Here is a 265,464-nt window from a genome sequence, read left to right as displayed (position 1 = left end):
AGTTATTCAAGAATGTCTAATCCTCAAATGTCTAATCGTGGTAATCATCCCTATTCCTAACCCTAACCCTAACCCTAACCCTAACCCTAACCCCTAACCCTAACCCTAACCCTAACCCTAACCCTAACCCCTAACCCTTAAGTATACTTACCGGAACCTAAATTAAGAAAAGATTAATTAAAATACTTACCTGAACCTAAATTTACTTACCTGCACTTACCTGAAAAATATAAAATAAAAATTATCATCAAAATCAATTTGGAAGATTAAAAAATACAATTGGATTAAATAAAGGGCAAAATCTAAATTAAAAACCTATAAATTATATTAAATATACTTAAAAATTCATTAAAATACAATTTAAAACCATTGGAAACCATTAAAATCAATTGGAAGTAAAAAACACTAAAAAAACACAAGAACAATTCGAAACTAAAAAAGACGAACGCAAAAACAAAACTTACCAAGCCAAAAGTGGGCGGAGCCTGAGAGTATATAAGGCTGAAACTCCAGCAGCTCTCATTTCTGTTTTAGTTTTTTGGGGGGAAGGACATGTGCCAGAGCCTGAAGAAGAGCTAATAGGCTCGAAACGTTGCGCGGCACATGATCCAAAGGCCTGTTTAAGGGGATTTATTTTGATTATTATTATTTAATTTAATTTAATTTAATTTAAATAAAAAACTAAAAAAACAAACAATTTAAAAACTCAATCTATCTGGGGAGGGAGTCCGGGGGCCCCTGGGGAGTGCGAGTGCCTTCGGGGCCATCCCTTCACGGGGATGGCCCCTCTCTACCTCAAACCTAACCCTAACCCTAACCCCTAACCCTAACCCTAACCCTAACCCTAACCCGACTCGGGGGTGGTACCGTTGGAAAGGGCGTACCCGAATTAGTGGGGATAGAGCTTGGTTTCGTGTCTCTATCACCTTCCTATCAAAAGTTATTCAAGAATGTCTAATCCTCAAATGTCTAATCGTGGTAATCATCCCTATTCCTAACCCTAACCCTAACCCTAACCCCTAACCCCTAACCCTAACCCTAACCCCTAACCCTAACCCTAACCCTAACCCTAACCCCTAACCCTAACCCTAACCCTAACCCTAACCCGACTCGGGGGTGGTACCGTTGGAAAGGGCGTACCCGAATTAGTGGGGATAGAGCTTGGTTTCGTGTCTCTATCACCTTCCTATCAAAAGTTATTCAAGAATGTCTAATCCTCAAATGTCTAATCGTGGTAATCATCCCTATTCCTAACCCTAACCCTAACCCTAACCCTAACCCTAACCCTCCCTCACCCTAACCCTAACCCTAACCCTCCCTAACCCTAACCCTAACCCTAACCCTAACCCTTCCCGAGATATGACCTTGTCGTAACGGGAAGTGACGTATCTCCCGAACGGAAGCTCCTACGGACTCGGGGGTGGTACCGTTGGAAAGGGCGTACCCGAATTAGTGGGGATAGAGCTTGGTTTCGTGTCTCTATCACCTTCCTATCAAAAGTTATTCAAGAATGTCTAATCCTCAAATGTCTAATCATGGTAATCATCCCTATTCCTAACCCTAACCCTAACCCTAACCCTAACCCTAACCCCTAACCCTAACCCTAACCCTAACCCTAAGACTATGGATGATGGAGTGAAGCTGATGGCGAGGGGGGAAGTTAAGGAAGGAGAGTTAGGAAAGGAAGAAGGAAAGAAAAACAAAGAGGGAAAAGAACAGAAAATAAAGGAAAGAGAAATATGGGAGATTGTTAATATAAATTATGATTAAAAACACATGGACACAGGGGGAGGGTTAAAATCTTTATTAAAAAACCAATTTGGAACAAAGAAAACACAATAATGGAGCTAAAAACACAATTGGATTAATTAAAAAATACATTAAAATTAATTTAAACACAATACATCAAGTCACATGGGGATCAAATTTATAAAAAACAAAATTAAAAACAATTAAATATACTTACCTGGACCTAGAGATTAAATACTTACCTGAACCTAAAAATAAAATAAATACTTACCTGAACCTGGGGATCAAATTCAGTAAAAAACCTAAAAAGAAAAACAATTAAATATACTTACCGGAACCTAAATTAAGAAAAGATTAATTAAAATACTTACCTGAACCTAAATTTACTTACCTGCACTTACCTGAAAAATATAAAATAAAAATTATCATCAAAATCAATTTGGAAGATTAAAAAATACAATTGGATTAAATAAAGGGCAAAATCTAAATTAAAAACCTATAAATTATATTAAATATACTTAAAAATTCATTAAAATACAATTTAAAACCATTGGAAACCATTAAAATCAATTGGAAGTAAAAAACACTAAAAAAACACAAGAACAATTCGAAACTAAAAAAGACGAACGCAAAAACAAAACTTACCAAGCCAAAAGTGGGCGGAGCCTGAGAGTATATAAGGCTGAAACTCCAGCAGCTCTCATTTCTGTTTTAGTTTTTTGGGGGGAAGGACATGTGCCAGAGCCTGAAGAAGAGCTAATAGGCTCGAAACGTTGCGCGGCACATGATCCAAAGGCCTGTTTAAGGGGATTTATTTTGATTATTATTATTTAATTTAATTTAATTTAATTTAAATAAAAAACTAAAAAAACAAACAATTTAAAAACTCAATCTATCTGGGGAGGGAGTCCGGGGGCCCCTGGGGAGTGCGAGTGCCTTCGGGGCCATCCCTTCACGGGGATGGCCCCTCTCTACCTCAAACCTAACCCTAACCCTAACCCCTAACCCTAACCCTAACCCTAACCCTAACCCGACTCGGGGGTGGTACCGTTGGAAAGGGCGTACCCGAATTAGTGGGGATAGAGCTTGGTTTCGTGTCTCTATCACCTTCCTATCAAAAGTTATTCAAGAATGTCTAATCCTCAAATGTCTAATCGTGGTAATCATCCCTATTCCTAACCCTAACCCTAACCCTAACCCCTAACCCCTACCCCTAACCCTAACCCCTAACCCTAACCCTAACCCTAACCCTAACCCCTAACCCTAACCCTAACCCTAACCCTAACCCGACTCGGGGGTGGTACCGTTGGAAAGGGCGTACCCGAATTAGTGGGGATAGAGCTTGGTTTCGTGTCTCTATCACCTTCCTATCAAAAGTTATTCAAGAATGTCTAATCCTCAAATGTCTAATCGTGGTAATCATCCCTATTCCTAACCCTAACCCTAACCCTAACCCTAACCCTAACCCTCCCTAACCCTAACCCTAACCCTAACCCTCCCTAACCCTAACCCTAACCCTAACCCTAACCCTTCCCGAGATATGACCTTGTCGTAACGGGAAGTGACGTATCTCCCGAACGGAAGCTCCTACGGACTCGGGGGTGGTACCGTTGGAAAGGGCGTACCCGAATTAGTGGGGATAGAGCTTGGTTTCGTGTCTCTATCACCTTCCTATCAAAAGTTATTCAAGAATGTCTAATCCTCAAATGTCTAATCATGGTAATCATCCCTATTCCTAACCCTAACCCTAACCCTAACCCTAACCCTAACCCTAACCCCTAACCCTAACCCTAACCCTAACCCTAAGACTATGGATGATGGAGTGAAGCTGATGGCGAGGGGGGAAGTTAAGGAAGGAGAGTTAGGAAAGGAAGAAGGAAAGAAAAACAAAGAGGGAAAAGAACAGAAAATAAAGGAAAGAGAAATATGGGAGATTGTTAATATAAATTATGATTAAAAACACATGGACACAGGGGGAGGGTTAAAATCTTTATTAAAAAACCAATTTGGAACAAAGAAAACACAATAATGGAGCTAAAAACACAATTGGATTAATTAAAAAATACATTAAAATTAATTTAAACACAATACATCAAGTCACATGGGGATCAAATTTATAAAAAACAAAATTAAAAACAATTAAATATACTTACCTGGACCTAGAGATTAAATACTTACCTGAACCTAAAAATAAAATAAATACTTACCTGAACCTGGGGATCAAATTCAGTAAAAAACCTAAAAAGAAAAACAATTAAGTATACTTACCGGAACCTAAATTAAGAAAAGATTAATTAAAATACTTACCTGAACCTAAATTTACTTACCTGCACTTACCTGAAAAATATAAAATAAAAATTATCATCAAAATCAATTTGGAAGATTAAAAAATACAATTGGATTAAATAAAGGGCAAAATCTAAATTAAAAACCTATAAATTATATTAAATATACTTAAAAATTCATTAAAATACAATTTAAAACCATTGGAAACCATTAAAATCAATTGGAAGTAAAAAACACTAAAAAAACACAAGAACAATTCGAAACTAAAAAAGACGAACGCAAAAACAAAACTTACCAAGCCAAAAGTGGGCGGAGCCTGAGAGTATATAAGGCTGAAACTCCAGCAGCTCTCATTTCTGTTTTAGTTTTTTGGGGGGAAGGACATGTGCCAGAGCCTGAAGAAGAGCTAATAGGCTCGAAACGTTGCGCGGCACATGATCCAAAGGCCTGTTTAAGGGGATTTATTTTGATTATTATTATTTAATTTAATTTAATTTAATTTAAATAAAAAACTAAAAAAACAAACAATTTAAAAACTCAATCTATCTGGGGAGGGAGTCCGGGGGCCCCTGGGGAGTGCGAGTGCCTTCGGGGCCATCCCTTCACGGGGATGGCCCCTCTCTACCTCAAACCTAACCCTAACCCTAACCCCTAACCCTAACCCTAACCCTAACCCTAACCCGACTCGGGGGCGGTACCGTTGGAAAGGGCGTACCCGAATTAGTGGGGATAGAGCTTGGTTTCGTGTCTCTATCACCTTCCTATCAAAAGTTATTCAAGAATGTCTAATCCTCAAATGTCTAATCGTGGTAATCATCCCTATTCCTAACCCTAACCCTAACCCTAACCCTAACCCCTAACCCCTAACCCTAACCCTAACCCCTAACCCTAACCCCTAACCCTAACCCTAACCCTAACCCTAACCCGACTCGGGGGTGGTACCGTTGGAAAGGGCGTACCCGAATTAGTGGGGATAGAGCTTGGTTTCGTGTCTCTATCACCTTCCTATCAAAAGTTATTCAAGAATGTCTAATCCTCAAATGTCTAATCGTGGTAATCATCCCTATTCCTAACCCTAACCCTAACCCTAACCCTAACCCTAACCCTAACCCCTAACCCTAACCCTAACCCTAACCCTAACCCTAACCCTAACCCTAACCCCTAACCCTTAAGTATACTTACCGGAACCTAAATTAAGAAAAGATTAATTAAAATACTTACCTGAACCTAAATTTACTTACCTGCACTTACCTGAAAAATATAAAATAAAAATTATCATCAAAATCAATTTGGAAGATTAAAAAATACAATTGGATTAAATAAAGGGCAAAATCTAAATTAAAAACCTATAAATTATATTAAATATACTTAAAAATTCATTAAAATACAATTTAAAACCATTGGAAACCATTAAAATCAATTGGAAGTAAAAAACACTAAAAAAACACAAGAACAATTCGAAACTAAAAAAGACGAACGCAAAAACAAAACTTACCAAGCCAAAAGTGGGCGGAGCCTGAGAGTATATAAGGCTGAAACTCCAGCAGCTCTCATTTCTGTTTTAGTTTTTTGGGGGGAAGGACATGTGCCAGAGCCTGAAGAAGAGCTAATAGGCTCGAAACGTTGCGCGGCACATGATCCAAAGGCCTGTTTAAGGGGATTTATTTTGATTATTATTATTTAATTTAATTTAATTTAATTTAAATAAAAAACTAAAAAAACAAACAATTTAAAAACTCAATCTATCTGGGGAGGGAGTCCGGGGGCCCCTGGGGAGTGCGAGTGCCTTCGGGGCCATCCCTTCACGGGGATGGCCCCTCTCTACCTCAAACCTAACCCTAACCCTAACCCCTAACCCTAACCCTAACCCTAACCCTAACCCGACTCGGGGGTGGTACCGTTGGAAAGGGCGTACCCGAATTAGTGGGGATAGAGCTTGGTTTCGTGTCTCTATCACCTTCCTATCAAAAGTTATTCAAGAATGTCTAATCCTCAAATGTCTAATCGTGGTAATCATCCCTATTCCTAACCCTAACCCTAACCCTAACCCCTAACCCCTAACCCTAACCCTAACCCCTACCCCTAACCCTAACCCTAACCCTAACCCCTAACCCTAACCCTAACCCTAACCCTAACCCGACTCGGGGGTGGTACCGTTGGAAAGGGCGTACCCGAATTAGTGGGGATAGAGCTTGGTTTCGTGTCTCTATCACCTTCCTATCAAAAGTTATTCAAGAATGTCTAATCCTCAAATGTCTAATCGTGGTAATCATCCCTATTCCTAACCCTAACCCTAACCCTAACCCTAACCCTAACCCTCCCTAACCCTAACCCTAACCCTAACCCTCCCTAACCCTAACCCTAACCCTAACCCTAACCCTTCCCGAGATATGACCTTGTCGTAACGGGAAGTGACGTATCTCCCGAACGGAAGCTCCTACGGACTCGGGGGTGGTACCGTTGGAAAGGGCGTACCCGAATTAGTGGGGATAGAGCTTGGTTTCGTGTCTCTATCACCTTCCTATCAAAAGTTATTCAAGAATGTCTAATCCTCAAATGTCTAATCATGGTAATCATCCCTATTCCTAACCCTAACCCTAACCCTAACCCTAACCCCTAACCCTAACCCTAACCCTAACCCTAAGACTATGGATGATGGAGTGAAGCTGATGGCGAGGGGGGAAGTTAAGGAAGGAGAGTTAGGAAAGGAAGAAGGAAAGAAAAACAAAGAGGGAAAAGAACAGAAAATAAAGGAAAGAGAAATATGGGAGATTGTTAATATAAATTATGATTAAAAACACATGGACACAGGGGGAGGGTTAAAATCTTTATTAAAAAACCAATTTGGAACAAAGAAAACACAATAATGGAGCTAAAAACACAATTGGATTAATTAAAATATACATTACAATTAATTTAAACACAATATATTAAGTCACATGGGGATCAAATTTATTAAAAACAAAATTAAAAACAATTAAATATACTTACCTGGACCTAGAGATTAAATACTTACCTGAACCTAAAAATAAAATAAATACTTACCTGAACCTGGGGATCAAATTCAGTAAAAAACCTAAAAAGAAAAACAATTAAATATACTTACCTGAACCTAAATTAAGAAAAGATTAATTAAAATACTTACCTGAACCTAAATTTACTTACCTGCACTTACCTGAAAAAAATCAAAATTGAAAGATTAAAAAATAATTGGATTAAATAAAGGGCAAAATCAAATTTAAAAATCTATAAATAATATTAAATACATCTTGAAATTCATCAAAATACTATTAAAAACCATTAGACACCATTAAAATCAATTGGAAACCAAAAAAACAACCCAAAAAAACAAGAACAAATTCGAAACTAAAAAAGACGAACCTAAAAACAAAACTTACCAAAAAGCCAAAAGTGGGCGGAGCCTGAGAGTATATAAGGCTGAAACTCCAGCAGCTCTCATTTCTGTTTTAGTTTTTTGGGGGGAAGGACATGTGCCAGAGCCTGAAGAAGAGCTAATAGGCTCGAAACGTTGCGCGGCACATGATCCAAAGGCCTGTTTAAGGGGATTTATTTTGATTATTATTATTTAATTTAATTTAATTTAATTTAAATAAAAAACTAAAAAAACAAACAATTTAAAAACTCAATCTATCTGGGGAGGGAGTCCGGGGGCCCCTGGGAAGTGCGAGTGCCTTAGGGGCCATCCCTTCACGGGGATGGCCCTTCTCTACCTCAAACCTAACCCTAACCCTAACCCCCTAACCCTAACCCTAACCCTAACCCTAACCCGACTCGGGGGTGGTACCGTTGGAAAGGGCGTACCCGAATTAGTGGGGATAGAGCTTGGTTTCGTGTCTCTATCACCTTCCTATCAAAAGTTATTCAAGAATGTCTAATCCTCAAATGTCTAATCGTGGTAATCATCCCTATTCCTAACCCTAACCCTAACCCTAACCCTAACCCCTAACCCCTAACCCTAACCCTAACCCCTAACCCTAACCCTAACCCTAACCCTAACCCCAAACCCTAACCCTAACCCTAACCCTAACCCGACTCGGGGGTGGTACCGTTGGAAAGGGCGTACCCGAATTAGTGGGGATAGAGCTTGGTTTCGTGTCTCTATCACCTTCCTATCAAAAGTTATTCAAGAATGTCTAATCCTCAAATGTCTAATCGTGGTAATCATCCCTATTCCTAACCCTAACCCTAACCCTAACCCTAACCCTAACCCTCCCTAACCCTAACCCTAACCCTAACCCTCCCTAACCCTAACCCTAACCCTAACCCTAACCCTTCCCGAGATATGACCTTGTCGTAACGGGAAGTGACGTATCTCCCGAACGGAAGCTCCTACGGACTCGGGGGTGGTACCGTTGGAAAGGGCGTACCCGAATTAGTGGGGATAGAGCTTGGTTTCGTGTCTCTATCACCTTCCTATCAAAAGTTATTCAAGAATGTCTAATCCTCAAATGTCTAATCATGGTAATCATCCCTATTCCTAACCCTAACCCTAACCCTAACCCTAACCCTAACCCTAACCCCTAACCCCTAACCCTAACCCTAACCCTAACCCTAACCCTAACCCTAACCCAACCCTAACCCTAACCCTAACCCTAACCCTAACCCTAACCCTAACCCCTAACCCTTAAGTATACTTACCGGAACCTAAATTAAGAAAAGATTAATTAAAATACTTACCTGAACCTAAATTTACTTACCTGCACTTACCTGAAAAATATAAAATAAAAATTATCATCAAAATCAATTTGGAAGATTAAAAAATACAATTGGATTAAATAAAGGGCAAAATCTAAATTAAAAACCTATAAATTATATTAAATATACTTAAAAATTCATTAAAATACAATTTAAAACCATTGGAAACCATTAAAATCAATTGGAAGTAAAAAACACTAAAAAAACACAAGAACAATTCGAAACTAAAAAAGACGAACGCAAAAACAAAACTTACCAAGCCAAAAGTGGGCGGAGCCTGAGAGTATATAAGGCTGAAACTCCAGCAGCTCTCATTTCTGTTTTAGTTTTTTGGGGGGAAGGACATGTGCCAGAGCCTGAAGAAGAGCTAATAGGCTCGAAACGTTGCGCGGCACATGATCCAAAGGCCTGTTTAAGGGGATTTATTTTGATTATTATTATTTAATTTAATTTAATTTAATTTAAATAAAAAACTAAAAAAACAAACAATTTAAAAACTCAATCTATCTGGGGAGGGAGTCCGGGGGCCCCTGGGGAGTGCGAGTGCCTTCGGGGCCATCCCTTCACGGGGATGGCCCCTCTCTACCTCAAACCTAACCCTAACCCTAACCCCTAACCCTAACCCTAACCCTAACCCTAACCCGACTCGGGGGTGGTACCGTTGGAAAGGGCGTACCCGAATTAGTGGGGATAGAGCTTGGTTTCGTGTCTCTATCACCTTCCTATCAAAAGTTATTCAAGAATGTCTAATCCTCAAATGTCTAATCGTGGTAATCATCCCTATTCCTAACCCTAACCCTAACCCTAACCCTAACCCCTAACCCCTAACCCTAACCCTAACCCCTAACCCTAACCCTAACCCTAACCCTAACCCCTAACCCTAACCCTAACCCTAACCCTAACCCGACTCGGGGGTGGTACCGTTGGAAAGGGCGTACCCGAATTAGTGGGGATAGAGCTTGGTTTCGTGTCTCTATCACCTTCCTATCAAAAGTTATTCAAGAATGTCTAATCCTCAAATGTCTAATCGTGGTAATCATCCCTATTCCTAACCCTAACCCTAACCCTAACCCTAACCCTAACCCCTAACCCTAACCCTAACCCTAACCCTAACCCTAACCCCTAACCCTTAAGTATACTTACCGGAACCTAAATTAAGAAAAGATTAATTAAAATACTTACCTGAACCTAAATTTACTTACCTGCACTTACCTGAAAAATATAAAATAAAAATTATCATCAAAATCAATTTGGAAGATTAAAAAATACAATTGGATTAAATAAAGGGCAAAATCTAAATTAAAAACCTATAAATTATATTAAATATACTTAAAAATTCATTAAAATACAATTTAAAACCATTGGAAACCATTAAAATCAATTGGAAGTAAAAAACACTAAAAAAACACAAGAACAATTCGAAACTAAAAAAGACGAACGCAAAAACAAAACTTACCAAGCCAAAAGTGGGCGGAGCCTGAGAGTATATAAGGCTGAAACTCCAGCAGCTCTCATTTCTGTTTTAGTTTTTTGGGGGGAAGGACATGTGCCAGAGCCTGAAGAAGAGCTAATAGGCTCGAAACGTTGCGCGGCACATGATCCAAAGGCCTGTTTAAGGGGATTTATTTTGATTATTATTATTTAATTTAATTTAATTTAATTTAAATAAAAAACTAAAAAAACAAACAATTTAAAAACTCAATCTATCTGGGGAGGGAGTCCGGGGGCCCCTGGGGAGTGCGAGTGCCTTCGGGGCCATCCCTTCACGGGGATGGCCCCTCTCTACCTCAAACCTAACCCTAACCCTAACCCCTAACCCTAACCCTAACCCTAACCCTAACCCGACTCGGGGGTGGTACCGTTGGAAAGGGCGTACCCGAATTAGTGGGGATAGAGCTTGGTTTCGTGTCTCTATCACCTTCCTATCAAAAGTTATTCAAGAATGTCTAATCCTCAAATGTCTAATCGTGGTAATCATCCCTATTCCTAACCCTAACCCTAACCCTAACCCTAACCCCTAACCCCTAACCCTAACCCTAACCCCTAACCCTAACCCTAACCCTAACCCCTAACCCTAACCCTAACCCTAACCCTAACCCGACTCGGGGGTGGTACCGTTGGAAAGGGCGTACCCGAATTAGTGGGGATAGAGCTTGGTTTCGTGTCTCTATCACCTTCCTATCAAAAGTTATTCAAGAATGTCTAATCCTCAAATGTCTAATCGTGGTAATCATCCCTATTCCTAACCCTAACCCTAACCCTAACCCTAACCCTAACCCTAACCCCTAACCCTAACCCTAACCCTAACCCTAACCCTAACCCTAACCCCTAACCCTTAAGTATACTTACCGGAACCTAAATTAAGAAAAGATTAATTAAAATACTTACCTGAACCTAAATTTACTTACCTGCACTTACCTGAAAAATATAAAATAAAAATTATCATCAAAATCAATTTGGAAGATTAAAAAATACAATTGGATTAAATAAAGGGCAAAATCTAAATTAAAAACCTATAAATTATATTAAATATACTTAAAAATTCATTAAAATACAATTTAAAACCATTGGAAACCATTAAAATCAATTGGAAGTAAAAAACACTAAAAAAACACAAGAACAATTCGAAACTAAAAAAGACGAACGCAAAAACAAAACTTACCAAGCCAAAAGTGGGCGGAGCCTGAGAGTATATAAGGCTGAAACTCCAGCAGCTCTCATTTCTGTTTTAGTTTTTTGGGGGGAAGGACATGTGCCAGAGCCTGAAGAAGAGCTAATAGGCTCGAAACGTTGCGCGGCACATGATCCAAAGGCCTGTTTAAGGGGATTTATTTTGATTATTATTATTTAATTTAATTTAATTTAATTTAAATAAAAAACTAAAAAAACAAACAATTTAAAAACTCAATCTATCTGGGGAGGGAGTCCGGGGGCCCCTGGGGAGTGCGAGTGCCTTCGGGGCCATCCCTTCACGGGGATGGCCCCTCTCTACCTCAAACCTAACCCTAACCCTAACCCCTAACCCTAACCCTAACCCTAACCCTAACCCGACTCGGGGGTGGTACCGTTGGAAAGGGCGTACCCGAATTAGTGGGGATAGAGCTTGGTTTCGTGTCTCTATCACCTTCCTATCAAAAGTTATTCAAGAATGTCTAATCCTCAAATGTCTAATCGTGGTAATCATCCCTATTCCTAACCCTAACCCTAACCCTAACCCTAACCCCTAACCCCTAACCCTAACCCTAACCCCTAACCCTAACCCTAACCCTAACCCTAACCCTAACCCTAACCCTAACCCTAACCCTAACCCGACTCGGGGGTGGTACCGTTGGAAAGGGCGTACCCGAATTAGTGGGGATAGAGCTTGGTTTCGTGTCTCTATCACCTTCCTATCAAAAGTTATTCAAGAATGTCTAATCCTCAAATGTCTAATCGTGGTAATCATCCCTATTCCTAACCCTAACCCTAACCCTAACCCTAACCCTAACCCTCCCTAACCCTAACCCTAACCCTAACCCTCCCTAACCCTAACCCTAACCCTAACCCTAACCCTTCCCGAGATATGACCTTGTCGTAACGGGAAGTGACGTATCTCCCGAACGGAAGCTCCTACGGACTCGGGGGTGGTACCGTTGGAAAGGGCGTACCCGAATTAGTGGGGATAGAGCTTGGTTTCGTGTCTCTATCACCTTCCTATCAAAAGTTATTCAAGAATGTCTAATCCTCAAATGTCTAATCATGGTAATCATCCCTATTCCTAACCCTAACCCTAACCCTAACCCTAACCCTAACCCCTAACCCTAACCCTAACCCTAACCCTAAGACTATGGATGATGGAGTGAAGCTGATGGCGAGGGGGGAAGTTAAGGAAGGAGAGTTAGGAAAGGAAGAAGGAAAGAAAAACAAAGAGGGAAAAGAACAGAAAATAAAGGAAAGAGAAATATGGGAGATTGTTAATATAAATTATGATTAAAAACACATGGACACAGGGGGAGGGTTAAAATCTTTATTAAAAAACCAATTTGGAACAAAGAAAACACAATAATGGAGCTAAAAACACAATTGGATTAATTAAAAAATACATTAAAATTAATTTAAACACAATACATCAAGTCACATGGGGATCAAATTTATAAAAAACAAAATTAAAAACAATTAAATATACTTACCTGGACCTAGAGATTAAATACTTACCTGAACCTAAAAATAAAATAAATACTTACCTGAACCTGGGGATCAAATTCAGTAAAAAACCTAAAAAGAAAAACAATTAAATATACTTACCGGAACCTAAATTAAGAAAAGATTAATTAAAATACTTACCTGAACCTAAATTTACTTACCTGCACTTACCTGAAAAATATAAAATAAAAATTATCATCAAAATCAATTTGGAAGATTAAAAAATACAATTGGATTAAATAAAGGGCAAAATCTAAATTAAAAACCTATAAATTATATTAAATATACTTAAAAATTCATTAAAATACAATTTAAAACCATTGGAAACCATTAAAATCAATTGGAAGTAAAAAACACTAAAAAAACACAAGAACAATTCGAAACTAAAAAAGACGAACGCAAAAACAAAACTTACCAAGCCAAAAGTGGGCGGAGCCTGAGAGTATATAAGGCTGAAACTCCAGCAGCTCTCATTTCTGTTTTAGTTTTTTGGGGGGAAGGACATGTGCCAGAGCCTGAAGAAGAGCTAATAGGCTCGAAACGTTGCGCGGCACATGATCCAAAGGCCTGTTTAAGGGGATTTATTTTGATTATTATTATTTAATTTAATTTAATTTAATTTAAATAAAAAACTAAAAAAACAAACAATTTAAAAACTCAATCTATCTGGGGAGGGAGTCCGGGGGCCCCTGGGGAGTGCGAGTGCCTTCGGGGCCATCCCTTCACGGGGATGGCCCCTCTCTACCTCAAACCTAACCCTAACCCTAACCCCTAACCCTAACCCTAACCCTAACCCGACTCGGGGGTGGTACCGTTGGAAAGGGCGTACCCGAATTAGTGGGGATAGAGCTTGGTTTCGTGTCTCTATCACCTTCCTATCAAAAGTTATTCAAGAATGTCTAATCCTCAAATGTCTAATCGTGGTAATCATCCCTATTCCTAACCCTAACCCTAACCCTAACCCCTAACCCCTAACCCTAACCCTAACCCCTAACCCTAACCCTAACCCTAACCCTAACCCCTAACCCTAACCCTAACCCTAACCCTAACCCGACTCGGGGGTGGTACCGTTGGAAAGGGCGTACCCGAATTAGTGGGGATAGAGCTTGGTTTCGTGTCTCTATCACCTTCCTATCAAAAGTTATTCAAGAATGTCTAATCCTCAAATGTCTAATCGTGGTAATCATCCCTATTCCTAACCCTAACCCTAACCCTAACCCTAACCCTAACCCTCCCTAACCCTAACCCTAACCCTAACCCTCCCTAACCCTAACCCTAACCCTAACCCTAACCCTTCCCGAGATATGACCTTGTCGTAACGGGAAGTGACGTATCTCCCGAACGGAAGCTCCTACGGACTCGGGGGTGGTACCGTTGGAAAGGGCGTACCCGAATTAGTGGGGATAGAGCTTGGTTTCGTGTCTCTATCACCTTCCTATCAAAAGTTATTCAAGAATGTCTAATCCTCAAATGTCTAATCATGGTAATCATCCCTATTCCTAACCCTAACCCTAACCCTAACCCTAACCCTAACCCTAACCCCTAACCCTAACCCTAACCCTAACCCTAAGACTATGGATGATGGAGTGAAGCTGATGGCGAGGGGGGAAGTTAAGGAAGGAGAGTTAGGAAAGGAAGAAGGAAAGAAAAACAAAGAGGGAAAAGAACAGAAAATAAAGGAAAGAGAAATATGGGAGATTGTTAATATAAATTATGATTAAAAACACATGGACACAGGGGGAGGGTTAAAATCTTTATTAAAAAACCAATTTGGAACAAAGAAAACACAATAATGGAGCTAAAAACACAATTGGATTAATTAAAAAATACATTAAAATTAATTTAAACACAATACATCAAGTCACATGGGGATCAAATTTATAAAAAACAAAATTAAAAACAATTAAATATACTTACCTGGACCTAGAGATTAAATACTTACCTGAACCTAAAAATAAAATAAATACTTACCTGAACCTGGGGATCAAATTCAGTAAAAAACCTAAAAAGAAAAACAATTAAATATACTTACCGGAACCTAAATTAAGAAAAGATTAATTAAAATACTTACCTGAACCTAAATTTACTTACCTGCACTTACCTGAAAAATATAAAATAAAAATTATCATCAAAATTAATTTGGAAGATTAAAAAATACAATTGGATTAAATAAAGGGCAAAATCTAAATTAAAAACCTATAAATTATATTAAATATACTTAAAAATTCATTAAAATACAATTTAAAACCATTGGAAACCATTAAAATCAATTGGAAGTAAAAAACACTAAAAAAACACAAGAACAATTCGAAACTAAAAAAGACGAACGCAAAAACAAAACTTACCAAGCCAAAAGTGGGCGGAGCCTGAGAGTATATAAGGCTGAAACTCCAGCAGCTCTCATTTCTGTTTTAGTTTTTTGGGGGGAAGGACATGTGCCAGAGCCTGAAGAAGAGCTAATAGGCTCGAAACGTTGCGCGGCACATGATCCAAAGGCCTGTTTAAGGGGATTTATTTTGATTATTATTATTTAATTTAATTTAATTTAATTTAAATAAAAAACTAAAAAAACAAACAATTTAAAAACTCAATCTATCTGGGGAGGGAGTCCGGGGGCCCCTGGGGAGTGCGAGTGCCTTCGGGGCCATCCCTTCACGGGGATGGCCCCTCTCTACCTCAAACCTAACCCTAACCCTAACCCCTAACCCTAACCCTAACCCTAACCCTAACCCGACTCGGGGGTGGTACCGTTGGAAAGGGCGTACCCGAATTAGTGGGGATAGAGCTTGGTTTCGTGTCTCTATCACCTTCCTATCAAAAGTTATTCAAGAATGTCTAATCCTCAAATGTCTAATCGTGGTAATCATCCCTATTCCTAACCCTAACCCTAACCCTAACCCTAACCCCTAACCCCTAACCCTAACCCTAACCCCTAACCCTAACCCCTAACCCTAACCCTAACCCTAACCCTAACCCGACTCGGGGGTGGTACCGTTGGAAAGGGCGTACCCGAATTAGTGGGGATAGAGCTTGGTTTCGTGTCTCTATCACCTTCCTATCAAAAGTTATTCAAGAATGTCTAATCCTCAAATGTCTAATCGTGGTAATCATCCCTATTCCTAACCCTAACCCTAACCCTAACCCTAACCCTAACCCTAACCCCTAACCCTAACCCTAACCCTAACCCTAACCCTAACCCTAACCCCTAACCCTTAAGTATACTTACCGGAACCTAAATTAAGAAAAGATTAATTAAAATACTTACCTGAACCTAAATTTACTTACCTGCACTTACCTGAAAAATATAAAATAAAAATTATCATCAAAATCAATTTGGAAGATTAAAAAATACAATTGGATTAAATAAAGGGCAAAATCTAAATTAAAAACCTATAAATTATATTAAATATACTTAAAAATTCATTAAAATACAATTTAAAACCATTGGAAACCATTAAAATCAATTGGAAGTAAAAAACACTAAAAAAACACAAGAACAATTCGAAACTAAAAAAGACGAACGCAAAAACAAAACTTACCAAGCCAAAAGTGGGCGGAGCCTGAGAGTATATAAGGCTGAAACTCCAGCAGCTCTCATTTCTGTTTTAGTTTTTTGGGGGGAAGGACATGTGCCAGAGCCTGAAGAAGAGCTAATAGGCTCGAAACGTTGCGCGGCACATGATCCAAAGGCCTGTTTAAGGGGATTTATTTTGATTATTATTATTTAATTTAATTTAATTTAATTTAAATAAAAAACTAAAAAAACAAACAATTTAAAAACTCAATCTATCTGGGGAGGGAGTCCGGGGGCCCCTGGGGAGTGCGAGTGCCTTCGGGGCCATCCCTTCACGGGGATGGCCCCTCTCTACCTCAAACCTAACCCTAACCCTAACCCCTAACCCTAACCCTAACCCTAACCCTAACCCGACTCGGGGGTGGTACCGTTGGAAAGGGCGTACCCGAATTAGTGGGGATAGAGCTTGGTTTCGTGTCTCTATCACCTTCCTATCAAAAGTTATTCAAGAATGTCTAATCCTCAAATGTCTAATCGTGGTAATCATCCCTATTCCTAACCCTAACCCTAACCCTAACCCCTAACCCCTAACCCTAACCCTAACCCCTAACCCTAACCCTAACCCTAACCCTAACCCCTAACCCTAACCCTAACCCTAACCCTAACCCGACTCGGGGGTGGTACCGTTGGAAAGGGCGTACCCGAATTAGTGGGGATAGAGCTTGGTTTCGTGTCTCTATCACCTTCCTATCAAAAGTTATTCAAGAATGTCTAATCCTCAAATGTCTAATCGTGGTAATCATCCCTATTCCTAACCCTAACCCTAACCCTAACCCTAACCCTAACCCTCCCTAACCCTAACCCTAACCCTAACCCTCCCTAACCCTAACCCTAACCCTAACCCTAACCCTTCCCGAGATATGACCTTGTCGTAACGGGAAGTGACGTATCTCCCGAACGGAAGCTCCTACGGACTCGGGGGTGGTACCGTTGGAAAGGGCGTACCCGAATTAGTGGGGATAGAGCTTGGTTTCGTGTCTCTATCACCTTCCTATCAAAAGTTATTCAAGAATGTCTAATCCTCAAATGTCTAATCATGGTAATCATCCCTATTCCTAACCCTAACCCTAACCCTAACCCTAACCCCTAACCCTAACCCTAACCCTAACCCTAAGACTATGGATGATGGAGTGAAGCTGATGGCGAGGGGGGAAGTTAAGGAAGGAGAGTTAGGAAAGGAAGAAGGAAAGAAAAACAAAGAGGGAAAAGAACAGAAAATAAAGGAAAGAGAAATATGGGAGATTGTTAATATAAATTATGATTAAAAACACATGGACACAGGGGGAGGGTTAAAATCTTTATTAAAAAACCAATTTGGAACAAAGAAAACACAATAATGGAGCTAAAAACACAATTGGATTAATTAAAAAATACATTAAAATTAATTTAAACACAATACATCAAGTCACATGGGGATCAAATTTATAAAAAACAAAATTAAAAACAATTAAATATACTTACCTGGACCTAGAGATTAAATACTTACCTGAACCTAAAAATAAAATAAATACTTACCTGAACCTGGGGATCAAATTCAGTAAAAAACCTAAAAAGAAAAACAATTAAATATACTTACCGGAACCTAAATTAAGAAAAGATTAATTAAAATACTTACCTGAACCTAAATTTACTTACCTGCACTTACCTGAAAAATATAAAATAAAAATTATCATCAAAATCAATTTGGAAGATTAAAAAATACAATTGGATTAAATAAAGGGCAAAATCTAAATTAAAAACCTATAAATTATATTAAATATACTTAAAAATTCATTAAAATACAATTTAAAACCATTGGAAACCATTAAAATCAATTGGAAGTAAAAAACACTAAAAAAACACAAGAACAATTCGAAACTAAAAAAGACGAACGCAAAAACAAAACTTACCAAGCCAAAAGTGGGCGGAGCCTGAGAGTATATAAGGCTGAAACTCCAGCAGCTCTCATTTCTGTTTTAGTTTTTTGGGGGGAAGGACATGTGCCAGAGCCTGAAGAAGAGCTAATAGGCTCGAAACGTTGCGCGGCACATGATCCAAAGGCCTGTTTAAGGGGATTTATTTTGATTATTATTATTTAATTTAATTTAATTTAATTTAAATAAAAAACTAAAAAAACAAACAATTTAAAAACTCAATCTATCTGGGGAGGGAGTCCGGGGGCCCCTGGGGAGTGCGAGTGCCTTCGGGGCCATCCCTTCACGGGGATGGCCCCTCTCTACCTCAAACCTAACCCTAACCCTAACCCCTAACCCTAACCCTAACCCTAACCCTAACCCGACTCGGGGGTGGTACCGTTGGAAAGGGCGTACCCGAATTAGTGGGGATAGAGCTTGGTTTCGTGTCTCTATCACCTTCCTATCAAAAGTTATTCAAGAATGTCTAATCCTCAAATGTCTAATCGTGGTAATCATCCCTATTCCTAACCCTAACCCTAACCCTAACCCTAACCCCTAACCCCTAACCCTAACCCTAACCCCTAACCCTAACCCTAACCCTAACCCTAACCCCTAACCCTAACCCTAACCCTAACCCTAACCCGACTCGGGGGTGGTACCGTTGGAAAGGGCGTACCCGAATTAGTGGGGATAGAGCTTGGTTTCGTGTCTCTATCACCTTCCTATCAAAAGTTATTCAAGAATGTCTAATCCTCAAATGTCTAATCGTGGTAATCATCCCTATTCCTAACCCTAACCCTAACCCTAACCCTAACCCTAACCCTCCCTAACCCTAACCCTAACCCTAACCCTCCCTAACCCTAACCCTAACCCTAACCCTAACCCTTCCCGAGATATGACCTTGTCGTAACGGGAAGTGACGTATCTCCCGAACGGAAGCTCCTACGGACTCGGGGGTGGTACCGTTGGAAAGGGCGTACCCGAATTAGTGGGGATAGAGCTTGGTTTCGTGTCTCTATCACCTTCCTATCAAAAGTTATTCAAGAATGTCTAATCCTCAAATGTCTAATCATGGTAATCATCCCTATTCCTAACCCTAACCCTAACCCTAACCCTAACCCTAACCCCTAACCCTAACCCTAACCCTAACCCTAAGACTATGGATGATGGAGTGAAGCTGATGGCGAGGGGGGAAGTTAAGGAAGGAGAGTTAGGAAAGGAAGAAGGAAAGAAAAACAAAGAGGGAAAAGAACAGAAAATAAAGGAAAGAGAAATATGGGAGATTGTTAATATAAATTATGATTAAAAACACATGGACACAGGGGGAGGATTAAAATCTTTATTAAAAAACCAATTTGGAACAAAGAAAACACAATAATGGAGCTAAAAACACAATTGGATTAATTAAAAAATACATTAAAATTAATTTAAACACAATACATCAAGTCACATGGGGATCAAATTTATAAAAAACAAAATTAAAAACAATTAAATATACTTACCTGGACCTAGAGATTAAATACTTACCTGAACCTAAAAATAAAATAAATGCTTACCTGAACCTGGGGATCAAATTCAGCAAAAAACCTAAAAAGAAAAACAATTAAATATACTTACCGGAACCTAAATTAAGAAAAGATTAATTAAAATACTTACCTGAACCTAAATTTACTTACCTACACTTACCTGAAAAATATAAAATAAAAATTATCATCAAAATCAATTTGGAAGATTAAAAAATACAATTGGATTAAATAAAGGGCAAAATCTAAATTAAAAACCTATAAATTATATTAAATATACTTAAAAATTCATTAAAATACAATTTAAAACCATTGGAATTCATTAAAATCAATTGGAAGTAAAAAACACTAAAAAAACACAAGAACAATTCGAAACTAAAAAAGACGAACGCAAAAACAAAACTTACCAAGCCAAAAGTGGGCGGAGCCTGAGAGTATATAAGGCTGAAACTCCAGCAGCTCTCATTTTTGTTTTAGTTTTCTGGGGGGAAGGACATGTGCCAGAGCCTGAAGAAGAGCTAATCGGCTCGAAACGTTGCGCGGCACATGATCCAAAGGCCTGTTTAAGGGGATTTATTTTGATTATTATTATTTAATTTAATTTAATTTAATTTAAATAAAAAACTAAAAAAACAAACAATTTAAAAACTCAATCTATCTGGGGAGGGAGTCCGGGGGCCCCTGGGGAGTGCGAGTGCCTTCGGGGCCATCCCTTCACGGGGATGGCCCCTCTCTACCTCAAACCTAACCCTAACCCTAACCCCTAACCCTAACCCTAACCCTAACCCTAACCCGACTCGGGGGTGGTACCGTTGGAAAGGGCGTACCCGAATTAGTGGGGATAGAGCTTGGTTTCGTGTCTCTATCACCTTCCTATCAAAAGTTATTCAAGAATGTCTAATCCTCAAATGTCTAATCGTGGTAATCATCCCTATTCCTAACCCTAACCCTAACCCTAACCCTAACCCTAACCCCTAACCCTAACCCTAACCCCTAACCCTAACCCTAACCCTAACCCTAACCCGACTCGGGGGTGGTACCGTTGGAAAGGGCGTACCCGAATTAGTGGGGATAGAGCTTGGTTTCGTGTCTCTATCACCTTCCTATCAAAAGTTATTCAAGAATGTCTAATCCTCAAATGTCTAATCGTGGTAATCATCCCTATTCCTAACCCTAACCCTAACCCTAACCCTAACCCTAACCCTAACCCTAACCCTAACCCTAACCCTAACCCTAACCCTAACCCTAACCCTAACCCCTAACCCTAACCCTAACCCTAACCCTAACCCCTAACCCTAACCCTAACCCTAACCCTAACCCAACCCTAACCCTAACCCTAACCCCTAACCCTAACCCTAACCCTAACCCTAACCCTAACCAAACCCTAACCCTAACCCTAACCCTAACCCTAACCCTAACCCTAAACCCTAACCCTAACCCTAACCCTAACCCTAACCCTAACCCTAACCCTAATTGGACTTTAACCCTAACCCTAACCCTAGGTTATCTAACCCTAACCCTAATTTGGACTCTAACCCTAACCCTAACCCTAGGTGTTATCTAACCCTAACCCTAATTGGACTCTAACCCTAACCCTAACCCTAGGTGTTATCTAACCCTAACCCTAATTGGATGCTAACCCTAACCTTAACCCTAATTGGACTTCTAAAAATAAAAGAAATAATTCAAATTATAATAATAAATCTCTAAATTTTGAACCAACCCTAATTGACCTGCCTAGCTCCACCCAGATTCCAGACTCGAAACCTAACTAAATTTGAATCGGACACTAAACCCTAACCCTAATAGCTCGCAAACCTGTCATATCAACCCAATTTGGATGCCCGCTGCCTAGTCATATTGCTCCTGGGAAGAGGACTGCCCCAGTGAAGCCCAAATTGTATTGCCCACGGGAAGAAGCATACCCCGCATGAGGCCAAGAATCGGACTATGGTAGTGCCGAGGCTAAGGAAAGAGGAGATTGCAGGATAGTGAAGTGAAAAGCGAGGGGGGAGGAAGAAGAGAAGAATAAGGAAAGGAAGAAAGAAAAGAAGATGCAGTGGGATGGAAAGGAAAAAGCAGGAAGGAGAGAAAAGAGGGGAAATATGATTATAAGATGAATAATAAAAAATATGATTAAAAATTGGATATATATAAAAAATTAAATAGTAACTTGGTGATAAATACTCACCCGGGGACTAACCTAAAAGAAGAAAGAAAAAACAGAAAATTAATATAAATATACTTACCTGGAAACCTGTGAAAGAAAAATTAAAAAAGAAAAAATTATACTCACCTTAATTAATTACCTGGATACTTACCTGAAAATTTACCTGCAAAAGAATAAAAACAAGTTAAAAACAGTAATAATTGGAATAAAAATACAAGTAAAACTAAGTATAAATATAAAATGGACTAAAAATTGGGTTAAAAAACTATGTATAAAAAATTATTGATATAAATATGAAATTTGATATTAAAATAAGGCCTAAAAATAATTAAAACTACAAATAGTATCATCCACAATTGATTTACATTAAAATTCTATAAAAAAATCTAGTAAAACCATTGGAAAACTAAGAAAAAAAGAAAAAAACTAAAAAACCGCAAATTTGAAACCTAACATTCGGTAAAAACAAAACTTAAGAACAGCCAAAGTGGGAGGAGTCAGGGAGCATATATAAGGAGAAGCGGCTCCAGCTCCTTCATTTCTTTTTTGTTTTCGGGGGGAGCACACACCAGTAGCCTGAAGAAGACCTAAATCAGGTCGAAACGTCGCGGCGGTGTGTGTTGGGAATGGCCTTTTTTATGGGATTTATTTCTTTTAATTATTTTATTCGTTTTTTATTATAATTTAATTTAAGTTTAAATAAAATAATAAAAAAACAAAAACAAAAACACGACTCAGTAAGGGGGACCAGGGGGTCCCTGGGAAGTGCGCGTGCACTAAGGGACCATCCCCCAGGGGATGGCGCCCTTCTCTTTTCCCAAAACCTAACCCTAACCCTAACCCTAACCCTAACCCTAACCCTAACCCTTGACCCTAAACTTAACCAACCCTAAATTATGGTATAATTACCCCAATTAATCTAACCTAATTTGACCTGCCTAATCTACTCTAATTTCTATATTCTATCCTAACCCTAACCAAATCTAACCCTAACCCTAACCCTAACCCTAGACCTTACCTTGACCCTGGTATCCCTGTCTGGTCTAAATTATTTGCTCCGGGTTTGTGGGTTATCCCGTGAAGCTAAGTTTTTTTGTCGTGCCCCGGGAGGTTGTGGACCCCGTGAGGCCAATTAGGACTACATATATACCATTCAGTGCCGAGACAGACTAGAGGAAGGATAGGAAGTATGGGGAAAGGAGAGGGGGGAGAGAAAGAAATGAAAAGGAAGGAAGGATATTAAGGAAGAACAGTGGGATGGAAAGGAAAGAGCAGGAAGGAATGAAAGAGGGGAATTATGACTAACTAAATTAATAATTGGACAAACACATTGGATCAAAAAATATCTTTATTAAAAAAAACAGTAACTTGGTGAATAAATACTCACCTGGGGACTCACCTGAAAAAAAGTTAAAACAAAAAATTAATAAAACAATACTTACCTGGATACCTGTGGAAGAAAAAATATACTTACCTGAATTACTTACCTGGAACTTACCTGAAAAAACAAAATAACAAATACTTACCTTAAATAAATATGGATTAAAATCTTTACTAAAAAACAACATTAAAAACATGATTAAAACAATTACAATTGGAAAAAAATGGGTCTTACTTAAAAAATCTGTTCATGATTGAGGTTAATCTAAAAACAAAATCTAAAACAAACTAAAAACTTTAAAAACAGTTAAAACAGAGTGGGCGGAACTCAAGAGAGTATATAAGGCCAAGCCCGGCTCATACTCTCATTTCTTTTCTTTTCTTTTGGGGAACATCATGTGCACTTAGCCTGAAGAAGACCAAAAGGTGTCGAAACGTCGCGACAGTGCACACAGGCCTATTTTTGTTTATTTGGGGTTTTATTATGTTTTATTATTTGATTTATTTTAATTTAAAAAACAAATAATTAAAAAACAAATTTCGGATGGGAACTGGGAGGCGACCTGCTGATGGCCAGTGCATAGGCCATCCCCTCACGGGGATGGCCAAAACACCCTCACACCTAACTAGCCCGCGCCTCCTAACTGTCTCCCGGGACCCTTCCCTAACCCTAAATTCTAACCCTAATTTGGACCAACCTAAATTTACCCCCCCAATTTAATTGACATAAATCCAATCATGAAATAATTAAAAACTAAATTGACAAACCTAATTTGACCTATGACCCTAAACTTAACCAACCCTAAATTATGGTATAATTACCCCAATTAATCTAACCTAATTTGACCTGCCTAATCTACTCCAATTTCTATATTCTATCCTAACCCTAACCAAATCTAACCCTAACCCTAACCCTAACCCTAACCCTAGACCTTACCTTGACCCTGGTATCCCTGTCTGGTCTAAATTAATTGCTCCGGGTTTGTGGGTTATCCCGTGAAGCTAAGTTTCTTTGTCGTGCCCCGGGAGGTTGTGGACCCCGTGAGGCCAATTCGGACTACATATTACATACCATTCAGTGCCGAGACAGACTAGAGGAAGGATAGGAAGTATGGGGAAAGGAGAGGGGGGAGAGAAAGAAATGAAAAGGAAGGAAGGATATTAAGGAAGAACAGTGGGATGGAAAGGAAAGAGCAGGAAGGAATGAAAGAGGGGAATTATGACTAACTAAATTAATAATTGGACAAACACATTGGATCAAAAAATATCTTTATTAAAAAAACAGTAACTTGGTGAATAAATACTCACCTGGGGACTCACCTGAAAAAAAGCTAAAACAAAAAATTAATAAAACTATACTTACCTGGATACCTGTGGAGGAAAAAATATACTTACCTGAATTACTTACCTGGAACTTACCTGAAAAAACAAAATAACAAATACTTACCTTAAATAAATATGGATTAAAATCTTTACTAAAAAACAACATTAAAAACATGATTAAAACAATTACAATTGGAAAAAAAATGGGTCTTACTTAAAAAATCTGTTCATGATTGAGGTTAATCTAAAAACAAAATCTAAAACAAACTAAAAACTTTAAAAACAGTTAAAACAGAGTGGGCGGAACTCAAGAGAGTATATAAGGCCAAGCCCGGCTCATACTCTCATTTCTTTTCTTTTCTTTTGGGGAACATCATGTGCACTTAGCCTGAAGAAGACCAAAAGGTGTCGAAACGTCGCGACAGTGCACACAGGCCTATTTTGTTTATTTGGGGTTTTATTATGTTTTATTATTTGATTTATTTTAATTTAAAAAAACAAATAATTAAAAAACAAATTTCGGATGGGAACTGGGAGGCGACCTGTTGATGGCCAGTGCATAGGCCATCCCCTCACGGGGATGGCCAAAACACCCTCACACCTAACTAGCCCGCGCCTCCTAACTGTCTCCCGGGACCCTTCCCTAACCCTAAATTCTAACCCTAATTTGGACCAACCTAAATTTACCCCCCCAATTTAATTGACATAAATCCAATCATGAAATAATTAAAAACTAAATTGACAAACCTAATTTGACCTTTGACCCTAAACTTAACCAACCCTAAATTATGGTATAATTACCCCAATTAATCTAACCTAATTTGACCTGCCTAATCTACTCTAATTTCTATATTCTATCCTAACCCTAACCAAATCTAACCCTAACCCTAACCCTAACCCTAACCCTAGACCTTACCTTGACCCTGGTATCCCTGTCTGGTCTAAATTATTTGCTCCGGGTTTGTGGGTTATCCCGTGAAGCTAAGTTTCTTTGTCGTGCCCCGGGAGGTTGTGGACCCCGTGAGGCCAATTCGGACTACATATACATACCATTCAGTGCCGAGACAGACTAGAGGAAGGATAGGAAGTATGGGGAAAGGAGAGGGGGGAGAGAAAGAAATGAAAAGGAAGGAAGGATATTAAGGAAGAACAGTGGGATGGAAAGGAAAGAGCAGGAAGGAATGAAAGAGGGGAATTATGACTAACTAAATTAATAATTGGACAAACACATTGGATCAAAAAATATCTTTATTAAAAAAACAGTAACTTGGTGAATAAATACTCACCTGGGGACTTACCTGAAAAAAAGCTAAAACAAAAAATTAATAAAACTATACTTACCTGGATACCTGTGGAGGAAAAAATATACTTACCTGAATTACTTACCTGGAACTTACCTGAAAAAACAAAAATAACAAATACTTACCTTAAATAAATATGGATTAAAATCTTTACTAAAAAACAACATTAAAAACATGATTAAAACAATTACAATTGGAAAAAAATGGGTCTTACTTAAAAAATCTGTTCATGATTGAGGTTAATCTAAAAAACAAAATCTAAAACAAACTAAAAACTTTAAAAACAGTTAAAACAGAGTGGGCGGAACTCAAGAGAGTATATAAGGCCAAGCCCGGCTCATACTCTCATTTCTTTTCTTTTCTTTTGGGGAACATCATGTGCACTTAGCCTGAAGAAGACCAAAAGGTGTCGAAACGTCGCGACAGTGCACACAGGCCTATTTTGTTTATTTGGGGTTTTATTATGTTTTATTATTTGATTTATTTTAATTTAAAAAAACAAATAATTAAAAAACAAATTTCGGATGGGAACTGGGAGGCGACCTGTTGATGGCCAGTGCATAGGCCATCCCCTCACGGGGATGGCCAAAACACCCTCACACCTAACTAGCCCGCGCCTCCTAACTGTCTCCCGGGACCCTTCCCTAACCCTAAATTCTAACCCTAATTTGGACCAACCTAAATTTACCCCCCCAATTTAATTGACATAAATCCAATCATGAAATAATTAAAAACTAAATTGACAAACCTAATTTGACCTTTGACCCTAAACTTAACCAACCCTAAATTATGGTATAATTACCCCAATTAATCTAACCTAATTTGACCTGCCTAATCTACTCTAATTTCTATATTCTATCCTAACCCTAACCAAATCTAACCCTAACCCTAACCCTAACCCTAACCCTAGACCTTACCTTGACCCTGGTATCCCTGTCTGGTCTAAATTATTTGCTCCGGGTTTGTGGGTTATCCCGTGAAGCTAAGTTTCTTGTCGTGCCCCGGGAGGTTGTGGACCCCGTGAGGCCAATTCGGACTACATACACATACCATTCAGTGCCGAGACAGACTAGAGGAAGGATAGGAAGTATGGGGAAAGGAGAGGGGGGAGAGAAAGAAATGAAAAGGAAGGAAGGATATTAAGGAAGAACAGTGGGATGGAAAGGAAAGAGCAGGAAGGAATGAAAGAGGGGAATTATGACTAACTAAATTAATAATTGGACAAACACATTGGATCAAAAAATATCTTTATTAAAAAAACAGTAACTTGGTGAATAAATACTCACCTGGGGACTCACCTGAAAAAAAGCTAAAACAAAAAATTAATAAAACTATACTTACCTGGATACCTGTGGAGGAAAAAATATACTTACCTGAATTACTTACCTGGAACTTACCTGAAAAAACAAAATAACAAATACTTACCTTAAATAAATATGGATTAAAATCTTTACTAAAAAACAACATTAAAAACATGATTAAAACAATTACAATTGGAAAAAAATGGGTCTTACTTAAAAAATCTGTTCATGATTGAGGTTAATCTAAAACAAAATCTAAAACAAACTAAAAACTTTAAAAACAGTTAAAACAGAGTGGGCGGAACTCAAGAGAGTATATAAGGCCAAGCCCGGCTCATACTCTCATTTCTTTTCTTTTCTTTTGGGGAACATCATGTGCACTTAGCCTGAAGAAGACCAAAAGGTGTCGAAACGTCGCGACAGTGCACACAGGCCTATTTTGTTTATTTGGGGTTTATTATGTTTTATTATTTGATTTAATTTAATTTCTAAAAAAACAAATAATTAAAAACAAATTCTAGATGGGAACTGGGAGGCGACCTGTTGATGGCCAGTGCATAGGCCATCCCCTCACGGGGATGGCCAAAACACCTTCACACCTAACTAGCCCGCGCCTCCTAACTGCCTCCTGGGACCCACCCCAAACCCCTAAATTAACCCTAATTTGGACCAATCTAAAATTACCCCCCCAATTTAATTGACATAAATCCAATCATGAAATAATTAAAAACTAAATTGACAAACCTAATTTGACCTTTGACCCTAAACTTAACCAACCCTAAATTATGGTATAATTACCCCAATTAATCTAACCTAATTTGACCTGTCTAATCTACTCTAATTTCTATATTCTATCCTAACCCTAACCAAATCTAACCCTAACCCTAACCCTAACCCTAACCCTAGACCTTACCTTGACCCTGGTATCCCTGTCTGGTCTAAATTATTTGCTCCGGGTTTGTGGGTTATCCCGTGAAGCTAAGTTTCTTGTCGTGCCCCGGGAGGTTGTGGACCCCGTGAGGCCAATTCGGACTACATACACATACCATTCAGTGCCGAGACAGACTAGAGGAAGGATAGGAAGTATGGGGAAAGGAGAGGGGGGAGAGAAAGAAATGAAAAGGAAGGAAGGATATTAAGGAAGAACAGTGGGATGGAAAGGAAAGAGCAGGAAGGAATGAAAGAGGGGAATTATGACTAACTAAATTAATAATTGGACAAACACATTGGATCAAAAAATATCTTTATTAAAAAAACAGTAACTTGGTGAATAAATACTCACCTGGGGACTCACCTGAAAAAAAGCTAAAACAAAAAATTAATAAAACTATACTTACCTGGATACCTGTGGAGGAAAAAATATACTTACCTGAATTACTTACCTGGAACTTACCTGAAAAAACAAAATAACAAATACTTACCTTAAATAAATATGGATTAAAATCTTTACTAAAAAACAACATTAAAAACATGATTAAAACAATTACAATTGGAAAAAAATGGGTCTTACTTAAAAAATCTGTTCATGATTGAGGTTAATCTAAAACAAAATCTAAAACAAACTAAAAACTTTAAAAACAGTTAAAACAGAGTGGGCGGAACTCAAGAGAGTATATAAGGCCAAGCCTGGCTCATACTCTCATTTCTTTTCTTTTCTTTTGGGGAACATCATGTGCACTTAGCCTGAGGAAGACCAAGAGGTGTCGAAACGTCGCGACAGTGCACACAGGCCTAATTTTGTTTATTTTGGGGTTTATTATGTTTTATTATTTGATTTATTTTAATTTAAAAAAAACAAATAATTAAAAAACAAATTTCGGATGGGAACTGGGAGGCGACCTGCTGATGGCCAGTGCATAGGCCATCCCCTCACGGGGATGGCCAAAACACCCTCACACCTAACTAGCCCGCGCCTCCTAACTGTCTCCCGGGACCCTTCCCTAACCCTAAATTCTAACCCTAATTTGGACCAACCTAAATTTACCCCCCCAATTTAATTGACATAAATCCAATCATGAAATAATTAAAAACTAAATTGACAAACCTAATTTGACCTTTGACCCTAAACTTAACCAACCCTAAATTATGGTATAATTACCCCAATTAATCTAACCTAATTTGACCTGCCTAATCTACTCTAATTTCTATATTCTATCCTAACCCTAACCAAATCTAACCCTAACCCTAACCCTAACCCTAACCCTAGACCTTACCTTGACCCTGGTATCCCTGTCTGGTCTAAATTATTTGCTCCGGGTTTGTGGGTTATCCCGTGAAGCTAAGTTTCTTGTCGTGCCCCGGGAGGTTGTGGACCCCGTGAGGCCAATTCGGACTACATATACATACCATTCAGTGCCGAGACAGACTAGAGGAAGGATAGGAAGTATGGGGAAAGGAGAGGGGGGAGAGAAAGAAATGAAAAGGAAGGAAGGATATTAAGGAAGAACAGTGGGATGGAAAGGAAAGAGCAGGAAGGAATGAAAGAGGGGAATTATGACTAACTAAATTAATAATTGGACAAACACATTGGATCAAAAAATATCTTTATTAAAAAAAAACAGTAACTTGGTGAATAAATACTCACCTGGGGACTTACCTGAAAAAAAGCTAAAACAAAAAATTAATAAAACTATACTTACCTGGATACCTGTGGAGGAAAAAATATACTTACCTGAATTACTTACCTGGAACTTACCTGAAAAAACAAAAATAACAAATACTTACCTTAAATAAATATGGATTAAAATCTTTACTAAAAAACAACATTAAAAACATGATTAAAACAATTACAATTGGAAAAAAATGGGTCTTACTTAAAAATCTGTTCATGATTGAGGTTAATCTAAAAACAAAATCTAAAACAAACTAAAAACTTTAAAAACAGTTAAAACAGAGTGGGCGGAACTCAAGAGAGTATATAAGGCCAAGCCCGGCTCATACTCTCATTTCTTTTCTTTTCTTTTGGGGAACATCATGTGCACTTAGCCTGAAGGAAGACCAAAAGGTGTCGAAACGTCGCGACAGTGCACACAGGCCTATTTTTGTTTATTTGGGGTTTATTATGTTTTATTATTTGATTTATTTTAATTTAAAAAACAAATAATTAAAAAACAAATTTCGGATGGGAACTGGGAGGCGACCTGCTGATGGCCAGTGCATAGGCCATCCCCTCACGGGGATGGCCAAAACACCCTCACACCTAACTAGCCCGCGCCTCCTAACTGTCTCCCGGGACCCTTCCCTAACCCTAAATTCTAACCCTAATTTGGACCAACCTAAATTTATTCCCCCAATTTAATTGACATAAATCCAATCATGAAATAATTAAAAACTAAATTGACAAACCTAATTTGACCTATGACCCTAAACTTAACCAACCCTAAATTATGGTATAATTACCCCAATTAATCTAACCTAATTTGACCTGCCTAATCTACTCCAATTTCTATATTCTATCCTAACCCTAACCAAATCTAACCCTAACCCTAACCCTAACCCTAACCCTAGACCTTACCTTGACCCTGGTATCCCTGTCTGGTCTAAATTAATTGCTCCGGGTTTGTGGGTTATCCCGTGAAGCTAAGTTTCTTTGTCGTGCCCCGGGAGGTTGTGGACCCCGTGAGGCCAATTCGGACTACATACACATACCATTCAGTGCCGAGACAGACTAGAGGAAGGATAGGAAGTATGGGGAAAGGAGAGGGGGGAGAGAAAGAAATGAAAAGGAAGGAAGGATATTAAGGAAGAACAGTGGGATGGAAAGGAAAGAGCAGGAAGGAATGAAAGAGGGGAATTATGACTAACTAAATTAATAATTGGACAAACACATTGGATCAAAAAATATCTTTATTAAAAAAAACAGTAACTTGGTGAATAAATACTCACCTGGGGACTTACCTGAAAAAAAGCTAAAACAAAAAATTAATAAAACTATACTTACCTGGATACCTGTGGAGGAAAAAATATACTTACCTGAATTACTTACCTGGAACTTACCTGAAAAAACAAAAATAACAAATACTTACCTTAAATAAATATGGATTAAAATCTTTACTAAAAAACAACATTAAAAACATGATTAAAACAATTACAATTGGAAAAAAATGGGTCTTACTTAAAAAATCTGTTCATGATTGAGGTTAATTTAAAAACAAAATCTAAAACAAACTAAAAACTTTAAAAACAGTTAAAACAGAGTGGGCGGAACTCAAGAGAGTATATAAGGCCAAGCCCGGCTCATACTCTCATTTCTTTTCTTTTCTTTTGGGGAACATCATGTGCACTTAGCCTGAGGAAGACCAAAAGGTGTCGAAACGTCGCGACAGTGCACACAGGCCTATTTTTGTTTATTTTGGGGTTTATTATGTTTTATTATTTGATTTATTTTAATTTTAAAAACAAATAATTTAAAAACAAATTTCGGATGGGAACTGGGAGGCGACCTGCTGATGGCCAGTGCATAGGCCATCCCCTCACGGGGATGGCCAAAACACCCTCACACCTAACTAGCCCGCGCCTCCTAACTGTCTCCCGGGACCCTTCCCTAACCCTAAATTCTAACCCTAATTTGGACCAACCTAAATTTACCCCCCCAATTTAATTGACATAAATCCAATCATGAAATAATTAAAAACTAAATTGACAAACCTAATTTGACCTTTGACCCTAAACTTAACCAACCCTAAATTATGGTATAATTACCCCAATTAATCTAACCTAATTTGACCTGCCTAATCTACTCTAATTTCTATATTCTATCCTAACCCTAACCAAATCTAACCCTAACCCTAACCCTAACCCTAACCCTAGACCTTACCTTGACCCTGGTATCCCTGTCTGGTCTAAATTATTTGCTCCGGGTTTGTGGGTTATCCCGTGAAGCTAAGTTTCTTGTCGTGCCCCGGGAGGTTGTGGACCCCGTGAGGCCAATTCGGACTACATACACATACCATTCAGTGCCGAGACAGACTAGAGGAAGGATAGGAAGTATGGGGAAAGGAGAGGGGGGAGAGAAAGAAATGAAAAGGAAGGAAGGATATTAAGGAAGAACAGTGGGATGGAAAGGAAAGAGCAGGAAGGAATGAAAGAGGGGAATTATGACTAACTAAATTAATAATTGGACAAACACATTGGATCAAAAAATATCTTTATTAAAAAAAACAGTAACTTGGTGAATAAATACTCACCTGGGGACTTACCTGAAAAAAAGCTAAAACAAAAAATTAATAAAACTATACTTACCTGGATACCTGTGGAGGAAAAAATATACTTACCTGAATTACTTACCTGGAACTTACCTGAAAAAACAAAAATAACAAATACTTACCTTAAATAAATATGGATTAAAATCTTTACTAAAAAACAACATTAAAAACATGATTAAAACAATTACAATTGGAAAAAAATGGGTCTTACTTAAAAAATCTGTTCATGATTGAGGTTAATCTAAAAACAAAATCTAAAACAAACTAAAAACTTTAAAAACAGTTAAAACAGAGTGGGCGGAACTCAAGAGAGTATATAAGGCCAAGCCCGGCTCATACTCTCATTTCTTTTCTTTTCTTTTGGGGAACATCATGTGCACTTAGCCTGAAGAAGACCAAAAGGTGTCGAAACGTCGCGACAGTGCACACAGGCCTATTTTTGTTTATTTGGGGTTTTATTATGTTTTATTATTTGATTTATTTTAATTTAAAAAAACAAATAATTAAAAAACAAATTTCGGATGGGAACTGGGAGGCGACCTGTTGATGGCCAGTGCATAGGCCATCCCCTCACGGGGATGGCCAAAACACCCTCACACCTAACTAGCCCGCGCCTCCTAACTGTCTCCCGGGACCCTTCCCTAACCCTAAATTCTAACCCTAATTTGGACCAACCTAAATTTACCCCCCCAATTTAATTGACATAAATCCAATCATGAAATAATTAAAAACTAAATTGACAAACCTAATTTGACCTTTGACCCTAAACTTAACCAACCCTAAATTATGGTATAATTACCCCAATTAATCTAACCTAATTTGACCTGCCTAATCTACTCTAATTTCTATATTCTATCCTAACCCTAACCAAATCTAACCCTAACCCTAACCCTAACCCTAACCCTAGACCTTACCTTGACCCTGGTATCCCTGTCTGGTCTAAATTATTTGCTCCGGGTTTGTGGGTTATCCCGTGAAGCTAAGTTTCTTGTCGTGCCCCGGGAGGTTGTGGACCCCGTGAGGCCAATTTGGACATACAATATACCATTCAGTGCCGAGACAGACTAGAGGAAGGATAGGAAGTATGGGGAAAGGAGAGGGGGGAGAGAAAGAAATGAAAAGGAAGGAAGGATATTAAGGAAGAACAGTGGGATGGAAAGGAAAGAGCAGGAAGGAATGAAAGAGGGGAATTATGACTAACTAAATTAATAATTGGACAAACACATTGGATCAAAAAATATCTTTATTAAAAACAGTAACTTGGTGAATAAATACCCACCTGGGGACTCACCTGAAAAAAAGCTAAAACAAAAAATTAATAAAACTATACTTACCTGGATACCTGTGGAGAAAAAATATACTTACCTGAATTACTTACCTGGAACTTACCTGAAAAAACAAAATAACAAATACTTACCTTAAATAAATATGGATTAAAATCTTTATTAAAAAACAACATTAAAAACATGATTAAAACAATTACAATTGGAAAAAAATGGGTCTTACTTTAAAAATCTATTCATGATTGAGGTTAATTGAAAGCAAACTCTAAAACAAACTAAAAACTTTAAAAACAGTTAAAACAGAGTGGGCGGAACTCAAGAGAGTATATAAGGCCAAGCCTGGCTCATACTCTCATTTCTTTTCTTTTCTTTTGGGGAACATCATGTGCACTTAGCCTGAGGAAGACCAAAGAGGTGTCGAAACGTCGCGACAGTGCACACAGGCCTAATTTTGTTTATTTTGGGGTTTATTATGTTTTATTATTTGATTTATTTTAATTTAAAAAAAACAAATAATTTAAAAACAAATTTCGGATGGGAACTGGGAGGCGACCTGTTGATGGCCAGTGCATAGGCCATCCCCTCACGGGGATGGCCAAAACACCCTCACACCTAACTAGCCCGCGCCTCCTAACTGTCTCCCGGGACCCTTCCCTAACCCTAAATTCTAACCCTAATTTGGACCAACCTAAATTTACCCCCCCAATTTAATTGACATAAATCCAATCATGAAATAATTAAAAACTAAATTGACAAACCTAATTTGACCTATGACCCTAAACTTAACCAACCCTAAATTATGGTATAATTACCCCAATTAATCTAACCTAATTTGACCTGCCTAATCTACTCCAATTTCTATATTCTATCCTAACCCTAACCAAATCTAACCCTAACCCTAACCCTAACCCTAGACCTTACCTTGACCCTGGTATCCCTGTCTGGTCTAAATTATTTGCTCCGGGTTTGTGGGTTATCCCGTGAAGCTAAGTTTCTTTGTCGTGCCCCGGGAGGTTGTGGACCCCGTGAGGCCAATTCGGACTACATACACATACCATTCAGTGCCGAGACAGACTAGAGGAAGGATAGGAAGTATGGGGAAAGGAGAGGGGGGAGAGAAAGAAATGAAAAGGAAGGAAGGATATTAAGGAAGAACAGTGGGATGGAAAGGAAAGAGCAGGAAGGAATGAAAGAGGGGAATTATGACTAACTAAATTAATAATTGGACAAACACATTGGATCAAAAAATATCTTTATTAAAAAAACAGTAACTTGGTGAATAAATACCCACCTGGGGACTCACCTGAAAAAAAGCTAAAACAAAAAATTAATAAAACTATACTTACCTGGATACCTGTGGAGAAAAAATATACTTACCTGAATTACTTACCTGGAACTTACCTGAAAAAACAAAAATAACAAATACTTACCTTAAATAAATATGGATTAAAATCTTTACTAAAAAACAACATTAAAAACATGATTAAAACAATTACAATTGGAAAAAAATGGGTCTTACTTAAAAAATCTGTTCATGATTGAGGTTAATTTAAAAACAAAATCTAAAACAAACTAAAAACTTTAAAAACAGTTAAAACAGAGTGGGCGGAACTCAAGAGAGTATATAAGGCCAAGCCCGGCTCATACTCTCATTTCTTTTCTTTTCTTTTGGGGAACATCATGTGCACTTAGCCTGAGGAAGACCAAAAGGTGTCGAAACGTCGCGACAGTGCACACAGGCCTATTTTGTTTATTTGGGGTTTATTATGTTTTATTATTTGATTTATTTTAATTTAAAAAAACAAATAATTAAAAACAAATTCTAGATGGGAACTGGGAGGCGACCTGTTGATGGCCAGTGCATAGGCCATCCCCTCACGGGGATGGCCTAAACACCTTCACACCTAACTAGCCCGCGCCTCCTAACTGTCTCCCGGGACCCTTCCCTAACCCTAAATTCTAACCCTAATTTGGACCAACCTAAATTTACCCCCCCAATTTAATTGACATAAATCCAATCATGAAATAATTAAAAACTAAATTGACAAACCTAATTTGACCTTTGACCCTAAACTTAACCAACCCTAAATTATGGTATAATTACCCCAATTAATCTAACCTAATTTGACCTGCCTAATCTACTCTAATTTCTATATTCTATCCTAACCCTAACCAAATCTAACCCTAACCCTAACCCTAACCCTAACCCTAGACCTTACCTTGACCCTGGTATCCCTGTCTGGTCTAAATTATTTGCTCCGGGTTTGTGGGTTATCCCGTGAAGCTAAGTTTTTTTGTCGTGCCCCGGGAGGTTGTGGACCCCGTGAGGCCAATTCGGACTACATATACATACCATTCAGTGCCGAGACAGACTAGAGGAAGGATAGGAAGTATGGGGAAAGGAGAGGGGGGAGAGAAAGAAATGAAAAGGAAGGAAGGATATTAAGGAAGAACAGTGGGATGGAAAGGAAAGAGCAGGAAGGAATGAAAGAGGGGAATTATGACTAACTAAATTAATAATTGGACAAACACAATGGATCAAAAAATATCTTTATTAAAAACAGTAACTTGGTGGCTAAATACCCACCTGGGGACTCACCTGAAAAAAAGCTAAAACAAAAAATTAATAAAACTATACTTACCTGGATACCTGTGGAGAAAAAATATACTTACCTGAATTACTTACCTGGAACTTACCTGAAAAAACAAAAATAACAAATACTTACCTTAAATAAATATGGATTAAAATCTTTACTAAAAAACAACATTAAAAACATGATTAAAACAATTACAATTGGAAAAAAATGGGTCTTACTTAAAAATCTGTTCATGATTGAGGTTAATCTAAAACAAAATCTAAAACAAACTAAAAACTTTAAAAACAGTTAAAACAGAGTGGGCGGAACTCAAGAGAGTATATAAGGCCAAGCCTGGCTCATACTCTCATTTCTTTTCTTTTCTTTTGGGGAACATCATGTGCACTTAGCCTGAGGAAGACCAAGAGGTGTCGAAACGTCGCGACAGTGCACACAGGCCTATTTTGTTTATTTTGGGGTTTATTATGTTTTATTATTTGATTTATTTTAATTTAAAAAAACAAATAATTTAAAAACAAATTTCGGATGGGAACTGGGAGGCGACCTGTTGATGGCCAGTGCATAGGCCATCCCCTCACGGGGATGGCCAAAACACCCTCACACCTAACTAGCCCGCGCCTCCTAACTGTCTCCCGGGACCCTTCCCTAACCCTAAATTCTAACCCTAATTTGGACCAACCTAAATTTACCCCCCCAATTTAATTGATATAAATCCAATCATGAAATAATTAAAAACTAAATTGACAAACCTAATTTGACCTTTGACCCTAAACTTAACCAACCCTAAATTATGGTATAATTACCCCAATTAATCTAACCTAATTTGACCTGCCTAATCTACTCTAATTTCTATATTCTATCCTAACCCTAACCAAATCTAACCCTAACCCTAACCCTAACCCTAGACCTTACCTTGACCCTGGTATCCCTGTCTGGTCTAAATTATTTGCTCCGGGTTTGTGGGTTATCCCGTGAAGCTAAGTTTCTTGTCGTGCCCCGGGAGGTTGTGGACCCCGTGAGGCCAATTTGGACTACATATACATACCATTCAGTGCCGAGACAGACTAGAGGAAGGATAGGAAGTATGGGGAAAGGAGAGGGGGGAGAGAAAGAAATGAAAAGGAAGGAAGGATATTAAGGAAGAACAGTGGGATGGAAAGGAAAGAGCAGGAAGGAATGAAAGAGGGGAATTATGACTAACTAAATTAATAATTGGACAAACACATTGGATCAAAAAATATCTTTATTAAAAAAACAGTAACTTGGTGAATAAATACTCACCTGGGGACTCACCTGAAAAAAAGTTAAAACAAAAAATTAATAAAACAATACTTACCTGGATACCTGTGGAGGAAAAAATATACTTACCTGAATTACTTACCTGGAACTTACCTGAAAAAACAAAATAACAAATACTTACCTTAAATAAATATGGATTAAAATCTTTACTAAAAAACAACATTAAAAACATGATTAAAACAATTACAATTGGAAAAAAATGGGTCTTACTTAAAAAATCTGTTCATGATTGAGGTTAATCTAAAAACAAAATCTAAAACAAACTAAAAACTTTAAAAACAGTTAAAACAGAGTGGGCGGAACTCAAGAGAGTATATAAGGCCAAGCCCGGCTCATACTCTCATTTCTTTTCTTTTCTTTTGGGGAACATCATGTGCACTTAGCCTGAAGAAGACCAAAAGGTGTCGAAACGTCGCGACAGTGCACACAGGCCTATTTTTGTTTATTTGGGGTTTTATTATGTTTTATTATTTGATTTATTTTAATTTAAAAAAACAAATAATTAAAAAACAAATTTCGGATGGGAACTGGGAGGCGACCTGTTGATGGCCAGTGCATAGGCCATCCCCTCACGGGGATGGCCAAAACACCCTCACACCTAACCCTAACCCTAACCCTAACCCTAACCCTAACCCCTAACCCTAACCCTAACCCTAACCCTAACCCCTACCTGAAGCCTAACCCTAACCCTAACCCTAACCCTAACCCTAGAGTTTGCAACCCTAACCCTAACCCTAATTTGGAGACCCGCTAGTTAGTAAACTCAAAATGATAATTATGCTCCGGGAAGAGGAAATACCCCGTCGAAGCCGAAACAAAGATAAAGACAAATAGTAAGAAAAAGTAAGAAACGAGAACTAACTAGTGCCGAGGCTAAGAAGAAGGAAGGATAGGAGTTAAAAGCAAAAGGCAAGGAGGTTAGAGAAGGAAAAGGAAAAGGAGGATGGAAGTAGCCAAGAGGAATTGGAGGGAAGGAAGGATAGGAGAAGGACAAAAGGAAGTAACTTGATGAACATGTACTCATCCGGGGACTTACCTAAAAAAACAAACAAACAAAAAACAAATAAATAAATACTTACCTGTGGATAAAAAACTATATACTTACCTTAAAAAACAAATACTTACCTGAAAAAACAAATACTTACCTGAAAAATACCTGTGGGGATAAAAAACATAAATACTTACCTGAAAAAATTACCTTAAAATATAAATAAACACAAGAGTCATAAAAGGGGTTTAAAAATAATTTAATACAATTGAAATACATTAAAAATACATGAAAAACAATGACGATAAAGAAAAAACAAAAAGAACTAACTAAAAACTAAAGAACAGAAATTGACGAAAACTAAAACTTCTCGGTAAAAGCCAAGTAGGCGGTCCTAAAAGAAAAAGTATAAATACAAGAGAGGAGCAGTCTCTCCCTCATTTGATTTCTGTTTCTTGGGGGGTACACATGCACCTAGAGCCTGAAGAAGATCCAATCCGATCGAAACGTCGCGGCAGGTGCATGATTAAAGGCCTAATTATTATTATGGGGAATAAGTTTATTTTATATTATTTTATTTAAGTTTCTATTTTATTTAATTTAAAAACAAATAAATAAATAGTAAAACTAAAAAATAACTTCATGCTTGGTGAGGTGACCAGGGGGCCCCCCGGTAATGGCGAGTGCACCCTTGGCCGCCTCCTCACGGGGGCGACCGTTTCAGAATCCCAAACCTAACCCCTAACCCTAACCCTAACCCTAACCCTAACCCTACCCTAACCCTAACCCTAACCCTAACCCTAACCCCTAACCCCTAACCCTAACCCCTAACCCTAACCCTAACCCCTAACCCTAACCCTAACCCTAACCCTAACCCTAACCCCCTAACCCTAACCCTAACCCAACCCTAACCCTAACCCTAACCCTAACCCTAACCCCCTAACCCTAACCCTAACCCTAACCCTAACCCTATCCTATTTGTTTTTTGTTTTATTTTTGAATAAATACTTTTCCGAGGAGAAACCTTGTCCTCGCCGGTATTTACTTACCTTTTTTAGAGTGTTGTACATTCTCCCCCGCTATTCGGGAAGACTTTTCACACTCATTAAGACACGTACGGAATGTTACAACACGAGAGGGACGATCTCTGGACCGTAGTCCGTTACGGTCGCCGCAAACGACTGCCGCAGAGCGCCGCGGCCGCTCAACGCTCCGGCTCCGGCCAACAGCGGATCTCCAACGGCCAACTCCATCCGGACCGCCGCTTCATTCAAGTCTCCGCACACCGGACCGAGAGCCGACACCGGATTCCTGGGACACAACAACACACACGGGAAGCGGTTCGGCCCGCACACAGGATCCAATCAGATGACCCGGACTTCACAACTAAGGTCCGTATTCTTCATAAAGTCATCATTGCAACACATCATCTGGTTAATATTTCAACGGATCAGGCTCCACCCACCATCAGCCGTATGACACAGACCTTGGCCGCATTCATCAGGCCGGCGTTCCCCACGGAGTCTGCGAACCTCCTCATCCAGGGCAACGCCATGAACTGGGAACACACGGCACTCCTGATCCTGAAAGAACATTATAACTCAATCATTGAAAAAGAAATTAATAACCTGATGTTCTTCAAAAATCTTGACTGGCATGGCCCCTTCCAGATCGCCTCCATTTGGGCCAAAAGGAGGCTGGGCCGCCGCCTAAGGGCTGACACCATCCCACAGGCTGAGGCCATCATCCTGGCCCAGCTCTCAGACCAAGTCCCACCAACACAATCCATAACCACAACACACAACAATAAAGTCTCTCCCCCCACAACCAATAACAACCCACCTGCTCCAGCTTCCACTCCACCTCATAGACCTTCTAGACCTCCCAGACCTCCAAAAGCCCCAGCGCCTCCAGCACCTGCATCCTCCAACAGGAATTCTGTTGGCACCTCCACTCCTCCTCCGAGACCTCCCCCACCAGCATCAGCACCTCGTCCCAAGGGAAACAACCACCCCCCTCCCTCATGCCCCCCCCTCTTACCTGGAACCCGTCCTGCTGCTTCAACGGCTGCTGCTCCAACGGCTGCTGCTCCACCTGGTCCATCTCCACGTCCTCCTCTGGCTCCTTCACGGCTCCTTTCTTCCAACTCACCTGTTCAGGTTTCCAAACACCGACCCACCAGGCACATTCACACCACTAAAAAAATGAGGGACTGGGGCCTCACAATCAGACAGCCCGTCCTGATCATGGGGGATTACAACCTGGCCCGTTGTCCCTCATTCAAACACCGCGATTTGCAGATTGACAGTTATCCGGGGGCCAACTTCAGACACGCAGGGGCCATCATCTCTAAAGCTACCTGCTCCCAGGCCCCACACACAATCGTTTTGGCCTTTGGCCTGAATCACAGGGCCCAAAAAACCTCATCCTTTGCCACCAAACAGCTCCAAAGGGCCCTGAGAACTACGAAGAGGCACTTTCCTCAGACCCGGATCAAGGTGCCTCTGATTAACTTTTCCCAAGAGCTCCCACAAACACAGAGGAAGAACCTGGAACGTGTGAATAAATATATTGCACAATATTGTGATTTCATTCCTCAGCTCCCAACCTCCAGGTTCAGCACTGAAAAGGACAAAGTGCACTGGTCCAAAGAAACGGCAGAGGCCATGCTTCACCACTGGGTGGAGCACTTGGACCTAAAATAAATGTCTCTTGTGACCTATTGTACATAATTCCTTGTATTCTGTGTTTTAAGTGCTACTTTGTGATGACCTTGTGATAACCCAAATTTTTCTACTATTTGGCCCCAAATTGATACCTTTTCAGGAATACAGAACACCATTAGTTGTCTGTAATTATCTCTGCCTTAAAACACAATTCGGCCTTAATCAGACCCCAAGACAGAGAACAACGGGGACCCTAATTTGTAGATTTGGACATTTATATCCACAAGGCCTTATGGGGGATAGGAGGGATGCTTCGCGGGACTGTATGGAGTGTGCACACAACCTTCCCCTTCCCCTTTCCCATTTCCTTTTTCCCTACCCCAACCCAACCCTAACTCTAAACCCTAACCCTAACCCTAACCCTAACCCTAACCCTAACCCTAACCCTAAACCCTAACCCTAACCCTAACCCTAACCCTAACCCCCTAACCCTAACCCTAACCCTAACCCCTAACCCCTAACCCCTAACCCTAACCCTAACCCTAACCCTAACCCTAACCCGGGGACTCACCTAAAAGAAAAACAGAAAAAAACAGAAAATTAATACAAATATACTTACCTGGAAACCTGTGAAAGAAAAATTAAAAAAGAAAAAATTATACTCACCTGAATTAATTACCTGGATACTTACCTTAAAATTTACCTGAAAAAGAAGAAAAAACTAATTAAAAACAGTTATAATTGGAATAAAATTACAAGTAAAACTAAGTATAAATATAAAAAGGACTAAAAATTGGGTTAAAAAACTATGTATAAAAAATTATTAATATAAATATGAAAATTGATATTAAAATAAGGCCTAAAAATAATTAAAACTATAAAGAGTATCATCCTCAATTGATTTATATTAAAATTCTATAAAAAAATCTATTAAAACCATTGGAAAACTAAAGAAAAAAAGAAAAAAACTAAAACCGCAAATTGGAAACTAAAAAACACATTCGGTAAAAACAAAACTTAAGAAACAGCCAAAGTGGGAGGAGTCAGGAGCGTATATAAGGAGAAGCGGCTCCAGCTCCTTCATTTCTTTTTTGTTTTCGGGGGGAGCACACACCAGAAGCCTGAAGAAGACCTAATCAGGTCGAAACGTCGCGGCGGTGTGTGTTGGGAATGGCCTTTTTTTATGGGATTTATTTCTTTTAATTATTTTATTCGTTTTTTATTATGATTTAATTTAAGTTTAAATAAAATAATAAAAAAACAAAAAAAACAAAACACGACTCAGTAAGGGGGACCAGGGGGTCCCTGGGAAGTGCGCGTGCACTAAGGGACCATCCCCCAGGGGATGGCGCCCTTCTCTTTTCCCAAAACCTAACCCGCCAGAGCCTGCCAGTGGGCCCCCTGGTCCCCAAAATATTTCATAACTCAAATTGGACAAATATTAAAAATTAATAAAAACTAAACCTAAATATAATTGGACTTAAAACCTAATTGGACCCTAACCCTAATTCATGGATGAACTAAAACAATTTGACCTTTGACCCTAACAATTGGAAACCCTAACTAAAGCTAACCCTAAATTAATAACAATTTGACTCTAAAGATATATTTAATGTGGCCCTAACCCTAACCCTAATTTGACTTAAAATAAAAACCTAACAGTAATTGGACTCTAACCCTAACCCTAACCCTAGGTGGTATCTAACCCTAACCCTAACCCTAATTGGACTCTAACCCTAACCCTAACCCTAGGTTATCTAACCCTAATTTGGACTCTAACCCTAACCCTAACCCTAGGTGTTATCTAACCCTAACCCTAATTTGGACTCTAACCCTAACCCTAACCCTAGGTTTATATAACCCTAACCCTAATTGGATGCTAACCCTAACCTTAACCCTAATTGGACTTCTAAAAATAAATAATTAATTATAATGATAAATCCCCAAATTTGAACTAACCCTAATTGACCTGTCTAGCTCCACCCAGATTCCGGACTCGAAGCCTAACTAAATTTGGACCTGACACTAACCCTAACCCTAATAGCACGCGAACCTGACCTATCAACCCAATTTGGATGCCCGCTGCCTAGTCATTCATTGCTCCTGGGATGAGGACTGCCCCAGTGAAGCCCAAATAGAGAAAGTAAAAATTGCCCACGGGAAGAAGCATACCCCGAATGAGGCCAAGTCGGACTATGGTAGTGCCGAGGCTAAGGAAAGAGGAGATGGCAGGATAGTGAAGCGAAAAGCGAGGGGGGACGAGGAAGAGAAGAATAAGGAAAGGAAGAAAGAAAAGAAAATGTAGTGGGATGGAAAGGAAGAAGCAGGAAGGAGAAAAAAGAGGGGAAATATGATTATAAGATGAATAATAAATATGATTAAAAATTAATTAAAAATTGGATATATATTAAAAACAGTAACTTGGTGATCTATACTCACCCGGGGACTCACCTAAAAGAAAAACAGAAAAAAACAGAAAATTAATACAAATATACTTACCTGGAAACCTGTGAAAGAAAAATTAAAAAAGAAAAAATTATACTCACCTGAATTAATTACCTGGATACTTACCTTAAAATTTACCTGAAAAAGAAGAAAAAACTAATTAAAAACAGTTATAATTGGAATAAAATTACAAGTAAAACTAAGTATAAATATAAAAAGGACTAAAAATTGGGTTAAAAAACTATGTATAAAAAATTATTAATATAAATATGAAAATTGATATTAAAATAAGGCCTAAAAATAATTAAAACTATAAAGAGTATCATCCTCAATTGATTTATATTAAAATTCTATAAAAAAATCTATTAAAACCATTGGAAAACTAAAGAAAAAAAGAAAAAACTAAAACCGCAAATTGGAAACTAAAAAACACATTCGGTAAAAACAAAACTTAAGAAACAGCCAAAGTGGGAGGAGTCAGGAGCGTATATAAGGAGAAGCGGCTCCAGCTCCTTCATTTCTTTTTTGTTTTCGGGGGGAGCACACACCAGAAGCCTGAAGAAGACCTAATCAGGTCGAAACGTCGCGGCGGTGTGTGTTGGGAATGGCCTTTTTTTATGGGATTTATTTCTTTTAATTATTTTATTCGTTTTTTATTATGATTTAATTTAAGTTTAAATAAAATAATAAAAAAACAAAAAAAACAAAACACGACTCAGTAAGGGGGACCAGGGGGTCCCTGGGAAGTGCGCGTGCACTAAGGGACCATCCCCCAGGGGATGGCGCCCTTCTCTTTTCCCAAAACCTAACCCGCCAGAGCCTGCCAGTGGGCCCCCTGGTCCCCAAAATATTTCATAACTCAAATTGGACAAATATTAAAAATTAATAAAAACTAAACCTAAATATAATTGGACTTAAAACCTAATTGGACCCTAACCCTAATTCATGGATGAACTAAAACAATTTGACCTTTGACCCTAACAATTGGAAACCCTAACTAAAGCTAACCCTAAATTAATAACAATTTGACTCTAAAGATATATTTAATGTGGCCCTAACCCTAACCCTAATTGGATTTAAAATAAAAACCTAACCCTAATTGGACTCTAACCCTAACCCTAACCCTAGGTGGTATCTAACCCTAACCCTAACCCTAATTGGACTCTAACCCTAACCCTAACCCTAGGTTATCTAACCCTAATTTGGACTCTAACCCTAACCCTAACCCTAGGTGTTATCTAACCCTAACCCTAATTTGGACTCTAACCCTAACCCTAACCCTAGGTTTATATAACCCTAACCCTAATTGGATGCTAACCCTAACCTTAACCCTAATTGGACTTCTAAAAATAAATAATTAATTATAATGATAAATCCCCAAATTTGAACTAACCCTAATTGACCTGTCTAGCTCCACCCAGATTCCGGACTCGAAGCCTAACTAAATTTGGACCTGACACTAACCCTAACCCTAATAGCACGCGAACCTGACCTATCAACCCAATTTGGATGCCCGCTGCCTAGTCATTCATTGCTCCTGGGATGAGGACTGCCCCAGTGAAGCCCAAATAGAGAAAGTAAAAATTGCCCACGGGAAGAAGCATACCCCGAATGAGGCCAAGTCGGACTATGGTAGTGCCGAGGCTAAGGAAAGAGGAGATGGCAGGATAGTGAAGCGAAAAGCGAGGGGGGACGAGGAAGAGAAGAATAAGGAAAGGAAGAAAGAAAAGAAAATGTAGTGGGATGGAAAGGAAGAAGCAGGAAGGAGAAAAAAGAGGGGAAATATGATTATAAGATGAATAATAAATATGATTAAAAATTAATTAAAAATTGGATATATATTAAAAACAGTAACTTGGTGATCTATACTCACCCGGGGACTCACCTAAAAGAAAAACAGAAAAAAACAGAAAATTAATACAAATATACTTACCTGGAAACCTGTGAAAGAAAAATTAAAAAGAAAAAATTATACTCACCTGAATTAATTACCTGGATACTTACCTTAAAATTTACCTGAAAAAGAAGAAAAAACTAATTAAAAACAGTTATAATTGGAATAAAATTACAAGTAAAACTAAGTATAAATATAAAAAGGACTAAAAATTGGGTTAAAAAACTATGTATAAAAAATTATTAATATAAATATGAAAATTGATATTAAAATAAGGCCTAAAAATAATTAAAACTATAAAGAGTATCATCCTCAATTGATTTATATTAAAATTCTATAAAAAAATCTATTAAAACCATTGGAAAACTAAAGAAAAAAAGAAAAAACTAAAACCGCAAATTGGAAACTAAAAAACACATTCGGTAAAAACAAAACTTAAGAAACAGCCAAAGTGGGAGGAGTCAGGAGCGTATATAAGGAGAAGCGGCTCCAGCTCCTTCATTTCTTTTTTGTTTTCGGGGGGAGCACACACCAGAAGCCTGAAGAAGACCTAATCAGGTCGAAACGTCGCGGCGGTGTGTGTTGGGAATGGCCTTTTTTTATGGGATTTATTTCTTTTAATTATTTTATTCGTTTTTATTATGATTTAATTTAAGTTTAAATAAAATAATAAAAAAACAAAAAAAACAAAACACGACTCAGTAAGGGGGACCAGGGGGTCCCTGGGAAGTGCGCGTGCACTAAGGGACCATCCCCCAGGGGATGGCGCCCTTCTCTTTTCCCAAAACCTAACCCGCCAGAGCCTGCCAGTGGGCCCCCTGGTCCCCAAAATATTTCATAACTCAAATTGGATAAATATTAAAAATTAATAAAAACTAAACCTAAATATAATTGGACTTGAAACCTAATTGGACCCTAACCCTAATTCATGGATGAACTAAAACAATTTGACCTTTGACCCTAACAATTGGAAACCCTAACTAAAGCTAACCCTAAATTAATAACAATTTGACTCTAAAGATATATTTAATGTGGCCCTAACCCTAACCCTAATTTGACTTAAAATAAAAACCTAACAGTAATTGGACTCTAACCCTAACCCTAACCCTAGGTGGTATCTAACCCTAACCCTAACCCTAATTGGACTCTAACCCTAACCCTAACCCTAGGTTATCTAACCCTAATTTGGACTCTAACCCTAACCCTAACCCTAGGTGTTATCTAACCCTAACCCTAATTTGGACTCTAACCCTAACCCTAACCCTAGGTTTATATAACCCTAACCCTAATTGGATGCTAACCCTAACCTTAACCCTAATTGGACTTCTAAAAATAAATAATTAATTATAATGATAAATCCCCAAATTTGAACTAACCCTAATTGACCTGTCTAGCTCCACCCAGATTCCGGACTCGAAGCCTAACTAAATTTGGACCTGACACTAACCCTAACCCTAATAGCACGCGAACCTGACCTATCAACCCAATTTGGATGCCCGCTGCCTAGTCATTCATTGCTCCTGGGATGAGGACTGCCCCAGTGAAGCCCAAATAGAGAAAGTAAAAATTGCCCACGGGAAGAAGCATACCCCGAATGAGGCCAAGTCGGACTATGGTAGTGCCGAGGCTAAGGAAAGAGGAGATGGCAGGATAGTGAAGCGAAAAGCGAGGGGGGACGAGGAAGAGAAGAATAAGGAAAGGAAGAAAGAAAAGAAAATGTAGTGGGATGGAAAGGAAGAAGCAGGAAGGAGAAAAAAGAGGGGAAATATGATTATAAGATGAATAATAAATATGATTAAAAATTAATTAAAAATTGGATATATATTAAAAACAGTAACTTGGTGATCTATACTCACCCGGGGACTCACCTAAAAGAAAAACAGAAAAAAACAGAAAATTAATACAAATATACTTACCTGGAAACCTGTGAAAGAAAAATTAAAAAAGAAAAAATTATACTCACCTGAATTAATTACCTGGATACTTACCTTAAAATTTACCTGAAAAAGAAGAAAAAACTAATTAAAAACAGTTATAATTGGAATAAAATTACAAGTAAAACTAAGTATAAATATAAAAAGGACTAAAAATTGGGTTAAAAAACTATGTATAAAAAATTATTAATATAAATATGAAAATTGATATTAAAATAAGGCCTAAAAATAATTAAAACTATAAAGAGTATCATCCTCAATTGATTTATATTAAAATTCTATAAAAAAATCTATTAAAACCATTGGAAAACTAAAGAAAAAAAGAAAAAACTAAAACCGCAAATTGGAAACTAAAAAACACATTCGGTAAAAACAAAACTTAAGAAACAGCCAAAGTGGGAGGAGTCAGGAGCGTATATAAGGAGAAGCGGCTCCAGCTCCTTCATTTCTTTTTTGTTTTCGGGGGGAGCACACACCAGAAGCCTGAAGAAGACCTAATCAGGTCGAAACGTCGCGGCGGTGTGTGTTGGGAATGGCCTTTTTTTATGGGATTTATTTCTTTTAATTATTTTATTCGTTTTTTATTATGATTTAATTTAAGTTTAAATAAAATAATAAAAAAACAAAAAAAACAAAACACGACTCAGTAAGGGGGACCAGGGGGTCCCTGGGAAGTGCGCGTGCACTAAGGGACCATCCCCCAGGGGATGGCGCCCTTCTCTTTTCCCAAAACCTAACCCTAACCCTAACCCTAACCCTAACCATTCCGGGACCAGGGTGGCGGAAGAATGTGGGGGAAGGACCGTGCCCCTCCTGTCCTCAATCGAGGACAGGCTCAGCCCTTCCGCCCTAACCCTAACCCTAACCCTAACCCTAAACCCTAACCCTAACCCTAACCCTAACTTCTATTTGAACCCTAACCCTAACCTAACCCTAACCCCTAAACCTAATCTTAACCCTAACCCTAATCTTAACTCTATTCTAACCCTAACCCTAACCTTTATCTTAACCCTAACCCTAACCTTAACCTAACCCTAACCCTAACTTCTATCTGAACCCTAACCCTAACCTTAACCTAACCCTAACCTAACACTAAACCCCATCCCTCTGACTTATTAAAAATATTAAAAATATAAATATAATTAAAAATGTGTAGTAAAATTTATAATAGATAATTAGACAGCAAATAATACTAAAAATTTGATAAATAGAAATTAAAAAGACAATAAATAGACTAAAACTAATAAATAAATGAATAAATATATAATTTTATTAAATTAAATAACATTTATGGGTTAAAAAGGGTTAAAATTGATCAAAAACAGGAGTAAAGTTAAAAAGACGAACAAAAAACAAAAAAGACGAAAAGACGAACAAGAATTAAAAAAGACGAAAAGACGAACCAAAAAATAAAAAGCCAAACCAAGCTTATAAAAAGGACAAACACAATTGAAAGAGCTCATTCTTTCTTGAGCTCTGGAAGGGAGAACACCACCAAAATTGACTCCTACCTTGCAGCCTAATAAAAAATTTTTTGTGTGCCAATTATTATTTTCTTTTTTAGCCTGATGAAGACCGTATAAGGTCGAAACGTTGCTAATTATTTTTTATTTTTTTATTTTTTTAGGCACACCTTCCTTAGTTGTTTATTATAAAAAAAGTATCCTTTCTAATTTAGAAAGCGTTTTTTGTTCTTTTATAAATAAATAAATAATAGATAAAACAAATACACATACATACACAAACACATAAAAAATTAAAAAAAAGACACAACATGCAAGAGGACGGGTGGCGGACCGTGCAGTATGGGAGGCACGGGAAGCGCACCCTAACACCTACTTGGGGCGGGTATCGGGGATTCGGGGGAATGGAGCGAGCATTCGCCTCCTCCTTCGGGAGGGGGTATCAGACCCTTCATCCTAACCCTAACCCTAACCCTAACCCTAACCCTAGGTGGTATCTAACCCTAACCCTAACCCTAATTGGACTCTAACCCTAACCCTAACCCTAGGTTATCTAACCCTAATTTGGACTCTAACCCTAACCCTAACCCTAGGTGTTATCTAACCCTAACCCTAATTTGGACTCTAACCCTAACCCTAACCCTAGGTTTATATAACCCTAACCCTAATTGGATGCTAACCCTAACCTTAACCCTAATTGGACTTCTAAAAATAAATAATTAATTATAATGATAAATCCCCAAATTTGAACTAACCCTAATTGACCTGTCTAGCTCCACCCAGATTCCGGACTCGAAGCCTAACTAAATTTGGACCTGACACTAACCCTAACCCTAATAGCACGCGAACCTGACCTATCAACCCAATTTGGATGCCCGCTGCCTAGTCATTCATTGCTCCTGGGATGAGGACTGCCCCAGTGAAGCCCAAATAGAGAAAGTAAAAATTGCCCACGGGAAGAAGCATACCCCGAATGAGGCCAAGTCGGACTATGGTAGTGCCGAGGCTAAGGAAAGAGGAGATGGCAGGATAGTGAAGCGAAAAGCGAGGGGGGACGAGGAAGAGAAGAATAAGGAAAGGAAGAAAGAAAAGAAAATGTAGTGGGATGGAAAGGAAGAAGCAGGAAGGAGAAAAAAGAGGGGAAATATGATTATAAGATGAATAATAAATATGATTAAAAATTAATTAAAAATTGGATATATATTAAAAACAGTAACTTGGTGATCTATACTCACCCGGGGACTCACCTAAAAGAAAAACAGAAAAAACAGAAAATTAATACAAATATACTTACCTGGAAACCTGTGAAAGAAAAATTAAAATAGAAAAAATTATACTCACCTGAATTAATTACCTGGATACTTACCTTAAAATTTACCTGAAAAAGAAGAAAAAACAAGTTAAAAACAGTTATAATTGGAATAAAAATACAAGTAAAACTAAGTAAAAATATAAAAAGGACTAAAAATTGGGTTAAAAAACTATGTATAAAAAATTATTGATATAAATATGAAAATTGATATTAAAATAAGGCCTAAAAATAATTAAAACTATAAATAGTATCATCCACAATTGATTTACATTAAAATTCTATAAAAAAATCTATTAAAACCATTGGAATACAAAAGAAAAAAGAAAAAAACTAAAACCGCAAACTGGAAACTAAAAAACACATTCGGTAAAAACAAAACTTAAGAAACAGCCAAAGTGGGAGGAGTCAGGAGCGTATATAAGGAGAAGCGGCTCCAGCTCCTTCATTTCTTTTTTGTTTTCGGGGGGAGCACACACCTTAGCCTGAAGAAGACCTAAATCAGGTCGAAACGTCGCGGCGGTGTGTGTTGGGAATGGCCTTTTTTATGGGATTTATTTCTTTTAATTATTTTATTCGTTTTTTATTATAATTTAATTTAAGTTTAAATAAAATAATAAAAAAACAAAAACAAAAACACGACTCAGTAAGGGGGACCAGGGGGTCCCTGGGAAGTGCGCGTGCACTAAGGGACCATCCCCCAGGGGATGGCGCCCTTCTCTTTTCCCAAAACCTAACCCGCCAGAGCCTGCCAGTGGGCCCCCTGGTCCCCAAAATATTTCATAACACAAATTGGACAAATATTAAAAATTCATAAAAACTAAACCTAAATATAATTGGACTCTAAACCTAATTGGACCCTAACCCTAATTCATGGATGAACTAAAACAATTTGACCTTTAACCCTAACAATTGGAAACCCTAACTAAAGCTAACCCTAAATTAATAACAATTTGATTCTAAAGATATATTTAATGTGGCCCTAACCCTAACCCTAATTGGATTTAAAATTAAAACCTAACAGTAATTTGACTCTAACCCTAACCCTAACCCTAGGTGGTATCTAACCCTAACCCTAACCCTAATTGGACTCTAACCCTAACCCTAACCCTAGGTTATCTAACCCTAATTTGGACTCTAACCCTAACCCTAACCCTAGGTGTTATCTAACCCTAACCCTAATTTGGACTCTAACCCTAACCCTAACCCTAGGTTTATATAACCCTAACCCTAATTGGATGCTAACCCTAACCTTAACCCTAATTGGACTTCTAAAAATAAATAATTAATTATAATGATAAATCCCCAAATTTGAACTAACCCTAATTGACCTGTCTAGCTCCACCCAGATTCCGGACTCGAAGCCTAACTAAATTTGGACCTGACACTAACCCTAAACCTAATAGCACGCGAACCTGACCTATCAACCCAATTTGGATGCCCGCTGCCTAGTCATTCATTGCTCCTGGGATGAGGACTGCCCCAGTGAAGCCCAAATAGAGAAAGTAAAAATTGCCCACGGGAAGAAGCATACCCCGAATGAGGCCAAGTCGGACTATGGTAGTGCCGAGGCTAAGGAAAGAGGAGATGGCAGGATAGTGAAGCGAAAAGCGAGGGGGGACGAGGAAGAGAAGAATAAGGAAAGGAAGAAAGAAAAGAAAATGTAGTGGGATGGAAAGGAAGAAGCAGGAAGGAGAAAAAAGAGGGGAAATATGATTATAAGATGAATAATAAATATGATTAAAAATTAATTAAAAATTGGATATATATTAAAAACAGTAACTTGGTGATCTATACTCACCCGGGGACTCACCTAAAAGAAAAACAGAAAAAACAGAAAATTAATACAAATATACTTACCTGGAAACCTGTGAAAGAAAAATTAAAATAGAAAAAATTATACTCACCTGAATTAATTACCTGGATACTTACCTTAAAATTTACCTGAAAAAGAAGAAAAAACAAGTTAAAAACAGTTATAATTGGAATAAAAATACAAGTAAAACTAAGTAAAAATATAAAAAGGACTAAAAATTGGGTTAAAAAACTATGTATAAAAAATTATTGATATAAATATGAAAATTGATATTAAAATAAGGCCTAAAAATAATTAAAACTATAAATAGTATCATCCACAATTGATTTACATTAAAATTCTATAAAAAAATCTATTAAAACCATTGGAATACAAAAGAAAAAAGAAAAAAACTAAAACCGCAAACTGGAAACTAAAAAACACATTCGGTAAAAACAAAACTTAAGAAACAGCCAAAGTGGGAGGAGTCAGGAGCGTATATAAGGAGAAGCGGCTCCAGCTCCTTCATTTCTTTTTTGTTTTCGGGGGGAGCACACACCTTAGCCTGAAGAAGACCTAAATCAGGTCGAAACGTCGCGGCGGTGTGTGTTGGGAATGGCCTTTTTTATGGGATTTATTTCTTTTAATTATTTTATTCGTTTTTTATTATAATTTAATTTAAGTTTAAATAAAATAATAAAAAAACAAAAACAAAAACACGACTCAGTAAGGGGGACCAGGGGGTCCCTGGGAAGTGCGCGTGCACTAAGGGACCATCCCCCAGGGGATGGCGCCCTTCTCTTTTCCCAAAACCTAACCCGCCAGAGCCTGCCAGTGGGCCCCCTGGTCCCCAAAATATTTCATAACTCAAATTGGACAAATATTAAAAATTAATAAAAACTAAACCTAAATATAATTGGACTTAAAACCTAATTGGACCCTAACCCTAATTCATGGATGAACTAAAACAATTTGACCTTTGACCCTAACAATTGGAAACCCTAACTAAAGCTAACCCTAAATTAATAACAATTTGACTCTAAAGATATATTTAATGTGGCCCTAACCCTAACCCTAATTTGACTTAAAATAAAAACCTAACAGTAATTGGACTCTAACCCTAACCCTAACCCTAGGTGGTATCTAACCCTAACCCTAACCCTAATTGGACTCTAACCCTAACCCTAACCCTAGGTTATCTAACCCTAATTTGGACTCTAACCCTAACCCTAACCCTAGGTGTTATCTAACCCTAACCCTAATTTGGACTCTAACCCTAACCCTAACCCTAGGTTTATATAACCCTAACCCTAATTGGATGCTAACCCTAACCTTAACCCTAATTGGACTTCTAAAAATAAATAATTAATTATAATGATAAATCCCCAAATTTGAACTAACCCTAATTGACCTGTCTAGCTCCACCCAGATTCCGGACTCGAAGCCTAACTAAATTTGGACCTGACACTAACCCTAAACCTAATAGCACGCGAACCTGACCTATCAACCCAATTTGGATGCCCGCTACCTAGTCATTCATTGCTCCTGGGATGAGGACTGCCCCAGTGAAGCCCAAATAGAGAAAGTAAAAATTGCCCACGGGAAGAAGCATACCCCGAATGAGGCCAAGTCGGACTATGGTAGTGCCGAGGCTAAGGAAAGAGGAGATGGCAGGATAGTGAAGCGAAAAGCGAGGGGGGACGAGGAAGAGAAGAACAAGGAAAGGAAGAAAGAAAAGAAAATGTAGTGGGATGGAAAGGAAGAAGCAGGAAGGAGAAAAAAGAGGGGAAATATGATTATAAGATGAATAATAAATATGATTAAAAATTAATTAAAAATTGGATATATATTAAAAACAGTAACTTGGTGATCTATACTCACCCGGGGACTCACCTAAAAGAAAAACAGAAAAAACAGAAAATTAATACAAATATACTTACCTGGAAACCTGTGAAAGAAAAATTAAAATAGAAAAAATTATACTCACCTGAATTAATTACCTGGATACTTACCTTAAAATTTACCTGAAAAAGAAGAAAAAACAAGTTAAAAACAGTTATAATTGGAATAAAAATACAAGTAAAACTAAGTAAAAATATAAAAAGGACTAAAAATTGGGTTAAAAAACTATGTATAAAAAATTATTGATATAAATATGAAAATTGATATTAAAATAAGGCCTAAAAATAATTAAAACTATAAATAGTATCATCCACAATTGATTTACATTAAAATTCTATAAAAAAATCTATTAAAACCATTGGAATACAAAAGAAAAAAGAAAAAAACTAAAACCGCAAATTGGAAACTAAAAAACACATTCGGTAAAAACAAAACTTAAGAAACAGCCAAAGTGGGAGGAGTCAGGAGCGTATATAAGGAGAAGCGGCTCCAGCTCCTTCATTTCTTTTTTGTTTTCGGGGGGAGCACACACCTTAGCCTGAAGAAGACCTAAATCAGGTCGAAACGTCGCGGCGGTGTGTGTTGGGAATGGCCTTTTTTATGGGATTTATTTCTTTTAATTATTTTATTCGTTTTTTATTATAATTTAATTTAAGTTTAAATAAAATAATAAAAAAACAAAAACAAAAACACGACTCAGTAAGGGGGACCAGGGGGTCCCTGGGAAGTGCGCGTGCACTAAGGGACCATCCCCCAGGGGATGGCGCCCTTCTCTTTTCCCAAAACCTAACCCCTAACCCTAACCCTAACCCTAACCCCACAGTTCAAATAGTCTGTCTTCCCCTTGTCTTGTGCCAGTGTGTCGTCGTCGTTGGCGTTTTTCACTTGGGTCTGAGATCATTGCTGCCAAGAATAAAGTCTGTGTCTTACAAAGCCTCTGCATCTGAGTCCTATCTGAGTCCTGGCCTGACAGCACACACTGGCCAGTATGGACTCAGCAGAGGCGGCCCAGCTGACGGCAGTACTACGTTCCCAGGAAGCGCGGCTTACCCACCAGGAGGCGTTCCAGGGGGAGATGGTTGCGCGGCTGGACCAACTGTCAACCCAAATGTAGGCCCTGGCCGGACACCTGCAGCAAACAGCCAAACCACCCATCAAACCAGAACCATCGGCTCCGACCGCGGTTGCCGTTCAGGCTGAGCCCGTCGCTGGGTTCGGCATCAGACTGGCGCCCCCAGAGCAATTTTCCAGGGAGCCCAGACTTTGCAAGGTGTTTTTGATATACTGCTCCATTCACTTCGAGCATTCCCCCCACGCTTTTTCCACTGACCGAGCAAAGATTTCATTTATGGTGTCCCATCTGACCGGGAGAGCAAGGGCATGGGCCACGGCTGAATGGGGTCGTGATTAGCCACTTTGTCACTCACTCCGAGATTTTGAAGCGGCTCTCCAGAGAACGTTCGACCCGGTAACCACAGACCGAGAAAAGGCCAGAGAACTAGTCGGGCTGACACAGGCCAATGGGTCGGTCTGTGACTACGCCATCCGCTTTCGCACCCTAGCGGCAGAGAGTGGATGGAATTCCGCGGCACTATACGACGTAATCCTCAAGGGACTGTCCACACCCATACGGGAACGGCTGGCTCCAGTGGACCTACCCAGGGACCTGGACTCACTCATCGCCCTAGCCATCCGGACGGACAACCGGATGAAAGAGCTCCGCCAACATCGAGAACAGCGACCGTCGTCGGGGAGGTACCGATGTTTTCAGGGACAGGATATCCCAGCAGCCCAGGGTTCAACCTCGGAAAGACCGGCAGAGGAGTCCGAACCCATGCAACTTGGCAGGGCACGTCTGACACCCGAGGAATGGCAGCAACGACAGCAGGAGGGCAGATGCTTCTACTGTCCAGCCACCTCATTGCTGCGTGTCCCACCAAAGGGATGAAATGGGTGAGTTTGCCCGCATTTCAGGGCCGCGTCTCACGCGTCCTCACAGCAGCGAGGGTTTTGCACCATGACATTAACACAAATCTTAAAGTACTCATAGATTCAGGGGCTGATGAGAGCCTGATGGACTGGGGGCTGGCGGCCAAATTGGGGCTCAATTCCAAGGTGTTGGCCAACCCCATTAGAGCTCGTGCCCTTAACGGCAAGGAACTGTTCACGATAATCCATGTCACTGAAACCCTTAAACTACACATTCACGGACATCAAGAGCACATGCAGTTTTTTCTCTGCCACTCCCCATCACAGAAACTAATCCTGGGCCACCCCTGGTTGTGCACCCATAACCCCCACATTAACTGGAAGACCGGAAAGGTCATAGGGTGGGGGGAGGAATGTGTGGCGCACACTAAGGGTATCCAGAAACCTGAAGCTGTCTTGTCAAATATTAACCATGTTTCTCTCCATGTCACCACAGACTCAGAAATAAACCTTACATCCGTCCCGCCCTGTTATCACCACCTGCGGGAGGTGTTCAGCAAAGCCAAGGCCTTGTCGCTGCCTCCCCATAGACCCTATGACTGCACCATCGACCTGATCCCCGGGTTCCAGCATCCCCAAGGGCCGCCTTTACTCGGTCTTCAGGCCAGAGAAAGCAGCCATGAAAGAATACATTGAGACCTCACTGAAGGCGGGGCTGATCCGCCCCTCTTCGTCAGCCGCTGGAGCTGGATTCTTCTTTGTGGCAAAAAAGGATGGTTCCCTAAGGCCATGCATTGATTACAGCCCCCTCAATGACATCACAATAAAGAACCGTTACCCGTTACCTCTCATGTCCTCCGTTTTCGACCAACTCCAACAGGCCAAAATATTCACCAAATTAGACCTCCGAAACGCCTATCACCTTGTAAGAATCAGGGAGGGGGACAAATGGAAGACTGGGTTCAACACTCCGAGCGGCCACTATGAATACCTGGTCATGCCCTTTGGACTCACGAATGCACCGGCAGTATTTCAGGCCATGATCAATGATGTGCTCAGGGACTTCCTCGACCAATTTGTGTACGTCTATTTAGATGATATTCTTATCTACTCTCCAGATATAGACTCCCACAGAAAGTATGTAACCGCAGTCCTTCAGCGACTATTAACTCACAAGTTATATGTTAAGGCTGAAAAAAGCGAGTTCCATGCCGACACCATCTCCTTCCTGGGCTTCATCGTAGCCCCTGGGAGAGTACAGATGGATCCGGCTAAAGTTAGCGCTGTGACCAACTGGCCCATACCTGATAGCTGCAAGAAAGTTCAGCAGTTCCTCGGGTTTGCTAACTTTTACAGGCGGTTCATCAGAGGCTTCAGCGCCATAGCAGCCCCTCTGCATGCACTAACCTCGTCAAAAGTACGGTTCTCCTGGTCTCCAGAGGCAGAGACGGCCTTCCAGACCCTGAAGTCCCGCTTAACGACAGCTCCCATTCTCACGATGCCGGACCCCAGACGACAGTTCACAGTAGAGGTGGATGCCTCCAATGAAGGAATCGGGGCCGTTCTCTCACAACGGTCCGAGCAGGATGGGAAGATGCACCCATGCGCCTTCCTATCTCGAAGGTTGTCTAAAGCAGAGCACAACTATGATGTCGGCAACTGGGAGCTGCTAGCGGTCAAGGTGGCCCTGGAGGAGTGGAGACACTGGTTGGCGGGAGCCGAACAGCCATTCATTGTCTGGACGGATCACAAAAACCTGGAATATATACGCAAGGCCAAGAGACTGAATTCCTGTCAGGCCAGGTGGGCGCTCTTCTTTAACCGCTTCTCCTTCTCCATCTCTTACAGGCCAGGGTCCCGGAAAATTAAACCTGACGCCTTGTCACGCCCCTACGACCCTGAGTCGGTTGCCAAGGAACCCAAGCCTATCCTGCCACTGACCTGTGTGGTTGGAAAATGAGGTTAAGCAAGCTAATGGTGAGGCTCTGTCACCTAGTGGGTGCCCCGAGAATCGATTGTTTGTCCCGGTCAACCTACGCCCACAGGTGATTCATTGGGCCCACTCCTCGCTGCTTTCCTGTCATCCAGGAGTCCGGCGGACGATATTCGCCATCTCCCAGAGGTTCTGGTGGCCAGCCATGGAATCGGAGGTTCGGGAGTACATCGAGGCGTGCCCGGTCTGTGCCAGGAATAAGGTGTCTTCCAGGTCACAAATGGGACTACTGCAACCCTTGCCCATCCCTTCCAGACCTTGGTCGGATATCTCTATGGACTTCGTCACAGGGTTCCCGGTCTCACGAGGTAACACCACTGTCCTCACGGTGGTGGATAGATTTTCCAAAATGACCAGATTCATTGCTTTGCCGAAGCTGCCTTCAGCCAAGGAGATGGCTGAAATAATGATTAACCAAGTGTTCAAGATTCATGGTTTTCCCAAGGACATTGTTTCAGACCGGAGGCCCCAGTTTGTGTCACGGTTCTGGAAGGAATTCTGCCGACTCATTGGAGCCAAAGCCAGCCTGACCTCAGGCTATCATCCGGAGGCCAATGGCCACAACAAACGCCTCAACCAGCAGCTGGAAACCGGCCTCCGTTGCCTAGTGTCCCAGAACCCCTCGACATGGAGCAACCACCTGGTCTGGGTCGAGTACGCCCACAACTCCCTACCCACCTCTGCCACAGGATTCTCCTCCTTAAAGTGTGTTTATGGGTATGATCCACCTGTTTTTTCTGCCCAGGAACCTGAAGTAATGGTCCCCTGCACCCACGCCCTGATCCGCCGCTGCCGACACATCTGGGCAGCGGCTCGCTGCACCTTCGGGTCCCCTCCAAAAAATTGGCTCCACGTTTTGTGGGCCCCTTCCCCATCACCAAGGTCATCAGTCCTGCTGCAGTCCGTTTGCGCTTACCTCGCTCCCTCCGGATCCACCCCACATTCCATGTCAGCCAGGTCAAACCTGCCAAGGAGAGTTCCCTGGTCCCGCCCCTCCCACCCCCTCCTCCTCCTGAGGTGATTGATGGGGGCCCGGTCTACAAGGTCAAGCGGCTGTTGGCCGTCCGCAAGAGGGGCCGGGGCAGACAGTATCTAATGGACTGGCAGGGGTATGGCCCTGAGGAGAGACAATGGGTCCCTTCACAGTTTATTATAGATCAAAACCTAATCACTGACTTTCACCGTGACATCCCTTTAAGTTAATGTTTCATAGCCCTGTTTCCTTTTTTCACTTGGGTCTGAGATCATTGCTGCCAAGAATAAAGTCTGTGTCTTACAAAGCCTCTGCATCTGAGTCCTATCTGAGTCCTGGCCTGACACGATTGTTGAATAAAGAAGTGTTTATCCTCACCCGGTTTACCTGTCTTTGCATTAATTCGGACTTTGGAACAGCAACCATGAGAGGAGCGTAGCAAGTGTACGGTTGCAACAGTTTCCAAAGAAACAACAGCCAAAACTCATGGGCTCTTAAATTTAATTTTGAAAAAGTTAAACATGTACATATGATCTTCGAGTAAAATAGAAGTTACACTGAAGAACACACCCACACAATCGGACCAGTAAAATTGTGTTTCATTTGTGTCCTCTTTTCTTAAAGGTCCCATATTTTACACATTTCCTGTTTTATTTGATGATTTAATAACGACAAAATGTGTTTTTTGTTTTATGTACCGAAAAATTATCTCAGTCCAATATGATTATCTGGTCCATTAATTATGGCTGAGTTCAAATCAATAAAAAAAAAAAGAAAATAAATCTTCTAAGGTTGGATGGTGGGTCCAAGTGGGTAGGGCTTAGGCAGTGACTGCCTTGTTTTGACATCACAAAGTCTCAGATGTCCACTTGGCTGGTTTTACACTCCATATGACTGTTTACATGGACTTAATCAATTATGCTTTCACATACAGTGAAAAAATAAAAAAGAATAACAAACATCCAGGCAGGTTACAACATAGTGGTTACTGCTGTTTCCCCACAACAAGAAGGCCATGGTTTGTTTGAAGTATAAAACAATGGTATATTTTTGTGTCCTTGGTTTCCTTCTTTGTCAAATCACACAATACTGAAAACAAAAATGATTTCTTGCAAATACTGCCCATTCAGTACTACTAAGCACATACACCTGTCAGGACTTAAACCTTTATTGACCATTAATGCGCTGAGGTTTGACAAGAATGTTAATGTGAGCCACAGTTGTGGAATTGTGTACAGAAATGCTCATCCACTTACTTCCTGTTTCTGTGAGTTCTGTTGCTTTATCATAGCAGCTGAATGATTACAAGACTCCAACATGTGTACATGAGTCACACACAGGTGTCTAATGGATAGTTTTAGAGGCTACAATTTCTTAGAGTGCAAGTGTGGGAAGGCAGACAAAGTATGGCGAATCATGTGTAAATGTGTGTGAGCAGAACAGAAGTCACACAACATTTTTTCGGGGTCAGAGTAATTGACTAGTATTATTACAAAATAATCATTGTGAAGGATGATATAAAGAATCATTTCACTTTTGAATTTATTTTCAGTATACACAAGTGGTCCCTTGGCTCAAAGTCCAATCCAATCCAAAATCCTCAAAAACAATTCTGCCTCTGAAAAATATTCAGAAAATAAAAGTTCAAATGAAAATGACACGCATATGTTCACAAAAAACCTAAAGCTCAATGATAAGTTTTCCTTCATCGTCACTACTGCTGGTGTCTTCCAAGTAGTCCTGGCAGCTTTGCACAGGCTTTACTTCACCAGTCAGACACTCAGCTGGCTGGAGGCCATGCAGCTGATTAGTCAAGTAAAAAGACTGGTACTCGTCCACTTTCCCAGAGTTGCAGCTTTGCATGCTGTAATCATCTGGTGCCTGATGTGAGGGGTCCTGCTCAGGTTCTGGGTATGTGAAGGACTTTGAAGACAACTTTGTGTTATTATTAACCAAAATGTTTTTGTTCAATGCTTGGGTCATCCCACTGGGTCTACTGACTGCAGTAGAATGCAAAACCTGACAGTGGTGTGTGTTGGGGGATGTTTGGACATCAGGTGAGTGACTGGGGCTTTCGTAACTTCCTGATGCTAACTTAGCACAACAGATGACATCTGTGTTGCTGTTACCTGCAGTTATATTTCCATCCTGATTGCAGACAGTTTGCTTTTGATCTTGCTTTTGTTCCTGGTGCGAAAATGTAACCTGCTGAGCAGCAGACTCAGTGTTTGAAGAAGCATTTTGTATTCCTGTTAACTGGGCTCGTTTTTTCACAAGCTGACTTGGAATCAATTCAGATAAAAACAGATTTTGTTGGTTAGGGATAATGCTGCTCTCCATGTGTGAGAAATAAAAGTTGTTCATTTCCAGTGGCAGTTTTGTAGAATGGAAAAGGTTCACCTGACTGCTGCTGGCTGATAAAAGATTAACTGACATGCTTGGAGCCTGCTGAGGGCTCTGTGGAGGGTCTTCAGACATTCCTGTGGGCATCTGAGAGAAATGCTGAAAATCCTGTTCAGATGTCCATGACATTTCCTTTTCACGGAAATCTGCCTTGACCTCTCTCTCTTCTCTCTGTCAACAAAACAATAATATTAGCACCTAGCATTGACACAAGTAATTTTGATTAGCTTTACCTATTGCAGAAATACCACAAGGTTTCATGTTTTCACTGAGGTACAACCATTACAAGAAACAACAAATTAGTGTAACCTCAATGCTTTTTTTTAAATATGGATATGCGATCTTTTAAAAGTCTCATATTTTACACTTCAAGATATGTTTATGGTTTTAGGCAACAGAAACTATCACAGCCTCATGTCTCGAGTTTGGTGAACCAATCAGCAAAGAGGCTCCGGGTGTTGCTAGAAAAACATTTGACTAGACAGTTTCCTGATTCAAACTACCTCTATTTACAGGGAATTTTATATAACTGCAGATATCCATATTATTTCTGATTCTTAACCAGGTCTAGGTTTTATATCAATACAGTCCAGGTATCAAAGATCTCAGTCCATAGAGAAATACACACAATCAATCATTTCTTCTGTTTGACCAACATGTTTTTACTCATCTTCAGAGGGAGGCCTGAGAGAGGAGATGTAAAACTGCATAATGGTTTCAGTTTCTTAAAACCAAAAAACAAATAAATGTCCCCCTTTTAACTAGAGTTTCTTCAGGTATCTTATGTTTTTCTTGCCTTATTATTTAAACATTGTCCTGCTGTCATTTAATAATCACACACAAAAGGAACGATTCAGATTATTTCAAATTTAGCTGTCAAAGCCTTCTGTGCTAGCATGTATGGATGCTACATATGCTACTTAATGGATTAAACCTAAAGATGCTCATGAAACCTTCAAGTTTTCATTGTTGTACTTAGTGTTGTGATAAGTATCTGAGTGTGGAGCAACTGTAAACCCCAAATTACTGCTGTTACAGCCTGATGTGACTTTATCTGTGATGAAAATGATAAAAGATTTCATAATAACCCTCAGAGTCACAACTGTCACTTTACAAGCATGTATTTAATACCATAAATGTAGCCACAAGCCCCCTACTTTTCTAAATACAAACCATCATCCTTTGTAGTTTTCAACCTTAACAAGCCAGTACCATTTAACTGTCATTCACTGCAATTGAAATTGCCATCTCATTTCTTCCCTAAGTTCTTGTGCAACAAAATCTTGGCTCAAAACATAACCTTTCATGAATATGTAATCTTATGCAGTGCACAAGCACAATACCTGCAAAGTTCACAGCACTATTCTCCTGGATAGGACTGTGTAAAGGTGTAAAGGTTTGGGTATGCCGTAACTAACCAACCAAAAAACCTGTTGTTCTGATGAGTAAGTGAATTTGGAAACAGTTACCATCCATGTGCTGCACAGGTATGTGGTGTTTATCTTTCACTGCAATAGAAGCTTATCTCACCACTTGCACACTTTCTGCAAACTCTTTCTCTACATTATATATGATTTTGTCATGATTTGTATATTTTTTGTACATTTTTTTATTACCACAGTAAGCTTTTCCCTAATCAGTTTATGGTCTGTCTTTAGTTTCAAGTGTACAATACAACATGATGTTCTTTTTTTTAAATGATGCTCCATTTAAAGGGAAACAGACCAGGAAGCAGGGGATGGATTAGGAGGCGTGGCTACTGTGTGATTGACAGACTAGAACACACACTGTGACCTGCCTGACTGGTTGATTTACAAACTGGAGGCTTCAAAAATGGCAGCTCACAAACCAATGGATGAAGTCATAGAGGGTTGACACTTGGTTTCTATATGATGTCAATACATGCACCTTTCCAATGACCCTTGTTTCTGTCCGCAGCTCTTAGGATCCTCATGCCCTGCATAAACCTGTGATAAAAGGAAAGCCAAGCTCTGACATGAACTTGTCACGGCTGGCTCTGACTATGTCATATGAGGCTGAGGTGGTGGGTTTGTCTCCCTTGTGATCCCTGACTCTCCCACACCTTCCCACCCCCAGGTCACACTCTACTTAGCCACAACACCTTCTTAGTGAACAACAAGAAATTAGCAATTGTTAATAAAAAATCTCACCTCTGGCTTTGTAATGTCTGGCAAGACTGTGTATCTGGAGTCAGACTCAGTGTTGCCCCACTGTCCTGGTACCTGGTCTCCTTCGAGTCCAGCACTATTGTCCTTTATTGTCACTTCACCCTCCATTCTGTTGTGGGTTGTCATTCCAGTCTCTTCGCTCTGCCTTGGTAGACACTCTATGCTGTCTGACTGCCCACCACCATGTCCCCATATCTGTAGCTCTTTGTGGGTTGGACATCCTGCCAGGGAACTTCCCTCCATAGGCCCTGGAGGAAGAAAAACCGCTAATGCAAAAATGCCAAGGGACAGGGGCTGGGGATTGGATGCAGGGTGGACAGGTTGCCAGTCTATTGCAAGGCAAACACACTGAGACATACAGAGACAATATTTACAATCACACTCAGATCTACAAGCAATTTAGAGTAACAAATTAACCTAGACATGCATGTCTTTGGACTGTGGGAGGAAACCCTTTTTGCTGTTAGGCAACAAGGTTAACCCCAGAAGAAAAAGCAAAATGAAAAATTATGCAAATGCAAATGTTGCAAGCGTGTAAAATTTTCATTTCTCTGGTCTAGAAAATTCTTCAATGTTGAGCATTTAAATAAAACTCATATGAGCCAGTGCGACCCATCTCTTCCATTCACTCCCCTTGCTCCTTTAATCGAAACAGTGGTTGAGTTGTATTTTGTGCTATTATAAGAATCAAATGATACTTTTCAATTTTGCAGGACATTGTGTGAAGGTTTGGGTTGGGGTGTGGAGGTGGCAGCTCTCATGTCATGAAAAATGAAAGCCACATGGACTGTGACATTTTTATTGAACTTATAATATAATGGTTTTTTAACTTTCCAGTAGTGGGCTAAATTGATTTACAAAGAACTCAGCATTAATCAAAACTTTTGGTTAGTTTTCAAATCCACATTTGTTCTGCCAACCTGTGAGCCTTTACTGCCATCTTGTGGTGGAATGGGTTACTGTCTTTAAATGTGCTTTGATGGCAGCTCGTCAGTAAAAGCAAAAACTGCACCTAGGCATTGCATGACAGACACACATTTTGTTGTGTAATCGGAATCGCCATGAAACTGGGCCAGAAACTAAATAATGGCAATGAGCTTATAGACCTTCCAAGGTTGGATTTGCCATTCCCTGAAGTTTGTGGCTTCAAGAGTCAATGGGGTTCTCTTACCTATTAAATTAAAATTTGTGCTGTATGGGCTATTGCTTTCAGTCTCACTGGTCTCTCACCAGTGAGATACCTGATCAGTTAAAGAAAATCATCAGTCAATCACCATCTATCCTAAAGGCCTAAAGGCACAGATTGCCATCTGTGCCCTGTTCCTGAGCTCACTGCTGCACTGCCCTAAAATTAACTGACCGTAGGAAACCACAATAGGCACCAACATGTATATTGTGATCAAACACCAAAACTCGCTCTCACTGTTAGTAAGCAACTGTTGCTAGAGAGTCAATTCAATACATGACTTCAACTCTGGACAGCATGGCATTATAGTGGTTAGCTGTTGCCTCACTGCAATAAGGTTGTGGGTTCGATTCCTGGGCCTGGGGCTTTTTTGTGTGGGGTTTGCATGTTCTTGCTGTGCTTGCGTATTTTTCCTCTGGGTACTCCAGTTTCCTCCCACAGTCCAAAGACATGCACGTTGAAATTGATTTGTGACTGAATTGCCTGTAGGTATAAATGTAAGCTTGAGTGGTTGTTGGTCTCTGTCTGTCTCTGTATTGGCCATGTAATGGGCTGGCAACCTGTCCAGGGTGTACCCAACCCTTGCCCAGTGTGAGCTGGGATTGGCTGCAGCCCCCCCTTAACCTGGAAACGGATAAGCAGCAGAAGATGAACAATTGGATGAATGAATGAGTGACTTCAAGTCTCGTGCTATATGAATGAGTGATTTAAGATATTAATATTCAGTTTACCTGCTGTCAATCTCTGAGTATTTGTAAGCACACTTGGCACATCTTTGGCTCTTTCCTCCTGGATGTTAGGAGACGCTGATGCAAACTGTTCCAGCTGTTTTTCTGAGTGGGCTAAGCTGATTACATCCTGTAATTCACTGAGAGCCATTTTATGTAAAGGATTGTCTAAAGGCCCCGCCCTGTTGCAGTAGGAGTGGATACCCCCACTTTCTAACCTGCTATTTTTGTGTGCAGAGGCCTTGTCCCTGGCTTTAAATATAGCGGTATTACCTGAAGATTCTTGATTTAGAAGTTTTGGTTGGTTTTCTTTGCTCTGTAATTCACTCCTTATGCTATTTTGATGTACTGTGTTGGTAGAAAGGCATGTCACAGTGAGTTTGTGCTGACCAGAGACCATTGCACCTTGACTGACACTCCCCTGAGACAAAAGTTGCTCTTCAGCACATTGATTCAGAGAGTGGGCACGTTCCTCCTCTGAAGGCGGGGCGTTTTCTAACTGTACACCTTCGATTGAAGTAGCAGTTGACATAATAGTGCTCAGAGTCTTTGTGGTAGTGTTTACAGGACTGCATTCGTGTGGGTGTAACATCAAGCCTTGAGCTTTCAAAGGCTTAAATTCAGCTGATACTGTAGCCTGACTGGAGTCACTGTGTTCAGCCAGCTTGACATTTGGCTGTTCCTTCCCAACACGGACAGAGAGTGGAAGATTTATGGTCTCCATGTGAAGTGTGGGTAAAGTGCCATTACGGTCCAACTCTTTCTGATGGCCCCTTCCCTCATTGATACTTTCCATGCTGACACAGCTTTGAGCTCTATTCTCTATCTCTTCCATGTCAGGGGTTGGTGCTTCCATGTCATTTCTCCGTGAGACAGCACTACGTGCCTGCCACTCAATCTGTGGTGCAATCAGTGCCAGCTGCTCATCAGATATAATCTGAAGGCGAATCTTGAGGGCTGGTGTCTGAACATGAAACACGTTCTCAGCAGCTGGCTGCACCTGATTGAGGGTCACAATGTCACAAGGTACATTTCGGGTGTTTGGATCGGTATAATTTCTATTTACAGGGTTTGTGGGGAGGAGTTGCAGGTGTGACAGAGGTGGGTTAGGGCTAAGCTGCTCTTGAGAGAAAGCTGTAATGGCAGAAGCAGATGTCTGATTTCTTGCTGTGCTTATGGTTGGTATAGCAGTTAAGTTCACCACCGCAGTTGCAACAGGTTTGGGTAACTGCATCGATGCTGAGCCTGCTGTAGATTTCAAGGACTGTATTGTATTGCTGCATAATACTGCTTGATAATCATGTTGACAGGTTGTGGTCAGATTGGTTGCTGCAAATTTCAAATTTTCTCCTGATCTCGATAGTTGAAAACTTGTGTCTGAACAAGACTGGTTTTGGGAGGAACTGTAATCACTTGTCTTTTTGGTATCACAAGGAAGTAAAGTGACAGAATCACTACATTTCTTTTCAAAATTTGTGAAATGGTTCTTTGACATTTGTTCCATTTGAGATGATGACAAAACAGTGGTGAAAGTACAGCTATCATTTCCAGTTGGTTTATCCACAGCATCAAGTGAAACATCTGAATCAGTTTCAGCAGCATTAGGTATCTTGAGCTGGTATTTGGGCAGAAAACTGGTTTTGGCAGGAGAGGGGATGGAAGTGGCCGTCAAGGCTCTAACAGATGGTGGATTTGTATTGATTATGCATGGAAAGAATGGCGCTCCTTTAAAATTCTTGTGTGTTCCATTTTGTTGAATGTTGATATAGGTAAAATTTGCATCTTGCTGTGGTGTGCTGCAAGTGACCAAGGGAGGGGGGTGAGTCATTGTGTTTGGGTTGGACTCCACCTCCAAAGAGCAAATTATTTTCTCATCAGTCCTTTGCTTTTTCCTGTCAGAGGGAACATGAACTCCACAAAACTGCAAGGTGTTGTCAGTGTGTTTTTCTTCATTACTCAATCTCCTTGCCTCTGAACTGCCCATGCCATCTGTTGTGAGGCTAACCAATGCAGCTGAAGTTATTGGCAGCATTGATGACAAGAGAGAGGTGTATGATGACTGAAGCAGGCCAATTCCTGGATTCATATCCACATTGGAGACCATAGGCATCTTGGCAGGATGGCAGCCCTGATGGCACGCTGTTGCACTGTCGATTGAGATGTTTATTGTTGAGGCTGTTGTTGTTACTGTCTCCACCAAAGATTCTGACATCTTTGGTGGAGCATGAACAACCTCATTCCGGGGGTTCATAGATTTCTTGCCTTTGATAATACTGTTATCCACAACTTTCTCAGGTTTGTAGAGCTTTTTAAATGTTCCACCCCCGTACATATACCACTTGTTGTAAGCAAACTTTTGTGCTTTCTTCCTCTGGAATTTTCTGTTGCTTGGCTCTTCACAATTGTCACCACCATCCCCATCAGAACTGAGACTGCCAATGCAACCCTCCTCCACAGGCAAATTCATGAAAAGGGTGTCTGTTGCGTGGTTGCAGTCTACAGCTGTCTGCCGGACTAGTGGCCTGTGGGTGGATGACTGCTGCTTCACAGGCTTGATGACATAATCTGTTGGATTAATCTGGCCGGAACTTCCCCTGCGAATGATTGCATAATCGTGCTGGAGAGAGGAGGCTGGGCTGCAACTGTCAGGCTGCAGAAAGGCAACGCTGAATGGGAAGGAGTTGCTGCGGGTTAAGGGGGCATGATCAATGGCTGTGGAGCTCTGTGTGGGCACAGAGCTGTATAATCCAGGTTTCCTGTGTCTTTGCAACCCTAAATTCGGAGTCTTGCTGATCCTCATGTCAAAGTGAAAGGAGTCCTTATATGTGTATGGCATGGGGAGGTCAAGGCTCCCCTGCTTTGACAGAATTGTCTTCCGTGGCCTTACATTCTCAAGCCTTTTGTCCTCTACAACAGCTGTATTGTCAGAAATTAGCTTGGATATGCGCTCCTCCAGGGTCCTTTGCTCAATCTCCATCGCCCCTTTGGGCTCCTGTAAGCTTTGGCCAGTTTCTGCAGGTGTATATGTGCTGAAGGCTTCTTCAAGATGCTCTTTATTAGATTCAGTGAGGGAATCCATGCTGTGATCAGGTAAAATGCTGCCAGGACTCAGGTAGTGGTCACTGCTCTCACTGAAGCCAGAGTCTGTGCTCTCATGACTCTGTAACTTTGATTTGGATAAAGAGCTCTTCCACTGCTTAGAGAATAGAGTGGCCTCTTGCCTCTGAAGGGGAAGATGGCGAGCATTTAAAGGAGGTTTTTCTTTTCCCTCCCTCAATTTTTGCTCTGTTTCTGTTACCTTTGCAGCTTCATTTGGTTCTGTTGTACTCAGGTTTTTTTGTTCACTGGCCAAACCTTGTGTCTTCACAGAGTAGACTTTTGCACTATTGGATGGGCAGGTGATCTTGGTGGCAGTTGGGGTAGTATCCTTCTCCATGCTGCTGGTACCTTCGCTGCATTCATCCAGAGAAAGACTTAAGACATGAGTGTCTCTGGAGCTGGACACACTGTCCAAGCTGCCTAGACTGCTCTGCTCTGACTCGGATGAGAGGCGTGCATGAGCCTGAGTACGTTTGTGTTTGTAGAGGTTGCTCTGAGTCTTGAAAGAAACTCCACAAGTGGTGCAGGGGTAAGGCCGCTCCCCTGTATGGCAGCGAAGATGCTTCTCCAGCACACTGGGCTTCATACAGTCCCTTCCACAGTGAGGACAAACGTGCTTTCCCATTGATTTGGATCTGGCTGTAGGAGCAGCAGCTGCCTGTCCTGGTGAAGACTGCAGCCCACCAGCAATATGGACTGTGACAAACGAAAGTGTCTCCCTGGAGAAGAGTGGTGTGGTCAGTTGGAGTCTGGCCGGTTCTTGGATAGCTGCAGGAAGCTGCGGGTAAGGCTGAGCTGGGAGAGCAGGTACTGCATGGACGTAAACAGCCATCAGTGGGGACTGCATGTCCATTCTTTTCTCTGTCTGTGCAGTAACAGAGCTGATGTTTGCTCGAGCACTCCCCAATCCCGGCTTGCCAGTCTCCATGGTAACACTGCTGCTGTCGTGATGTACTAGTGCCAGGTCTCTAATTACCTGTAAAATAAGAACAGTTTGCATTAGACCTCTGCTTCTGGGAGAGATCTGTGTGTTTGAGCAAGCATGTTTCTGGGCCTTGCTTTGAACAAAGAACATGAAAGTTTATTCCTGGAAAAAGCAGCAACAGCACAGAAATAGAGCACAGCAATTTATAAATGTGCTTAAAGTAGTTAATGATGATAGGTTTGTAATACCCTTCAGGGCAGATGGCCATTGAAGCAAGTAATCCAGTCTGGATTTTGCTTTGTGACAAAACCCTAGGTCGGTGTCTTTCAAATATGTCCTCAATAAAACATCTTCAAAACAAAATACACATAGATTTGTGTGATATTGTTAAAATGAATAACAAAATCTAGTGTGCAGGGACAAGTAGATACATTTGAATCTCAACTATTCAGTGTCAGGAACATGTGCAGGAAACTCTTCAGATGTGTTTTGCACTGAGGGAGTTGAAATATGTGAGAAAAACATGGAGAGAAGTGCCCTTATACAGATTAGCAGAGGAAGATATACGAGTGTGACCCACATCTGCAGAGGGGTGAAAGAGTGAGATCAGCTACTAATACAGTAATTCAGAGGCTTCTATCTCCTTGAATGAAATGTATCTGCTGGGATTAGCTGGTGCCTGTGTGTGCACCAGTTCAAAAGTCGAATGAGACAGCTATGTCTTATGGGTAACATTTCTGCCATCATCCAATCAAATCATGAAGCCACCTACATGACAAAAGCCTCATACTGTACTAGGGCAAGGCAACTCTCACTTCCTGAGGCTATGACGCTGCTTCTACTGGTATGGTGATTTTGCATAAGGCACCGCCAGAACTACAGCTGGCATGAAGCACACTCTTTGTTAGTTGTGCTGTAAGCGCACGCCCTCGTTTGATACTTTTTGTAAGTCTTTGGTAACCACAAAAGTTTGTTTCAATTCATATTGTAGTGAGTACTTAATGAAAACTCACTGCTAGAGTGTATTTTTATTTTTTTTTTTTTTTTCAAACATTAGGAACTTGGATCTACCCTTTATCTCGAATGAAATATCTTTCTAATGTAAGATATTTTCTTCTACAATAGTTGTTTCCATTTAGAAATTGTTCTCAAGGGTGTCCTTGGTGGAGCAGGATTAAAAAGGTCAAACTTTCCTGACAAACAGCTTTTGATTGAAGTAAGAACAACTATTAAATATGACTTGTGTCAAAATGTAAAGAAAGTCAATGCTCATATTTCTTCTCACACAATGAGAAATATATATATATTTTTAATCTACTTATCTCATTTCACAAACTCATCAGCAGTTATACTGACTTTATAAAGGCTGCAAAGAGGAAATCACTGACATTATGCTGTGTTACATGACATGAGTAGGCTAACAGTCAAGCTGAACGGTTAAAAAACAGAAACAATCAAGTTACTCACTGTCTTGCTTCATACTTGCATCAATAAGGATTATCCAGCTCAGAGAGTCCTCTCCCTGAACAACTCCATTCTATCGCTACATGCTCTGTCCAGTCTGTTGTCATCCAGGCTGTGTGGTCCTCTCCAATCTGGTTTCCTCTCACAGCTCTTTGACATGAACTGTTTCTCGTCACAAGGAAGCAGAACAAATGCAAATAAGAGAGAAGATGCACTATGAAAGTGTCGAGGCAGAGAGTAAGAGAGTGAGGGAAAAAGAAGGGCTGGCTGGTGGCTCGAGGGGAGGTGTGGCTGTCAAACAAAGACTTCCGGAGGACAAGTTGAAAACGTAGATTTCAGTGATCAGCAGCACTGGAGGAACACATAGGCCCTAGCCACAGATGGAAAGATTTAAGGTGGCTGATAAACAGCATCATGCAGGCTGCTCTGCTGAGGAAATGCAGTGACAGAGGCAAGCTTACCTTCAACAGTCACGCTGGCTGAATTACTGACTTTACCAACTGTTTGAGGCAGTACCTGACTTCTGGCTCACTTGAATAATTGCACCCTCACTCACCTATTTCCTCCCACACACTGCATTTCCTACACCTACATACATCGTGGCACAGCAAATGTGGATGTGGTGGATGGGCTTCAAGCATACTGCTCGCACTCCCTCAGGCAGAGAACAAATGGATGTGTTGTGAGTGGCTGGCATGAATTTCCCATTCCCAACCACAACTCCCATTACATTGTATACCATTTTGCAGGGATTCACCAATTTACACTGTTAGAATATTACAGCTGCCTTTTTTTATCTTAAAGTTTCCTTTGTACTCACACTTTACTGTTGCTACTTTATTCTTGCTAGGTTTGATGAACAAAATCCTTGATTCAGGAAATAGAATATGTTGTGTACTGATCTGTTTGAGACACAAAAATCTAAAAATGGGTATTTAGTGTCATGTTTGACAGAGGAAAACCATATGACACTTGAAAGATATAATATCATAAAAATTTGATTTTCTCTTGATACAAATTATCTGTAAGGTAAAACCTGACCTTGCAGGCAATATTTGGTCCATTTAATGTCTTTGTTAGATTGAGATTATGTCTAATCTAATCCTTCAATGGCAGCATACAAATATAAAAAGCATCACACATCTTTTTCCGTTCAAATATTTGTTCTCATGTCTATGCCGTGATAGAGATGCATGTTACACATCTGGAACATATGCAAATTCGCAATAGCCTGGGCAAATATCTCATTGGTACCTTTCATTCGTATGAAGGCCTCAAATAGCCTGTTAAAAATGATAAACCCTGACAAAGTTATGGTACACCATAACTGCAATGAATGCATTTTTGTACCATATGAAGATGATAAGCCTGAGATTTTGGTTGTAGCAAACAATTTTGCATTCATTTGCAATCAGCATTAATTTGAAAATGTATCTGATGATTGTCAAGTGAATGCATCATTAATAGGTCCACTTTTCTTTTAGCTCCCCTTTTGTCTCCACACAGAAGAATATGCCTTTCTTTTTTTTTTCTCTGAATTGCAATGGTGCATAGTGGTTAGCGCTGTTGCCCCACAGTAAAAATGGTGTGGGTTTGGTTTCCAGGCCTCCTTGTGCCTGCGTGGGATGTCCTCTAGGTTCTCTGGTTTCCTCCCACCCTCCAAAGACATGCATGTTTGGGTTCATTGGTGACTCTAAATTGTCCGTAGGTCTGAGTGTGAGTGTGAGTGGATGTTCATTTTTGTCTGTGCCTCTGTATTGGTCCTGCGATGGACTGGGGACCTGGTGACCAAGGTGTACCCTGCCTTTGCCCAATGTGAGCTGGGATTGGCTGCAGTGGTAGAAGATGAATGAATGAATGAATGAATTGCAATGGTGAAACTGAAAGCAGGAATCATTCTGCTGCTTCCAAACCCCGAATAGTCAGCTGAAAGAACTGAAATTGCACTATAGAGAGAAATTAAACTGCAGAGGCAGATAATAATTTTCATTACAAATCGACATTTTAAAATGACACTGGATCATTTTTCCCGAGTCAATAAAATGATAATGGGAACTTCAGGCTTACTCTGCTTTTATCTTTCCATATAAATAAAGGAACAACTTAAAAATAAATGTATGTCTAATCTCAGTACCATTGTGTAAGTGTGATGTAAGTTACATTTTCAATAATAAAAAATTTTGTGAACAATATGTTATTGTGTGGGATTAGCCTTGCAAATAACAAGACAAGAAAATTGTGTTGGGTTTTTTGTTGCTGTTGTGTTTTGTTTTAGTATATATATATATATAATTTCACTGCTACAGACTCTCACTCGTCTCCTAGGCAACTGCAGGCTGGTCCACTGAGTGCATGGTTTGTGTTGACATGGTAACAAATACACCTCCGACCACGCATGTTTTGTACTGTCTTTACATAGCTCACAGTCCTGCAGGATGGAAGCAGTTTCAGGCACATTCATATGTTTTTCAAAGACCAAAGTCAGATTAGATGTTTTTAATTTGCATTGTGTGTGCTTTCCATTTGTATTTTTGATAAAAAGACCTTGAGGTTTTATATTGTTGATAGACAATATTTTTGGCATGTTACTACACAATGTTGGGTCCAGTTTTACAGTTGATGATCAGCACTGACAACGAGGTTCCTGCTCACCCATTTAATTAAGCTCTATTATTTAAGTAGCATAGTTGTTGTGTAGATGTTGTTTAGACATGTATCCATGCAGAGGGAACTGCACATGTCCTTAGCCTGTGGATAGTCAATCACATGTTGAGCACCATCACAAATATTAACATGACATCAACAGTCACAAACATCTCTTCATAATGCTACAGACTATTACTTACCAGTTACCACTACACTGACATGAAACCATGTGCGTCTTCCCTATGCAATTAAGAATCTCTCTTAATTTACGTATGTAGATTGAAGTTGCACTTGGGCAATATCTTATTTCACTCTGGGTGTGTCTCTTGCTGCATTCTTGAGCATGAAATGAAAAAGATTGTATCATTTTAATAGGTTTATCTCTCTATGGGGCTGCCCATCTGCATGTATTAGACAACATTTCTGTCCTTTTTTTCCACAGAAATGACAGTTGAGAAAATATGTGTGTGAGTGCTGAATTGGTGGAGGCCTATATTGACTTGAATGTGCACCTATTTCTTTTTCAGTGTTTAAAGAATGGCAATGATGTGCTCCATTTTTGGTGCTGAGCTGAGATGAAAACCTGAGAAGCTGAAAGCATTTTCTTTCACCTCATGTCTTTGAGATGCCATGTTTGTGCACTCTCTGCTGGCTCAGCAGGGTACATTCACAGAGCACTATTATTCGTCATACACAGGATTAATCTGCTTGTACTCAAGTGGAGGCCATGCTGCGCATTAAGAAATGCAATCATCAACTACTCACGACCACTTGTAAAAATATTTGTAGTTCGTTTTATCGCTGATCCTAAAAATAATTAAAACATTCATTAGCAAATAATGACTACTTGAAAAATCAATCACTCAATCAGATTTGATTTTGCACTTTTTTACTCGTACGCGTTTTGACAATATGCGATGCAATCATTGTTTTTGTTTAATTATCTTGCGCTCTTCAGGGCGTGCCGTAGCATTTTCTAAAAAAGGGTTTAAAAAAAAAACTCGTGGTCATGAGAGTCAAAGACACGTGCTTTAATATGGTGATAAGACAAAAGCCTATATTCCTTGTGCGTCTTCCGTGGCGTGACGTCAATTCGTACTGCGTAATGCACGTTTAGTCCGGGAGCGCCATTGGAAGTTTGGCAGAGGTAAATGTTATTATGTGATGACTTGGCGGACTGAGGGTGATATTTTATTTATATCCGTTCGGGAACACATGTCGTGTTTGCAGAGTCCCCTTTCCCACGGAGACGAAGTTTTGTTCGCTCTGTGCGAACTCCGCCATGTTTTATCTCTGTCTTAATGTAGCGCCCGAGCTATTAGCAGCATTGCTAACTCCGGTCCCATTCATTTGGCTGAGAGGCCCCGCTTGTATAGGTGTTGGAGCACGTTACGGTAGACAAAGCTTTCTAGCTCCCTATGGTGGCGTCTCGATTAATGTCGCAACTTGACAGGACAGAACGCACTTGGACTTGTTTAAATTGTTGTTGACCACACTGTTTTGCTTCTGCAGTTGAATTGTCAGCATTGACCGTCCGGTTCCGGTCACGCAAACCCAATATGTTTCGTCCGAAACCGACACTGAAGGACCGACAGCACCTGTACAAACTCATCATAAGCCAGCTTCTCTACGATGGATACACCAACGTGGCCAATAGCCTGATCAGTGAGGTCAAGCCTCAGAGCGTGGTGTCTCCATCCGAGCAGCTCATGCAGCTGGCTAAGATAGGTATGTATTAGTATCCTTTGTTCATTTGTGTTTGTGTGACCGAATGTACTGCATTTATTTCCATACTCGTCTAGGGATGGAGAACGATGACAGTGCAGTCCAGTATGCCATCGGGCGATCCGATACGGTGGCACCTGGAGTGGGGATTGATCTGGAATTTGATGCTGATGTCCAAACGATGTCCCCAGAAGCGTCAGAGTATGAAACTTGCTATGTTACGTCTCATAAAGGGCCATGCCGTGTTGCAACATACAGTCGTGATGGCCAGCTGATTGCCACGGGCTCTGCTGATGCCTCCATCAAGATCCTAGATACTGAGCGCATGCTGGCCAAGAGCGCCATGCCCATTGAGGTGAGGCGGATCTCAGAATATGGTAGTAATGCAGACTTTGGAGTCAGCAGGCTCATCTGTTTCTTTTTATGCTTCTCTATATCCAGGTCATGATGAATGAAACAGCTCAGCAGAACATGGAGAATCACCCGGTGATTCGGACTTTGTATGACCATGTCGATGAAGTAACATGTCTTGCCTTCCATCCCACCGAACAGATATTAGCTTCTGGCTCAAGAGATTACACCCTTAAACTGTTTGACTACTCAAAGCCCTCTGCAAAAAGAGCATTTAAATATATACAGGTTAGAATCATTCAATTTAATCATTTGTCAAACATGAAATAAAAAATGTTCTAATATGTGTAGCTGCACTGATGTTGGAGGCCATTATCCACTTACAAATTATTTTCAGTGGTTAAAGCATAGCAAGCTTATGGCCCACTTTAGTCTTCAGAACCATTATGACCAGATTCCAAACAATACCCATTGTTGACTGTAAATAAAGTTTACTGTGTGTTGCACGCACAGTCTGCAGCTCAGTAAAGAAATTTTAAAATTCGGTAAAAGCGATGTTGAAAATAAGAACATTCCAAAATTAAATTTAGCTCACAGCTTCTAACATTTTTTCTTTTTGTGTAATAATGTCAATCAATCTGGTTGTTTTGTTTGTTTGTTTGGTTGGTTTTTTTGTTTGTTTTGTTTGTTTCTCTTTAGGAAGCAGAAATGTTGCGCTCAATCTCTTTCCACCCATCGGGTGACTTTCTCCTGGTGGGAACGCAGCACCCCACCCTCCGTCTCTATGATGTCAACACCTTCCAGTGCTTTGTTTCTTGCAACCCACTGGACCAGCACACAGACACCATCAGTGGTGTAAGCTACAATCCCACTGCCAACAGCTACGTCACCTGCAGCAAAGATGGAAACATCAAGCTTTGGGATGGTGTGTCCAACCGCTGTGTGACCACCTTCGAGAAGGCCCATGATGGTGCAGAGGTCTGCTCCGCCGTCTTCTCCAAGAACTCCAAATACATCCTGTCCAGTGGAAAGGACTCTGTAGTCAAACTGTGGGAGATCTCCACAGGCCGGACACTGGTCAAGTACACAGGTAAAAATGCCCTGTTTTCTAAAAACTAAAGATGGGTACAGTAATTAAACAGGCCCCATGGTTTAAAGTGCAATATCATTGGATTCACTAAGCTCCATTTATTAGATAGATAGATAGATACTTTATTTATCCCAGACTGGGAAATTGCAATGTAACAGCAGCATTACATATAGGGAATAAAATATATGCAATATTTAATAAATTATAATAATAATAATAATAAATTATTAAATATAAAAATATTATATATATATACACATACATACATACATACACACAATTAGTGCCTCTGCTTTGTCACTAGGGAAAGAGAAAATCGATTCCGCTCAAATAATCTCACAATTTCTGGTCAAGACTTAGTCTTGAGTTAGTTAACTAGCCCACCCAGAAATTAGAAAATCAAGGAAAAAGCATTTCTTAAATGTATATATCAAGATATTTTTCCTCTAATGCAGTTAAAGAACTCTGTGTGTGTGTGTGTGTGTGTGTGTGTGTGTGTGTGTGTGTGTGTGTGTGTGTGTGTGTGTGTGTGTGTGTGTGTGTGTGTGTGTGTGTGTGTGTGTGTGTGTGTGTGTGTGTGTGTGTGTGTTACTCACTGTATCTCCAGCAATATAGTGCCACTCATAAATGCAATTGGCAAGGGCGGAGTTCACCCTGAACATTTAGCCAGTTTATCAAAAGGTTGACACATTGAGACAAACAACCATTCATGCTCATTTACACCTACATTCAACTTAGACTTATCAAGTGACCTAATATCCATGTCTTTGGACTGCTGTAGCAAACTGGAGAGTTGGGAGGGAACATACACAGGAAGAACATGCAAACTCAATGTTTAAAGTAAACCTAGCACTGTCTTGCTGGGAAGCCACAGTGCTAACCACTGCTTTCCACTAGAATCAGACTAATCTTTATTGTTGTTACACATGTACAACAGAATTTAGACTGGCATCTCTGAAAAGATGAAATATCTTTAAAACAAGCAATAAATGAAAATGATATTCTCAGATCATTAGAATAGCAGCAGTGTTGTGTGTGCGCAGTGTTCCCATATATGCAAACACATACATATTTACACAATAGCATGCACACACACACAATTAAAGGCTACCATATAAGGCTCATTAATGTAATCACTGGGAAGACGGACTGCAGTAATTCCTGAATGATGCTGTGCTATCAGTGTGAATTATTGCAGCAAGTGGGTGAGATAGAGGGCTGTGCAGTGATGATGGATGCCTCATCTCCAGAGAGGAAGCAGTTCCTCAGTCTATTTGTGTGGGCATTTATTGCCTTGAATTGTTTGTTTGATGGCACTGGTTCACAGTGGGTGCCTGGGGTGAGTAGTGTCTGAGAAGATACTGCTGGCCTTTTTTCTCATATGGTTGGTGTCGATGCCATCAAGCTGAGGGCTACCGCTCTCTCTGTGATGCGTTGAGCTGTCTTCACCACATGCTGTAGGTCTTTTCACTCAGCAGCTATGCATTTTGTCAGGATGCTTCCAGTCATGGTCCTGGAGTTGTTCAGCCGCAGTTCTTGGCAGAGCTATGCCTATTTCAATTTCCTCAAGAAAAACAGTCTTTGAGCTTTTTGACCAGGCTTGAGGTGTTGAAAGTCCATGTTATATGATTTGACAGTGATTCCAAGACTCGTCTTTTCACACTCAACTACTCCATTCTGCTGTATGTGAAGGGGTAGGTGGGGTGTTATTCTCTTCCTCCTGAAATCTATTTCTGAGTGATGCATCTGTAAAAAGAAGGAAACAATATGAACTGTTCAATAGTGAATTAAAGATACAAAACCAAATTTATCTGCCTTAATAGCCGATGAGCAAAATTGAATGGTTGATAAGATAAAAATTCTATTTATTATACGAGACTCTATAATCCAGAGCAAACATTGACATTTTGACTTTGGATTTTTATTTTAATTTTTTTCCAAATTTGTTTACATTGCAGTAACCTGTCTGCACCAAGCTGATGTTGATTAGCTGACTCTTTGGAATAGTAGTGCCTTCTAGATTCTTAGCGAAGCACTTTTTACCTGAACCAAATTGAGGCACTTGGCCAGATTTATGTTGTGGGATTTACACAGGATTATTCTTATGTAGAACTTCTGTGTGGATAATTAAGGCTGATATTATTTGCCTAGTTGGCAAATGATTCTACATTTGCCAACTGGGGTGAGTAGTGGCTGAGAAAATGCTGCTGGCCTTGAACTAAAAGCTTAATTTCTGGAAGCCTTTCACCAGCTATCACTAGTGACATCTACTGCTCAAGTTAATGAATAGCATCCAAATGATGAAGGACCCTTTCATAAAGCACAATGTAGGCTCGCCATTACTTTTTGATCACTGTTAATTATTCTTTCAGAGAGAAATAATACAGAGAGATGCACCAAAAGGCTCAGATTGGAACTGAAGTCAAGATATTGTGATAAAGAGAAGCTTTAAAGTAGCAAAAGAACCAGGTATTTGTGTTTGGGTCCATAGACTTCCAGTGAAGTTCCACTCTGCTGGGAAGTTCAGAAAAAACATGAAAACATTTGATCTTTGTGTAGCATGAGGAAATTTCAACATTCCCTGGCTGCTGTTCTTTGAAGTTTGATGCATCACTTTCCTCTGCAATGGTACATTTGTACAGGGCTGGAAATTTAGGAGGAGAACTGTCATAATCAGAGCCATGTACTGCTCCGCCTCTGCGGTTTAAAAACTAGGTAACCACAGAGGCACCTGTCTTTACAATTCATATGGAGATTATTGGTGGGGTATACACTGATATAAGGTGAGAGGTTGTATGAAAATAACACACTGGACATGGAAATGTGGATTAGTGAGGGTACATGAGACTCCTGAGAGAGGAACTATCACAAGGAGAACCACCAGCTGGTCCAGGTGCTTCCCCTATAGATGATAGGCTGGATGCGTGTTTCAGGGTGAGTCAGGGACCATCTCAGTCACTTCAGTGTGTTCAGATCTGAGCAGCAGGTTGTTCAGGCTAGACACTCAGTGCACATAGCATCTAACTCTGCTAATATTCAGATGATGTTTGACTTGTTTTCTAACTAATGCAGAAATTAAGTTGGGGCTTATGTTAGTATTACATTGAAAAGACCAGCAGCAAAAGTTTGGGCAATGGTCACTACTCCCTTCGGCAACTTTCAGTTTGTAAAAGTTTTTTATAGCCAGCTCTGAGTCTTTTACTTCTTTCTTCTACTTCTGCAAGAAGTTTGGTCATTTGACATGTGCTGTTCTTTTTGAGATCCATGGATTTTCAGTGATGTTTTGGTAACCCTAACCCTTGGGCTGTGGGGACTATGCCAAACCTTCAGGGCAGATCTGCCTTTTGAGGTATTTCATTGAAAATTGCGAGTTGCGTTTTGGTCATTGTCATTGAGGCTGCCAAAATTTTCAAAATCCTCAATTTGATCACATTTTTGATTTTAAGGTCCCAGATTGATTTTCAGTCTCTTTTTTTTTCTGTTGGGGGGGGGGTCCTTCTGGCACAGATGGTTATGCCACTTTTAGAGTAGTCTGGCATAATCTACTCTAGAATCACCAGTTTTATGTCTGATAACTAATTTTTTTAATCCATTTATTAAGATAGTCTGCATGATGTCAAGAGTGATGCAATGTCCATCACTTGTTTAAAATTTACCACACAAAGGCTTTATTGTCAAATTGAAAAATTTACTAACAATAATAATGTAACAAGTAACCTGTTTCTCCAGTAAACTGGAAACTCACCGGAAACTTACCAAACCACACCTTTGTGGCAAGAGCTACTTCTTTAAGATGCGCGTGGAGATGTCCTGCCACATTTGTTATGTTGCCTTAGGAGTTTCCTGCACACTCTACACAAAGCTTACAAACTATAGTTTTCTTGTCGACAATGCAAACATAGATGACATAACTTGGAGGGGACAACATATTTCCACACCAGTTATTTCAGAAGGGGAGTTCAGGTAATGTGTCCTCTATCACAATCAAGATTGTGAAACTTCCACCTTGTATTTGACGCATCTTTTGTTGCATGATACAGTATTTTACACACACACACACACACACACACACACACACTCTCTCTTTCTCTCACGCTCTCTTTATCTCTCTCTCTGCCTTCCTATGATAAACAAAAAAAACAGTGAGTTCATTGTTGTCAATGGTACTTGATGTTCTCTGGTTATTAGGTGTTGGTGGTTGTGTTCATATTTGACATAAGCACAGAAGAAGTGTGCTCCCTCGGACCGATTTGCAATGTTTCCCCCCTTTTGTTAAAAGATACTCCTCACTATATATGGGTAATGACAATAACTGATATATTAAATGAATTCTTTGCGATTGATACTCTACTGATAATTGAGAAGTTTTGGTTGACTCTGTCCGAGGCTGCAATATACATTTAGCACTGGGTCACAGGATTCTGCAGTGGATTCAGATATTTATTGGCTTCACCTCCATCTAGCATTGATATTAACACAACACCTGAGTGAGTCTGGTATATGTGTGCGTGCATGCACGCATGCATTATTTTTATTAACAGATTTACTCCATTTAAAGCCTAGCTCTACCTACTTAAGTTGGAAAAGGGTTAATGTCTGAAATTATTTCAAAAGATTATGGCACAAAACTTGGTGATGCATGAGAGGAAATTTAATAAGCATAGCAATAGCAATGATACCTAGAAAGGGATGGATTTTTGTCCACATAAAGGTGAGCCATGTTGCCGACATGTTCTTGCTTTGTTATAGGCGCAGGTTTGAGCGGTCGCCAGATGCATCGCACACAGGGCGTGTTCAACCACACAGAGGACTATGTGCTGCTCCCGGATGAGCGCACCATCAGCCTGTGTTGCTGGGACTCTAGAACAGCTGAGAGGAAAAATCTACTGTCACTGGGACACAACAACATTGTCCGCTGCATCGTCCACTCACCCACCAATCCCGGCTTCATGACCTGTAGCGATGACTTCAGGGCCCGCTTCTGGTACCGCCGCACCACCACAGACTAAGACACCACCTGGTCCCCTGTTTGGACACTGAACTGTCTATAAGATCCCACAACATCGATGATGTGAACTCCTTCTCATGATCCATGGCTTCTTCAGTTTAAATTCTTTGAAGCCGTTCAGTTGATCTGTGACAGTCGTTGAGAAATCATGGCTCCATGTTGACAGCATGGTGACAGCAGCCTCGCAATTGTTTCTTAAAACAAGTCAGTTGCCTGTAGAGTACATACAGAGGTTTGACTTCAGTGTATTCTACAGTAAGACACTTCTGATTTCTCACATTAGCTTCAGATAAATATGAAGGCTTTTGACTCCATAAAATAACAAAAATAACATTTTAAAAACCAGTGGAAACAGGATGCAAGAGAGCAAGCAAAAGCTGCCGTAGTGTCTGTATTGTACTAGTTTTGAAGGCAGACTCAGGAAAATGGGTGAATGTTGCTTTGTGAATGATACACTTTGGTCTGACTAAAAGCAGAGTCTGATCTTTGAAAGTCATTTCACTGTTTGGAAACTTCACATGAACATTCAGAGCTCAGATTTGTGTTGTCATCATTTACGGCAGTCAGACTGTTGTCTTTTCCACTTTTATAACTTTGTCGGTGTCCTTTGTTGTTATTCAGATTTTTATTCAACAAATAAAAGAAAGAAGCCTGTTGTATGAATTTGATAATGTGAATTCTCAGAAATGACAGAGCTAACCACAGCACTAGTAACATCCTGTAGATATTTTGAGATCACAGTTGCTGCTGTCAAGCATGAACAACCTCAAGAGAGCACAAATGCCACAATGCATGCACACTGCTACAGGTGCTGTATGCATTTACTGCTGGTGTCTATATGCATTAAATCATAAACCAGTTCTACTTAAAACCAAAAACCTCAAACCTGACCTTTTTTTTTTATTTTTTTATTTAATGATGACCTCAAATAAAGAAGAACATAACATCAAAGCTCTCAATTTTCCTGCTCAGCTTTGCCCTGCATCTTCTGACTGGAAATTCACCCTGCCCCATCACCCCCTCTGCATGCACATGTCCCAACCCCCCAACCTGACTCCTCCAGGCACTGCAGTCTATGTTGCAACAAGAAAACGCATAAGAATTTTGTTCTTTGTGTTTTGCTGTCTCGAACTTATTTTATACTTATGTCAGTCATAAGGAGGAACATGCCAACGGCAGAAGAAAAAGGAAGCAACGTTAGACTTGGTGAAAAAAATCCCTCAGTTGAAGTAAGTAGTGATGCACTTGTGAGGGCACTTCTCTTTTACTAGAATGGTGGAGGGGAAGGAAAGAGATGAGAGACACAACACTTGAGAAGGGAAAAAAAGGAGTTAACAGTTAGGTGGGGGCAGCTGCGGGGGGGTCTCTGGCCAATGAGGTTGCGGGAAAGCAGCTCTGTCAATGATATGTAGCTGGGTCTCCCCGCCCAAGGGGTAAAACAGCTGGCCTCTCATTGACGGCTCAGACAATATACTGTGAAAACACACAAAGAGTAAATCCCCAAGACAGTTGCAGTGCAGATGAGTCAGTGAGGACTGAGACCAATTTCTCTGTGTGGAGACTCAACCTTCTAACAAACATGGTAAGTGCTGTAGCTGCTCCAGAAGTCAAAATTTCAAGAATTAAATTATTCTTTCCATCGAAGTTGATCTGTTTGAGGTCATGTATAGTTATAGCAAATAGTCATTTTTTTGTGGTCTTGCCTAGCTTTGCTCATCCAGAGGAATGTCCTCACTTTAACTTGCAGTGTCCGCTACCACCTATTTCTACACTTAGCCTCTCTGGCCTCCTCCACCTAACCCTAACCCACTCCACAAGCCTTTAGAGATGAGACTCAACTCTCTCTTCTCAGAAACACAAAATTTGGACATGTTTTAGAGTTTTTAATTAAAGCATTAAGGTATTGTGAAGGAAATTTGCGGATGGGTCCAGCTGTTAAACCTCACCTTGTTTCTCTGGACTGTATGTTGCGATTTTTGTCAGAAAATTGCAAAATGCATCAAATTTTTTGCTGGTTCTCTTGTCTGCAGCTTGAAAATGTTGCGCTTAAATTTCCATACATGTTATACTTTGTGTGTTTTTTACTTATGTGCGGCTGTCTCCCAGACTGGGACACACCAGGCCAGAGGAAAGCAAGACATGATGTTTCCGGGATCAGTGTGTGAAGGGAAAGGATATGCATTATCCTGACATTTTTTCATGCACAGCAATCATGACACTGAGCTCATCTTTGCCTCTTTAAGAATGAAAATTAGACTGTGTTAACTAACAGTTACTCTTGCAACTACTCAGTTAATGATTTTAAAGGGATATTTTTGTATATTAATTTATTTGTTGGAGGGTTTATCATGAGCTATTCTGACAGACCTTCTGTACTGCTGTGTCAGTTTTCATCATCTGGGAACAGGAGTCAGTTTAGAGTTCTGAGCTCTCACACAGTGGGATGCTGGCACAGAGAAGTGACAGCATCTTCATTGAATTCCACTCAACAAAGCTGAATTTTTTTAGTTTTTTTTTTCACTATCCATCCATTCTGTTTCAGTCATTAACATTTCAGTGTTACAGATAATTAACCTACTTCAGAAGTGAGGGGCTAAAAGTGACAAGGTCTTTACTACCATCCTAACCTCAGATAGTAAAATTCTAGAGCATAACAAGGTAGGGCAGGGATTGTAAAACTTTTTTTGTCATTCCACAAAAAAAAAAAAACCAACAACAAAAAAAACAAAAACAAGGCACTGTCAAGACCCACCGTCCTTTATCGCCCCAACAGAATGGTGCACTAGGCCTTTTTTTTTTACTCAAAATTTCTTTCAATGATAAACGTAAAGTAACACCAGTAATAGCACCAGAGAAAATAAAGGTGCATGGCAATCAAAATGCCAGTTGTGTCATCACAGTTGCAATGGAACATAAGAATTCATTGAATGGGAACATAAAGGTTCAAGTGAACATGATAAGAATTCACATGTCCCTGCATTAGTGGCTGCAGTGGGCCTGTCTTGCATGGCAGCCCTCAAAGCAGGGTTGCAGGTTTGTTTTCAGTGCTGTGACAGCTGAAAAGCCAATTTCACAGAGATAAGATGTAGCAAATAGGAGAAGTATGCCAACTGCTCCAAGCCAGAATTAATCCAGTGATTGAGTTGTAAACCTCTGCCTCAAAGTGGTGTCAGAGGTGATCTCAATTAATTGGTCCTCTTCGACAGAACTTAAGTCACCAGGCACTGCAGACAGAATACAGCATGCTCATCTTATTGAACAGAAAGGAAAAGAGAGCACAGTAAATAGCATTAAACAAGGATATTTTCAGACATAATTTATAAAGATATATCATAAAACCAATCTGCTGTATTGAAAAGGTCCATGATCCAGTCATACTGAGCACTGCTAGATGGAAAGTATTTTCCAAACATTTTAAGCAGTGCTGTTGTGTGAGGGGGATAACATGAGTGATCCTATCAGTCTCCTCAGCCATTTGACTTACATTCTCAAATGACTCAACACTTCCTCCATCAAGGGTACTGCCCCACACCTTAAGCTTTCTGGTGAATGCTGTAATTCTGTCAGCCAGGTGGGGTATATATTTTTCTTTCCCTTGGAACTGTAGATTTAAGTCAGAAAGTCGTCAATGGTGAACTTGGCCGCTGTGTCTTTAATGCCTTCCTCCTCCAACCCACCCCCAAGAACGCTCGGATATCTTCCCGGAGCTCAAACACACACGTCAACACTTGTGGCGTGAGAGCCAACGTGCCTCGCTTTGGAAAAGCACTGCTGTATGATCACCGCCCATCTCTTGGCAAAGCGCAGAAAAGGGGAGGGCATTCAAAGGTCAGATTTTGGTGTTTACAAGTTTACAACATTAACAACCACTATGTCAATGTCAAAACTTAATTTAAATTGGACTGTCTTGGCACGAGTGCTTCACTGTGAATTATACAGTGCATCCACTGCGCCTCTGGAGTGACTTGCTTAACTAATGACTGAAGGCCCCTTTTTTTCCCTGTTGTGGTCTGTGCGCCATCCAAGCAAAAGCCCACACAGTTTTCCCATTTTAGACCGTGTTGAGAGAGGTACTCGTGTAGCATCCCAAAGAGGCACAGCCTTCAACTTTGCTGAACTTGCTTCATCGAGCATAATCGAGACCATGTCAATTGCTGCAGGGGACAATAAGCTGCTCGGCTAGTGTGTGAGGTTTTTTGCACTGGGAAACTTTGAATTAAGCCATTTGTGCTGTACTGGTCACGGAGGCAGCTTTTACTATACGACTTTCCTGCTGAACGTATTCTGCATGTTTTCACTGGAAGAAGTCAAGTGGTCGGCGTGACCCAGGTATGTGGTTTCTAGGTGTCTCCTCAATTTGTTGAGTTTCATGCTATCTGCTGCAATCAGTTTAAGGCACATAACACACAGGGTTCTCTCCTCCCCTCCAACTGTTGCCATGTGAACCCAAGAGCAAGATATGAATTGTCATACTTTGTTTTTGGTTGATCTGCTATATAGTGTGGGGCTGGATCACCACCCTTTGTTGCTCTTGTTACAAATCTGTCCATGACTATTTATTTACCCATCCATTCTAAACGTCAAATCAATGCCCATTGTCCCACATTGCCTTTTCTCTGAGGAAGTTTTTTTATTGTTCCGCCCAATTAAAATGCCAACGTCAATCATACTTTTCTCATTATCGTTCCAGGTCGCATCTCACCTCCACCATTCTAATGCAGAAACTAACCAGGTGTAACCGTTCGTTGCGACCCACTTCCGTTCCCCATAGTTTGAGAAAAGCTGAGGTAGGGGAACAAGGGTAACAAGACTTTTGAAGCTCATCAAGATCAATGACGATCTTTCCTTATTATTATTCCAACAGTAAATGCAATGGCAAGCAGCGATCTGGCCAAGGAGGAGTTGCCATAGAAACCCAATGTCATAGCCATGATTGGAAACCAGTTGGGCAGAAACTGATACTTAACGCTTTCCGTTTTAAATAAAATAACTCTGTTGTGTTACAATAAGGTGCGTTTGTCTGTCACTTGGTAAATGAGGGCCCCAACCTTTTTTGCGGTTGGGATCAGTTTAATGTCAGACATAATTTCCACAGACCAGCCTTTAAGGTGTGGCAGATAAATAAAACAAAATAAAATGATACGCTATTTTCGAAATATACTAATAAAGGTGAATCCACTGTCACTTGTATGCAACTTTATTAGCCATGTACTCATAACATCGCGCCAACAACATAACATGAGTAACATCCTCTCTGCCCCCTAAGCCCGAACGTAAATGCAGCTTTCTTTTTCATGGAAGTCGCAGGCTCTTCTTCTGTCTCCTCATTCTTCACAAAAAAACTTTCCGAAGACATTTGTTTTTTACTAATTTTGCTAGCTCTGTAGGTTTAATTTTAAATGTATTTAAGAAATTATTTAAATTATTGCAATGAGAAACAATTAATTTAAAATTTATCTTAAAACAGAAATAATGTAAGTTATTTATTCCGGTTCAAATGGCCCATGGACCATTACCAGTCCACGGCCTGGGAGTTGGGGACCGCTGACTATGACGACTAGGGAGTCGAAGCATTGTGGGCATGCTTACGTTTATTCAAGCTGTAAATATGTGTGTGACCCTCATGAAGACTAGCTTCTCAAAATGGATACGCTCATTATTTCTCTTTAGTAAAAAAAAAAAAAAAAAAAAAAAAAAAAAGATAAAAATGTTTTAGTTAAATGCAATCTATGTCTTAAGGTCCTATTTACTGCAAAAACAATAAGCTAATAACCTAACTCTAACCCTCGACAAAGCTTGAGGCTAACCGGGCACAGACAGTCAAGCAGCGGCCCCTCCACCTTTAATGACGCTGAAGCCACTATAGCCACATTTTTGAAGCCATTAGTGTTTTTTTTAAATCATTATAAATAATATATTATTCAGATTGTTTTGTGTTATTTATTTCAGAAATCCTTGTGATGTTTTCACTGAATAAAAACTGTTAAGTTGATCAACAGTGTATTATTTTCCATGCAACACTGAAATTAAGCTATAAGGCCATTAATGGGACCATGTTCTTTTTAAAAATTATCTAAAAAGTTTCTTTTATCATTAACTTTTTGGTGTAAGTACTCAATCAGTAATTGAGTTACATTTTGAATGAAGAAACTAGTTACTATTTTTCAGTAACTAGCACAACACTGTGGAAACAGTCATAGCTTCATGTCAGTCCATTTAAGATTGGCTGACATCTGACGTGCTCTTGTTTGGCAACTTTGTTGGATTGGCTCTAATTGTAGAATGCTGTAGCCAATTTGAAAGCCAACAGATAAGGCTAATTTAGATTATAAGGTAAACTTAAGGTAAAGTTATGAGACAAAAGTAGTTTTCCTCTTTCATCGTTCCCACAGGCCTTATATAGATCTTATATGTAAACAGGTGAAGAGGTCTTCACAATCTGATTTCATTTGGTAGTTACAGACAAACACATTAGAAAATCAAAAACAGGTTTGTTTGATTTTGTAAGACTTTTAAGGACCATCCGTGGCAAATGTTTCCTAATATCAAATATGACTAAAACTGTTATGGGATACAATGATGTCATGCTTTAGCATATTGTTCCTTAGTGTTCATCATAGTTAAAAGCCAGAGTGAATTATGATCCAACAGCAGCCTCCCAAGCACAGAGCAGCATTTAATGTCTAATGTTTTTCTCATTTGTGTTTTACAAGCTGTAACTTAAATGTAATTGCTGTTCACTCTTACCACTGTCAGCATTATTTCAGCAGCAGGCGGCTGCTTCCAGTGAATAAAGCTCCACTGGGCCTGCCCAGCAAACGGCAGGCAGACTGAAGGTGGCAGATAGTTGGTGAGCATACATGTTTTAAGGAAGTGTTTTAGGTTAATAACATTTAAATTTGTGGTTAGGGTTAGGGTTAGGGTGTTTTGCTGCCATTGTGTAATCCTATTAATTCCGATATAAACAGCATTAAACACTTCTTTTTCTTTTAAAGGTTATACCTGCCTTCATTATTTCTAACCAGATTCTGAGCTTGAGGGAAAACAAACATGTTGAATGCATTTGTATCTTAAAAGGCTCTGGTGAGTAAAGATGCTTTTTGTGTTTGTACAGAAAAACACCACATCATGCATCTAAATCACTTAAAACACAATCCTCACCACCATCTTTAATCTTGCAAAGAAAAACAGTAAAGCAATAAGTAACTACCCACATGGTGCTTGCACAAATGACAAAAGTCAGAAGATGAGACTGAGGAAGTGAAGTATAAATAAAACTGAGCAGTGAGATCAGTTCCTGCCACATCGCAGTAAGGCTGCAGTGTGTCTCTTATCTCCTGTTCCTCACATTGTCTATCATCCACTTTACTGTCTGATGGGAACAACAAACAGTCCTGTGGATAACTGACATTCCTCACCAAGGTGAAAGCATTTTTGCTGCTTCTGTTTAGGATAATTGCAGTTCGGTGATGGAGGGATCAGATATTTATTGAATTCTGTAAATGAATCTGCAGCACTGATGAAAATTCATAATAACAATATCACAAGAAGAGTGCATTTTTGAAAAGAAAATATTCCATGGCATTTGATTCAAATCCCAACATACCAAAGAGATTTTGTGTACTTACCAGTTTGGTCTCAAAACTCCTCCTTTCCTTGGCATAAAGTCCCCTGCCTCCTCCTCTCCTCTGCCCTGACTCAAATACTGTTCTTATTTCAACACCAGACCAAAGTTGATCTTCCGGTTTGCATCCAAATGAGATGAGAATAATTTACTTCGGAGGAATTATTTACTTCATCGAATTTATTTGTTTGTTTGTTTTTTCAATATATTGAATGCGTTGACTCACTGATTTCTTTTGTTCTTATCTTGGTCTAAGATTGGCTGTCCCTGTCCCTTATGTTACTTTGGAAGTTTTACATGAATTGTGAATGTTTGTGACTGAGAATTTAACATAATTCTCACCATTTCCAATACAGCAAATTACATGACAGCTGTGAAGAGTCAGTGTCGCTGCCACAGAGCCAATCTCTTCTTAATTTTATTTCAGTAGGAGAGATAGCCAAAAAAGGTGAATTTTCTTGGAGCACATTTGAGGTTTATTTAAGAGGATAAAGTTGTGCTCTTTATGTATAATGCTCCTGCCACTCTGTCTGAGGTGCCGACCTGACCCCAGTGGTGTTCTCTGGCTGCCAAGGACCAGAAGGTCCAAGTGAACCAACAGAGTGTAACTCACATACAGTTGGTGACTGGTTCCTTCCCCAGTACCTCTGGAAATCCTGATGTGCCTCTGCAGCCCTTTAATTGCATTGGAAAAAGACTGCAACTAATTTTAAGAAATTTCGTTATACAATGATTAATATACCTGATGACTGCACTTTAATGGTTAATATTTCTAATATTTACTTCTACTGAAGTTAGCATGCTAACAAGCTAGCCCTAGTCAGGATGTTAATTTGTGAACAGGACAGAGCAGAGAGATGGAGGAGACCGGGGAAAGCAGAGACAGCTGTGCAGTTTTAGTGCTGAAGAGCAGCTGTCAAAGTAGGTGATCAGCACAAGCAGGCGTGTGCAGGAATCCTAAAGAGTCACAGCTGAATCTGACTTTGTTACCTTACTTAGTGAACAACACAGGCCACAAGTAAATACAGCGCGAGACAAAGCAGAGACCTCCTGTAAGGACAGGCAGCCTGAATCCACGGGTTCAGCTGTCCTTTAAACAGCATGAATAATATTAATGTCTACAAATTTAAGTACCACAGATAACTGGATGGCCACAGGCTGTGGTTTAAATGGCTTTGTGCAAATTACAAGCATACAAACACTTACGGGCTCTTTACATGGAGATATTAATGTGACCCGGATTAACAAATTTGTTCCAAGTCTTTAACACAAGGGCAGCATGGCAGCATAGTGGTTTGCACTGTTGCCTCACACCAAGAAGGCAAGACGTTTGCATGTTTTCCCTGTGCCTACGTAGGTTTACTCCATGTGTTCAGGTTTCCTCCCACAGTCCAAAGATATGCATGTCTAGGTTGATAAGTGACTCTAAACTGCCTGTAGGCATTCACACTGAGGCCTATGGACAATTTAGGCATTGTGGTTATATGTCTGTGTGTTGGCCCTGCAATAAACTGGCGAACTATCCAGGGTATACCCCGCCCCTTGTTTGGAGCATTGGCTGGGATTTGCTCCAGTACGCCCTGCAACCTGGTAACGGATAAGTGGTAGAAAATGAATGAGAAGATTAAGTGTTTTAACACAAGCAGATTTTGTCCTAATGATCAATTCCTAATGTTATGTTAGGGCAGTGTGCAGTGATGATTCCCAGCAAAAAGCACAACAACGTAAATCTGGTGTGATTTGACCCAACATATTTTGCTTGGACATCTGTAGCATGGCCTAAAGGATTAGGCAGGGAGTTTGCAGAGGCTCGGTGTGTGTGTGTGTGTGTGTGTTGGTGTGTACACTGAGTGGGAGTGCACAGGCCTGCATCCGAACAGGTGCTGAGCATGATGGTGAATAGAGTCTTTGTTAGGGAGCAGTCGATTTCGGAGAGAGGTGGGGTTCAGCAAAGTGCTATCCTGCAGGCTCATCAGCTGTGGGTTCAACGTGTGCGTGGGTGTGTGAGGGAGTGTGTGGTATGTTTGTTTCGTTGAGGATCTGCCTGACTGTAGTGCAACTTCTTCCATATTAGCTTTAATCACTGCAGTTCTCCCATGAACGTATGATGAACTTTGAACCTACATGTGATAATAGCAACAACATTTATTTATTACTACAAGAGCATCAGTTAGGGCAATAAGGTCGGACTGCAGGTCACACTGCACTTGGCAGGCCATATACTTCTGGTAATATAATATCACGCAACAGCACAATAAATGTTTTCTGACTGAGGACTAATGAGGTCATAGGAAACAGAATTTTATTTCTGTGTGTGGCTACAAAGCTAGTCGAACATAAGTTGCTCTCACTCATTTCAGCTGTGTGTGGTGGCATTGGTGGGAATGATTCATTAGTCATAGCTTGTTTCCCAAAATTAGGTGACAGCCATCCCATAATGGCTGTCACCTAATTTCTTTTCGATGCTTTGAAAGAGCAGAAAAGAGTAGGTCATTTCATGAGTCCTGCTCCTTTACGGTGTATACCATGTGACAAAGTGGGTAAGCATAAACTATTTATCCCTACTTTTACTATCAATGCCACATAGTTTACCGATTTAACCATCTTTGTTAATTGTTTGTTCAGCATTAATCATTATTTTGCAAACACTTACTATCCTGGGTTGGTTTGTAGTTTGCATTATATTTGGTTAAAGTTCACATTTCAGTAACATCTATGATTAAATTAACACTGAAAAATTTGTTTAGTTATTATTTATTGGCTTCATTTGGTTTCATAATTCAGTCATTCTTTCTCTGCTACTTACCATACCAACCATGTGCTCCACAGACAAAAGGAGGAGGCACCCAATCATGTCCTAAATTCATACACTGGTGAGATCATTGGTGATGTCACTAGGTTGGACCATGTTGGGGGGTGGTAGTAGATTATGTGGAGTAAATTATTTACTGTGATGTTGATTTGTTTATGTATGGTTGTGAGTGAGTTGTGCGGTAAATAATGCAAAAGAGTTCACCTTGGAACTTGGTGGGATTGTTTTAACTTAATCTCTTACCTGTGTTTAGGAGAGACATGTTATATCCCTGCGGCAATGGTACAGTCCAGTTGCCTCTGTTGGACTGCTGGTGGAAGGGTTATTTGATCAGTTGCTTTTTAGCTGTTAGGGGGGTTAGGACATCAGTGTGTAGCTGTGTGCACATGATGAAAGCTAATTTAAGTTGAGTTTTGATCAGTTAACTATTAGTGTTTTTTGTTTTTTTGTTACTTAGCCACTCTAGTCAGGCTACCTCACAGACCATCTCAAGACAAGGCAGAGGCTTTTTTATCAATATTACAGTATAAGTGTTGTACTTCTGAATACAAATGGTGTTCAGAAGTAAAAAAACAAACAAAACAAATGCTTTGAGCATTGATAAGTCACATTCAGCTGTTAAATCTGAAATAAAATAATATTTGGCAAAAATAATTTGGCTTTAACTTTAGTTTGACATTACTGTAGAACAGTAATATCTGGGCCTGTCCATTATTCCATTACTCTTAACATTTTGCATCATCTATGATTTCCCCATGTGGTCAGCATGGCCAGCAGATGCTTGACTACACTTATTTTAAGAAAATTCACAAAATTATAGGTAGTTCCCACTTCTCAAATATGCATGCTGTCTCAAAGGGTATTTGAACATTAGTCAAAAGTAAAGTAAATTAAACTGAAGATGTTGGAATTAGGTTGTGATGGCAGTGAATTTGTTGTTTTTGTGAGGAGTTTTTTGGACTTAAATAATCAATTGACTGAGAAAATAATCGTCAGTTCATAATCAATGTTCAAAGTAAAATGTATTGTCTATGTATAAATAGTCAAGCAGAAGTCCAAGGATCTGAGACCACTTTTTCATCCTATACAAGGAGAATAATCACAATCTGAAAAGTCAAATGGGAATGGATCTTTTGATTATTATTTTTACATTTTCAAACCTCCAAGTTTCTTATTTCTAGCTCCTAGTTTTGAAAGCATTTCTTGTGTTTTCTTTGGTGGACTGATGTTAATTTGTCAACAGGACAGAGCTTTTTTATCAATATTACAGTATAAGTGTTGTACTTCTGAATACAAATGGTGTTCAGAATTTGTCATGGCATGAGGTTTTTAAATTGCACAGTGAATATTTGGAGTGATGAAACCAAATTCTCACAACCTTGCGAGAGGAAGTTTCAAGGGAACTTGTTTTTTTTTTTTTCATGTATCTCCCAACAGAAGGCACAAATAGGAAGTGAAAATGAGCAAAGAAAAATGTCACTCAAAATAAAGGAGAGTTCTACTTCTTGTTTGTTTGACCACCAGTGTAACAATGGGGGAAGCAGCAAATTTAGATGTCTAGTTGTTCTAATCACAATTTATGAAATGACTTGGAATTTTACCTGCTGACTTGGATGATGACACTGAATTTGAGGGAACTTTTTCGAAAAGGAAACGTCTGCAGGCAAAAAAACAAACTATTTTCTAGGATTCTATGCTGTCTATTAAATAGATTGTCTAACATATAAGAATTTTCAAGTAAGAATTGAGCCATTAGCTGTGCAGATTATAAGGTAATATAATAGTTGGATAAACCAATTTTGGATGATACCAATATTTTTTATTTTACCTAATAATTGATTTCCATTGCTCTGCTCTTTATTTTAGAGCACACTTGCCAAGGCTCTGTATGACAACACTGCAGAGTGTGCAGATGAACTGGCTTTCAGAAAAGGAGACATCGTGGTGGTGGTGAATCAACATGTGGCCGGCACCAGTGGCTGGTGGATGTGTTCCCTGTACGGACGGCATGGCCTGGCTCCTGCAAACAGACTGCAGCTCCTGCCACAAACTGGACCCGCTTCAGGATTCTTACACAATGTCCTAGAAACGCCCATATTAGCTGATGCCAAACCTGATGACAGAATGCAAAATATCTACCAGATTCCAAGTATACCTCGACCATCCAGCAATCTAGCTTATGAATGCATGGACAAGATGCACAAATTCCCATCCACTAAACACAGCACAGAAGGACCCGAGGAAAAGGTAGTCAATAATGATTTTTTTAAATAAGAAAAAAGTTTCTCAATGTCAACCAGTCTATTGCTCCAAGGTCAAACGTAGCTCTCTTTTCTGGAAGTGTCAACTATCTTGATTAGAGAGGTAGACTAATGCAGAAATGCAATGCTATGAACCCCCTGCTGCTAAAAGAGTTTCCAGATAGGGACCAGGGGCCTCTCCATGGGGACAGACATGCAGAACTGATGTCTTTATAGGCCTGTAAAAGACAAACAGACACAGACTTCAGACAATTTTAACTGCAAACAGCAGCCAATGCCACCAGACACCCCAGAAATACAGAAGTGTCTGAATGGGTGCCTATGCAGCAGAAAGCAGGGAGAAATGCACCCAGATGTTTACCATTTCCTTTCCTGCTTCAGGGGAGTCCTGTTCCCCTCTGCATTTGCCACCTAATATCTAATGAACAGCATGAGCTCTATCATGGAGCTCCACTAATTGGTATAGTGCATTCATTATGGCACTCTCAACAGGCGTCAGAGCAAGTACTGTCCCCATAAATGCACTGATACAGAGGTCATTGAGGAAAGTGCTGCTTTGATCAGTTGTTTCCAGTCAGCCCTTATATGACTGTCTGTCTATTTTGTCTCCAGCCTAGATTCTGCAACACTGTGTCCAGTCAACAAGGGGAAGTTTATGATGTCCCGGTCAGAGCAAGACGAGCTTCTCTTTTCAATGTGAGCTCCTTAAAATATACACACATGAAAAGGATGCAAAGCAGGGATCATTTGTTAGATATATTGTTACCTGAATTAATATTTCTTTGGAATGATCACTGTTATTGTACTCTTCTATTTTCAGGCATCAACAACAACTAGACACATGTCTAAAAAACACTCACTGATTCCTCTCAATGAGCTGGAGCAGAGGTTTGACAGTGTGAAGTACACAATTCCTGGGGACACTTATGTAAGTTTCTGTCAGTCAGAAGCATGAAAACCTGTGATATGCTTTCTTTCAAAATTTTATTTCATTTTGTAGAAAGTTCCTGCTTCAAACAAACAAATAAACATATCAGAAGCAGCTTTAGTCCTTTGTCTTCACAGGGTGCATTCAGGACCCATTATAGGTCACCCATACTTTGGCAGGCAAAGTCGCAAACACTGTTGTGTCATAGACATATTCTTCAATTTGCATTTATGAAAATATGGAGTGGGTAAATCATGTATTGATCTTCCCAATTTAAATGTTTCCTCCTACCCTCCCCCCAAATACTGCGTAGTAGTCTTGAATTGTACAAATAACCATGCACACTTTTAACATATGCCATGTATCATTTACCATATTATTTTGTATTCTATCATGTAAACATCAAAGGAACTGTGTAACATGTCAGTACAGGAATGTTGAGTACAGTCAAGATGTGTGATGATAAAAGGGGCCCTAGACTCTCAGTCTGAACAGTGAAGCCAATGCTCAAGAGCCTTAAACCTGTATTCTATGTAATGACCATCAGTGGGCAACTCCACTGGTTGTATAAACAAGTGATTGTATTAAACTCTCCCTTGATTTATTAGATCAGTTAATATTTTCCCAACAAGTTGGTCCCTGTCTCTAGTTTCAAGTCTTCAATTCAACTCAATGTTAATTTTTTGAATTATGCTCCCGTTTAGAGGGAAACAAACCAGAAAGCAGAGATGGATTGTGGGGGTTCTACTGTGTAATTGACAGACTATACCACCCAATCAAGATTTAATCCAGAATAGGTCAGATCCACCCCCACTCCTCCTCAGCTCCACCTTCTCCTCCAAATATATTTAGTACCTCGGGGCCTGCGCCGAGTCACTCTTGTTATTGTTCGTGTTTCTTATTCTTATTTTAGTTTTTATTACTATTCCTCTTCCATAAAAATTTAAAGTGCAAACTCGTCGTAGGGCCTTGAATAAACCCATATAGTCCAAACAACAGCATGTGAGGCCTGTTTGGGATCAGTGTGCTATTGTTTTTCTTGGTAGAATATGATATTTTGGCACCATAAAAAGCGCCAGAGTGAGAGGCTTGCCAAGCCAAAAACCTAATCCCTATTCAATTGTTTCAGAGGGGTTGAGATGATGCAATCAAAGCAATGATATCATCAGACTCCTCTGATAAGAGAGCATCTGATCAACTGTTACTACTGACATTTCTGTTAAACTCCAGAACACACACACAAATATATAGTCACACAGACAAATATACAGACAGCCCTTCTCAGACTTTAGAAGTGTCACAGAGTCTATGTGTGTATGGGCTTTGTGGGTCTCTTCCTCCCCCCTCCCTCCAGTGATTGCCTTGATTAGCTGCACCTGTCCACTGAACAGCAGCAGCAGTAATTAGTGCTGGTGAGGGCGGGGCTTAGTCTCCTTTTTAATGACACAAGAGCGTAGGAATGAGTTAACATTGGGGGAGGGGGCACATTGATATACACATATGAATGAAAACTAACAAAATTGCATTTTAACAAGCCATATTCATGGAAATTTTCCCAAAAGACCGTTTCAATCTCGTTCTAAAGAGTTTGTATCATTAGACAGCCTGCTGCTGAGTGTTGCTGTCTCCAACCAGTGTTGGCCCCCGCCCCCTACATGACGCTGTGTTGCGCTTTCAAAATAAAAGAACTTCAGTTAAGAATTTCAAAATCAAATGTTTTTCTCCTCTGCGGTCTCCAATATTGGAGGGGGCACGCACGCTGTACGAAAGCACAGCGTCCTGGATAGCTCAACAATATGATCGTTATGGCCATGAGTTTTAATGATTTCTTCTCCGATTCTAAGAAATCAATGGTGGTTTTGGGTGTTAGCAGAAGGTTACGTTAGCCTACAGTACTCATGATCCTCAGCGACCATTGCCATTGTGAAGACGCCTGCTGAAGCCGTGACATAAGCTATTCGATATCGTCACACGTCCGTCCACTGACGGCAAGAGGGGGGCTTAAGCCCCATCCTCAAAAAGTCTTAGCCCCCCCAAGCAAAAATAAACATACTGTAAGCAGCATCCACAATCAACTACTCCCGCTTTCTGCATTTCTTAATCATTTTTAATTATAACCGCTACATCACTCAACATTTCAAATCAAATCAAATCAGATTTATTTGTATAGCGCCAAATCATAACAAAATTACATCAAGGCACTTTACATATAGAGCAGATCTAGACCAAACTCTTAAATTATTTAAAGAGACCCAACAGATCCCCTGATGAGCAAGCACTTGGCAACAGTGGCAAGGAAAAACTTCCTTTAAGAGGCAGAAACCTCGAGCAGAACCAGGCTCAGGGGGTATAGGTTAGGGTTAGGGTTAACCCATCTGCCTCGACCGGTTGGGTTGAGAGTGGGAGAGAGAGAGAGAGAGTGAGATAGGCATTGGAGGGAGGGGGGCATAGGCAGGAACATGTTGCTGCATGAAGTTCATGGAGTTGAGCTGTAGTACAGAATTCATGAAATATGGGACCAGAAGGTGTTGGGTTAGGGTTAGGGTTAGGGTTAGAACATGGGATGGCGATGAGTCACCACCTGCAGGATGAGGACAGGGAGAGAGAGGAGAGGAACTGGGAGAGACAGAGACTTTGGCAGAACATGGTTAGTAAAACAACATTTAAAAAACATTTAATGGCGTGATCAAATTCTTGTTTTTATTTCTTTGTTTTCATTTTATCAGGCAAGTCAGTAGGCAGACTGGAGAGGACCCGCTACCCGTAAGCGTTGGCCTCATTCAATTTTAATGACATCTTTAACCTGTTCGCTCAGTCCCCCTAGTGGTTGGGACGCCGACTGTCATAGAAACAACACCAAAGTACAAAAATTTAGTTTATTTCCTGATAAAGGTTAGGTTCAACAAGCCTGCTCACCAAAAACCAAAAAAATCGGATGTCGTTTTCTGTCTCTGTGAAATACGAACGTTCTTCGATCAAACCCCGACTAAAACATTGAATAAAATCACATGCTTGGCCTCATTTTAAAGCTGAAGATGTGCCCAACAATAATCCTTGGTTCAATTTTATCCATCATGTCCAGCTAATCGGACATTTTGTCTTCTTTCCCCTCTGTGCTAATGCTAATTTAAAGGTCCGTCAGACTGCACATCGACTACACGCAGGCAGCGTCTCCTGTCAATCAAAGTCTTGATGAAAACAAAATTTCCATCCAATACCAGAGGCCCTGAGGTTTCCTCTGACGTATAACAATCCCTGAATGGGCCGTTTTTTCACCCCAAATAAGGGCTGCGTAACGGGACCAGAGCCGCATGGGACATACACGCAGTGATGCACACAGTGACACACCCAGACGGCCCAAATGTCCCTTTAACTTGATGTTTAATCAGTTTTTACCGTCGTTTCTGTTACTGTCGTGGGGAAGTTTGACACTTTTTTTACACTAACATGGAGAATATGGTGTTTACACCGACGGAAGTGCTGCAGATGTTGTACAGTAAGGACGAAAAGGAGGCTAAAGCTAAAGCTTCAAAATAACAACATAAAACAGGCAAAAATATGTCAAATTTGTGTTTGGATAGGTTTTAGACACCATATATTCATTCCTATAAATGCAATTTTCAAATGGAATTTTACTTATATAATGTTCCTAAAAGTCTGTGATTGGCCCCAAAAGGTTATCTGTTAAAAATGCATGTATCACTGAAATCTTGCAGTGTGAATTTTAGCCAAATTGGACCGTTTTGGATAGGTTTCACACACTGGAGATCGCCAAGGGACACTGTTTGGTAAAAACTCTATAGTTCCTCAGTAGTTTTACCTATCAACCTAAGATTTGGTACACGTGTGGACAGGGAGTGTGTGAACCATATATGTAAAATTCAACCTGTTTCATAATGAAGATTTTGAGATATCACTGTTTTCACACAAAATTTCAAACTCTTTTTTTCCCCCACAGAATATAGTTTTTTCGATGGCCCTATTTTTTATGTAATGGCTCAATTCAATATTTTTGTGTCCGAAAACCAAGATGGCTGTTGGACAAATTCCAAAATTACAAGCCTTCAAAATGGGATTTCACTAAATAATTGTCAATGTAACAAAAACAATACACAGGGGTGGCACACTTGGTGCAAAGCATATTGAGGCACTAACTTTCTACGAATGCATAATTCCTGTAGGCCTTAGATTTCTGATGTTTTCATGTTTTTGGGCACAGGTGTATGCTGTTCCACCACCTTTGCCTCAGGACCCGAACTATGACATCCCTCTTCCCTCAGGCTCAGAAACCCAACAAAAAATAATTAGTGGATGCAACACCCTTCCTAACCCCCGCAGACCAGAGTGGATCTATGATGTGCCAATGGGTCCTGAGAGATCAAGTTCTCCCGAAGGCGTCTGTGACACCATGCCCCACAAAGCTTGTAGGCAGCTCTATGACACTCTTCCAGCACGTGCTCCACCCACAGAAAGAGCCAGCCCAACTCCCTCAGTCTATGATATACCAAAATCTATTTCCTTTGATCTGCAGAGTCCACCCAAAGTGGTCCCAATTTATGACAAGCTCCCAACTCAGATACCTGAAGAGGAGTCACCCCAGGGAGAACCCCATCCCATCAGTGCCCAGAGTGATCATATACCTCTAGAGTACAGAGGTGACTCAGGCAATGTTCTTGAACTCAATAGGGTTTGCCTCCAGAAGATGAGGAACTTTCTGGCCTGTACGGCTTTCCACAACCTTCCAGGAAGTGGAGAGTCATTCGTGCATGAGAACAGCGAGAGAGGTAGAATCCTACATCACACTCAAGCAGACAATCAAAGAATCAGCAGGGCTTCCAGCTCATCCACCAGCTCCTGTGACTCTCTGGCTCTGAGCTCTTCCTCTCCAGAGCCTCTAAGGGAGGTCATGCTTAGCCAGGACAAGGCCTGTCACAGACTTTTGGAGCTGCAGGAGTCTATTTGCAGAGCGGTACCACTCCTCATGGAGTTTGTCAGTAGTCACTGGAGGAGCAAAGAACATCTGGAGAAACACCTAAAGGAGATCAAAGAAGCAGCTGAAGGGATTTTGTGTTCTGTTATGTGCTTCCTGAACTTTTCCCTGGATGTTAAAGGCAATGCCCGCCGTTTGACAGATGCCAATCTTCAGACGAGGCTCTACAAACAGCTGTCCATCATTGAAGACTCAGGTCTAATCCTTCAACAGACAGTGAGTGCTCTGAACATGGCTGGCTGGCCACTAAACATACTGTGCCAGAACCCGGGTCAGGTCCAGACGCCTGACCAGCTGGAGCGCTTTGTTATGGTGGCACGAACCATTCCAGAGGATGTCAAACGCCTGGTGTCCATCATTATTGCCAACAGCAAGCTTCTATTCAGAGCATCTCAGAAAGATCCACAACCTTTCAACATCACAAGTCAGCCAGAGACCCTGAAAAGTGCTGATGGAGGCAAAAAAGGAGTGGATGCATTGGAGGAAGAAAACGACTATGTAGAGCTACAGGTAAACATTTTTGATCCTTTTCATTAACAGATACCATATAATAGGTAACCATGCTTAGTGGAAGATTTTTTTCAAAAAACCAAAGCATACCTAGGAATGTTTTAAAATGTACCTTTTATTAATCCCCTTCCAGGACATTTATGTTGACACAGCTGATTTTGACTTTTCCTCAGACCAAGACTGACTTTGAAGAGCAACAAAAGAAAATTCAAAGAGAACCACAAGAAAATGTAACACCAGTCTCAAACAAGATATTGGTGGGTATCTCCCACAAACATGATAAAAGCATACAAAAAACATTTTTATGTTTTCATCTGTGGTAATCTCAGATGTATAATTTATCCTCTCAGAATTTTAATAATAAAACCACATGAAACATGATCAAGGCAGTGTGGTGACATCGTGGTTAGCGCTGTGGCTCCACAATAAGAAGGTCATGGGTTCGGTTCCCGGCCTGGGGCCTTTCTGTGCGGAGTTTGCATATTCTCCCCATGCCTGCGTGGGTTTCCTCCCACCATCCAAAGACATGCATATTTGGGTTAATTGTTGACTCTAAATTGTCTGTAAGTCTGAGTGTAAGTGTGAGTGGTTGTTTGTGTATGTCTCTCTCTGTGTGTTGGCCCTGTGATGGACTGGTGACCTGTCCCTTACCCTCGGCCAATGTCAGCTTGGATTAGCTCCAACAACCCCCACAACCTGGAAATGGATAAGCGGTTGGAGAGGAATTAATGAATGAATTATGATCATGATATAATCATTATGCAAAAACAGGGTTAGGGTTAAATGATGAAATGATGAAATACATCTTCCAGGAAATAGGGATAGGGTAAGGATAAAACAAAAGAATTAAAATACATATCAAAAATGAGCAAAGGCTAAAAGGAAGAAATAATGCTTTGAGGAAGGTACCTTTACCTTAGTACCTTAGTCCCAACACCTTGGGGGAACCAGCAAACCTCCTTCAAGAGATCTTGTGCTTATTACACTGTATAGCCATGCTATGTATGTCCATTTACTCATTCTCTGCTCCATCTCTGTACTGTTCAGGCTGATAAAAAGCATCATTCCTCTGAGTCCAGCAGTGGCACAGAAGAACAACAGTCCCCCTCCCTGTCAGAACACTGTCGACTGTACTTTGGTGCTCTCCAGAAGGCTATTGGGGGATTTGTGTACAGTCTTAATGATGGTCACCCACCAGAGAAATTTATCTCCCAAAGTAAGCTGGTGATCATGGTGGGCCAGAGACTGGTGGACACCCTGTGCAGGGAGGCGCAGCATGGAGACTCCAGCCAGAGCCTCCTTTTAAAGAGCAACCACCTTTGTGCTCTCCTGAAGCAGCTGGCTATAGCCACCAAAAAGGCGGCGTTGGAATTCCCAGATAAGCAGGCTCTGCGTGAAGCTCAGGAGTTTGCAAAGGAACTGGCCCAACGAGCGCAGAACTTTAGACTATCGCTTGACTTCTGAGAGGGCATGTATCAAGCATCTTGATTTAGCTGCTGAGCAAAAAACATTTGTGTAATTGTATGTCATTTAGATATCTATTTCTGTCACTGTCATATTCAACTTAAGCTTTGTTGCCATGAAGGTCATCTGTGTTAATTAATACAGGTGCAGATTACAGTATTCAAGAAGCACAATTTATACGAGAATGAAAGACTTCTACAGAGTGGAGTTTCAAAATGAATTGCACATTTAGGATACTGTACACAAACATATTTTAAATTACAATTAAATAATATGTATGAATTCATTTGTTGTATATAATTTCCACCAATATTATATTTTGGATATTGTTTCTGATGTGGATGTTTAATGTATTTTATGACTTCATCGACTCCAGAGCAGTAGTTTGTACATTCTGCTTTCTATGCATATCAGTGTAAATCTAAAAATACATTCCCAAACTTTTCTGAACAAATAACTGAGCAACACCTAAACAACTTTTATTGATATTAAGATAAAAAATGTGTTAAATTATTAAAAAAGTGAAATCCCCACACGCTGTATTCTATAAATGAAAGATAATATGTAGAGAGGATCTATTAATCAGCCATCCATTCTCTAGACCACATGGGGTCCATCCTGGACAGGTCACCGGTATATCACAGGGCCGACATATAGATACAACAACCTTTCACACATTCAGTCCTATGGGTACTTAATAGTGGCCAGCAAACCTAATATTTAAGACTTTGAACTGGCACAGGAAGACCAGGGTCCAAACCCACATACATATTTAAACCGTTATTAAGAAAAGTATAAATACACATTTATCACCTCAATTTGTATTTTTGTATTTTAGACCAAGAGTTCCGTCAGTGAACCAAGGTCTAAGGAGCTGTGTATATTAACCATATCAGAAGACTAAGGGTTAGGGTTAGGGTTAATTATGGTTTTTCTGTTTTCCTGGTGAACCCAGTAGCAGCTTAATTTGACTGTTTAGCAATCTATCTGAAGAAAATCATGGCACATGATCGAGTGGAGTCTATGACATCGTAGTTTGCTTTTTTATGTCCAAAAAAAAAAAAAAAATCCCTGGTTTTGCTGATAAGCAGCTGCTCCACCAAAGTAAATGGAAAAGATATTGATATAAAAGATAGTGAAGTTAAGTGGAGGGAGGATCGTGAGGGAGGCTTCTGTCACTGAGCAGGAAAGCTTGTTATTATGGAGGCAAACAAGAGTCTATCACAGCAGCCTCAAAGTGACAGTGATGATCTAAATGAATTTTGGACAGTAGTAACACACAGTCAGTCTGTCAGCCTGCAGGAAATCCAGGTCAGCATGCCGCCAGTTTAGCAATGCAGTCAGGAGACCACTGCTGGATTTTGGGGGGAGGGGTGGGGGTGTTCTAAGTATGTCTTGGCTTTTTGTAATTACATATCAAATAATCAAATAAATTAAATTTTTGATGTTGTTGGTTTAGTTTTGAGAGGAATAGATGCTGTAATATGAATGAATCTTGATACCACATTTATATCCAGCATTTGTACCCTACTTACACTTATACTTACACTGCTGAGGCAGCCCATCTGCTGATATCATGCTTAATGGAATCAAAAAGAGGATTTAAAGTGGTTTCTCAAATTTCATGCTATTTGTTTTCTGGATCAAATGGGTTCTCTGATTTAAGAGTTAAGAGTGATTGACCTGGGGCAGCACAGTCACATAGTGGTTAGCGCTGTTGCCATACAAGAAGGTGTGGGCTGGGTTCCCAGGCATGGAGCCTTTCTGTGCGGAGTTTGTATGTTCTCTCCCCGTGCAGGAGAAAAGTGTGCAGAAGAAACTATGAGCTGCTGTTGATATCTAAACTGTTTTGAACAAATAGCCATAATACTTGTCTACCTTTCAGGGCTGGATAGTAAGCAAATTGCAGAAATGATGACATATTTCTTCAATGCGGACCTGCCCAGGGTGCACCCTGCCCTCACTTAATGCCAGCTGGGATCGGCTTATCTGTGTATGTAGCTAAGTAAATTCCAACAGGGTGATAATGGAGGGCTCATCCGAAATGCAAACAAGTTACAACATTTAAAGGACTCATTTGGCCCTCTTAGTAATACAGCCATGACAGTGCATTTTGGAAAACATCTTGTTACAAATCTGGAAGTCATAGATGTTTTCAGTCCTTGATAACACATCTACATTACACACTAGATGTTTGGACATTTGTTTTTGTTGTTTAAGACTGATATCCTTGTTTAGGGCCCCAATGATCCTACTTTCTGAACAGTGAATGAAAACAAAGTTCTGCAAGATTACAGGAGAACTTACGAATGACTGCCGCACTCACACACTTCCTGATGGTATGCTGCCCTCTTGGGGTGCCAAACAGACATGACTTCAATTCACATTTTGCTGCCTTTTCGGACTGGAGAAAATGTGGCAGCTTAGTCACATTATTATTAATATTAATCGAGTCAAGGTTTTTGATCAAATTATTGTTGTAATTGGGTTTTCCTCTGCTTGTCATTTCCTTTCATGTTTTTTGATTTTAACATTTCACTCCTGTTGGTTTGGGTGGTCAAGGAGTGTATTTTGCCCATAAGTTATAAATAAAGTTGGTTTCAAAATTCCAGTGACAACAGAGTCGACTTCCTTGTGGCTTCTCGGTTTCTGTGACCTCTCCTTGACATCACGCCTATCTGCAGAGGGCTAGCTAAAGCGGTCAGGGAAGGAGATTATTGGAGTTTTTTATGTCTCATACTCAAAAGTGGATATTTAACCGGGAGCGGTTACCAAAACCCGACGAGTACGGCTCCTGCAGGGTACTATCTTGCTCCTTTCGCGGGTCTTAGCGAAGGCGTGCGTCAGTGGGTCACGTGCCCCCCGTGGCTCCGGTAAGACTCCGGCTCAGACATGGCTCCATGAAAGGACACATGGCAACTAACAGCCATGAACGAAAAACAAATTCAGCGTCTACTGACGGTGCTTCAGTAACAGCTTGACTTAGGTTCTGTCCAAATAACTCTGGCTCCATCCCTGGCTTCGAGTCACTATCAGCAATCCCGGTTCTGCTACATATTTGCTTCATTTCCACCGATATTTCGCCTTTCTAAGTTTCCGTGTGTTAAGCAGAAGTTCAGCATGGGTGTCCAGGGTTTCCAGGAGTACATCGAGAAGCAATGTCCCAGCGCTGTTGTACCGGTAGAACTCCAGAAGCTGGCTCGGGGAAGTCTGGTTGGAGGCGACCGGCAGAGACCCCCTCGGGGTCCGTTGAGGCTGCTGGTGGACGCCGAGAACTGCCTTCACCGGCTATACGGAGGTTTCTACACCGACTGGGTGAGCGGGGGCCAGTGGAACCACATGCTGGGATACCTGGCTGCCCTGTCCAAGGCCTGCTTCAGTGGCAACATCGAGCTCCTGGTGTGCTTCAATGGCGCCCTGGAGAAAGGCCGTCTTCACGAGTGGGTCAAACGGCAGGTGAATGAGAGACAGACCGCCCAGCAGATCATCAGCCACGTCCAGAACAAGGGCACCCCTCCGCCCAAAGTTTGGTTCCTTCCCCCTGTGTGCATGGCCCACTGCATCCGCCTGGCACTGCTCAGGTTCCGCGTCGAAGTGAGTGAAACTCGACCTGGCATTGCCTGTTGAGCAGATCCGGGGTTGCAGACATTAGCAACTCCGTGGCTAGCGTGCTAGTCGGCCCTCTTGTTACCACTACTGACTCCAGCCCTAACAAAGCTGGGGGCCTCTGGGTTAGCAGGGGCTGTGTGGCATCAGGTCTGTGCTGGGCTGTGTCTGGATTGTGCTGGCAGTGATGGACAGAGGCCAGGGTCCCAGAGGGCCTTGGTCTCAGGATGCAGAGGGGCTGGACACTGAAGCCAGTCAGTCACATGGACAGGAGAATTCATTATTTGATTATTTATTAAGCTGCTGCTCAACACCCATGAACCAGATAGTGTCTCTGAAATAAATGAATGCTTTCAGTCAGATATGACATGAATCTTAGCCAGCGTGAACTGACACTGATATGTCCATTCCATTTACATGTTCTGTGTCTACTGTCATTTAAACCCTTAACATCCTGAGTCCCAAGCTTTCTTTTAGTATGCATGCATGTGGAAATCCTTGGCCATTGTGATTGTACAGTGATCATTGCAATGTGCTTTAGCAACAACAAGTTGATTAAAACAAATCCACAAATGAGGTTTGGAGTTGAGTGAAAATAAGTATGCATAATGGCATAGAAAACCCAAAAGTAATGTCCTCAGATAAGGATGCAGGGTCTTAGGAGGTTAAGGTTGTCGATCAGATTCAGATTTTAGGCATCAGGCAGTAAAGTGGAACTGCTGGATGCCAAGATCTCATGGCAATGCAGTGATCTGTGTAATATGGTATATTCTGCTTCAGGCTGTCAGTGTTATGTTATTATAGTCTTGTAATGTTATGTTACTGATCACATTTCAAACATGTTTGAAAACACGAGTATTTCTGCCTGTTGTTTGGAGTAAGCATTTGGCGCCTCCTTCAAATCTGCATCTGCTCGTTGATGCTGTTTCTGCAGACCTTACTCAAGTGTCTGACTCCATGTCTGTGTTGGAAGTCTGTTTTGAAGCTTTCCCATCTTAAGCCTAATTCTTGTCTTGACCACTCCTCAGGTTGTCCAGAGCATTGAGGACCACCACCTGGAAGTGATAGCCTTATGCAGGGAGAATGGCTTCCATGGCCTGGTAGCCTATGACTCTGACTACGCTCTGTGCAACGTCCCATGCTACTTCAGTGCCCATGCCCTGAAACTTAGCCGCAATGGCAAAAGCCTCACCACCAGCCAATACCTGATGCACGAAGTGGCACGACAGCTTGATCTCAATCCAAATCGCTTTGTCATTTTCGCATCAATTTTAGGTTGGCATGACTATACTGATCACTAATGGACTTCACGGTTGTGATAAGGCTGACTAACATGACTATGGCTTAATGTATTTTACAGGAAATCACATACTGCCTGATGAAGACTTGGCTGCCTTTCACTGGAGCTTACTTGGTCCAGAGCATCCATTAGCATCCTTGAAGGTAAATGGGGGTTTTTTGATTTTTTTTTTTTTTTTTTTTTCCCCTTTCTTCTTACAATAACTGGACTGTCATCCCAGTGTAGAGTACTCAAATCTCCTGTTCTAAGTCATTTTCCTGAACACTGCCCTTTTTATTCACTTTATTCACTTTCAATAAGATTAAATGCCACTTAATTGAATTTCACTACACTCTTCTTTAAATCAAACAGCTGTTAAAATAGATGTGATATCCCTTAAGGCTCTGGAGGAACTGTGCAAACTCTGAGAATATAATTTCCAAGTTGCGATTACGTTACATTGTGGTAATTGTACTTTCAATGTATCCCTTGTTAGTTAACTAGCTTTTGGGATATATAATGCAAACACTATTAGAACACTATGGCAGTTTTGCACATTAGGATAGTAAAGATGTCTCGAGGCCTGTTTGCTGCTGCTTTGTTCAGGACTCTTCATCTGCTCATTAATATGCATTTGGTGCTCAGTGAGTTTTTTTTCCTGGTTGCAGCACCCTGATGTGGGATTTTCTTAAAACATCAATGTGTGTGCTTATGGTAAGGAAAGAACATTGGTGTAGTTTTGGAACAACAATGGAATGCTGTGACACTGAGGACAGATAGGCTCTGGATGCAAAACTTTGGGATGGGATCATGTCATTGTTGGGTTTGTGAGGTGCACTGCCTGTCATCATCTGACCTTGATCCAGGGATTACTAATCCTGATCTGTGCATGAATGTACATGGACATTTCCAACTGAGCCCTGCTGAAGGGAGAGGTGCATAGGGAAAAACACAAGTTTAGAAACTTTACTTTAGCACAAGCTTGAACAACGGATTCTTCACAGGCAAATACCTGATTGGTCCTAAAACACACACATTAAAAATCCTTGTATTGGCATCCAAATATTGCAATACTAGTACTGGAAATGCTTTCAATAATGTCTGGTGTCAGTGTATGAGTATATGCACTGATCAAATAATGCATACCGATTTAATAATAAATGTTAGATAGTTTCACACCTGTAAAATTAGGCTTGATGTGAAACCTGAGTAGTTAGGCTGCATACTGAACAGGCACATACACTCCTATCCAGGAGCGTAATGTACAAGGCTTTAATTCTAAGCAGCAGGGCTGAACGAGCCATTGAATTTCAGTAGAAATTGCTATGTCAGACATTGCAATGAGCAGATTGCAAAAGACTGCGATGTAGAAAATACTTCATGCAGCAAGTTGGACCCAGAGCAGAAGCATGGCTTCCTTCCTGTCATACTCAGCATTGGATTGAGCTCACCAATCTGATGTGACCTCAGCCAACTTTGAAAACACCCAGTTGGGAGATGAGGACAGCTCGCATGTTTTTAAGTCACCCAGCATGAAGATGGGTTGATATGGAGACCAAGAAATGTCATCATTAAAGAGCACTCACTCTCACTCATCTTCCACTTGCCCGTTTCAGGATCGCAGGGGGTGCTGGAGCAAATTCCACCCAATCCTCCAAGTGAGGGCAGGGTAGACCCTGGACAGGTTGCCAGTCCATCACAGGGCCAACACATAGGGATGCACAAGACAAGCAAGATGGACAATCACTCACCCTCATACCAACTGCAATTTAGAATCAACAATTGACATAGACATGCATGTTTTTGGACTGTGGGAGGAAATCTGAGTACCCAGAGGAAACCCCCGGAGGCACGTGGAGAACATGCAAACTCCACACAGAAACGCCCCAGGCCTCTGGATTGAACCCAGAACCTTCTTGCTGTGAGGAAACAGCGCTAACCACTATGCCCTACTGCTCAACTGTTTCTGGGTCACGTGTAGTTCTGGAGCCAATCCCAGCTGGCATTGAGTGAGGCCAGGGTACACCCTGGACAGGTCTGCATTGAAGATCCATCCATCCTCTACTGCTTTTCCGTTTCCAGGTCGTGGGGGCTGCTGGAGCCAATCCCAGCCAATGTTCGGAGTGAGGGCGGGTTACACCCTGGACAGGCTGCCAGTCCATCGCATGGCTAACACGCAAAGACACACAGAGATGAACCAAAAAAATCAACAAATTTATTCAGAAATCCAATCTCAATACCCGTAAGAAAATTGCCCAGTTCAATATTTTCATAGACTCAGCTTAGAATAATAGGAGCATGTGGCAACAACACACGTTTTACACAGGCTTAACCTTAGCTCTACCATATAACAATATCAATCATATCATAGATTTTAAATATGTTCAAATAAAGTGTGATGGTGGTTATCCTGGTTTGGATATCAGGAAGGAAAAGTGTTGTTAAAACACCTCTACTTCTATAATTCATTAATGGAACTTTCATAGTTTTTTGTGAGTCTTTACTGACTTCTGAACAGGAAGGGCAGAGGTTCAAAGGAAAGTCAATATGCCGTGTGTGTATTCTCAATCTATTTAAAGCATCACTGCTGAAAAATGTTAGTTGTAACAAACTGATTTGTAAAAGCTTTTGGATCTTTTTAGGGTTGGAGAGTGAGTTTAAGCGCCAGTGAATTCATCAAAGATGCAGATGAGAAGGCTGTGAGGTCAACGAAGTGCTGCCACCCTGCTGGATGAGTTCGATGTCGTGGTCTGCTCACAGGCATACAAGATCGGATTGGTTAATGGGGGAGTCAAACATTTACACGACAACAGTGCCAGACAGTTTTAGAGCTCAGTGTCTTAATGACACAGGGTACACTGTGAAGTCAAGTGGCCACAACAGCAGACAGGCGACAATCACCTGTTGTGTTGTCATTTGTGGTACGTGCATAACATTGTATGTGTGTGAGAGAATATAAACTTGATTAAATCCACACACTCTGTGTGTGAAGTTTGTACACTTTAAGTACTCACTGAAGTACCTAGTGGGTTTGAATACCGAGAAAACAAAGGATCTTACTCATATAAGACCTGTATCATGAAGATGGATTAACATGCCTGGGATCTCTTTTCATTACCTGGCTTCACTTACCCAAACATTTGCAATCCGGATAATCAGTGTCACGAAGCAGGTTATAAACTCACTAATTGAACCCAGATGCTTTCCATGTACATCAGTTTGTGTTCACATGAAAGGGGTGGGGTTTGTTGTATTTGACCAAATGCAGCATGGAGTCACAAGACACAAAGAGTAGCGTATTTCAAGATGGAGGAGCCAAGTGTGATACACAGAAAATATCAGTACTACAAATCCATTATTCAAGCATGCAGTGGAAAGACGCAGTGAAAAAAAATTGGAGCTTAACATAGAATATAAAAAATTGAAGATCGAAAAGTTTAGCTTGAGGTGGAAAATCTAAAGCATAAGAAAAAGGTAATTACGTCATGTACTATTTCAGGCATTAGATTAGATTAGATTTCCGTTATTGTCCTACAATTGGGAAATTCACAGTGTTAAAGCAGCAAAATAACTTAAGAGATAGAGAAAAACACTTAAGAGATAGAGAGAGCACAAAAAAAGAAAAAACAAACAAGCAAACCACAGAGACACACAATAGCAGCTAGTACTACCCATAGCAGCAGTTATAACTGGCTGGTTTCCTTCTCTTTTATATAAATATTGCGCAGTGTCATTTATTTTTACAGTATTATTCTAAGTGTGTGTGTGGTCTTCTAGGGGGTCAGTCCTGGTCATTAAAGGGTTACAAATGAACAATGAAGCTAAAATACATTTTTTTTTTTTTTTTTTTACAGGAACTGGAGAAAAGAACTCGAAAGAGTGAAATAAAAAAAACAAAAAACTAACTCTATGAGCTTAACCAAAAAAAATGTTCAATGATGGCCTCTCTTACTGCCCTCCATGAGGAGTAATCAAGGGGTGATGGGGTCCTCTCCCTCTGGACAGTCACTATTTTGTGTAGTACAATGCATGCAGAAATTATGTTGTATGCCCGGTCTGGGGCCTCCCTCAGCCCACAGAGACAGGTGGCATTGGTTTTGGAGAGGGCCACATTGAACTGGGTTTTTGGCCCTGCATCAGGGTCAGGATAGGGCGTCATCAAATACGGGTGGCATGCATATCCCCTGTCCCCCAGCAGCCCTCCACTGAATTGTCCTAAAGTTAAAAAGAAATAGCCTTGATGAGTATCACATTACAGTATAACAGAATATAATGAAGATAATATGCAGTGTTACGCTGCTCAAATCTTTTGCATAGTAGACAGCCCTGCTGCTTGCTGAGGTCAACAGCATACATGAATGAATAAATGAATGGATTATCTAATCAATTAATTAACAAAAATAAAATTTGCATTTCATTTTCCTGTTCTCGTCCTGTAAATCATTCCCTATGGGATTATAAGACATCACAAGAAGGTTACAAATAAATGAATTAAAAAACAGACTTCTGTAACTTACCTGAGGCAAAGAACTGCAGCACCACACATCCAGTCTGGACTATGTCAGCTGTCAGAGAGCTGCTGTTCTCAGCATCAGGCCACTCAAAATGTGGATCTGTATCTCTCATACCAAACCCGGAAAATCAAACGAGTTAAGTCTGTCTCTGAACTTCCTCTCTCTTTTCAGTACTCTTCTTCCAGTTCTAGTTCCCACAGTAATGGGTTTGGGCTCATATTAAAAAAAAAAAAAAAAGCGGGTAGGTAATTTTCCAGACAATTGGGCAGTCTTATATACCTGCCAAGCTCAAATCCAGAACCTCCTCTAGAGCAGGTTAGGCATTCCACATAAACTAACATTGCAGCATACACCAATAAAAAGTAAACCAGCTTTGTGACACCAAAAAGCCAGGATTAACCAGGAAGTTACCTCCATAAAATAAAGTCTGGCTTTGTGATACAGGCCCATAGTGGTGGTCTGTAACAAAAGGACTGAATCAAATGAATGTTCATGTCACATTTCCCAGTTTCTTGGTCGCCATCGTCTCATCTGGCAAATTGACAAGGAAAAGGTGACTTTTAAATGTTGTGAACTGAAACTACATTAAAGCTCATTGTAACACAAATGTTGTTGTGAAATTCTGTTCAAGTGTTGAAAGCTGCTGTGCAGTGTCAGTATTGGTCTGCAGCTGCTGTCACTGAGACATTTCTTTACTTTAATCTGCGTTTGAGGGCAAGAGCTCAGCCAATTCATTGCAGTATAAACAGCAAGATGAACTAAAATGCAGATGACATACGAATTTAACGGCAGCTAATGATTGTGATAAGCTGTGAGTGCTCTGCAAACATGGCACACAGTGCCATGTCTGACTGTAATCCAAAGCAGGCCAGACCCAGCTCTCAAGGCTCATCTCACTCGCTCACTGAAGTGCAAGCATGGGGTTCAGGTGTATACACCGTAATAATAATAAAATGTTTTAACCCCAACCTCCCAAACCATCCCCCTGGCAGAACCTGGAGAGACCCTCAGAGAAAAAGAGAGAACGAACAAATTCCATATGGAAAGGCCCTAGGTGGGGTTTGAACCCAGAAATGCATGTTCTGTATGGACAATCTCATCTGTAACTGAAGTACTCCTCAAAATATGATCGGCTGAGCTGTTGTGAATTCTTTCCACAGGTGCGTGCCCACCAGCTTGTGCTCCCACCCTGTGATGTTGTCATCAAGGCTGCAGCCAATTATGTCCGAGATATCCCAGACATCACTGACCTGGAGGCCATCGCCAAGGACGTCTTCAAGCATTCACAGGTAGAAAAATGTTATGTGTCAAAAGGCAGTGGCTCATGTGAAGAACTGTCCAGTCACCGTTTATCTGCAGCAGAGATGTTTAGGATAGGATGTAGCTTATTTTGATCACATGCTGTGTTGATTTCCACCCAGACGTACCTTGAGAACTTGTGACCAAATTGCATTCACTTGTATTTCATTGTGAAATAGAAATGCAGCTTCACACTAGAGGCAGCTGAACATTGTCAGTTTTTTACATGTTGCATGTTTGTTGCTACTTGTTTTGGTGGAAAGTGAAACTGTTTCGCCTCACCCTGACAGACCGAATAATAAATCATGAATAAGATGGAGGTAAAATTAGCATACATAACACAGTTTGAGTGTCATCTCATGTCGTATCAGAGTCACCATTTCCTCTCATTTGAGTTTCACAACCAAGTATCTACTTCGAAGAAAACATGGCTTAATGTTTTATAGCATTTTAAGAAGAAACACCTTAGATCACCTCAAGAGTGAAATGAAAAATATCATCTTTTCCATCTGCAGGCCAATCAATTTGGCTGCTTCCTGCTTATGTACAGTAAATAATAACGTTTGTTCTACCTTTCAGTCGTGCACTGATGACAAAGTGATACGCTTCAAGAAGGCAGTGGCATACTACTCATTGGCCAGCAAACCCACCTATCTCCCTGCACAGATAGGTGGGTTTCTTTGTGTGTGTGTGTGGTCATCCTGTGCTGAAGACAAGTCTGTGTCATGTTGCTTCAGTCAACGCTTATCATCGACAGACCTGGTTCAGCAGAGGAATGCTGGAGATGAGCAGCAGAGAGGGCTTCGAGCTGGTGATCAGGATTTCAGTAGATAAATTTTTTTTTTTTTGGACAAAGTAATTTTGAGATTGATTGTGGCTGCAGTGGATAAAATATCAAGGGTATCCATTAAGGGCCTTTGTCGTGCTGGGTGATTTATCAAATTTTTATTTTCAGTTTTTACCTTGAATGACTATCAAAACAAGATCATCAAAAAAAAAAAAAAAAGATATTCCTGCGTTTTGTTTTGCAACAATTGCTTCCAGGTTACATTTCATTTTACAAAGGAGTGGTAAAGTGTTTATTTAGTCTCAAAGTAGAACAGATGGGATTGTTACTATATGTGGGGTAGTTACATGAGAGACTGTGTGTCAGTGTTAGTTATCTGTGGATGATGGAACAATATATAACTAGTTTCTTCTGGTTAACAGTTAGCAATTAACTGAAAAAAAAGAAGAAAACAAACAAACACAGCGAACAGTTAGCCCTAACCCTAACCCTAACCCACGATCTTGCTGTGAGGCAACAGCGGCAAATGCTATACCACTGTTCAGCCTTTTCTTCAACGTTTAAATCCAATTAAATCATCATAGGTCCAACATTGATCACAATAATCATGCTTTTGATTTTTACAGCAGGCCTAGGCTTTCATTTTGATTAAATTCCATTTAACAAAATTTATAAAAAATTTGGTTTCTGAGAAACTACTAAAATTATTGTCACTGTAGTTATTGTAGGTGACTAGGCTGTGTGTATGTAATCCTACCTTATTAAAGTAAAATTGCAGCTGCTCCAGTTTAGATGTTGCACGTGCCCATATTGGGATTGTGATTATATTTGGATTAATTGTGAATTGTTTCCTCAGAAACAAGTAGAGACATGAAGTCTGTTGACCGCAACTCCTGCCTCTTCAATCTGAATAATGAGGCTTTTTGTGCATCTTCCACAGTCATACCAAAACACATGGGAGTGCTTGCTGAAGTGCCATCTCCAAAAATGATCAACATTCCACAGGTGGTGTTGCCTGTAAAATCAGGGGTAAGACTGAATCCCCCCATGAAGTACTGCACATGCTTCAGCTTCATGAGAATTTTGTTGATGTTTTTCTTGTCTGTCTTCACGTCCAGCACTTGTATCTAGACCCTCTGGAAGCAGTGGAGAAGGACCTTCCTGAGCAGAACAGCCTCAGCAACATTACTCATGAAGGAAAGCACACACCTCTGTATGAGAGGTCCTCTCATATCAACCTGGGCCAAGCTGCTAGCCCCAACCACAGAGAGGCGGCTTTCTACAATGCATCCTCCTCTTCCTCCTCAGAGAACGAAGAAAGCTCAGACTCAACTGCCAAGTGAGTTCATTGCATGAGTCCTGCTTGTTAGTGTCTTTATTTGTTGGAAGACAGACCCCCTGCCTGTAGCACAGTGATTGCATTCGTGTTTGTATATAGGAATTCAGTACAAGACTAGGTCAGCACTTCTATGCTTATTATAAGTGTGATAAATTGAGGATGACTTTGGAAAGTATGGTGAAAGAGAGTTCTCAACGAAGCATTTGTGAAATGAAATGCCGATGAACTGTGGACACCAAACCATCAGGGGCCAACTTCACTGGTAAAAAATAAGCCAGACCTCATTTCAACTGCTTGTGTGTGATTTTCTTTGAATGGCCAAAGGTCATGTCCACAGGTGAGGGTTGGAGCCAAGATTGACCGCTAAATAAAGAACTGTGGTTGGTGGCTGACTCCTCTCTTAACAGCCACGCTCTCCTAAAGTAGTCCCATAATTACATACATTAGTGACCTCAGGCAAAGTGCTGTTGAGACACATTTGTGTGTACTGTGATGTGAATTTGAGATGGCGCGCCTATGTTGCAGTTAAGTACAGCAACTAAAGAAATTTTTAATTTTAAGACACTAGACTGCAACAGCTGTACTTCAATATACATGAGTTTATCAGTTTATAAAATATACTTTTTATTTTTGTTTTTCCTGAAACAATTAAGTATTGTAATTTTTAGCTGTTACAACATAATGCTTTAGAGGAAAATAGACTATAAATCAGGGGATTGATTAGCAGGTGTGGCAACTGTGCGATTGACAGAGAGAGCAGGTCAGATCCATTCCTCACTTCTCCTTAGCTCCACCTTCTCCTCCAGTAAAAATCAAAATGGCTTGAAAGCAGCAACTCACAGGCTGATTTTTGGTCCTATGTCATTGTGAAGACATTTTGAAGCAATTTTGTGATGGTTTGTGTGATTTCTGGTGCATTTTTCAGTCTGATTAGATTTTGACCTCTTTGGATCTGGACAATTGGTGCGTTTCCATTACCCCTAGAAATGCGCAAAATCTAAATATCGCAGGAATTGGTAATGGTAACAAATATCAAAAGGTTTTTACACTTGCATTAAATGGTTTTTCAAGATATATCTATTTAAACAGTATGTCGCAAAATTGCAATGGAAACTCTGAAAACTTTGTTTTCCAAAACCATTGAAACGCACAATGCTTTTGTCCATCGTCCTGAAAATGGAGTGTCCCTGGGTGAGATTTTATGAGATTAATGGTATGTCCCAAAACTAGATGAGTACAGTTCATTCAGAAAACCTTCAATCAGAACACCTGCAAGTTGTAATTCTACTTTGTTGAAATTTTAGAAATATTACTTTCACTGTTTAACTGCTATAACTGTACTGGAAAACCAACTATTGTTATTTCTGTATGAGAGACTTTCTTCATTTCCCTGTTAATTGTGTTGATGTTAGGCTCATACACTTACTGAAGTCAGACTGCAAATATTGAATGAAATCAAACAGAAAATACTGTCAAACAGCTGTTGCATATTTCTACAAATACATGACACATTCATTTTCTGCCTACATGTATAGGCCAACATAATGGGCCACTACCAGTCTCTTCCACTGCTACATTGGTCATCATGTGTTTGTTTTTTTTTCCTCCCCCTCAGTCATGTTGGTGATCGTAAAGGGAGATGGGAAAAACATGGAAGACCTTCTCATGCTGAGATTCCTTCTCTGCTCTCCATGCCAACCAGGAACCACATGGATGTGACCATCCCGCCTCTCCCTGCTGTGGCCCCTGAGGTGTTGCGGGTGGCCGAGCACAGACACAAAAACGGCCTTATGTACCCTTATATCTACCATGTTCTCACCAAGGTCAGAGGGTCTGCGTCACTTTGAATCTTTCTTATGTTTGTCTGTCTGAATGTCCATTCTAAATGGATACTAATGACACACACACACACACAGTTGTTAATGTAATTCAGTAGTGTTGAGGTAACTTTATGTATCTTTGCAGGGAGAGATCAAACTGTCTGTCACCATTGAAGACGAAGGTAACAAAGACCTGCCTACAGCAGTGCAGCTGTTTCGGCCCATCCGTCAATATGTTTACGGAGTGCTCTTCAGCCTAGCACAGGTCAGGAAGAAGGCTGAGAGACTTGCTGTAAGGAAGAACTACCTCCCAGAATGTGAGTCCTGACAATGACTACTCACCCACTCTCCCTCTTTCCCAGCTTTAGTATTTGTATGGCAAAATAACATTCACGTCCGTCATCCATTCAGTAACCCATAATGACAGAGTGAAAACATTTCTTGGACAGTTTTGCTAATACTTATAAAACAAAGTTCTTTTGACAAATTTTTTTGTTAACAATCATAACCATTTATTAGCACATTACTTGATTTGTGGTGGTATCCCACAAAATCAACAGATACACACATGCTGACAGCCTACTTGTCCAAGTTGGACTGGCCATTAGGACCTCCAGGAGGAATATCAGCTTATGTTTGTGCATGTGAAACTTTGACTTTAGTCTCAGGTGGATATTCAGGGATCATCAGGCCAAACAGGATTCAGCTCTCCACAGATTTAAGCCACCAAATCAGGATAATCGCTCTTCAGTAAAGCTCACAACGTAACAAAAATTAGATATGATAACAGATTTTCATTCACTGTAAAAAAAAAAAAAAATTACAAAAGTATATTTTGTATAGAACACAATAACCAGCTTAAAATCTATTGTGTTTTCACAGAACCTATAAACATGTCTTCCAGTCCATTTTCTTATTCATTTGAATAAGAAAGTGTGTGCAAACTTTTGACTGGTAGTGTATTTAAGAGGATAGGAATCTCTCCTCAAGAGCAGAGTGCATCAACAGTTGACTCTCTCTGTCTTTTTGTGTACGACAAGCACATGTGTACTCTAAGTGTCCACTCAGTGTGTTATTGATGTCAGGAAAAACATATGATATGTGTTATGGTTCATTAACTGCAGTGATGCTCCACAGAGCTGCAGCACCAGACCTAGTCCAGGACAGTGCAGATACAGATAAGCTCATTTTAACTAGATCAATCAAACCTCTCCAGTTTGTTCTGTCTTTGAGTTTTCTCAAAGGTTGACTCGATCTGCATCTGACCACAGACACACAATTCAGCACAATTCGCACTTTAGGCTGCATTCTTGTCTCTATTATGGACATATTTGTGTTCATATTCACGTTTTATGTAGTGTTGGTGCTGTTGTGTCCCGTTGAGTTTTTCTGATTACTGTTGCAGACAAACTAATACCCATGTTTCCATCGCCCCTGACATTTGTAGAAACCAGGGTAGGAGTGAGGACTGGCTCTAACCCTAACCCGAACCCTAACCTCTGTGCTCTCTACTGATTGAGTGGTAGTCTGTCAAACACACAGTAGGCATGTCCCTAAATCCATTCTCTGCTTTATGGTATGTTGGACATTTAAAGAGTTTACTTCATACTTTTAACAGGACTTGAAACTAGTACAGCCATTTTTACATAGACTTCCATACAATATGACTTCTTTTTACAAGCAGTGGCGTCGCCCCCTGATGGCCATTAGATAGAATTAAAGTTTAAGGTTTTTAATTGTTATGACCCAGAGTCCAGGTCCACCTAAATAGATAATCTGTGTGATTAACACACATCTTTTCAAGCCAGATTTCATCACACCTTTTTGAATCTTGCCTCTGACAATATCCTATACTCATTAAAAAAACAATCTGTCACTGAAAATACTTTAAAATAAACTAAAATTACACATTTTCAAAAAACAAAAATAAACAAGCAAAGCTGCTTTAAAAACAAATGAAAAATAAACTGATAATGAAAAGTTAGAAGAAAAGCCAAAACTTTTTAAACATTTTCATAAATTATACACATACTTTTTGAGAAAATTTGAAAATATATTTTGAGTTTTATAGTTGGGTTATTCAATACAGAGTGGTGGCAATTTGATCCATTTAACTGAAATGTGCCATTCAGATTTCTGCTGATACTTCGGTCCATACAGTGTATCGGCCTCCTCTCACCTTCACCTCTTCTGCCCTGACAAAGGATTTCAGTCCTTGGTGACATTTTAAATGATTCGAAGACACTTTATGAATGCAGGATCTGATATCTTAATTCTTGTTTCTCTCCACAAGACATTCATGTCATGGTCAAAGAATGGGCGGCCTGCAAAGGCAAGTCTCCCCACACTCCTGAGCTGGTGGAGGCTCTGCCCTTCAGGGAGTGGACCTGCCCCAACCTGAAGAAGCTGTGGTTGGGAAAGGCAGCGGAAGACAAGAACCGCAGAATGAGGGCCTTCTTGGCCTGCTTGCGTTCGGACACTCCAGCAATGCTGAACCCTGCTAACATCCCCACACCCCTCTTGGTGCTCTGTTGTGTGCTACGGTGAGTAGACTGCTAAGCTCCAGAGCTAATTGTGAGTTTATAGAGATTCATGGAGTACATATCACTGTGTAGATGGCAGGAGAGTCCAGTGTGTAAACCGAAAAGGAGTGAGGATGTGTGAGGATGCAGATCAGTTCCTGGTTGTTGTAACCCTCTCACCCCTCTGTGTTTTGCTTCAGGTTTATGTTACATTGGCCAGGAGTAAGAATTTTGCGTCGTAACGAACTTGACGCTTTCCTAGCCCAAGCACTTTCTCCTAAACTTTATGAGCCTGACCAGCTGCAGGAACTGAAGGTGATTTTGTAGTGCTTACTGTATGAGGAGTGTTCGAGAAACACACAAATCATGAGTGACTTGTCAATCAAATGCCAATGCTTTGTCAGCCATAGACTGAGGAGGAATTGGCTCCTGTGTGATTTTCTGTTGTTTTGTTTTCCAAGTGTGGATGGTTTACCAACACTGTCTCAGCCATCTCTAAAAATCCCAGAGCTTGGTTCTCACTTGGCTTGTAAATGTAAAGCATCCACATCCTCTCTGGTCCTTGTGGTCTGTGTGTGTGAAGCTGTCAGCTCTGTCATAACATGTAGATTGTGTCCGCTGGCTTCTTGATTTGGCTGCATTAGGTTGTATACTGCTGGATTCTAGCAGCAGGGAGTGAATGAGTTGCTTATGCTTCTTCTGTGCTTCGCTTTGCACTTCATTAATCTGACACTCATGTGAACTGCTAAGCTGTTGCTTCTTCTCGTTCAGACATGTATAAGAGTGCAGCTGTTTCTCCTCCACAGATCGACAACCTGGACCCTCGAGGAGTCCAGCTGGCTGCTCTGTTCATGAGTGGAGTAGACATGGCTCTGTTTGCCAATGATGCGTGTGGGCAGCCGATCCCCTGGGAGCACTGCTGTCCATGGATGTACTTTGATGGCAAACTGCTTCAGAGTAAACTCATCAGGGCCAACAGGGAGAAAGCCCAGCTCATTGACCTCTGTGATGGTCAGGTAGCCTGATCCACACTACTCAGAGGTCTGCTAAACATGCATCCAGCCAAAGGCCACTGTGTGACTCAGATTTGCCTGGACACTGTACATCTAAAAGTACAAGTAGCCTGGTCCAGGTTGCATCTGTTGCCTTTTTAATTGATGTAGATTTTCTCAGAAGCATACACCTTCATTCTGTTCTTCTTCAGAAGTGTTTATAGTGTTCAGCAGTAGTGGTGTTTCACTTCTTCTTGTGCCAGACTGGAGACACTATCAGGTCTGATCACGGCCACAGACAAAGTTAATGACTCAGTTCAGATATAGATGAACACCTCAGAAATGGAATTTAGATTTTATGCACATCATTTATTCTAACAAACCAACCAAAATGCCTTCTGTCAATGATTTCTGTTCACACTGACGTGTTCGGGTGATTAACTAATGCAGAGATGCAGCTGCATTTGATAAAAAAAAAACTGTAAAAAGCACAAAGAGATGCAGATAACAAAGGGAAACCAGCTGACACTGGGCATGTTGGAGATTTTAGCCCAGTGTTGTTTTAGCTCCGACCTTGTCCTCTGTTGTGCCACTCAGCATCTCCTTTACCTCTATTTTACCGTAAGAAAATCTCGAAAAATCTTTTATTTCTGACAAGTTGGAAATCTTATGCTCTCACATCCCTGATGACCAGCAAAGACTTTAAAACATACTTTTTTTTTTTGGTAAAACATGAAGCAGGTGGGTATGGGGCTATTGAACCAACGCCACATGAGCAAGGTGTGACAAGAGCTGTGTCCCACTTCAGGGGTGTCATCCTATCCAGAGGTTGTATGGCTGTCCCTCAGGTGAAAAATATTTCTTTTCTTGGGAAAAAAATATCCTTCATGGCCCAAGATTAGTAGAGCACAGGTAATGAATGTAATGTGGCAGCCAAAAACCGAGATTAACATGTTTAAATCAAAGTATTGGCTTTCATCTGAAGACACAACTATTAAAACCAAGAATCAAAAAATCTCAGAAGTTTTAATGTAAAAAAAAAAAAAAAAGTTACATTTAGTCAAGGTATAACGGCCTTGCCTTGTGACATAACAATAAAGGGTGAACCAGTTGGATATGCAAAGCAAAAATCCTCCACAAAACAATCTATTTCTTTATGACTCAGCCCTATTAGTCTACAATGAAGGACCACACTTGGACTGTATCCTCTGTAGGAACCTAAATTGTGAAAAGGCATCAGCAATCATTAGTATTTATCAAAATGGACTAATTTTGAAAATTAAAAACTAGAATTAATAGAACCATAACATAACAAAGACAGCCACACAAGGTCTGACTAGTGACAGTCCTATCTTGAGGACAGCCCAAAATACATGTTTTAATCTGTTCTGTTAAAATCAAACACTGCAGCCTGAATCCACTTGTCCTCAGTTTTGGATTGGATGCTGCTGCCAATGTAGAAGATCATTGTAGAAATGGTTAACGTGTTCATTTGACTGTGGCTTTATGTCTCCAGCCTGAGCTGGTTACCAAGGTAGAGAAGATGCGTCAGAGTATCTTGGAAGGTCTCGGCTTTAGTCGTTCTCCTCACCCTCCTCTATTTCTGCCGCCTCCACCCCCTCACGGGATGCCTTTCAATGCCCCCACCTCTTCCTTCTGCCCACCAACCCCAATGATGCTGCCTCAGGGGAGAGGTAGAGCAATGCCTGGTAGGTATAAGCACAAAAGTTAATGGAATATTTAGTTTTGTGTTTGGTCTGAAAATTGTTCATCTTTAGCTATTCTTTGGTTTTATCTGAAGTTATTTGATGTATTAGTTGATTTCAATTCTTCCTTCAACATTCAGAGGAGTGAGTGACTTCCAATGATATTAACCTACTACCTACCTACTACAAGTGTAACATACCGAAAAAAGTGAAGAGGTCTGAATACGTTCTGAATTTGAAATTGAGCACAGAGATTGACAAATTGCTTTCCCCTTCTAATGAGGAATTCAAGGAATCTCAACACAGGGTGGGAAGCTAGAGATTGCTGGTACTGTGGTGGGTCAGTGGGCTGGAGCTCGACGCAGAAGAGGAAGGGGTGGTTACCCTCTCCAGGTGGTGTCTGTTGGTGGACCAAATAGTGGGTAAGGGTAAAAAAAGAAGTCCAGATGTGTTTTTTAATTCTGGTTGGTATGTATGAAACTTAAGGAGCATTAACCATGTGGATTTTTACCTCTGCAGCCGTGTGAGAGGAGTTATTTCCACACCTGTCATAAAGACGTTTGGTCGTGGAGGCAGGTATCACACTCCAGCCTTCCAGAGTCAGGGAGCATTCCTGGTAAGTCTGTGTTGGGTTTCAATTTAGATGGGCCACCATTTTGTTGGACTTTGGTGGTTTATTGGTGATTGGCATTCAAATCAAATCAAATCAGATTTATTTGTTTTTGCCAAATCATAACAAAGTTACATCAAGGCACTTTGCATATAGATCAGGTATAGACTAAACTCTTCATAAAATTTTTTAAAGAGACCCAAGAGATCCCCCCATGAGCAAGCACTTGGTGACAGTGGCAAGGAAAAACTTCCTTTAAGAGGCAGAAACCTTGGGCAGAACCAGACTCGGGGGGCGGCCATCCAAAGTTGAGTAGAGTAGGGAGAGAATGACAGCAGGAGGAGGGGATATTCAATACAGGTGCAGGGAGGAACATTTGATGCTGTATGGAGTTTGTGAAGAAATGGGAGTAGCAGGCATTGCAGGAACATGGGGTGGCAATGATTCACCACCTGTAGGATGAGGACAGGGAGAGAGAGGAGAGGAGCTGGGAAAGACAAGAGACTTTGAAAAAACATGGTTAGTATATGCAGTACACATGCTTGAACTGGGAGAAGCATGGACTTTGGAGAAACATGGTTATTGATATGTCAGCGCATCCAAGGGGGAGAGAGAGAGAGAGATGCTCAGTCCTTCCCCCAGTAGCCTAGCCCTATAGCAGCATAGCTAAAGACTAGATGGACTTTAACTTCTTAACTATAAACCCTGTCATACAGAAAAGTTAAAGAAAATTGTTAAAGAGTCTCCCCCCCGAACTGATACTGGAAATTGGTTCCATAGAAGAGGCTGAAAACGGAAAGATCTGCCTCTAGATTTACTCTTGGAGACTCTAGGAACCATAAGTAAACCTCCATCTAGAGAGCGGGGTGGCCTGCTAGGACAGTAAGGCAATTCAAAATTTACTAAACTATTAATACTAATAGTATTAATCTTAAATGATAACTTAATAACTAACTAACTAACTTAATATCAAATTTTTACCTTGAAAAATCACCAACAATTCCAAATCACCAATTCAGTCTCATGAAATACTATTAATTTGGACCTCTGACTCTAATTAACTTAATAACTACAGCAAATGTACCATTTTAAAGTGGAAGGATTTGGAGTTCTGCAGAGAAAAGTTTGGCAATATTCATTCTTGTGCAACATCCAATAGAGCAGCGGTTGTTTTTTTTTTTGTTTTTTTTTTAAAGAACATTTATTTAACAGTAACAAACACACAGGCACTATTATAATAGGGGCTATATACATGTTTGTGTGCATGTGTGTGTGTATGTACAGTTGAGGCCAAAATTATGAGCCTCCCAGGCTAATTTTCCTTTCCTTTTCCATTCACTTGTGCTATGTAGTAGCTTTTGAGGCATTTTTGAACATGGGGTGGTCAAAAATAAATAATAAACCAATCAGCTTTCGAACCATACCTGTGCAGTCAATTAGCTTCCGAACAACACCTGAGCATTCAGACAGCATAAAAGGACTCCAAATAACAGGGCACTTGAACACATTATTGAGAGGGACTACTTTTACTCACCATGCCAAAGACAAAGGAAATCAGTCTTGCACTCAGGAAGAAAGTAGTGGAGGCTCATTATAAAGTCAAAGGCTATACTGCCATTTCCAAGCGTTTCACAGTGTCTAGGACCGATGTGCGTTGGATCATTGCCAAGTACTAGGAGAAAAATTCTGTAACAAACCTGGTCATGATCATGAGTGCAAGATTTCAAGAAATCTCGAGAGCAAAATAGTCAGAGATGTCAGCAGATGATTGTTGCTGACCTGGCCTTTTCTGGAGTTGATGTTTCAAGGAACACAGTTGAGAGGGTTCTCCATTGTGGTGGGCTTCAGAGCCATTGTCCCAGAAGAACCCCTTTGCTCAAAGAGCAGCACATAATTGCCAGACTGAGGTTTGCCCGTGAACATTTGAAAGGTGAAGATTAGTTTTGGAAGTCTGTGCTTTGGCCCAATGAGACTAAACTAGTAACTAACCCTAACCCTAACCCTAACCCCTAACCTTTGGGCAGATTGATGTTGCTTATGTTTGACGAAGAAAGGGAGAGGCCTTCAAGCCTAAGAACACAGGTCCCACAGTTAAACATGGTGGTGGTGGCTGTTTTGCAGCTTCAGGCACAGAGAGCCTTGTTCAGGTGCATGGCATCATGAAAAAAGATAATATGCAGAACTCTGCTTGTAGTCTAGCCTTAGGTCGTCGCTGGGTCTTCCAACAAGACAATGACCCAAAGCATGCATCAAAATTGGTCCAACAGTTCCTGAAGGATACCAAACCCAAGGTCCTGGAGTGGCCCACACAGAACCCAGACCTACTGAGAATCTGTGGTGGGTGTTCAAAGTCAATGTCCATGCCCCGAAACCACACAATTAGTACCAGCTAGAACAATTTCCAGTGGAAGAAAGGACCAAAATCCCTCAGGAGACCTGTGCCATCCTAGTAAAGAACTATGCTAAGAGGTTATTGTTAGTTGTGGCTCAGAAGGAGTACACTATTGACTATTAAAGACTAGGCGGCTAATAATTTTGGATGCCGCATTTTTGCGCTTTTTGTTTCAACTCAGTTTGTCAAGAAAATATCCGAATCAAACTTACGCGACATTTTGTCTTTGTTATTTTGGAAACAAATATATTATAAACACTTTTGTCTAATTTCATAAGGGGGCTAATAATTTTGGCTTCAACTGTAAAGTGTAACATTGACCAAATGGCAGACAATGAAGCTAAAAGCAGGATGGCTGCTGCAGCCACATGTCTCATGTGGTCCTTTGTTAAGGCCGGCTGTTAGTGCCAAGGTAAAACTGGGGATGGTTACAGAAGTTGCTTTCAGGGTGAGTGATGTGCTAAAACATGTGCGAACATACAACAACCAGCATCAACTCCTGGTGTGGCTAACCAACAAATGAAATCTACATTTGTATGTACAAAGGTTAACAGTGCTTTTCTTCGCTGTGTTTGTTTTATGCCAGGTTGGCCCAGTGAACATTACCCAGCTCTTGGACAAGCACTGTATTTCTTTTTGCTTTATATTAGTCCAGTGTCCAGAGTCCAGAGATGCAGGTCGCTGAATTTCTTCTTTGTTCCTTGAGATGGTTGGTTTGCTGGTGTTGCTGTTAAGCTAGCAGTTGATGAATACCTTGAGGCATAATGCTTGCAGGAAACAGCATGAAGACATTGCGTTGAGTCTGCTGGCTTTCAGCTTATCCACTCTTAGAAATTTTAGGCTGGACCTTGAGTTGCTACCATGGGGAAATGAAGATCTGCAAAAGAGGTCAGGGCCTACCTCTGAGCCAGGAGAGCAAATCCAAGAGAGGCCTCAGAGGATCCAAGCTAAGACAGGATCTGGGGCCAAGGTGAATTCAAGGGCCATGAGGGAAGAGGCACCAAGAGAGAAGAGCAAGGGAAGGGTGTGTGAAAAGAGAACTAGAAGGGGAACAAAGGGCACGTGTTGTCCTGGGACAATTGTCATATAGTGACCAATAGCAGCAGTTTCTGTCAGTCTTCTCACATAGGTAAGAAAAGTTGAGCTTTGTAGGTTTTAACTTATCCCTTTCTTGAACGGGATGTGGCCCAACATCAGCGATGAGTCATTACATTTCTAATTAACAATACTTAAAGTTACACGAAGACTCAAGAGTTTAGATTTCCCTAAACTTTGGTAAAGCTTACCGAGTGACTGTTTAAATGCTGTAGTGAAGTAAAAATCGCTTTACTCCCATATTAGTTTGTCTCCATCTGTTTGATGTTTACACATCACATACTCACTCCATTAAATCAGGTTTTGCCAGTCCTATGAAACCCCCTGATCAGCCTTCCCATTAGAGATCCTTCAGACATGTTTGAAACTGTCTCAATCTTTATGGTTAGTATTTTTACAGGGTTCTCGCTCATAAAAAATATGCCAAGCCAAATTTTCTCTGATGTTCATCTACCCTGACTTGCTGGTTCAGAACCTGGATCAGGCCTTAAGCCCCATTCTCTACCTGCCAACTCCATGTTCACAGTTAGAGCAGAGAATAATAAGGTGTTCAGAGGAGGAGACATCAAAGAGACTCAGCCACATGTTTGATTCTCAGTCAGACCTTGACTCAGTTAAGGACTCTGTTGAAACCGGAATCAGGTCGATCAGAACAGCTCATGCGCTTGACTTGTTAATGTCGTTTGTTAGATTAACTAGCATGGGCTGACATTGTTGTTAAATTATCATTTCTGTATTGTTCCTTTAACTACTATTCTGAAATTGCTGTTTGCAGCACCACTGCTTCTTATCGTGTACCGTGTGCCACATATCACTTGAGCATCATGGCTCTTTGTATGAAAGCTACATGTACTACATTCATACAGATTAACTGTGATCTTACTGGCCATTCAAATTACTTTACTTTAAAACACATTCACACACTTGGTGGCTCATCAGAGCATATGTCCTGCTGTTGGAGCAAGAGGAAAGTTTCAAAAGATTAAGGCTTCATGTGCTCCAAAACAGTCCACAACAATCTTCAACTGAATCTAGATGTAGGATGTGTTGGGGAAATCAAATTACCAGGCAGTCTCAGCAGTAGTCACTATTGTTGAGAACAGTCATAGTAGTAGTAGTGATTTAAAGTTGAATGTATCTAAGTAGTCAACATATAGACCATGTTACCACAGTTGAATGATCTTTAATTATTTTTTAATGCAGTTCCTATATCTGTAACAGTCGTGGTTTGTCTGACCTTTGCCTCAGAGTAAGCCTGCTCATGCACCTGGACATGATGCAGTGAAGGAGAAGAAGAAGACCAAGCCAGAGGAGAAAAGCTCCTCCCCTGCAGGTTGTGACAACTCAACCTCAGAGAATGGCCTGGATGAAGGAGAGCAGGAACAGTTGAATGATGATAAAGAGAAAGCCACAGTTCTCATCCAACCTGAAAGTGCCTTTAGCAGTGATTTCAAGATGTGCAATACTGATCCTTACTTAAATGCACTAAATGATGATGACTTGGAGGCAGCTGTCTTAAAAAAAGAAGTGTAAAACTATTTTTCTAGAGAGGGCGAAGGATGAAAGATGGATGGATGCAGGGTTAGGAATATCTGGAAATTTGGAAAGCCTACCATCAATACACATTGGTCCTTTCAAAGAACCAGAAGATGAAATTCTGATCCCTCTCAACAAACACAAAATGTAAGACACATTACTAGTTAGGGGAGCCCCTGGTGGCCCTCCTTCACCACCAAGGTTTCTATGTGTTTATGAGAATGAGACTTTTCATTCTCTTAAAAAAAAAAAAAAAAAAGCTCCTAACAAGCTTTGTTTTGGGGATATTTTAGTTCTCATTACTTAACGCTCTTCCAGTACTGGGCACCATGTACTTGCCATTGTATTGCTATTAGTTGTGTGTTGTCATGGTAATTGCTTGATGAAAACCAAATGTATAAACACAAAAACAAAATGGACACTTGACTCATCACTTTCAGTTTGGTTCATATCAAAGCAACTTGGCTATAAGTTCACACTCTAAAATCAGAAGTCAATGATCTCTTCAAATTCTGATCACGACTTGATTTCTTCAAATATAGAGCTATAGTCTTACTGTTTCATTGAAAACCTTTTGCATGGTTTTACAGTTAAAGAGGTGTGTAATTATTATGCATGTTGTCATTCTTCTTCTATCTTTACAAGTACTGTGCCCATTTGCAAATAAAGGCAACGGCTAATATGAGTGATAGGCCATGACTGATGTTAACTGTTATCAACAAATTTGTTCAGACTTTGAATTTTTTTGTGATACTGACCTCTGTTGCATTTAATAAAAAAAAAAAAAGGAAGTTATCTAGTTACAGTGAAAGTGTATTCAAACTATATTGTTCTCTGTTGCTGTTCTCTGCATTAGTCAAATATCTGAGGGAACAAAATCTCATTAAAAGCTTGGATCAAAATGACCCATTTTGCAGCTTAAAGTACAAGTTTCCATCAGCCAGTTTAGTTTTGTGATTTACTTTAGTCCTGTGTTCACACTTATATTAGTCCATTTAACATTTCCACATAAGCCTCCTGAAGGGTTTTGTCTTTCATTAGTGATAAGAGAAATGGTGTACTGTATCCCCCTCCCCCAAGACTACATAAGTTACCTGCTTAATAAGTTGATCAGAGTTTCTTCCTAACTGATGGATTGTTAAAGAATGACCTGCTGTTGGGTTGGTATATTGATCGATTGTGGAACAGTATATTTGAAGGAAACTTGGCTACAATGCTTAATAAAACTATATTCTTTTAGTACAAACTAATGTTTGTCTGTTTATTTATCCCTTTTCATATGGTGATTGTTTGTAGAAGTTCATGTTTGACCTTTTTCCAGCCCACTGACTGACTGTGCATCATTACATGCCTGGGCTGGGCTTTAACAGCAGTCATTGTCGTATTCTGAAAGTCATAGACCAAGACAAAAAAGATAAATAAAAGTAATATAAAAAAAACAAAGACACCATTTGTGACTTCCAATTAGATTTCCAATCTATGATTTAGATGAGTTAAATGTTTTCTGGAGCATTCAACCAGTTTAGTTTTGAGAAATGTGCCAGAGATTAAAATATTATACCCATTGAGAACCCTCAAAACCTCTACCTCCATGGCAACTATATTAAAATGTATAACGTAATACATGCACATGTAAAATGCAAAGTTTTTAAAATTATTTCTATTGAAGATGAGATGAAGTTGAGATGCTTCATACAAATCTACATTTATTTAATTAGCAAAATATAACAATAACAAAGCATATATAACAAGAAACGATGCAAATCAATATACGTTTCATGCAGATAAAGTTATGTTATTGTTTTCTTGTGTCTGAAAATGAAATAAATCTTTCTGAAAATGTAAAAAAAATATATATATAATAATAATCCATGATAGCGTTTTAAAGGACAAAAAATGTTTGTCAGTGTTTTTTCTAACCCATCAAAATATTTCACATATTTGTCAAGTGGAAAATATTGCATTGATTCATTTAATTACTGTCCATATATTTTATTTATTAACCTTTAAAATGTTTGACCGTGCAGATGTTTCCCTGTATGGGCACTGTATGAAAATTCAAATTTTAAATCAGATTAATAAAGTGTGGTAACACGGTTTTCCCTGTTAAATGGAGCTCACTGAATCAGGGTGAGCCGTTCGGGCCGATGACAGAAAGCTTCAGTCTGTGTTGATGAAGGCTGCTTTGAGAAAATGATCCTAATTGATCCGGACTCTCATTCGTGTGTTTTGAGCTCTGCTCATTAACCTGCTGCCTGACGTAACTTTCACATTTATTTATTTATTTATTTGGTTATTTGGCAGGGACGTCGAGATTGTATTTTCTCCGGGCTTCTGTCCATGAGCGTCCGGGTGCAGTACAGTCACCAGGGGGCATGCACATAGTAATAATAATAATAATGCATTTGAGGAAAGCTCGCTTCGACGGGGCTCCATCGTCTCCTCCTCCCACAGCTCAGTCCGCCGAGCTGTGATGGAGATGTGCGTGTAGGTTCATGTGTCCGGCGGGACGGCCCCTGGCTTTTTTTTCTGGGGAAGATCATATTGGATCATATTGTTTGCAGGACGTTGTTCCTCCAGCAGCCCCCCTGGTCTATCCCGACGTACTTGTGAAGTGAACATGGCGACTGTACCAGTATATTGCATCTGCAGATTACCTTACGACGTGACCCAGTTTATGATCGAGTGCGATGCCTGCAAGGACTGGTTCCACGGCAGGTAAGGCCACATTATTCACCAGGGTTTTTCTGGCGGTTTGCGTTAGTGGGAAACAAACTAAAATGGCGAAGTCTCGGTGCGTTTGACAGCTTTGTGGCTCTTGGTCGCCCGTCTACATCTGAAAAGAGGCCGCTCGGAGAAGAAGAAGGCGGAGTTAAATTTAGCAGAGCAGGGTTGTGAAAATTTTCTGCGAATAACGCTAAACACACAGCTCCCGTGAAAATACTAAACCCTAATTTGGGATTTTGGTGCCAGGTTCTGGTATCCGTCTCATTTAACAGCCGCGTAACAATCCGCCGGGACGCCGACTGACCGCTGTCGCCGGTGAGGGAGCGGAGGTAGCGGCGGAAGCTTCGGTGGACTCGCTGTGCATTTGTCTTCCATTTCCCCTCCACCTCTCCGGCCGCTCTCGGGCCGACAGCTCGCCCCTACTGCGCGAGAACCGTGGCATTTAGTCGGTCGAGCTGTTGGCTCGGTCGGGGTGTTTTTATAGTTCATGGTGGAAAATCACGACCCGGGTCTGAGCGCAGCAGCAGCCCGCTCACTATTCTTGCCAGGCGGCAGCTATGGCTGACAATAGCGCCTGTGTAGCTGGATGTTGTTTAGCTTTACCGGGTAGACACCGGGGGGCGGGACACAGTGGGGGACCGGGGGACAGAGGTCCCGGCTGTCTCTCACAGTGAGAGCTCTTCTCTGGTTTAGTTCAGTTTTATCAGACGGGGACGTGTCGGCAGCGGTTTATCACTTTCTCCGCCGTCCATGAGCCGCAACAGACTCCAGCCTGCAGCCTCCATCCGGATCTATGTCCTCCTGTTGGGGGACTTCTTCGTCCACACGCCTGTCCCAGCAAACGACAGTCTCTTGGCGCGTTTAGGGCCGTTCGGCTGCACCCTGGTTGTCCTTGTGGACACTGATCGTTTGTTCTTTGGCCGAGCTAGCCTTTCGGAGAAATCTGGAGTATTTACGCGCCTGAACGTTAACCCTTTACTGGTCCTTGCTGCTCCCCGAGGTTTCAGCACTTAGTGAAGGAGTGAATGAATCTTGATTTTGAACTCCACTCATCCCTCCACCCGTCGCCACATCGGGCTGACTCTGGCCACTAAGTCTGAGACACACTTAGTCTTATGCTGAAGGCTGCCTCCTGTGTTTAACAAACAGTAAGTGGATCTGTCCGCAACCCCCCACCCAGCCCTGAAATAAGGGTCAAATGGGCATTTGAAAGGTAAAATAATCATATCAAACTGAAAGTAACAAGAAGATAAGACTAGATGAAAGGTGAGATTATATGATATGGATGGGTAGCTTTCCTGCCATCACAGTAAATTTCCTGGGAGTTAACCCTAACCCCCATGGCTGGATGGACAAGCTGAAAAAAGCTGTGAAACAACTAGTGAACCCTGAGCGATCCTGCAAGATGCTTCTTTCCTCAGCCATTTAAACTGTGTTTATTGTGATCTGAAGTACATTTACCTTGGGGGTGGAAACGGGAGGCCGTTTATTGTGCACTGTTATGTGAGATCTAGTGAACATTTCATGTGGCAAGAGGAAGTAATTACTGGTAATTATACTGTCAAGCTGTAAATATAGCTGATCGTCAGGTGGGAATCTGACTGCACTAGTTGTAATGATGTAGAGCATTTGGTCAGGACATCATAGTGCCCAATGAGAAGTGAATACAAAGGTAAAGTAAAAATCTTAAAAAGATAAGTTGCCTAGTTTCTCTGTTTTCAGCACTATACATTCATATAACAGAAGTGACATCTAAGTGTCACCTTGGCTTTTTCTATGTCTGACTTACTACATTGCTCAGAAAATGGTTTCTGAAAAATGGTGTCTGCATTTATTTTGCCCAGCCATTGCTGATCAAAAAATAGTTCAAACTAACTTCTCCTAAAAACACAATTTATATTTCTGGTTTATCTCATTTTCAGTGAGCTAAGCTCAATGTTCACTGTCATATTTCCATAACTGCTGCATTCTTATATTAAATTAAAGTGCTTATTGTCTTAGGGGTCACTGTTATTGCCAAACTCTGCAGTGTCACTCAGATTTGATCTTAATTTTTAAGTTTCATGGGCCCCAGTTCACTGTAGCCTACAGCCTCACTGCTCACCCTTCTTTTGGAAATGCTCTGAGCAGTTTGCTGTGTGGCCATCAAGACATTTAAGTCAGCGCTTCTCAAAGTGCGGGGCGCAACCCACCGGTGGGGAACGGAGACATGACAGGTGGGGCGCGACAAACGGGAGGAAATTTTTAATTTCATGCCTATATTACTGTAAATGCTTTTCTTTAGTGACGATAAAGATAATTCACTCTAAACAAAACACCCACATACAAGCAAAGTAATAATTAATGGCTAAATTGATTAATGAGCATTAGGAGACCAGGAGAAAAATATAACCTGGGATTTAAGTGCAAAAACAATGATTGACATTGGGATGATAATTGCAGCGGGCCAATATTTGCAGCAGGACAACAAGGTAACAGGTAGACAAGGATAAATTTGTGATGTGGACCACAAAAGAGCCAGCACCATCTCTCTCTCTCACACACACACACACACACACACACACACACACACACACACACACACACACACACACACACAAGACAGACTGTTGCTTCTCTGAAAACGAAATACAGATCTCAGCTCAACATTGAGCATGACTTGAGAGTGGCAGTTTCATGCTTGCAACTCCGTTTTGAGAGGATGTGCAGTGCGAAACAGGCACATTGCAGCCACTAATACAGGGAAAGTTCTCTTGTTTTTGTTTTTTGCACAGATTGCAGAAGAAGCATTATTTAACTACTGTACTTTTTGTTTTTGTTTCAAGATATCAGTTATGATAGCACAGCTGCACTCTTATTTTCTTTTTGAACTTGGTGTTGATAAAATGAAATGTAATTTGTCAAGATTTTTGTTAGGGCGACGGGGTCAAGGGGGGTTTGAAAATCCCCACTTGTTCAAAGTGGGGAATGACCAAAAAAGTTTGGGAACCACTGATTTAAGTGAAGCAATCTACTCTTGGTTGGACAAGATCACTCTGGCCAAGTGGAAGAAATAAGAGCAGTTTGTCCTGCCCTTTAAATTGTGACTTATTCACAATTGTTCAGAAGCTCTGGGTGAATATATGCTGGTAGATTCAGATATCACATACAGTTAATACTGTTAATATTCAATTCAGTCACACAGTGAATGGCATCATTCATGTCCTTTCTGGTCTATCTTCCTCTAAATGGGAGCATTATTTAAAAAATGAACATAATGTTCTATTGAAGACTTGAAACTATAGCCTGAAACAATAAACCCATTAAGAAAATGTTTACTGATCTAATAAATAAATGGAAAAGGAGGGACATTTTCCCATAGACTTCAGCCTAATGTCTATTAACAACAGTGGTTGCAGGTTTAAGACCCCTCAGCATTGGCTTCATGTATCAAATTCTCTGTTTTATACATGTGCAGTCTATGAATCAAACTAGTCTTGGATTGAAGTTTTTGCCGGCACTTTTTTAAATATTTAATTTAAAAACATGTCAGCTGCCACCTACTGTTTTTTATTGACCCATGAACTTATTAATAAAAGCAATAAAATGTAACAATTCCAAATTTTGCTACACAATTAATTGTGTCAGAAGTAATTGCGACTAACAATATAATTGTCTCTCTTTCGTTCCAATTTTTTCCAATAGTCATCACTGCTTCTTGACTTGCAATTTCTCCCAAGTGTATCTCCCTTATCATTTTAGTTGATATGAACGTGTATATGGACAAGTACCAACAACTACTAACTGTAGTAGTAGTAGTACAACTAACTGTATTAATAATAATACAAATATTACTTAAATATTCATAATACACAGAAACAAAGAAAGAGTTATCAGTCACCTTGACACTCTCTCTCTCTCTAAAACCTAACAATTGGGCTAGAAATCTAGGGGTAATTTTAGACCTGTACTTCAAGAGCTACATTAAATCAATAACATTAGCAGCTTTATATCATCTAAAAAACATTGCCAGAATCAAAGGAATAGTGTCTAAACCAGACTTGGAGAGACTAATCCATGTGTTTGTCTCCAGCAGGTTAGACTACTGTAACGCCTGCTCACTGGATGCTCTAAATGAGCTGTAAGACAGCTGCAGTACATCCAGAATGCAATGGCTTCCTGTTGCTCAGAGAATAGACTTTAAAACAGCTCTGCTTGTGTACAAGTCTCTTCATGGTCTAGCACCAAAGCACATCTCGTACATGTTAGAGCCATATGAACCATCTCGGGCTCTGAGACCCTCAGGGAATAGTCTCCTGGTTGTACCCAGAGTCAGGACTAAACATGGTAAGGCTGCATTCCAGCTTTATGCTGCTAAAGTCTGGAACAGTCTTTCAGAAGATATGAGACAGGTCTCAACTCTGACAACATTTAAATCCAGGCTGAAAACAGTTCTGTTTAGGTGTGCATATGACAACTGAAAGTATTTTATGTGCACTTTATTTAACTTTTAATTCATTCAATTATTACTTTTTTTAATGATTTATGTAATGATTCTATCTGCCCTGTATTTTTTTCTGTATCTGTAAAGCAAATTGAATTACCCTGGGTATGAATTGTGCTCTATAAATTAATTTGCCTTGCCTGCCTTTAATTGTGCAAACTGAAACCAAAATAATCCCACAACGAAGTTGTACTACGTTTAGAAACGATCTCCATTGAGTGTCTCATTTTCTAAATTCAGTGTCAAATGATGCTGTAGCTGAAAGCAGGATGACAGTCCATCCAATCATAATTTAGCTGAAACCAGTTGGACTTGCAGACTCCCTACATTATGATAGGACCAGCGGGACAGTGTCAAGTGACACTTTTTCTTTCTTTATTACCAACGCGAAAAGAAAACTCCAGTGAAAACCAAACATGCACCAGCTTAATGTTCATCATTTTATCAATGTTTCTCAATACTGCCTCTCACGAAACTATCCAATTCTCTTTGGATTGTTAACATTTGAAAGCCAATTTGACTGCAATTGTAAATCAATGCGCGTGAGGCATCCTTCGATGGAGCCGTTACTGTTCTGTCACGCTGCAGGATGCACACGGAAGCATGGAAATGCGTTTAATGGTTGCAAACAAAAGTGTTACGATGCTTTAAACCTTCTCATGAAAATAAACCCCACCACCCCCTCAAAATTGCTTAGATTATTAAATTGCTCAGTTAGACAATTATGAAATAATTGCAACAGGCCTAATAGAAATATCCAAGGAGGGTGAATACTTTTCCTAGGCAATGTAGCATGTCCACATTGGTCATGTTGGGCTTTACTGGGCTCAGTCACAATTACGCTGAACAGCGGTTATATCAGTTGTCATAGAGCTGCTTCTTTGAATATAAGTCTAATGAGCGTGTTCCTCTGATTAGTAATTTCCCCTGAATCAAATGTTTAGACTGTGATGAGTCTTGTATGTGAATGCTGTGCCCCATAGCTGACAATATATAGCGTGCTTAATAGTTTCTGGCACCACTAGTAAACTCCTCTTTAAACAGGCTCAATCAATCTTTTATTTCGAACTTGGTTGTCAATTCCATTTCCACAGAAATCATGGCAGTTCAAAAAATAATTAAAAGTTCAAGAACTAAACAAAACTTGTCTGGACTCTTTGTACATCTGGACACAATAATGACAATAAAAAAAGTGCGAAAGGGAGTAGGAAGAAGTAAACCCTACTCCTACTTTTTAAATCCCACCCCCAGTGGGCATATGTTCATTGGTTGCTTTGATGACAGTAATTGCAACTTTAATTAACTCACAATAACTCGTCAATACACCCGATTACACAATTACTAGCTGTGTTAACGTGTCTTCATCTGTTTGTCATTATACTATGGATAACCATAGTAAGACTTTTCATCCTGCACTGTACCGTGCTAAAATAATTTCTTTATATTTAGCTTTGAATTGATGAATGTTTGGACTTTGTTTTAAGCTCCATCCTAAACTATTCCACAAACTAACTACACAGACTTTATTTTTGATAATTCCCTATTTACACAGTTTATAACCTGATTGTAACTTTCATCTACATAGAAAATGTTTGTATCATCTGCAAATAGAATCAGTTTCAGTAATGTTGATACCTTTAAAAATGTAATTTATGTATAAATCAAATGATTTTGGACCCAATATGGAACCCTGCGGCAGACCACATGTAATGTTTTGGATGTAGATTCATACTTACCCATCTTTACAAACTTGTTGCCTCGTTAATTTCTGATTCATTCACTCCAGACAAAAAGATACTTTTGGGGTTTCTTTCAATAAGTGAGTGTCCAGAGACTTCATCACTGGCAGGGATTCTTGCTGCTATATCAGGTCCTACATTTACAAAGAAATCATTAAATTTGTTTACAACATTTAGCATATTATAGTTTTCACCATTGCCGTCAATAAAATATTCCACATAGGAATATGTGATTCTAATAAGCCTAGTAATTGCAGGAAATAAGCTCATACTTTACATACAGTTGATGAATTCATCAATCATCTCATGTTTATTTGGATTCGTTAGATCTACATTATAATCTCCTGAGATAAATAGTATTTTATTTGTGCTTGAAAATAGTTTTTTCCATCCAAAACATACATTTATTTCATAAAGCAACTTACTACTATGTTTTTTTTCTTTTCACAATTAATCTCAATTGATATGCATTCCAATAGACCATCAATAGTTTCAGACATTTTTTCAACAATTTTATATTTTATTTTCTTGTTTACATAAATAGCTATATTTTAGCTCATATTGAATGCAGCAATTTCTTTATCAAATCATTTTGAAATATAGTAGTTCTTTAAATGTGTTTCTTTTTACAATACATTTAATATATAAGCATTTAAATTATTATTAACTATTACTGTTATTATGATTAATATTTGGAAGTAACTTTTCAAGATTTGTTGTGTTTGATGTACATGTGTCAAATACATTCTTTCTACAGTAGCCAAGCCAATATTATGGCCTGGTGAAAAAAAAAACAACAGGACAAACAAAGAAGAGCTGACTCAGTTCTGCATTGGCCTCTATGACAAACCTGGATTTCAGTTTAGAGAGGTAAACGTTTTATCAGGGTATGTTGTCATGGTCATTTATGCAGAACGCCTAACCCTTGTGCGGTCTTAACATTCTGTAAACTCCCCTTGTCCCATGGGTCAAAAATGACCTGCCTTTTTATTGAATTTTAAATCCAATATCTATTTTGTATGATGAAACAGCTTGTTATTTATCAAACCAACTCAATTTTATTCAATAATATCATATATTTGTTTCTAACAGTGAAAAAAGACGTTCACCAGTGAATATGATTATTACTTTATTTCTTTCTTTCTTTCTTTTTATTTTACCACAATCCAACTGTCATAATAGTTTTCTTTTATACAGTCAAGGTTTATTATTACTATTATATCAATGTGAAGAAATTACTATTGAATTAATTTTATTGAAAGGAAAAATAACAGTATTTTTTGTAACTTTGTGTTGTAACTTTTTTTGGAACTTTTCCAACAGTTTATTCTTTAGGAAGTGAATTATCAAATACATCTCTTCTCTCTTCTCTTCTCTTGTCTAATAACAAAACAACAAAAGGTTTCTTAACATTGAACATTAGCACATGTGGGACAGTATGTGCAAACGCGAGCATGGGCTTTGCAGACATATTTGTCACATGTGCAACACACAACTTTCATTTTGCTGTCCTTCTTCCAGGGGCAGAAATTGCATCTTTTTCTCTTGCCTGACCCAGCTGCAGCCTCAGGTGGCTCAGGACAAGATTCAGCTCCCTGAGCAGCTCTCACAATTGCTGAAGAGGCTACTGTGCGGGGGAGGCACACCCTTCTTTCGATGCATGGGGTGACAAGAGCCTTTCCCAACTGCTCAAGGAAGCTCCTCCTCCCGTTCTTCCTCTCAACCATCCAAGTTGGGTGGATCATCTGCCATATCACAAAGGCATTCTATAATGAGACATCATGGATGTTGTGGCCAGCGTTCCAATAACTTTGTCAAGGTTGTCCATGCCCCCTTTAGTGCAGTTGTAGTCCAGGATGATGGCTGGCTTCCTGTCTTCACGATCAGTGATTTCAGCTGCCTTGTGCAGTGTACTCAGCAGGACCACGTTCTTTTTTGGGAGGTAAGAAACAAGAGTGGTGGTGGGGGTGAAGGCAAACTTTGTCGAGAACCACTCTCCCTCTTGTTGCGAGGAGTGCAGGGGGGAGTTCAAGCTTGTTTTTCCGAACAGAGCCAACCATGGACCATTTTCAGGAGCCACTGGCCGAGTCCATAGGAGGTGAAAAAGTTGCCACAGGTAACGTTGTGCCCTCTCAGTCCGATCGTCATATGAAGTACAACACGCATTCCCTGATTCTTCTCTGGTGCTCCAATGGGCAGCTTCTCGGTGTAGACTTGCATATTCATGCATAGCTGGATTTTGCATCACAGGACACCCATATTTTGATGCCATATTTTGCTCGCTTGTTTGGCATATACTGCCGGAAAGGACAGCAAACTGATTTAAAAAAAAAAAAAAAAATCTCTGATGGCTGCCAGTTTGTCCGTGACATGCCTTGCTGGTCTTGACTCACGGTTGTCAAATCTTAGCATTCTTGAAAAAGTGTGGAAGATTTTCAGCGGCATTGTGGCACGAAATATTGCCCTTCCACTCTCTGCATCCCAGAGACTAGATGTAGCCTCACCACGAGACCTATAGACACTTGCTCAAAAGATCAAAAGCCCTATGTAGCCACACAGGCCAGGCTGATCCATATTTTTCCAGTTGTCTCCATATTTACGGGAACCTTCCAAATTTGTCATTTCCAGGATGATCTTTTCAATGGCTGGTGTGATGAACAGGAGGAAAGTGGAGGAGATGTCCTTGTCATGGGCAGCTGAATATCTCGTTGGCCCTCAGGGTCATCCTAATGATGTTTTGTGCTGCAGCTCTTCCTGGGGTGCTGTCCGTGTTTGATGAGGACCATGTTATTTTACTGTTCTTGGATAAAAATGTCTTTCTGTCAGCTTGGGTTATTTCTTCTTCACCTGAAGAGGCTGCATGGTCTGTGTTGTATTCCTCCTCATCTTCTTCTTCAGATACCTCTTCTTCCACATCATAGTGTGTGTGTGTGTGTGTTAGAGAGAGTTTGTGTATGTGGCCTTTGAACTTTTTTTCTGTCATGTAAATGCTTTTATAACACATGGGTCAAAAATGACCCATAAGACAATCTTAGGACCCTCGTGGTGTACAGCCCAAAATGGAAATGTAAAGAAAACCAGAGTTTCACTTTTTTTTAATGTTGGGTTCCCTTTAGGAAAAGTAAAAACATTTCAATTTGAAAAAGTGTTATATACGTTTTTTTGCAGCTAAACATGGTGGTGGGTCATTCTTGACCCGCAAGACAACACGAGGGTTATGTTCTGCATTCGAGCTCGGCAGGTATATAAGACTGCCCACTGACCAATCAGCTTTCTGGAAAATTGAAAACTGAAACTGAAAACTGAAAACTGAAAAGAGAGAGGAAGTTCAGAGACAGACTTAACTCGTTTGATTTTCTGGACGAGGTTTGGTATGAGAGATACAGATCCACATTTTGAGTGGCCTGATGCTGAGAACAGCAGCTCTCTGACAGCTGACATAGTCCAGACTGGATGTGTGGTGCTGCAGTTCTTTGCCTCAGGTAAGTTACAGAAGTCTGTTTTTTAATTCATTTATTTGTAACCTTCTTGTGATGTCTTATAATCCCATAGGGAATGATTTACAGGGCGAGAACGACAGGAAAATTAAATGCAAATGATTTGTTTGTTAATTAATTGATTAGATAATCCATTCATTCATTCATTCATGTATGCTGTTGACCTCAGCAAGCAGCAGGGCTGTCTACTATGCAAAAAATTTGACCAGCGTAACACTGAATGTTATCTTCATTATATTCTGTTATACTGTTATGTGATACTCATCAAGGCTATTTCTTTTTAACTTTAGGACAATTCAGTGGAGGGCTGCTGGGGGACAGGGGATTTGCATGCCACTCGTATTTGATGACCCCCTATCCTGACCCTGATGCAGGGCCAAAAACCCAGTTCAATGTGGCCCTCTCCAAAACCAATGCCACCTGTCTCTGTGGGCTGAGGGAGGCCCCAGACCGGGCATACAACATAATTTCTGCATGCATTGTACTACACAAAATAGTGACTGTCCAGAGGGAGAGGACCCCATCACCCCTTGATTACTCCTCATGGAGGGCAGTAAGAGAGGCCATCATTGAACATTTTTTTTGGTTAAGCTCATAGAGTTAGTTTTTTGTTGTTTTTTTTATTTCACTCTTTTGAGTTCTTTTCTCCAGTTCCTGTAAAAAATACATATTCTAGCTTCATTGTTTATGATGCCTGAAAAAGCTAATGACGTAATTACCTTTTTCTTATGCTTTAATTTTACCAATTTATCAAGTTCAACTTTTTGATCTTCAAGTTTTTATATTCTATATCAAGCTCTATTTTTTTTTTTGTAAAGGTGCTCTCACAGTGTAAGCACCAACCTGAAACAAATTAAATCCATAATACAGTGGCTTCAGCACAAGTACTTAGTCTTTTGTATGGCTCACTTTAAAATAATGTCAATGCCACATTGACTATCGCTGTGAAATAAAGTTATTTACGTCTTATGACTGTCTCTTTGTTTCTCCTCAATTTACAATGAGCAGCAACTGATGGTATGTAAATGTACGTAATAGGTTGAAGTTATTGTTATTTTTCTGGAGGACAAAAGTTTTTTGTGAGTGGGTGTAGCACACTCACTGGGGTTAGGGATCTTTGGGGTCTTACTATCCACTGTGCAAAAATTATGTTATGACAATTATGTATGGAAAGGGTTAGGGTTAGGGTTAGGGTTTTAACATTGACTCATTGAAACATAATCCTGTGTGTAAGTGTAATCTTGAGTAATCATTACCATTGTGATGATCCTAAAACTGAAAACTAAACTTACTGACCACTTTGAATTATGTCCTTATTTTGTTTTTCATTGCCTCCCAAGTCGTTTTTGCGCTACTGAGGCTGAGGCTAAATTCTTTGCTGCATCTTTCTACTGCAACTGGGTTGGTCTTTGCTTGAATATTGGATTTGTACTGCTGATATTTTCTGTATATCACACTTTGCTCCTCCATTGTGAAATACACCGCTCTTTTTGTATTCTCCATGCTGCAATTGGTTGGCAGCAAACCCCACCCCTTTTATGTGAACACGCACTGATCTAAGTGGAAACAATTTGGGTTAATTTTGCATGTTGATTAGCGGCTATGTGACACAGATTATCTTGATTGTGGATTTCTGGGTAAGTGAAGCCAGGTAATGGACATGTTAATCCAGTTTTGTGATACAAGCCCCAGGGGGAGAGTGGCTGGAGACAATACTGGAGGCTTGAAGACTTGAAGAGGTGAAAAAAAACCTGAAATGGATGTTAGAGATTACTCATGGCGAAAAAACAGGAAACAATGGCAAGAGGTTCTGAAGTGGCCATTGAGGTGAGGGTGATGAGTTGATTGAAGCCAGGTGTGCTTGCTGCACCTCAGAGAAAAGTAGGACAGCCCTTCCTCCAGCACTTTCTAGCCCTGAAGGTAAACTCAAGAAGCAAGAGCAATGCAAAAACAGCCAGCACACACAAAACCCAACCTAGGCCATAACCCCCTTCTTAACGGACACTACCTGGCGTCCCACCAGGTTTGTCAGGAAACCTTACATAAAATTCAGAGAGCAACTGAGGTTTTAAAACCAAAGACCAGGATACACAGGAGCGCCACTTAGTGCCATACCCCTCCCTGTCAACAAGTTACTGATAACTATGGCCCCATCTGTGGACATTTAAACACAGTTTACAGTGTAAGCCGGCGTGGCCATCAATGAGGGAGGTGCAGAAGACTGTCAAGGCACTGGGATTCTTTTTTCTATGGTGTAGGGACCAATGTACCTGGGAGCCATCTTCTGTGAATCAGTTTGAAGGGGATGCTTTCAAGAAAATACCCAGACCTGACCCACATGGTATTCTGGTGGAGGAGTATGCGTCCATCAGCTCATCGCCAGTTCTGGGCAGCTGTTCTCTTCAGGGCGGCTCTAGCTTCCCACCAGACTTGGCGGGCTCGGCGAAATTGGGCCTGTACAGATGGTACTGCAACTTTGGTTTCCTGACTGGGGAATAAATTAGGTTGGAAACCGTGGTAGACTATGTAAGGTGACATTCCTGCAGCAGAGCTGACCAGGGAGTTGTGGGCGTACTCCACCCAGGGCAGGTGGGTGGACCAGCAGGCCGGAAGATGGGAGGCTACACACTGCAGCGAGCACTCCAAATTTTGGTTGGCCTGCTCTGTCTGGCCATTAGACTGTGGTTGGTTTCCTGATGTGAGTCTGTTGGTGGTCCCCTATGCCTGACAGAAAGCCTTCCACACCTGGTAAGTGAATTGGGGCCCTCTGTCTGAAACAATATCGTGAAATATGCCATGTAGGCGGAAAACACGCTGGATGAGTAAACTTGCAGGTTCGAGGGCTCAAGGGAGCTTGGGTAGAGGGACCCAATGCACCGCTTTTGAAATTTGGTTTACAATGGTTAAGATGGTGTTGTTACTGTCAGATGGGGAAAGTCGACTGCTATGTACAACCAGAGGTTGGTGAGAATTGTTAAGGGCATGCAGAGGCACGGTGAGAGGGTTTGTTATGGGCACAGACACAGCAGGCTGCAATAAATTCACTGGTATCAGCAATCCTTGATGGCCACCAGAACTACCGATGAACTCGAGGGTGACAAGCCAATTTGAATGAGTGCCCCCACTGGAGCACAGGAGACCTCACAGCAGGTGGGATGAATAGTTGATCGGGGGGACATCAATCCAGGGCTGGGTATTCCTGGAGGGCCTCCTGGACTTTTTGGTTTCTCTCAGGCTTTTAGGTGAGGGTGAAGTTGAACTTCCCAAGGAAAATGAGCGTGGCAGGGGTTCAGCCTGCGAGCTGAACACAGATATGACAGGTTTTTATGGTCTGTCCAAACAATGAAGGGCTAGACTGTCCCCTCTGGCCAGTGCCACCACTGTTGATACACCAAGACCACAGTTAGCAACTCTCAGTTTCCCACATCATAATTTTTCTCAGCAGGAGAGAAGCAAGGGGTGAAAAAGGTGCATGCATGTAGCTTTTGGTCTGCAGGCAGTGCTGGGAGAGGACGGCCCCCATCCCTGAATCTTAGGCATCCAACTCCACCACAAACTACAGGCCAGGATCTGGGTGGATCAACACAGGAGCATTAGTGAATATGGTTTTAATTTTTCTGAAAGCCCCCTGAGCTGCTGGTGCCCACTCACAAAGTTTTTTGACCGAGGTTAACTATATGAGAGGGGCAGCATTGTGGCTGTATTTCAAAATGAACCTGCTATAGAAGTTTGCAAAGCCTCTGCAACTGCTTCTGAGTGAAAGGAACCAGCCATTTTTCCGCAGCCTTCACCTTTGCGGGGTCTGGTCCAAGCTGGCCTTCTGCATCACATACCCTAGATAATTCACTGAAACTACATGAAATTAAAATTTTTATGCTTCAATATCTATTTGAGCACCTGATGTGGCCCACATGCTCCTTCAATGCCAGTGAAAAAATCCAAACATCTTCTAAGTACACAAGAAACCACTCTGTTCAACAAGTCGCTCAGAACATCATTTACCAGAGCTGGGAAAACAGGTGGTGCATTTGTCAAAATTCATAACTAAATACTCAAAATGACCCGAGTGCATGTTAAATGCATTCTTCCACTCATCTCCTCAGATTTGGAGAAGGTGGTTTCTTAAGTCTAACTCAGAAAAGACTGTTGCCTCATGAAGTGGCCCGAAGGCTGAGTTGATGAGAGGTACTGGGAGTCCTTTTCGGGTGTTGTCCTTATTCTCTACAAAGAAAAATCCAGCCCCCACTGGTGATGAAGAGGAGTGGATGAGACCTACAGCTACGGAGTATTTTATATCTTCCTCTATGGCTTCTCTTTCTGGCTTTGAAAGATTGTACAGTCTTTTTCTTGGGAGAGAAACGCTGGAAGTAAGTTTATGGCAGAGTCATGGGGTCGATGTGGAGGAAGCTAGAGAGCACGATCTTTACTAAAAACGTCCTGTATGTCATGGTATTGACTGGGAACATTTAAGTGTATTTCTTCTGGTGGATCTGGGGTGACGGGGCTTTTTTCAGGAACTGCTGAGAGCAGGCAATGTGTGTAGCAATAGTTACTCCAACTGAGAATGGAAGCAGTAGACCAGTGTATGTGATAATTTTTGTTTTTAACCAGAGGAGAACAAGAACAATGGAAGATAATGGAGATTAAATGACGTACAGGCTAAAAATTGTGTCACCTTTCATTGAACCCCTCACTCAGGATTGATGTACATGAACAAAAATTGGTACATATACAGTATGTATCATGTATAATCTCCAACAGGTGGTCAGCCATTTTTAGACAGCCATTTTTTTGGGCCCATTTTGGACAGCTGCGGGGTTGTCATCTGGAGACATCTTTTCACTGTTGTTTAGCCACCTGCACCAGTAAATCTCCTGGTGGGGGGCAATACCACCCCCTGCAGTTCCCTTTAAAGGGGTGTATGCCCCATACTGTTCTCTTTCCTACGTAGCCACAGTCAGTAGCTTGCTTTCTCTTCCAGCTCCTTCATATCTTTCCATAGATCTGACCCGTCATACCAGCACTGCAGAGTAGTTGGACCACTGCCCTGCTGATGAAGCCCCAGCCTCCAACCTCTACAGGGTATACCCTGACTTTCCAGCAAGCCTCGTGGAACTCCACTGTCAGCTCTGTGTGCTTGAGGTGTTTCCTCTCATGGGCTGCTGTCATGCCCTCTTCCCATGGGATAGTAAACTCAATCATGAAGACACTCCACTGCAGACCATGACAGTGTCTGGTCAGACAGTAGTTGTCACGATCTCTTTCAGGAACACCATCTGTCTTTTGATGTCTGCAAGCATTTGCCACGTCTTGCCTAGTTATGGGATAGGGATCTCCTGTGCAGGTGTTCTGTGTGTTTCGCCTGGCTTGGCGATGCTAGGTAGCACAAGCCTTGCTGTTTCCTGGATGCAGTTTGCTGCCATCCTGTATCCTCCTTTCCAGGAGCTCTGCTTAGCTCGTTGTGACACCACCTAAAATGCCCCTAGGTCAGTGCCACTTTGCATTGTCATAGTGTGTTGGAGGCTAGCTTTGATATTCCCGCACAGCGGACAGCCAACCTCACTCTCAAACCACTGGGTGAGTTTCCGGGGGTATGGGATCGTGTTGTAGACTTCCCTAATCAGGAAGCTTAGTCTGCTTTGTGGCATCATCCAGATGTCTGCCCAGCTGGTGCGCCTCTGCACGATAGCCTCCCATTGCGTCCAGGCTCCTTGACTGCCCTGGGATATAGCCTTTATGTGGAAGCCTTCCTGCTCCACCCTGGTTACTGGTCCACCCCCATTGGCTTTGGCTGCCTCCTGGTGGCTGTCAACCCTAACTGTTGCAGAGCAACCCAGCCTATGTTGGTGCGACCGGTCTGGACTGACCATATCACCTCTCTGTGTTGCAGGTTGGAGATGGGCTTTTCTACCTCAACAGGCACTTTCTATTTGCAGCCTGTATAGTTGGGGACTTCTTATTAAGTGTTCAGTACAAGGTGTGTCTCCTCCTGCTTTTGCCCGAGACTGATGGATTCCAAGGTTGTTTCTAGGCTGTCCTCTAACATGGGTATCTCACAGATCTTCAGTGGCCACATCAGGTGTTGATGTCGTGTTTGCTGGTAGCACCACACATTCTGCCTCCCTGGCGGCTGGCTTTGATTGATCTTTTCCAGACCCTTCACAAGTTGTTGTTTGGCTTACTGCCCCATATGTCTGTCAGACAAGTCTGCAGCATACTGCCTCCCCAGGCTTTTTAGTGGTTTTTCTGCTAGCCGTGGAATCTGCTCTCTTCCAGTGACAAAGATGTACTTGGCTTAGAGCACTCCCTTCCTTATTGAGAGATTTCTTGATTTTGCTCCATTTACTTTCATTCTTTCCCATGAGATCAGTACATCGAAAGGCTTGAGGAGCCTTGCTTTACGTGCTGAAGGATACTTGTGACATCATCCATTTAGCTCCTCAGCGGCGGGAGCCTCTCCTTGATACCGCCGACAACCTACCTGGCCCCTCTGAGGATGACTTTGAAGGCTGTCACGAAAAGGTTTGGGGAGATGGCACATCCAATGGCAATTCTGCGCTCCAGCTGTTGCCATCCAGCCATGCAGCTTTCCAGAGCAAAGTGTGGGTTGTGAGGAAGTGTAAGTTGCTGAAATATCTGGTGATGATGTTCTTAACGAACTCTGGGACATGAAGGAATTCCAAGGCAAAGTCTTTAATCTTGTGCTGTTGGTGAGATCTAATCCCACTACATGCAGGTCACACTTCTTTGCATGATTTGTTCCCAAATCATGGAGGAGTGCTCAACGCATCCAGGGAATCCAGGGATTCCTGCCTCCTGGCGGCTTGTATTGATGTATTCATTTGCCATGAAGGTCAATCTCCTGGCCAGGACGGGGAATATCTTTCCCTCTATGTTCAGCAAGGCAATGGTTCTAAACTTGTTGATGGTACGGGAGTTTTGCTCTCTTGGTATGAATACACCAGTGGCTTGCTGCCACTCCACTGGCACCAGCTAAATCTTCCATGCTGTTTTCACGAGTCTCTATAATATCCTCACTTCCTGGGGGAAGTTCTTCTACAGCTTAAATAGGAACCCATTTGGCCCTGGAGGCTGATGCTGACATTGACTTCATGATGACTTGCTCTACTTCTAGCAACTTGGATGGTGAGGTGTGGGGAGATGCCCTGGGGAGTTGAGTGGTGCAGTTTGTCTGATGTCTGTACTGGCTCTCGATGTAACACAGCTTTCTGACAGTTCCAGTGGAGCTCCTGCCTGTCTCTCATTAGCTGCTGTTGCTCTGCCTCTTTACTTTCCTTGGGGCTGTGAGTTGCCTATTCTTGACTTCCCTGAACCTGTCCTTGCGCTTCTCAAACTTCTTAAGCTTGCTTTCAACCCCTCCTCGTGATGCCAGCTGAAAGAGTTGACTTAGCTCCAAGTCAAGTTTCTGCCACTCTGACCGGTCACTTGGCTTTGGCTACTTGATCTTACAATGTCTTCCTGACTCCTTTGCTATGTGGTTGCAAACTCAGGTTTGGGTCTCTGTCCTCTGACCTGCTTAGACAGTGCAAGGTTGTTGGTCTGTCTGCCTTATACACTTTGTCTTCCCCTGATGGATATGTAGACCTCTGTGTGATGCCACTTTTCTCTTTCTTATCCATTTCAGACATCAACACTTGTTCTGTCCTAGATAGCCCTTCTTTCACCCTGCTTCTCTGAGGGCCCTTGGGTCATTTTCTCTTACCGTTCAGTATCAGTATTCAGACTGATTCATCCATCTCCTACCGCTTACTATTTCTGGGGTGCACATGGTGCTGGAGCCAATCCCAGCTCACATTGGGTGATGGTGGGGTCTACAAACATGCAAAGACAAATATGTTTTTGCAAAGACAAACGTGTTTGTCTTTGCACAGTGGGAGGAAAAAGGGGTTTCCTAACCTAACCCTAACCCATGCAAGCATGGGAAGAACATGGCCTTCTTGTTGTGGGACAACAGTATTAACCACTATGCCACCATGCTGCCCAGGTTAAGGCAACGAGCCAAAAATTGTCAACATACAACCCACTACACAAATATACAACAACACCACCAAAGCGTTTTCACTGACACATGTTGAGTAATGAGCTTATCTTGGACACACACATGGAAAATTATAATGTCGCTCGTCACTGCTCACTGTCCCCTGTAAGCACTTCATGTCTTGTCTGTGCTATTTTCACTCAGTTTTGTGTTGTGTGTACTTGCAGCACATGTTTTGTAAAATTGATCAGGACATTTTCTCAAATTACTTGTGTTTTCTGTGTTTGCAGGGGTATATATTCTGGTGCACTGGGTCACTGTAGTTTTGCCATTTTCCTGCTTTTTGAATAATTCTTAACTCAAAAATGTCAGCAAATGTTTTAAAGTTATCGTCTTGGCCCTTGAGAAATTCAATTTTTTTTTTATTATTATTAAATTGACAAAACAATCTATAGATTAACCACAAAATAACTTGAACATGAATTGAAAACGCAAGTAATCATTAGCTGCTGCCCTGTTACCAAAGATAATGGAATGTGTAGGCACACATTTTGAATGGGTCCTTTAAAGTCTCCTGAACTCAACATTAAAAATTGTTTTCCTTGTTCCAGCTGTGTTGGGGTGGATGAAGATGATGCTCCAGATATCGACATATATCACTGTCCAAACTGCGAAAAGACCCATGGAAAATCCACATGTAAGTACTGACTGTAAGGACAGCTGTATTGATGTTTCTGACTGATTATTGTTATCATTATTATTTTTACTGTCATCATCAGCATCTTAGCAAAGAAAAAAGGAAACAGTGTTGAAGATGGGACAGTTTACTTCATATTTATATGAAATTATTTTACTGAACAATTTTTTGCAGTGGTACTGTTTTCCAGATGTTAATAAATGTTTATTTTCATTCCTTTCAGTGAAAAAGAAAAAGAACTGGACCAAACATGACACGGGACAAAGCACAGATATCAAAGCTGTTCAGAATGGCAGTCAGGTTTTCATAAAGGAGCTTCGCAGTCGGACATTTCCAAGGTGAAGACAGTTTAGACAGATTTTCAATTTTATGTCGTTATCCAACTTGAACTGAGAAATAATGGTAGATAATGTCCTGACAATGAATTGAATTATTCACAATCAACACTGTCTGATTGGGATGATGTTTTTTAAATGATCCCTTGGAATTTTAGGCCTCCAAAAACACTCATTATTTTAAATATTCTCCAGTTGATGTCATCCATCACTTTGTGACTAATCCCAATAGGGGGCACTGTCTCATAACTTTTCAAGATCTACTCTCAGACATATTGCTATCACAACCAGAGCTTGTGTTCAGTAAAACCTGTTTTCTGACGCATTCTCTCAGTTCTGATGTTCCTCTGGCTTTGTGCTCCACAGTGCTGACGATGTGGTGGTGAAGCTGAGTGGCAGTCAGCTGACCATGGACTACCTGGAGGAGAACGGTTTTAATGAGCCCATCCTAGCTCAGAAGAAAGATGGCCTGGGCATGTCCATGCCTGCTCCCACCTTCTACATCAGTGATGTAGAGAACTATGTTGGTAAGAAACTGTAAGATCACTGCTGCTGACAATAGGGCTCACAGTGATCAGCTGTTACTACCACAGTTGTTCTGCTGCAGCTTCTTAGCTGAAGCACCTATCACTGTTGCACCATCATGGTGTTTTTACTGGAGACCAGCCAAAGCGCTTTTTAATATGTGCCAAATTCACCCACATACAATGAAGTAATTACTATGAACCACTGCTAACAGTACTGCTACTTTGATAACAGTGTGCTACTGTCCTCAATACTACTGCTGCCACAAAACTTTTATTACTTGTATTCCTGTGTCTATATGACATATGTGGATCTAAATATGTGTAATATGTGCTACTGTAAGTATGACTCCAACAGTGGTGAAATCTAACTAAGTACATTTTAAGTTCAATACTTAAGAACAAAAGTCTGATATTTTATTAAAATTTCCTTTAATGCACCTTCATACTTCACCTCTACCGGACAACAGTACAGTATGCAAATGTTGTACATTTTACCACACATCTGTTTGCCAGAAGTGCAATTTACAGTTGTGGAAATATGACACAGTACACAAAGTATTTAGATTTATATAACACTGGAATAAAAATTACAAAACAATGCATCAACAATAGTCAGAATCAAATCATCAAATCAAACCAGGTTTATTTATATAGCGCCAAATCATAACAAAGTTTTACATATAGAGCAAATAGACCAAACTCTTTATAAAATGATTTCAAGAGACCCAACAGATCCCTCAATGAGCAAGCACTTGGTGACAGTGGCAAGGAAAAACTTCCTTTAAGAGGCAGAGACCTTGGGCACAACCAGACTCAGGGGGGGCAGCCATCTGCCTCGACTGAAGTGCATTTAGCAAATTAATGTCAGCTCATGTCTAATCTTTCAATTTATAAACATGTTATAAAGGCCAATTTTACTTTCAATGCCTTTAGTGCATTTGCTAATAAAACTAAGAGGCTGCTCATGACTCGGGAAAAGACCCAAACTCTTCCTCCACCACTGTACTAGTACTCAAGAGGGAACAATAAATCAAGATGGAAAAAGCTTTTAACATGTAAGCATGATATGGATAGCTGGTGCCAGGATCAGACTGACCATGATCACAGTCAGTGAAATGACTGGGAGAGCAGAAATAATTGCAGCAAACTACATGTTCCGACTCCAGGTGAACCAGAAAGCTTCTGCTCCTGCTCTTTCTGAAGAATTCACAAAACTGCCCGAGGAAGAGGCTGTAGCAGCACAAGAGCAACCCAGAACATTCACAGGAAGTCTTTCATCCCAAATAGAACATTACTGTCATGTGTACTGTGCAGGATTTTTTAAATTAATTTAATAATTGTTTGTGGATCACAGTGATGTGTTTCAACCAGCCTGTGGCTGTGGACAGTAAAGTAACCACAGCATGTTTTATTTCCACATCATGTTTTTGTATTTACTTTATACATACATACATACCTACATACATACACACCATACAATACAGTACTGAATACCTTAATTTTAGATTGTGTACTATTTAATTTCCACACTCACAGGGAATACAAGATGAAGGCAAGATTTGCTTTTCAACAGGGGGCGATTTTGTTCTTCACTCCTTTCGTCTCCTGTTGCTCAATGATGAGATCAGACATGTTGACATGACATGTTGTTAGACATCAACAGTGTACTGCAGCACACGTGCTCTGTTAAACATTTTGCCATCTAAAGAAAATGTTTAGCCTGTGGGCGGTTGGTTGTTTAACGATGTCCTCTGTGTTTGTCTCAGGTCCTGATGTTGGCGTGGATGTTGTTGATGTCACCAAACAGACTGACAGCAAGATGAAGCTCAAAGAGTTTGTCGATTATTACTATAGCACAAACAGGAAGAAAGTGTTGAATGTCATCAACCTGGAGTTCTCTGACACGAGGTGCACATTTTTTTATATGTCTTTGTGATGGTTTCATTAGAAGTGAAGAGTTCTGACTCATAAAGAAGCCAATCTGGACAACCACTGGTACTAATTTATTTTTCAATTTGTCTGGGCCAGGATGAACAGTATAGTGGAGAGCCCACAGATTGTGCGGCGTTTGTCTTGGGTAGAAAACTACTGGCCTGATGACGCTCTGCTCGGGAAGCCAAAAGTCACCAAATATTGTCTGATTTGTGTCAAAGACAGCTACACAGACTTCCACATCGAATGCGGTGGTGCCTCTGTCTGGTATCACATCCTAAAGGTCTGTCATGCTCCTGGTTATTCCATAGTTTCTGAACCTTGTGTTAAATATTCGTGTCAGACAGTCTGTCATCTACCGCTAATATGAGGAGAAAAATTTTTATACTGCACTGATTTTCTTGTAGGAGGCATTCAAGATGAAATGTTGAATACATTACATCTCTCACATAAAGATGAGATGCCAGATAATCTGATTGGGTTTGTGTTTACAGGGAGAAAAGATCTTCTTCCTCATCAAGCCAACATCTGCCAACCTGTCTCTGTACGAGCGCTGGAGGTCGTCATCCAATCACAGCGAAATGTTCTTCGCTGACCAGGTGGATAAGTGTTATAAATGCACTCTGAAGCAAGGCCAGACCCTGTTCATCCCATCAGGTCAGAACTGTGTGTGTGTGTGTGTGTGTGTGTGTGTGTGCGCGTGTGTGTGAGTGAGTGTGAGAGAGAGAGATAGAGCCAAGATAGCATAAGGATTATGGGAATTGTAAAGCAAGTTTTGTAAATGAAACATATTTGGTTATTCTTCTTTTGTTGGTATAAAAATTACATTTGTGAAGTGTCGCAATTGTTTGATTGGATTAATTTAACAAATTAATGCCAGATTAAGATTATTTTCTAACTTAAGGTCATTTGGGAGGAATCAGTTTGTAATTTTTGTAGCTTGATAGTGTATATTTATTGCCTGATGATAGTAATCAAAATGGAAATGAACTTGGTTTAATGCAACTGAGGTGACTGATTTGAATAAAATCCTCATTTAGAGTAAATATAATACATCAAAAGTCAAATAACAGAAGATGGGATGTTGGTTGATTCATTACATTCATGCAGAGTTGTACAAAAATGCTGAATTTTGCTTAATGCACACATAGCCTAACTTATGCATACATATGAAAAAAAAACAGCTACATTTTGAATTTAAATTAAATTTAAATATTGGAAAATGTCAATGAAAAACGACACTAGAAAATAATGGCAAGCAAAATACTAACATGATGCATCATGATATTTTTTTTCATGCTTTCATTGTAACTGTAAATCTTGAATCTGGGATAATTTATAGTGACTGTTTTCTTCCTGGGCTGTCATCTGATGTGTCATCAGGTTGGATTAATGCGATACTGACCCCAGTTGACTGCCTGGCGTTCTCTGGACACTTTGTCCACAATTTGAGTGTGGAGATGCAGATGAGGTTTGGACAACTCTTTAACTTCACACACATCCGTGCTATATGCTGCTCTGCCATCACTGCCATTTTTTACTAGCTTTTTGTTTATTAGCTTGTTTCGTGCCTACTTCTGAGAGGTGTGTCCTAATTTGGGGGAGAATTTGTTTCCATTTGTCCACATCTAAGACTTGTTTTTTGCTCCAAATTCCAACAATCTTTTTATGAATTCTCCACATTTGGAAGTAGCTTGTGAAAAGTATACTTTGTTGTGATACACTACATTGGTAATAGACAGTGTGTTGCTGAAAGGTCCTGGTTTATTCTCCTCAGAGCATATGAAATTGAGAAGCGGCTCAAGGTCAAAACTCTCACTCCCTTCCCCAACTTTGAGACGGCGTGCTGGTATGTGGGACGACATCTCCTTGAGCGATTCAAAGGTGAACCTAAATTAGTTTCTCATATTTATAGATTTAACTTTTGTTCTTATATGTGGTATTTTAATGTAAACACACATAATCATTTAAGTCATAATTTCTCCTGAAGAATGCATGAAAACAGAAAAAGCACAAACATTGTCAGAAATCTCTTTTTTCTAAGCAGCTCCAGTGTATGGCTGCGTGTCTGCTGCACAGATGAGGCGCTGGTCCCTCTAATATTATTTCAGTCATTAAATTGCTGAGTTCACAGATGATTAGCTTCAAAAGATTTGGCCCAGCTAGAATCATTTGCTCCATTACAAGCCAGTGTTTAAACTCTCCTCAGCTGGCTTGCCCATTGTTGATGTTTCCACCATTTTATATGAATGTGTGTGTGTGTGTGTGTGGGTCTCTTTGCCTGTGTTAAATCCAGGTTTATATTGTATGTGGTGCAAATTACTTCTAACTCGCAAGGCCTTGCCATTAATATACCATTATTCTTTTTAACTTTAAGGTCAGCATTTTCAAAACAGGAAAGAGACTCACCTCATTGCTGCTGGTATTTTGTCTTGAACTTATTACTTACTTCCTGTTTTGGTTGCCAATGCACTTCAATGGAAAGGGCTACATAGATATTTGGACAGTGGTTTTCTGCTGTTAAACTCAAAATTAAAGAGGAAGTCACCATTAAATCTTATTTTGCATAAATTCAATTTCTGTAGTTGTAGCAATTCACTCTTGACTAGTGACTGTATGTCATTGGGACTAAATCAAACAATTTTATTGAAGGACCATATGAGTGTGTTTGCAATACAAATAGTATACCTGCAAACTCAAATAATTCAGCAACAAAAGATATTTGAATTGTCAGAGCTGTTGCAAAATTTGTCTAAAAGAGACTTGTCGATTTTTTCAGTTAGAAATAATTTTATATAAGTTCACCTATTTCATATCTTTCCAGTGTTTTGTTGTTGTTTTCTTTTTAAATAAGAGTAATATTTCTTTTTTCTCACGGCTTTTCCTCTGTTCGGGGTCACCACAGCGGGTCAGCTTCTTGCAACCTGCATGATTTATTTGCCTACAGTTCCATGCTGGATGCCCTTCCTGAGATTACCAAGCCAATGCATATGTCTATGCTGTAAAAGTAGGATGCAAGGAAGCACAAGTAAAAAAAAAAAAAAAAACAATAAAATTTTCCACATATTATACATACACCACTAAACATAAGACACACACAATGAGAACTGAGACCAAATCAACACGTTGAACTGTAGGGACCAAGTTTATCTATTCTTTGCTTGACTTTGACTTTATTTTCCCTTGAGAGAAATTCTTTCCAACAGCACCATTCCCATTTGACAACCAATATCAATGGTGGATAATACATTACACTGGACAAATATTTAATTTTAGTCAGCTCCTGTTTCCTACTGAACTTGCAGAAAACTCATGGTGTGTTACACAGCTCTGTTGTTCATATGCACATAGCTTTAGACTACATAATATGTACTGTATTGCCCTTTACATATGCTTTATTTGAGATTCAGCTTAGTCACCATGGGTCAAACCCGGGTTAGTGAACAGGATAATGCTGCTTTGCTGTTTTGGAGCTCAGCCCTGGTAAGTGTAGGTAATGCAACAGTTTGTCTAAAGGTTTAGGGTGAGGTTTTTCAGTCCTTCTCCTGATCTCTAATGAGAACCATAACTACACACTGGAACAACACTGATGCGTTCATGTGAGGCCATCACATCCTGTGAATTTCAGTTCCACTTCACATAAACACGTTTACTGCTCAGTGTTTAAAAGTCAGTTGATTTCATGATAACATTTGAATTTCTTCTTCTATAGGTTTACATAAAGCAAATAAACAGCCAGCTCCATATCTGATACACGGTGCCAAAATCATCAATGGAGCCTTCAGAGCTTGGACTAAAAAACAGGTATTGTCACATTATATGTGTGCTGTTGTCTGGTGTTAGAATAGATTTACTGATAATTTGTTTTCCTCATACCAGGCCCTCTTGGAGCATGAAGATGAGCTTCCAGAAAACATGAAACCATCACAGCTCATTAAAGATCTTGCCAAAGAGATCAGACTGTCAGAGGTATTTTGGATTTATTTTTACTTTCAGTGACGTTTCTGAAGTAAAAAGAAAAAGAAAAGAAAACAGATTACTCAACTCAATTCAAAGTTTCATCAAATTGTATTACAATTAGAGACTCCTGGTGTAAAATGCAAAGGATTATTTGAAATGCTCTGTTCTTCTCCCTTTATCTATTTAATTTCTTTATATGATTATTATTTTTTAATAAATAGGGGACAATGTGCAAGAAATATTAATCATATAGAGAATATGAAGAGATGGGTTAACGTTAGGGTTAGGGCTAGTTGCTAATTTCTAATTGCTCTTCCTCTTGTGTTACAAGCATACCCCACCTCAGCGCTTTTGTGCCTCTTTGTATGCAAAGAGCGCAAATTTGGTCCATGCGCTGTTGTGACGTGACGAGAGTGAGGTTTTCTCTCCTATTTTTGTATTTGTATCAAGGTAAAACATTGACATTTAAAAAAATTGAACAAGTGAAATAACTAGAGTGAGAGAGTGAGGGAATGAGGGAGAGATGGGAATGACCTTCAGCAGATGGTCCGGGGTTGGACTCAAACAAAACAATTAGTGGAAAACTGTGCAATGTCACGGCATTATGGAAAGTCATTGTTAAACATCCCTGAATTTACCCCTTTAATGTGATCTGCATCATTTATCAGGTCACCTCCATGAAGTGTGCAATCAAAAAGTGACAATTACATCAAAGTTACAATACTGCTGACTTAAAATGTTTTTTAGCTGCAAAATGAGAAAATATTTGTATTCTATGCATTAATTTGGATGCAGTATGAGCTTGACACTGAGTCTCTCCCTGGTTTTTGGAATGACAACTTGTTTTAATGTTACCATTAAAATCAAATTTGATTAGGGTTAGGGTTAGGGTTAGTTTGATAGGCTGCAAGAAATGATTCAACTGTCTTCCGTTTTTTATGGAACATCTAAACTTAAGAACGTACAAAAACTTAAATAAAACCACTTTAAACTCTGAATAATAACACATGATATATTGATTATTGTTATTTGATAGCAAAATTGCTATTGTTTTTTTTTTTTATTTTATTTATTTATTTATTTATTTTTTTCAGTTCATGGTAAGTACAGCTTTTCTCATCATTGTCATGTTTCATCAAAGGCAGTCTCACATGTTCCTGCCTTCATTCCTAGAATGCAACTAAAGCCATTAGGATTGAGCCCAGCATTAAAATTCCGGTGGAAGAGCCGCCATCCGCTCACTCTGAGCCTGAGGAGCCTGTTTCCCCGGCCCAAGTCCCCTCGCCCAGCAGAGAGAAAGCTAGAAAGAAAGCCCCCAAACCTCCCAGGCCTCCCAAACCCCTGAAGATACCTAAGGCCCCCAAGCCCCCAAAGGTACCGAAGGTCAAGGAAGGAGGCAAGAAGAAAGCAAAGAAGGCAAAAGAGTCATCACCCCCTCCTAAACCATCGAGCTTTGCTGCACTCGAGTCTCATGCAAAGGACATCTTGAGTAAAATGGACCAGCCAAAAAAGATAAAGGTGAGCAAATTGTGCTGCATAGAATATGAGTGAATGGTTTATTGTATAGTTCTGTGAAAAAGTATTTGTCACCTTCCTGATTTCTTACTTTTTTGCATGTGTGCCACACTCAACTGTTTCAGATCATCAAACAAATTTAAATATTAAACAAAGATAAACCAAATAAACATAAAATGCAGTTTTTCTGTGATGATATTATTTGTTAAGAGAAAAATACTATCCAAACCTACATGATCCTGTGTGAAAAAGTAATTCCCCCCCTTGTTAAATGATGAGATAACTGTGATTAATCATATTATTGTGGAAAGCTGAGTTCAATTTCATAGCCACACCCAGACCTGATTGCTGCCAGACCTTTCAAATCAAAAGATCACTTAAATAGAACCTGTCTGATAAGGTGAAGTAGGCCATATGGAACTCAAGACATCATGCTGTGATCCAAAGAACTTCAGGAGCAGATAAGAAGAAAAAACAATTGGCATGTCTTCGTCTGGAAAAGATTACAAAGCCATTTCTAAATCTTTGGGACTCCAGCGAACCAAGGTGAGAGCTGTTATCCACAAATGGAGAAAGCATGGTACAGAGGTGAACCTTCCCAGGAGTGGCCGACATATAAAATTACCCCAAGAACACAGTGACGACTGATCCAAGAGGTCACAAAGGAGCCCACAACAACATCTAAACAACTGCAGGCTTCACTTGCCTCAGTAGAGGTCAGTGTTCATGACTCAACCATAAGAGACCACTGCTGACAAAGAAGAACATAAAGGCTTGTCTCACTTTGCCAAAAAACATCTTGATGATCCCCAAAGCTTTTGGGAAAATATTCTGTGGACTGATGAAGCAAAAGTTGAACTTCTTGGAAGGAGTGCATCCCGTTACATCTGGTGTAAAATGAACACAGCATTTTATTTAAAAAAACATCATGCCAACAGTGAAACATGGTGGTGGTAGTGTCATGGTTTGGGGCTGCTTTAGGACCTAGATGTCTTGCTGTGACTGAAGAAACCATGAACTCTGCTCTCTACCAACAAATCCTGAAGGAGAATGTCTGCCCATCAGTTGGTGACCTCGAGCTGAAGTGCACTTTGCAGCAGGACAATGATCCAAAGCACACCAGCAAGTCCACTTCTGAATGGCTTTAAAAAAACAAAACAAAATGAGGCTTTTGGAGTGGCCTAGTCAAAGTCCAAAACTGGACCTAACTGAGATGCTGTGGCATGACCTTAAAAAGGCGGTTCATGCTCGGAAACCCTCCAATGTGGCTGATTTAAAAACAATTCTGCAAAGAAGAGTGGGCCAAAATTCCTCCATCGTGATGTAAAAGACTCATTGCCAGTTATCGCAAACGCTTGACTGCAGTTGCTGCTGCTGCTAAAGGTGGTTCAACCAGTTATTAGGTTTAGGGGGCAATTGCTCTTTCACATGGGCCATGTAGGTTCAGATGGCTTTTTTTTTTTTCTTTTTTTTTTTTTTTTTCTTTTTCTTTTTCTCCCCCCCCCCTTAATAAATAAAATTGGCACTTAAAACTACATTTTGTGTTTACTTATTTTATAAACATATATTTAAGTTTACTTGATCTGAAATGGCTATGAGTGACTTTTTCACAGCACTGTACTGTCACACACCCCAACACTCTAAAACAGGCTCTCTGTGCCTAGTTATCCTCATCCTAACCCTTACAGCAGAAAGTGGGGGGGGAAAAATCTGTATATTCAGAAAAGCTTCAGCAAATGTTTGTTTTGTTTTTTTTTGTTTTTTTTTTTTATTATTTTTTTTTTTTTGTGAATTGTGACTCTTTAAATGTACCTGTTGGTCAGGCTGTGAAGAATGTCCTCAGTCCGGCAGAGAAGGAAATATCAAAGCAGAACAATGTGGAGAAGTTTGAAATCAGAGAGCAGAATAAGAACAAGACTGAAGCAAAGTGGAAGTATAAGGTAAGATCATTTCAGAGGTCAAGTTTTTTATTTTTTTTTTTTATTTTTTTTACTAAAAGTTAACACTATCACAATGTGTTCAACATTCCAACCAATGAAAGTTGCTTTTAACAGAAGTCTCGACACTGAAATCTCAACAGGCAAATGGGTACTCATTCAGGAGTGATTTCACATCAAAGCAATCAGCTCTGATGCGGCCCAAGCTGCACATTTCAGGCCTGCAGTTCATCAAGGATGCTCCAGAAACATCCAGAGTTTACCCGATTTAAAATTACACCATTTCCATATGTCCTTGTCTTCTACAATAAATTCTTTGTGTCATTATTTCTAGTCAGCATGGGGAGGCAATGAATAGCATTTGGGTCAACAGAAGACATTAAAGTGCTTTCGTGTCATGGAAAATTCAATGTCAAGCTTTTCTCTCTTTGTCTCTGCATCCAGGCGCTCCGTCACATAAGGCCAAACATTTTCAGAGGGAGTAGCTGTTAACCAAGGTTACTGTAGACCTCATCTTCACTCAGCATCAAAACCACAAAAGCTCAGTTTGCAGCCCCTCAGTGCACACTGTGCCAAAAAATAATAAATCTGATATTTACTTTTTTTTTACTATACATTAATGTACAGTAAAAAAATTGAACTTTACATATAGAGCAGGTCTAGACCAAACTCTCGATTAAAACTATTTAAAGAGACCCAACAGATCCCTCTGTGTTGTCACATGCCTTTAATTTTGGAGACAGTTGAAGAGTGGATATTTGAACATTTGTATTCTTGGATGTCACTTAATGTCTGATGTCTGACTTCCATGGCAGCTGTTTGCTTCAGTAGATTTAGTTTAGTTTACAGTGAGCCACAAAATGTCCAAAGCGTAAATCATCTACAGAGATTAACTTGATGATTTTGAACTTTTGAGAAGTAATGTTTTTCTGGTCATCAAATTTAATCCATCCAGTTCTTCTGAAAAAGAAGTAATTTCTAAGTCTCATGACAAACGCCCTTATGAATTTTGATAGTCTGTATTTGATTTCACTTTGTTTTGTCTAAAAATCTCTTGTCTAATTAAAGCTTTTATTATCCTCCAAGTATAAGGGATCAGTGATGTGTAAAAATTTGATGTTGGTTGAGTTCATTTCATTTCAAATTCATTTACTCAAACATATGGGAATATGAATAAGATCAGTACATAAAGTTAATGTTTTTGATAGAAAGGCATCAGGTGATGTATTTTCTACATACATTTTAGATAAGCTAGGCCTTAACTAATATTAGGGCTTAAAAATTCCAGATAGCCAAATATGTAGCTGAGATATTTTACTGACAAGTAAATACACAGACAATAAATATAAAGCAATCCATATTAAAGCAAAGCGAAGAAGAGTTCATTTTAAGTCGGTGTCTAGAGTTAATTTTCATTAAAACAAAACTATTTAAGACAGCAAATTCAACAAAATATTTAAATATCAAACAAAAAAATACAATGAGCTAAAGCAGCTGACATACTTTGTAGAGCTGATTCTCTGTACTTCATTGCAATACTTACTTTATTTGAAGACAATGCATTACTGTCATGGTGAAATTATTTTTTCCACTTCCAATATGTCATTCTTAGTACAAATGGCAGACATGGATATAGCAATGATTTAAGGTCATCCTGTTATTTAATGCCATAGTCAATTTGTTTTTACATGTTCTTTTTTGACATTAACTTGTCTTCACAGAATAGTAAACCAGATTCCTTGCTGAAAATGGAGGAAGAGTGCAAGTTTGACAGAACACCACTGTCAAGCAATAAAGACAAATTCAGCTTTACAGTGTCTCATAAGAAAATGCTCAGGTATGTATGGAATATCAGTGATTGCCATATGAATGTTTCATGAAGGGTTCTTTGGAGAGACCAGCATGCAAACCTTCTCGTGTGGTGTGTTATGGTAATTATACAGCTATGTAGCAATTAGCACCATATCCAAGGACTTCTTACTGTGAGTGACTGGCTGAACTTCATATCACTTCCTCATTGACCTACGGTTTTCCTTCTCAGTTCCAAGACGCTGAAACCTCATACCAACTCAAGTGTTTTTGGTTCATTACAAAATCTCAAAGAGGACAAAACCAAGCCAGTGAGAGACGAGTATGAGTATGTCTCAGATGAGGGGGAGCTAAAAATTGATGAATTTCCCATCAGACGGAAAAAGAACACGGTGAAGAGAGATCTGTCCTGTGAGTATTTTAAAACCTGATGCTTTAGTATTTCAGTGTATTTCAGCCAGGCTGACAATCAAATCTCAATATTTCCAGAGGATCTATCATTAAGATTTACAGCAGTTTTTTTTTCTGAATTCTATTGTTTTGTGATTCTGAATCATGAAGCAGTTTGGCTTTATTTGGTACAATGGTTGCAGAATATGCAAAAGAAAAAGATATCCGATGATGTGATTTTTTTTTCCCATTGTAACATATTCCTTTACAATGCCTTAACATTGCACAACAATGTGACAGAATTAACTTTTTTCAAAATAACAGCAGTTTTGATAAATTATGCAACTTTACTTGGTTAAAAAAAAGAAGTAAAATTAGTTCTGTAGTGATTTCCTGACCTTCGAAGCACATCTTTTAGTGATCTGGGATTGATACGAAGGCCATCTTCAATAATTACAATGTTTTCAGATACAATTTATATTTGCACTGTTGTATAGTGACGGATTGAATTTCCTCCAGTTTTGTCAGACATCAGAGAATCCATTCAGCCAGCCAAAAAACCAAAGTTCCAGCCACTGGTAACAAAGGTACGTAACCCATTTTCTCATGTTTTCATCTTCAGAAAAACGCACCAAATACAGGACCAGTTTTTTAATCTCATTGTTTTAGACTGTACACTGTGAAATCCCTTTTCTGTCAAAATTCTGCTTGGGTCTTATGCACACAACTGCCATGAGTAACGTTGTCATCACATGCCCTTAGAATAATTACAAAAGACACACACAGTTGCTGGGGTAGGAAGGTTGTGAGCTACGAGCTGGTAAATTGACCAAACAGGTGTATCCAGTCCAAGTGTGTGGGTTTGGTGTGAGAGACTTCAGTCTGTGTGTTTTTAAAAGTGAGATGGTAAGACTGTGTAACAGTCCTCTGCTGGGCAGGTGGCTGTTGTGTGATCACCAGGGAATTCCCTCGATGCTGATCAGAGTAAGAGCTGATGAATACCAAGCCTTTGTTTACTGCAGAGTAATGTGATTCACGGGTGAGTGCTGATTATAGCCGCCTTAAGTACGGACTAAAGCCTGACCTTAGTGGCTCTTAGCTGGTTTTTGACCATCAGAAAAGGGGCTTCAGACAGAGAGACACACACAGACAGCTACATCCTCTCACAATGTCTAACGCAATTAAAAAAGAACAAGTTGCAATCAAATCAGATTTATTTGTATAGCGTCAAATCATAACAAAGTTACATCCAGGCACTTTACATATAGAGCAGGTCTAGACCAAACTCTTTATAAATTTATTTAAAGAGACCCAACAGATCCCCCGATGAGCAAGCACTTGGCGACAGTGGCAAAGAAAAACTTCCTTTAAGAGGCAGAAACCTCGAGCAGAACCAGGCTCAGGGGGGGCGGTCATCTGCCTTGACCAGTTGCATTGAGGGGGAGAGAGAGAGAGAGAGAGAGAAAAGTTGGGTAGAATAGGGAGAGAATGGGAGGAGGGGCTATTCAATACAGGTGCAGGCAGGAACATATGATGCTGCATGAAGTTCATAGAAATTATGTTGCAATCAAAATTACTTTATTAATCCCAGGGGGGAAATTGTTTCTGTTGCAAGTACTCCTGACAGAACATTTAGACAGAAGTGAAATGTACATTTAAGATGAAAAAGGAGGAAAATATGTACATTAGGGATGCAAGAGAGCTAATATGTATAGAATATCTTAAGTGTCGAGAAAATATTTCAGTATAACAGGAATTAAATATAATAAATATAATTGCACACAGCAGCAGTATATAGTGTGTACACTAAAAAAGGAATTGCACTGAATTGAAATATTGTATAGCAGGGTGTGATTATTGCACTTTGAGTCCAGTTTGTGTAATGACTCAGAAGGAGGAATTAAATAGTCTGATGACCACAGGCAGGAATGATTTCCTGTGGTGTTCTGTGGTGCACCTTGGGGGAATGAGTCTTTGGCTGAAGTGCTCTTGTGTGTGACCAGCGCATCATGCTCCTTTAAAGCTCAGATACTGAAAAAAAAAAAATGTGTGTTAATACCCATTTTGTCTACATGTCCGAAAATGTGCGTACTGCATATATCTGAAAAAATTTGTTTAATAGGAAGGAACACTGAGCTCTTTTCCTTCATGGCCCCCAGGGGGTTCAATGATTAATTCATTCATCTTCTACTGCTTAACCGTTTCCGGGTCGCAGGGGGTCTGGAGCCAATCCCCACTTACATTGGGCGAGGGCAGGGTCACCCTCCATCGCCACACTCAGACCTACGGACAATTTAGTCACCAATTAAGCCAAACATGATGCCTTTGGATGTGGGAAGAAACCCATGCAGACACAGGGAGATGCAAACTCTGCACAGAAAGGCCCCAGGCTTGGGAACCAAACTTGCGGCCTTCTTGTGGGGCAGCCGGACTGTGCTGCCGTGCCGCCACCCTAGGGGCTTCTTCACGTAATAATGAGCTTTGAAACAATAATATGAAACCTTTACAAAACACAAAAACGCAGACCCTCCAGACTCTATTCATCATTTCACTCTGAAGCAACACCACACACCCCTAATCATTGATGTCTGTTACTATTCTGCCCTCTTCCTCCCGAATCAGAGTGTCGTCTCCTCGGATGAAGAGACCCTGCATATAGATACAGAGGCCAAGCCTGAGGTCAAAGGTCGCAACTCTAAAGTCAAAAAAAAGGGTGGCAGTGCTGCAGGGATTCTTGACCTGCTGCAGGCGAGCAAGCAAGTTGGTGGGATTGACTACAGTACCAACAGGTAGACTTACCTCCCCAGACATAATCCCCTTTCTGCAATTTAACAGTTCTTTCAACAGCAATGGCCATGTCCACTCACTTAGGCTGCAGTGCACATTAATTAGTCTCTGGATGAATCCCCTTTGGACAGGTTTTCCCTCTTTAATGAGGCTTATACACTGAAAAGTTAATGGCCCATTCAGTGACCAAATGAATAGATGAAAAAGCAGAGCTTTCGAACTTTGCTCAGAGCTGAAAAATCTACTTGTGACCAAAGCAACAATTTATGCTGATCTGTTAGCAGCTTGTGCAACTTCAATGCTTCTTTCACTCAGCGTTAATCTATCAAGTGCTGTGGGGCCTCAGGCTCTTCCCTTTGCCTCTTGCTATTTGCTGTTTTTTTTCTGCTCTTGATGGTCTGTTTCCACCACGCTGAAAGCTACAAATAAGCTAAACACTGACTAAAATATTTAAATTTCTCCAGTTGTTTCCGTGTTTTGAAGGTGGAACTTTGTGAAAGCAGGGAATGAAGTGACTACAGTCCATTAGTGTCTTTTCTCAGTTTTGCAGCTCATAGCTAATACCTTAATTGGTGTGTTAAATAATTTTCCTTAGATGAAGAGAAAGTTTGAATTCAACAGTTCTACTCACAGCTGTCTAGTGACGACGATGCTTAACGGCATACCTGGTGATATTCACATCAACTTCAAAGCTTCTTTTCTATGAATTTTCTTAGACACTCTTCACCTCTGCCGAAATCATGACCACTGTGTAATGGCTGTGTTGTTGTGTATTTCTTATTGACGTACTTACAGTCAGCCACCTGCATCTCCCAGCACACAGGAGGCCATTCAGGGCATGCTGTCCATGGCCAACCTGTCGTCTTCAGACAGCTTGCAGCAGCCGTGGAGTAACAGCCAGTCCAAAAACAATAGCCAGCTGAAGACCAACTCACACGGAAACCAAGTCAGCAAGAAGGCTGGAGGAGGCACCGGCGGAGGTGGGAACAACAGCAAGCGGCCCACCAAACGGTTCCCAAAGAAACCCAGGAAAAGCAGCAGTATTGACAGCCTGGATTACGATGATGACCAGGATCACATGGATGCATGCTTCAAGGACTCAGACTATGGTAAAGACCAAGAGTAGACTCATTGTCCCTGTTCCTGATCTGTTTGACATGCCAGATGAATAGACCTCACTGAGAACAGGCCAGTGTCACAGCGTTATTTTTGAACAAAGGAATGAGAAAATAACCAACGGTTGCTGTTAAAAACAGATTGAGCCCAATGTATAACACATGGGTCTGTAAATCTAAATTTGGCCTTTAACTTTTCATTAGGAGAGGATGATAGCATTTATGGTTGTTTTCAAGCTTTCTCTCAAAATCAGCCCTCTTTTGTGCTGGTCCAATTTGTGATCTTTTTCCTCTGAAAGTTTTTTTTTTTTCTTTTTTTGATACTCAATCCAAACACAGCTGTTTAGATCCTCCCAGCTTGTTATTAAGCCATTAACACGAGTTCCAAGTAGTCATTCTACATCCTTTTTGAACTTGTAATTAGGATCTAATTAGTTGTTCATATCACAAATGTTCTTGCACTGAACTTGCCAGGCCAGCGAGTTTCTCATACGCTGGCAGTCAGCTCTTCTTTTGTAAACAGAGTATTTTTTATCTTGATCATCCAATGATCCAAATATTACAAGGTCTGGACTGTAATGGTTGTGCTGTGAGCGGAGGGATGAAACAGGGCACCCAAAAGTTGTCTCACAGCTGCCTCATTGGAAACTTCCACCATTTTAGATTGACTAGTACATTGTATACATTCAACAAGGTAATATTTTATTTTATATATGCTCTCTTTGATAACCATGCAGGCATTACATGCTAGTTATCTTTTTTTAGTTTACCCTTCGTTGGAGTCCGAAGAGGATAATCCTGTTTTCAAATCTAGATCAAAGAAACGGAAAAGCAATGATGACACTCCATACAGCCCAACAGGTATATACTGAAGAATGATGTACACTTTCCAGTTTTATCAATTACAATTTTTCTAAACATTATATCTCTCACTCATATATCATATCAGCCCGTGTAGGACCCTCAGTACCTCGACACGAGCGGCCGGCAAGAGATGGCGCCCGAGTAGCTTCCATAGAGACGGGACTGGCTGCAGCGGCAGCAAAGCTTTCTCATCAGGTAAGTCAGTCAGATGTATTTTTACGAAGTCAGACTCTGTCAGACTCTGTTGCTGTTGCTTACGAAAATTATGTGTCAATAGGAGGAGCAACAGAAAACAAAAAAGAAGAAGAAAAACACCAAAAAGAAAGCAATAGTAATTGAGGAGCCCCCAAAAATCTCTCAGGACAGTAGCTCACCAGAGCACAATCTTGACTCCCAAGATGGCAGCATCACAGACCATGAATTCAACACGGTCAAGCCACTGGGAGGACCACAGCCAATGGCGCCAGGTGTCTTCCTCAGCCATAGGCGACCATCTATCTCTTCTCCCAACAACAGCACCAACTCCACAAGTACCACCAACAGCAGCAGCGTGACAAAGGGAGACCGTGTGGGCTCAGCGGACGCCAAAGGTGAGTTTGGATGAAAGCAATATCAGGCTGCTCAGACTGCCCACTCTTAGTCCAGAGGGAAAATCTTACCCAGCATCTTGAAATTGGACCAGGAATAGGTGAGGAAAAGTGGACTGTGAGTCCAGGTTGCTAAAGTCAATGCTGAACAGCCTAAAACCTTCATCATATCTAATGACCATTAGGGGACCACTCCACTGGCTGAATAAAGAAGTCATATTGTATTGATGTCAATGGGAAAATGTCCACCCTCCTCCATTGATTTATTAGCTCATGAAATGCTTTCTTAATGAGTTTCTCAGTCTCTAGTTTCAAGTGTTCTGTACAGCATGATGTAAATTTCTTAACTTACGCTCACATTTAGAGGAAAATAGACGAGAAAGCAGGGGATTGGTTAGGTGGTGGGGCTACACTGTAACTGACAGACTAAAACATCAAATCAAGATCGAGTGCAGAATATCAAATCAAATATGTTGTCCTGCCGAGTGTTGACCGGTGTCATAAATCAATGTCATAGCAGCACTGTTAACAAACAAAACATTAAAGAAGCTGAAGAAGAAGATGAAGACACCCAGTTAGCAAACATGGACGTATAGAAAATGTGTAATATGTCATCAGTGCAGCAGAGGCATCAACACTCTTCTCTTATTTCCTCTGATTCCTTGCTCTTTTTACAGCAAAGCGGCTAAAGAAAGGCATGGCAACTGCCAAACAAAGACTTGGAAAGATTTTAAAGATTCATCGAAATGGGAAGCTCCTCCTGTAGTATGCAGTGGACTGCCGTAGGACTGGGAATTCATGAGCTGGGTCAAATCCCAACCTCATAGTGATTAAAGCCAACCATGGAAAAAAAACTGAAATGAGATGGGAGAAGAAAATCATGCATTTTTTTTTTTTTTTCAATTTCTAAGAAGAACATCGCTCAAATAGGTTTTTGCCTCTACTTATACTTTATAACTTTCAGATATTAAAGTGTACAGAACCTACCTATAAATATTTTTTAAGACAACATGTCTCATTTTACTACAGCTGTCAGTTTATCAGGGGTTGCTAAAACGTGAAGTAGAAGTACATTGCAGTCATTCCAAGATTTTTGAAAGTATCCCTTGCATGTACTCAGTTGCATATGTGCTTTGGTCTGGGTTCGGGGATTTTACACATTAATTCCTACTATATGGATGCAGCTTATCATTGCAACACAGATGCCCTGAAATGAAAAGGCACGTCCTCCCTGCCTTCCCAGCCAATATTCTGCTTTGATTGGAGTCAAATTGAGCATTTATCCCTTTACTTTAACACTTAGATTTGTAGAGCACTACCTGCGCTCATATTTATTTATTCATATGGACTCATTGAAAGGAAATGAGCAACTGTAAAGCACAAAGTGTATCATGAATAATGCTGTGTCTCTCACAGCAGCAGTATCTGAATGTTTCTGGCAGTCAAACATAGGATAACGTAAAACTAAGTAGAGGCACCGCTGAACAGGTTTGTGTGTGTTTGGACATGTAAACTAGGATTTCTGACATTACTTTGGACCTGTAGCTAATGATAAGCCACATCCATGTCAGGTCTGCAGTTGCATGTGGATACTTTCTCTCTTCTTTTGCTTTCGTAGGCATCACCGACCACTTAGGCTCATCTCTGCATTATTACGGCTTCACACAGTACAGTATATAGAATGTAGCTTGTATATAGCCTTTAAAATTACTACTTTTTGTATCTTTTCTCCTTAGCTTAATTCTACATTTTTACAGGTTTTGCTAATTATGAATTATATATATATATACATATATGTATATATATATATAGTCCTAATATTTGAACTTTTATTTTGTTTTTTGTTTTTTTTATAGCAGAGATTCAGTTTTAACCCTTTCCACCTTAGATTTAAAGGTGTTGCCTGGAAAACAACTGAAGAAATAGAACATCTATTGTCATATGGCCTTACATACACAAAGCTAATTGTATTGTGATTCTGTTTCAACAAGAGACGAAGCTTTGAGGAAAAATTATATAAAAGAAAAAAACACACTTCAAGTTTCTATGACCAGCCTCTTGTTTGAGTTCTAGTATCCTGAGGGTTTCTGAATTATTTTACTAGCACCTTGTGAAGTGTTTATGTGTCAGTGATGTAATTTATTAATGTTTGTAGCTTTTTTATACTTGTACAATTCTTAAGAGTTTTTGTTTGACTATTTCATCAACTTGTGAAATCTCTAATAGCAGAAAATCTGTTTGTTTTTATTATTCCTCTTTTTCTTTTGTTTTTTGGATGTTTGTGTGTGTGCGTGCGTGTGTCTGTATGGGAGGCATCACAAACATTTTACACACCAGATCATATTGTTATACAGCTTTTTTTTTTCTTCACCCCGTCCTTGTTCAGTTTCAATGTTATCATGATGTCATGGTCAAAATTTCTAACATGTTGCTATTTTTAATAATATACTTCTCAGTAGATGCTGTTTTGTTTTGGTCAGGACATTTTGAACATGGTTTAAGACACTATTCTCTATAGCAGCAGTGTTTCAGTCGCACGAGTAAAACAGGCATCCACTTCTCATTCATAGGAAGCGCTCCGATCAAACTCTGCCAGTGGGACATATTTTCAGATTTTTATTTTGTATAATATGTGTGTTGCTTTGTTGTGGTTTATTTTTGTATGTCCAACTTATTAAATGCATCCACTGTGCCAGGACAGTAAATGATATCTGTTGTAGCTGTCTTCCCTTACTGTTATTTACAGTACTAGTAAGTATTTTCGATCCTTTTTGACCTGAATCTATATTTTTCTGTATTTAACAATTCTGTTTGAGATCATGGCTCACTTTTTTAAAACACAGAGAAATCGCTAATTCTGAGGAGCAAACATATTGTTGTTGAATGATATGATTGTCCGCCTTGTTTACTTTTACAATACAGTTACTGTGGAAAACCTACTTTGCAATGTGTTCCTCTCGCACTTTCAATGCGACAGCTTCTGCAGTGACAGTTTCTTCCAACTTCACATTGTCATACCTAAAAGTTTCATCATGCATAGCACCACACTGATCAGAGATGGAACCAGCTCTAGCCATTGGCAAATCAGCTTGATCTTGATCTCACTTTGGGATCTCATCTTCCAGGATGTTAGGGGCCACCATAGCCAAGTCATAGCCAATGTAAATTAAAACACAGCCAAAGTCAACACCATTAAAGCTGTATTAACATACAAGTGCTCTCATGTAGTCAGATTGTTTTTGTTCAAGGATGACCTCTCATTGTCCCAAGCATTAGCTCTAAATTTTAATGTACATATAAATTCAAAGAAGACCTGCTGGGTTAAAAAAAAAAAAAAAAAATCTTTCCCCACGTTTATGCCCTGTCTCACATTCAAAGATTTCAATGTTCTTGACCTGAGGTAATAGCCAATATGTGCCACTAGATGGTGTCGATATGCAAGGTGTTAATTTCTCAATCAGATTTATTTGCGCGTGTGCGGCTGTGAAAGGTTGTGAACCTGTTTCCACATTAGCAAATATCAAAGTAAGTTAACTACACAAGAAAAAGAATGAAACAATTACATAAATAGTCCTCTCAGAATCGTTTTCACACACACTGACATGAAAGCAAGTTCATATTGAGCATGATTTTAGGAAGCGTTGTCAAATGGATTTACTTTGGCATTGTTTTAAGGGAAAGTCACAAAAACAACAAACTAAAATAAACTAAAAAATCAATAAGAATCTTTCTAATGTTTTAATTGCTTTTTAACCCTAACCCTAACCCTATATATAGTTTCCCCCTCATACAAGCAGTTGCTAAAATTATTTGGGGAAAATGTGAGTGTAACATACAAAAGTAAACTCAGTCAGTTTAGAGCAAACAATCTCAAACTCTATTTGAACTAAATTGAACTATTCCTCCTACATTGGACATGATGTTCACTTGTTTTAAGAAAATAAAATTTTTTGTAAGAGGTCAATAAAGTATTTTGTCAAAAATAAGAAAACATTTCTTTCAAAAGGCACAGATTGGCATTGGCATTATTGTATTGTTTCCACTCATCCATACTTATTAATTTAGATGTATTTGGAGTGTTGATACCTCAAAGGAAAAATAAATATAACAGAAATTTTTGAAAAACACACTACATAAACATTTCCTGGTAAAATGATCTGGTTTCTTTGTCAGTTTCATTGCTGCAGTTGGTCCCCATAAAAGGGCAAGTGGGATCACAATTTAAATGTCAGTGTATAGAAAACAATGCCTGCAGAGTGTTATAGTCTAACTGCATTCATGGTCATGCTGCACATGCTTAGTGATTACAGATGTGAATGGGCTGCCCTCACTTGCTTTGAAAACCCTCAAGTCCTGTTTGGGAGTCCCAAGTGGTCAAGAGAAACGTGCCATGTGAGAGATGTCTTAATTACACAGGAATGTCAGGTTAGACTTTACTTTTTTGTGGCTGTGAAATGATGCAACTTGATGAAAGACTTTTTTCCCCTCCACATTTACTGTCTTTTATTGCTTCCATCTCTCAGAATTCAGGGTTGTCACTATTCACCATACACTGTGATTTCTATGCCAACAGATTGGTAAAGCTGCAGAGAACAGCAACTGTGCATCAGCTTGGAGTCATCTGCTCACAAACACTCTGAGGTTGCCTGTTTTTGTGCCAGTGATGAAAGGTAGCAGACTTGAAGCTTTTGTTTCTCCACTGTGGATTAACTGCTCTCTCAGCTGACAGGAACTACTCTTTTGCAGAGAAACATTTTGCCTCTGCTGACATGAAAAGGTGAGACACTGTCTATTTTTGCCTCTTGCCTCTGTGTTCGATTTCCAGACCTGGAGTCTTTCTGAGTGCCTGCATGTATTCTTTAAAGGTTCTCCAACTTCCTCCCACAATTCAGACATCAATGTTCAGGTTACATAGTGACTCTAAATTACCCAAAAGCATGAATGTGAATTGTTGTTTGTCTCTATATATGTCAACCATAGTGTACCCCGCCCTCACACAATGTCAGCTAGGATCAGCTAAAGTCCTTCCCCCATAGAGAAACATAAGACAATGGATACAATGGATGCTTCTCAAAATTCATCAATGTAATCATTCTTTAATGTCCAAATGGTCTAAAGGCAGTGTGAAAGGTCTGTATTATGTACTGTGGTCTAAAAGTAGATCTCCTTGTGTTATTTGATTCTAAATCAGGTCTTGTTTCTACATTAATCATGTGACAATAACCACAGGCTGTGAGCATGGAGAAATGCTCACAGCCCGGAGTCATAGTCTTAAAACCAACAGACAGAACTTCTGAAACGAAGCACTTTCTGCCCCATGACACACGTCAAACCCCGCTCAACTGGACCCACCTCAGATGAGATACTTTTCTCTGATTAGCTCTTAGGCCAGTGGTAACCAGAGATCTAGAGTGAAGCTGAGATGTAAAAAGCAGCACATTCTTACAAATAGATGTTCTTATTAATATCAACCCTTCAAATCCCAGATGATATGGGATAGATTGGGGTGAATCCCACCCTCACCCTGTGGCAGCTGGGACTGGATTCAGCCATTCATTACATTTACATTATAAAGATGACGTGCTGGGATCCAACCTCTTTACCATCCAGACTACTGCTGCTCTCGCAGATTTTATGTGTGAAACCAACAAATTGGCTTAAACTGTAACTTGAACAACATAAAGTGTTAGGTTTTCATTAAGTTTGAGTGTTAACATTACCTGGTTTATGGTGGTGTATTTCCTCAACCTCTGGCAGGCTCAGAATTTTAGAAATGGAAAACAGCACTTCATCATTAATTTCTGACACCCATCAAGGAAACAGCTGTCACAAGTGATGTAATAGCCCACCCAAATGAGAGGATCATGAATGTGAGATTGATCACGTGCTTGGTGGAAATGTTTTTTTTTTCTTTCATTTATTAACTACTTTTTAGGACAGTTACAGTATTGGTGACAGATGGAAAACAGTTTGATGATTAATATTTTTGTTTCATGCATCAGTCCAAACATCAAGACAGTGTTAGGACCAGTGAGACCAACACTGTTAAAACACTCATACAGTGTTTGATCAGGAGCAGTTGTGAGACATTTTATTGTTGAAATCATTTACAATTGTAAAGCTGAAGGTGTTAACCACTGAGAACATGTACAGGTAACAAAACTGACTGAATCACCTTGTTACTGTCCCAGTGTACATACTAAGCTGGAACTTGTGCCAAAGAGTGTTGTAACATGTCTGGAATTCGTTAATCAAGTATCAGAATTAATGAGACATTTTTTTCATGATTAACTATGTAGCCCGTCTCCTGGTACAAATCAGCTGCATGACAATCAGAATCAGAAATACTTCAGTTCCATATGCTCCTATTCAAAAGTCTTAAAGAAGTAGGAAAGTATACAAGTATAAAATATATCAGTAAAGTTTAAACATAAGCACTTAAATAAAATAAATGTAAACACTAAAATATAAATGTACATTTGTTCCTGTATCTACAAAAGTGATAAATAAAACAACAGTTTACCAACATTTGAATATAGAATATTGCACATGGATGTAGTTATTGCACATTATTAAGAGTCCAGAGGAAACCAACTGATTCAGAGTGTTGGACAGTCAGAGTGAGGAGTTGTACAGTCTAATGGCCACAGGCAGGAATGATTTCCTGTGGCACTCTGTGGTGCATTTTGGTGTAATCAGTCTTGTACTGAATGAACTCCTGTAACTGGCCAGCACACCATGGAGTGGGTGGGACACATTGTCCAAGATGTTATAACTGGTTCTGCTCCTCCGCTAATCAAACTACCCGATTAGCAATGTCCTCTAGCTCTCTGTTCCTCCTTCTCCTCCTCCTCTCCTCTCCTGTTCTCTGTGCCTCATGTGTAGTTATTCTTCTGCCTCCTTTTATGATAGCACCTCTTGTCATAGATGTAGGATGATGGTAGAAATGGAGGCAAAAATTAATGAGTTAGAATCACGGCTCCGCACTTTAGCTAGCTAGTGTAGCTAGCCTCCCCCTGTAGCCGGTGCGGGCCAACCTAGACGAGCTCATACGGCAGCTAAGATAGTTTCCTCCCCCCCAGTGGCTCCCGAGCAGCCGGGATCTAGTCAGGGTGACTGGGTGACTGTCCGAGACAAGAGGCATAGTCGTAGGCAGCAGCCCCCGGTTCACCTCCAGCAGGTTCTCCCCTCTCAGCGACACACCCGCTGAAAAGCCGACTCTAGTGAAGGTGATTCTATTCTGAGGAACGTGAAGTTAGCGACACCGGCGGCCATAGTGAAGTGTATCCCGGGGGCCAGAGCAGGCGACATCCAGTCTTATCTGAAACTGCTGGCTAAGGGTAAACGTAAATATGCTAATATTGTTATTCACGTCGGCAGTAACGACACCCGACTTCGCCAGTCGGAAGTCACAAAAATTAATGTGGAATCGGTGTGTACTTTTGCTAAAACGATGTCGGACACTGTAGTTTTCTCCGGCCCCCTCCCCAATCAGACCAGTGATGACATGTACAGCCGCATGTCGTCATTTAACCGCTGGCTGTTGAGGTGGTGTCCCGAAAACAACGTGGGCTACATAGATAACTGGAAGTCTTTCTGGGGGAGACCTGGTCTAATTAGGAGAGATGGTGTCCATCCCACCGTGGACGGGCCGCTCTCATTTCTAGGAATATGGCCGATTTTATTAGAAATCGAAAACTCTGACAATCCAGAGTAGAGACCAGGAGGCAGAGCCGCAGTATAACATGCTCCTCTGCGCCTCAGTCAGAGCGGTCACCTGCCGAGAATAGAATAGAGTCTCTGTCTATGTTTAGGTCTATAGAAACTGTGTCTGTCCCCCAACCACCTAAATTTAGAAAAGTTACTAAACCCAAATTAAGCAGAAGAGGAGCTAAAAACAAAAGCCTAACTGTAATTAAAACAGCCACAAATTCAGTCTCAAATAACACTGCGATCAAATGTGGACTGTTGAACATTCTATCATTATCATCAAAATCTCTACTAGGTAACAATCTCATTGCTGATCATCATATTGATTTATTTTGTATAACTGAAACGTGGCTGCAGCAGGATGAGTATGTTAGCATTAATGAAACTACACCCCCAACTCATGTTAATTTTCATATCCCTCGGACCACAGGTCGAGGAGGGGGGGTGGCTGCAATATTTCAGTCAAGCCTATTAATCAACCCCAGACCAAAATCTGGCTGCAGGTCTTTTGAAAGCCTCACTCTTAGTCTTTCCCACTCAGACTGGAAAGGTGGAAAACCAGCTCTGTTAGTTACAGTATACCGTCCACCTGGTCCGTACTCAGAATTCCTATCGGAGTTTTCTGAGTTTATATCAGAGTTTGTACTCAGGACAGATAAAATCATTATCCTGGGAGATTTCAATATACATGTAGATGTAGAAAGCGACAGCCTTAGTTCTGGGTTTCTTTCCCTTCTAGACTCAATTGGCTTTTCCCAGCATGTGAATGAACCCACTCACTTCTACAATCATATCCTTGATCTTGTTCTAACATATGGCATTGAAATTTACAAGCTAACAATTCTTCCCCAAAATTCTCTCCTGTCTGACCATTACCGCATTACATTTGAGTTTACTTTAATGGGCTCCACAGCATTGAGGAATAAATTCAGCTATAGAAGATGTTTATCTGAAGCTGCTGTGGCTAAATTTAAAGAGAACATTCGGTCATCATTCCCAACAATGCCATATCTAAATTCAAATGAGGATTTCTCGACAATGCCGCCCCTCTCAAAAAGAAAGTATTCAATCTGAGGAGGATGGCTCCTGGTATAATTACCAAATCCGTGCCTTAAAGCAGACATCAAGGAAATTAAAAAGAAACTGGCGTTCCAGTAAGTCAGAAGAGTCTCACAGAGCCTGGAAAGATAGCCTAAAAACATATAAAAAAGCTCTCCGCAGTGATAGAAGTTCATATTACTCAGCACTCATAGAAGAAAATAAGAACAACCCCAGGTTTCTCTTCAGCACTGTAGCCAGGCTGACAGAGAGCCATAGCTCAGTTGAACCAGTGATCCCCTTAGCTCTAAGCAGTGATGATTTTATTAACTTTTTTACAGATAAATTTCTCACGATCAGAGACAGAATTTATCAGCTCTTGCCTACGTTAGATAAAAATCCCCTACTGAATACGGCAACTCCAGAATCAGCTGCGACGCCTCTTTTACATCTGGAATCTTTCACACCTCTGAATCTCTCAGAGCTAGCTTCTATAGTTTCATCATCCAGACCGTCAACCTGTCTATTAGACCCAGTACCAACTAGCCTCTTTAAAGACATCTTTTATTTAATTGAGCCGTTCATTCTAGATTTGCTTAATCTGACTTTATTTCTGGGATTTGTACCTCAGACACTTAAGACTGCGGTCATCAAACATAGCAAACTATAGACCCATATCAAACCTTCCATTTATTTCTAAAATCATTGAGAAAGCTGCAGCAAAACAACTACACGAGCATCTGGATGGGAACAGTTTGTTTGAAGAGTTTCAGTCAGGATTTAAAGCCCATCATAGCACAGAAACAGCCTCCATACTTCTCCTTCTAGATCTTAGTGCTGCATTCGACACCATAGATCATAATATTTTGCTACAGAGACTGGAACATGAAATTGGATTTAAAGGAACTGCACTAAGTTGGTTCAAATCCTACTTATCAGATAGACATCAGTTTGTTCATGTAAACAACAGCTCTTCCTCATGTACTGTAGTCAGTCATGGAGTCCCGCAGGGTTCGGTACTTGGACCAATCCTCTTTACGCTTTATCTGCTTCCTCTAGGCAACATTATCAGGAAACACAGCATCAACTTCCACTGCTACTCAGACGACACTCAGCTGTACCTATCAATGAAGCCAAATGAAGTCATTCAGATAGTCAGACTGCAGGCATGTCTTGAAGACATAAAAGTCTGGATGACTGGAATTTTTTACTTCTCAACTCTGACAAAACAGAAGTTATTGTACTCGGTCCTAAGCACCTCAGAAAAATACTATTTCATCATCTCATCAGTCTGGACGGCATTACCAGCTCCACTGTAAGAAACCTTGGAGTAATTTTTGACCAGGACATGTCCTTTGTCCCTCACATAACACAAGTTAGTCGGGCAGCTTTCTTCCACCTGAGAAACATTAGGAAAATCAGAAACATCCTTTCTTTGGATGATGCAGAAAAACTAATCCATGCATTTATAACTTCTAGACTGGACTACTGTAACTCATTACTATCTGGATGTCCAAACAAATCTCTAAAAGGCCTTCAGTTGATTCAGAACACTGCTGCACAAATATTAACAGGAACTAGGAAAAGGGATCATATCTTTCCTGTGTTAGCTGCTCATCATTGGCTGCCAGTAAAATATAGAGTAGAATTCAAAATCCTTCTTTTAACATATAAAGCTCTTAATGGCCAAGCTCCATCATATCTCAGAGAGCTCATAGTTCCTTACTGTCCTAGCAGGCCACTCCGCTCTCTAGATGGAGGTTTACTTGTGGTTCCTGGAGTTTCCAAGAGTAAATCTGGAGGCAGATCGTACAGTTATCAGGCTCCTCTTCTATGGAACCAACTTCCAGCATCGGTCCGGGGGGGCGGACTCTTTTTTTTAAAAAAGACCAGGCTTAAAACTTTCCTGTATGACAGAGCTTATAGTAAAAAAATTAAAGTCCTCTACTCTTTAGCTATGCTGCTATAGGCCTAGGCTGCTGGGGGAAGGACTGAGCTTCTCTCTCTCTCTCTTGCTGTCTGTCTCTCCCTGTCACCCTCTCTCCCCCTCTCCCTCTTTCTCTTTCCTTCCCTCTCGCTCGCTCTCCTTTCCTCCCCACTTGCATGCATTGATTAGAACCACAGTTTCACCCAGTTCTAAGCATTGATACTGCATTTACTAACCATGTTCTGCCAAAGTCTCTGTCTCTCCCAGTTCCTCTCCTCTCTCTCCCTGTCCTCATCCTGCAGGTGGTGACTCATCGCCATCCCATGTTCCTGCAACACCTGCTGGTCCCATATTTCATGAATTCTGTATTACAGCTCAACTCCATGAACTTCATGCAGCAACATGTTCCTGCCTACACCCCCCCAATATCTCTCTCTCTCTCCCCCACTCTCAACCCAACCAGTCGAGGCAGATGACCGCCCCCCCTGAGCCTGGTTCTGCTCGAGGTTTCTGCCTCTTAAAGGAAGTTTTTCCTTGCCACTGTCACCAAGTGCTTGCTCATCAGGGGATCTGTTGGGTCTCTTTAAATAAATTTATAAAGAGTTTGGTCTAGACCTGCTCTATATGTAAAGTGCCTTGATGTAACTTTAAGAATCTACCTGCATGGCTGTCAGTTTGTCACCCAGGAGAGCCAGACGGATGGTTGTTGAATGCACTTGAGAAGTCAAAAAACATGACTCTCACAGTGCTCGCCGTCTGGTCCAGGTGGGTGTAGACATGGTTGAGCAGGAAGATGATGGCATTCTCAACTCTGAGTTGGGTTAGGGTTAGGGGGGCAGGTAGGTGAACTGTAGAGGATCCAAATGTGGTTTGACCAGGAGCCGGAGCTGTTGAGTTGAGTCTCTCCAGGGCCTTCATAATGTGTAATTTGACTCATTATCCTTAGACTAACTTATCGTGATAGTATAAATATTTAGAATGCAATTTAGAATCAATTCACTTTTCCACCTTTGTAGTCATGTGTAGAACAGAAGTATCCTTCTGAATAAAAAACCTACAACAGGCAAGGTTTCAAATCAACCCACTTCAACCTGTTGAAGATTTGTTAATTTTTAACCTTAAACAAGAGAACTACACTCTATCCCTACCAGAGGAAAATAAGGAAACGAAATCTATCAAAGTGCATGTACTTATTATAAATTAAACCTAAACCCAAACTCAGCATCAGATCAAACATCATTTATCAAAAATCAATTGCTGGCAGAACCAAAAAAAATATTATTAATAATAATAATAATAAGTCTGCAGCCCTCGATAGCGGGCTATCATCCATTGCACGGGAGGTGCGAACAGTAGCCTACAGATATTGTATACATAGATGTCAAATTGAAAGCTAGCTTGATTCATAAAGTCTATTATACCCATTTCTATAAAGAAATTTTGTTTTGTTTGTTGAATGATGTGCAGTTTCCAGTTTAATAGTAAATGAACAGCATGCTTATTTATTTTGCAGCTGCAAACTGCTAATGGTAAAGCTGGCCACAAAAATATAATTGTTTGATAAAAGTAACAAATTCAGAAGGTCTTCTAGCAGCATCCGCCTCTCTCCTCTCACACTGTGTGCAGGAGTGACAAGCGGTTACTATGGTTACGGAGATGCTTTGTTTCATTCTGAAACTTCCACTTGTAAAATATACTAACTTCATTGTTACAGTTACTTCATATCACTGCTGTCTGCCAACTGACAGTTCTCAAAAGAATTTCTGACTCTCTGTGTGATTGGCGCTAACTATACGCATACATATATAAGGGTTAGGGAAGTACATTCACCTCCAAAAGTTAACTCAGGATCCCAAGATAACAAAAATTTATCTCGGGATCCTGAGATAACAGGCCTCTTTTTTCATGTTTTCATGTCCCCTTGGGGGCTCAGTAAGAAAGTCAGTCGTGGCAAAGTCTAGGGTTTCATTTCTTCCTTTAGTGGTCTTGGTTTCACACACTTCCCTTTCAGATTCTCAAGTTAGAGTTCACTTTAATTCCACTTATGCCCTACCCCCCTTTTTCCTCCTTTCCTTTACACTATCACTTCTCTTATGTTATTTTCTTTCGAGTCCCTTTGTTTGAGTTTTCCTCCTCCACTCAGTTCTCAGATGTGCTACATTCATAATTTCTCTCTAACCCTAACCCTCATCACCTTACCAGTGAGGCAATTTCTTGTTTCCTTCTAAACTCTTCCTCACAGCAGGGCCACCCCTAGTGGTCGCTTAGATTTCCTTTTTGTTTTAGAAACCCTAAAAGTCCTCCTCCTCTGAACTTTCCTGGAATATCTTTTTCCTTTTGCAGATGCTACAAGTCCACTGCACTAGAGTAGAAAGGATACAGATTACAGACATGTACAGTTCGTACATCTTGACCTGTATCCTCCAAAACTATACTGAAGTTAAAGGGTTCCAGTTGTTGGACAACTCGGTAGGGACCTTTCAATTTTCTTTGCCAGCTGAGCGGTAAACTTTTTCTTAGCATGTGATTGAGGAAAGTTCTCCACACTCTTTGTTTAGGTTTGAAAGCAAGAGTAAGGCAATTTTTGTCATAACCACAGTTGTCTCTGTTTTGATTTCCTGAGGGTTTCTTCCACATCTGTTTTGATTTGAGTCAGCTGATGGACAACATCACAATCAAGTGCATTAGGGGGATAAATATTTCCTTTCAAAACTTTATCCATTTGACTGTTAAGCTTCCAACCAATTTGCAGTTCAGCAAGTGTAACACTTGTTACACAAATCACAAATCTGAACTAGCATCTAGCATGATTGCATTTCACATACTGTACAATGCGATCATAGAGTCACAGTCCATTGTTCAGAGATCACGGAAGACATCATACACAAACTGACGTCCTTGATCAGACAGAATGTAATGAGGTACATCCCATCTGCTAAAGATTTCATTTGACAGACAGGCAACAGTTTGGGCTGTAGCATTTTTTAAGGGAGTAAACTCCCAGTGGGTAAAATAATCCATTACTACTAATAAGAATTCATGTCTTTGTGGACATCTGGATTTGGGACTCAAAAGGTCAATATCTAGCATCTTATTTGGGCCTGTGATGTTGGTTTGCTAAACCTTGCCTGCATACAGTGCCTGATGAATGTTCTCACACCAGTCCACATGCTAGGTGAAAAGGCTACCTCATAAAGCTATTTATAAATTTTAAAGATACAAAGATGCCCACTTAACCCTCTTGTTGTCCTGCACCACCATGTTTAGCTGCAAAAAAACACCAAAAAACAAAACCTATATAACACTTTTTTTTTTTCAACTTGAAATTTTATGGGACCCCAACATTAAAAAACTGAAACTCTGGTTTTATTTACATTTCCATATGGGCTGTACACCACTAGGGTCCCAAGATTGTCTTACAGGTTATTTTTTGACCCATGTGTTATAAAAGCATTTACATGACAGAAAAAAGTTCAAAGGCCACATACACAAACTCTCTCTAACACACACATAAACAAAAAAAAAAAACTGGAGTCCTATTGATGTACGAATTGAACTTGAATTTGCACCTGCACCTCTGACCTGCAGCTAACCCCTCACATCACACAAGATCCCAGAGAAAACAAAAAAAACATAATGTAAAACAAATTCAGTGGAGAGGATATAAAGATACCCCTGACCAAAGAACCCCCAGTTGGTTCCTTGCTGAAGCCATGAGTGAACATTTCACTGTCCAGCAGGTCCTGGACCAGATTTTTTCAGAGGTTCAGGATGAGCAAGAACACTATGATGTGGAAGAAGAGGTATCTGAAGAAGAAGATGAGAAGGAATACAACACAGACCATGAAGCCTCTTCAAATGAAGAAGAAATAACCCAAGCTGACAGAGAGACATTTTTATCCAAGAACAGCAAAATGACATGGGTTAGGGTATCCTCATCAAACACGGACAGCACCCCAAGAAGAGCTGCAGCACAAAACGTCATTAGGATGACCCCGAGGGCCAACAAGATATTCAGCTGCCCATGACAAGGACATCTCCTCCAATTTCCTCCTGTTCATCACACCAGCCATTGAAAAGATCATCCTGGAAATGACAGATTTGGAGGGTACCCGTAAATATGTAGACAACTGGAAAAATATGGATCAGCCTGGCCTGTGTGGCTACATAGGGCTTTTGATCTTAGCAGGTTTCTATAGGTCTCGTGGTGAAGCTACATCTAGTCTCTGGGATGCAGAGAGTGGAAGGGCAATATTTCGTGCCACAATGCTGCTGAAAGTCTTTCACACTTTTACAAGAATGCTAAGATGCAGTGCCATGCAAGCCAGCAAAATATGGCATCAAAATATGGGTGGCCTGTGATGCAAAATCCAGCTATGCATGAATATGCAAGTCTACACCGAGAAGCTGCCCAGTGGAGCACCAGAGAAGAACCAGGGAATGCGTGTTGTACTTGATATGACGATTGGACTGAGGGGGCATAACGTTACATGTGACAAATTTTTCACCTCCTATGGACTCGGCCAGCAGCTCCTGAAAATGGTCCATGGTTGGCACTGTTCTGAAAAACAAGCCTGAACTCCCCCCTGCACTCCTCGCAACAAGAGGAAGAGTGGTCTTCTCGACAAAGTTTGCCTTCACCCCCACCACCACTCTTGTTTCTTACCTCCCAAAAAAGAACAACAACGTGGTCCTGCTGAGTACACTGCACAAGGCAACTGAAATCACTGATCGTGAAGACAGGAAGCCTGCCATCATCCTGGACTACAACCGCACTAAAGGGGGCATGGACAACCTTGACAATGTTATTGGAACGTACAGCTGCAGAAGGATGACTGCACGTTGGCCCCTGGTCATCTTCCACAACATCCTTGATGTCTCATCATAGAATGCCTTTGTGAAATGGCAGACAATCCACCCAACCTGAATGGCTGAGAGGAAGAACAGGAGGAGGACCTTCCTGGAGCAGTTGGGAAAGGCTCTTGTCACATCATGTGTCGCAAGAAGGTTGCGCCTCCCCCGCACAGAAGCCTCTGAAGCAATCGTGACAGCTGCTCAGGGAGCTGAATCTTGTCCTGAGCCACCTGAGGCTGCAGCTGGGTCAGACAAGAGAAAAAGATTCAATTTCTGCCCCTGGAAGAAGGACTGCAAAATAAAAGTTGTGTGTTGCACATGTGAGAAATATGTCTGCAAAGCCCATTCTCATGTTTGCACATACTGTCCCACATGTGCTCATGTTCAATGTTAAGCAACCTTTTGCTGTTTTGATATTAGACAAGAGAAGAGATGTATTTGATAATTCACTTCTTTGTTTTTGAGAGGGTGAGAGGGGTGGCATCATCAAGATTTGAACAGTGTGGCCATAGTGCTAATCACAAGGTCATCAACCTGTGTATGAGAGAAATCGTCATTTTGTCAGGTTTTGAGTTAATTCTGGTGTTTAGTGTTCTGTCCACGTAACTTCCTGTTTTATTTTGTAGTCCTGGTTCCTTCGTGTTCCCTGGTCCTGGGTTCCTGTTCCTGCTGGGCCGCCGCAGCCGTCCTGGGTTCCTGTCCCGGCTGGGCCGCCGCCACCGCCGCCGTCGTTTTGTGTTCTTGTCTCGGCTGGACATGACACATTTGAATTTAGATATGCCATTGTTGGAGATGATGGCTGAATGTTCTCTTTAAATTTAGCCACAGTATCTTCAGATAAACATCTTCTATAGCGGAATTTATTCCTCAATGCTGTGCAGCTAATTAACGTAAACTCAAATTTAATGAGGTAATGGTTGGTCAAAAGAGAGTTTTGAGGAAAAAATTATAACTTACCTTACTTAACTTACCTAGTTTCAATGCCATATGTTAGAACAAGATCAAGGATATGATTGTAGAAGTGAGTGGGTTCATTCACATGCTGGGAAAAGCCAATTGAGTCTAGTTGGGAAAGAAACCCAGAACTAAGGCTGTCACTTTCTACCTCAAACTGTATATTGAAATCTCCCAGTATAATGATTTTATCTGTACTAACTCTGATATAAACTCAGAAAACTCTGATAGGAATTCTGAGTATGGACCAGGTGGACGGTATACTGTAACTAACAGAACTGGTTTTTCACCTTTCCAGTCTAATTGGGAAAGATCACGTGACAAATCATGTGGTCCAAGATGGTGTGGCCTCTGGGGGAAGTCATGTCACACGAAAACAATCAGCAGAAGCTGCCACAAGGTTCCAGTTAACGATGGCAGACAGCGCCAACCCATGTTCGGAGGCGTTTCTGCACACAAACTAATTTGATGGTGGATAACGGAAGGATAAGGCGGCACCATACCAGTGCTATCTGACCATCGAATGTGCGGAACAAAATGTGCACAAATGAATGGATGTGTAGGTGTGCATGTGTAGTGTGTGTTAGTAAGGGAGAGAGAGAAAATTAAGAAGAAGGGAGACCGACGTTTGGTCCCATGACTGTGAGAGGAGAGCAGCGGTTACTTTGTCAACAGAGAGTGAGCGTACGGACGGTCATCTGTAGCCTGTCTGGTTGTAGAAGGCAAAGCGACTTACTTTTCACTCACGGTGGTGCAAACACACAAAAATAATAGTAATCACGAATGGAATAACACAAACAGTTTAGAATGGTGAACACAAAACTAAACAGCAAGCAACTTAAAAATACTCCTCAGAGTACAGCAGAAAGCGGACGGTGGTCCATTAAAACACACAATAATAACAAGCACTAAGCTCGACAAACACACAAATCTAACGTCTCTTCCCAGACAGCCTCTTACTTGCGTCACTCTCCTGAGCGAACCGATGTGTGTATAAGTCCATCAGTGTCATCCAGCAGCAGGTCCTCCAGTGCGTAGTACTAGTGGCGCCGTCCTTGTTCCTCTAGGATGATGGTGTGGGTTTCTCGGCGGCGCAGCGATGAAACACAGGGTGGTTCACTCAGTCGGTAGACAACAGGGCGTAGAAGTTATCCACGTCTCTGTGAAGAAACTCTGACATCCTTCTGCCAGTAACAGCTGAGAGGATTGCAAACAGCTGACTCACAGATCTGGAAGAAGTTTTCAGGTGAACACGGGTCAGGTCTTGTCTCATCCAGCAAGGGATGAAGGGAAATGTAGTCTGTGGATGAATTCTTTTGTTCCCAGAGATAAAAGGAACAGAGGTGATCCCGTGGTCGGGCCTCATGTAGGCCTTTCTTTGTCTGACCTTGTGATGGAGGCTAGGCTCAACAGTAGTTATGTTATTTATTATTCATTTTATAAGTACATTTTTTAATAAAAGATTTCTTTACTGATCCGTTGTCCTGGACTTTATTCATCATCATTCTTGCCTGACACAAATGACTATTCTACTACACAATTCACTGCACAACTGCCATTTTCAAGGCTCCACTTTTTAATTTTGGTGATCTGAGGAGGAATTATGGCTGGATCTCACTTATGCTGTACTGTTTCTTGATTGGATGGTACAGCCTGTCAATCACACAGTGGCCCCAACCCTAACCTTTCCTCTATTTTCTGGTCTATTTCCCTTCAAATGTGAGCTTCACTTGAAAAATGAACATCCTATTATATTGAAGACTTTACTGAGCTAATAAATAAAGGGAGAAGACAGGGCAAATTCCCATGGACAATACAATCTGATCTCTTTTTACAGCCAGTGGAGTCACTGCTGATTATCGTTATATAGAATGCAGGTTAAAGGCTCCAGAGTGGCTCTAGTCTTTAGTTAGTCCCACCCTCTCATGCAACCAAAAGCAGGAATAGAACTCATTCATTCATCTTCTACTGCTTATCCATTTCTGGGTCACAGGGTGTGCTGGAGCCAACTCCAGCTAACATTTGGTGCGAGTAGGTACATCCTGGACAGGTCGCCGGTCCATTGCAGAGCAAATGCATAGAGACAAACAGAAATGAAAAACCACCCAATGGGCAATTTAGAGTCACCTATTTACCTCAACTTGCATGTACTTGGATTATGGGAGGACATTGGAGTACCCATAGGAAACCCATACAAGCAAGGATAAAATATGCAAACTCCATACAGAAAGATCCCAGGCTGCATTGTGAACCAACAACCTTTTTGCTGTGAAGCAGCAGCACTAACCATTATGTCCGTCAGAAAACTCAAATTTTATAAATCCAGTTAGTCATATCTCTAGCATACATTCCTCAGAAAGGATCCATATCTATCCATCCATCCATCCATCTACAACCTCTTATCCAAAGTCAGGTCATGGGGGTAACAAGTTTTGGCAAGGAGCCTCATACTTTCTTTTCCAACTTCTGCTAATTCTGACTGGGGGATACCAAGGTGATCCCAGGCCAATAAGGAGATATAATCTCTCCACCTGGTCCTGGGTCTTACCTGAGGTCTCCTCCCAGAGTTGAACGTGCCAGAAGCACCTCCCAAGGTAGACGCACTGCTAACATCCTTATCAGATGCCTGAAACACCGCAACTGGCTTCTTTCCTCGCAAAGGAGCACTGGTTGTATTCCGGTATGACTGAGCTTCTCACCCTATCTCTAAGAGACCCAAGCCCCCCTGTGGAGAAAACCCATTTTCTCGCTCGTATGGTCTATGGTCATGACCCATTGCACATGACCATAGGTGAGGGCAGGAATGGAGATTGACTGGTAGATATAGAGCTTTGCCTTTTGACTCAGCACTGCAGTACAGTGAATGCACCACCGCATCAGTTGCCCCGATTCTCCGATCAATTTCACGCATTTCCTAACTCATGAGTAAGACCCCAAGAGATTTGAACCCCTTGACTTGAAAAAGGAATAATTCCCCACCTTGAGTCATGTACTGAGAAACATTGCCTCAGATTTAAAAGCGCTGATCCTCATCCCTGCTCACACTCAGCTGCGAACCGATCAAGTGAGTGCAGTAGATCTAAGGCCGATGGTGCATAAGGACCACATTATCCATCAAAAGCAACGATGCGATCCTCCAGCTACTAACCTGCAACCCCTCATCAGCACGGCTGCGACTTGAAATCCTGTCCATGAATGTCTTTTGTTTTTTTTGTCTGCATTTGTCCTCATACTTTAACACTACAGGGTGTCAACATTGTACGAGATTGATGCAGTTACAGTCTTGCAGCTAAATATTTTATTATTTCTGACGGAGGGTAAGGGAAGTCGGGGAGGGTGGGATGGTTGGTACGTGCATTCCGTGCATGTGGGAGGTTGGAATCAGTCTTTGTTTGTGTGTGCGTAGAATCCGAATGGCCTTGCAGGCAACATCAGAATGTGGGGGGGAGTAAATTTGCGCTCCAACGCGCGCCTGGAGGGTAAACAATGGGGCAGATGTCCTTCAGAGCTGATAAAGATTGCCGTGTTTGGGTTTAGCAGAGGAGTACAGATTCCAATACGTCTCCTCTTACTGTCTATTCCGAATTAATGTAGTATTCCATGTTTTCCAGTCTTCAGCATCAACTTCTTCACAAAGCGATCAACTTAGCAGATGGAATCCATTTTGCGTTTCAGATCCATAATTAACGTAGTCTGTTGTTCCACCGCTTTTCCAACCTCATTAATCATGAAGGGCAGATGTGGAGATCCAGATTTTGTGGCAGCCATCATCTTGCCAATTTTGCGGTATGCGAGGGCACCTCCTAATCTGAGAAGAAGGAATCCTCTAACCATAAATCTAAATAAGTAGAGGTCCTCAATATCCTCTATAGAGAGTGGCGCCAAGCACGTTACACGCCAACTTCCCCAGGAGCTGAGGAAAGAGCCCACTGGGTGGGTTCCGTCCGGGTAAGCAGGCTCCCCCGATCCTGATTTTCTTGTCGAAATCATGGTGTCAATAGCGCTGAGAGACCAGTTGATCAATGCCATGTTGCAGTTTGGAGTTTGGAGGATTCACAGCCCAGTTGAGATAGGGCTCGTCAGAATTGAGACAGAGACAGACAAGATAGAGAGGGTAGAGAGAGGAGGAGGAGTCCGACCGTTCTCGCCAAGGTCCAAGGGGACGTCCACAGGCTGCTGAGGGCCTTCAGAGCCAGGGATGAATCTGGCCTGAGAACAGCCAGAGCCAACCTGTCCCGCAGCATCAGGAAAGCAAAGCAGGCCTGCACACACAAGATAACCTCTCACTTCAAAGACAGCAGACGTACAGAGCCTATGGCAGAGCATTCAGGCCATCACAGACTACAAGCCCGTGCCACAGAGCTGCGAGAGCAACACCTCTCTGCTCAACAACCTAAATAGCTTCTTTGCCTGCTTTGAAGCACAAAACAACACACGCCCACGGAAGGCCCCACCCCATGCCCTTGATCAGACCATGTGCCTGTCTGTCACCAACATGAAGAGGACACACTCTGCTATTAACACCCGCAAAGCGACAGGTCCACACAATATCCCTGGTCGTGTGCTGAAGGACTATCTATCTTCAATGACTACCTACTTGTGGCACTGACACCCATCATCACAAAGTGCTTCAAACGGCTAGTTATGCCACACATAAAATCCTCCACCCAGCCCTCACCCAACTGGACAAAAAGGACTCATGTGAGAATGCTTTTCATAGACTTGAGTTGAGCAATCAACACCATTATACCAAAACGACTCATCCCAAAAACTTGATAAACTAGGGCTCAGCACCTCCCTCTGTCACTGGCTGTTGGACTTCTTCAGTCAGAGGCCACAAGCAGTACGTACTAGCAACAACACCTCGAGCAGCATCACACTGAGCACAGGGGCACCCCAAGGCTGTGTGCTCAGTCGCCTGCTCTTCACCCTCCTGACAAATGACTGTATAACATCCTACAGTACCAATCACATAGTGAAGCTCTGGTGGGTCAGGAAGGAGGTCAACCTTCTGACCATGTGGTGCAGAAAAAGCAACCTTCTGCTGAATTTCAACAAGAACAGGGAGATTGTTGTCGACTTCCAGAGAGGATATATCCACCACCAGCCACTGACCATCAATGATGCCACTGACCACTGACCACCCAAGGCTGTGTGCTCAGTCCCCTGCTCTTCACCCTCCTGACAAATGACTGCACAACATCCTACAGTACCAATCACATAGTGAAGCTCTGGTGGGTCAAGGAAGGAGGTCAACCTTCTGACCATGTGGTGCAGAAACAGCAACTTTCTGCTGAATTTCAACAAGACCAAGGAGATTGTTGTCGACTTCCAGAGAGGATATATCCACCACCAGCCACTGACCATCAATGATGCTGCTGTGTAGAGAGTGAGCAGCACCAAATTCCCGCGGGTGCACATCAGTGAGGACCGCTCCTGGACAACCAACACCACATCACTGCCAAAGAAAGCCCAGTGGCACCTCTACCTCCTGCACAAATGGGCAAGTGCTCCACCACCCATCATGTGCACATTCTACCAAGGCATCATTGAGAGCATCCTTTCCAGCTGCAAAACACATGTGGACTGGGAAATTGTATTCCCAGGGCCCCTCAAGGATCACTGCAAGAGTAAAGAGCTGGTCCATTATTCCACAACCACGATGGAATCCGCATTGTTCCTCTTCAATCTGGAGTTTGACAATCGGAAGGACCATTCTTTCCAGTACCTTAGAGTAGACCTTTCTGGGAGGCAGAATAGTGTGACACCCCTGTATTTCGCACACACCCTCTAGTCCCCCTTCTTGAGGAGAGGGACCACCACCATTCCTTTGCAACCCTCACCAACTTCCTGGCAATGTTAAAAAAGACATGGGTTAAGGTTAGGTTCAACTACTGGGGTTAGGGCCACTTCCTAGCTATCTCTACAGGATTTTCACAAATGAGGCCTTCAAAGACTAGACTGGAGCCATATGTCTTAAGGAAACAGGGCATTTGGGGTCTCACAGTTCAGATTTCCCTCACATTTCCCCCCTTTTTGTCATCTTGACAAACATACACACATCGATCTAAAAGGAAATCAGAACTGCTCAGAGCAGAGCAGACCATCAGTGACACAAATTCACAAAGATTCAAAGCATTGCACCATAAACCTTTGAAATTGTAGAGACTATACCCTAATTACTTTCAGATTCATCATCACTTTCAAAGTCATTGAGTTCTGTTGAAGTCACCGGACTTCCACAAGTTGGTTGATGTGAGAAGATCAGTTGGAGCCATTGAAGTTCTGTTATCCAGTTTTATTTAAAAGCAAAGCTCATTGGAGATCACACAATACAGAGTCAATTCTACATCAACACCAGTGAGACCTGATCAACCCTTCTCAAACACAGCTTTATAATCTTTTGTCAGTCTCAACCCCCATATCTAAGACATTCCAAAGGCTATGCATTTTCCTCATCTCAGTGCTTCTATTCTCAAGGACAAGGTCATAGCATGCGTTTTATCAGTAACTGGCATTTAGAGTGAGTTTGATACTTTTTTTTTTACAGCTCTGCACCTGCGCGGATGTTTCCCTTCAAAGTGGCCTCCCTTCTCTCATTATGCTGACTCCTCTCCTCCTCTGTGCGGATGTAGCCTTGAGATGAACAGTTTACTCCTCTATGGTTCACACAGTCTAAACTTGTAACAGTTCCAACATTTCTTCATGCTAAACATCATCACTATCAAAACCAGCAAGATAAGGAGGAACCCATTCAGGATTAGAGTGGTCTTTTAATTTGTCTGTTTCCTGAACAATAACCATGGTGGTAACAATCTTTTTGACACAAACTTTAATGATGGTCGCAGTTTTATGATAATGACTATTAAAAAGAAAAGTTCCTACTACCCATGCATGATGTCACAGCTCTGTTCTCCTGCTTCCCCTCTGCCCTCTGTATTCTTCCACTCTCCCTGCCTCTGCTTCACTCCACCTCTCAGCCACGCCCCCTCATCAGCTCAACTCCACTCACCTGGTTGCTCAGCTGCAGCTTGTCTCATCAGCCTGGCATATAAACTCGTCCAGTACTCTTACTCCTCGCCAGATTGTTCTACTATGCTAGACTCTCCAGCGTTCCTTCTTTGCCTGACCTCCTGGTGCTGACCCTGACTGTTGTCTCTGACCACGGGTTAAGCCTCGACTCCTCCGCGGCTCGCCGCTCGTCGATTCCTCTGCACCTTCGGCTGATCCGTCTGGCTCCGGACACCAAGTGTTGACGGCTTCATTCAAAGAAAGCCTTTTCCCGTTTCTCTTGGCCGCCGGAGGACAGAGCTTTACGGGTCCGAGGGTGCACGCCCCCCTCCTCGGTCCCGCGGCCGGGTTGAACTCATTCCCGTTCTCTAGCCAGAGACTAATTTTGGGCTACTAGTCTGAAGTGTGAACTGAACGCAAAGCCAATTCACCTGCTAAAACTCTTAAGTGCTGTGAAAATACGCCATTACCAGCTGTTCCTGTCATATATATATATATATATAATTTTTTTTTTTTTTTTTACATACATACATACAACACTGCCACAAAAAAGGGGAAAATGTGATTGCATATAAGATGTCTAGCTGCAGCTGATTTGCAGTCTTTGTCTCTGGTCAGGCTTTTAGAATACAATAAAATATACTTAGTTATTTCCCTGATATTAGGGGAACTCATTCCTTTATTTCTCCATGGTGCTTTGCCTTACGGTTTAAGAGTGTATTAATGTTTCCAAAGATATGAGCTAGTTGCATGAAATTTCTTTGACTTTCTTGGTTCAATTATCAACTGGTTTTGTAGCCCCTTCTAGATGAGGATAAGCTGTATGTAATTTTTTTTATTTATTTTTTGGTCTAAACTTAAGGGGGCAAGTTAACTTTTGAATTGTATCTGCCATAGTAGTTGTCAGATATTGTAGCATCTGTCTGTCACTTGTTTGCAAAACATTGTCCAAATTTAGATGTTTTAATTCATTTTCAAATTCTTTTCTGTTTAACCCTTGTGTGGTCTTAACGTTCTGTATACTCCCCTTGTCCTATGGTTCAAAAATGACCTGCCTTCACCAAAGCCCTAAAATAAAGGTTTTTTGTTTTTTTTTAAATCCAATATCTATTTTGTATGATGAAACATCCTGTTTATCAAACAACTCCAATTTTATTAAATTTTTATTACATTTTTATGTTTTTTCTAACAATGAAAAGACATTCACCAGTGAATATGATCTTTTTTCTTTTTATTTTACCACAATCCAACTGTCATAGTTTTCTTTTATACAGTCATGGTTTATTATTATATCAATGTGAAGAAATTACTATTGGGTTTTTTGTTTTTTTTTTTTAAAGGAAAAATAACAGTCAACAGTGTGGCACTTTTCCAACAGTTTATTCTTTAGGAAGTGAACTATCAAATACATCTCTCTTGTATAATAACAAAACAGCAAAAGGTTTCTTAACATTGAACGTTAGCAAATGTGGGACAGTATGTGCAAACATTAGCATGGGCTTTGCAGACATATTTGTCACATGTGCAACACACAACTTTCATCTTGCAGTCCTTCTTCCAGGGGCGGAAATTGCATCTTTTTCTCTTGCCTGACCCAGCTGCAGCCTCAGGTGGCTCAGGACAAGATTCAGCTTCCTGAGCAGCTCTCACAATTGCTGCAGAGGCTTCTGTGCGGGGGAGGCACACCCTTCTTTTGATGCATGGGGTGACAAGAGCCTTTCCCGACTGCTCAAGAAAGCTCCTCCTCCCGTTCTTCCTCTCAACCATCCAAGTTGGGTGGATCATCTGCCATATCACAAAGGCATTCAATAATGAGACGTCAAGGATGTTGTGGAAGATGACCAGGGGCCAGCGTTCCAATAACATTGTCAAGGTTGTCCATGCCCCCTTTAGTGCAGTTGTAGTCCAGGATGATGGCTGGCTTCCAGTCTTCACGATCAGTGATTTCAGCTGCCTTGTGCAGTGTACTCAGCAGGACCACATTCTTTTTTGGGAGGTAAGAAACAAGAGTGGTGCTGGGGGTGAAGGCAAACTTTGTTGAGAAGACCACTCTCCCTCTTGTTGCGAGGAGTGCAGGGGGGAGTTCAGGCTCTAACAGTGCCAACCATGGACCATTTTCAGGAGCTGCTGGCCGAGTCCATAGGAGGTGAAAAAGTTGTCACATGTAACGTTGTGCCCCCTCAGTCCAAGCGTCATATCAAGTACAACATGCATTCCCTGGTTCTTCTCTGGTGCTCCACTGGGCACCTTCTCGGTGTAGACTTGAATATTCATGCATAGCTGGATTTTGCATCTCAGGCCACCCATATTTTGCTGGCTTGCTTGGCATATACTGCCGGAAAGGACAGCAAACTGATTTAAAAAAAAAAAAAAAAAAATCTCTGATGGCTGCCAGTTTGTCCGTCACATGCCTTGCTGGTCTTGACTCACGGTTGTCAAATCTTAGCATTCTTGAAAAAGTGTGAAAGGCTTTCAGCGGCATTGTGGCATGAAATATTGCCCTTCCACTCTATGCATCCCAGAGACTAGATGTAGCCTCACCACGAGACCTATAGAAACCTGCTAAGATCAAAAGCCCTATGTAGCCACACAGGCCAGGCTGATCCATATTTTTCCAGTTGTCTCCATATTTACGGTTACCCTCCAAATCTGTCATTTCCAGGATGATCTTTTCAATGGCTGGTGTGATGAACAGGAGGAAAGTGGAGGAGATGTCCTTGTCATGGGCAGCTGAATATCTTGTTGGCCCTCGGGGTCATCCTAATGATGTTTTGTGCTGCAGCTCTCCCTGGATTGCCGTCCGTGTTTGATGAGGATACCCTAACCCATGTCATTTTACTGTTCTTGGATAAAAATGTCTCTCTGTCAGCTTGGGTTATTTCTTCTTCATATGAAGAGGCTTCATGGTCTGTGTTGTATTCCTTCTCATCTTCTTCTTCAGATACCTCTTCTTCTTCCACATCATAGTGTTCTTGCTCATCCTGAATCTCTGAAAAAATCTGGTCCAGGACCTGCTGGACAGTGAAATGTTCACTCATGGCTTCAGCAAGGACCCAACTGGGGGTTCTTTGGTCAGGGGTATCTTTATATCTTTTTTTATTTTGTCTGGGATCTTGTGTGATGTGAGGGGTTAGCTGCAGGTCAGAGGTGCAGGTGCAAATTCAAGTTCAATTTGTACATCAATAGGAATCCAGTTTCTTTGTTTTGTGTGTGTGTGTTAGAGAGTTAAATCAAATCAGATTTATTTGTATAGCGCCAAATCATAACAAAGTTACATCAAGGGACTTTACATATAGAGCAGGTCTAGATGAGCAAGCACTTGGCAACAGTGGCAAGGAAAAACTTCCTTTAAGAGGCAGGAACCTCGAGCAGAACCAGGCTCAGGGGGGGCGGCCATCTGCCTCGACCGGTTGGGTTGAGAGTGGGAGAGAGAGAGAGACAGGCATTGGAAGGGGGGGGCGTGTAGGCAGGAACATGTTGCTGCATGAAGTTCATGGAGTTGAGCTGTAATACAGAATTCATGAAATATGGGACCAGCAGGTGTTGCAGGAACATGGGATGGCGATGAGTCACCACCTGCAGGATGAGGACAGGGAGAAAGAGGAGAGGAACTGGGAGAGACAGAGACTTTGGCAGATCATGGTTAGTAAATGCAGTATCAATGCTTAGAACTGGGTGAAACTGTGTTTTTTTTTTTAAGAAGGATGGTTCTAATCAATGCATGCAAGGGGGGAGGAAAGGAGAGCGAGCGAGAGGGAAGGAAAGAGAAAGAGGGAGAGGGGGAGAGAGGGTGACAGGGAGAGACAGACAGCAAGAGAGAGAGAGAGAAGCTCAGTCCTTCCCCCAGCAGCCTAGGCCTATAGCAGCATAGCTAAAGAGTAGAGGACTTTAATTTTTTTACTATAAGCTCTGTCATACAGGAAAGTTTTAAGCCTGGTCTTTTTTAAAAAAAAAGAGTCCGCCCCCCGGACCGATGCTCGAAGTTGGTTCCATAGAATAGGAGCCTGATAACTGAACGATCTGCCTCCAGATTTACTCTTGGAGACTCCAGGAACCACAAGTAAACCTCCATCTAGAGAGCGGAGTGGCCTGCTAGGACAGTAAGGAACTATGAGCTCTCTGAGATATGATGGAGCTTGGCCATTAAGAGCTTTATATGTTAAAAGAAGGATTTTGAATTCTACTCTATATTTTACTGGCAGCCAATGGAGAGCAGCTAACACAGGAGAGATATGATCCCTTTTCCTAGTTCCTGTTAATATTCGTGCAGCAGCGTTCTGAATCAACTGAAGGCCTTTTAGAGATTTGTTTGAACATCCAGATAGTAATGAGTTACAGTAGTCCAGTCTAGAAGTTACAAATGCATGGATTAGTTTTTCTGCATCATCCTGAGGAAGGATGTTTCTGATTTTCCTAATGTTTCTCAGGTGGAAGAAAGCTGCCCGACTAACTTGTGTTATGTGAGGGACAAAGGACATGTCCTGGTCAAAAATTACTCCAAGGTTTCTTACAGTGGTGCTGGTAATGCCGTCCAGACTGAAGAGATGATTAGATAGTATTTTTCTGAGGTGCTTAGGACCGAGTACAATAACTTCTGTTTTGTCAGAGTTGAGAAGTAAAAAATTTCCAGTCATCCAGACTTTTATGTCTTCAAGACATGCCTGCAGTCTGACTATCTGACTGACTTCATTTGGCTTCATTGATAGGTACAGCTGAGTGTCGTCTGAGTAGCAGTGGAAGTTGATGCTGTGTTTCCTGATAATGTTGCCTAGAGGAAGCAGATAAAGCGTAAAGAGGATTGGTCCAAGTACCGAACCCTGCGGGACTCCATGACTGACTACAGTACATGAGGAAGAGCTGTTGTTTACATGAACAAACTGATGTCTATCTGATAAGTAGGATTTGAACCAACTAAGTGCAGTTCCTTTAAATCCAATTTCATGTTCCAGTCTCTGTAGCAAAATATTATGATCTATGGTGTCGAATGCAGCACTAAGATCTAGAAGGAGAAGTATGGAGGCTGATCCATTGTCTGAGGCCATTAGAATGTCATTGGAGACTTTAACCAGCGCTGTTTCTGTGCTATGATGGGCTCTAAATCCTGACTGAAACTCTTCAAACAAACTGTTCCCATCCAGATGCTCGTGTAGTTGTTTTGCTGCAGCTTTCTAAATGATTTTAGTTTTAGTTCCATTAATAAATGGAAGGTTCGATTTGGGGCTGGGGTTTGATGACCGCAGTCTTAAGTGCCTGAGGTACATAACCCAGAAATAAAGTCAGATTAATCAAATCTAGAATGAACGGCTCAATTAAATAAAAGATGTCTTTAAAGAGGCTAGTTGGTACTGGGTCTAATAGACAGGTTGACGGTCTGGATGATGAAACTATAGAAGCTAGCTCTGAGAGATTCAGAGGTGAGAATGATTCCAGATGTAAAAGAGGCGTCGCAGCTGATTCAGGAGTTGCTGTATTCAGTAGGGGATTTTTATCTAACGTAGGCCAGAGCTGATAAATTCTGTCTCTGATCGTGAGAATTTTATCTGTAAAAAACTTAATAAAATCATCACTGCTTAGAGCTAAGGGGATCACTGGTTCAACTGAGCTATGGCTCTCTGTCAGCCTGGCTACAGTGCTGAAGAGAAACCTGGGGTTGTTCTTATTTTCTTCTATGAGTGCTGAGTAATATGAACTTCTAGCACTGCGGAGAGCTTTTTTTATATGTTTTTAGGCTTTCCAGGCTCTGTGAGACTCTTCTGACTTACTGGAACGCCAATTTCTTTCTAATTTCCTTGATGTCTGCTTTAAGGCACGGATTTGGTAACTATACCAGGCAGCCAGCCTCCTCAGTTTAAATACTTTCTTTTTGAGAGGGCCGGCATCGCCAAGCTTTGAACACAGTGTGGCCATAGTGCTAATCACAAGGTCATCAACCTGTGTATGAGAGAAATCCTCATTTGAATTTAGATATGGCATTGTTGGGAATGATGACCGAATGTTCTCTTTAAATTTAGCCACAGCATCTTCAGATAAACATCTTCTATAGCTGAATTTATTCCTCAATGCTGTGGAGCCCATTAAAGTAAACTCAAATGTAATAAGGTAATGGTCAGACAGGAGAGAGTTTTGGGGAAGAATTGTTAACTTTTTTCTGTCATGTAAATGCTTTTATAGCACATGGGTCAAAAAATAACCTGTAAGACAATCTTAGGACCCTCGTGGTGTACAGCCCAAACTCTCCAAGTACAATGTTTTCAGATCTATGGTTTAGTGCTTTCAGCAAATCATAAAAATTTTGGTAGAATGTTACATTGTGTTTAGGTGGATTGTACAAGGTGATTATGTTAAAATTAATTTTAGGTGACAGAAAAACTTAGACATTTTAATCCATAAGTATCCAAGTTAATTTGAGTGCATTTAAAAATGTCCCTTATATAAACTAACACTCAGGTGTACCCAGGCACGTCAGTCATGGTTGTTGGGGTGTGACTGGACAGTCAGGTTTGAGTCAAAGCCAAAAAGTCCAAGTTGGAGTCTACTCACAGATGCTGAATTTGATCTCTCCTTGTATAATACTCCGTATGTTCAGATGACCACCAGTAATGCCATTCAGTTTTTTCTTTGGGTCCCAAATCACCTTTGCATGGTTCACTGTTGGAAAATATTTCATACTTTTTTGCTGGAAAGCTGCTCTGCTGTGGGCCATTTTTTCTTTGAATCTGTCCTGCTGCAGAAGGAGGTGTGATGGTAAAGGTGCTTGAGTCTTTAGCAAAAGGGTTGAGTTGGAGTGTTTTTGTGAAGAAGAGCTCCTACTCTGCTTGTTTAGTTGAGGGATAATCAGACTTCCTTCAGTCATTGAGTCCAGCTGAGGAACTAGGTTGACGCAGTCACTTAGACCTGTTGAAATCAGTAAGGGTTCCAGCAATCTAACAATCAGTTGTGTCCACACCTTGGAAAGTGGCAGCTCTTGCTGTTTCTGTGTGGCCAATGTTGTTAGTTGATGGGCCAGGGTTCAGCTAGATATCACCACTTAGAGCATGAATAATAAAAAGTATTTTTTCCTTTGTTGTGTTGTTTGATCTTGTTACTTCCATAAAGATGTTATTTTTGGCTAAACAGTGTATAGATGATCAGATATCCATGTCCAGAAAAGTTAAGTTTGGAAATGTCCAGTCTATATTGTGACTTTACATCTGGAGAAGAACATTGACTAAAAGGGACACAGAGAATACATGAACAAAGCAGTAGCCAAAAATAAGTAGTCTGTTTGTCTATACGTTGCTGTTGTGGAATACTTGGCAATTGTGCAGTTGTGCATATCCAGAACAGAGTGCAAGTACCCACAAACAAAGAAGCCATGTGTAGCCATACCCTCCATAGAAGTTGTTTGGAGCAGGTTCCTGGTTATTCCTGAAGTATATCTGTAGACTTGTTTTTTTTTGTTTGTTTTTTTTTTTAACCCCGGCATCTTGAACTGAAGAGTTAGATGTTTGCAGAGCCAAAAATGCAAGAAGGGATGCAAGAAAAACATATTGTAGGCGAAAAGAGGAGAGAGGAGTGGAGCCTGACAAACCACCCCTGCTCTTGGCAGCCATCTTAACTCCTCCTCTAATCCATCTAATACCAGCCTTTTTTTTTGTTTAACTACTGCTGAGGTATCCGAAATGTATGAAAAACATTCAGTACCAACAACTTTACAAACACCTCCTAGTGAAGCCAAAATCATGTATAATACCATCCTATTTCAACAATGGTTAAGTACAATTATGTCTGCTCCAAGATGAATGTGTAACCTCAAAACCCCTCATTCATGGTGTGTTCTTCACACCAACCACAAATCTGATGGGTGCTGTACTAAGCATAAAAATACAGTTTAACCATTGACTTTCTATTGTACAGTTAGTCTCTATTAGAGTAATTTGCATTTGATGTCTCAATCCTGGTTTCACATAACTCTGATAATTTGACAGTCTAAACCAGGGGTGTCAAACTCATTTTCACATCAGCATAATGGTTGCCCTCAAAGGGCCACATGTAACTGTAAGACAGTGTAAATGTAACTAAATGTAACCAAATGTAATGTAAAATAAATGTAACTACTCCTTAAAGTTAAATAATTCTGAATTCACTACTTATTCAAGTTACAAATATTACATGCATTTGCATAGATAGCTAGTTGCTCTATTATAACATAAATCCTTTTGTCAGGTTAAGAAACCCACATTACTCCATCAATCAACAATCTAACTATCCAGATGAATAAAGAAAAATATCATGCAACACCAGCTTTGACATTAACTTTGTTCAAAACTTTTTTGTCACGGCTGAGAGGGGCAGAATAACGGTACAACCAACAATTGTGACAATTTGTTGCTTTTCTGGAAGGCTAGCTTTGGCATGCTTCCGTGTTTGGTGTAAAAATGCCGACGTCATACTCTGAAACCAACACCGCCTCATAACACAAAAGACAAACCAGTTTTTCTCCTGGAAGCACAAACAGGTATTCATCTTCCCATGTTTCATGAAACAGCCTTCCATCTGCATAGAATTTTCTCTTTCTTGACATTTTGGGATCATTTGTATTACTCAATTGTTGAAAATTGCATTGATCTGGATACATGCCAATCTACTGGCGGGATGCCATCACTTCACGGGTAACATAATCAGCATGCATTGTTGAAAATGTAGTCTATAGTCAATGCATGCTTTTGACTTATTTATATTAAGACTATCAGACCTTTAGCTCTCGCGGGCCACATAAAATGACGTGGAGGGGCCTTATCTGGCCCGCGGGCCTTGAGTTTGACACATATAGTCTAAACAATGCTACCCAATTTACACCTCTAGGTCTAAATCTATGAATGTTTTGACTGCAAAGGGTATCACTTCACCTTGAGCTTCCTTATAATTAAAGGTAGGCCTTATATGTGCGGTCAAATGTGATGGAGGTGTATAACAGTCTACATCATCTTTTGCATATTTGTCTGCTATGCCAGGCCACCCCATGATCCTCCAATCTGATCCTGTGAACGGGATTAGAGTGAGTATAGGGGAGGTAGATGAAAGAGACGTGTGTTGACATATCCAACAGTTTGACATGTTTTTGTTGCTTAGCAAACTAGGTCATCATAGTCATTGCAAGATTTTGGTCATCCAGCTCAGAATTAGTTAAGGGTATCATCATTAGCATGCTGAGTGCTGATGATAAGCATAAGCCTTTGTCCATTTTCAATTCAAACATTTTGTGAGGATACCAAAATCGTGACCCTTCCATCGCTGGACAGCAGCTCATCTCCTACGTTACCGCAAGCTATTACCTATGGATGACAATTATCAAAGCATGGAGTGTGGGCAGAGTCCAATACGCACTCCTCCTCCTCCCCTCTCACTGAGATGTTAGCTGTTGTTAGATGTTAGGTGACGTGATCAATTACCCACTGCTGGTGCTGACACAGGCCTTCTGCACAGCTGCCACTTGGAGCTACTGGCCTTTCTTAGCTAGGACGAGCATCTGTTCTCCTCTCTCTCTGGACACAGGATCTGCTTGCAATGTCTAGCATTGAATATGATTTCATTCTTTTTCTGTAAACCAAGACTTTTTGAATAATTTTTCTGCCTTTTACACATAAGATTCTCAGCTGACCAGTGGATCCGGACTGAAGCTTTTCCCAGAGGAGTTTCACATCAGATCGACTATACAAGTACAAAATATACACCTAGCTCTGAGGGAGAGGAAATGGGGAAGAAAGATGCCAGTGCAGTCGGGTTACCAGTTGATCACTGGTACTGGAGATGAAAATTAATCTCTTAGAAGTAAATGTGGCGGTAAATGGACTGTGTGGAAATTAAACAACCTTGCAATTTATTCAAAACAATGAAGATGAGCAAGGTAACACACAGCTAAGGAGCAAAGATAACAGAACCAAGAAAGCATACTGTGTGCATTATAATAAATCATTGAGTGATAATCCCCCCTGGAACTTTCTCAGTTCAAAACCAAAAAATAAATAATGTTTCCTGAAAGTGGGAGGACGTATTACAGGCAGGGCACAGCGAGCTGAAGTCTATGAAACCGACTGGCCTTCACTTCCTACGAGACAGAGGAGCTCTTCTACCCCTGTACATGGGAGGAAACAGGACTGGACAACCGTGAATGGGAAGGTTAACAACAAACCTCCAAAACAACCGAGTGTGAAACTGCAGACTTGCTCCACTATCGAAGGACTCTGGATCTCTATTGAACGACCATCCATCCCAAAAGCACAAGGCAAGGACTGAAAACCTGTTAAAAAGTAAAAGGCCACAGGGAAAGCTAAAGGCTGGGCCTGAAACTCTGATTGTGGGTGACTCTACCATAAATTCTGTACAAAGGATGTGCGGTGAGAACACTAAAGTCCTCTGCTTTCTGAGGGATATGGTCAACAATCTGAAGGAGAGAATTCTTGAAATTACAGATATCCAACCCAGTTTATCCAACTGTGACAAACATTGCTCTGCATACAGGGGCAAACAATGTGTCCAAGCAACAATCTGAGGTTCTGAAGTGAGACTTTATTGAATTATTAAACAGTGAGCTCCCTGAACGCAGCTGTATTCATCAGTGGACCTGTACCACCCTTCAGAAGAGGAGAGGAAAGATTCAGCATGTTGATGGCACTGAATAAATGGGGTTTATCGCCATGTACTAACCACTCAGTGCATTTTATTAATAATTTTAATATTTTTTGGAAGTGCAGGCATCTTTTTAAGGCAAATGGATCTAATCTGAACAGGTCAGGGGTGAAATGGCACAAACCAGCACAAACGAAGTACAAACGATCTGTAACATTTCAGGTCAATTTAGAGTAGATGGGGGTGCTGGGTGAACGCTAGATGACCCAAAAAATAATCTTTACTAACTGAAAAACCGTAGCAGCACAAACGAAACAGACTATTTTCCCAAAATTTTACGTGGGGTTGGGAACCATCTTCATGCAGGTAACAAAACATATTCAAAACAATGAGGTTGATGACTACGAGTCTGGGGTACATAACACAAAGATAACGTCAAATTAATCAGATCTAAAATGAACGGTCAGTTAAATAGAACATTTCTTTAAAGAGGTTAGTTGGCACTGGGTCTAATAGACAGGTTGGTGGTTTTGATGATGAAACTATAGAAGCTAGCTCTGAGAGATTCAGAGATGAGAATTTTATCATTTATCGTTTGAATATAGTTGTATTATTGTGTCCCATTCTTTGATTATTGTCTATTTGTTTACTGTTTACCTGTCTTAATACTGTCTTAATATGCTTGTATTCTCAGTCAGGCAACCTTGGGTGACCTGAAAGGTGCCATATAGATAATATGTATTAGTTTTATCAAATCCAAACCCCAAAAATGAATCTTGATCCAGATGTGTTGGCCAGTTATAGACCCATATTAAACCTTCCTTTCATCTCTAAAATCATTGAGAAAGCAGTAGCAAACCAATTACATGACCATCTGAATGGGAACGGTTTGCTTGAAGGGTTTCAGTCAGAACTTAGAACCCATCATCCCTGACAATCCAGAGTAGAGACCAGGAGGCAGAGCCGCAGTATAACATGCTCCTCTGCGCCTCAGTCAGAGCGGTCACCTGCCGAGAATAGAATAGAGTCTCTGTCTATGTTTAGGTCTATAGAAACTGTGTCTGTCCCCCGACCACCTAAATTTAGAAAAGTTACTAAACCCAAATTAAGCAGAAGAGGAGCTAAAAACAAAAACTTAACTGAAATTAAAACAGCCACAAAGTCAGTCTCAAATAACACTGCGATCAAATGTGGACTGTTGAACATTCGATCATTATCATCAAAATGTCTACTAGTTAATGACCTCATAGCTGATCATCATATTGATTTATTTTGTATAACTGAAACGTGGCTGCAGCAGGATGAGTATGTCAGTATTAATGAAGCTACACCCCCAACTCATGTTAATTTTCATATTCCTCGTACCACAGGTCGGGGGGGGTGGCTGTGATATTTAAATCAAGTCTATTAATCAACCACAGACCAAAATCTGGCTGGCTGCAGGTCTTTTGAAAGCCTCACTCTTAGTCTTTTCCACTCAGACTGGAAAGGTGAAAAACCAGTTCTGTTAGTTACAGTATACCGTCCACCTGGTCCGTACTCAGAATTCCTATCAGAGTTTTCTGAGTTTATATCAGAGTTAGTATTCAGTACAGATAAAATCATTATACTGGGAGATTTCAATATACATGTTGATGTAGAAAGCGACAGCCTTAGTTCTGGGTTTCTTTCCCTACTAGACTCAATTGGCTTTTCCCAGCATGTGAATGAACCCACTCGCTTCTACAATCATATCCTTGATCTTGTTCTAACATATGGCATTGAAATTGACACGCTAACAATTCTTCCCCAAAATTCTCTCCTGTCTGACCATTACCTTATTACATTTGAGTTTACTTTAATGGGCTCCACAGCATTGAGGAATAAATTCAGCTATAGAAGATGTTTATCTGAAGCTGCTGTGGCTAAATTTAAAGAGAACATTTGGTCATCATTCCCAACAATGCCATATCTAAATTCAAATGAGGATTTCTCTCATACACAGGTTGATGACCTTGTGATTAGCACTATGGCCACACTGTGTTCAAAGCTTGGCGATGCTGCCCCTCTCAAAGAGAAAGTAATCAAACAGAGGAGGCTGGCTCCCTGGTATAATTACCAAATCTGTGCCTTAAAGCAGACATCAAGGAAATTAGAAAGAAATTGGTGTTCCAGTAAGTCAGAAGAGTCTCACAGAGCCTGGAAAGATAGCCTAAAAACATATAAAAAAGCTCTCCGCAGTGATAGAAGTTCATATTACTCAGCACTCATAGAAGAAAACAAGAACAACCCCAGGTTTCTCTTCAGCACTGTAGCCAGGCTGACAGAGAGCCATAGCTCAGTTGAACCAGTGATCCCCTTAGCTCTAAGCATTGATGATTTTATTAACTTTTTTACAGACAAAATTCTCACGATCAGAGACAGAATTTATCAGCTCTTGCCTATGTTAGATAAAAATCTCCTACTGAATACAGCAACTCCTGAATCAGCTGCGACGCCTCTTTTACATCTGGAATCATTCTCACCTCTGAATCTCTCAGAGCTAGCTTCTATAATTTCATCATCCAGACCGTCAACCTGTCTATTAGACCCAGTACCAACTAGCCTCTTTAAAGAGATCTTTTATTTAATTGAGCTGTTCATTCTAGATTTGATTAATCTGACTTTATTTCTGAGTTATGTACCTCAGGCACTTAAGACCGCGGTCATCAAACCCCAGCTTAAAAAGCCTAATCTTGATCCAGATGTTTTGGCAAACTATAGACCCATATCAAACCTTCCATTTATTTCTAAAATCATTGAGAAAGCTGTAGCAAAACAACTACACGAGCATCTGGATGGGAACAGTTTGTTTGAAGAGTTTCAGTCAGGATTTAGAGCCCATCATAGCACAGAAACAGCGCAGCAACATCAGTTTGTTCATGTTAACAACAGCTCCTCCTCATGTACTGTAGTCAGTCATGGAGTCCCGCAGGGTTCGGTACTTGGATCAATCCTCTTTACGCTTTATCTGTTCCCCCTAGGCAACATTATCAGGAAACACAGCATCAACTTCCACTGTTATGCAGACAACACTCAGCTGGACTTATCAATGAAGCCAAATGAAGTCACTCAGATAGTCAGACTGCAGACATGTCTTGAAGAAATAAAAGTCTGAATGACTGAAAATGTTTTACTTCTCAACTCTGACAAAACAGAGGTTGTTGTACACGACCCTAAGCACCTCAGAAAAATACTATCTAATCATCTCATCAGCCTGGAGGGCATCACTTTGGCTTCCAGCTCCACTGTAAGAAACCTTGGAGTAATTTTTGACCAGGACATGTCCTTTGTCCCTCACATAAAATCAGAAACATGCTTTCTCAGGATGATGCGGAAAAACTAGTCCATGCATTTGTAACTTCTAGGCTGGACTACTGTAACTCATTACTATCTGGATGTTCAAACAAATCTCTAAAAGGCCTTCAGTTAATTCAAAATGCTACTGCACGAATATTAACAGGAACTAGGAAAAGAGATCATATCTCTCATGTGTTAGCCGATCTTCATTGGCTGCTAGTAAAATATAGAGTAGAATTCAAAATCCTTCTTTTAACATATAAAGCTCTTAATGGCCAAGCTCCATCATATCTCAGAGAGCTCATAGTTCCTTACTGTCCTAGCAGGCCACTCTGCTCTATAGATGGAGGTTTACTTGTGGTTCCTAGAGTCTCCAAGAGTAAATCTGGAGGCAGATCTTTCAGTTATCAGGCTCCTCTTCTATGGAACCAACTTCCAGCATCGGTCCGGGGGGCGACTCTTTAGCAATTTTCAAGACCAGGCTTAAAACTTTCCTGTATGACAGAGCGTACAGTTAAAAAGTTAAAGTCCTCTACTCTTTAGCTATGCTGCTATAGGCCTAGGCTGCTGGGGGAAGGACTGAGCTTCTCTCTCTCTCTCTCTCTCTCTCTCTGTCTCTCCCTGTCACCCTCTCTCCCCCTCTCCCTCTTTCTCTCTCCCTCCCTCTCGCTCCCTTCCTCCCCCCTTGCATGTGCTAATAAGAACCATCCTCCTTAAAAAACACCGTTTCACCCAATTCTAAGCATTTATACTACATTTACTAACCATGTTATGACAAAGTCTCTGTCTCTCCCAGTTCCTCTCCTCTCTCTCCCTGTCCTCATCCTGCAGGTGGTGACTCATCACCATCCCATGTTCCTGCAACACCTGCTGGTCCCATATTTCATGAATTCTGTACTACAGCTCAACTCCATGAACTTCATGCAGCAACATGTTCCTGCCTATACCCCCTCCCATGCCTATCTCTCTCTCTCTCTCTCTCTCTCTCTCTCTCTCTCTCTCTCTCTCTCTCTTTCTTTCTCTTTCCCACTCTCAACCCAACCAGGTTGAGGCAGATGGCCGCCCCCCTTGAGCCTGGTTCTGCCTGAGGTTTCTGCCTCTTAAAGGAAGTTTTTCCTTGCCACTGTCGCCAAGTGGTTGCTCATTGGGGGATCTGTAAATAATTTTATAAAGAGCTTGGTCTAGACCTGCTCTATATGTAAAGTGCCTTGATGTAACTTTGTTATGATTTGGCGCTATACAAATAAATCTGATGTGATTTGATTTGGAAAACAGCACTGGTTAAAGTCTCCAATGACATTCTAATGGCTTCAGACAATGGATCAGCAAACATTATCAGGAAACACAGCATCAATTTTCACTGTTATGCAGATGACACTCAGCTGTATATATCAATGAAGCCAAATTAAGTTAATCAGATAGACTGCAGACATTTTGGAGACATAAAATTTGGGATGACCAGTTACTATTTACTCCTCAATTCAGACAAAGCTAAAGTTATTGGGGTTAGGGGTTACTTGGCCCTAAGCACCTTAGAGAAACCCTGTCTGATCATCTAATCAGTCTGGATGGCATTACTTTGGCTTCCAGCTCCACTGTAAGAAACCTTGGAGTAACCTTTAACCAGGACATGTCCTTTGTCCCTCACATTAAACAAGTCAGTAGGGCATCTTTCTTCCACCTGTGCAACATTCGGAAAATCAGAAACATCCTCTCTCAAGAGGATGCAGAAAAACTGGTCCATGCATTCCTTACTCTTATGATTGGCTTTGTTTCAAGACATCATGTATCCTTACTCTGTACTCTTCCACTGAACCTATGTTTCTATTTTGCATACAGTGTATGTCCTTGAAGGTCTGGAATTATAAGATAACATTTATAGAACTGGTCAGCATACTAGGAGGAAGATGAAACTATCTATTCAGCTACAGTAGGTGTGTTGCAGTAGATACACACCCACAACAACACTCACACACATTGTTTAAAACATTCTAACAAGGCATGGGCAGTGGATGGCCTGTCCATGACCCTGGTAACTGGCCAGTTATATTCGTTGCGTAAATATCCAACCTCAGTACCAGGCAGGTCCAGCCCAAGAAGACAAATGTGAAACTTTTGCAGATATCAGGGCTCTTACTGGCTGAGATCCTGGGGGAATTCGTGACCATAATAAATGTTTCAACTGTGAACTGAAGATTTCTCCAACTCGTAAATCTGGAGGCAAATCTTTCAGTTATCAGGCTCCTCTTCTATGGAACCAACTTCCAGTATCATCTGGGGGGCAGACTCCTTAGCAATTTTAAAGACCAGGCTTAAAACCTTTCTGTATGACAGAGGTTATAGTAAATTTAATTTACTTTTTAGCTATGCTGCTATAGGCCTAGACTGCTGGGGGAAACATTGAGCATCAACAGCATACTACTCACCATTTTTCCCCAAAGTCTCTGTCTCTCCCAGTCCTCATCCTGCAGGTGGTGAATCATCACTACCCATGTTCCTGCAACACCTGTTGCTCCCATTTCTTCATGAACTCCATACAGCATTATATGTTCCTGCTTGCACCTCTGTTGAGTCTCTTTAAATCATTTTATAAAGAGTTTACATATAGAGCAGGTCTAGACCAAAGTGCCTTGATGTAATTTTGTTATGATTTGGTGCTATATAAATAAATCTGATTTTATTTTATTTACATGGCATGGTATAAGCTCGCTTTTACATGCAAATGAGTGGCAGTTAACACCAATTAATCTTGATTCCATAAATCATGATCTTACTGCATATGCACGCACACACAGCACTACTGCACCAGAATATATACGTGACCAATTGTTATTGTACAGCATATTTAAGTATAGGGCCAGATCGAGAGTATGAGAAAGTGTAGTACGATGGGCAAATGGAAAGTGAAGAATTAGTTCTGAAGTATGTGTATTGGATAGAGGACGCTACTACAGTGCCTGTAGCTCTCTCTTCCACTTAGGAAAAGTTGCTCCATTGGTTTTACCCCACATTTTCCACTGGCAAAATCATCGCACTGGCAGTGGTAGGATCTGAGCCCATGGTTGCAGCTTTGTCTCAGCCTAAGTGAATTCAGACCGTTTGCAGGGGATCCCAGGATTGAGCGCAGCGATGAACGAGAGGTGTACCAAGAAGCTATGAATGGTACAGTACATTTGCACAGAACACAGGAGCTCACAGAAGAAAATGTAAAGAACATTAACTTGTTTAGTTCATTACAATGATTACACAAGCCGATAAAATTCCTGAGTTGGTGCAAGTGCCATCTTCTTTATGGTCAACCCATAATTGGGTTAACCTAATCTAAATCCTAAACCTGATTACAGGCTGTTCCTTAAACAACACCCAGTAAAACAAGAAGCCAGAGAAGGAAGAACAATGACTCCTTATTAAAATCGGGCATTATAGTTCCTTGTAATAATTCCCCTGTGTGCACACCCATTTTTCCAGTGAGACACAGAGACACACACACACACACACACACACACACACACACACACACACAGACACTGGGGGGAGCAAAGTTGGGTAGAGTAGTAAAACACTGTGTGTTGTGCTTTCCTTAGCACTTTGATGCCATCCAGCTCTGAGTGCAGCACAATACCAAAGTGACACATCAAATGTCTTCCCATCAATTTTACTGGGCAGTTCTGTGAAACTAAGAATGTTTTGTCATTTGATCATCTAATTCAGTTCTTAATGTAACAGAACAACTCTGAGACAGGGACTCCACTTCTCCACATCACATTGTAAGACATGTTCTGCTGCTCCTCTGTGGAGGATAGGGCAGACCATCTGCTCTTACAACTGAGCTTGTGGCTCCTGAATCGACTAAAAGTGTTACCGGATGGTTAGAAATCTTCAAAGTTAACTGTGGAAATTTCTTATAATCTTCAACGTAATCGTACATTGTAAATTCCAGAATTGGTGTGTGTGCCAGCTTTTGCATTTTGTCATGTGCCAGTGGTTGTAAGGTGAGTCACCATTTTCTGGAAGGAGGAAGGAGGAGGAAGAATAGTCTGTCTCCGGAGCCCGCCCTCCCCCCACACTCCATCTGTCAGACTTGTCAGACTAGAAATGCAGATCTTCCTCGCTGAGCCTCCAGGCGTTCTACTCGCCAATAGCCACTTTTCCTACAGTTGTGACAAACATTGCAATTGTACATGTACTGGGAGTCCAGGCTGATCTGCCTCTGCCACGACAGCTTCTTCTGTCTCTCCCCCTTCTGAATTGGTCTGTTGGAGTTTGTGTCTTCATTATGTCAGCCAAAACATCAAACATGGTCAGCTGAGCATCTTCCAACTTCTTTTGTTTACTTTGTTTCTTTTGCTCTTCTCTTGTCTTCAACTCAGCATTCTGCAGGATATCGACGAGTCAGCATGTTTTTCAAGGTCACACACACTCCCCTTACCATCTGGGACAATTCAGGTCTCATTCTGCTCATGAAATGTTCTTTCAGATGAACCTAATAAGGCTGTAAAGGCTGAATCCCCATCAAATTAGGTCTAGCGAGACCTCTGTGAATGTCAAAGACTGAAGTCAGACATGTCAACATGCTACATGTTTCTTGTGGCTCTTGTGTCATGGATGTAAAACAACTGTGACTCGGTCATAGTTGGTCAGTATTTTCTGACAAATCGTCTTAAGTCAGTTTCCCATTTGTTAGGATTATCTTTGCAATTACAAAGATGAGTCATTGCTTCATTGACTTTATCTGACCAGGGTCTGAACACCAGCATCGGACTTCGTGCCCCTGCCACCTCTACCTTCGGCATCATTGTCACTGGAACTGGTGATGTCTGTCACTCGCTGGGCTTTTTTTAGGCTCTGCAGGACCTTGCTAAGGGTCACAACAGGGGAAACACAATCTCTGCTTTGCCAGTGGATGATTGTGGTAGGGCCTCTTGCGACGGAGGTGTGATGTGTGCTGGCCTTGTTGATGACACTGAACAGGAGGGGTGGAGTCCAGATCGGGATCCACTGATCTCCTCAGCACCTCAGAAAGACAAGGATTAAGTGTCTGTAGATCAGTAGTTGTACCATATTTTTCAACGTTAGTAATTTTAGTTTGTTCTTCAGATTCAGGTGAATGAACTGCTTTCAGTCACTGACTTTCCCAACTCTCTGCCTCTTTTTCCTACATACTGAAAGCCTCCCAGTCTATTGTAAATACTGTAAATAAATAATAATGCAAAGTAAAATACTGTAAAATACAAAGTAAATAATACATTTCTTTTCTTTTTTCTTTTTCTTTTAGATAGGGCTGCATGCTGCACTACACTTCTCAATTACTCTTTTCTCAATTGTTCCTTTAGATGTTTTAATAAGAGGTTAACAGATCTATTGGCCAGCCAATATTTGCCACTTTTTTATATATCGACATGAGCCAATATCCCTGTTTAGTAGTGACGATTTAAAGTTAGGCATGTTCGCGGGCAACCCCTTTTTACTGGTGTGGTGGAACGTGTTGTAAGTGCAGAATGCAGAAATTAGCAAAAAGAAAAAAAATTCACTTTCGATGTTCTGTGTCAAATGTCATATACATTTTCTTTAAACTAAACAAAAATGTTTCAGGTTACTAGTGTGTTTGCAGCACTACTACTATTTTATTTTTTTTATATTTTATAATTTTCAGTTTAACTGAATTTTATTTATAATGTTGTATTTACTTTATTTAAATTTATATTTAAGTTTACACTTATGTTCCAACAAACTCATTTGTTTTATATGTTTAATACTTAGTCAGTTTATTGCTTTGTTTGGTTATCTTTATGGTTCAAGTCAGTGTTCCAATAAATGATGATGCTGAGTTCAGAAATGTTGTGCATCCACTTGATATTATTTGTATGACATTTGAGCATGCAGATAATGCGGAAAACTTCTAGATATCTGCCCGAAAAATTGGCAAAAAAGAATCAGCAGCACATATCAGTCATATCATATCAGCGGCTTATAAACAAGTGCGGCCTATATATGTACGAAACTGTTTTTCTCTTTAAATTTAGTGGTTGCGGCTTATATTCAGGTGCTCTCTATAGTCTGGAAATTATGGTAACTGGTGCGTACAACTTTAGAGCAATACAACAACTATGTCTGTCAACAACTCTCCATGGTTGTGGGACTAGCACTATCCAATACTCCTAACTCCTTAGTTGACCGTCATCTGTATTAGACCAGACATGCACCAGTGAGTCATTCACCAGGTGCATACAACCCCAAAATAATACAACGAACAATGAAGACACATCTGTCAGCATCCCTCTTTCAGGTGTGAGTTAGGTTCTGGCTAGGACTGAAGTCTAATAATGGAACACCACTCGGGTTCAGATTGGGGAGGCCGTGTTAAAGTCCCCCAGCAGTACCACAGAGTCCCCCAGCAGAACCCTATGTAGGACTCCAGCCAGGGTCTGCAAGAAAGCTGAATAATCTGAACTGTTGTTCATATGCACAGCCAACAGTAAGAGTTCAAGGGTAGGGAGACAACCCTCTGGTCCACTGGTTGAAACTCCAACACAGTGTTGCTCGGCTGGGAGTATCCCCACATGGTGCCTCATGCCCTTGGCAACTCTGGAGAAGAATAACATCCAGCCCCTTTTCAGGATTTTGGATCTAGAGCCAAGGCTATGTGTGGCGGTAAGCCCCATATCCGCTCATGGATATTGAGCAGGAGGTGGCACAGCACCCAGGTAATGTCCAAGTGTTTTGTTGCGTATATATTTAAAAAATCTTTTTTATTATAGACTGAAACAACAAAAAAAGTGAGTTTAATTGCCTAAATTAGTCTAATTTTATGTATGGAAAAACAAATTGATTGTATTGGTCCGATTTTTCATTTTCCAAATAAAATTTTTATATATTTTTTTGTATTTGCGGAGAAATTAGAATTTCTTGTTTTTTAGTTTGTTCATTGAAATTTCCAGAGTGAACACCAGCAAAATTAATTACTGTTAAATTTTGCTGTAAGTTTCTATTTAAACTTAAAAATATCTTCCAAGTTAGGGTGACAGGTGACAGGTAGGCTCCACATGACAGGTGGACCACAGCTACATGAACACATTTAAAGGATTTCTATGAAAGGTTTATTTCTCTTACATTTCTAATGGAAAACAAGAAGACTGACAGTTATTTTTATCAGCCTCAAATTTCCAGTATCAGTCAGGCTGAAAAAAAAAACTAGTGTTAACAGTGACATTAGTAATAATACTATTGTATTCATATTTATAAATGTTCTAGATTTCTTTTTGATTACACTCACCACAGTGGCTTTGATTTTATTGTGGATGACGTGGAAATAAATTACACTCAGCTGGCACTGGGAGTCTCCCAAGCACAATTACTCTGTTTACATGCAGAACGAGGGGAGGAAAATTGCTTTTGAAAGCGCTCTTTAAGGTCATGGTTTTGCTGCTGAGCATAAGCCCAATGTTTACCAGAGTATTTCAAGGAAACTCAGAGCCATGCCACGCATCAACAAACATCTTAAATGCCTGCACAAAGGGCCTGTTTCTGGCCCCACCAAAGGAAACACTCATCTAATCCTCTGAAAAGGCCCTGTGATGGTCCGGGCCGCCAAAGGCCGCATGAGGCCTCTTTAACAAGGTGCTGCAGTCACTGCAGCACAGAGGAAACAAACAAACAATTCAATTCATTTGCTGAATTTCCAGGACTCAGTTTCCTTAACAGCTACATCATGATGCATTTATCAGTGATGCATCCAAAGCTGCTGTGTATTCATCTCATTATTGTCGATGGGTATTCCAATGACTTGTAGAACTGGTGAAGCTGCATTACTCCTTTCTGAAACAAGAGGGATTTATTTTTGAACCTCTGCTTTTTCTCCACAGCCACATTGCCCAGGGAGATTGGCTTTCTCTGGGCTGTGTAACAGATACCATCTAAATCATTAGGGCTCATTCATTGCCTTGTGCCACTCTGAGGCTCAGGTTCCTGCGACTGAGAGGTCAAGCAGCTGAGAGCTCCCTGACCTCCAGCATTTCCTCCAAATATTAACAGGGTAGTTATGTAGTCAAAAGCCCTGATATAGAACATTGGTTCATTTAGATAATAGCCAATCAGGCGGAGCGGCGAGGATTGCAGTGATCTGCACAGGATGACTGGGCCTTTATGTGGCTTACTGAGGGTATAATGACAGCTAACAGAGGAAGCCGAGGCCTCTCTGGCTGAAATTATGCGGTCACATCCCTGCTGGCTGTAATGCTTTCCTTTAACCCAGCTAAGTTGGCCTCCTTATGGTGGACAAATCCAACCAGCCTCCATTATGAAGATGAATGTTGTGCAGTTATCTTGTAGACACTGAGGTTTAATATGAGGCAGAGGGCAGTTTAAAGGACTTGGTGAGAGAAGTATTTATGATAACATTTCTGCATGATGCTAATCCAAATCATCAGTGATAAAAAAGTTTCAAATAATTTTTAAAGAAAGTTTGCAAGAATCCAGTCATTTCAAACTGGAAATGATTCGATAGTGGCGTGAGACTTCTTTTCTCTTCAAATTTTTACTATATTCCTTTAACAGTAAAGTATTGGTCCCACGTGAGCATTGAGCACAAATGATCCAAATTGCACGAACGCTCATTGTGGTTTCAAGGATGATTCAGCTGAATCATCCTTGAACCCACAATGAAGTATCTTAATATCTTTGATTGTGAATCACATTTAAGTGTTTTCCAGCTGAAGAATTTTTGAGGTCATCTTTTTCAATAACAGCAATACCAGTAACGTCATTCATCCAAAGTTCTCAGATGAGGCAGAGAATTTTTGTACTTTAGTGTCCACATCCAGAAACTGTGTATAAAACTGGGTGTTAAAAGTGAAACCAATGCTGAGGATCCAAAAAAATTCATTCTATCTAATGACCATCGGATGGAGACTCCACTGCTTATAAAAGATTGTATAAAAATCTCACTTCTCCTTAGCTCCACCTACTCCAAATATAATTTGTACAGGTTTCAAAAAACCAAGATGGCCAATGGGTTACAACTGAAAGTTTCAATATCACAGTTTACAAACCTGTGGGTGTTGTCACCATGGGCTGAGAACAGAGGTGTGAAGAATGAGTACAAGTTGGTGAGAAAGAGCAGATGGCAGACAAAGAGAAGGGTTAGGGTTAGTGTTTATAGCAATGTTATGTCCTGATGGTTAGGGGTATCTCAGGACAAACAAAGGCAGTATTTTTAAACAACAAAGAACGGGTAGAGATGGATAAACAGACTGGTAGGTATGAGCATCAAATGAGGTATTTTAATAAGGTAGCTCAGTGGCACACCAAAAATAAATCCTCACACACCTAAGGATGATATAAGAAATAACAGAAAACTATCCTCTCAAAAACAGGATGGTTAAGTAAGAACGATTAATTAACTCTAAAACACAGAAAACTCTGACAACACAACATCAGTTTGCTGTCTATGCTTCAAAACCCACTGTCTAACACACAGTCAGCTTGCCGTTTGCCACTTCACTGGTGCTGCTGCCTCACTATCATGTTGGGGAGAGAGAGCCACTTTCCCTCTGCTCCTCTTATCCTTATGGGTCCAGGTGAGGGCGATCCTGCAATTAGCAGACACTCACACACAGAGACACACCCACACAGATAGTTCATAGAGGCACTTCACACACAGACACTCCCACACAGGCATACCTACATAGAGGTCCGTAACAAGCAAAAAGAATGCTTTTACTTGAGGATTTTTTCGACATTTTTACTTTCCTGACTTCTTATTTTTGTATTTGATCTCTGAAAGGTCACTTACACAACAGAGAAACGATGTGATGCATTTAAAAGATGCAGAATGTAGCATTTAGAGTGAATTTTCCAACATTGTGTGAAATTGGTGCCATGAGGAACCAGGGCTCCGAACAAAATCAGGAACCAACCTGCATTAATATAGGTTTCCTAATGAACAGGCAGTGTTTTCATTAAAATAAATCATTAGGACAGCTTTAATTTGTAGACATACAGTCTGTGTATGTTGTAATAGATAAACAACAACCAAAAACAATGGGCAGTAATAATTCTGCACACAACACGTCTCCCTGACAATAAGCTCTGCTGCTGTCTGAAACTCCCATTCAGAGCCAGAAGAATGGTATCCTAAGACTGAATGCATGTTAGTTACAGCAGCGGTCCCCAACCCCCGGACCGCGGACCAGTACTGGTCCGTGGGTCTTTTGAACCGGGCCGCGCAGAAAGAATAAATAACATACATTATTTATGTTTTATTTATTATCTGAATCTGAGCTATGTTTCATTTTGAAAAATGACCGGATTCTCTCCGTTACATCCGTCTATGACTCACTCTTGAGCTTGTCTCGGTCACGTGATACGTTACCGCTAAAATTAAACCCACAAGCTAGCAAAATGATTAAAAAAGGATAGTTGCTTTGTGAAGAGGAAAAGGCCCAGTGAGGAGACAGAAGAAGAGCCTGTGACTTCCATGAAAAAGAAAGCTGCATTTCGGTTCGGGGTTAGGGGGCAGAGAGGATGTTACGATGACGCTGCTAATAAAGTTGCATACGAGTGCACAGTGGATTCACGTTTATTATGACATTTAGAAAATAGCACAGTTTTTATGCCGATCATATAATTTTATTTTGTTGCATTTATACGCCACACCTTAAAGGCTGGTCCGTGGAAATATTGTCTGACATTAAACCGGTCCATGGCACAAAAAAGGTTGGGGACCGCTGAGTTACAGCCTCATTCCCCTTGACCTCCATGCATAAATAAACACCCTGAAACCAGTTGATAATCATGACAGGCACTTTAGTCCTCCACTATAAATAGTCAGCAGCAATCAAACTAAAAAAATTAACTATCAGAGCACAAGTATTTACAAGAACAACACAATTCTATCTAAATTAGTTGCATCTTTGAGTAAGTGGTAGCAGATAGGCCTCTGACAGGGAGGCGGTGGTGTGTAATGAGCTGATTTAAAACGGTAAAGCTGCCCGGCTCGATGCAGAGCTTCAATGCAGGCAACAAAAACTGGCCGCTCTATATCCCGCAATGACCACATCTCAATGAGGAAGAATGCTAAAGACATATACAGGGCCATCACACACGCTTAGCTGCACATCAAGGTCTTTCTGTTGAACATTATCTAACTGCTTTGCTTGTCTGTTTATTATCATGGTCTTCATCACCTCAGGTTGGTCACAAAAAAAAAGAAAACATTTTAATGCGTAATGGAAAACTGATAAGCATAACTGTAGCCCATGCTTATTTGGAGGTTTGAAAAAAATTCATTATTTGGATGACTCAAGATGTTCACCACATTACTGTATTTGGGCAACATATGACATGATTTATAGACAATCATGTGATAATTTACATCTTGATGGGTTCATTCATGTGGCTTACAGAGGAGGACTTGATGAGCCTGCCTCACTGATTACAGAGTGAGCTGAGCTGCTCAAACAATGTGTGCTGCAGCCAGTGTGAGCTAAGAGAAATGCTTTATAATCAGTGGCTATATTTAGCCAATATTCATCTATCATTTAAAATAACTGTGGCATTTATTCAAAGACTGTTTTGCTGGAAATTTTTAAAAAAGACAGACAAACAAGTGGTCAAAGTTAGTGGAACAGCTATTGCGTCATGCAGGCTCTTGGATGGATGCGTTACCTGCACCAAGCTGGTCTGTTTAAGGAAAGGGTGTAAAAGTGGGACTTTCCAGTGCCTTGTTGCACTGAACCCCTCCCCACAGCTCCTTTTTGAAGCTACTCAATGGGACAATAAGCAAATGACAGTTAAGGAATGACTTGCTAAATGCAAAACCTCAAAAATAAACAAACCATTACGCTCAGCCACGGGAGAGCTGGGTTAGCACTTCTAATTCAGGTGAATTACAGACAAATTTCAACTGGCTGGCAAAGTTACAGCTGTAATAATACATGGGGGGCTGCAGACTGGCTTGCACAGTGTCCACACATGGCCGGAATCTTACAAGAAGCCTTCGCATGACCGACCTAACTGCAGAGAGAAAATACTTATGTTTATGATATATGATTAAGAGTTTCCAGAATCGTGCTTTTATTTTCTTACACATTTTGCATATCGAATTTTGTACACATGCAAATAATATGTGTATGTGGGTGAGTGGCATGTTCCTGTTGAGGGAAAACATGGGACAAACCCAGACAGAAAGAAAAAAGGGGTAAATTTGTGCATGTTTTCTTTAACAGGAGTGCTGTGTTTATTTTCCTTTTCTTCGGTTTCAAAGCGTGGGCACCAAACTGCAAAGGAAACAAGAATGATTGAAATTAAAGTGCTTTGATTGAATGCTGTCTTTCCAGCCTGTAACATAAGCATTTACAGTTTTATCCTTTTATAGAGATTTTAATGACCTGTTGGGAACACTTTGGTCCTAAATGATGTGCTACAGGAAATAAACTTCAGAGAGATGTGCTACCCTGTTTGCCCTGAGTTGGATTATATGAAGCTGATTTAATGGGTTGGATGTTTACCACTGTTAGCATTTGAGGCTTTGAACACCCAAAAGGAACAATGTCCAGCAGCTCTCAGCTATGAGTAAGCTGAATGTGACCAGTATGCAAAGTGGGAGTTCTGCAGAGAGGCCAGAACACATCCAGGAGTAGATTAAGTACATTTTCACTATGGATCGTGATCAGTGAGGCCACACACTCTCATATATTTTCACCATGCTACAGTTGGACCCTGAGGAAACTTTGCTTATGTGCTGGCTCAAACTGGTGTGTGTGTGTGTGTGTGCGAGGGCTAGAGGCAGAGCAATGACACGGTCCTGAGCGGCTGATTGCAGGCATCTTGAAAAGATCTGGCTTGCTCAGGCTCACCACAGGTCTCTTTTCAGTGGGCTGTCATTACCGCCGAGGTGAGCTCTCACACACTGACACACACACACATGCTCAGGGGCCCACAGGATGAATGAGTGCACTGAGGCCTGGGCCTGATCAAGTGAGGAGCGGCTGGGAGTTGGTGTAATGAAATCCTCTGGTGGGACTATCAGAGCACATTAGACTGAGCAGGCCCGGCTCGCACACACTGCACACACAGCTGCAGGGAAAGACATTGAGGCAGTATTTCAGCAGCCACTAAACGCTTTCGCTCAAATCCTAATATAAATATGTTAGCCAAATTGGAAAGAGAGGCCTCATTTACCTCTTTCACAAATATTCTATTTAACGAGGATTAATTAGTCGAGAACATGCATTACACTTATAATCATCAAACAACAATGAGGCAGATGAAAATAAGATCCAGGGCCTTGATGTTGAAGCTGTTTGAGCAGATAAATGTCAGTTTTTATGGGCTTCGGCCCCTTATGGAAACTCTCCAAAGCTGCTTTCAATTCTGTCATTCAGTCTCTCTTTGTATGTGTGAGCTGGTTGACAGGTGTGCTGCCCCCCGCCCTCGCCAACACATGCAATCATACACTTTTAGTAAATACTTTCTCTAAAGTGCCTCAGAGATTTCCTCCGGGAAGTAAATTTTCTGCAAAACAGGTCCATTTGGCGCTGGATTTCAACTTGTATGCCTCAGTGAGCACAATTGGTGTAGAGTTTGGGGCACAGTCGGGGGGCTATCTCTGGGTATACCTTCCCTAATAACAAGTGTGAGTGAAATCAAACCCTGTTGGTGTTTTTTCTGAAAGGTGATTAGCTGCAGAAGTTAAGATTTCAGATAACTCTAACTAGGCTGCACTGTTTACATTAGCTCCAGGTTTTTCATTGAATTTGAGATTAATTTTAAATGGTCCCACGCATTCCCTTTCAGAGCAATTATGCTTAAGTAGAGCATGCACAGAAACAGATTGACTTGGAAAATTGGCTTCATTATTGGAATTATTTGCCATTTGCACAACAAGCAAGACTGTAATCTCCATCTTCTTGTTGTCAGTGGAGAGAATGAGGATGTTACCATTGGCCTGATGTCAAGGATGATGTATGTGCTTCCGCTAATACCAACCACACAGCAGTGAGCCGTCCCAGGCTAGTATCTTTCACATTAATGTAGTGACTTGATCAGTGAGGTGTGTGTGTGTCCGTTTATGTGTGTGTACTTGCTGGCAGATGTGATTTGGCCAGACGCAGAGCTTCACTTTTTCACCTGTCAAAAGTAATGCTTTATGAGGGCATTTCCTGCACAGCTCTGACATGTGCTGTCACTTCAGTGTGGTAGACACCTCCATCTGTCCCCAACAGCCACCACTGTTAATGCACATGCACACACATGGATGGACACGCCCACACACACAGACACACCTATCCATGTTTTGTTTTACTCTGCTGAACACACAAACATTCACAGAGCAAAGCTCCCATTATCACATATCCTGACCACATACACACAGCAAACAACAGTGGAATCAGGATGAATTTGACTAGAAATATTTTATGTTGTTATATTTTAATCTCACACACCAAAGTCCCCCCACTTGTCAACAAGACCCCAAGATACTTGAACTCCTTCAATTGGGCTAACAACTCAACTCGGAGTAAACAGTCCATTGTTTTCCTGCTCAGAACCATGACTCTGCCTTGGAGGTGGTGCTACTCATTGCAGCTGCCTCACACTGCGAACATGTCCAGTGAGAGCTGATGGTCACAGACCGATGATGATGATGATGATACTGCCGAATACCCGCACACAGCTCTTGCTTTGGGTGTACAGATATTGGATGGCCCTTAAAAGTGACCTCCTCACCCCATACTCCCACAGCACCCCCTGCAAAAACTCCCATGGGACCCAGTCATATGCCTTATCCAGGTTCACAAAGCACATGTAGACCGGCTGGGCATACTCCCAGGCTCCCTGCAGGATCCTCGCAAGGGTGAAGAGCTGGTCCATTGTTCCACAACCAGGACGGAACCCACATTGTTTCTCTTCAATCAGAGATTCTACGATCGGCCTGATAGTGAATCTATAGTTGGCATTTTAGCATGCAGCACATATTTGCTCTCTGTTCTTGAGGCTAATAGCAAGGTTTTCTGTGTTTTTTTTTATTAATGCACTTCTTTTAACTGCCTTAAATCAACAGAATTTTACTTTTCTGGTCTCTAATTCCAAAATACTTCAATCAATGTTTAAGCTGCATGTGATACATCAGTCCAACTCAATGTTTATATTTTATACTATGATATATGCTGAATGCTTTGAAGATGAATATCAGTGCTGTAAAAGTGTTGTGAAGCCCCTGTCAATAAATGTGTGAATATTTGAAGTTTACAACAGACTGTTACAGGAGTTAGTTCCATCTTTGAAAAGGTCTCAGTGGAACAAAGGGAGCAGGTGAGTCATGCAGCCGGAGCAGGGTAAAGTGTGTCAGATGGAGGTTGTGAGCCGGCAGCGGGACCACCCCTTCAGGAGTGACAGGACACACTGTTGGCCATGATAAATTTGCTGCATGCTTGAACCCAAAGGTTTGCAAATTAACAGTTAATTAGTGGTTGATAAATGTCAGATCGACACAAGCCCTCCACTGCTGCAGCCCTCCCTCTCATTGTGGCAAGTGTTTATGTGCTGGTTACAAGTGTCAGAGCGGACTGTTATGTCTGCATTTTGTCACACGGAGCGATTGCTCTCAGACAAAGACCCCCACCCCACCCCATCCTGATACTCCTCCACAACCAACCACCCATCGGCCTCCAATCACAGCGTTACTTTGTCTCTCTGTACTCCTGTTGACATGCTCACTAAACTGTTGGGTGTGCCTTCACAGTAAGAAAGTCAAGTTTAGAATATACAAAAAAAAAAGTGTATAAGCACTGCACAAAACAAAACAAAACAAAAAAAAACTACCCCAATACCATCAACAGCTTAACACTCTACCACGAGGAATCACTCTAGCCATGATAATTGCATTTTTGCTGCTAGATTGTGTTCTTGCCATGACTGAAGGAAGCAATAATTTCAGGCCAATGATGTAAATTGGAGGCAGATCGCGTGCTCTTGACACGTATGTAATGAGTGCATAGGAAGGCATATTTAACCTAACAATACTGCCTGTCATTGGCAAGAGGAGTCATGGCAGCAGTGAATAAGTACAGAGACCTATTACTAACACTGTAGTAGTCTAATAATTCATTTCACTCTAACTTCTTTTCTTTTCACAGAGAATTTATGTGAACAAAGAGGATTTTTTACTTGACCTTTTGAAAAAACAAAAAAGCCATCGTAGATATTTTGTTATTAGGTGAAAATTTGTGTCAATCCTGTCACAGAAAGCCAGTTTCCTACTCTGACATGTTCCTGATTGGAGGGTGGGAAAGCACAAATAAAAGTGAGCAAAATTACACAGTAACACTGCATTTACCTAACCATACGTTGCCCTGTGTGTGAATGGCATTTGGCTGAGTGGATCTAAGGGTAGAGGACAGCTCTTTGAAAAATATCCTGAGCTGCTTTGAGTCATTCAAGTTTCAGCAGCAGTGGGGGAGGGGGAGAAAACAGCAGTATATATACACATTCATTACTGCAAACTGTTCCAGCTCAGTGACTGCCAAAACAAAGTACATACAGTGTTATGCTGCTGCTTGTGAGGCCTGTGGCCATTTGTAACATCTATGCATCTGAGTTTTGGGTGACAAAATCATAGGATACAAATTTGAGTGTGCTTGACCTTTTTATTTTTTCTTAAGTATGAATAAAGGATCTCCTTTATCTCCTGATCTCCTTGGATCATTCCTTTGGAAAGGGATTATTAGGGATACAGCATTCATCACTTTCGGAGTAGCACTGGTGAGAAAACAGAAAAACTAGTCATCCAATGAGTGGAGAACCTGCAGACCTGGAAGGTGATCATTATCATTAAGATTCCCTGATTGATATCACTCAGCCTCCATGGCACAGGATCTGCTCAGGTCCTGGGTGGAAACTGCAGCCCTGAGAGGGCCACTGCTGTATATATTCCAGCTGCTCTGACTACAGGTGGCTGATTGTGCTGTAGCTCAACATGGATGTCTCATCGCTCTCGGGGAGCGTATGAGAACACAAAGCCTGTCATTAACACACTTAGAGGCATGCAGTCACTGCCAGGCTCCTGAGCCAAACATCCAAATGTTTGTATCCTCTTTTCCATCTGAAACAGAAACAATTTGGTTTAGTCCACAGTACAGTGCATCTCCGCTCCAAGAACCTCGCTTGTGTGTGGTTGCTGAGAAGTTGAAGGCAGGATTGAGTCACTCAGCTAATGCCAGGAGAATTACGCTCATTATTTCATGGTTAGTTTGACACACGGTTAATATTCAGATGGCAGGAGTTGAAATGAGCAGGCCAAAGAATATGAAGTGAAAATATGCAAGTGGGAGGTCTGCTAGTAACATGTGTGTCCTTGTGAGGGTGTGTGTGTGTGAGAGAGAGAGAGAGCGAGTGTGTGAGAGAAAGAGAGGAGGGGGAGGAGCATCTGGAGTCTGCCAAACAGTTCCTGACAGACCAGTGCCTCTCTCAGCCATTTCCTTCAAACAGCAATCAGGGCGAATCAAAGCAGCTGCCCTGTTCTTGAATACTCCAATTGCACTAATCAACTCCATTTAGCAGCTCCCAGGCCAGGATGGGGCTGGGCCGTACTGCCAACAACACACACACATATGGACATACGGGGTGGGTGCTGTGGACCACCAGTCAAGAGCCATTCAGAAATAACACTTATTTTATTAACTTGGCTGGAGTGGTCCCAGGAACATTTAACAATCTTCAGCATATTGAATGAATGCAAGCATGGAATTAATGCAATTTTGAAAGATTCATGTACATCAGCTGCTCATTTTTGGCTCTAGCGCAAAAGAAGAAAGATAAAACTGAGCAAAATGTGATAATGTAGCAGAGGAGGGGCACAACATTATTATCCTAAATCTATTATTCTGCAGCAGATGTGTGTATTGTGCATGAAATTCCAGTCTGAAAACCACACCACTAATCCATCAATTTCCATTCACTCAGATACCAACAATCCAGGTTAATCTGTGGAGAGCTTAGTCTTGCCTTCCCCTGAATGCTATTATTAAACAAAAAACAAAGCTAATTGTTCAGACTTGCATGGTGATTTCAGTCCTCAGTAAGCCTTCAAATTCATTTTGTGACTTCAGCTCTCTTGCTGCTCGCTGTGATCACTGTTACATAAATCCTAACATTTAACTACACAAAGCAGAGGAAGTAAAAGCACACAGAAAGTGTTTCAATGTGGTCTGGCTTCATAGCCTTGGCCCTGGGAGAGACTTCCTCAGTGAAGTATTTAATGTTGGAAGCTTTCTCTCTCCAAACACAGAGCACCTGGGACAACAGCGGCCGTTCCAGAGCCAGCGTTAATCAGTGTCAATGCAGACTGGCAATCAGTAGTATCCACAAGAATACAATTAATATGGTATGCTGGCTCTCTATACAGCAATGGCAACTAACTTATGAAAACAAAAAATTACAGCGTTGAAGAGGTCTAAACATTTAGTTGAGGTTGTGTGGTAGATCCAGAGAAAAATGTCTTGATTGCTAAAAGGATTTCAAAGACTTGACATAGAAATTGGATGAAAGAGGGGAAATACCCCAAGCAGCTTTAAAAGCATTCTTTGCTCTACTGCCGTCAATTATTTTCGACACTTTTCAGTCAGACAAAACATTGTCCCGTGGAATTTGTTCGCTGTCAGCCAACATTGCTCTGGAGGTTTTCAGGCAGAAGAATCCCTAAGAGCTTTTTCTCAGTTCCTCTTCCACAAGGTTCAATCTGTGATGAACACACTGCCAGCCAATGATAGTTCTTGTTTCACACTTGTTTTAATAGTTTTAGATCATTTGTATAATTTGTATTATAGTGGTAAGAATAAGTTAACTGCTACTCAGAAATGTAGACACATTGGGAGAAAAATTGTGAAAAATTCTGTGTTACAAGGTTAAAAACCTGGGTCAATCGCCACTGTTTTTTCAGACTAGTGACGACTAGTCACACCGATGCGTTCCAAACTGATGAAGCCCCTGGGACAAACCTAAGTCCTAAGTCCAGTTGCGTTCGATTCAATTGTTGGCCGGATATGACGATGACCTGGATGAACGAGAATATGCACAGACACATTTGAAGATATATATTAAGTCTTGATGTCAATGAGAAAATATATTTGTGATTTGTGAGCCATCTCTGTATTTTTAAATCTCCTCTCTCAGGCTTCTCTGGAGCTGTAAGAACAACAGGTCAGCCAAGGAATCAGACGAGGGGATCAGATCCTCTCATCTGATTGGCTGCTTTCTGATACATTCAAAAATAATATGTCAGATTTCAAGAAAACACTCAGAGAAAACAAATCCTTTAAAGTTAGAGGGTGGGTCCCTTTTAGTGGGCCTTGGGACAAGCCTGAGCGGGTGAAGGCTTTGTTGTGACATTGCAAATATCTGACCACTCGTTTTCAAATACAGGCTGTGGACAGAGTACTTTGATACTTTCACTGAATTATATATATAGAACCTAGACTTGTTTTATAATCAGACAACATGGAGGTCTAGCTAAGATCATATGGAGATTTAATATCTACTTTAGACCATAAGAATGTCTGACTGCTTATTGCTCTGCTAACTCAATACATACTCTTATCAGTTTGTTTTGAAAGTTTTTAAACTAAAAATAAGAAACAATTTATTTCTTTTTTTCTTTCTTTCTTTTTTTAGTTGTGGTTAGTGTGTGCAAATGTGCATTTTCAGTTCATAAGATAATTATTATTCAGAAATTGGAATTAAATTTCTTCTTAGTTAACTTTTTTTTTTTTTTTGAAAGTGACAACCAAATTTGTATGTCCACAACCTGGAGAACACAAGAACCATTTTCTTGTCTCAAGACCCAGAACTGTTAGAAATCACTGTTGAAAAACAAATACATTTTATGAAGATGAAGATTATGATGATGAAGAGGAGGAGGATGATGTTGATGATGACAGTGCTGTGGTTTAGATTTGGTAAGTTTACACTGCACCCCCTCAGGAATAGTAGCGTGAGCAGCATGTTAGCAGAACACCAGTTTCAAGAGCTCCATTCGTGTCCATACAGGGCGTATTAATGCGCAGTGTTGAGTTAGGTAAAACCATGTTTTGGTTCAACAAACAGTGACTGCAGTCCTGTTAGTAAGAGGATGAAAATAGACTTAATGTATAAAGTATATGTTTTCAGCTCATATGCTGTGGATAAGAGTAAGGTTGTTGGAGGATATGTGCTGACTACTGGATTGATAAAGATTTAAGCATTTCTGCTCTGTTAAACAACAATTTCATCAAAGTTAGGTGAGCTCAATTTAACATGGTAATAATTGTGGTAGTATGGTGGGTTTTATAACTTTGCGAGTTAGGGTTAGTGTTAGCGAGTCAAACTGTAATATACATTTGACAAAAAAAACTACCTAACCCCTTAACCCTAACCCAACCTTTCACCAAGGTAACAACTCAGCCTACAGTACCTTCTATATAAATAATGAAAAAGCAAGAAAAATTGACTATATTTCATATCAACATGAATTATCTTTTAAACTTAGCATTTTTGGCCACTTTGGGAAAGAACACTCCAAACCTGCTCATCACACAGATGTGTCATGAACCAGTAAGGGTCTTTACTAAGTCTTCACCAAGGGTCGCACACACACACACACACACACACACACACCACCCATATGACAGACGCTACAGCTTTCATTGTTGATCAAGCAAGTATGAAGTATGCATTGTACAAATAAACTTAATTTTATTTGACTATGACCTACATTTACTGTAATAAGTAACAACTTTAAACAGTAACATTCAGTGATAATAATGCTAACAATATGATAATAATAATGATAATAATGCGGCAGCATGGCGGCGTAGTGGTTATACACAATAAGAAGGTCATGTGTTCGGCTTGGGTTCTTTCTGTGTTCAGTTTGCATGTTCTCCCTGGGTCTCCGGGTACTCCAGTTTCCTTCCACCATTCAAAGACATGCATGTCTAGGTCAACTGGTAACTCTAAATGTGAATGTGAGCGTGAGTCATTGTTTGTCTCTGTTTGTCCTTGTGTGTTGGCCCTTTGATAGACTGGCAACCTGTCCAGGGTGTACCCTGCCCCTCGCCCGATGTGAGCTGGGATTGGCTCCAGCAGCCCCGTGACCCGGAAACCGATAAAGCGGTTGAAGAATGAGTAATAATAATAATAAAAATGACATAGACATATCAGTGATATCGGAGATCACAAATAATTGGCTAAACTTACATTCTCCAGAGAGTTATAAAGATGGTGAAAGCCCCTTTGTAGCAGTTTGTAGAGGCCCTGCAAATATTTTTTCGGTGTATTTGTCCAGGACACATGTAGAGTAGATTTACCTATTAGTGCACAGTGCAAGCAAAACATGTAACTGCAGCAGACAAACTACTACTTAATGTGTTTAACATAAATTGTTATCTAGTTGTGATTACATATTACTAAAATAAAAGCACTACTTTTTCTTTTTTTGTTAATCTTTTATTTTCAAGACAGAGCATGAGGAAGGACGATGGTCGGGGCTGCAAATTATTACTATTATTTCTTTTGATTTATTTATTGTTTTCTTTTTTCTTTTTCTTTCTTTCTTTCTTTCTTTTTTTTGCTTTTGGAGGGCTTGCACTGGCGCCCCCTCCAACAGGTGGCGCCCAAGCAAACCGACTATATGTCTATGCCTAAAGCTTACTCTGCTCTGGAGAGTCAGATGACTGTCACCCCTTCCTCACACAGTATGAACGTTGTTTCAAGGTCCAGGCTGGAGAATTTCCCACTGACAGAACTAAGATAATCTAAATAATATCTTACCTGCCCCACCCTAATGTACTTCACCTAAATCTTATCATCTCCCTTTTCTCCAGTGTACCTTAGCTGTATTCTCCTTCCCTTCTGTGCCAGATTGTCTCATCCATATGTGTCATTTCCAGCCTTCTTTAATTTGTGTTTTTTTTTTTTTTTGTTTGTTTGTTTCTGACCGTATTATTCTTTGTGACCTTGATTCTTGATTGATTCTATGCTGTACCTCTGCCTGCCTGGCTTTGACCCCTGCCTGAATAAACTCACAAGTAGAATTTGGATCCTGCCTAATTCTACTTGAGAGTTTCCCTGTGGATTGCAACAAAACATACTTTTGACATACAGCCAGTTCTCTACAAGTTATCCAGCTTACTCCAAACACATGCAGATTTAATTTACTTATAAGTTATATGTAAGTTAAATCTATGTTTTCTTCATGATGAGCAACACACCTCACAATGTATTAGTGTTTGCACTTTAAGGTATTGTTCATTGTGACCATCAGTCCGTTCATGACATAAATTGTCCCCACTGTTTACAAAAACATCATTTAATTGAAATACACATTATCAAGACAAAGGAAGTGCAACATGACCAGCTGAACTAAAGCTGATACTGCTGAAAAAGTTAAAAAGACAGAGAAAACACTACAGACTGCAAAAAGTTCTTAAAAAATGAACAGTGGCACCAAGTGAGATTGGTCAGTCCAGTCATTAAGTTAATGCTAATCCACAGTTTGGTCTAAATACAGAACTTTTTATGGAATTATCCTAATTTGTGTGACCATTAACCTTAATGGGGAGTAATGGGCAGTTCAATGTTATTTGTTAAAACAACATGCCAGAGGCACAAGGTGTTTTGTTACAGTTCTATATTAAGGTCATTGCTGGAAGGTAAAGAATGTTTCCAGATTGCAGGCACAATTGGCCAGGCGCTAATTCAGTTTCCACATCTAGCAGAGTGGAGACCACCTACCACAAAAATAACACAGAGCAAGATGCATGCTGTATGCATGATGTGTGCTGTTTTGAATGTCCTGCACCATGACTGTTTCACCCAGCTCTGACAGACCACTGAACATTCATTAAAAATTACCACAGACTTTATGCTCTTATTGACACATACACATGATAACATGCTCTTAAAAGGCTAAACCCCAAGCTTCTGCTTCCAACCTGCGGTTATATGATTTGATGTTTTAGGGGAATTGCACAAGAAGATCTATTTGTAACCATACAGCACCATCAGGGAGAAGCCAGGACTACATTGTTTTATATTACATCACTCAGCTCTGCAAAAGTTATTGTAATTAAGAAAACCACACACACACACTATATATAACAATCAAATTTATGTTTTTATCAAAGTCATAGTAAGTTCTTTCTCAGTTTAAATCTCAATGACAAAATGCTGTGAAAATCTGGGTCAGGAACGATTAGGGTAATTAAGCATGGGAACATAATAACCTCTGGCACTGCTCAAATGGTTGGGATCTATACAGTCTGCCCTTACTTCTAATGTTGACCACAACAGTGGTGATTGCAATGTCTGTACTGCTTTATATGTGGGACACTTCTCAGCTCAAACTACTCATGAAATATTTTTTCCCATATGCCACAATCACAAACAGGCACATTAGGCAAGCAAAATAACATAAGACAACAAATGAAGAATGTAAATTAAGTGTTGGTTTCTTGTCAAATGATTTCCAGATCACGCAGTAATCACCATTTCCAGGGGAATTCCTGCATACTAGAGCTTGTATAAACACAGCAAACAACGAGTTATAGGCTTTACAGGATGAATGGTAACCAGCTATTTAGCAGCAGTGAACTCTTAACTGTGAAATGTGGAATGGTGCGGTCTCTGAGATTTATGACACATTTACAAAATAGTTTAACTCCAACGTCAGTGTTTTAGCTTAGCCAAGGGCCATTTCCTTTCTATATGCAACATCATTCCTGAGCTGACAACACGTTATCTGCACATCAAATCTACACTTTCAGAAGGTGTGGCCCTTCAGTTCAACCTCCTAAGTCAATGATGAATGCTGATAAAATCATTTAATAAGAAGACTATTATTAACAAGACAATAAAAATAACTGCCAAGGAGGTCAGTTTGTGAAAAATGTCATCAGTGAACCATGGATATTACACACAACAACATCAAATATTCTAAATTTTCAGCACCAGGAGGGCATGCCTTCATCAAGAGCTCTGAAAAATTTAAAGCCTTTGTGGTCTACTTGCAGCCAGGAAGAGATTCACACCTCAGGGTTTCATGGCTTTCATACCTTAAAACTATGGACTGCTGCCTCCAGGCATGGTATGAGTTGCTACCCCAGGTAGGGTGCCCTCTAACTGAGGGTAAGGTGGAGCAGGAGATAATAATAATAATAATAATTAATTTTATTTGTTATGCGCTTTTGCAGATACTCAAAGATGCTACAAAATTCAAGATAAAATACAAGTAAAAGCCAATTTAAAACAAAATACACACAAAAAGCCAAATTAAAAACATAATACGAGAAAAAATGAAAAACATAATGGAAGAGCTAAAATTAACACACTTAATTACACATTAAAAGCCAATTTAAAAAAGTGGGTTGTATTTGTCTTCAAGAAACATATCCAGGATGCACTGGGACACATTATCAGTATTGTGACCTGGGGCCATAATGTCAGGTCTCACAACATAAACCCTTGCCCAGGTGATCCAACCAGGGTTGATCAAGCCCCGACTTACCCACGGATCAGCCCTCTTTATCCAAAGCCACCTAGTGGCTATTTCTGTGGCCTCACAGGCAGATTGAATGGCTCTCTTCTTGGCTGCTTCTGTGACGCCCAACAAAGTGAGGACCTGACAGAATGAATGTCCTGAAAATCCTCTACAGCCAACTTCTATGGGCTCATAGAATGTTTTCCAGCCTCTGCTCCTGCACTGCTCCACAAGTTCCTCTCATAGGCTTCCTAAATGCGCTCTTCCCATGGCAATGTAAGTTTCAGCATGACCGGATGTTTTTGGGCCTCTGGGGTGATGATTACGTCTAGATGGAGTGAAATTGTCGCAATGTGCTGTGTGGAGGAGGCCTGTTGTTGGTTTTGCCTGAGACTGGGGTTTTTCTCCAGATTTGATGAAAGTGATTGCTTTCTTTGCTGTGTGGTGGTGTTTTCTGGTGTTACTGGCTGACATTAAAAATGCTCAGCAACTGCCTCAACCACCTGGTCATGTTCCCACTGATAGCAGCCATCTGTCAGAGGCTTTTGGCCACTGATATTATTATACAATATTCTCATGAGCCTCTTTCAAAGCAAAGTGGGCAGGAGGGCATGTCGCTCTTTCCCAAGATGTGGCGGTTTGCTGGGCTTGGAAAGGCATTTTAGACTGCCTGGACTTGACAGAAATCTGCACGATGATTGACCAGGTGATCCTGGTGTACTCTCCCATCTGCCAGAGTCCTGCTGCCCTGCTCACTCGCTCTTGTCCAAGACAGTGAAAATGTGCTTCGCTGACGAAATTGCCATTGCTCGAAAATCTCTTCAAGCTCATAGCCCTGATGCTTTCATTCCACAAACAATAAAACTAGTCCAACTAGCTGCCATGAAGTGTGTGTAGCTTTTGTTCCGGTGATGAGAAAACAAATTAATTTATTCCTGAGGAAAGAAGCTATCCCAGTGATCCAGGGATAAAGGCCTCTGAATGCTTGAATTCTTTTAATGCGGGAATGCTAACAGTTAAACTCTGTGTCAGTTGATGCAATCAGTTAAACCAAAGAACTGCTTCCCTGCTGTTGTTATGAAAGCATAATTTTATAGATTACAGAGGCAGTTTCTGTGTTATTCGGTTTTAGTTGTGAACAGGTATCACACATTGACAGGCTCTTTATTATTAATGAAGAGTGAAGTCACAGTTTGACAGGATTCTGTAGAAAATGGAGCAGCTTTCCCGTTGGAGGACATCCTCCAACGGGAAAGCTGCTCACAATCATTGATGCTTGTTATTATTGTAGCCAAACCGTGTTGTCATTCTCTATCAGTGCCAATTTCCCTCATGAGATGTGTTACAACCCAGCAGGGGGCTTTGAGTGCGTTGGTCACGACAGACTGGTCAAAGTGCAGCTGGGTGGCTGTGGCAAACCAAAAAAGGATCACAGACAGTTCTATTTGTTGGAGCTAATTGTAGGCACAGTGTTATTGATTGATTTGTCATTTCATTACATGCTGCTGGTATCAGCCAGACTACATTTCATGCCTAAGCACAGGGCACTGTGTCGATACATAGAGATCTTTTGTTTAGTGCCGTGATGTAACTCTGTTATTATTTGCCGCTATATAAATATGGTTGATTCAATGTGATTTGATTTAAAAGTATGACAAGTTACACATATGTCTCATCATGACTTGACAATGTTCAGGATTGGACTCCACCCAGTGTGATTCACTCAACCCTAAAGAGACAATGATTTCAAGGGCTGTATGTACCATTTCAGACAAGCTGCTTCCCACCTGGCATGCTGGCTAATCACTTTCAATCTTTCTGCTTTTTTGAATATATAATTTAATGTCTATTGGAAATTATAGGGATGTCTTAAGCCAAACATGAAGCATATAGATTATCAGGCTAGTTAATTTAGTGTGACTGGAGTTTGTGTAACCTTTTCAGTTTGCTCTCCACACTCTGATTCAAGACATCCAGTTCAGAGCTTTAATGGGTTCCTCCAGGGAAATCTTCATCATAATTAAGAAGGAAATTAAAGCTATTTGTCCATCGCTTAGTAAGCATTATAATTTACTGCCTAGATGCAACCAGTTGATACTGACATCTGCAAATACCTGCAGATAACACACAGTACAAAGAAGCACGATGACTTCTGCCCCCTTTGAAATGAAATAATCTTGATACATTGATAGAGTCTGGAGACAAATGATTGCCTGACTCAGACTGATTTTCATTACTTGTGGCTCCTTCCCCATGAGCCACTTCAGCCTTCAGCTTAATTTTCAAGCTTGTTGCACTTGCTTTTCAATGAGCAGCAATGCTGAGATTATGACTGCAGTCATGTCAATCACATTTTCATTTGCTGTGAGATGACAGCAAGAAAATTCAAGCAAGAGGAACTTTCTAAGTCAAGATTGGACATGATCATCTTGAATACTTTTAACAGTATGATACTCTGTTATTTGCTGGAGTGATGCAGTTATTCGAATACTATTTGTAGTATTTGTACTTTACCTGAATACCTCCACTGTTCTCTGCTATTTTTCACTTCAACTCCATCTCTGAAAAAATTGTTTGGTCGTATGTTTTTACAATGTACAGTTTTAAAATGAAAAATAAAATAAATCGATACATTCAGCTGTATTCATTTAGAATTTAAAAAAATGATTTATTTTTATACATATATTATCATAGTACATATAAGACAGGAAGGGGGCGTTGCTCAGTGCACTCCCTCCCTCTCTCAACGCAACCGGTTGAGGCAGATGGCCGCCCCCCCTGAGCCTGGTTCTGCTCGAGGTTTCTGCCTCTTAAAGGAAGATTTTCCTTGCCGCAGTCACCAAGTGCTTGCTCATTGAGGGATCTGTGGGGTCTCTTTAAATCATTTTATAAAGAGTTTGATCTAGACCTGCTCGAGATGTAAAGTGCCTTGACGTAACTTTGTTGTAATTTGGTGCTATGCAAATACATCTGATTTGATGTGATTTTGATTGGATTTACATGCAGAGGACCTGGGTTCAAACCTCATCCACAAGGCAAACCAGGGGTAGGCTCGTGCCAGTCCCAAGATAAAGCTCAGATAAATGGGGAGGAAGTCATTTAGCTGACTTGCTGTGGTGACCCCAAATACGGAAGTATGGGAAAAACAGAAAGAGAAAAATAATGAAATACATAAATAAAATAAAAGAGAAAAAAAGGTAACCATGCAGTATCCACAATAGAACAAAACTCTCTTTATTTTCTTTTGGCTTACATTGTACTCGGAAACGGTAAAGCGGTAAAAGATGAATTAATGAATTTGAGTGATGTGCACGTCAGTGCACAATGCAAATGTTCCAATGTGTATTATGAAGAAATGGGCCAGCCCACATTTACTTTTGATTTACTTTACTTTTAATTTTTTGAGTGTTAATAAATGAATTTTGTTTGTAACAATTTTGTAACAATAACTTATTACAGTAGCAAAACTATCAGCAAATATTAAATTATTGCATATATATGAGCTTTGAGTTTTGTGAGTACTTCTTTTATCCCTGATTTAAAAGGCTTTCTGCTTTGCAATGTTTGATTTGTTCATGTCTAAATGATTTGATTAATAACTGGCAAATGGCTCCACAGAACATTTCTAAAATAACTGTTAAACCGTAATTTCCGGATTATAAAACGCTACTTTTTTCACACACTTTGAACCCTGCTGAAACAACTATGCAGCTAATTTATGGATTTTTACGGGTAATGAGCTTCATGTTGCCAATACATTTAGCATCACATCAGACCAATGAAATTGTTCGAATTGAATTAAACGCACCCACACTAAATTCTTCAGATCAGTCATTTATTTTGTGCTTCATGCACACACCCTTATCATGGAAAACACACGAAGAAACGCATATGATGCAGCTTTCAAGTTAAAGTTGATCGATCTGGTGAAAAGGCGAAATCTTTCTGTAACATATTTCCTGCAATACGCCATTTCCTCCCATATTTCTGACACCTGCGGCTTATAAACAAGTGCGATATATATATGTACAAAACTGTTTTTCTCTACATTTAAATCTCTTTAAATTTAGCTTATATTCAGGTGCGCTCTGTAGTAAATTAAGGTAGTTAGGAGCAGTGACATTTCAGGTTGTTGTTGAATCTGAAATGAAACATCACCATATGTTTTTGTGTTCCAGCAGGAGGTGCATCTCCATTTTGACACTGACTCTTTAATGTTGATTCATATTTTGACAAAGTGTAGATTTGGTTTGTGAGTTTATATCTACATCCCAGGAGTCCTGTGCTGAGCCATCATCTGTCAGAGCACTTTTGGCATGAGAACATTTGTTTTCACTTTTGAGGGCAAGTGGGGGAGAATGAATGGCTGCACAGTGATAGGTCATTTGTATAAGTAAATGCTCAGTGTTTGATATACACTGAAGCCATTTGAGAAACAATGAATTAAAGTGTGTCATGAATCTGCTACCCATGGACACTGAGGTCATTGTGTATTGATTTGGATCAAATGCATGTGCAAATGACAGCAGTTACAGTGTGAAGAGAAAATCTGGCAAAAATAGTTACCAGGAAAAAAAGAACTATAAGTCAGTGATTGCTGACAACATATTACAAATTGTAACAAGTACACCTCTACTACGCATAATTTCTCCTTGTGCCTTCATGGGTTCCCTTCAACTTCCTTCTGCAGTCTAAAGACATTAACTTCCAGTTAGCCCCTTTGGACCCACATTAAGGTGTTTTTTATTCCTTTAGGAAGTTGGCACAAAGATGTTACCAGGTATTCAGAATCAGCACAACCTCAGCAAATTGTATATTAAATATATATTATTAGATATACATATTATATACACTTTGTATACAGTATATACATGTTCAATCCCGCCACTTTTTTATGAAAACTCTGTAAAGCAGAATAACCAAAGTTGAACACAGAAAGTTCCTTTCATGTGTTTGGGTTTTTCTAGAGCTGACTGGAAGTTTCTATCTTTATCTGATCAGGAGTTCTGTTCATTCTTTGGAGCAGTAATGATGAAAAATCAGCTCCAAAGCCTCTATCGCTCGAACTATCTGAATGTCTTCATTCTGTCAAAACAATAAATGGACCAACTTCTCACTCAGAGGCCAGAATAATACAGAATTGATCCTATAGACTTTGACAGCTAGGGCGCTGAATGACAAACTCTGACTGGCTATTACATCACCTGCAAGAGCTAACAGAATGTAGAAACAAGATGTGAGACATCATTATCAATCTCTCACTAGCAAGAGCTCAGTCGAAGGGTCAGACTGATCCAAACCTCAACTGATTTCATTCAGGGGCATGTAAGCAGAAGTCAGTGTCACACATGGACAAATCAAGGCTTGTGAGAAAGAGCTGATTATCTATTTTAAGAGAGAAAACAAACCTCTAACCAAACTAAAAATAGCAACCACTAAGATGATGTCGGTTAACAAGGGTCAGCAGTTAACTCCAAACTGCCTCTAGGTGTGAATTTAAGTGTGGATGTTTGTCTATCTGTCAGCCCTGTGATTGATGGAGTCCAGTGAGTTTCAGAGGGACTGGCTTTATGCTTTACTTCTTTTATTTAACTTATGTTTATTTAACCGACATAGCTTGCATTCACATTGTAAATATATTTTTCTTGATTAATCAAGTTTTTTTTCTATAAAATATTAATAGCAGTATAAAAAAACCTTTCTAAATGTCAATGGTGATTTATTCTCCTGCATCCTGCAAAAATATAACCTGGTCAGTCAATTGATTATCAAATCTGTTCTGTGCTTCTTCTTTTTTTTAATTCACTCATTCATTCCTCTTCAACTGCTTATCAGTTTCCAGGTCGCGGGGTTCTGTAGCCAATCCCAGCTCACACTGGGCAAGGGTGGGGTATACCCTGGACAGGTCGCCAGTCCATCACAGGGCCAACACAGAGACAGACAGAGACCAACAACCACTCACACTCACACTCAGACCTACGGACAGTTTAGAGTCACCAATGAACCCAAACATGCATGTCTTCGGATGATGGGAGGAAACCAGAGTACCCGAAGGAAACCCACACAAAAAGGCCCCAGGCCGGGAATCGAACCTGTGACCTTCTTATTATGGGGGAACAGTGCGAACCACTGACACCATGCTACCCGTGTTTTTATTTATTTATTTAATTAAAACTTTAAATGCAGGACTTACACATGTAATTTTGTGTTTATGTTGCTACTTCAGTAGAAAACCTACTTTGAACCACATTAAACCTAAATGAAGATTGTTTGAGAAAAATTAGAAAATATTTTGTGCAGATGGCATCAATATCAATATAGACATCTGCAAACAATATGCGTTTTAAATAAACTGTGAATTTCTTATGAAATATAAATAAATACACTGCTGTTAGAAAAAAATTAATTAATTAAAAAATTTGAATTACTTGTAAATTGAACCTGCCTTATAACGACATATATACAATTTAACTAATATACACATATAATAACAGCATAAATTGGATGAAATGAAATGATGAAATGCTGAATATTTTGTACATTACATATAAAAAATTTATAGAACAATACTTATTTGATTACAAAATCACATCAATATTTTGTGTTCCATGTTTCTGCAATGCGGAACATTAGAACCTAATGTTAATTCTGATATTAATTTTCATGTTTTTGCATGTTGGCTCTAAGTGGCTGAGGTGATGCCTGATGTCTATGGACCACAGTGACGGCAAGTATAATCCCATCTGGAATTGGTAAGTGTCCCTCCGGTTCCCCAGGAGAGTTTCTGATCTTCCCTGATTACATGTGCCGGCCTCTGACCTGCACAGAAGACCCTCTGCTGACATGAGAGACTGATGATTATTGATGCTGAAACCTTTTTTTATTTGGTGTACCAGCTAGTGTGCTCTCTGTAAAACTTCAGCTGGCTGGATAACAGTTTTAACCTCATCTGTGAGCTCAGGCTTATCAAATCAAGTACATTTTAGGGAAAAGAAGTAAATGATGGTCTTGGTTATTAGGTATGGATTTTTTTGTCAAAAAAAAAAAAAAAAAAAAACAGTTTTAGGCCTATGTCTTTCTGGTGCTGCATGTAATTCCAGATTTAGACCAGAGTCCTTGGAAACAAGAGCTCCCTCTTTGATTGAGTGAATCACCTGCTGTGGAAATTATAAACACTGGGCAGGAATTTACATTAGGAACCCAGGGGATAAGTGCACTGGGCTGATGGCTTTATCTGAACGATGAAGGAATAAAATATTATGTACAAGACATATTCACCAAGGTATCTGCACTTCTTCACTCCGAATCTTTAAAAGCTATTCCATGCAGCTTCAAATAGAACTGGACAAACCAAATGTGATGATTTTGAAACACTAACTTTGACCCACAGCAAGGACACTGAAATTTTGCACTTAACTTTTCTCAAATGCTTCAGTCTTTACGGAGAACTGTCATGTTGTTCAAAAAATTGACATGTTATGATGCCTTCAATTAAATAAGAAGTTGGCCAAAATGCAGCTGAGCAACATCAGGGCAGTGGGAATACAGGGGAGTCAATCTAGCTTTTTTTTCTGTATAGATATCAACAACTTACTCCTGACGCCAAAGTGAGGCTGCATGTTAAAACAGCAGAACCATCAGTTCTTCTAACAACATGTGACAAGAATGAGTTCACATCTTAGCTTCAAAAAAAAAAGACACAAAATGTCTAAACAACATTAAGTTTTCTCCAGAATGAATGTAACAGTAGTCCTGAGTCTATAAAGCTTATAAAATGACAACAGCTCAGTGACCACTGTGAGTGTTTTTGCCCTGACCATGTGCGCCAGCACGAGGCCTCAGCCCCCCTACCTCTGTGTCTGAACTCACAGTGGCTCAGTTTACCACGGGGAATTCCTCCAGGTTTATTTTGCTGTTTGAGTAGGCCAAAAGTAACTGCACTGTTGGAGAAACTCTAGGAGCACATGGATCACAAGTATTGCAATTTCTGTTGTAAAAATGCATTCCTATTTGAAGGTTTTATGCTGTTTGTGTGAAATAAGAACAGATTGAAATGGTGTTTTTTCATGACAATCAACAATGTACAGTTCAGATTTTTGAAACACATAGCTCACAAGTCAAATGCAAACCAGCGCTGCAAAAGTTTCATATGACTTTATTTATTCATACAAAATGTCACAAGTAGCTCCAAATGTCAGGAATAGAATTAATTAATTTAATTGTTTTATTTTATTTTATTTGTAAGCACTAGTAATAGTAACATCATGTTATTCCAGTTCCTAACATAGCAATAAAAAAAAATACATAAATAAATAAAATAAAATAATAATAATAATATGTATTCATCCACACAGCAGCTAAAATAGGAAATATTTCTGCAGGTACTGATTTGGACAACAAACATTTTTGCATAGATAGTTTTGTAATGGTAACAAAGAAATATAGGACCTTTTCACTTGTGTTTTGTGTGTTTCTGTTATTTACATTCCTTTATAGTAGAAGTTGATAAACGAGCAAGACTACCAAACCTTTGCTTCCTTCGTCAGTCAGTCGAGTGAATGGTGTAAAACATTCACAGGAGGTCTGCAGCATGCAGGGCTCAAATACAGCCAACAACTTCTGCAGATGTTTAGTGGTTTATTCTAAGACTTATACACTTCCTGGGAAAACAATGCTGGTGATTTGCCAATATCTTTATGATAACTCTACTGCAGGCTGCATAGTGGTTAGCACCATTTCCCCACAACAAGAAGGTCACGTTGTGCAGTTTGGTTCACGGTATGAGTGTGAATGGTGGTTGGTCGTCGCTGGCTGTCTCTCTGTGTTGGCCTTTCAATGGATGGGCAACCTGTCCAGGGTGTACTCCATCCTATCTCATATTTTAGCTGGGATTGTCTCCAACAACCCCCACGACCCAGGAACAGATAAGCGGTAGTAGATGAATGAATTAGAGATGGGATTCATGGCTCTTTGAGCCGGCTCTTGAGGTGCAGGTCCTTTCAAAGAGCCGTTGAAAGACTGGCTCGTTGTTATATCTATTTATTTTTTAGAAGTCACCTAGGGGTAACTAATTTTTATCCAGGAGAAATTCACGGGTAGCTATACAGTAAGATTTGGATCAAAATAATTCAAACATACACATTCATTGGCCAGGTAATCATGTGGCCCCAGTGGTGTCTGAGAGAGCGTTAGATGATGCTGGTGCTGAAAATAGAATAATATGTTACCTGGTGTTTTACACTACCTGATATGGAGGTAGAACTAGTTGAATCTGTGGAAGTAGAGAGACTTTCAGAGATGGCGATGCCGGGTGTTAGGTTTCATATGGCGATGTAAATTGTTTGTTGACTTGAATGAGATGCTTTTCTGGCAAATACTGCATTGTGCTTTACCTTGCCTGTCATCCCCAGAAAAGTTGGGTGGCGGTCTCTCCTTATATCTCATCCCCCAAGTTGCCAAAGCTGCACATAAATGCGCATGGCAAAAGCCATTCATGTGTCCCATGAAAGCAGAATGGACTATTTGCAAAAAAAAAAAAAAAGGGCTGACTCAACTGACGTTGAATGAATCGTCATGAACTCCATCCAGCAACATTTCTATGAACTTCATGCAGCATCATATGTTCCTGCCTGCACCTGTTCTGAATATCTTCTCCTGCTCTCATTCTCTTCCTACTCTACCCAACCTTGCCACCCCCCTTGTCTCTCTCTCTCTCTCTCTCTCTCTCAACCCAACTGGTCGAGGCAGATGGCCGCCCCCGCTGAGTCTGGTTCTGCTCAAGGTTTCTGCCTCTTAAAGGAAGTTTTTCCTCACCACTGTCGCCAAGTACTCACTCATGGGGGGATCTGTTGGGTCTCTTTAAATAATTTTATGAAGAGTTTGGTCTAGACCTGCTCTATTTGTAAAGTGTTTTGATGTAACTTTGTTATGATTTGACACTTTATTAATAAATCTGATTTGATTTGATTTGAATTAATGAAATACTGGGCGTGAAATACTGGGTGCTGGGCGTTGTCCTTTAGCAGCTACTCAGGCCTCTCAAAGTAGCACAGACTTTTAAATCCAATCGTGCTGTCACTTTGAGTGCACTTGAGGCCTCATTTATTGCTGAGCACTTGTGAACCTTCCCATTTCCAAAAGAAGGAGAAGAAAAAAGTGTGTGTTTATTGAGAATGTTAAGAGTAGTTTGTCATTTATGAATGGCTTGGGAGCAGCCAGGCAGATGCATGCCCTGCCAGCCCTGCATATTTCTCCCAAAACATTAATGTGTGACAGCAGGAGAGTGCGCTCATTCTTTGGACTTGCAATAATGTGATTATTTGCAAAAATATCTGCTAAGTTTCTCCAAGCAATTCTGCTTTGGAATGGTTTGGCTGAAAAATCTAGAGGTTGTGTGCAGTTGGCCTGCTGAACAAGTGACATAATAAATGTACATAAAATTTTGTCAATAAAATGTGGATAAAAGAGAAAATAGGAAAATTATCAAAGTTTCCAATTTGACAAAGGCAGCAACTACTGCAGGCAGACTTTGAGTTAAGTCTGGGGCTGATCTTGATGAGTTGGCAACAGATAGAGAAGACGGACAGTCTTTTGTATCTCCCTTAAGTAAACGAACACATGGATTGGGGTCTGTTAAATGTCAACATGAGTAAGTCATGTATCACTTTATTTCCATGATTTCTATGCAATTAAATCATTAAGTGTCATTAAGGGACTTTGTAATAGCCCCTGTGGTGCTGGTGGAGGCTGCTGGAGTCTGCACTGCACTGGAATTATCAAACTATTCTGTACTTCTATTGTTAATCTACATTTATTATATTTCTATTTTAAAGTTACACACTCATTGTCATCTAAGGCATCCTTTGTGCCTTTTACCATCAGAATATACAATGTCTCAGTTTGGAGGGGATTGAGGTCATGATAATGGACAAGTGCTATTTTTTTTACCTTATCATATATGTAAGATTTTTTGTGGTGTATTTCTTTCATTTATGCAATTTATTATTTTTCACTATTTCTTGTTCAATTTCCCAAAATTAAAGTATCTATCTTTCTATCTTTGCCTAAAACAGGATAAAAATATGAACTCTTTGCAATCACCGGGCAAGCATGAGAATGTATCTATGTATGTAAGTATGTGAACGCTGTCACAGTGGAGAGGAAAAAAAGGCAGAAGAAGGGTTTTAATGTTCTGCATCGACCCTGGCAAAAGACATGAGTGCTGCTTAGTCAGGTCAACATTCAGGAAAATTAAAGAGTCATTATGAGTGGAAACACTTGAATTTTGATCATTACTTCTCACAATAATTATTATATAAAGAGTGGAATGAGTCATTGCAGGAAGATTAGCTTTTTAATCGCCATGAACCAAAAGGGCCTGGAGGACACAGTGAATGCAGAAAAACATCCAAAGTTATGGAATAATGTTTCATGCTTGCTTTTGTAAACATACAGTAACTCAAACCTGTTTTTTAATAGAAAACAATGTAGCAACAAGGCAGAGGGCTTCTCTTTGACTGTGCCAGAGTTCTGGAGTACATCACTTAAGAGCTATGTTCCATCCTAGCTCATTTTGACATTGAAGACACTAACTGGAACCATTACAAGCTGAGCAACACACTGGAGTGTTATGCCTCATACCTCTCTAATGAATCGACGTGTAATAACTCCAACAGGCAGTTTTCAATTACATCTGATTGGAAACAAATGGCTTTTATTCTTCAGGATACCAAAGCAGTATGTCCATGCAAATACCTTGTGTACTCACTGTTTGGGGAACAAATTGCCATATCATGTGTTACAATTACCTCCTCAGTTTGACCAGCCAATATGTCTTCCCAATGAAATGGGTTGAAAGCTATGAATTATGGCCATATTTCAGTCTAAAAGAAACAAACCACTAATTGCGAAGTGGCCTCTCAGTAATTTCAACAGAGAGCCCAGAAAGGCACTCCAGCATTGGGGAAATCATTTACTGCTGCTCCTGCTTTATTTTGGTTTCAAATAACAGACACTACTAATTTGGTGAGGGCCTGACCCCCGCGCCCCCCAACCCCCTGCCACCTCCTCCCCCTATGCCCCGTTGGGAAAACTCCAATCAGCCCACATCTCCATGCACTTTTTTTTTCTTCCTTCTTCTTTTTCAGGTCCCGTCCTGCTACCAGTCGACTGGAGACCGCCCTCTGAAATGTTTCTGCTAATTCCCATTTCCTTTATAATCACAAGCTTTCATTTGGCTGGCCAGGTCTGGCTGGAGAGGGGAGTGGTAATTACTGTGGGGTCTGAGGCATTAACCCGACCAGGTGTCACTGGATGGCCTGTTTACCCCAGTGATTAATGAATGGACTGCGAGTCTCTCACTGCCCCCACCCAGTGCTCTTTTATTTGGAGTGGAGCGTGCCACTGAGTCAGTTTGCTCAGCAGTGACAGGTTTGAGCCACATCAGGCCTCAGAGGCCAGCCAGTCCACCATGGCCCTCACTACTAGGCTGCTCATCTGTTAGTGGTGTTAACTTAATTAGGCTAGACTTTCATGAATGACAATGCAAAGTTTATTGCAAAAACTACATGTTAAGATTGTATGAGTGATTTGTCTCATTCATAACTAAACCAGAAAATAAATGTGTTATATGCCTGATAGAAAAGAAAAATTAGACAGAGTACTATTCACATCCAACATGTTCATATCAAAATGTTCAGTCAGCCTGTATTTTTTCACTCAGTTTTTAACTTGAATTTCTCACCCATCTGTTTGTTTTCCAAACTGTAATAACATATTTTTTGTCTAACAGCAAAGCTCATAAGCCACTTCAGGTTCAGGATCCATAGCTAAACCGGTAATAAGCCTCTACCTGACTGGCATTAAAAGATTAACTTTTCATCGTTTCCTTTTTTTCACCCTGATCATACAATAGGCCAGGCCAGACCTCACCTGGTGACTCTGTGTTGAAACAGTAAATATATTTTAACATCTCGCAGGTTGCAGCAAAGCTGTTATGCGGTGATGAAAAGGGGTGTGAAAGCAGAACCGTGTTGTGCCCTCATGTCTGTCAAAGAGGATGTGGAAGGAGAGGAGTGCGCCGGCATTGTGTACACAGGTGATTACCTAATCAGCATGTCCTCTTAAAGAGGGGCCAGCAAGGGTTCAAGTCACTCAGCTGCCACAACTGCACCATTGCTATGATACTGACACAATAATACATGAGAAGAGGGAGGGCAAATCCAATACTTTTCATGTAATGAGTGGAAATAAAAACAGCATGTTGTCACTACGGCACTTTTTGTGCAACAGATTCTCATTAAATCCAAACTGATTAATCTCAGTTATCACTTTGGAGATATATGTATATGTATATATGTACATAATAATCTTAGTAATAAGAGAAATTATATTTCAAAATGAACTAAAAAGCAGCAGTTTATTAGAGAAATTATGTTACAATATTTAAAATTATTAGATGTGTACACATTTGTCACTGCAACATTTCTCTTATTTAACTCAGAAAATCAGACATTTTTCACGGAAACCTTTCTTTTAATTATGAAAGAAAACAAGTGATACATATGGCTTCAGAAAAATAAGGTTAATTGTAACATAAATTGTAAGTAAACCCAGAAGAGCTGGTTGTGTAAATAGGCCACCACTGGCCAACACGTCCTTATTCATCAACATTATTAATTTTTATACAACGCTAAAATACTGTTACGGTAGATCGTTTAAGTTTTCTCATGGCATTTATACAACATTGTTTTAATATTCTTCTTATTGTGAATGGGGATTACAGTATGACAAAGCAAGTTAAAAACATTTTTGAATTTTTTAGCATCTAGTGCATGTAGATGACTTTTTCAGAGTTGTTGAATGGTGTACAATTTTACAACAATATTTTATGACTTATTTCACTAAAACCACGCAGAATTAATTACAGGTTTAGATTCATCATGCATCGGAAATAACTGGAAATTTGTTACCATGCTTCCAACCAATGTGTTAGTCTATACATCCAAGCTGTCACTTATCACTGTGAACTGTATGAGGCACATTCAAGTGAGTCATGAGACGTAATAATAAAATGATCCTGTTTGCTGTAATTGCTGCGTGTCATGACAGAACACATTCCTGCTTATGTATCCAGGCTTAACTGGCCTGCCATTACATCAGCTAACAGTGAACATTAAGACAGGTCATTAACAAAGCTGATGACTTACAAACTGCTGCTGCTATCATCCAAGAGCTCTTAATGGATTATATTTTGATTGTGTCAGCCAACACTCCAACAACCTTTTAGATGATGGTCTAGGTTTTGCCGTAAATTTCCAGCAGCTGTTTTTTCCACAGTGTCTGTCAAAACAACATGGCTGAGTCAGTCGGAGGTGAATGTTAGGATGGGGGAATGGGGGGATAAATTGTTGTGACTACCACAGGTGGAGACCTGGACATGGAGAGGCATGATGAGTTGAGCTGTCACTGAGGAATGCTGAACTATAGAGGAATATAATGGTATTCCCGGTACAGGTGTATTGGAAGCTTGTATGGATTAATATAGTGTTAATGAAACCAAAACATGTCAAAATTAGCCCATGCTCAGAAGGGTGTTTTAACAACTGTCCCTTTCACTGGTGTTTGCACTTGTGTGACAATAAATGCTGGATTTTGCAGGCTGAAAGTAGACAGAGGAGTTAGGCCATCACAACATCACAGTGAAATATGACTTTTGGGTTCTGACAACTGCAGAGCAAAGAACGACAGTTACAGAGGGATCACGGTGGTAATTCGTGTAGAAGACAAAACACTGATTCAGTCATTACGTACGTATCATATCTGTGTGTGGCCCTCTGTCATTCTGATTTTTAAACCATAGCCTCATTAACAATAGCTATCAAAGTGACATTCTGCAGAAAATGTTGAATCCAGGCGAAGTTAGATTGACTTTAAAGATCCTATGTAGTCTAAAATATACTTTCTCAAATATTTTCGGGCCATGCAAGACTCGCATACTTAAACAAAACTATATTGGATACTGGAAGTGTATTGAGTAATTAATGGAGAACTGAAATCTGCACTCCATCTACAGCATCCTTCCAGTCGATGGACTTTCCTCTCAAACTTTTCAAAGGGTCCGAATTATAGTACTTTATGTTGAATTAATATTAAAATGAAAACATAAACTTAAGTCACAAGTAAGGCTCTTTGATCACTAACAGACAGATTTACCCGTGAACCAGCAGGGGTCGGTTGTGGACCACTGGCAGTCTCTACACTTTGAGAAAGACTTGATGTTAATGTCTTCTCCGACTCTAAATCAGGTCTAGGTTCTATATTAATGCAGTGGAAGTACCAAAGGCGTCCGCTCATAGAAAAATGTTCACAATCTAGATTGAGAAACTGAGCCTTAAAACCAGCTGTCAGGACTTCTGGGATTTTGTGATGTCACAACAAAGCAGCCACCACCCTAAGCTTCAGCCCGACCTATCCAACCTATTAGAATTTGATTTATCAGAGAAGAGCCAGCTGATTAGAAGAGAGGTTTTTTTTTTTTTTGGTACTTAATGGTACTTAATACAGAAATATATTCTCCTCTCTTTCAAAACTTCAAATTCAAAAGTGAAAAAGTGTGAAATATTGGACATTTAAAATTACAGTTTGATAACTAAAGTTAGTTAAGTAAAGCCAACACTCCAAAGCAAAAGTGTTGCATTAAAACTACAAAATATCAGAGGAAATGTGTTTTTAAAATTCTGCATCAAACTGACTTCTACATTTTCAGGGGCAAAATTATTCTAAATTATATCATTAACTTAACATTACTTATCCAAAAACACAAAAATAAAATATTGAGCACTGTAACTGGTCAAAGGGAGCTTATATTAAATTAAGTCTGTAGTAATACCTCATTTTATATTGTTGTTCTCTTGGCATTATGATATTTTATTGGTGAATTTTGAACTGCTAAATAAATGTCAGCTTGATATAAATGCGGTGGATTTCAAGGAACAATATTTTCCTTTTTTTTGAAAAATTTTAAATGAGGACACGTTGTTATTATATTCTGTAAACTTCTATTTTTTATTCAAATGCACTAACTGTGATATTAATTCCTCTGGTGTTGGGAGGAAGACTTGGAAAATATCTCAGGTGATCACTTTGACAGATGGTGACAAATACTTTATTGAAAGGTAGGAATATCTGTTGAATTGCACTGTGATCCATTCAGTGAAACTTGATGATGCAGAGTTAAACCTTATGGATTCATTATATGGAAATGTTACTTCGACATCTTGAATAAAGATTAACAACTTTCAATAATGTACAAGAAAGGCCTCGTCTCTGTGGTGGAAATATGAGAGGTTTAATGAAAAGATTGCAATGGAAAGAATGACTGTGTTTTGCTAATTCATGTCTCCTTTCCAAAATCTCTGAGAGATCTCCCTTAATAAGATGCAACCTATCACTTGGGACAGAGGAATGTGTACTTAAGTTGCATGAGCTTGTTTTGCACGAAGCCAACTCTGAACTGCTCTGTCTGCAGTGAATGAACATCTGATCTGATTTTACTGAATCACCTATGTCACTGAACAGATGAGAAGCTTTGAGCAGATGAAACTCTCAACAGTGACTGAGAGCTAAGCTGTGAATAACTGCTTTAATGCCTGGCTAAAGCTCATCAAGGCTATGAAAGCCACTGACTGTGACAATGTATGATAGCCGTTCCAAACAGATGATAGCTGAACCATTAACTTTGTCCATTAAGCTTGTGTTTTGTCCTCAACTGAATATAACAGACTGAGAGCAAAATGTGTAATGCACACACCAATGAAAACCATCATAGTCACCAGGATAAGTGCAGATACGTCCTTTATTGATGGATACGTCCTTTATTGATGGATGAAGTTCATTTGATTGCTCATAACAATGATTTTGTCAAAAAAGCCAACAAACTAACTTGAGTAGCTCATGATAATTACCTCAGTGGTAATTATCAATAACTATTATTATATATACAAATTTTACCATTTATAAAACATTATATTGATATTCATTCAGTGCTCCTAAGTCCCACCTACCTGGTCCCACCATGCACACTAAAAATAAGAGAATTTTGAATTACCAAAGCTAAATTAACATGTTCTGCATCAGGTTTCCTTTACACCTGCATATGCATTAAAGTGTGCCATCAGCCAATCACATGACAGGTCAGGAGCTTCAATGTGAGCTGAGTAATTCTTTTGTGGTGAGTAGAAACAGTAGAAACACTTGAAGCTGTTAATTTTATCCACCATGAGCCAAACTGTTTCTAAAACACTTGAAAAGTGTAATAATAATATGTTTATTTTCATAGACCTTGCGCATTTGTACAAACTCGATTTTTCTAAATTGACAGACCTTAAAACCCTGAGAAGAGTGTTGCTGTATAATGAAAACACAAGAAGGGATAAAAAATTTGCATTCTTATATACAAACACAGAACAAGAGCAATCTTCAGCTGCCATCCATCAGGGGCTTCCTTTGTAGGTGCAGGTCTTTGGCAGGTGGGTCATTGGTCAGCATCTGGTTTACACCGCTCTCTGGGTTCCAGGCCAAAGTGGGTCGACTTGGTGGGGGCCATGGTATTGATTGGGGCCTTGGATGGGAGCCCTTGACCTGTGTCTCCATTTAAAAGCTATAAAGGAAGCCCTGCTCAGATCTAATGTTTTCCACTGAGGTGCCAGAGGGGGAGGCAGACACCTGCACTATGTCAATGTGTTTAGATTGGGAGCTGGGGCTGATAGGGCCAGCTGGGCCTTTCCATCATTAGATCCAACAACGTTTATAATAACAGAGGAGAAGGCAACACGGAAAGACATTAGATTTTGCCTTATTTATGGCATTTGATGACATGAATCCGCCTCACAATCCAACTTGGAGATTAGCTGGCTAAATTGATGCAAAACACTTACGGAGCTCATCCACTGGTGTAGTATCTAGTGCGATGATGCTTGTCTGCTGTAAATATTAGGTTTGAGGAATATTTCAGCTTGTCAAAGCAAAGCCCTGCAATTGCTTTTAACATCCTTAATCTTTGGATGATTGTTCAAGACAGATTCTTGACTCACTCGCCTGACATCTGTTCAAACAGCTCCCTTCACAGTTTTGCAGCTTAGACAACAACGAGAAGGGACTTTCGTTAAACTTATAATGGAAATAACAAATATACTCCATGCTGGGAAAATTACTGAAATTACTGGATTGTCTATATATAGCTGGTCCTATGAATATTTTTTTTCTGTGCGTCTTTAAAAGATATTGTTGGCAAATGCTTCACGTTTTCTGAGGGAAGCTCCTCAATTATTTTCTGTTGTAACATTTGTCATTTTTATTCCATTTTGGTACTTAAGGCATTAAACTTTTCACAACAATATTGTGTTGTAAATCGCAGCAGAAAATAAATTCTGAAAAAGTTGGAATAAGTTGGATTTTTATAATGTAGGAACTTTCATTTGTAAAATAGCTGTTTAAATTGAATAGGAAAAATACATGTATTAAATATTTGTAATTAATAATACTCAATAGTTCAAATTATTTTTAAGTATTTATAAATATTCTTGGTTGTGATGTATGTATGTTATACATGTAATTTTTAGTTAATATGTTTAAAAATTTTAAAGTAGTGGAAACAGCCATTGGAACAAAGAGATGGTCTTCCCTTTCCATTTATATTCTATGATCAAGGATAAAGTAGTAAAGTAGTAAAGTGAGTAGCGGGTACTGAATTTCCTTCAGTCTGTGTGTGTGTGTGTGTGTGTGTGTGTGGTTGGTCTCATTGGTAAATCTAAATTGCATCTAATTACTGGGTAGTTTTCTCTCAAAGCTTTCTCTCATTGTTTCCATAAACACTGACACTTACTTCACTGAGTTTATAATGGGATGTCTGTGCTTGACAATTCTGCTGCTTGAAACCACAGAACCTTTATGGTGTTATGCTGTCAGCTTGTTGGCAGTTATCACGACTAACATGAACCTTTATTCAGAGCCAGCATACACTTTCATTTAAAAAGAAATGAAAGTGTATGTTGTTCAATTTGTCAGAGGTTTTATTTCTGGGGACACAAGAAAGACAAGAAAAAGGGTCAACAGGCAGAAAAGAAGGTAAAAGCTAGAAGAGGATGAATGCTGTGTGGCTGAGCAGCCTTGGGCAAGGTTAGCAGTAAAGGCACCCATCTGGCAGCCTGGATTCTGATTGGCACATAGTTAAACAGTGATGCAGTTTGACAAATTTCAAACAGAGCTTATGAAAAGATAACATAAACACAAAAGTCACTTCAGGCTCAGCCTCCACCTGCATGTGTCACCCTGGAGTGTGAGTTAAAGGCCACAGCTAATGAGCAGAGCTGCCTCACGCGCTTGGATTAAAGTTTTTGTAAGGTAAATCACTGTCAGATAAAGGCACAGTGTTTATAACATACCATTAATATTTTGATTGGTATGTTTAAGAGAGCCAACTCCTTAATGCACATTCAGCGGGTCTTTAATGGGACTCTCTGGCATATCTTTCTCTACCCCCCACTGTGTGAACACAAAGCTTTTGCCAATTTGGGCACCACGCTCTTATACAATGTTTTGTTTTTTTTTTTTTGAGTGTGTGCATGTTTGGTGGTGTTCTTGTGGACTTGTCCATGTAAGGCCTGACAGCTGTAGTCTATATTGGTTAACATTGTGTTAATATGCAGTCATTTATGACCAAAGCAAAAACATTAATTTTCTGCAGGAGTGCTAAATTACGCTAAAGAACCTTTAACATTAACCATTAAAACGTTACGCTCCGTCAACTGATGCAAATTGTTGACAGTTAATTCTGAAAAATAACACAAGCTTGAAGATCAGGGTTAGGGTTAGGGTCAATTCAAGTATAATTGCACTTTTTTTATAATTTATTGTAATTTTTATAGTAATAGCATTGTTCCATTTTGGGCACATTTCTCAAATGCAATAATCATTACATAAAGTTGCATAATAATAAACTGGATAATGATAAAGTATTTATTCATTTCAATGCTCAGACAATTGCAGTTATTTGATATTAAAGAGATTTCAACAGAATTATTACTTCACTCAAAGACAACGGTCTAAAATGTTAATACACATATCCCAAGGACAGGCGATAACAAACAGAACGCACATTGCACCTTTTTTAGAAAAACCGAAGGAAATAAAACTGTATTTAGGTGAAAACTAATGCTCATTCATTCATTCATTCAACTGATGGATCAAATTGAAAAATTATAAATATAAAATTTTAAAAAGAAATTGGAAAAAGAAGCTAAAACCAGAGGACGGCTGCTTGAGCACTTTTAGCTGTCAGATAAACAAACAAACCTCTCTTTCTGGTTTGTGCCATAAACCAATTAGAGTTTGTGGTGTTACATGAAAAAGATCCCAATGCATGTGGAGGGCTCTGTCACCAGAACAAAAAACATATGTCATTCTGGGGTTGAAGCAACTGATGCCGTTGTTTTTAATTGGGAGGACTTAAATTGGGTGCATGATGAATAGATCATAAAACCTGGACAGATCCTGGATGGGACACTAGGTCCTCGAGTTTCATTCAAGTCATGTCCAACATGTTTTCTGTGAACATCTTTTACATTCATGTTCAAGGAATCCCTACGACATGTCTTGCCACTAGTCATGGCTGTGCAACGGTGATTATATCTGTCACCGCTTGTTATTGTCTCCAAGGCCATCATAAAATTACATACAATTCCTGATTGATTTTGCTGAAATGCACATAAAGCCAGCAAGGAACCTTTTCCAGTGATTCTAGAGCCATGTGAGGCACATCTGGGAGATTACTACCACTGTGTCTTCCCGTCAACAAGCACCAAAGGCCCTCGGTTATTTTAATCCACTCTGAATATTCAAGCAGCTTGCAATCAAACCATTGTAAAATTAAAAACATTTGCCAGAAATTGGACAGTGTTTTGCATGTCTTTTTCAAATAAATATCCAGATCTGTGTTCTGAAACTGGAGTGATGCGCATTTCTTGAAAGACTTGTAGAAATTCATAATACAGACATCTGAAATAATTAAATACCCCAGATAAAAATAAAACCCTGAAAAAAACTTTTCATTTCCAAGCAGCCTCACTAATTTTTTGCTTTTGTCTCGTTGTCTTTGATATCAGGGTAATCGTTTCAGGATTACTCATAATTGCAGTAATATGATGCAGCTGTAGTCAAGCTGTCACAATATCATAAACGCTGAAAAAATTCCCTGTACTTGTTTTTAATAGCTGTAAGGGGAATAATTTGTGGATTCACAAACAGCATTTCAACAATATGTTAATCATCACTGTCTCCCATTGTCAGGGAAAAAACTGAATGTTCAATCTTCCATCAATTAAACATGTAATTAGATTGAGTAAAAATGAAAGATGAAAGATGTGATGTATAAATATTTGGTACAGGTATCAGGTATCAGATTTACAGTCTTGCAGCTCTTCTTTCAGATTTCAGGGAATTAATTGTTTAAATAAATACACATGCTGTTATTACATTACATATTCAAATTCAAGTTATGCTGGGAAAAGTAATGCAGGATGCTGTATTCTGATCCTGTTCATTCATGAGTATTTGTATTGCTTCATTGCATTGTTTCAGTTGCTTCAGATTGTTATCAGCAAACTTGATCACACAAACATAAAACACTGTTAAAATGATGGCCAGTTTAGCTGCCCTAGAAATCATATATAACATGTTTTGGATTTAAACACGTCAGTCATAAGTTTAAATGTTATTTTCACTAATCAAGAAAAGTGAGCCTCTAAAAACTTAGTGGGACATGTAGACAGTACCTCACCTTTAATCATATTTTGATGTTTTACATGATGTTTTGATAACAATGAGATACCAAGATATTTTTGCAGTTTTAGGAGCCAAAAACCATCTATTGTAGTCTCCTCTTTCCGACCTCAATGCCCTCCTATAATTGGCTGACTGTTTTCTGTGCAAGGTAATAAAGATATAGTAAATTTCACATAAACACGTTCCATTGAAGGTCCAGGTGGGTGGAGCTTGAAGCGTAACTGAAGGTGGTGACTCCTCTGTTGTGAGAGTTTCTGAATACAGGTTGTGAGCATTTCTCTATGGACTGAGACCTTTGATACTCTCACTGGATTAATATAGAACCTTGCCCTGGTTTAGAATCAGAGACCACATGGAGGTCTGCCTATAGACCGTACAGACCATTAAATCTTTAGACTGTAAACTAAAATATGATGTGCATGGACTAACTCAAGATGGTAAAGCATATACATTTCTTTTGAAATACTCAAATCCTAAAATACTGTTCTCTTCATTCTGAAGTTTAGTTAAAGGGAATGTTTTTGTGCCTTTAGCCAAGGGTTCTGCTGACACAGAAATCTCCAATTGCTTGACACAGCAGATGGTACACATAACCGTCTGTGAAGGCTTTGCTGGAAACTGTTTGGAAAAGGGCAGTGGCTTATAGCTATAAAATATGTGGCAAGTAATTGGATGAACCACCTGTCTGTCACGTGACATTGTAGAAGAGCGAGAAGAAATGCAAGACACAGTTTGAAAGCTTTGAAAAATTGTAAACAAAATTGATGCCATATTTTTAAGGAATATTTGTACATAAAATGTACAAAGAAGAAGAATCATAAGTCTCTTCTTTATAGCTGTAAGGAGTTCCTCCCTCACAGGTGATTGGTCAAGAAAATAGCTCCAAGCCTGACATGGATTCTTGCGTGTAAAAGAATTTAGAACTGGAAATACTTTAACGTGGCTAAATTGTGACAAACATGGAAAGAAACACTGTAAGGTGTTTAATCAGCAAGGAAATGTGAGAACTAAAATAGTGAGGTTGTGAATCACTTCATTAGAGCCGTCCAACAAAATAAAAACTGGTGCATCATTCCAACAAGTTATTTATTTTTTATTGATCAGCTGTAGGAATATTATACGTGGCAGACCTTTTATGTAATTGGAAAAATTGTCTCAGTAATTCTGCTAACCCTAACCCACAAGCTTGTAAAATAATGCATACAAGTATAAATCATTTGAAAGATGTTTAAACTTATCATGAAATTTTTTATCCTCCTATATAAATGTATGTGTTAGCACTGAAAATGGATTCATGTTCATAATGTCAGCACACAGTAGAGCCATGAGTCAATCCTTAATGAGAAAACAACCTTGAGAGGATCAAGTGGTGCTTTAAAGCAGCTTCTTTAAAGATCCTCTGCAGATCCACCTGTTTGCACTGAGCACACCAATCTCAACTACTGCTCCAGATAATAACTTCTGAACTAAACATGTTCTGTTTAGCTTTGTGAGTGATGCTCGATGATAAGAATCAGGAGTCAAAAGTGCAGTAGCTCTAAAGACTAATGTTTTCTTACAGTGTTTCTTTGCCATTCAAACTTCATGGATTTCATCTGTTTTCATAATCTGCATCACTTAAGTACACAAATTGCACAACGGCCACTGTACTACCTTAGCTACTACAGACATATCTATTTCTGTCATGTAATATCTATCCATTACATCAAAAATAGATATGTGCACATTCTACAGCTCAGTAATGCAATAGTGTTATAAAAAGTGTTATAAAAAGAAATTAAAATCTTACCACACCTCAAGGACACCTTAAGTGAAGAATCTGTCTGAACAGCTCTCAGAAAGGACGTTTGCGTTTTGTTTTAAGTACTGGGGTAAAGGCCTTAGAAGATATATGGGTGAGCTAATCAGCAATTCAAACAATTAAGCATCTAACTGGTTTTCAACAGACCAAGAGTGTGTGATTTGGTTGTAATTTGAAGAAAACGAATGTTGAAAATTGTTAAATCCTTTGCAGTGCATCATGGGTAGAGCAAATCTTGAAGTATTTACCAAAGAAAAATTACAACCTTGTGATATCTTACTTAAGAAAAGACCACAAAAGTGGGATTGACTTTCACGCTGTTGGCCATGATTTTTTATTTACTCATATAGCGAGAGGTAGCCTCTTAGTTAAACAGATGGAAGAAATAATCCAACTCCTGCAGGAATTTGATTTTTCCCAACAGCTGTCTTGCTTTATAGGAGCATGAAGTCAGGGAATCGCACAATTCAAATCAATCATGCTGGCTGACGTTTCCTTCAAACTGTGCTTGCAGTGCAGCCGGGAGAGGCAGTGGACAGAGAGGGTAGCATCATGGAAGATGGGCTGATGTACTCTTGTTTATGTCCTCTAATGCCTTCTCCCATTAGCTGCGTGACTGAGAGCTGTGATCTGAACTACAGGAAATCACATGACGCAGGCAGGGGAAAACTTTTACACAAACCCTAACCCTAACCCTAACCCTCCATTTGGTCTGAAAACTATTCTGAGTGCATTTGAAGAGCTCAGAGACCAGCATGTTACGTTTAAACTGCAGTTTTGTATCTTGACAGTGAAAGGCAGAAATACTACAAGTAACAACCCATAATACTCTCACATTAAAATGTTTCTTTTGCAACATGCTACGTAGCAACCATGGGAAATGCACTGACATAAACATATTGATCAAAATATTTTAGCCTTTTAAAGTCAGGAAACAGGAGAAAGAGTAAAGGATTTTACAACTAAACAAACTTTATTTACAAAGTATTTACAACAGATTAGTCTCTTCTAGGACAAGTGTATCCTGGAAACCATGTGTGACATTTTGAATGACAAATCCATCTTGTAAAAATTTACAAGCAGTGAAATTCTGTTGTTCTGGATAAGCCACAAAAACCAACCAAGGAAGTTTTCATTAGAACTAATTTGTCTCCAGTAAAAACTTAATTTCTTTTTTATATCAGACAATATGAAAAGTATTCCTTTCTGCTCAGCTGGAGAATGTACACAACTGAGAGGAGTGATTTAATCACATGAACTTACAGGGCAAACACAGAGACAGTGACAATAAAGTTGACTGAGTTTGACTTGACTTTTGAGTGAGATACTCGTTGCCGTGCTAACTGACTGAATGGGGTGTTAGTCTCATCCCGGGTTAATTCTCCTCTAACATTGTCAGAGTGTCCACGTGAGACACGTCCATCAGTGATTGTGTTTTTAAAACTTCTCTTTGGGTTTAAACTCACTCTGGGATCCTAGAGTGTTTGTGATTGAACAGCAGTGTGCCTGGCAGGTGACAGGCCTCTGTCTGAGCAAGAAAAGACATTTGACAGGTTTTCAGTGAATTCAGAGAATTAAATCCTTTTTTCATCTCTAGTTATGTGATTGACTACTCCTATTAGCTCTGACCACAGTTATTTTATTTGTCTTGAAGTAAAAGCTCAATTGCAAAAAAAAAGAACTATAATCCTCCTTTAAGAGAATCTGCTGTCCATTTAAAACTATTTGCCCTACATGGTCAGTTAATGTGTAACAACTGAAAAAAGAAATATACAATAGTGTTTAACTGCTGGTATTTTGGTATTAAAACATTGCAAAAAGAAATGACGTGGATGCTTTTGGTGTATGTGGTTGAGAAATAAGTTAAACCATAACTATCAATGGCTACTGCGAGCAACCAGGCAGTTTCATTTTCAAATTTTTAGGAGCTCACAATATGTTACTGCTGCTGTGTAACATACTACAGCTGATCACATCAGCAGTGTCTGTATGACTGGATTAGTCCTTTTATTTTGATGGGCTCAGTTACAACACAAAATGAATGAATCCTTTAGCTGTAAAAGATATGTTGTTTCATCCCTTTTAAAAGCAATTTTTTTAATTATTGTAAATCCACTATTGTTTATCCATGTCTTCTCCCCCAACTTTGTTAGCGTGTTGCTGTATTTCTCGGCTCATTAGCACCACCTGTGGATCAGTGGATTAGTCAAAAGCTGCTCTACCAAATAGCTTCATGGTGCACTCAGAGCCAAAACACTCAGCAGAGGTCCTTTCATTTTTTTTAATGGTATTTGTCAGAAGTGTGAGCATCACCTGCTTGTTGAGCAATGTGATAACCTCGTAGGAATTTGTGTCATCTTTTAGTAAAGGCATATTTCCCACTTAAAAAATTAACTTTTTCCACCAGCACTTAAACACAACATGCCTTTTGTGGTTCAAATGCTGTGAATAGTATTAAAACTCCACACACACAAAACTAATCTACAAATCCTGGGAAAATTGCCTGTAGACATTTCACAATCTGATAATAAATGTAAAAGAATTTCAAAATGTTATGCGACAGTTGCCTGCACGGGAAGCAAAAGTTGTTATTTAATTTACTCAAATATTTATTTCATATCTGTGAAATTGTTCTTTTTTTCAGTTGGTGGAATCTATAGCAAACAAAAGTGTCCTGAAATGAAATGTGTGTGTAAAAGATCACTCTCATCATGTAGAGATGAGTGGGGAATTATATTCATTCCATCATTTAGGTGAAAATACCATTTTAACGTCTTTAGTAATGAAAATTAAGTAATAGAAAACTGAGTACAATGTTAGGTTTCAAATAAGGCTTATGAGAAGTCGAATGCAATGATTATGCTAAGAAACTTTGGGTGGATAAAAACAATAGAACACAAACAGAATTTACTTAAATTGCAGCCTTTGGGGAGTGCCCACTTGCTCACAGAAGTTGTTTTACAGAGTCAAACAGTTCGGACTTTATTCCTTGCTGTTACTTCAAACTGCAAATGATGCTCTGACGTTCACATTTCCTTTGGACTCTGAGGCTTCAGCTTCATAATGAACAAGAGTCACACTGATCTGTTTGTAAAACTGGGAGTCTGTGAACACACCACATGTTAAAGCAATTGCAGAGGACCATTGGGATAACTGAATTATGGAAAACGGGGAGTTAATACATGAAAATTATTTTGTTCGCAGCATGTATTTATATCACGATTACTGCAGCAGTAATGAACGTAATGAATTTATTTCTGGACATTTTTTTAAATTACGTCCCACCTGATTACATGCAATGTGAACGAACTGATGCTTTAATTTTCCAATTTTCTACTGTCCCCAGGATAACAACACATTCTTGCTGATCATTTGATACTGATCTTATTGTGGAGTTGTTAAAGTGGTTGGCCATATTGGCTGGACCTTAGAAAATTTTGGCAAAACGTTTTATCCTCAGTTGTTTAGCCCCTAAATCTGATCAGAAGCATATTTAACAAGGATAACATGCCAATGCTCGACATGAATAATTATCTATGCAAACAGAACCCATAGCAGTCTGCTTGTAGAGGCCTGTTTTCAGGCAGTGTCCAGGGAAAACAAAGCGAAGACTGGCAGAGCTAATGTGGAGCTTGGCCTGCACAGAGTTAGGTTTCAGTCTAATTGGGATCATACGCCGCATGTGCAGTTTTGGCACATATGTGAGATTAATCAGGGGCTCTTTAATTGTGGAGAAATTTTCCTGTGCGTGGCGGGGCAGACGCTCAGACCCCCCACTCCTCAAGACCTTCAGACCCCCAGCCTGGGCTCTGTCTAAGCACAGACCTTTTGACTTCATAAACACCCGCTTTCCAAAAATTGGGGTCAGCCTCTCATTGCCTGCACCACAGCACTTTCATGCCACCACAAATGGTCCCGTTAATGATTAAAGTGTGTCAACTATGGATGTTCCGAGACTGCAGATTCCTGGCGACTGACTCTTCCTCCTGATTATAATTTATGTCGGAAATCATTGCTATTCAATGCTCAGGCCGTTCAAAGCTCCGGAGAGAGAGTGTGCACGTGGATGAAGGCTGCATCATCCAGCAGCTGTGAAAAAAAGGCAACCGCACACATTCCCCTCCTGCCATGCAGAAATGTACTATATTTAAGGACATTTCTAATGTGTCATGTTTTTCTTTCATAGTGCTGCGACACCCCCGCCAGCCTCAGCGCTGATGTTTATTAACCTGCAATTAATCTGCACATTATTAAGTTTTGACATCAACTTGACATTTGGAGCAGGGACTGATTAGCCATTTGCTTCAATGATGATGGTGGAATATGTGTGTGTGTGTTGCTTGGTGGTTGGGGGAAGGGGGGGTTCTTGCAGATGTCCTTAAGGATCTTTGGGTGAAACTGAACACCGTTATACATACATGTGTAAGGCATGTGTAAGTTTAGAAAACATCAGTAGTTTTTAGTACTTACATGTAGTTAATATACTAAAGTTTTATGTTATTTTATGTTACTTTATGAATTCAATTAAATACAGAGAATGTATGATGAAAGCAGGTTTGCCATTTTACATGAATTATAGGAAAATTACTGACTTCATCTTCGTAAACTGTTTATAAAAAATATAATAGTATTTGTAAAAAAAAAAACAAAACAAAAAACAAACAAAAACCTCTCAGTATACTGTGTTGATGCAGATTAAAACTTGCACAAGTTTAAAAGAAAGAAAATTGTGTGTTTTCAGCCAGGACGGAGAGATTGGGGCCTTTAATTTTAACATTTCAGACATGTATAAGAGATGGTTCCTTTGAAATCCTTTGATCTCTTCACTCCTGTTTTGTTTTTCTTTGTTTACAGTACTTCACGAAGCATGAGCCACTTTCTAAGGCTGCTGCTTGTTGATCCCACACACTCCAGGAGGATGGACAACACCTTTCACCCCAAGCCTGTCATCAGGCCCAAAGCAGAGATGTGGGAATGACACTTGAACTCAGCAACAAACAGAAAAAAAAAAAAAACAAAACATGTCAGACACAATCCGAGACATTAAAAGATGTAAACCCTTTTGGTTCCCAGCGTGTGAGCTTCTTTTCAGCCAACAAAGACAATGTGTATGGTAACTGTACTGAATTACAGTTCAATGGACTTTATATTATGCAAAATATATTTTACAGGCTGTGGTGTTGGTTTTTAAATGCCCCATTTTCTTGGCGCTTTAAACAAATTTAATGTAATTTTTAAACAGCTTTAAAGGTGTTTTGGGCTTCCCTCTAGATGGTCCACAATAAGTAATAATCATGTTGTTGAGAGAGTTTTGGTACAAAAGCTTGTCATGGTGAAATGCTTACAGGATTAAGGAGCAGCAGCGCGGGAAAAAGCTTGGTTTTATTGTCCTTGTTCTTTCAATCTTTATTTTAAATTATTGTTCATCTTTGTCTCCCAGGTTCATGTTGTTTAAACCACCTGCTGCTGTTTTTGGGAATGTTTTCATATCATCCGATGGATTTTCCACATAAAAAACGTACCTGGTGAGTGTGAGTGTGAAGAAAACGCGCCGCTGTGCATTTAAACTTTCATTATGAGCTGTTGGCTGTTTAAACTCATTCGAATATGTAACTTAAATATATTTTTTTTGGTTGAAGAATATAATGTGTATCTGAGGGTGCGCAAAAAACAAAAACAAATAAACATACAAACAAACAAAAAAAATCTGTGAATCTGAAGTGATAAGCTGCTGTCAGAGAGTGCATTGCATTTCTATAGAGGAGATGAATCATATTTGTGATAGACTGTTGACGACGGTGCGAGGTAACTGCGGCTACATCTGGGGCTCCATACCGCATCCATGCAGCCACCGCAGTCTTTCTCTCATATAATGAGACAAGGGGCTTTAGAGGCCACAATAAAAATACGAGCATATTTAAAAATATAGCCTATGTAAAAAAAAAATTAATTACATTTTTGGATCGGAAATGTCATATTTTAAAAAAATCCCCTCTTTGTATCGCAACACTTTTGGGTTATTACTTCAACTCAAACCTTCAAGTTTTCCAAGTCCATCATTACTTCAGTTTATCAAACTCTCAGAACCGCGTCACCGGAGACCTGAACCTGGATCCGCTTTAATCTACGTGTCTACAAAGAACAACTCTCCTGACACATCTACAAGTTGAAGATAAAAGCAAACAAAAAAACCTGCAATAATAATAATGAAGCCTAACGGGCTTATATAGCTGTTGTTGAGTCTATTTTATTTACTTCAGTGCCGCGAGTATAAAAAATCTGTACAAAATGACAAAAAACAAATAAACAAAGTCTGACACACACGACGCATACTTAACAAGCAGATAATACAGATAACCCTAATGATAAAGATATTAGATAACTAAAACTAGATGGTCCTTCAGTTTTCACTGAGCTTTAACACATCTGGTAGAAGATGATATTCCCACCGTCTAAACTCTGTCACTTCGATTCAGTTGTCATCAAAAAATATGATTTAATATTCTAATAATTATCAGTAATTGTTTAAGCCAATGCTCTTTAGTGACTATAATGAAATGTCTAGGTGAATCTGCTGTTAAAATTTCAACACAGCTTCACGAAATGTAGCTACTCGTGAAAAAATAAGAAAAATATAAAAACCCTGAGACAGCAAGAATGATTTATTCATAGCAAATTATGAATAAATCAAACAAACACAAGAAAGGAAAAGCAGAAGAAATAAGCACAAACACACAAATCACTGAGAATAAGCTGTTCTACAGCTTATATAATAACTGCAAAAGATGGTGATGATGATGGTAATAAGATGAAGAATACTGTGGTTATTGTAGGCTGTACCATGAAGAAACATTTCTCACACCAATTAACTGGGTTTTGGTTAAGTCACCAAAAAAAGCTAATAAATGACCACATATACACAATTAGTTTCTTCCTTTTCAACAGCAAAAAAAACAAAAAAACAAAGCGAAATAAGATTAAAATTGATGGAAATATATTTTAATTTTTTGCTTCCTTCATTTAAACTAATTGCAATCAACAGTTGATTCAGTGTGAAATCTAAAGTTCCTGTAAAATCTAATGATAATGAAGTTCAGCTCGATGAAATTGTTGGACATCCAACCTAATTTTTCTCATACACACTGGAGAGCAACCTGTTATTTACTTGGATACATGAGTTGTGTGCATTATGACTTCATACCCCACAAGATACCAACACGGCACTCACTTATTGTGAAGGTATGTAACCACTTTGGCCATGTGAACGTGTCTGTGTGAGACTGACGATCCCACAAACTTTCAATATGATCTTCACCTGCTCTGCTCACACAGTGAATTCAAAGCTTATCACACGCCTGTGTCCCTCATAATAAACACAGAACAGTGTTAGTGAAAATATATTTAATAATTAAACATAGCACAGTTACACAAAAAGGAATGCAAAACAGATGAGTGAGTTGATCCTTAGAATATAAAGTGTGGACCTACTGCAAAAAGTTGACTCTCCTCCTCACCAGCAGCAAGTTCATCACAAGGGAATGCATGGTACGGCTATGACAAAGACACATGGCAGTTGGAAGATGTTGCCTTGTACAGTTTTGGACAGTGCTTCCAAGTCTTTGCTTTGCACGCAAACATAAGCAAACACCTTCATGCCATCATGGGGTCCGGCGAGGTCCCAAGGATGCACAGTGTTATGGAAGTTAAGCAATAGGAGCCAGAGTATTTGAAGGCCGAGACTGGGTCACTCCTCCTGAGTGTTCTCTAAGTGAGAGCTGGAGCCTTCAGACTGGTGGTCAGCGTCAGTTCCAGATCTCTCCTGCTCAGAGAGCTGTTCACTGCTGGGGATGGAGTTTTTCTTCGGGCGGCCTTTTGGTTTAGTTGGCGATTCTAGGCCTCCTCCTTGCAACACCTGCAACATGATCAGGAAAGGTTCAGTTGCACACTGTGGTGCTGAATGTACTCTGCTGTACTAGTGGCCAGCAATGGAAAACGCCAATACAGACAAATAATATACTGAATAAATAAAATCATATATAATTCATTGTACACCAACATTGGCTATATAACAAGGATTGCAAACAATCAAAACTATTCTAGCTTTCGTTTATTTAATCTGAGTACAGAACACTTTGTAGAACCCAGGGTTGGTAAACCATCTTCTGTGCAGGTGAAAGTGTTGATGGTTACAACTAACCCCATCCTCTCAACTAAAATAAAATTGCCAGAGAAATCTTTTGTATCAAGCATCATCATCACCATGGTTATGGCCATTATGATTAAAATATTGATTTGGAAAAATTACTCACAATTTTCTTCCACTTCATCCTTCTGTTCTGGTACCATGTTTTGACCTGCAGCTGACTCAGACCCAGAGACTCAGCCAGATCTATTCTGTTGTAACAACAAGACCACACATCAAACATCAGACCACAACTCATATGAACCAAGATCAGATAAGGTCGATGACTTATGTTGGAGTATAACACCTTTTACAGTTTGGAGAGATAATCAATCAATAATTATACCAAATAACATCCAAGTCTTAGTAATATCAATTTACAAGAGGAACAGGGGCACAGGCTTAGCCTGCATCACAATATAAACATATGTGTGTGTGTGTGTGTGTTTTTGTGAAAATGGACAAATAGACGTTTGGGGTTTTTTGATTTTTTTTTTTTTAGTTAGTTTGTTTTATTTTTTGTACTACAGAAAACTTGAGTAGTTATTCAAATTAATATCTATCCAACCACCCAGAACGCACCTGTCAGGCGTGGATAGGTACTTTTGCTTCTCGAAGCGTTTCTCCAGGCCCATGAGCTGCAACTCGGTGAACACGGTGCGGCTCCGTCGACCTTTCTTCGTTTTGCTGACTCCATCGGCTCCATGCTCCAGCTTCCCACGGAGTTGCAGGTCCAACGGCAGGTGGTGAGACGACGCCGCGCCGACCTGCAGACCCGGAGCGGCGGACAGCAGAGCGGGGCCGAGTGGGGAGCCGAGCGAGCAGGACAGCGGGGACATGGGGAACTTTAGGAGGGTCGTCTGGTCTGTTTTTAACACTGAGAACAGCAAGAGGAGAACTAATGAAGCAACGTAAAAGGACATTGGCTCCATGCAGCCGAATACAAAGTTAGAAATTCAGTAAAACGTTCAACATAAAGCATGCACACTGCACTGATCCGAGGTGTATGTCCTCAGACATCAAACCAAACAGGCCTACAGTAAAACAGACGCAGTGTACAACCACAGCTGACACAATGTATAACGGAACCACTTTTGATGCTTTTATACTAAATATGACCATGTAATTAGACAGAGCATCGACCCGGGACCTCATTGGTCTAATGGGGCTCAAAAATTTGATTAAAAGCCAATTTATCAGTCCTGTTCCAATATCTAATCAGATTCAGATTCAAAATTTTGAAATCCAATAAAATCCAGCGGCTGGACTCATGAATCATTGTTAAATAAACCAAAGCCCGATGCTCAGTATCTATATTTTAATGGAAATGAAACACATGTCAAAAGTCATCTCTATGTAAAACACTTGGAGTTTCAGTTGATAATCAGATACACATTTCATCCAGAAAGGTCTGCGTAATGGCCTACATTCTAAGGACATAACAAACTTTGGCCGCAAAAAGTATTCTCCTTTTCTGCCGGATCATGAATAAATACTGCAACATCTGCAGCTCATGAAGGATTTTTCCTTCAAAGAGATGGCAGAAAAACAGCCCGTAAGAAAATCCTAATTTTACACGAGGACAGATAACACTTGGAAACATTAAAATGGGATAGTTAACATATTTGGGATAATTTCTTGGATAAAGATAAAACACTTCCACTTCCACTGATTTAAAGGTTAAGTTATTTATTATTATTTTGTTACTTGGTTCTTACTTTTTTCTTTCTTTGTTCTTTTTTTGTTGTCGCTCAAAAATGAAAAAAAAAAATCTTACTCCACCTGTTGACTCTATTTGCAATTTATTTTCAAGCCTTTTTAATCAATTTGATCATTAATAATAATCATTTAGGATAATTCTTTGTTATTGCAGGTTATCTGCAGCATGAAATGGGTCAAATGTGTTCTCCGTCCTCTCTCTTACCGAGTTGATTGTGGAAAGGCCGGGCGGACAGCAGAGCTTGGACTCCGAATTTGAGGAGTTCTCCGGTCGGGGCCGACGCTTTGTGCTCTGGGTGATCGGTCAGGATCTCCTCAATCATGAAACTCCTGTACCGGTGTGTCCTGTGATCGGGCTGAATTTCCGGAGGATAGTAATGAGCCCCCATGTCCAAAGGATGCTGCATCATGTGGCCGTGAGGTCTCTGAAACAGGCACCAAGCGCTCACACCAGTTCCCGCCGGCCTCAGTGGCCCTGACCGGCTGTCATATTCCCTGTGCGCTGCCTCTACAGTCCGGAGTTCGATGCTGACGCTCAGAGATCCGTAGCTTCTGGCGTAAATCAAACAACAAGCACAGTTGCTACTTTTGTGTTCTTCTGTGTTTTTTAGGCGCTACTTCAGATCAGCTTTGGTTCTTCTTGGAGACCGAGAGGAAAACTTTGACCATAATCTGTCTTTTCTCATGCCCCCTCCAAGCACGCGTGTGCGCGTGTGCGTGCGTGTACTTCAGTGTGTTTGAGAGAGCCAAGCAGGTCGGACCTATTTGTCAGCTGCGCAGCGCCTCACCTTGGCAGTGGGCTGAGAACTAAGTTTTGGGATTTATGAGGTCGTCATGGCTCCTCCTCTTCTCAGGGCTTGTCTCCTTTCTCTCAGCTGAATTTACATGCAAAGCTACTCGAGTCCTCCATGGATTGATCTCCATAAGTGAAGAAAATAAGGATCTTAAAGGATGGACTATTTAAAAAGCCCACACTTAGAGGACGTTAGACCACGATGATGATGGTGTTGGTGGTGATGCACTGGAGCAGTTACTGCAAGATAGAAATCTCAGGTTAGAGGCTAACTTTAATATTAAAATAGGTATAAGGAAGTTAATGTTTTTCCGAGAAAGTCATCAAGGACTCCTCATTCTGCTACAGTGTCTGTTCCAACATAGTGTATTATAGTGTAATCGTGGTGTTTTGCCGAATCCTGACAGACTATTTATACCTCGGCCTATGGCAGCCACAGTTCCCGCCCTCAGGCTGGTCAGACCCAGAGAAAAACCTCCGAGGCGTCACAGACAGAAATGTATCTTTCAAGAGGTCATATCAGAGCTCAGATCATTGATTGGATATGTTCCCTCTGCGGTTATTTCGCCCATAGCTTGTGAAATAGCTCCCACAGTGCCGCGAAAAGCCCACGCATCTGTATTCAACCTCTGATTGTCAGAGTAGGAGCTTTGCTTTCATTTATTGACTCCTTAAAATACATAGCAGATTTAGTTTGAAAGCTGTGTTTAAAATATGTCACAACAAACTTTAGGAGCAAAACAACAGCAAAATTTAGATAACAGAGCTTAAATTAATCAAAACTACCAAATTTATTTCAACAAACTAAAATGGATTTAATAACTTAAAGTCACACGAGCTTTTAGAAAGCAATAACAGCAGTGTAAGATTGTATTTTTTTTTCTAGGTGAATTAGTAAGTCTTATTAGTAAGAATTAGAATTAGTAAGTCAAATTCCACAGGTAAAAAACAGCATCTAAATTTAGTTTTGTTACCACATCGAGCAAATTTGTCTTGGACAAAGTTCTGTTTCTGTCTAACACTAACATACAAAAAACAAATACAGAAAAATGATAAATTTGATTTGAAATAAAAATATAGAAAAATAAAGATCCTGCAGCTTTCAGTTGAGCTGTCTTTGGTCTTCTCAGTGCAGAAGTAACAGTGTTGAGTTGCTCAGTATACCTGCAGCCTGATGATCAGATTTGTTGGAACATGGCTCTATCTGGTGGTAAACTTTCAAACTGCAATGACCATCAGTACCTGTGTCTGTCATCAGCTACTGTGCTCGCATTTGCACACTATGTACACTTTAATCACAGAGTTCCTCATGTCTGTCCGTTCACAGTTTATAGAGATTTATTTTTTTCTGTAAACGAGTTAAACCATGCTAAATGAGGATGCCTTTGAAACAACACCAACTGAACATAATAAATGGCATATATGTAGGGGCTGTGGTGCCATTGTTATCTAGGTGTAGTCACTATCTGTCACTATGAATTTGTTTGGTTGTGTAATACAATCTATTTATGCAGTTTTATTTGCTGTTCACAGGGATGCTTGATGTTCCCTGAGCTGAGATATTTATCTGCAGAACTCAAGGTTTTCATGCTTGTTTCTTTCTCTTCTCATGTAAAATGATGTCTGTTTACTGTGCAGTGATACCAGAGTCAATCATTATCCAATACATAATTTGTACCAGTGTAATGAGTGACCTTGAAAACGTAACAAACACTACATCTTTTTTCAGCAAAGTATCACAGATAAATTGACAAATATTTATACAGATTGGCCTCTGAATAATACTGTGGATTTTATAATGAGGTAAAAGTAGAACTAAGAACAGAAGTTTTTTGTTTGTTTGTTTGTTTTTAAATAAATAAAAACCTCAAAACTTTCAAAGAGGAAATCTTTGAGTTACTGAATGTAAATTATTTTGTCTTGTCACCTTTAGGTCATGTCCAATAAAGTTTCTGATTCCAGTTGAGGTCCCTTATTTTCTCGAATCCCTCTGTTTTATCTATGTTGATATCCTTCAGAAGATACATTTACAGTTTTAAGAACCAACAACCATCTTAGTGCAGTTTTACTTCTCCTCTCGCAGGCCTCTGTCTAGAGCTTTGGTGCATGCAAGCCAGTCTAATTAAAAGTAAGACTAATATGTTTTTAGCTATATTAGAAATGCCTGTGAATATCTTGGAAAACATCTAGGTTGAAGATATTTAATATGATATGAAGTCGTTTTAGTATCACATTTTAATGCAAATGCTAGAAATAACACTGACATGACTTCATTGCCCCAGTCATTCAGAGTAAAATAAAATCTCATTTTAAAAAGTTGAATGTTT

General features: G+C 40.3%; 6 protein-coding genes across 15 annotated transcripts; 4 read left to right on the top strand and 2 right to left on the bottom strand.

The window, feature by feature from the left end:
• Nucleotides 1–59,570: 59,570 nt before the first annotated feature.
• znf831 (zinc finger protein 831) lies at nucleotides 59,571–71,299 on the bottom strand. 3 transcript variants are annotated; one of them, XR_003840765.1, is made up of 4 exons: nucleotides 71,072–71,299; nucleotides 65,584–69,655; nucleotides 63,649–65,476; nucleotides 59,571–61,648 (listed from the first exon to the last, which is right to left on the bottom strand). XR_003840765.1 is itself a non-coding variant. In XM_029503012.1 (4 exons), exons 2-4 carry the CDS (start codon nucleotides 69,605–69,607, stop codon nucleotides 60,755–60,757), a joined length of 5,184 nt encoding a protein of 1,727 aa, XP_029358872.1. In that variant the 5' UTR covers nucleotides 69,608–69,655; nucleotides 71,072–71,299; the 3' UTR covers nucleotides 59,571–60,754. The 3 variants fall into 3 exon arrangements, 2 of the variants coding, with proteins under 2 accessions (XP_029358872.1, XP_029358873.1); XM_029503012.1 differs by having other exon boundaries at nucleotides 63,649–63,914; XM_029503013.1 differs by having other exon boundaries at nucleotides 63,649–69,655.
• Nucleotides 71,300–74,806: 3,507 nt separating this feature from the next.
• On the top strand, nucleotides 74,807–82,773 carry cstf1 (cleavage stimulation factor, 3' pre-RNA, subunit 1). The gene is made up of 6 exons (XM_029502188.1): nucleotides 74,807–74,861; nucleotides 75,227–75,442; nucleotides 75,517–75,794; nucleotides 75,881–76,078; nucleotides 76,490–76,880; nucleotides 81,630–82,773. The coding sequence occupies exons 2-6, from the start codon at nucleotides 75,274–75,276 to the stop codon at nucleotides 81,887–81,889; spliced, it is 1,296 nt and encodes a 431-aa protein (XP_029358048.1). The 5' UTR covers nucleotides 74,807–74,861; nucleotides 75,227–75,273; the 3' UTR covers nucleotides 81,890–82,773.
• Nucleotides 82,774–83,340: 567 nt separating this feature from the next.
• Nucleotides 83,341–103,608, top strand: cass4 (Cas scaffold protein family member 4). 2 transcript variants are annotated; one of them, XM_029501152.1, is made up of 7 exons: nucleotides 83,341–83,470; nucleotides 94,191–94,571; nucleotides 95,198–95,281; nucleotides 95,406–95,513; nucleotides 99,733–101,013; nucleotides 101,187–101,270; nucleotides 102,061–103,608. In XM_029501152.1, exons 1-7 carry the CDS (start codon nucleotides 83,468–83,470, stop codon nucleotides 102,475–102,477), a joined length of 2,358 nt encoding a protein of 785 aa, XP_029357012.1. In that variant the 5' UTR covers nucleotides 83,341–83,467; the 3' UTR covers nucleotides 102,478–103,608. The 2 variants fall into 2 exon arrangements, with proteins under 2 accessions (XP_029357012.1, XP_029357013.1); XM_029501153.1 differs by lacking the exon at nucleotides 83,341–83,470 and adding an exon at nucleotides 86,082–86,217.
• Nucleotides 103,609–105,240: 1,632 nt separating this feature from the next.
• LOC115043065 (constitutive coactivator of PPAR-gamma-like protein 1 homolog) lies at nucleotides 105,241–128,277 on the top strand. 3 transcript variants are annotated; one of them, XM_029501151.1, is made up of 16 exons: nucleotides 105,241–105,933; nucleotides 107,112–107,358; nucleotides 107,444–107,526; nucleotides 113,037–113,165; nucleotides 113,755–113,845; nucleotides 114,903–114,991; nucleotides 115,081–115,301; nucleotides 116,917–117,124; nucleotides 117,267–117,438; nucleotides 119,415–119,664; nucleotides 119,844–119,958; nucleotides 120,450–120,659; nucleotides 122,152–122,344; nucleotides 122,625–122,763; nucleotides 122,861–122,957; nucleotides 127,687–128,277. In XM_029501151.1, exons 1-16 carry the CDS (start codon nucleotides 105,598–105,600, stop codon nucleotides 127,969–127,971), a joined length of 2,865 nt encoding a protein of 954 aa, XP_029357011.1. In that variant the 5' UTR covers nucleotides 105,241–105,597; the 3' UTR covers nucleotides 127,972–128,277. The 3 variants fall into 3 exon arrangements, with proteins under 3 accessions (XP_029357011.1, XP_029357010.1, XP_029357009.1); XM_029501150.1 differs by having other exon boundaries at nucleotides 105,245–106,071; nucleotides 122,634–122,763; XM_029501149.1 differs by having other exon boundaries at nucleotides 105,245–106,071.
• A 2,078-nt stretch (nucleotides 128,278–130,355) lies between these two features.
• On the top strand, nucleotides 130,356–169,813 carry phf2 (PHD finger protein 2). 5 transcript variants are annotated; one of them, XM_029501251.1, is made up of 22 exons: nucleotides 130,356–130,692; nucleotides 149,031–149,116; nucleotides 149,340–149,454; nucleotides 149,818–149,978; nucleotides 151,745–151,886; nucleotides 152,007–152,193; nucleotides 152,405–152,567; nucleotides 153,294–153,381; nucleotides 153,688–153,794; nucleotides 155,623–155,714; nucleotides 155,790–155,879; nucleotides 157,044–157,388; nucleotides 159,209–159,325; nucleotides 161,044–161,159; nucleotides 161,364–161,542; nucleotides 162,041–162,108; nucleotides 164,144–164,310; nucleotides 165,104–165,417; nucleotides 166,189–166,284; nucleotides 166,373–166,482; nucleotides 166,568–166,829; nucleotides 167,552–169,813. In XM_029501251.1, the coding sequence occupies exons 1-22, from the start codon at nucleotides 130,595–130,597 to the stop codon at nucleotides 167,638–167,640; spliced, it is 3,192 nt and encodes a 1,063-aa protein (XP_029357111.1). In that variant the 5' UTR covers nucleotides 130,356–130,594; the 3' UTR covers nucleotides 167,641–169,813. The 5 variants fall into 5 exon arrangements, with proteins under 5 accessions (XP_029357111.1, XP_029357109.1, XP_029357110.1 ...); XM_029501249.1 differs by having other exon boundaries at nucleotides 130,357–130,692; nucleotides 165,125–165,417; nucleotides 166,565–166,877; XM_029501250.1 differs by having other exon boundaries at nucleotides 130,357–130,692; nucleotides 166,568–166,877.
• An 89,349-nt stretch (nucleotides 169,814–259,162) lies between these two features.
• barx1 (BARX homeobox 1) lies at nucleotides 259,163–263,227 on the bottom strand. Its single transcript, XM_029502440.1, has 4 exons — nucleotides 262,550–263,227; nucleotides 261,208–261,502; nucleotides 260,753–260,837; nucleotides 259,163–260,355 (listed from the first exon to the last, which is right to left on the bottom strand). Exons 1-4 carry the CDS (start codon nucleotides 262,752–262,754, stop codon nucleotides 260,188–260,190), a joined length of 753 nt encoding a protein of 250 aa, XP_029358300.1. The 5' UTR covers nucleotides 262,755–263,227; the 3' UTR covers nucleotides 259,163–260,187.
• Nucleotides 263,228–265,464: the final 2,237 nt, after the last annotated feature.

The sequence above is a fragment of the Echeneis naucrates genome, chromosome 5, assembly GCF_900963305.1.
Source record: "Echeneis naucrates chromosome 5, fEcheNa1.1, whole genome shotgun sequence".
Classification (NCBI taxonomy): Eukaryota; Metazoa; Chordata; class Actinopteri; order Carangiformes; family Echeneidae; genus Echeneis; species Echeneis naucrates.
The sequence above is the reverse complement of the archived record's forward strand: the minus strand, read 5'-3'. Positions and strand labels throughout refer to the sequence as shown.

What these genes read in the sequence shown, in the direction of transcription:
- cstf1 (XM_029502188.1), top strand. Translation starts at nt 75,274, where the DNA reads ATGTTTCGTCCGAAACCGACACTGAAGGACCGACAGCACCTGTACAAA. An exon ending in CATGCAGCTGGCTAAGATAG is followed by an intron (nt 75,443 to 75,516) that starts GTATGTATTAGT and finishes ATACTCGTCTAG; the next exon opens with GGATGGAGAACGATGACAGT. An exon ending in GAGCATTTAAATATATACAG is followed by an intron (nt 76,079 to 76,489) that starts GTTAGAATCATT and finishes GTTTCTCTTTAG; the next exon opens with GAAGCAGAAATGTTGCGCTC.
- phf2 (XM_029501247.1), top strand. Translation starts at nt 130,595, where the DNA reads ATGGCGACTGTACCAGTATATTGCATCTGCAGATTACCTTACGACGTG. An exon ending in CGCAGTCGGACATTTCCAAG is followed by an intron (nt 149,455 to 149,817) that starts GTGAAGACAGTT and finishes TGTGCTCCACAG; the next exon opens with TGCTGACGATGTGGTGGTGA. An exon ending in AGTGTGGAGATGCAGATGAG is followed by an intron (nt 153,382 to 153,687) that starts GTTTGGACAACT and finishes TATTCTCCTCAG; the next exon opens with AGCATATGAAATTGAGAAGC.
- cass4 (XM_029501152.1), top strand. An exon ending in GACGAGCTTCTCTTTTCAAT is followed by an intron (nt 95,282 to 95,405) that starts GTGAGCTCCTTA and finishes TTCTATTTTCAG; the next exon opens with GCATCAACAACAACTAGACA. An exon ending in CAATTCCTGGGGACACTTAT is followed by an intron (nt 95,514 to 99,732) that starts GTAAGTTTCTGT and finishes TTTTGGGCACAG; the next exon opens with GTGTATGCTGTTCCACCACC.
- znf831 (XM_029503012.1), bottom strand. Translation starts at nt 69,607, where the DNA reads ATGGAGACTGGCAAGCCGGGATTGGGGAGTGCTCGAGCAAACATCAGC. An exon ending in TACTCAGAGATTGACAGCAG is followed by an intron (nt 63,915 to 65,583) that starts GTAAACTGAATA and finishes TTCTTCCTCCAG; the next exon opens with GGCCTATGGAGGGAAGTTCC. An exon ending in CAGACATTACAAAGCCAGAG is followed by an intron (nt 61,649 to 63,648) that starts GTGAGATTTTTT and finishes TTTTGTTGACAG; the next exon opens with AGAGAAGAGAGAGAGGTCAA.
- LOC115043065 (XM_029501149.1), top strand. Translation starts at nt 105,598, where the DNA reads ATGGGTGTCCAGGGTTTCCAGGAGTACATCGAGAAGCAATGTCCCAGC. An exon ending in ACCAGCTGCAGGAACTGAAG is followed by an intron (nt 119,959 to 120,449) that starts GTGATTTTGTAG and finishes TCTCCTCCACAG; the next exon opens with ATCGACAACCTGGACCCTCG. An exon ending in GAGAGGTAGAGCAATGCCTG is followed by an intron (nt 122,345 to 122,624) that starts GTAGGTATAAGC and finishes CCTTCTAATGAG; the next exon opens with GAATTCAAGGAATCTCAACA.
- barx1 (XM_029502440.1), bottom strand. Translation starts at nt 262,754, where the DNA reads ATGATGCAGCATCCTTTGGACATGGGGGCTCATTACTATCCTCCGGAA. An exon ending in GCCTTTCCACAATCAACTCG is followed by an intron (nt 261,503 to 262,549) that starts GTAAGAGAGAGG and finishes TGCTGTTCTCAG; the next exon opens with TGTTAAAAACAGACCAGACG. An exon ending in GGATGAAGTGGAAGAAAATT is followed by an intron (nt 260,356 to 260,752) that starts GTGAGTAATTTT and finishes ATCATGTTGCAG; the next exon opens with GTGTTGCAAGGAGGAGGCCT.